Raw genomic sequence first — 288,358 nt, 5'->3', positions numbered from 1 at the left:
GTATTTAATACATTTGTATTTGATCAAGAGGAGGACAGAGAAAAAATGGACGATGTGCTAAAGAAGTTTGATACACATTTTTCTCCCAAAAAGAACGAGACCTATGAGAGGTACGTGTTCCGTTCACGGACAAAGCAGCAAAATGAGACTTTTGATACCTTTGTGACCGATCTGAAACTGAAAGCACAGACATGTAATTTCTCTGAACTGAAATCATCCATGATTCGTGACCAGATTGTGTTTGGTATTCATGATAAAAAGGTCAGGGAACATTTGTTGAGAGAAACCGAACTAACATTGGAGGATGCTGTGAAAATATGCTATGCCAGTGAGCTAGCTCAACAGCACGCAAAGACTTTCAGTGAAATTAATAATAATGCGACTAGTAATGGATAGTGCTGCTGTCGGTGCTGTGTCCTACAAGGGGAAGAAACGTGGGCAGAACAGAAATGCAAAGCAATCGGAGGATGGAACTTTTAATTGTAAACGCTGTGGTTACCAGCACCAGTCAAGACAATGCCCAGCGTTTGGGAAAATGTGCACAAAATGTAATGGAAAGAATCACTTTGCCAAACAATGCTTTTCAAAAGTAAAAACAAAGAAAGGGCAACAAGTCAATGTGATTGAGGACACTGATTTAAGTGAGACATTTTTTGTAGGAATGGTGTCATGTGACAATATAGAAAAGGATACAGAAAATGTGCAGCCCTCAGGAATGGACAATGCTGAACATAAAGTTAATGCAGTAAAAGAGGACAAATGGATGATGGCACTGCAGGTAAATGGAGCATTAGTTACATTGAAACTAGACACTGGGGCAAAAGCAAACTTAATCAGTATGAGTGACATTAAAAATATGAAAGAAACGCCCAAAATACAGAAAACGTCAGTACTACTGAAGAACTATAATGGACAGAAAATAGATAGCTTAGGTGTATGCACACTCAAAGTGACAGTCAAAGACAAAGTGCATCATCTCATGTTTTCTGTTGTGGCTGAAGGACTTGATTCACTACTAGGTGACAAAGCTTGTGAGGACTTAGAACTGGTCAAGAGAGTCTACCGTATAAACTGTGCCATAAGCAGACCAGATGACTCGGTGGATTCTGTAGTGAGTAATTTCCAGGATGTGTTCAAAGGATTTGGAGTTCTACCATTCACTTACGAGATCCAGCTAAAGGAGGGTGCTCAGCCAGTGGTACATGCTCCACGGAGAGTTCCAGCACCCCTGCGTGACCGGCTCAAGAAAGAACTGGACAGAATGACCACACTAGGAGTCATCAGGAAAGTCGAAGAGCCAACAGGCTGGGTTAACTCCATGGTATGTGTAAAGAAAAAGAACAATGATCTAAGAGTATGCATAAGTGCAAACATAAAACGTGAACACTACCAGATTCCCAAGCGAGAAGAAATCACCAGTGAAATGTCAGGTGCCAGATACTTCACAAAGCTCGATGCCTCACAAGGATTTTGGCAACTAAAACTGGATGAAGAGAGCACCAAATACTGTACCTTCAACACACCATTTGGCAGGTATTGTTTACTCAGAATGCCTTTCGGGATAATATCTGCATCTGAAATCTTTCATAGAACGATGGAACACGTAATTGAAGGTCTGGAAGGAGTTCGGGTCTATGTTGATGACATCATCATCTGGGGCTCCACACTGAAAGAACACAATGAGAGACTGACTAAAGTGCTACAGAGCATACGCCGGAATGGACTGAAGCTCAACAAAGCCAAGTGTCAGTTTGGCGTCCAGGAAGTCACTTTCCTAGGAGATAATCTATCTGGTAAAGGAATAGAGCCAGATATGGAAAAAGTAAACGCCATACTCAAAATGCCCCGACCCACTGACAAAAAAGGAGTGCTACGCATCATGGGGATGATAAACTTCATTGGAAAGTTCATTCCTAACTTGTCAGCCAAGACTGTCTGCGAGACCTGCTACATAAAACAAATGAGTTCGCATGGACAGAAAGACATGAACAAGAGTGGATGAACCTCAAAACAGTGCTAACAACCACACCTGTACTCACCTTCTTTGACCCAACAAAGAGAATCAAAGTGTCAACGGATGCATCAAAAGATGGCCTAGGCGCGGTCTTGCTACAAGCAGAGGGTGAAGATTGGAAGCCTGTTGCCTATGCCTCCAGATCTATGACTGATACTGAGTGTCGATACGCCCAGATTGAAAAGGAATGTCTAGGCTTGGTAGTTGGACTAGAAAAGTTCCATGGCTACATATATGGACTTCCCACCTTCACAGTTGAGACAGACCACTGCCCACTGGTTGCCATCATAAAAAAAAAATCTGAATGAGATGTCTCCAAGGATTCAACGACTCATGATGAAGCTGCAAAGATATGACTTTGAACTGATCTACACACCAGGCAAACGCATAGTGTTAGCAGATGCACTATCCCGAGCACCCACAATGAGTCATGTGAGCTCTACTGAGGAAGACGTGGATGTTCATGTGAGTATGGTCACTGCTGCGCTGCCCGTGTCAGACACACAATCAAAGCAAATAGCAGAAGAAACAGTAAAAGATAGTGTTACAAACAGTAATAGAGAACATTCATCATGGTTGGCCAAAAGGTTCCTGTGCAAAGTAATTTCACATCAGGTCAGAGTTGAGTGTCGCAAGTGGACTATTACTAAAACAGAACAGAATAGTCATTCCACAGGCTCTACGTCAAGACATGCTCAAAAGGATTCATGAGGGACACCTCGGAATTGAAAAATGCAAAAGGAGAGCAAGAGACGCTGTTTATTGGCCTGGCATAAATAAGGACATTGAGAACATGATAGGCATATGTGAGACATGTCAGAAACACCAAAACAAACAAGCAAAGGAACCAATGATAGCAGCTGACTTGCCAACAGCACCATGGCAAAAGGTTGGTATGGACCTTTTTCATTTGAATGGTAAAGACTATCTAATAGTGATTGACTACTATTCTAACTATCCTGAGATGGCGCTGCTCTCAAGCACATCAGCAAGCAGTGTCATAATGCATGTTAAATCCATCTTCGCCAGACATGGAATTCCCAGGATTGCCGTTAGCGACAATGGTCCGTGCTTCAACTGTAAGGAGTGGCAACAGTTTGCAGCACATTATGACTTTCAGCACATCACATCCAGTCCTCTGTATGCTCAGTCGAATGGTAAGGCAGAGAAAGGTGTTCAAGTTCTCAAACAGCTACTGAAGAAAGCAACAGAAAGCAAGTCTGATCCTTATCTCTCCCTGCTGAGCTACTGAGCCTCCCCTTTAGACTGTGGTTCTTCACCTGCTGAACTACTAATGGGTCGCAAGTTGCGCACCACGCTACCCTGCTGTGCAAAAGAAAAGCAGAGTAAGGAACTGAGAGAGACTTCAACTGTTAAAGCTGAAACAGAAATCACACTATGACAAGTCATCCAAAACTCTGAAACCATTGACAAGGGATGATGTTGTCAGGATTGAGGATCCAGATGCATGGAACAGGAAAGCTACAGTTCTTGAGGAAGTAGGACCAAGGTCATACACTGTTAGAACTGAGGAAGGACAGATTCTCAGGAGGAACCGCCGTTCCCTCCTGAAAACACAAGAAACTATCCAAGAGCAAATCGATGACAATGCCGCAACTGAATCTTGTCACTCACCACCAGAACAATCTAACACAAACACACATACAGGCTCTCATGAAAACACATCAGACTTACCTGTGCTGAGAAGATCCACACGTGAAGTAAAAAAGCCTGATAGACTTAATCTTTGAGAACAAAGAAAACTATAATAAAAGAATGAAAAGCTTAGAGTTCATAAAGTAAAGCTTTGAAAATGTGTTGACTGTTGTGAAGATGTTTATGTTATTATGATTACTTGATTGATATTGATTTTGTTTAACCTCTAAGGAAGGGGGATGTAATGATCAGTAACATGTCATTCTAAAATGGTACACTAGGTGGAGCTGGTTTTAGTAGTGGGCTACCCACAAGGCAGTAGTCAAGATGGATGCCTGTACACTAGTCCACATGGCTGAATAAATGACTAGCTCAAGCTAGCTGTTCATAATGAAAATGTCTATTTATTTATGAACATAACAGACATGACTTGAGTTATCCTCGCTCTTTAAAGGCCAGCGACACATGCTGCTAGCACCAACCTTTGTCTTCTGCCGGAAAGTTGGAGGGCGTGAGGGCGGAATATGGATCACCTGGCCGGAGCTGTTGGAAAGATAACTCTCACTCGTTGCCAGAATGATTAACCCTACCCAGATCCTGAGGTGGTGGATCTCTATCCAGAGGTTGCATGCTACTGGCCCCATGGTTTTGAAACTTGAGACTAGACATGTCCCTGAGGCCAGCCTTTGATTCAAGGCTCTTACTGGAAACCTTTGACATTGGGTGGGGAGGCCGAAGGACTTCCAGAGAGTGGGTGAAAGTTCTAGTTGGTGAAGTGGGGGCTGCAGGTTCTCAGACTAGCCCAATAATGAAATTTCCAAAATTCCATAGATTCTAGAACGGTTCCCGCGGATTGGAAGGTAGCAAATGTAACCCCACTATTTAAGAAAGAGGGAAGAAAGAAACGGGGAACTACAGACCAGTTAACCTGACATCAGTAGTGGGGAAAATGCTAGAATCTATTATTAAGGACGTGGTAACAGGGCACTTAGAAAATAATAATAGGATTGGGCAGAGTCAACACGGATTTTTGAAAGGGAAATCGTGTTTGATAAATCTATTAAAGTTTTTTGAGGTTGTAACTAGCAGAATAGATAAGGGGGAACCAGTGGATGTGGTGTATTTGGATTTTCAGAAGGCATTTGATAAGGTTCCACAAAAGAGGTTATTAAACAAAATTAGGGCTCTTGGGATTGGGGGTAATATACTAGCATGGATTGAGGATTGGTTAATGGACAGAAAACAGAGAGTAGGAATAAACGGGTCATTTTCGGGTTGGCAGGCTGTAACTAGTGGGGTACCACAAGGATCAGTGCTTGGGCCTGAGCTATTCACAATCTATATCAATGATTTGGATGAGGGGCCAAATGTAATATATCCAAGTTTACTGATGATAAAAAGCTGGGTGGGAATGTAAGTTGTGAGGAGGATGCAAGGAGACTTCAAGGGGATATAGACAGGCTAAGTGAGTGGGCAAGAACATGGCAAATGGAATATAATGTGAAGAAATGTGAAGTTATCCACTTTGGTAGGAAAAATAGAAAAGCAGAGTATTTTTTAAATGGTGCGAGATTGGGAAATGTTGGTGTTCAGAGGGACCTGTGTGTCCTTGTACACAAATCACGGAAAGTTAACATGCGGGTACAGGAAGCAAGTAGGAAAGCAAATGGTATGTTGGCCTTTATTACAGGAGGATTTGAGTGTAAGAGTAAAGACGTCTTACTGCAATTATATAGGGCCCTGGTGAGACCACACCTGGAGTATTGTGCACAGTTTTGGTCTCCTTACCTAAGGAAGGATATACTTGCCATAGAGGGAGTGCAACGAAGGTTCACCAGACTGGTTCCTGGGAAGGGGGATTGTCCTGTGAGGAGAGATTGAGTAGACTAGGCCTATATTCTCTAGAGTTTAGAAGAATGAGAGGTGACCTCATTGAATCATACAAAATTCTTAGAGCTTCACGGGGTAGATGCAGGGAGGATGTTTCCCCTGGCTGGGGAATCTAGAACCAGGGGTCACAGTCTCAGAATAAGAGGTCGGCCATTTAGGACAGAGATGAGGAGAAATTTCATCACTGAGGGAGGTGCAACTTTGGAATTCTCTATCCCAGAGGGCTGTGGAGGCTCAATCAAGACAGAGATCGATAGATTTTTGAATATTAAGGGAATCAAGGGATATGGGGATAGTGCAGGAAAGTGGAGTTAAGGTAGAAGATCAGCCATGATCTTATTGAATGGCAGAGCAGGCTCGAATGGCCGACTCCTGCTCCTAGTTCTTATGTTGTTATGAAGTGGTTCTGCGTTGCAGATTCTCGCCTCGATTGAGCTGCTGGCCAGGTCCTTGCCAAAGATTCATCGCAGTGCGTCGGAGCCCTCGCTCAATCGGGCCGGCTTCCAGACCGAGGACTTCAGCCTGTACACGTGCGCTTCCCCAAAGACACCCATCCAGGCCGGAGGATACGGTGAGTGCGGTGTGAGGACAGAGTGTGTTTCTCTTTGTTTCATGTCCTTTGTACATGCTGGCCACTCTTGGCCCACAAGTAGCTGCTCACTCGTCTGTATACAGATAGGATGTGAGAATGATGCTCCCCAAAACTCCTTTGGTCATCGGTTCCTTGCTGGGGTTCAGTCTCCAGGGATTCCCTCACTCCAGCTGGCCATTCTTGATCTGTGGGCCTAGGCAGTGAGATCAGCGTGTTCTGTGACCGAGCAGTGTTACAGCCGAGCCCAGTCCCATCTTCACCTAATGCCCACGCCTTCCAGACGAGAGGAAAGAGAGACTTTTTGAAGTGCAGTCACTGTTGTAATGTAGGAAATGCAGCAGCCATATTGCACCACAGCAAGCTCCCACAAACAGCAATGTGATAATGACCAGATAATCTGACTAGGTAGCAGTCAGGTGCAGGGAGCTCCAGCTGATTGTCCCCCTCCAAACTCAGGAGTGCCGAGGGACATTGTAGCACTCCAACTGCCTCCGCAGCTGAATGCAGGATCAACTTTCACCGTGGGTGGGGAATACATATTGCTCACACAGTGGAGGTCCTTTACTACTTCACTTTGTTCTTGCTGGAACAGCTTCCGTAGGTATGCCTGAACTTCCTACGGCCTGAAATGTAACCGTATGCCCTTAGTATATAGAATATATAGGGTATGACAGGGCAAGCACCGAGTGGCCAGCAGCTCCACAGCAGCCAATGGTGATGGGCTGTGCTGTGGAAGGGTGACATCTAGTGGCAGCAACTGAGAAATCCGAGCCGAAAACGAAGTTTTGAAGCAAACCACAGCTCACTGTTACACGGTCGATGCAACTGGATGGATATTTTGTAAGTTTTCCCCCTTCCCTCTTCACTTTTTCCGTGTGAAAGACAAACTCTGCCAGAGTTGCTTTTAAAACAGCTGCTAAAGGGGGTGCGAGAGTGGTCAGGCAGCTTCCTCCATACCCCCTTCTCCTCCTGGGAGGCATGGCTCCACAGCTGCTCTGAGGGGTAACGTGGTTGGAATTGGGAGCTTACAGCACCAGGCCCTATTCATCCGTCCCTCAGTTGGAACTTGTTGAGCCCCTGTGTTTGTGCTTCAGTGAACCTTGCGCTCAATAAGGTGAGGGATGTGACCGAGCTGGGGAATGGAGCGATTTACATTTCAGATGCCCACTGTTAGGTTGCACTGACTCACAGGTTAGGTATAGCACAGACTCACTCTGCCTAAACAGTGTATCTCAGGCCCGAGCTCAGGTGAGTGCACCTTGTTTGACATTGTCCCATTCCCCACCACAAGCTTCTCTCAGTGGGAGCACCCATTAATGCTCAACTGTGCTCTCTGGGGATTTCCCAAACCCCTCTCCCACAGTCAGCAGAGATATTCACCCCATCCATCTGGACTACATCAGAATCCAGTTGCCAGAGGTGAAAGACCAGTGCCTGACCCACCTGGATGTTTATGCTGTAGAACAGCCTCCCCACTCAGTTAAATACAGAGTAAAGCTCCCTCTACACTGTCCCATCAAACATTCCCAGGGCAGGTACAGCACGGGTTTGATACAGAGTAAAGCTCACTCTACACTGTCCCCATCAAACACTCCCAGGGCAGGTACAGCACGGGTTAGATACAGAGTAAAGCTCCCTCTACACTGTCCCATCAAACACTCCCAGGGCAGGTACAGCACGGGTTAGATACAGAGTAAAGCTCACTCTACACTGTCCCCATCAAACACTCCCAGGGCAGGTACAGCACGGGTTAGATACAGAGTAAAGCTCACTCTACACTGTCCCCATCAAACACTCCCAGGGCAGGTACAGCACGGGTTAGATACAGAGTAAAGCTCCCTCTACACTGTCCCATCAAACACTCCCAGGGCAGGTACAGCACGGGTTAGATACAGAGTAAAGCTCACTCTACACTGTCCCATCAAACACTCCCAGGGCAGGTACAGCACGGGTTAGATACAGAGTAAAGCTCACTCTACACTGTCCCCATCAAACACTCCCAGGGCAGGTACAGCACGGGTTAGATACAGAGTAAAGCTCCCTCTACACTGTCCCATCAAACATTCCCAGGGCAGGTACATCACGGGTTAGATACAGAGTAAAGCTCCCTCTACACTGTCCCATCAAACACTCCCAGGGCAGGTACAGCACGGGTTTGATACAGAGTAAAGCTCACTCTACACTGTCCCATCAAACACTCCCAGGGCAGGTACAGCACGGGTTAGATACAGGGTACATTGTAACCAATCGCCTGCAGTGCCAATACCGACTGAGGTTGACTGTGAGAACTGTCGTCATTACTGTGCAGGAAGTGAATCCTTAAACCCAACTCTGTTTTGCCTTCGACAGGAGAGTTTACTGCATTCAAATAGACGGAGCTTCATCGCCACCCATCGAAGCAGGTGTCCGCCATCACATCTTGTGCCCTCCCAGTTGTTCCGGGGTTTAACCTGCAAAGCAAAAACTACAGCTGTCGATAGAGCTGCCCGAGACTCGTTTGTATCGTTTTAAAGACAGACTCTGCCACCAGTTTCTGCCAAGCTGTAGTTTTGAAGTTGCTTGACGCACAAAGGCCGAGTCCCCTTTAACCAGCCAATAGGCTGATTGTCTCCCTTGAGGAAGAACAAAAGGCTTCCCTGGACATTGCTGGGGTGGGAGGGAGAGGGGCAGGGGTTGGAGGTGAAGTGGCACTCCGGCAGGGGATGCTAACAGTAGAGTGCAATTCTTCTGTGGCACTTGTATCCCCAGCTCCCTCCCGTTGCCTCTCTGCCCCAGGCGTGGTTGTGCAATAACCTTATTTATGACTAGGTGAGGCCCCGTTACAATTGAGTGGGTCTGTAGTCAGACGACTCGATTGGCTGGTGTCCCTCGGTCACCCGGGTGATGGGGCGCGGAGACGCGCAGTGACACTGAGCCAGCTTTTATTTATATATATTTTTTAATTTATTGGTCCTTTTTGCTGAGAGCACACCACACTATCCCTGCCACTCGGTATTACCGCTGCTCTTCAGTTCTCTGACTGATGCTTTTGTCTCAGAATATCTTTTTGGTTCCTTTCCTCTCCTCCCCCCATGCGAATTCTTCACGGTCAGTTAGAGATCTGAATGGTTGGCCCGGCAGTCCAGGAGGAGCCAGTGGAGTCAGTGAGCCATCACTGTTTACCCTAGGTGGTCGTCTGGAAAGGCTTTTCCCTCTTGCACTCTCTGCTGTTCGGGCCCCAATGGATGAGCAAAGTGGTTAGTTGGGTAAAATTGTTTTATTGCTCTTGTCCTCCAAGCAGTACTGGGGCAAGTGTTTAGTCCTTGAGCGGGACTGAATCGTGAGACGGGTTTTAAATACAGGCCAGGGAGCGACATGTCAATGGCCGGTCCCAGCTGAGTTCATTCATCCTTTCTGGGGCATGACAAACGGCGGCAGCACCTCCTGGGCTAGGAAGGAGGAAAGGGGCCAGGGACCCCACTCCTGATTATCGTCCAGTGACCCCTGTTGGGGTCGGGGGTGGGGGCACAGTGGGGTTATCAGGACAGGTGGTGGGGCAGGATTGGTCTCGGCTGTGATGCTGTCTGCATGGAATAGCCTGAAAGCACTCACCGTTGAGGCTCCATGGTACTGGAGGTCACCCACAGAACGGTATCCCAGGAAGGAGGTGGGAGAAAAACTGGGCAGGGGGCTGGAGATGATTCACCTTTTTCAGTGATTGTTACTCAGCGTTTGGAATCACTGGTTTGATGAGCTACTGGTTTCAGTGAAGGCCCTGCCCATTACCAGCAACACCAGTAATATTAAAGGGTGGGGCAAGGCAATTCCCAGTATTTGCCAATGTTTAGATCACTGGCTGCCTTTCTAGCCCAGTTCCCAGGAGTTTTACATTGAACCGTTTGTTGGGACCAGGTGGCCCAACACACACTGACGGTTCAAGTCCAAAATACCTGCAGCTCGTAAACCAGAGCAGTGCAACCACTCCCAGTCCCCATCTGGAGTCCTTCTGAGCATGACGTAGGATTCCCCAGTTGGTTCCATCATTAAAACAGCAGAGCCCAGCTCTCCGAGCCCCACAGCACAGCTCTCCGAGCCCAACAGCACCGAGCCCAGCTCTCCGAGCCCCACAGCACCGAGCCCAGCTCTCCGAGCCCCACAGCACCGAGCCCAGCTCTCCGAGCCCCACAGCACCGAGCCCAGATCTCCGAGCCCCACAGCACAGTGACCCTGTTATGTCGGACCTGGCACGAACTAGCTGTTCTTCTCCACGTCCATACACACTTGGCTCATTGTTTACTGTCCACATTTGCGATTACCCCGTTGACTTCATCCCTCTCGTATCTTATTTCCCCACAGCTCAGCATCCAACTCCCCCTTACCCTGAAAAGTGTTTTAAACCATTGAGTAACCATTGTTCTGAGCTCTGTTTTTAAAGTTACTTTTTATTTGTCATTCCTCTCCAGGCCAGGCTAAGTTGTGATCTGGTGGTTATTTGCAGTATTGAGGAGTAAAGCTCTGCCCTTCACACCCGTGGAAGGGTACAGGTTTGGTAGCAGACCAGCATATTCACCTTGGAGCTGTGCTGGGACCTGTCCAGCTCTGTTCATGGTGCTGATCTCTTCTTGCAGCTCACCACCAATGGCACTGCTTACTACTTGATAATGTTTTGAGGGCGGGAATGCGGGGTGCAGTATTCTGAGGCTAAGCCAGTGGTGGGGTGGGGGAGGAGCTGCTTTCATAATAGTCAGTTTTAAATAGTTAAGAGCTGTTGCAAATTCCACCAGGATGACCATCTGCTCATAGCACTCATTGTCTGGGGTTAGGCCATTTGTATAATTCACAAAAGAGGGAGCACCCTAGTAGTGGGAGTGACAAATTGCACATAGGTGAAATTTTAAGGGATGCAGACAGTGAAAGGTTAGTGGCAGAATGGGGTCACACTATTTCTTGCAGCCTTTGGGAAGGGTCAATGTTGCCAAGACTGAAAAGGCAACAGGATAAGGTGTGATATGTTAACAGTGAAGGGAAAGGAAGGAAAGCCAAGATGGGCCCAGCCAGTGAGGCAGCCTGTGCCCGTGGGCTGCTGAAGGAGAGGTGGTTCCGCTTCACAGGGCCATGCGCAGGCTGCAGGTGAGCAGCACCCATCACTGGCAGTGCCTGCCCGGCAATTTGTGTTTACAGCCATCCATGCACAGAAGACAGCACAGCTCAGCATCTGGCTCTCCACTGCCCCAGAGCCTGCGTGGACAGCTCGCCACAGCCATTGCCAGGCAGGTGTGGCCACATCTGTGATGGTGGCATCTTGGTGGATGTGACCAGTCAGACAGCGCACACTGGTCAGAGTGCTTCAGTGAGGGTTAGTCAGTCCCTCACGTCTCTGAACCATGGGGCCCGCCCTTCCGCTTTTACTGCATACGTGTCAGGAGGCCAGGCTCACTATTCATTTAAGAAACAAAGTAACTTTACAATGAAGACTGCTTTTTCCCACATGGCAGCTGTCTCCCATTCTGCCAGAACATTTCACACCTAATCTAGAGCCGTCTTTTGTCTCCACTAGTCCTATCACCATCTCGTCTCATTTTGAATACCTCTTAATGTCTCTTCACTTCTTTTCTCTCGCAGCCCTGCCTTTTAACCTATTTCATTTCCTTTCCAGTTTTGAAAAAGGGTTCACCTGAAATGTCGACTCTATTTTCTCTCCACGGATGTTGCCTGGCCTGCTGAGTTTTTCCAGCATTTTCTGTTATTTCGGATTTCCAGCACCTGCAGTATTTTGCTATCGTACTGCAGAATCCTGAGCTGTTGCAAATGGTTTGTTTCCACAAGTCAGTTGCAAGCACTGTCGGTGTTTCATTCACTCCCAGGAGTGTTCCCGCCTTCTCTGTTTCGTTATCCCAAAGGTTGTGAGTTTTGCCGCCGCGACTCGAGCCTCCGCTTCAGAACGACTGCTTTTTACATTTTATGTACTAAAAATATATAGGAGGGTAAAAAAAAAAACCTCTAGGGTAATGTTGAGATGTGCCCCCGACTGTGAATCTGGGGTAGTGGATCGGCTGCCTGACCGTTGGAGAATTCGCTCCATTTTAATCCCGGTGTTGGAAGCTGAATATTGTCTCCCCCTGGTGCTGCATCCTCCACCGGTCACCTTTCAAAGGAGTAACTAGATGCGGAGGGAGAGGGATGAAAAGCTGGCAGAGTGGGTGGGGTTTGTACTGTCAAAGTAAAACTAGTCAGTGTACATTTTTAAACCATTTGTATCCCTCCAAAATACAAAACACTAGTACAATAGAATCTCGTAATACAGAAGGCGGCCATTCAGCCCATCGTGCCAGCTCTTTGAAAGAGCTCTCCAATTAGTCCCACTCCCCTGCTTTTTCCCCATATCCCTGCAAACTTTTCCTTTGGTACGGTCCTCAATGTCCCGATCCTTTACGTATGACCTTCCATTATTTTTCTACCCCTAGGGGCAGCAGCTGACTCCAGTGCCATATCCAACGCCTGCCACTTCGCAAGGTACAGCAGGCTCCTCATTAGAAAATGCCATTGTCTCACATTCATGTTCTTTTTATAAATTAGAGAAAGCGTAGCTTCAAGTGGTCAATCTGTCTATTTCACTTTGGATCAGTGTGAAGACTAAATGTGCCCATACAGTTACACTGCATTCCCCCGCTCGCCTTGGGTACCATGGATTCTCACCTGTAAATTTGTACAATGGAATATATTGTCAGTTTGCTATAGAGCATGGATACAAAATTTTGATAGATAATTCAAAAAACCTTATTGTGTAAAGTTATTTAAAAGACTGTATTATAAAAAAGTTATATGTATGTGAATATGGGAAACACTATAATAAAGGACCTGCATGGAACTCAGGGCTGGCTTTGGCTGGTTATTCAGTGTCTGTGCACATTCTTCTTGCTTGTTAGCACTGTTGCCTCACAGCGCCAGGGACCCGGGTTCGAATCCGGCCTCGGGTGACTGTCTGTGTGGAGTTTGCACATTCTCCCCGTGTTTGTGTGGGTTTCCTCCCACAGTCCAGCGCGTTAGGTTGATTGGCTATGATAAATTGACCCTTAGTGTTAGGGGGATTAAATACGTGGGGTTACGGGGATCAGGTGGGATATGTGTTGGTGCAGGCTCGATGGGCCGAAATGGCCTCTATCTGCACTGTGGGGTTTCTGTGATTTCAGGTAGGTGGGTTGGTCTGGCTCCCTAATGCAATCGGTGCAGCATTACCTCAGACTATGAGGTGGGCAGGTTAACCCGATCTCGGTTGGAGTAGCAGTGAGATACTGCAGGGGGCCTCAGCACAGGGCGGGGGGGTGGTGGAGAAGAGGAATCAGCCACTATTCCCCTTCCCATGGCCATCCCTTCCCCACCCAGAGAGCCAGCTTCCTGGAAAGGATATGTGGTCCACCTGATCAAAGAGTCAGCTGCCAGTCTAGATTCACACAGGAATGGCCAATAGACCAGCGCTGCAGTGAGTGTGGGCCCCAGCGAGGAACAGTTAAATATCAAGCAGGCCCCATGTGCAATAGCAAAGTGAAGCAGGGGACTTGGACTCCGTTCCTGGGAATAGGGACTGCAGCAATTCCCATCTGATCCCAGGAGAGTGTTACTGGACCCAATGCACAGATTGTTTCATGGCTTCCCAAGCAATGTGAACCTTCTCACAGTCAGTTGCCCCAGACTGACACATGGTTAACCAGTCTATATAGTGTGCATTGGAACAGCTGCAGTGCCATGGTGCAAAGGGGAATGAAGAAATGGACATGGGTTCACACAACCACCAAGTGTTGCTCTGAGGTCCTACAGCCCATTAGGTCAGAGCAAGTGAATTTGTAGGTCATCTTACAGCTCCTCACAATGGGACACAGGCACTAATACCCCAGTAGTGTCACCATGAGTAAAGCAGTCTTATCCAGAGCTAGGGAACCACCAAGATATCTGGACAGAGCTTGGCTGCAATATCTCAAGGGAATGGGTGTTCTTTGCACAATACATTCAAGGTTTGGATTCAAAATGATATTAAAAAGGGGCTATGACCAAATTAAGGATTTTTTACACCACACTGTACAGGAGAAGGTAACCTTGTCTCTCAGCTGTTCAAGGGAAGGATGCAGGTGTGGGGGGAGCAGTGAATGTGATGTTTATCAGGGTGGAATGAACTGTTCATCAGGCACTGCTGATTTAAGGTGGTGGCAAACTGGTGAGAATGGCCAGTGGTAAAACCTGTGTGCCACCCAGTCCTGTTGTGAGGCAGAGTCAGCTGTGCCCAGAGGTCTTGTGGAACTGTTGAGAGCAAGGCACCAGGTGTAGGTGGGGTGGTTTCTAGTGGAGCAATTGGCAGCTACAGCTTGCATGATCTTCACAGACCATAAGAAATTGGAGCAGGACGAGGCCATTCAGCCCCCTCGAGCATGCGCTGCAATTCATTATCATGGCTGATCTTCAATCTTGACTCCACTTTCCTGCCTGTTCCACCTATCCCTCTATTCCCTTCAGAGTCCAGAACTCTTGATTTTAGCCTTGAATATTCAAGAAGAGCATCCACAGCCTTCTGGGGTAGAGAATTCCAAAGATTCATATCCCTGAGTGAAGACATTTCTCCTCATCTCCGTCCTAAAAGGCCAAGACAATGCCTGTTAGTTCTAGACTCTCCAGGCAGGGGAAATAATCTCACTATCTACACTCTCAAGCCCTCGCAATCTTGTATGTTTCAATGAGATCACACCTCATTCTTCTAACTCAAGTATAGGCCCAATCGATCTCTCATAGGACAACCCTCTCATTTCAGGAATCAATCTTTTGAACCTGCGTGGCACCCCTTCAAAGGCAAGTATATCCTTCCTTAAGCCAGAAGGACCAAGAGGTGGGGGGCAGGAGTAAAATGACAAGTGTAAATACTTTTGTTTATTTTCAATTCAACATATTTTGTATCCCTTCCAAGTTTGCCTTACACAAGTTTAAAACCTTGGTTTGTGACTCTCCTCCCTCTCTTTACCTGCTATTAAAATGTAATGATATAGTCAGTTAACTAATTCTGGTTCATCACTAAATCCAGCATGGCCTGTTCCCCTATCGGTTCTAAAACATTGTCCCAGAAAAGTACCAAAGACGGCCTAGAAATTTATAACTTACTATTCTGCTTCTCCCAGTCTGTGAAAATTAAAATCTATTGTAATCATTGCTTTTGCTATATGCTTTCCTGATCGACAGTAATGCAGAATGTATAAATACCAGGTCTAAATAAATCCCACCAGAGCCTTGCATCCTTTACTCTTCATTAATTCCACCTCCACTGCCCGATCGCACTTACTGAAATCCCCTCTTTCCACTGCAGTAATGTCTTATAATATTGCTACTACTCCTACTGACCCAATTTCCCTGTCCTTTCTAAAAGATCCTATATCCCAGAATAGTTAGCTTCCAATCCTGCCCATCTTGTAGCCAAGCCTACTACATACCCTTAACACTGAATTTATGCTTCAAATTTATTTCCTATGCTATGTGCATTAGTGTACAGGGTGACTCCCCACCCTGCCCATCTCTCACTTTGGCCAGTGTGGATTTACCCCTCCCTTACCTAGTTTAAATCTTGCCCCACTGCCCTATTTACACTTTCCCCAAGAACAGGAGTGCCTCTTCAGATTAGGTGATCATCCCATATGCAAGTCACCCCCTGATCCCAAAAGTGGTGCCAGAGTCCCAGGCATCCGAAACCCTCCCTTCTACACCATCCTACCAGAGTGTGGCACTGGGTGTAATCCAAAGATTACTACCCTGGAGGTTCGGCTTCTTGCAGAACCTCAAACCTACTCCAATCCATAGGTTCCCACATTAACCATGACCTCTGGCTGCTTGTCCTCCCACTCCAGAACCTTTTGTATTTGCTCAGATGTCTGAAACCCTGGCACCCAAGACCAACAACAAACAGGAGGTGGTGTAATGGAGGTGGAGGAGGCAGGCACCCCCCCCCCCAGCTGAGACTTCTAACCCTGACCCCAGCCTGTGTCGCATGGGTACATCAGGTGACAAGCTGGATGAGCCACAATTCCCTGGATGCAGAACTGGAATCGATTAGTGACTGAAGCAGGCAGGAATATGAAAATTAAAACTTTAATTACAGTTGAATTTTCCACAGAACTCAATTAAAATTAAATAAAATTAGATAAAAGCAAGATTATGCCATGGCCATTTTTAAATGGCAGGGTATGTTTGAGGTGCATTTCCCTTTTAAATACACTTCACTGAATAAAGATTCTGTTTCCCCCCCTGTACAAATGAGATCAGACTTGTCACATTTCTTGATAAAGGCTCACACTAACCCTGTTCAGGTGCTGGCATATCCCAGAGCCAGTGTGAGGAGTTGGCAGAAGCTTTAAAACCAAACCCACTGATGGGGACAAATCTGCTCAGTAACATTTCCAAGCAACACAGACAAATATATAGACAACCCAGACTCATGGCAAACCCTTGATGCCCCAAGTCCCCTCCAAGAGAGTTTTTGGAACCTAAAATGAGACATGCCATCAGTCGGAGTTACTGCTGCATTAGAGGGATCCAACTATAGTGGTTTATACCTGAAGGAGACAGCTAGCTCCTGGAGATCAGAGAAATAAGCAGGAAGGTTCAAAAGCTCAACATTTACAGGTTAGAGAAAGGCCATTTTGAATTACACAATATAAAAACTCAAGACAAGAGCTGCCATTACACACTGCAGCTTTGTACAGCATCAAAGGGCTAAAATGGGCTGGAGGTGATCAAAGCTTACATTATATTAAAGACTCTTGCCATTTAAAAAAAGTCAAACTTATTGCCTACTTCATTTTCATTCTGCTTTAGGTAGATGGATTTAACTATAACCCGAAGCCATCTATTGCCCTACTGAAGTTTCTCCAAGCCAGTTGATTCAAAGAACCCCCAGGCTGCTGCCATATTCTCATCCTCTCCCCCAACTTGAATGGCCCTCAGCAGCCACCACAGTTGAAGCTCATCGAGCGACTGGTTCTCCCTCCCACCATCCTTTGACTCCTCTTCTCTGGAAGAATTGGCCTCTTCACTGGATGCAGGGATTTAAGATCAGACTGTGGAAAGCCCTGAGAGAGTCTTGCCTTCATCAACTCCCTAAATGTATAGGGAGAAAAGGCAAAAATTAAAGGAATAATGAGCCCAAGCGCCATCATGTTGCGTAGTTTGTTAAATTGGAGTCAACAGAAACGGGCCATTTGTCTCAAGTCAACACTGATGTTTTCCTTCCTGAGTCACTTAATACCACATCTCCTGCTTGTGCCTCTACATCCTTCAGGGGGTTGATTCCTCCAGCTTTGAAGGTCATGGGAGTCACCTGGGTAACAGCACCAAGGAACATCATAAGAGGCACCCACAGAAACATCCATCACACCAACTCAAATGGGCATTCTTCATGCGAGCAGAGATAGTATTGGGTTATTTCATGAATGAACATCACAACCAAACCCAATCCCATTATCTTCAGACATACACATTCCAACTATGGTGACTGAGCAGATCAAGAGCAGGACCTTGGAATTCTTCTTTCCACTCCCCCTCCCAGTTAGCCCAGGGCCAGAGGTCAATTACAGCAGCCTGACAAGAGCAACTAATTCAGCCGAAAGGATTGAACCTTACATCACCATTGTGTATTTGGATCAGTACTAAACTGGCCATGGCCACTACCCAACAAGGCCTCAGGGAACTAATTAGTTGTAGTTCTGGAGGTGCTACCTTTCCAACACAAGCATTCAGCTGCTGGTGTTCATGTATAGGAGGGGAACAGTTTATCCATTTACAGAAATTCAATTCCCCAAACTGGGTTTAAGGATCCAAAGGTTTGCATCTGCCCAAGATGGAGCCAGTTGTGTCCACTAATGGGAAAATGAAATAAACTGGAAATCTAGGACAATCAGCATGTCAAGAGAACAGGTAGGTTATGACATTTTGGGTGTTCAGAATGCAAGGGTATGCACAGGAAGCATCAATGTTCCTTTTCACAGGTCCTGAATGACCCACTGTGCATTTCTAGCACTTTCTGGTCTTATTCATTAACAGCTAGATGGAGCAGCACAGAATGAGTTTTTGTAAACTCCTGCTTTACCAGGACCTCAAAACTGGAACACTATCTCCTGGTCATTCATCTCTTTCCCCACCATACAACATTAAAAGCCAAGGTTGAGTTACCCAATCATCTCAATGCCAGGCTCATAGCAAGGGGGCAGGTCGATGGGGTTGAAGTTTGAGGTAGGTTTGTTGGACCTCTTGACCCTGTTCCTAGAAACTTAAAATTACAACCATGCTGGTCACCTGCACTCTGGGCAACACTTCTGCCTCCCAGTTACTGTGAATAACCCAGGTTTGCTCCCCACATTTCCAATACCTCTCCAACATGGCTGTCCTGAAACGTTCCACATTGAGCTCTTTCCGGAGCTGCGAGGCCAACTTCCTGGAATTCCTGCAAAGGACGGGGTGTCTGGTCAGTGCAGCCGAGGACGGTCTCTCCACAGGATCAGGGCGAATCATGAGCTGGTTCAGAAGAGAGCACAGCCATTAGAACAGAGACACTGCCCAATGGAGCGAGATTAGAAACATTTGCTCAGCTGTTGGCATAAGCAAGTGAATATTCCAAGAACTAAAACTGTACAATCCAAATAAATTAACTTTATGCTGATCTGTTATCCAACTTACTTTTTGGAATTGAAAAAAGGTTGCAGCAAGTGGTTAGAATTTCACACCATTAAGCACTGGATACTACCCATGAGAGAGAGTGTGTGTCTTACACATTAAGAACACAAGACATGGGAGTAGGCGACATGGCCCCTCAAGCCTGCTCCGCCATTCAATATCATGGCTCAACTTTGACAGCAACTCCACCTTCCCGCACTATCCCCATATACCCGGATTCCCTTAGTGCCCTAAAATCTATCGACCGGTCTTGAATATATTCAATGACTGAGCAGCCACAGCCCTCTGGGGTAGAGAATTCCAAAGATTCACCACCTTCTGAATGAAGAAACTTCAGTCCAAAATGGCTAACCCCTTATCCTGAGACTATGATCCCTGGTTCTAGACTCTCCAGCCAGGGGAAACAGCATCTACCCTATCAAGCCCTCGAGAATGTTACACATTTCAATGAGATCACCTCTCATTCTTCGAAACTCTAGAGAATATAGGCCTAGTCTACTCAATCTCTCCTCATAGGACAATCCCCCCATCCCAGGAACCAGTCTGGTGAACCTTTGTTGCACTCCCTCTATGGCAAGTATATCCTTCCTTAGGTAAGGAGGCCAAAACTGTACACAATACTCCAGGGTGTGGTCTCACCAGGGCCCTATATAAAATTGCAGATCAGATTATTGAGGAGATGATTAAGAGAATGAGCAAACTACCAGGACGAGCAGACAGTTGAGGCCTGGATATTGGACTCCTTAACAGCTAGATGTTACATTGGGATGGTATTCTGGATAACAACAAGTATTGGAAATGAGCCAGGATTGTGTTGGTCATCTTGGGGAGTTAAGGGTCAACAGTCAAACTTTTGTATCTTGGAGCAACAGGATTTCCAATATAAACAGGATGACTTTGATGTGTCGTGAGAGGAATGCATAGCTTGTCTTCTGATCTATAAAGTGATTATGTAAAGAAATGCATAACAGTAATGACGTCACCCATGAATGATTAAACATTAGGGGCTAGGGTAATAAAACATGGGTAGGAAGAATCCATTAGCTATAGTATCGAAAGATAACAGTTGGTAAAGCTTTTTCTTCAAAGGGTTTAAGGACAGTTAGATCAGGAAGTCTTGTTTAGGGGAAGTAGTTTTGTGGTAAACAACTACAAGTGTTTACATAAATAGTCTGTCTTCAAAAGATTTGGGAACAGATACGTCATGAGGTCTTATCTAGGACATACACCTTTGATGCAACGACTCTATACAGTTAGGCTGATCACCTGTACTGTATCAATAAAGTCTGTTCTGTATACCGCACTACGAAGTGTCTCGTGCTCACTTGAAACGTTGTGAACCAGAGGAAGATGGAGGCTGACTGCCAACAGATTGCAGAATCACAACTCACAGCAGCAGAAAATCCATCTAAACACCAAACACATCTCTGCCACCTGATGTTATCTGTCTTCAGAGTGAAAGACAGTTTTGATGCCAAGAACATCTTGGTAAATTCAGCCAATTCAGACTCATTGCCTTTGAGACCACTAAATCAAAGGCATAGACTGCCCTCAATATTTAACGTATGATGCTTACGAGAAAAAGCTCGGTGCGGAGGCCAAGCCCAAAGATTACAGCTACAGGTATTGGGTATTGAGGAATAGCTCCGTATCCAACACCCTGGATGCTGTAATCAATCAATAGGGATATATTGGCAACTGGCTTCCTGTACATGCATTCCTCTTGTGCACTTTTTGTATGTAGGTCTATGTGCAAGTATCTGCTGTTTAGTTTTACTTTAAGATGTACTGTGTCATTTACTTAAAGCATCAGTGTACATCCTCAGAAGACCATGGTCCAGCCTCTAATGGACCAACATTTACTTTTGCTACTCTCCTTTTTACCTATTTGTAGAAGCTCTTACAATCGGTTTATATTTCTTGCTAGTTTTCTCATTCTATATTTTCCCCTTTATCTTTTTTGGTCATCCTTTGCTGGTTTCTGAAATTCTCCCAATCCTCAGGCTTACGACTATTCTTCGCAACATTAAGCGCTGCTTCTTTCAATCTAATGCTATCTTTATCTTCTTCAGTTAGCCACAGGTGGATCACTTTTCCCATGGACTTTTTATTTCTCAATGGAATGTATTTTAGTTGAGATTTATGAAGTATTTCTTTAAATGCTAGCCACAGCTTATCTACCACCATACCTTTTAATCTATTTTTCCAATCTACCTTAGCCAACTCACTCCCATACCTATGTAATTGGCTTTAAGTTTAAGACTCCAAGTTTGAGAGTGACTTGCCCAAGTCCAAAACGAATGTGAAATTCTATCATATGAGCGCTCTGTCCCAGAGGTTTCTTTACTATGCGATTGTTAATTAACCCAGTCTCATTACACAATAAAAGATCTAAAATAGCCTGTTCCCTGGTTGGCTCCATGACATACTGTTCCAGGAAACAATGCATTCCATGAACTCGTCCTCTAGACTACCTTTACCAAATTGATTTGTCCAGTCTATGAAGATTAAAGTCCCCCACAATTATTGCAAGGTCATTAATTGTAAAGAGCTGAGGCCCAAGCACTGATCCTTGCGGCACCCCACTAGTTACACCCTGCCATCTGAAAAATTACTCATTTATTCCTACGGTTTTGTCAGTTAACCAATTCTCAATCCATGCTAATATATTACCCCCAATGAGCCCTAATCTTGTGCAACAACCTATTGTGTAGCACCTTATTGAATGCCTTCTGAAAATCCAAATATTTTTCCCCTTATCTATCCTGTTAGTTACACCCTCAAAAAACTCCAATAGAATTGTCAAATACAATTTCCCCTTCATAAATCAGTGTTGTGATTTTCCAAGTGCCCCATTACCACATCCTTAATAGATTCTAGCATTTTCTATATTACTGATGTCAGGCTAACTGGCCTATAGTTCCTTGTTTTCTCACTCCCTCCTCTTACCTTTGCTGCCTTCCAATCCATGGAGACTGTTGAATCTAGGGAATTCTGGAAGATCAAAACCAATGCATTCACGATCTCTGCAGTCACCCCTTAAAACCCTAGGATGTAGGCCACCAGGGGATTGGTCAGCTTTTAGTCCTATTAGTTTCTCTATACCGATATTACTTCAAGTTCCTTACTCCCATTAGGCCCTTGGTTTCCCACAATTTCTAGTATGTCAATCAGTAATTAGCTTTTAGCACAGGTTAGAGACAAGAATAAAGCTCCCTCTACACTGCCCCTGTAATCCTCAACTTGCTGCATCTGACCACCATCCTTCCCATGGCCCCAATGCCATTTAAGGACAGTTTTGTGCTGTGGGCCCACACCTACTAGAAGGTGGATAGGAGGTTTCTGAACTATTGAAAATTTCTCAGATCTTTAAGCATAGTTATTCACCAGCACAGAACACCTGCCCCTAGAGACCAGGGTTACTGGCTGCACCAAGACCTCTGCAAACTGGATCAGACAGACAAGGTTAGGTGCCTTGGTCAGATTCTTGAAATTCCTGGCCTTCAAAAAGTCCACATTTACCCATTTTCTTAGCCAGAATGACCAAGCTAGGGCAGCCTGTATACAAAAAGGTATCAAAGTAAAAGCCTGCCAACTGAAAGGGGAGAAGTAACTACAGGAGATGTGGGTTATCAAACACACACATTGTTCTATGCCCCATCCTGGGTGGAATTTGTAGATTAAATTGGAACTCTTCCTTTCCTCAGCTCACCTGGACCCACCATTTTCTCTCACTTCTGCAAAGCTGGGTTAAAGGCAGAGTAACTACAAGCAGTTAATACATAACACCTTGAACAGAAACGTCCCAATGTGTTTCTACAAAAGGTGTGGAAACATGCCATTTTCAGAACTTGTCTCCCTTTTGCTAAAAAAGGGGAAATGAAAGCAAGTGTATGTGACCAGTCAAGAGTGGGAACCCTCCTTCCATTCCACAGGATGACTGGCCATAGATAGTACAGTTAAATTACTGATTATCTATCTTAAAGAGCTGGGAAATCCACTTTCATTACCAACTGGATAGCCATGTATATCCCAGTCATCAGATGGTCAACTGCACCTCATGGTTTAAGATCTGGCAGCTATGGAGTGGTGTCCTAACTGCTCAGGAGACCCCTCCCTAGTTCAGTCAACTTTATAGACCAAACACTACCTCAAGGATTGTGCAACCTGGACCAGTGATGCCCACAGCCCAGCGAATGGGCACAATACAGGTACCAGCTCAGACCATCCTTGTGGGCGATGGGGAGCATGTTAGCTCAAGCACAGAGACAAGAACACTTGCGGGTAAAGTTGGTGCTGGAGTCCGCAGGCGGGCAGACAGGCTCATGTTGTCATTACCCCTGGGAAGCAGAACGTTACAATTGGGCCGTGGCCCCACGAGCAGCAGCTGTCCTCAGACACCTTGTCCAAGTGGTCATTGTGAGCAGTGACCGGGGACTTTATGCACGAGGACCATCTCTGCCACGACCTCACTCAGCAGCCATGCATCGACTCAAGGATGTGAAAGATAGATCACGAATCCAGTTGGTGGCAGGGGCGGAGTTGGAGTAGATGGATCTTTACACTGTATTCAGCTTCTGATCTGGGCATGCTCAGTAGAAGCACTGGGCAAGTGCACAATTCTCCACCACTGACATCCCTCACTTACCAGAGGAGATCAACTCCCTCACTCCATTAATCTACCATCTTAAATAATCATATTAAGGATAATACTTACTTTCAATAGGCTGAAAAATTCATGTGACAGCTGCTGAGGGATTGTGGGGAGGTTGCCCTTCCTGATGTAGTGCCAAGCCATGTCATTCTGAGGCAGCTCCTCTGCCCCTGCCGCCAGTGCCATAGTGAGACCCAATGCAAAGATATCGGCTTTGGGCAAGCTCGAATAGTCCTGAGGGGTCAGAATGCATTGTGTTGGCTACAATCTTGTAAATAAGGACTTTGTTCAGATAGAGTGCCAAAAGGTCAAGAACTTGCATTTATATAGCACCTGTCACAACCTCAGGATGCCTCAAAGCGCTTTACAGCCAATTAAATACTTTTGAATGGTAGTCACTGTTGTATCTTAGGAAACACTGCAGACAATTTGCACACAGCAATTCAATTCAATTTCAATTTTATTGGTCACATAACTAAATACAAGAAGTGTAATCTAGTCAGTGAAATGCTTTTTTCTTAGCGAGCTGAGAGCACCACGCAGCAAGAACACGGAGCTGCCTGGTACGCACGGAGCTCGCAAGCAAGCTCCCACAACAATGCGATAATGACCAAATCATCATTTTTTAAATAAATAGAGGATAAATATTGCCCATGACACCAGCGATAACTCCTTTGCCCTTCTTCAAATAGTGCCATGGGACCCCTTTACATCCACCCGAGAGCAGACAGAGCCTCGGTTTCAGGTCTTATCTGAAAGACGGCACCTCCGACAGTGCAGCACTCCCTCAACACTGCACTGGAGTGTCAGCCTGGATTATGGGCTCAAGTCTTCAGACAGGCAGAGCCCTAGGGATTCAGACACCAGAATGGAAGAAAGCAAGACTGAAGTACAAAACTCAAACCGACTCGACAGTTACACTAAATATCACTGAAATCAGTTTATTTGCAGCACAGGTTCCTGTGGAAACACTGGTCTGCTCTGTGCGGTCGTTTTGTTTCTTAGACACCCGTCCCATGATAAAGCATGTGCTTCAAATTATTGGTAGAATCCTGCAACTCAAACAAACCAAATTCATCCCCGATCCCACGGCATTGTAAACAGAGGGATCCAGAAAGGGTTGTGAAAGGGGCTGTTCTTCCAATCACAGGGGTCCTGGAGACTTGGTACTGGAATCAAAACTGGCATTTAACAGTGAAACACTTGCCCTTCTGCCATCATTTTTTCAAGCACAGGCAAGACTCATGCTGCAAGGCTAATGCAATTTAAAAACGGTATTAGGAAGATCTTCTGTATTCAAAGGGAGAATTTGTTTTAGCAATAATCTATCGAGCTTAGTGGTGTAGACAAACCATTAGGACATTGACGATGTAGTCGGACACCAGACTAGGAACGGGATGAGCGGCAACAGACTGCCTTTAATCAGATCGCTCTTTAAGCTTTAGGTCCTCCTTTACAATCGTACTATAGAAGAACTGGTCAAAATCGACCATTTCCTCAGGGAGAGGGGTCACCGAGGTCAAAGTAAACCACTGGGCTGTCCTCAGCCCCCAGTTTGGGGCTGGGGCCCTCGATGGGACCGAGACCCTTTGCCACATTTTTAATCAGAGTCATTCTTACCTCTTGCAAGATCTCATTTGCCAAGAAGCAGCTGTCTCCTTCTTCCACCTGTGGATTGCAGATTGAGGTCACGTGGCCAAGGTCACCTTAAAAGGCAAAGGCGTTCGAGTGAGCGCAAAGAATCACCGGCTGGATCAAATACCACAGCTACATGATTCGGTAAAACTTGATTTAATTTCACTTGTTACTTAGCATTAAGTTGTGGGGCCACGATATTAGCATTCCAAACTATTGACCATCTAAGGTGTGCGGTTAAAATAAGGGAGGGGGTGGGAATAAAAGGAAAACTGAAACCAGAATGGAAACCCAGACTCTTGTTCATTTAGCTGGAGCTAACACTTGACAAGATTCCTGCCACAAAGTCCTTGTTTCACAGATGTGCTGCCTGGAGGCCAAGTAAACTCACACCACAAGCTGCACCTCCGCTTTGTGCTTCTGCAGTCCCCAAACTTCAGCTCCAACTGTCCACAGCTACCACTGAAAGGCATTTACCAATTTTGTACAGTATGTTGGGGGTGGTTAAGGTTCCCTCCTCATCAGCGTCACTCTCCTCTTCCACACATCCAATCACGTCGGGCATCACTCTTTGACAGATGAAGATGTTACCTAAGGAATAGCAGCAACAAATGGCACCTCCATTACTGAAATGGACCTTCACTGAGTACAGGAGAGAAAGTGAAGCTCTTCAAGCACTGGCCTCATTAAAAAGTGGGAAGAAGCCCAGCATGCTGGTGCCAACTAACCCACAAGTGGGAGGCACAGGTGAACAACCCTGGGCATTCCCTGCTTTTCACCCAATGTCCAACAACCCTCCAGGCCCAAAACATCCCTCGCAAATGATGAAAACCTCGACAGGCATCTGCAGTCCCAAAGAGAGGTTAAGGGAACTGCAGGGCAATGGCTCAATGTGTTCAAGTGACTAATACAAGGAGGGCACTTCCTGCTATACATTATATCATGTTAAGCCCAGTTTGAGAGAGATTTTCAAGTCAAGCTGTGGAGCTACTAGAAGTGTCCAAAATTTCATTGGCACCTGGATCAGTCTCATTAATTGTAAAATAGTTCATTTACATCTGAAGCATCAGTCGTCATCATCATCTAGTCGTCAAATCGACATCAAGCACCCAAGCGACAGTCCTCACCTTACATTCAGCCTCAGTACTCACTTGGCTTGATGTCCATGTGAACCAGGCTGGAGCTGTGAATGTACTTCAGTCCCAAGGATGCCTGCAGCAGAATCTCCTTCAGCTCCGCTTCCACCAGCAATATTCCTTCTTGTGTGTTCTCCATCAGTGAATCGGCCAGGCTACCCCCTAAAATCACATCAGATCCAAGTGTTTCCTCAAAGTGAGGAAGGTGAAATCAAAAAAGGGACCCGAAAGGTGCAGCCTGGGGTCAGATATAGTGTACAACCATGTTACTGCTCCTTCTAATGGGGCAGAGAAATGGCTGACCAAAAGTGGCCACCCGCCCTGCCTGGGGCAGGGGGGGGGGGTGCACACAGACCCCCTCCACCTGCCCTGCCGGGGCACACAGACCCCTTCCACCTGCCCTGCCTTCAACTGGCACTCAACTCCATAATCACCAATTTAGGTTTAATGGGGTGAGGCAAAGCCATTGAGGGGGGGGGGGGGGGGGGGGGGAGAAAAGGGGGTAAGAAGAGAGCACCAGTGCCAGCATTCACCTTGTGGGTCCCCAATAAAAAAAAGAGTTGCTCTCCTCCCATGCACACTTTGGATGCAACGGCCTGGTGGGCCCCTCCACCCCTATGGCCTGGGACCCCAGGCAGTTGTCCTGGTCACTTGCACCTGAAGCCGGTACTTAACAGCAGAGCCAGACTTGGAGGGACAAGTGAGCACTTACAGCTTCCAACAGGTAGAAAATAAACACAATATAGGCGGACAAGACTCACTCCCAGTAACTGGACGAGAGAATCAAGTCAGTCTTGAGCCTGCTGCCAGTGGCAGTTAGTCAGCTGGTAAGTGGATCCCACTGGGTGTTAATTACTGTGGCTAGATGATTACTGACTAGTTGTAGTGTTTCTAGAAGGTATATATTCTGCTAAAGAACAGAGCTGTGCAGAGTGTGCTGGGTAAATCTGCTAACAGTGACTTGCTAAATGGAGTGATGACAGGAATTTGGAGAGTGGGAATTCAGTGCAGGGGGGCAATAGTGCAGAAGTAAACAATAAATAAATGAGTAATTCATTAGATCAAAGGGATAACATTAAAATTAGATAGAGGATACCAACATTAAAGGGGTCTGAATTGCATTACAAAATCTGGTATACAAATAATAAATAGGAGACAAGGGGTTACTAAAATAAAGTTAACAAAAGACTAATAAGTTACAACTTAACCTGAAATCAAGCTAAATCCATCTATTAAATATAATCTGGATCTCAAGTAATTCTATTGTATCTAGAATTAAATTAACTAAAATAAAAACTAAAAGTGGCAGCACAGGCAATGTGTCAGGACTGCAATATATGGGAGTTTGCAGACAGAGATTCTGTCCAGGATTGTCACATCTGCAGGAAATGTCTCCGCTTTGAGATACTCCAGCTCAGAGTCCATGACCTAGAGTGTGAGTAAGAGACACTACGACACAAGGGAGAGTGGGGAATTTCTGGATAGTTTTCTCCAGAGTCCAGTCACACCTCAAGAGAGCACAGCTGCAGGAAGGGGGAAGAGTGTGACCGTCAGGGAGAACCAATAGAGGTAGAGGTGGTGGTCCCGGGGACACTGTTCCCATCCAAGAGGTACAATATACCAGGAGGATAAGGAGAAAGACTGTAGATAGAGGATATTTCCCCTCATGGGGGAAATCTAGAACTAGGAGGCATAATTTCAGAAGGGGGCACCCATTTAAAACAGAAAATGAGGAATTTCTTCTGATGGTCAAATCATCTGTGGAATTCTCTTCCCCAGAGAGCTGTGGAGGCTGGGTCATTGAATATAGTTAAAGGAGTCTAGGGTTATGGGGAGTGGGCAGGGAAGTGGAGTTGAAGTCAAGATCGAGGGGCCAAATGACCTACTCCTGCTCCTACGTCTTATGTTCTAATGACTGCGGGAAGGACTGGCTCAATGCTGACCTAGGCATCATGGAGCAGAGGGCTGGCCAAAGCTGGGGTTGGGAGGAACAGAATAGGAATGATGTCGTTATAGGGGATTCAATAACTAGGGGGATAGATAGCATCCTTTGCAGTCACGATACAGTCCAGAAAGGTGCGTTTATTACCTGGTGCCAGGGTAAGGGGCATCTCGGAGGCCAGAAAGGGATGATCCAGTTGTTGTGGTGCATGTCGGGACCAATAACATAGGGAAGATAAGGGAGGATGACCTGGCTGGGAGAATCTCCGGGCTTGGGAATTAAAAAGCAGGACCTCAAGGGTGGTAATCTCTGGATTATTACCCGAGCCACGTGTTAACTGGCCTAGGGATAGACAGATCAGGAGGGTGAACACGTGGCTAAAGACGTGGTGTGGGAAGGAGGGATTCCATTTCACAGGACACTGACACAGGAAGGAGCTGTACCATTGGAAGCATAATCTTAACATTAGAACTAGGCCGTTCAGGGGTGATGTCAGGAAGCACTTCACACAAAGGGTAGTGGAAATCAGGAACTCTTCCCCCAAAAAGCTGTTGAGGATAAGGGTCAATTGAAAATGTCAAAACTGAAATTGATAGATGTGTTAGGCAAAGATATTAAGGGTCACAGAACCAAAGCAGGTAGAGGGTGATAAGATACAAAGCAGCCATGGTCTAACTGAATGGCAGAACAGGCTCGTGGGGCTGAATGGCCTGCTCCCATGCTCCGAGAGCTATGAGCCGGTAGTTCCTGCGAGACTACCGAGGTTTGCCGACAGATGCCAGTGTTCCTTACCATTACAGTACTCGTTCTGGATCAACATGTGGTCATCCTCTGCCCAGGCAGAATAGTACCGCACCACGTGGGGATGGTGTCCCAGCACCGCATGCGCGTACACCTCACGGAGCGCAGTCTGCCTGCAGAATAAACAGCAGCAGTGACAACGGATCCCTCTGCACAGGCGAGCTCCAGTCTGCACCTCCATCAGACAGACCCACTGCAGTGCAAGCAGCATCGACAAACCCGTGCACACGGGCCCACCCCAGCTTGCTGAAATAGATTGATTTTTAAATAATTGACTCACTATAATGCAATCAGCACAAAACAGTAGTGGTAGGGACAGAAAATAAAAATGTGAACAGAAAGAACCTGCATTTTTATAGCATCTATCACAAACTTTCCAAAGTACTTTTTGAAGTGACGTGCGGCCACCGTTGTAACGCAGGAAGTGCGGCCGCCGTTGTAACGCAGGAAGTGCGGCCGCCGTTGTAACGCAGGAAGTGCGGCAGCCAATTTGTGCACAGCAAGATTTCACAAACAGCGATGCGGTAATGACCAGATAAACAGTTTGTGATGGTGGCTGAGGGATACATTTTGGCCAGAATATCAGTAGAACTCCCCAGCGCTTCAAATAGTGCCATGGGATCTTTAACGTCCACGAGGGGGCAGACAGGGTCTGGCTTCACGTCCATCAAAAAGATGGCACTTCTGGCTGTGCAGCACTCCCTCAGTACCGTACCGGAGTCAGCCTGGATTATGTCCTTAAGTCTCTGGAGTGGGGCTTGACCCCATGACCCGACAGAGGCCACTCTGAGCCACGGCTGACCAGGACTCAGGTGGGAGTCCAGTGGCCAATGTCTACTGACCAGGATGACATTGAGGTGGACCTCCCACTGTTGGGGTGTGTTTGCTGCAGTCAGTTCAGGTTGATATTGGCAACTAGATGAGTTTCAGGATTAATATTTACTTCAATGCATTTCCAGCTCAGAATTAAATATTTTGAAAGGGCAGAGTACTTGATACTCACTCATCAACTGAGCCAGAGAGGGGTCTTTTCAGCCGTTTGATAGCATACAGGCAGCCATCGAGTCGTTTCACACATTTAAACACTGCACCAAACTCCCCGCAGCCGATCTTCTCCAACTCGTAAAACTCCGTGGCATAGCGGGAGCACATGTTGCTCTCACGGAAGTTGAATCTCTAGAGGGGACACAAGTGTGAAGCCCATTTACTGAGACACTAGGATTTTTAAAAAATCATTCCTGGGATGAGGCCGTCGCTGGCAAGGCCGGCATTTATTGCCCATCCCTAATTGCCCTACAGGTGGTGGCGGTGAGCTGTCTTGAACCACAGCAGTCTGTGTGGTGAAGGTACTCCCACAGTGCTGTTAGGGAGGGAGTGCCAGGATTCTGACCCTGCGATATACTTCCACGTTGGGATGGTGCATGATAAGTGACGCAACTGATTTACTAATCCCCTTTAGGGATGGAAACCCACCAGCCTTACCCGATCTGGTATATATGGGACTTCAGCCCCACCAATGTGGTCAACTCTTAACTGCCTTCTGAACTGGCCGAGCAAACCAAACCACTCAGCTGTATCAAACTGCTAGGAACTAATGGGTAGCTTAGCCTTGGGGAGCTCAACAGATGTCAACTGGTTCAGTTTTACTGTTATCCCCCCCTCACCCCTGGGACAGGCACCTCACCATCAGCCCTGCCCACCTGGAACAGGCACCTCACCATCAGCCCTGCCCACCTGGAACAGGCACCTCACCATCAGCCCTGCCCACCTGGGACAGGCACCTCACCATCAGCCCTGCCCACCTGGGACAGGCACCTCACCATCAGCCCTGCCCACCTGGAACAGGCACCTCACCATCAGCCCTGCCCACCTGGGACAGGCACCTCACCATCAGCCCTGCCCACCTGGGACAGGCACCTCACCATCAGCCCTGCCCACCTGGGACAGGCACCTCACCATCAGCCCTGCCCACCTGGGACAGGCACCTCACCATCAGCCCTGCCCACCTGGGACAGGCACCTCACCATCATCAGCCCTGCCCACCTGGAACAGGCACCTCACCATCAGCCCTGCCCACCTGGAACAGGCACCTCACCATCATCAGCCCTGCCCACCTGGGACAGGCACCTCACCATCAGCCCTGCCCACCTGGGACAGGCACCTCACCATCAGCCCTGCCCACCTGGGACAGGCACCTCACCATCAGCCCTGCCCACCTGGAACAGGCACCTCACCATCAGCCCTGCCCACCTGGAACAGGCACCTCACCATCAGCCCTGCCCACCTGGAACAGGCACCTCACCATCAGCCCTGCCCATGCCATCCCTCCCAGCCACACCTAAACAGGAACAGACCAAGAATCAAGTCATTTCTGTTCTTATGTCCTATTAAGCATCACTGAAGCAATGGGAGTGCCCAGGGCTCGATTTCCTCACCTTTAACTGTAGCAGTGATTCCTCAGTGATGTGGCCATCTCGCGTTTCAACATCTTTCCTAAAAAGCAAAAGTAGAAAAAAAATGCAACTCAAATCCTCGGCCACAGACGTTCTCATGAAATGCTGGTACAGTCAAGCGCATTGCCCCCAACCTGCATTTTATATCAATACCTTTGCCCCATCTGGGACAGTTAGAAGGCTACAGCAATTGTCAGGAAATAGGAAGCACCCTCTAGACTAACACCCACCTTCCACAAGGAAAGAGGCAGCTCTGGCAGACTCTGGTGACTGGGATGGCCTCAGCTGCAGGCTTCTCACACCTGCCCCCATCAGAAGACAAAACATATTGAGGTAGGACCTCAAACTGCAGCAGAGGATCACTGCGATCGACCCAATGAGTAAACACACACCCAAATCACATTTACTAAAAGATGCCTTTTGCACCAAGGTGTTAATGTGGAGACCAACTTCCTCAAGCATATCCCCCAATGGGTCAGCCATTAAAGACCAGAAATTCATCCACTTCCCACAGTCTGCAAACACTCAGATTAAACATTTCAAAAGACAAGACTGACCAGACACCCAGCAAACTTTACCAATTAGCTTCTGGGCATAAACTGCAGCAACAAAGGAGGCAAACTGGAAGAATGGAGAATCCAGTCAGGGTCGTTCATTTGTCATTGCCTGACACACTTAGTCAGCTTTACCTTATATTAAGAGTTAGATATATTATTGCTCCCCTTTTGACACAGGGCACAAACTCTGCTTTAGTCACAGACAGGTGGGGGAGGGGGTGGATGAATCAAGTTGATCCAACAGTGCAAATACTTCCCAACAGAGTTTTAAGCCTTTTGACCAATACCATAAACTTGGAGCATAAATGATAAAGCTGAGCAGAGAAGCTACATGAAGCAGCATCCAGCCAAGGCTGGAATCAGAGTTACATCAGCACAAGTCAAGCCCAGCAATTGCAACTCAAAGTTATTGCAACTGTCCCAATCAGAGTCAGAACAGTACAGAAGGAGGCCATTCGGCCCATCAAGTCCGTGCCGGCTCTCTGTAGAGCAATCCAGTCAGTCCCACTCCCCCGCTCTATCCCCGTAGCCCTGCAAGTTTATTTCCCTCAAGTGCCTGTCCCAATTTCATTTTGAAATCATTGATCGTCTCTGCTTCTACCACCCTAGTCAGCAGCGAGTTCCAGGTCCTCACCACTCACTGCGTAAAAATATTCTTACTCACATCCCCCCTGTATCTCTTGCCCAAAACAGTAATTCCGTGTCCTAGTCCTTGTAACATCAGCTAATGGGAACAGCCTCTCTCTGTCTACCTTATCCAAACCCATTATAATCTTGCACACTTCTATCAAATCTCCCCTCAACCACCTTTGCTCCAAGGATAACAACCCCAGCTTCTCCAACCTAACCTTGTAGCTAAAATCCCTTATCCCTGGAACATATCCTTTGCACCCTCTAAAGGACCTTCACATGCTTCCTAAAGTGGGGTGGCCAGAACTGGACGCAATACTCTAGTTGTGGCCTAACCAGTGCTTTATAAAGATTCAGCATAAGTTCCCTGCTTTTGCACTCAAGACCTCTATTTATGAAACCCAAGATCCCATATGCTTTGCTAACTACTCTCTCAATATGTCCTGCCACCTTCAAAGATCTATGTACATTAACTCCCAGGTCCCTCTGTCCCTGCACTCTAGACTGTGCCATTAGAAACATAGAAGATAGGAGGAGTAGGCCATTCGGCCCCTTGAGCCTGCTCCGCCATTCAATGCGATCATGGCTGATCATCCAAATTCAGTACCCGGTCCCTGCTTTCTCCCCATACCCCTTTAGCCTTAAGAAATATATCCAACTCCTTGAATATATTTAATGTATTGGCCTCTACTGCCTTCTGTGGTAGAGAATTCCACAGGTTCACCACTCTCTGGGTGAAGAAATTCCTCCTCAATTCCGTCCTAAATGACCTACCCCTTATCCTTAGACTGTGACCCCTGGTTCTGGACTCCCCGACCATCGGGAACATCCTTCCTGCATCTAGTCTGTCCAGTCCTGTCAGAATTTTATAAGTTTCAATGACATCCCCTCTCATTCTTCTAAACTCCAGCGAGTACAAGCCCAATCGACCCAATCTCTCCTCATACGTCATTCCTGCCATCCCAGGTATCAGCCTGGTGAATCTTCACTGAACTCCTTCCATGGCAAGGACATACTTCCTCAGATAAGGCAAACAAAACTGCACACAATACTCAAGATGTGGTCTCACCAAGGCCCTATATAACTGCAGCAAGACATCCTTGTTCCTGTACTCAAACCCTCGCTACAAAAGCAAACATGCCATTTGACTTCTTGACCGCCTGCTGCTTACCTTCAGCGACTGGTGCACAAGAACACCCAGGTCTCGTTGCACTTCCCCTTCTCCCAATCTATTGCCATTCAGATAATAATCTGCCTTCCTGTTTTTGCCACCAAAGTGGATAACCTCGCATTTATCCACGTTATATTGCATCTGCCATGCTTTTGCCCAATCACCCAAGCTGTCCAAATCATCCTGGAGTTTCTCGGCATCCTCCTCACAGCACACACACCCACCCAACTTTGTGTCATCTGCAAATTTGGAGATATTACATCTAGTTCCTTTGTCCAGATCATTAATATATATTGTGAATAGCTGGGGTCCAAGGACCGATCCCTGCGGTACCCCACTAGTCACTGCCTGCCACTCGGAAAAAGACCCGTTTATTCCAACTCTTTGCTTTCTGTCTGCCAACCAGTTCTCTATCCAAGTCAATACCTTGCCCCCAATCCCATGTGCCTTAACTTTACACGCTAATCTCTTATGCAGGACCTTATCAAAAGCCTTCTGAAAGTCCAAATACACCACATCCACTGGTTCTCCTTTACCTATTTTACCAGTTACATCCTCAAAAAATTCCAGTAGATTAGTCAAGCACGATTTACCTTTTGTAAATCCATGTTGACTTTGTCCGATCCTGTCACTGTTTTCCAAGTGCTCTGCTATTACATCTTTTATAATGGACTCTAGCATTTTCCCCACTACTGATGTCAGGCTTACTGGTCTGTAATTCCCCATTTTCTCTCTGCCACCTTTTTTGAATAGTGGGGTAACATTAGCTACCCTCCAATCCATGGGTACTGTTCCAGATTCCATCAAATGCTGGAAGATGATCAGCAATGCATCAACTATTTCTAGGGCCACTTCCTTAAGTACCCTAGGATGTAGATTATCAGGCCCAAGGGATTTATCGCCCTTCAATCCCATCAATTTCCCTACAAATACTGATTTCTTTCAGTTCCTCCGTCATTAGACCCTATTTTCCCCTGACATCTCTGGGAGGTTATTTGTGCCCTCCTTTGTAAAGACAGAACCAAAATATGTATTTAATTGGTCTGCCATTTCTTTGTTCCCATTATAAATTCCCCTGATTCTGACTGCAAGGGACCTACGCTTGACTTCACCAATCTATTTCTCTTCACATATCTATAAAAGCTTTTACAGTCTAAATCTATACTGCCCCTCCCTATCCCTTCTGCCAAAATGCATCACCTCACACTTCTCTATTAAATTCCATCTGCCACTTGTCTGCCCATTCTGCTAGCCTATCCATGTCCTGTTGCAGTCGATTGGTGTCATCCTCACTGTTTGCCACACCCCCAATTTTGGCATCAGACAAATTTTGAAATTTTACTCTGTATTCCAATAGCCAGGTCATTTATATAGATCAAAAAAGCAGTGGCCCCAGCACTGACCCTTGGGGAACACTGTCTACCATCCTCCAATCATTTACCACAACTCGCTGTTTTTTGTCCTTAAGCCAATTTCTTATCCAAGCTAACACTGACCCTCCTATTCCATGAACCTCAATTTTGTTAACCAGTCTTTTGTGGTACTTTGTCAAACACTTTCTTAAAATCCATATAGACAACAAACTGCATTCCTTTCATCAGCATTCTCTGTTACTTCATCAAAAAACTCAATTAGATTAGTCAAACACAATCTGCCTTTTACAAATCTGTGCTGCTCTCCTTAATTAGCTTAAACCTCTCCAAGTGCCTGTTCATTTCTCCCAGACAGACTCTTGGCCCACCTCATCCCCAAGCACTGCCTTCTTCCTAGTTGGGCCAAGAACATACTGGTCAAGGAAGTTCTCCTGAACACATTTCAGAAATTCCTCCCCCTCCTTTCCCTTTACTCCAACATGATATTTGGGTAATTAAAGTCCCCCAATATCACCACTAGTTCTTGCACATCCGATTGCCCTACAGGTTTGCTCCTCTACTTCTCTCTTTTGGAGGCCTATAGAATACCTCCAATCTCAACTCTAACCAGATGGATTCTGTCCTTGCCCCCTCAAGGACATCCTCTCAACACTACAATGCCTTCTCACCTTTTTTCCCACCCTATCTTTTCTGAACACCTTGCATCCATGAATATTAAGCAGCCAGTCCTCACCATTTTTAAGCCATGTTTCCATTATTGCCACTACATCATATTCCCACACAGCTAAATGTGCTTGTAGCTCAATCTTATTCACCACACTGCATTTACTTACATTCATTCCGAACCGGTCTTTGTATTCCTCGTAGTCCTTAGTCTGCTCCTATCCAATATGGTACTACTTCCTTCTCTAGTACTATCCAACACTCCCTCCTTTATGCTCCTTATTCCTCTTTTCTACTTCTATGCTGGTGCCCAACCCCGCTGCCAATTTAGTTTAAACCCTCCCCAACCACACTAGTGAATCTCCCAGTGAGCACCTTGGTCCCAGTCCTGTTGAGGTGCAACCCGTCCCTTTTGAATAGGTGCCTCCTGCCCCAGGACGGGTCTCAATGCCCCAAGAATCTGAAGCCCTCCCTGCTGCACCGCGTCTGAAGCCACACATTGATGCTCCCCATCTTCCTATTTCCACTCAGGCACGTGGCACTGGGAGTAATCCAGAGATTACTACCTTTGAGGTCCTACTTTTTAAACTTCCTCCCTAGCGTCTTACTGTAGGACCTCAATACCTGCCCTCTCAATGTCGTTGGTACTGACGTGCACAACTTCTGGCTCACTCCCTTCCCCCTGCAGAATATTCGGCACCCACTTAGTGATGTCTCCCTGGTGCCAGGATAAAGGACAACACACCATGTAGGACTCACTGACAGTTACAGAAACGCCCGTCTGTCCCCCGAACTATGGAATCTCCTACAACGACTACATTTCAAAACTTTGCTGTTCCCCCCCTGTGCAGTCTCTTGCCCATTGGGGCCACAGTCTGGACTGCACTCCTTCAAGGTGGCGTCACTCCCAGCAGTCTCCAATGCTGCGTACCGGTTTGAGTGCGACACACCCGGAAAACTCCTGCACTTCCAGCCTCTTCCTACTCTTCAGGATAGTAAATGGGTGGCCATCCAGGACACACTACCTGTGGGGTGGCCACCTCCTGGAACGTACGGTTCAGGAAACACTCAGCCTCTGATGCCCCGCAGTGACTCCAGCGGCCCCTCAAGCAGCTGGAAACACTTCCTACACCCATGGTCCCCCCAAAGACACATGACGTGTCCTGAAGTTCCCACATGGTGCAGGAACTACAAGCAACAGGTATCAGCTGCCCATTCATGATCTAAAAAAAGTCTATTCCCTCTTTCAGAAGCTAATTAGTATCTTGTTGAATTAATTAATGTCTCTAGACCTCAGCTTTCAGGTATTGCTGTCTCATGCTCCCTCTGACCGCTCCTTGTTTGTTTAAAGTACCAGAACAGCACCACTTCCCTCACTCCCCAAATTCCGTGGAAGCACTGCGTGGAAGCACTGCGTGGAAGCAGTACTCCGTGCATTAGCAAAGCCTCCTGTATTTATACTAGCACAAATTCCAGAGACAGCCCCCGCTGACAGTGACTACCAGGTAACCAGTTCTAGCTATTCACCTAATTAACTGTGCAACTGCCACTAGCAGGTAGCTTGTTTACCACCTGCCTAACTCTAACCTTAACTTGTGGATACTTTCAAAGAAAAGTTAAATGCAAAACTTAACTAAATATTAGAAAGAGATCGACCCTTAAAATTCCCTCACCTCACCACATTCAGAGTTTAGTACTCAATAGCAGTAGTGTGTCGAACTGGACGTGCTACAACCGTTCATGTTTTGCATGAGTAGAATTTACACAGAGCAATGTTAAGAGATGAATTCCTTTCTCAATCTCTTGTTAGCTAAGAAATCTGGCTTTCAATGTTGCACTTGACTCAGCCTTCTGTTAGTTAGGTTAGTTTATGCCCAGTAACTGATCAGGAACTAGACAGCATCAGATATTAAACCTTAGGCATAGTGAGATTCCACTAGATTTATTCCCCATCAGCAGCACTGGGATTTTCCAGCCAAGAGGTCAGGTCAGGAACACAAACATTTCTGCAGGTCCTGCTCAGATAACTTACTAGTCATCAGCACACTGGTACAGGAACAGTCATAGGAATATAGGAGTAGGCCATTCAGCCCCTCAAACATGTTCTGCCATTTATTCAATCAGATAATGACTGATCTGCAGCCCAACTCCATATCCCTCAATACCCTTGACCAGCAAAAATCAATCACTCCAATTTAAAACTAATTGAACATAAAAAATAGGAGTAGGGCATACAGCCCCTCAAGCCTGCGCTGCCATTCAATATCAATCGCTGATCATTCACCTCAGCGTCATATCCCTTGATTCCCCTAGAGTCCAAAAAAATCTATTGCTCAGCCCTGAATATACTCAGTGACTCGGCATTCACAGCCCTCTGGGGCAGAGAATTCCAAAGATTCACAACCCTCTGAGTGAAGAAATTCCTCATCTCAGTCTTAAATGGCTGACCCCTTATCCGGAGACTATGCCCCCTAGTTCTAGACACTCCAGCCTCGGGAAACCTCTCAGCATCTACCCTGTCAATCCCCATCAGAATCTTGTGTGTTTCAACAACATCACCCCTCATTCTTCTAAACTCGAGAGTATAGGCCCAATCTACACAATCTCTCATAGGACAGCCCTCTCATCCCAGGAATCAATCTAGTGAACCTTCGTTGCACCGCCTCCAAGGCAAGTATATCCTTCCTTAGATAAGGAGACCAGAATTGTGCCCAGTACTCCAGGTGTGGCCTCACCAGAGCCCTGTACAATTGGAGCAAGACTTCCTCACTCTTATACTCCAACCCCCTTGCAATAAAGGCCAACATGCCATTTGCCTTCCTTATTGCTTGCTGTACCTGCATGCTAGCTTTCTGTGTCTCTTGCACAAGGACACCCAAATCTTTGACCACCAACATTTGAAAGTTTCTCACCATTTAAATTTTTTTTTTTTTTTTTTTTTATTAAATTCTTCCTACCAAAAAGTGAATAACCTCACATTTTCCTACATTATGCTCCATCTGCCACCTTACTGTCCACTCACTTAGTCTATCTATATCCCTTTGCAGACTACTCTTCTCAGCTTACTGTCCCACCGAGCTTTGTATCAGCAACAAACTTGGATACATTACACTCGGTCCCTTCAACTAGGTCATTAATATAGACTGTAAATAGCAGAGGCCCCAACACTGATCCTTGCAGCACCACACTAGTTACAGCCTGCCAACCTGAAAAAGATCAGTTTATCCCTACTCTCGTCTGTCCATTAACCAATCTTCTATCCATGCTACTATATTACCCCCAACCCAATGAGCCCTAATTTTGTGCAATAACCTTTTTTTAATGTGGCACCTTATCAAATGCCTTTTGGAAATCCAAATGTACTAAATCCACTGGTTTCCCTTTATCTACCCTGCTAGTTACATCCTCAAAAAACTAATAAATTTATCAAACACAATTTCCCTTTCATAAAACCATGTTGACTCAGCCTAATCATGTTATGATCTAGCATCGACTGCTGAGAGAGAGAGAGAGAGAGAGAGAGAGAGAGAGAGAGAGAGAGAGTGAGTGTGTTCTCCACACTTCCACCATCTTTGCATATAGAAGAGTTTCCTAACCTCTCCTGAATGGCCTGGTTCTAAGATTATATCCCTTGTCCTAAACCCACCCGCCCCCACCACCAGCAGAAAAAAAGTTTCTCTATCTACCCTATAAAGGATATCACTGAATGGGAGCAAGACATTCTGGGAAGGGGAGCAACCAGAAGTCATGGTCCATGTTGGAACCAATGATCTAGGTAGAAAAAAAGTGTTCAGGTCCTTCAGGAAGAGTTTCAGGAGCTAGGAAAAAAGATTTAAAGAACCAAACAGTACCTCAAAAAAGGTAGTAATCTCAGGATTACTCCCAGTGCCATGTGCCAGTGAATACAGAAACAGGAAGTTAGTGCAGGTGAATACATGACTGGAGGAGTGGTGCAGGAGAGGGTTTCAGATTCTTGGGGCATTTTGACTGGTTCTGGGGGAAGGGGCGCCTGTACTAGATGGACAATTTGCACCTGAACAAAGGCGGGACCAATGTTCTCAATGAGACATTACCTAGTACTGTTGGGGAGGGTTTAAACACATTTGGCAGGGGGAGGGGAACCAGAAAATAGCAGAAAGGAGCAATGAGATCAGAGGACAATCTATAAACAGCAGTAAAATTAGAAATATCCCCAAAATTGCAGGGACCAGATTGAGGAAAATAGCAAGTGATGAATGAGGTATTACATTGTATGCAAGTCAATGTCCTTAGTGTAACTAATAATTCTAGAACCAGGGGTCACAGTCTCAGAATAAGGGGTCGGCCATTTAGGACTGAGATGAGGAGAAATTTCTTCACTCAGAGGGTGGTGAATCTTTGGAATTCTCTACCCCAGAGGGCTGTGGAGGCTCAGTCATTGAGTATATTCAAGACCGAGATCGATAGATTTTTGGGTATTAAGGGAATTAAGGGATATGGGGATAGTGCAGGAAAGTGGAGTTGAGGTAGATGATCAGCCATGATCTTATTGAATGGTGGAGCAGGCTCGAGGGGCCGAATGGCCGACTCCTGCTCCTATTTATATTCTTAATATAAGGTTGGTGAACTGCAGGCACAAATTGCTACATGGGATTACATGTTTGCATTAACAGAGACATGGCTCAAATAAGGCCAGGACTGGGTTAATATTCCTGGTTACCAAGTATTCAGGAATGACAGAAGGAGAGGCGGGGATGTGGCAGTATTGAAGGGTGATGTTATAGTTCTAAGTAGAAAGGATTTACCAGATGGTTCTAGGACTGAATCTAATGGCTTGAATTAAGGAACAGAGGAGGGAGCATTGCTGGGTGGGTTGTTTTTTTAAAAAAGCTCCAGTGAGAAGGAGATAGATGAGCAAATTTCAAAGGCATGCAACAAAAATGGGGTAGTACTATTAGGAGACTTTAATTATCCTGATATATTTGGGAAAACACTGCTAAAGGTAGGGAAGGAGGGGAATTTCTGATGTGTACAGGAGAATGTAATCAATGTATCACCAGTCCAAGGAAGAAAGCAGTGTTGGATCTGGGAAATATGTAGGGTAAGTGGAGTGTTACAGTAGGAGATCTAGCCAACAGTGACTACAACATAATTTGGTTTACAGCAATTACAGAAAGAGACCAGAAAATTTTAAAGGTAAAAATGCTCAACTGGGGAGAGCTAATTTCAGTGATTTATGAAGGGACCTAGCACAAGTAGATTGGAAAAGGTGACTGCAGGGTCACGCAGTAACAGAGCAATGGAGGGCATTCAGAGAAGAGATATAGTTCAGGTACAGACTAGGCATATTACTTTTAAGTGAAAAGTTAGAGCACCTGCTAAGAAAGCCCTATTCAGCCTGCGCCTCAACCAACCTGATGACTCCCAGTGATGCAGAGACAGAGTGCCCACAGCGTCTGGTCTACACTCAAGGCCTCCATAATCAGCACCTGTGAAGAGACGCTCAGTCACTCGACCAGGAAACACCAAGACTGGTTCGACGAGAACGACCAGGAGATCCAGGAGCTATTAAGCTGCAAGCACAAGGCATTCCTGATCTGGAAACAGCAACACAACTCGAGGGCAAGAAAGCAGCTCTACAGAAGCCTGAAGGCCGAGGTCCAACAAAAAACTCATGACCGAAAGAACAGATAGTGGGTGGAGAAAGCGCAGGAGATCCAGCAGCTAGCGACAACCACGACGTGCGTGGATTCTTTAGCGCAGTCAAGACCATCTACGACCAAAGCACCCAAGGCCCTTCCCCACTGCGGGCCAAGAATGGAGAGGTACTCATCAAGGACAGGGAAGCAGCCAGTGCCCGCTGGAAGGAGCACTTCGAAGATCTCCTTAACCATGACTGTCTTCGACAAGAGTGTCCTCAACTCCATCCCACAGCATGCTATCCGCCACCATCTCAGCACAACCCCAGCCTGGCATGAGGTTGAAAAGGCCACCCGACAACTGAAGAACAACAAGGCCTCAGGAGCAGATGGAATCCCCGCCGAGGCACTAAAGCGTAGCGGAGAAGCACTACCGGCGTAAATTCATTTCTTTTATCTGGAAGGAGGAGAGCATGCCAGGGGATCTCAGAGACGCTGTAATTGTGACCATCTTCAAGAAAGGTGACAAGTCCGATTGTGGTAATTAGAGGAGTTTCCCTGCTGTCTGCCACAGGGAAAGTCATTGCAAGAATCCTCCTCAAATTGCCTTCTCCCAGTGGCCAAAGAGCTCCTCCCAGAGATGCAATGCAGATTTCGCCCACTAAGGGGCACAATGGAGATGATCTTCACCGCACATCAATTACAAGAGAAATGCAGGGAACAGCACCAACCGCTGTACATGGCCGCCTTTGATCTCACAAAGGCCTTCGACACGGTCAACTGTGAGGGATTATGGAGTGTCCTCCTCAAATTCAGCTGCCCTCAAAAGTTTGTCACTATCCTCCGCCTGCTTCACGACGACATGCAAGCAGTGATCCTGACCAACAGTTCCACCACAGACCCAATTCACGTACGAACCGGGGTCAAGCAAGGCTGTGTCATTGCACCAACGCTCTTCTCGATCTTCCTTGCTGCAATGCTCCATCTCACCCTCAGTAAGCTCCCCACTGGAGTGGAGCTAATTTACAGAACAAACGGGAAACTGTTCAACCTCCGTCGCCTCCAGTCCAGATCCAAGGTCATCCCATCCTTTGTCGTCGAATTACAGTATGCAGACAACACTTGTGTCTGCGCTCACTCAGAGGTCGAACTCCAAACCATCGTCAACACCTTCACCGAAGCGTACGAGAGCATGGGCCTTACTCTAAACATCCGTAAGACAAAGGTCCTCTACCAACCTACCCCCGCCACACAGTACTGCCCCCCGATTATAAAAATCCACGACAAGGACTCTGACAACATGGACCACTTTCCATACCTCGGGAGCCTACTGTCAACAAGGGCAGACGTCGACGACGAAGTCCAACACCGCCTTCAGTGTGCCAGTGCAGCCTTTGGTCACCTGAGGGAGTGTTTGAAGACCAGGACCTCAAACCTGGCACTAAGCTCATGGTCTACAGAGCAGCAGTGATACCCGCCCTGCTGTATGCCTCAGAGACATGGACCATGTACAGCAGGCACCTCAAAGCACTGGAGAGGTACCACCAACGCTGCCTCCGCAAGATCCTGCAAATCCATTGGCAGGATAGGTGCACCAACGTCAGTGTTCTTGCTCAGGCCAACATCCCCAGCATCGAAGCTTTGACCATGCTCGATCAGCTCCGATGGACGGGTCACATTGTCCGCATGCCCGATAAGAGACTCCCAAAAGAAGCGCTCTACTCAGAGCTCCGACACGGCAAGAGAGCCCCAGGTGGGCAGAGGAAACACTTCAAGGACACTCTCAAAGCCTCCTTGAAAAAGTGCAACATCCCCACCGACACCTGGGAATCCCTGGCCCAAGACCGCACAAAGTGGAGGAGAAGCATCCGGGAAGGTGCCGAACACCTCGAGTCTCTTTGCAAGCGGCAGCCAAGCGCAAGCAGCGCACGTCAACCCAAGCACCCCACCCACCCGCCCCTTCAACCACCATCTGCCCCACCTGTGACAGAGACTGTAGGTCCCGCATTGGACTAATCGGTCACCTGCGAACTCATTTTTAATGTGGAAGCAAGTCATCCTCGGTTCCGAGGGACTGCCTAAGAAGAGAGCATCCAAAGCTATTGCACCCTGCATGACAGGAAATAAGTGAAAATAAAACAGAAAAAAGGAGGCTTATGACACATCAGGAGCAAGAACTGGAAGATTATGGAAAGTACAGGAGGGAATTGAAAAAGTTAATACAGGCAGCAAAGAGGTTAGGAGAAAAAATTAGCAGGCAACATTAAACTAAACCCCAAAACATTTAACAAAGTGCAAGATTAGCTAGAGAAATAGTTGGACCCAAAGGGAAATCTTCATGCAGAGGACATGGCTAAAGTATTAAATGATTACTTTGCATCAGTCTTCACAAAGGAAGTAAATGTGAAGGTTACACTAAAACAGGAGAGGGAAGGTATGGACAGGATAATAAGAGTACATATTAAATGATTAGCATTACTGAATGTTGGTCTGGATGGAATGCATCCGAGGTTGTTGAAAGAAGAAAAGGTAGAAATAGCAGAGGCATTGGTCACAATCTTTCAATCCTCACTGGATCCAGGAGTAGTGCTGGAGGGTTACTAATGTTATACCACTATTCAACAAAGGGGAGAGCGATAAACCAGGAAACTACAAACCAGTCAGCCTAACAATCGGTGGTGGGTAAGTTATTGGAAACCATTATCAGGGACAAAATAAACTTGGAAAGGCATGGATTAATCAAGGAGAGCCAGCATGGATTTGTTAAAAGGCGAATCGTGTCCAGCTAACTTGATTGAATTATTTGATGAGGTAACAGAAGGTGGATCAAGGTAGTGCAGTATTGTGGAATTAAGGGGAAAGTGATTGTACGGATACAAAATTGGCTCCGTGACTGGAAGCAAAGGGTGGTTTTTGATGATGTTTTTCAGACTGGGAGGTGGTTTGCAGTGGGTGTTCCCCAGGGTCAGTTTTGGGTCCATTACTCGTCAATTTTTATAATAAATGACCTAGACTCGGGTGTAGGGAGCAGCGTTATAAAGCTTGCAGATGATACGAAACTTGGTAAAGTAGTAGCTAGTGATGAGGGCAGTTATAGACTGACGAAATGGGCAGAAGCACGGCAGATGGAGTTTATTGCAGAGAAGTGTGAAGTGATGCGCTTTGGGAGGACTAATCTGGAAAGACAGTTTACTATAAATGGCACGACTTTAAAAAGTGTAGATGAGCAGAGAGACCTTGGTGTCCATATACACAAATCATTAAAGGGGAGGGGGCAAGTTGATAGTGGTTAAAAAATATGGTTACTTGTGTTTATAAATAGAGGAATAAAACATAAAAGCAAAGAGATCATACTAGAACTTTATAGATCACGGGTTAGGCCTCAGCTGGAGTATTGTGGACACTCTGGGCACTACACTTCAGGAAAGAGGTAAAGGCCTTAGAAAGGGTACAGAGGAGGTTTACCAGGACGTTACTAGGAACAAGGGAGGTTTACCAGGACGTTACTAGGAACGAGGGAGGTTTACCAGGACGTTACTAGGAACGAGGGAGGTTTACCAGGACGTTACTAGGAACGAGGGCGGTTTACCAGGACGTTACTAGGAACGAGGGCGGTTTACCAGGACGTTACTAGGAACGAGGGCGGTTTACCAGGACGTTACTAGGAACGAGGGGGGTTTACCAGGACGTTACTAGGAACGAGGGCGGTTTACCAGGAACGAGGGGGGTTTACCAGGGCGTTACTAGGAACGAGGGGGGTTTACCAGGACGTTACTAGGAACGAGGGCGGTTTACCAGGAACGAGGGGGGTTTACCAGGGCGTTACTAGGAACGAGGGGGGTTTACCAGGACGTTACTAGGAACGAGGGGGGTTTACCAGGACGTTACTAGGAACGAGGGCGGTTTACCAGGAACGAGGGGGGTTTACCAGGGCGTTACTAGGAACGAGGGGGGTTTACCAGGACGTTACTAGGAACGAGGGAGGTTTACCAGGACGTTACTGTACTAGGAATGAGCGACTTCAGTTATGAGAGGTTGGAAAAGTTAGGTCTGTTCTCCTTGGAACAGAGAAGGTTAAGAGGTGACCTAATGGAGGTTTTCAAGATAGAGGAGATAGAAAAACATATTCCCTCTGACGGGTGGATCAATAACTGGAGGTTATAGATTCAAAATCATTGGAAAAAAAAACAAACATTCTCCCCTCTAGGTCTTTTTGCCACTCAGTTGTCGGGATCTGGAATGCTCGACCCGAAGACATGGTGGAAGATGATTCCATCAATAATTTTTAAAAGGGAGTTGGACGGGTTCTCGAGGATGAGCAACTTACAGGGTTACGGACAAAAAGCAGGGATGTGGGACGAAGCACGACTGCTCTTCCAAAGAGCCAGCACAGGGCGACGGGCCGAATGGCCTCCTTCTGTGCTGCAAGTTTCTATGATTCTATGAATTTCTTTCAAAATCCTTAAAACCTCAAAACATTCCTTAACCTTCTATATTCCAGGGAATACTATCCTAGTTTATGTAATCACTCCTTAATTTAGCCCTTGGAGTCCTGGTAATAATCTGGTGAATCTGCACTGCACTCCCTCCAAGGCCAGTATGTCCTTTGCGGTGTGGTGCCCAGAACTGTACACAGTACTCCAGTTATGGTCAAAGCAGAGCTTTGTACAGCTGTAGCAAAACCTCCTTTATATTCTAGCCCTCCCGTTATAAAAGGCTAACATTCATTAATCTTTGATTATTTTTTTGTACCTGACCATTACATTTTAGTGATCTGTGTACATGGACCCCCAGCTCTCTGGACCGCCACTGTTCAAACTTTTCACCATGTCAAAAAAACTCATCCATCCATTTTTGGTCCAAAATGGACGACCTCACACTTGCCTTTATTGAAATCCATCTACTATAGTTGTACTCACTTAATCCATCAATGTTTTTGTAATTTTGTGCTCCCGTCTACACAACTCACTATACGACCAATCTTTGGGTCATCGGCAAACTTGGATATATGGTTGTCTATTGTGTTATCCAAGTTGTTAATGAATAGTGAATAGTTGACTCCCCAGCACAGATCCTTACAGAACACTGCTAGTCACACCCATTATTCCTATTTGTCTTCTACCGCCTAACCAATCTCCAAACCTGGTCAATAATTTGCCTTTAATTCCATGAGCTTTAATTTTAGCTAACAAAACAGAGGAAGAGCTGAATGTAACAGTTTTTCTTCCCTCCTTCAAGTACGTTAACTCACTACACAGGGCATTTCATGCAGTTGTACAGATGCAGCACATTGGGTAGCCTCAGCATTGCTGCACATGGCTCAAGACTGTTCTATTCAGCTGCTGGAAGCAGAGGGGCTCAAGTCAACTTGCCTCATTGGCAAGCTCAGTTCCAATGAAGGCAACCATTGGATCACACCCTGTCCACACACAAACAACCTTTACCTGCCTCTTTCTTCAATCCTTTTCTTCCTCTTGCCGGTTTTCTCAGTCTGCGCTCTGCGGGCGAGGCCCAGCTCATGGTACGGAGTTGGGGTGAAGGGGTTTACGTTCACCGACGGAACTCGGAGGTGCTCAGCTCCGGTAGAAAAGCCCACTGGTCGGCGAATCCTCGAGACAGGACCCTTGGTGGCAGTCGAGAGCTGGCCAGCCTTGGAGAAGAGGCTCTAGAAATAAAACAGACAGTAACTCCTCTAGATTCAAGGGAGAGCAGCAACGGTAAGAGGTTCATGTCCGCAAGGATGATGTACAATAGGAGTCCCTAGAATGCGACGTTAAACACCCAGGGCACCGGGGAAGAAAGTTAACTGAAGAAAAGGACCAGAATGGTGACACCCGTGAAGTAACAACTCGCACTTACCCAGCACGGTGCAAACTCGACAACAAATAGTACCGACATCTGCAAAAAACACTCAGACCAACCAAAGTTGAAACCCAGAAATGCAGCAACTGTAGAAGCTCATTCCCCAAAAGCCCTTACAGACCCCATTGCACACCAACACTAATCGGGGCACAGATCTTTCCTCTACTTCATCATTACCAGTAACAAAATCCCCTGCCCTGTGCTTCAAACACCAGGAGAAAAAAAGGGAATAGATCATTTGAAGTCTGCTTTATTTTCAAGAATTAAAATCCAGCACTTGAGTTGCAAATAGGTGTCTGTTTAGTCAAAAGGCACCTTTAAAAAAGTGACCCACATATCTACCTGAAATGTTGACGTTCTCTACAGATGTTGCCTGACCTGCTGAGTATTTCAGCATTTTCTGTTTTTATTTCAGACCCACATATCTAAATGGACAGTATCCTAGGCCCAACCATCTTCCTGGGACTAGGGACAGGGTCACTGGCAAGGCTTGGAAGCTAAGCAGAGCCAGGCCTGGTTAGTACCTGGAGGGGTGACCATCAGGGAAGACCAGGTGCAGAAGGTCACGGAAGGAGCCCCGAGAAGGGGCGGTTGGTGAGAAGGTCACGGAAGGAGGAGCGGCTGGTGAGCAGGCCCGGGCGGTGGGCTGAAGATTGTCGGACGGGAGGAATGGTGGAAATGGAATGGCGGCGTGCACCGACGCAGTGGCTTTGCTTCTCCCAGTCATGGGAGCTTGCAAGATCACATTTCGTTGTTCATGTACTTGTGCAATGACAATAAAGTTGAACTATTATTAATTATCTTCAGCTGCTTCATCAATGACCTCCCTGTAATGATATCAGCAAATAGTGATGATATTTGTCTGTTTGATTACTTATGCCTTACAGCATATTTGTCTGTGTTTGATTGCTTGTGCCTGAGCAGCAGAGGTCATGTGACACAGACAAAGAGGCTGGGAGTTTCAGTTTCATTTTAGCTGCAGCCAGAAGCATGGTCTCCTGAAAAGCTGTGAATTCTTGAACAAACCTTAGATTAAAAGTTATTCTCTTAATAAATGTCTCATCATTGAACCCACAAGGAAATCAATACACTCCCCTCCAAGTGGGGATGTTTGCTGATGATTGCACAGTGTTCAGTTCCATTTGCAACTCCTCAGATAATGAAGCAGCCCATGTCCGCATGCAAGACCTGGACAATATTCAGGCTTGGGCTGATTAATTGGCAGGTAACATTCATGCCACACAAGTGCCGGGTAATGACCATCTCCAACAAGCGAGAGTCTAACCACCTCCCTTTGACATTCAACGGCATTACCATCACTAAGTCCCCCATCAACATCCTGGGGGTCACCATTAACCAGAAACTTAACTGGACCAGCCACATAAATACTGTGGCAACAAGAGCAGGTCAGAGGCTGGGTATTCTGTGGAGAGTGTCTCACCTCCTGACTCCCCAAAGACTTTCCACCATCTACAAGGCACAAGTAAGGAGTGTGATGGAATATTCTCCACTTGCCTGATGAGTGCAGCTCCAACAACACTCAAGAAGCTCGACACCATCCAGGACAAAGCAGCTCACTTGATTGGCACCCCATCCACCACCTTAAACATTCACTCCCTCCACCACCGGTGTACTGTGGCTGCAGTGTGGACCATCTACAAGATGCACTGCAGCAACTTGCCAAGGCTTCTTCGGCAGCACCTCCCAAACCCGCGAGCTCTACCACCTAGAAGGACAAGGGCAGCAGGCGCGTGGGAACACCACCACCTGCAAGTTCCAAACCATCCGGACTTGGAAGTATATCACCGATCCTTCATCGTCACTGGGTCAATATCCTGGAACTCCATCCCTAACAGCACTGTGGGAGTACCTTCAGCACACAGACTGCAGCTCACCACCAGCTTTGAGGGCAATAAATGTTGGCCTTGCCAGTGATGCCCACATCCCAGGAATGAATTTTAAAAAGTCTCACAGCAGATCCCACAAACAGCAATGAGAAAATGGCCAGATAATCGATTTAGCGATGCTGGTTGAGGGATAAATATTGGCATGGGGAGACTGCCCTGTTCTTCAAATAGTGGTCATGGGATCCATTACATCCACCGGGGGGGGGGGGGGGGGGTTGGGGGGTGAAGGAAAATTTGACCAGTTACAGACTGGACTCTCAATATGTGAGCCAGCTATTTCCAGAGGTTCCCAGGTCTCCCACTGCAACTTGGAGATTGACAGAGGCTGGAGAAACTGTACAAGTGCCGAGGTTTCCATCCCACTTCCGGTGTTACGACGACAGATTGGGAACCCCGCGGGAATTCTAACCCAATATTTCCTACTAACGGACCTCCCGTGGCACTGCCCGCAGAATGCCAGGACGATGAACATTTCCCTCAGTGCTGCAGCAGATGGAGGGATGGGTAATTAGTTCATGATGCTCCATCTAGTGGTAGAAGTGAGTCGCTGCAGGTCACAGAATATTGATGCTCTATTTTGAGGGGAGGAAAATAATTTGTATAACCCCTTTCACAACCTCAGGAAGTCCCAAAGCACTTCAGCCAATGACATACTTTTGACGTGTAGTCACTGTTGTAATGTAGGAAACACGGCAGCCAATTTTATGCACAGTAAGCTCCCACAAACAGCAAAGTGATAAATGACCAGATCATGTGTTTTAGTGAAATAAAAACAGAAAATGCTGGAAACACTCAGCAGGTCAGGCAGCATCAGTGACGAGAGTGTTAACCTTTTAGGTCAAGGCCCCTTCGTCAGAACTGGAAAAAGTTCGAGATGTAACAGATTTTAAGTAAGTGCAGGGAAAGGGGGAAGAGGAGGAAAGAACAAAGGGTGAAAGGCAGGAGAGATTAAAAGACAAAAGGGCGATAGTACAAGGCAAAAGGACAGAGTAATGGGACAAGAAACAAAAGATGAGTCTAGATGAGGTGTAAATGGCAATGGCAGAATCATCAACAGCTGCCATGAGAGGAAAAGGAAATTTAAAAAAAAATGGGGGCAGAGGTTATGATCTGAAATTGTTGAACTCCGTGTGGAGTCCGGAAGGCTGTAAAGTGCCTAATCGAAAGGAGAGGTGCTGTTCCTCGAGCTTACGTTAAGCTTCATTGGGACGGTGGAGGAGGGCGAAGACCGAGGTCAGAGTGGGAGTGAAGCAGAGAATTAAAGTGACAGGCGACCAGAAGCTCAGGGTCACGCTTGTGGACTGAACGGAGGTGTTCTGCAAAGTGGTCGCCCAATCTGCGTTTGGTCACCCCAATGTAGAGATCATCGCATCGTGAGCAGCGAATACCGTATACTAAATTGCAAGTAGTACAAGTAAATCGCTGTTTTACCTGGAAGGAGTGTTTGGGGCCCTGGGCAGTGGGAAGGGATGGAGGTATAAGGGCAGGTGTTGCACCTCCTGTGCTTGCATGGGAAGGTGCTGGGCGAAGGGGAAGGGGTGCTGGGGGTGATAGAAGAGTGGACTAGGGTGTTGCGGAGGGAGCGGTCCCTATGGAATGCTGAAAGGGGAGGCGAGGGGAAGATGCGTTTGATGGAGGGATGACAGAGGATGATCCGTTGAATGTGGAGGCTGGTGGGGTGAAAGGCGAGGACACGGGGAACCCTATCGTAGTTCTGGGAGGGAGGGGAAGGGGCGAGAGCAGAAGTGCGGGAAATAGAATGGACATGGTCAAGGGCCGTGTCAACCACGGTAGAGGGGAATTCTCAGTTGAGGAAAAAAACATAGCGGGAGCACTAGCATGGAAGGTGGCATCGTCAGAGCAGATGCGGCGGAGACGGAGAACATGGGAGATTGGAATAGAGTCCTCACAGGGAGCAGGGTGGGAGGGAGGAAGTGTAGTCCAGGTAGCTGTGGGAGTCAGTGGGCTTGTAGTGAATATTGGTCGATAACCTATCCCCAGAGATGGAGAAGTCGAGGAAGGGAAGGGAAGAGTCAGAGATGGGCCATGTGAAGGAAGGGTGGAAATTGGAAGCAAAGTGAATGCAATTTTCTAGTTCAGGGCGAGAGCAGGAAACAGCACTGATAGTCATCAATGTACCGGAAAAAGAGGTGAAAGAGGGGGAGGGCACCTTAGTGGGACTGGAACAAAGAATGACCCACATATCCCACGAAAAGGCAGGCATAGCTAGGGCTATGCGGGTTCCCATAGCAACACCTTTAATTTGGAGGAAGTGAGTGGAGTCAGAGGAGAAGTTGTTCAATGTGGAGAACAAGTTCAGCCAGGCGGAGGAGGGTGGTGGTGGATCAGGACTGGTTGGGCCTCTGTCCAGGGAACAGATTTATTTCAGATTTCCAGCATCCGCAATATTTTGCTTATGTGTTTGTGATGTTGGTAATTATTGACCAGGTCACTGGGGAGAATTCCCCTGCTCTGCTTCGAAATAGTGCCCTGGGATCTTTAAGAGGACTTTAGTTTAACATCTCCATCCAAAAGACAGCACCTTTTTTTTTTTTTTTAAATATTCATTTTTATGGGATGTGGGCATCGCTGGCAAGGCCAGCATTTATTGCCCATCTCTAATTGCCCTCGAGAAGGTGGTGGTGAGACACTCGCCGCAGAATACCTAGTCTCTGACCTGCTCTTGTTGCCACAGTATTTATGTGGCTGGTCCAGTTAAGTTTCTGGTCAATGGTGACGGTAATGCCGTTGAATGTCAAAGGGCGGTGGTTAGACTCTCGGTTGTTGGAGATAGTCATTACCTGGCACTTGTGTGGCGCGAATGTTACCTGCCACTTATCAACCCAAGCCTGCACGTCGTCCAGATCTTGTTGCATGTGGGCATGGACTGCTTCATTATCTGACTCAGACAGTGCAGCAGTCACTCAGTACTACAGGGAACTCTTTGGTATCCGGCACCGACGTGTTGCCGGCTAATCAAAAATTCCGGATGACAGAGGGGGTTACCTACCGAGGCTATTTTTAAAAAAGAAAAAAAAAAAAATCAAGAAATGTGCAGTGTTCAGTAATTGGGTACTCACCTACAGAATGTTGTGTTAAATGGATGGTGGAAGATGCTGGAGTAAGTACAGTACGGCCAGTTGAGGGTAATGCAATGCAGTGACTACCAGCAGCGTGAGACACACAGTACCCTGTAAAATGGCAGATCAAAAAAGAGACTACCGGCAGCGCTGGAGAGGCAGACTCCTGTTACAGGGGGATTGAGGTGTTCCGACAGCGCCAAGAAGCCGAGTAGTGACAGTTTGGAGCACTACCCCCACTGATCCTTTACTATGAGATTGCCCTCTGGTGTCTTGCTCCACTCAACCTGATCTCCTGCAACTGTACATCCCCAAGAACACCATCCACACTTCAGACACTTGGCTTGTTCCCTACACCACTCTACTAGTTATACCCCTGCCTTCTGAAATTCTCTTCCCGCTCAACTCCATCTTGTTTCTTCCATGCCCAACCCCAACTTGCAAAACCTTCCTTAATTTTCTTCTCCGGCTGCTTTTCACTCTCTCTCCACCACTGCCAACCCTTCTGGTTGGGATCTACTTTGTCTAATGCCTCAAAGTACTTTGAGATGTTTGCTTGTAAGTGCTATAAAATGCTGGTTTGAATGGGTTAATTGGGAACAATACAAACAAAACTATTACTGGGCAAAAAGGTTAAGTGAGTGGGCAAAAATTTGGCAGATATAGTATAATGTGGGAAAATGCAAGGTTATCCACTTTAGTATGAAGAATAAAAAAGCAAAATTATTTTTTTAAATGGAGACTACAGAATGGTGCGGTACAGAGGGACCTGGGGGTCCTCGTACATGAAACAAAATGTTAGCATGCAGGTACAGCAAGTAATTGGGAAGGCAAATGGAATGTTGACACTTATGGCAAGGGGGATGGAGTATAAAAGTAGGGAAGTCTTGTTACAACTGTACAGTGCGCTGGAGAGACCACATCTGGAGTACAGTGTGCAGTTTTGATATTTAAAAAAAAGGAGGGATATACTTGCATTGGAGGCAGTTCAGAGAAGGTTCACTAGGTCGATTCTGGAGATGATGGGGTTGTCGTTGGGCCTATACTCATTGCAGTTTAGAAGAATGAGGTGATCTTATTGAAACATAAGATTCTGAGGGGGCTTGACAAGGTAGATGCAGAGAGGATGTTTCCCCTCGTGGGGGAATCTAGAACTCGGGGGCATAGTTTCAGAATGAGGGGTCGCTCATTTAAAACAGATGAGGAGGAATCTCTTCTCAGAGGGTCGTGAATCTTTGGAATTCTTTACCCAGAGAGCTGTGGAGGCGGAGTCATTGAATATATTTAAGGTGGAGATAGGCAGATATTTGAGCAACAGGGGAGTCAAGGGTTATGGGGAGCAGGCGGGAAAGTGGAGTTGAGGCTAAGATCAGATCAGCTGTGATCTTATTGAATGGCGGAGCAGGCTCGAGGAGCCAATAGCAGACTCCTGCTCCTATTTATGTTCTTATATCATTCACTGTCTCTTCCATCTTTAGGAGGTCCTTTCTCAGTCACCTCCTTAAGGCTGACTAGTCCAGGTTTCTCCAGTCTATCAGAATCTAGAGGATCGATTTCCTGGCTTCTCAATGCACTGCCCCCAACACTTGAAGATCTCCCTTATGACTGTGACTAGAGTCGGCCCTGGTCCTGGAGGGGTTACTCTGACCAAAGCTCAGTACAGTTTGATCACAACTTCCTCCAACCTTTATTGCTTTTACTGGAGTTCGGCATAGGGTCTGTGAGAGAGAGAGAGAGAGAGAGAGAGAGAGAGAGAGAGAGAGAGAGAGAGGGGGGGGGGGAAGAGAAAGAAAGAGAGAAATATGCAAGACCTTTCTTTCAATAGATCTAGTTACATAGTTTCTGAATCCAAGCTATGGCTTATAAATTAACAAAGTTCTTATGCAGATTCATGAGGCTCCCTAAACACACCCAGTACTTCCTACCCACCAGCCCAGGTACAGTCAACTAGAGCCAGGTCACAGGAAGCTTTGGGGCGACTGATAGCTGGTGTTCTTTAAGAAAATTGGCACAAATTGGTGTAAAAAAAGTTAACTTTAGTCCAGATTTACACCAGGTCAATTTAAAGTTTAGAGAAGAGGTCACCAGACAGGAGCCCAAACCCACCGGGTTAGACTGGCTTCAGAAATGCGACTGGGATTCAAGGTTTTGCATGAAGTAGAGGCAGTTATTAGGAAGACAATGAAGAGGAGTGGAGATTAAAGAGGCCGGGAGACCCACCTTGGGAGTGTAAGGGGTGTCACAGAGCCGCAGCTTCCTCCAGTTCATGCAATGGATGGGTGTCCCGGGACACTCGCTTCTCCCAGGCAGGCGAATCCGGGGGCTCCGGGGCGGCCTCCTCTCCCCGGAGGGAGCAGTCAACCCGGTGCCGACTGGGAAGCGGCTGAAGGGGGAGACACAGCCTCTCCTGGGCGTCGAGACAGCGGCGCCTTCTTCCTGGACTCGAAGGTGGTCACAGAACTTCAGCGGGACCTCCTCCTCCTCCTCCTCGCTGGAGAACTGGAGCTTCTGGGCGACAGCACTGAGGGTTAAACGGCTCATCTTCACACCACCCGCGGGTCAGCAGCTCTTGGGGCTCCCGCTCTCTTCCCAATGTTGACTGGTGATGTTCAGCAGGAAGAGGCTCAACGAGGGTTGCGTGGAGTGGGTTGTCTGGAGGTCTTTCCTTTTGCTACAAGAGATTAAAGATAGAGCCTCGCCAATATCCCTCAATTGAACACAAGACAACCCAACAAGCCTCTCCTCCTGCCCCTCTCAGGATCCGACTGACCACTTCCCTCCAACTCCCTTTCCCTCTCCGGAATGTTACTATTTCCACCCTCCTCACCTCCTTTATAACCAACCCTGATTGCGTCATAAAGGCGGGACGGTTGGAACCTGCAGGAAGGCTGATTATTGTCAATGACCAGCAAGTCCCAGGGGTAGGAAACACACACACACACGAGTATCCAATTATAGACGAGGCTGGGCCCAGACACTGCATTCAGTGCTAGCTCACCATCTCATCAAACAGGCAACCACCAACCACCTTGTGCCAAACAATCGGCCAATTAAAGAGAAAGTTACAGCCCCAAGTTTACACCACTGGATTCGAGTGATGTGATAAATCTGTGCCACTGACTCTATATCTTACATTGGAATACACCCAGAAGTTTGTTCCTCTTTTGATAGGACCAGTCAAAAATAAACAATAGACTGTAACTAATAAAACTTTAAATAATCCTTAGCAAATCAAATTAAAATTTGGTTATCCAATCCAATTATGCACTCCAGTCCCCGCGGCGCCCACCGGTCACGAAAGTGCTCGAGCGCGCCGGCGGACACCGCGTGCTCCATCTCCAGGGCCACCCGAGCGCGAACATGGCCGCGGAAGAGAGGGAGGCAATCTGGCTGGACGACCCCCTCGACCGCCCGCTGCCTGGACCAATTGATGGCTTTTTTAGCCAGGCCCAGGAGCAGACCCACGAGGAGGTCCTCCAACCTGCCCGCTCCCCTCCGCACCGGGTGACCGTAGATCAAGAGCGTGGGACTGAAGTGCAACCAAAAATCGAGGAGCAGCCCCCTCAAATAATGCCCAGAAGTTTGTTTCGCTGTGTGTTTGAGATAGTTTGGAGGTTTATGTTCTCTCTATTCTCACATCGCTTTGCATCTTTTTTAAGACTGTCGTTATTCGCAATGCAAGTGTTGAACTTTATTCCAAGTGCGTCGCCTTTGTGCAGCCTCAATAACTGCACCCATCGTCCAGGCAAAGTGTCCGGGCTGGTGCCGGGCCATTAGGATTGTACAACAGGCTGGAGTCCCAAGCTTCTTGTAGTGTATGTACCTTTAAGAGAGAACTACTTTTTCAGCTCCTGTATACTGTAGTACCGGCAGTGACCACACCTGTATATAAGCCTTGAGCATGCCTCTGTACCCCAGTCTTGAGACTACCCTACTCCAGTAAATACCTGTTGATTGTTAAGTTACAGCATCCGTGTGGTTATTGAAAAGCATCATACTCTCAGAATCACGGATCTAACAGTGGCGACGAGTGTCGATTCGAATCTACCTGCAACTCTGCATTTCCCTTCGAGGATTCGCTCCGGGTGGGCGGTGGAAGAAAGTCGAGGCCAGAAGCACGGGCGTCGACCACGAGCAACCACCCAGTCATCCGGCAGAGAGTGAATATCACAGGGGAGGCTCTGGAGAGCCGGGCTTGGTTCCCCAGCCATGACAATCAGCAATAGACTGACGACAGGTACAGCGCAGACCCTTCCCGGACAGCGGCGGCTGGAGCCAACCGACGGCGGAGAGAAAGCCGAGCAGCGTCGACGGGGTAAGACAGAGGGTGAAGCGCACAGGGCGCAGCCGGGGGTTGAAAACCGAGCAGCGTTGAGGAAAAACAAAACGGAGAGAGAGAGGGTAAAGCAGCAGCCGGGTTCAGGACCGAGCGGAGGAAACGGGAAAGGCGCACAAAAAAAAAAGAACGCGCAGAGCACAGCCAGGGCTCAAGGGCTGAACAGTGTCTGCGGGGAGAAGAAGGGAGAGCGTGGGAGACGCCATTGAGCCGCGGAGAAGAAGGAAGAGCGCGGGAGACGCCATTTTTAGAAGCCGCAGCGGAGAAGAAGGGCGAGCACGGGAAGGAAGGAAAGTGTGGGAGATGCCATTTCGTGCCAGCGGAGAAGAAGGGGAAGCGCGGGAGATGCCATTTTTGACAGTTAAATCACACCCAGGGATGCCGAAGAGCGGCAGTATCTCTACGTTCGACAATGAAGTCAAAGATTGGGCGACATATGTGGAACGCATTGAGATGTACTGCAGGGTGAATGAAGTGCCAGATGCTAGGAAAGCACTGGTTTTGTTAAATTCCATGGGTGCAAAAGCTTATGGGTTACTGCGAAACCTAATAACCCCAGAGAAGCCTGTGAACAAGAATTTCTAAAGCATAGTAGAAATCCTACAGGACCACTTAAACCCCACACCGCTGCTGATAGCAGAACGATTTAAGTTCCATAAAAGGAACCAACACAAAGACAAAAGTAATGCTGAGTACCTAACGGAACTGCGCAAGCTATCGAAACACTGCCAGTTTAGAGCGGGACTAGCAGATACGTTAAGGGACAAGTTTGTGTGTGGGCTGCAAAGTGAAGGAACCCAGAAACGGCTTCTATCAGAAAAGGATCTTACGCTGGACAAGGCTTTCAGTATGGCAGTATCACATGAAGCAGCCGCAAGGAGCGCTGCAGAGATACAACGGAGACCGCAAGAATATGGCACCAATGAAATGTCCTATGGGACAGGGAAGTGCTATCGCTGCAGCAGAACAACACATGACCAGAAGGATTGTTGGTTCAAGGACCAAGTATGCAGACAGTGTGGAAAAGCAGGACACATAGCAAGAGTCTGCAGGTCTGGGAAGAAAACCAACAGTAAGAAATCTCCACAGGAGAAGTACAAAAAGGTACACAAGGTGATGGACAGTAGTTCAGACGAACAGAAAAGTGACACAGACTCCGGAAACAAGGAGCTGGGGTGTCTGAAACTACATAAGGTAACCAAAATGGAGGATCACCAGACTATCTGGGTTACACTCAAGATAGACGGAGTCCAAGTGAAAATGGAATTGGACACAGGATCAGCCCTAACAGTCATAAACCAAAGGGACTACAAGCAGCTATTTTCACATATACCCTTGAAAGCTACAGAGATTGTCTTGAAGACGTACACGGGGCAAAAAGTCTACCCCAAAGGAAAAATAAGGGTGAACGTGATATATAAAGGCCAGGAAATACCTAAAATGGACATATATGTATTGCCAGATGGAGGACCACCACTACTAGGACGTGAATGGATCTGGAAGATACAATTAGATTGGCATTCCATACAGGCACTGAAGGTTGAGGCCAAAAAGGATGACGACGTCACACCTGGACGACTGTCAAAAATGCTAACTGACGCAAAAGAAGTGTTCCAGGAGGGACTCGGAACACTAAAAGGCATAACAGCAACGATTAAAATAGAGGAAAATGCAAGCCCAAAGTTTCTTAAGGCCAGACCAGTGCCTTATGCGATCAGACCAGCTGTCGAAGCAGAGCTGGAAGGGTTGGAACGTTCAGGAGTACTGTCCAAAGTAGACTGGAGCGAGTGGGCTACACCCATCGTTCCTGTAATGAAGAGGTCGTTGAGTAATATGCCTAGGGAACCAAAGAAGGTTCGCATCTGTGGGGATTTTAAGGTGACAGTGAACCCAGTCCTTCACACGGTACAATATCCGCTTCCACGAATTGAGGATATTTTCGCCTCGCTATCTGGAGGTAAACGCTTCACCAAAATTGATCTAGCCCAGGCGTACTTGCAAATGGAGGTAGAAGAAGCCTTGAAACAATACCTTACGATTAACACTCATAAAGGTCTCTATCAATACAACCGGCTGGTGTTCGGGGTAGCATCGGCTCCGGCTATTTGGCAAAGGTCGATGGATTAAGTCCTGCAAGGGATTCCAGGGACCCAGTGTTATTTGGGCGACATCCTGGTCACGGGCGAAAATGACGGTGATCACCTTGCCAACTTGGAGAAGGTGCTCACCAGATTAAAGGAATATGGGCTACGAGCTAATCGCCACAAGTGTGAGTTTTTCCAGAAGCAGATCTCGTATTGTGGCCATGTCATCGATGAAGAGGGGTTACATAAGTCCCCTGACAAGATTGAGGCAGTAGTCAAGGCTCCAGCACCGGAAAATGTGTCACAACTGAGGTCGTTCCTTGGGCTGGTAAACTACTACCATAAGTTCTTACCAAATTTGTCCATGGTATTACACCCACTGAACACCCTACTGCAAACAGGGGTACCATGGAAGTGGAATGACGAACGTAGACGAGCTTTCCAGAAGTGTAAAGAATTGATCACATCAAAAGAGGTGTTGGCCTATTTCAACCCAGCACTACCAATTCGTTTGGCATGTGATGCATCACCCTATGGTACTGGAGCGGTGCTGTCACACAAATTCCCAGACGGGTTGGAGAGGCCAGTAGCCTTTGCGTCTCGGTCACTAACCTCAGCCGAGCGCAACTATGCCCAGATTGACAGGGAGGCCCTCAGCCTAGTATGGGGAGTAAAAAAATTCAACCACTATCTGCATAGGCAGAAGTTCACCTTGCTGACTGACCACCAACCACTTGTCTCCATCTTTAATCCTAAGAAGGGCGTTCCAGTGATGACTGCACAACGGTTACAAAGATGGTCCCTGTTTCTAGGGGCGAATCAATATGAAATAGAATATAAAGGCACGAAACAGCATGGAAACGCTGATGGGCTATCGCGCCTGCCACTGCCTACTGTGGAGGAAGAACCAGCAGTGGACCCTATCGAGATATTTTATTCGTCAATAATTGAACGATTGCCAGTAACGAATGCGGATATAGAGAAGGAGACCCGCAATGATCCGACGCTGTCTCGGGTATATGATTTGACGGTGAGGGGATGGCCAACACATGGCGACTCACTGTTGCCAGCATTCTCATCCAGAAGAGAACAGCTGTCAGGGGACAGTGATGTGTGGATCCAGAGTGGTGATTCCACCCAAGTTAAGGGAGAGAGTGCTAAATGAGCTTCATGAAGGTCATCTGGGGGGAGTGAAAATGAAAAGCCTTGCTAGGGCTTATGTGTGGTGGCCGGGAATCGATCAACAAATCGAAGACCTAACCAAGAGCTGCTCAGGATGCCAGAAGGTCCAAAATGCACCACCACATGCCCCTCTACACCCATGGGAGTGGCCCTCCTCTCCATGGCAACGGGTGCATATTGATTTCGCTGGTCCATTCATGGACTCAATGTTCTTAATAGCAGGGGATGCTCATTCGAAATGGCCTGAGGTGATAAAAATGTCCTCAACCACTACAGAGAAGACGATTGCAGTCCTACAGACCATATTTGCCAGGAACGGCTTGCCAGAGCAGATTTGCTCTGATAATGGACCACAGTTTGTGTCCGAAGAGTTTCAAAAATTTATGAGAAGGAATGAAGTAAGGCATTACACTTCCGCCCCGTATCATCCAGCCACCAATGGATTGGCTGAGAGGCTCGTACAAACCTTTAAGAAGGTGATAAAGGCCATGGAAACGGATGAAATAACCAACGAAAAGGGGCCAGAATCGCCTCCGCACCAAGAACAAGAACCTCAGGAAAGGCGCTATCCCGAAAGGATCAGGAAGCCGCCCCAAAGACTGAATCTATAAATGGACTATTGTTGTTTAATGTACATGTTAAAGTGTTAATTGTTATTTGAATATTATGGGTACTACTAATCTAAAAGGGGAGGAATTGTAGTGTATGTACCTTTAAGAGAGAACTACTTTTACAGCTCCTGTATACTGCAGTACCGGCAGTGACCACACCTGTATATAAGCCTTGAGCATACCTCTGTACCCCAGTCTTGAGACTACCCTACTCCAGTAAATACCTGTTAATTGTTAAGTTACAGCATCCGTGTGGTTATTGAAAAACATCATATTCTCAGAATCACGGATCTAACACTTCTCATTCCTGGTCCCCACCCACTGACTCTGGCTGGGAAACACACACAGTGTGTGGATTCTGGGCAGGGATCCGGCTGGCCAGTGCTGACCCCACAGTTCAACTCGTTAAACACCTCAATCAGTTCAGTGGTTCTCAAACCTTTATTGGTTGAAGGACCCCTTTTCAAATGGATTAGTAATCATGGATCCGTGGAGAGAAAATAGTCAACGTTTCAGGTGAAACGGTTTCACCCGAAACGTTGGCCTAGAAATTCATTATAGCCACTTTTGGGGCGGTAAAGTCGGGCGGCCGCTAAAGTTTGCGCCCGGCGCAAATTCGAGGCCACTTCTCCGATATTCATTAGCTTTGCCCTAAGAGTTTGCTCGAGCGCTAAAACTGGCGATGCACGCCTCTCTTTAGGCGCTAAGCCGGAGGTGCTGAGCGAGAGCGCCGAGGCCGGGCGCAGCGCAGGTGCGGCCATTTCTTGATTGACAGCAGACACCCTGGCGCCGGCCAGCTCTTAACGGGGAAGGGTCGACTTGGTCTGCTGCCACGCCCTGGATAGTGGAGCCCTGCAGCTAGGCCTGAACACTGCTGCTGGACCCAAATAGCGCCTGAAACCATGGAGAAGGCCCGTGAACGAGCGCAGCGCTTCTCAGAGCTTGATCTGAGGGTGCTGGTTGGTGCTGTGGAGAAGAGACGCCATATTCTGTTTCCGGACAATGGCAGGAAGCCGCCGGCCCGCGTCTACCGAAGAGCCTGGAGGCATGTCGCCACCAAGGTGTCATCCAACAGCGAGGTCCCCAGGAGCGGTGCCCAATGCCGCAAAAAGCTAAATGACCTAGCCAGGATTGTCAGGGTGAGTACCCTTTCCAGTGTCCTCCTCATCCTTGCATGTGCACCTCACATTATGGGCAAAGGGACCTGAAAGCCCTAATGGCCAGCCCTCATGGAGCAGCTATGGGACACTCATGAACATCAATTGCACATTGTGCACTTAACACACTGGCCAGGCTATTCGACCATGGGAGGCAGTGCACACAAGATCAGGGCTACACACTGGCCAGGCTATTCGACCATGGGAGGCAGTGCACACAAGATCAGGGCTACACACTGGCCAGGCTATTCGACCATGGGAGGCAGTGCACACAAGATCAGGGCTACGCACTGTACTTAGAGGCCGTCCTTTCTCTTGCAGGCCAAGCTGGCCAATAATAAGAGGAGCCGGACTGCGACCGGGGGAGGCGGACCCCAGATCCAGCCGCTCATCGAGCTGCAACATCGCGTGGAGCGCATCATGGGTGCCCGGGTGATTGGCCCCGTTGCATCTGGAGATGCCGACCCTGTTCTGGGCACCAATGGTAAGGACATCACCTTTTGGACCTCTCTCGTCCCACTTGCGCATCAGATCTACATCCTTTGCCACTGTCCGACCAATGTGCTGAATGCCACCACTCATGCATCCCTCGCTGACGCCCTCTCCTCACTCTAAAGCTACTCTTGTGCCTTCCTGCTTTCAGATGGTGAGGAGGAGGTCCCTGAAGTTGCCAGTGACAGCCCCTCAGAAGAGGAGGAGGAGGAGGAGCAAGAGGAAGGCGGCCCATCAGGGGAACCCTCAGCCGCGGCAACCCATGCCAATGTAGGGGACACGTCTTCCCTGGAGGGGAGCGTGGGGGAAGTGTCGGAGGGGAGGGTAGCTCCTGGGACCAGCGGCCTGCAGAAACGCGGGAGGGGGGTGGAAGCTCAGCGGCCTTCTCCCCAGAGGGGGGAAGGGTCGGAGGGGAGTCCAATTGCTGGGCCCAGCGGCGTCCAGCAACGCAGGAAGGGTCGGCCAGCTCGGCGGCCTTCTTCCCAGAGGGAGAGTCCGGCCTCCAGTCCGGAGACGGCCAACGCCGAGGAGATGCGCCGCCTCGAGGACTTGTCCGCGGACTCGGAGCACCGGCACACGGCGCTCATGGGGGTAGTGGCACGGTTGCCTGAGGCCATCGAGTCCCTCTCTCGGAGTGTGACCGAGTTCGGGGCCTCACAGGCCACCAGTCGGGCGGAATTCGGGGCAGCTCAGGCAGCGAGTGGCAAGGTGGTCAGTGGTGCCGTGCAGTCACTGGGTGCTCTGATGCGGTCACTGAACAGGTCAACACAGGCACTCACTGCTGCCACACTCGCTGTGTCAGCCAGGCATCGCCAGGGCACCCGGCGCGCTGCAGCAGCACAGCGGTCTGTCCCTCGGCAGATTGGTGTGCATGCTGCAGTGCTGGCCCGGCCGAGTGCCAGTGTCTCAGGCGACCAGCGAGCGCCTGCCATCCGCCAGCTTGCACCCATTCCTCCAGCCGCCACTGCCACTCCCCCAGTGGAGCTGCCAGGAGCTGCTGCAGCGACTGATGCTGGCCAGCTACAGCTGCAGAATTCACCAGCCGGCCCCTCGACGGCCAGACCTCATCTAGGCCGACCCCCAAGGGCATCTGCCGTCACGACATGTGCCCCTCAGGAGCCTGCCCCCAGCCTTGCAGCAGCCAATGGCCTTACTTTGAGGCGGAGCAGCAGGGCGTGCAGGGGCCGCCAAAGTTTGCAGAAGGCATCGCCCTCGCGGGCCACTAAGTAGAGGGTGTGTCCAAATGTTGTGTTTTCTGGAATGTGTGTTTTGTGAAGGCCGAGGATGAAGGCCATTTTTGTTTACATCTTTTGTTAATGCTCCCCAGGTTGTGGGAGTGAGTCATGTGTGTGAGTGTTTTTTGGGGGTTTCGTCTGTTTTTGGTTTTCATGTGGGAAGGGCCCTGAGTTTGTACAATAAACCATTTTACTTATTCACATTGTCCATGTTTGATCTTTGAAGTGTTTGTTGCCTTAACCGGCTGACGGCTTGCGGAGCGGCTGCAATCATGTTCTTTCATTGGCACAAGCCATTCCCTGACAGGGGGCCTAGAAGTGACGGTCAATAAGCCGCCGACGGGCGGCCCTTGGACCTTGTGCCTCCCTCCTGGGCTGGTACTCCTCCTCCTCCTCCTCCTCCTGCTCCTCCTCCTGAGGTGGTGGTCCAACGTGAGGTGGCAGTGCCTGAGTCCTGCGGATAGCCAGGTTGTGCAGCATGCAGCAAACGACGGCGAATTGGGAGACTCGCTCCTGCGAATACTGGAGGGCTCCCCCGGAGCGATCCAGACAGTGGAACCGTTGCTTGAGGACGCCGATTGTTTGTTCTGTGATGTTCCTAGTCGCTTGATGGCTCTCGTTGTATGCCTCTTCAGCAGGGGTCGTGGGCGCGCGGAGCGGGGTCATGAGCCAGGTACACAAAGGATAGCCTTTGTCCCCGATAAGCCATCCTCTTGGGTGAGGCTGTGCCTGGAACATGTCAGCCACAGTTGTCTGTCGCAGGATAAAGGCATCGTGGCTGCTGCCTGGAAAGCGGGCATTGACAGCTAGGATGCGCTGCCTGTGGTCACACACCAGCTGTACGTTGAGGGAATGGTAGCCCTTCCGGTTGCGGTAATCCTCGGCATGCTCCAGAGGTGCCCGCAAAGCCACATGCGTGCAGTCAATGGCGCCCTGCACCATGGGGAAGCCCGCTATTCTTGCAAATCCCACTGCACGCTGCTGCTGCTTCTCCAGGGTCATGGGGAAGGAAATGAATTGACGTCTCCTTCTGAAAAGGGCATTGGTCGCCTGGTGGATGCAGCAATGCACGGCGAACTGGGAGACGTTAGCGATGTCCCCAGCAGCGGATTGGAAGGAGCTGGTGGCATAGAAGTTGAGAGCCACCGTCACCTTCACTGCCACCGACAGAGACGTCCTGCGCATCAGCTGTGGACGCAGATCTCTGTGCAGCAGCTGGCAGATGTCTGCAACCACCTCCCTTCTGAATCGCAGCCTCCTAACACACTGCGCGGCAGACATGGTCAGATAGGAGGACTGCTGGCGGTATACCCTGGGTGGGTAAGGCCTCACTTGGCGACGCCTGTTGCCCCCTCTGCGTCTAGCCAGGGCTGCCACTCTCTCACGGCGTCTGTAAGCCCTTCCGGCATAAGGCTGAAACTCAGCGTTGGCACCCAATGCAGCCCCCATTATATGCTGGCAAACACTGAGATCTCAATGAAGGCAAAGATAATTGCTAAGCTCCGGCCTGAGCCAAAAATACCTGTCCTAGTGTTGGGCCAAAGCAGTAAGCTCTCCTCCTTGGTCTCTCTCCAAAAAACCGTTGCACAAGAGTGAATGCTGCAAAATGGCTGGCCTTTATAGTGCAGGGTAAGTGCCCTTTAATTTGCGCTCCCCGCGGCCCGCCTCGGCTGTGTACCGTTCCACTTCACAGTCGTTAGGGCCGCCCGGCGCACAATGGGGCGGCGCGAGTGAAGTTCCAGTTCCGGGCGCACAAAGGGCGTTGCACGGCGAAATGACGTCATGATCTGCGCGCGCAGCAGGGCGCGCGCTAAGACTTTGCGCCGGCGCTAAATGTCTACTGAAGTTGGGGCGAGGCGCAGATCGCGCTGCGCCCGGGCGCTAAGCGCCTAGCGCTCGAGATCTACTCCTCCTAAGGTGCTAACAGCTGGCGTGCCCAACTGAATTTCTAGGCCGTTGACTCTAATTTCTCTCCACGGATGTTGCCTGGCCTGCTGAGTTTTTCCAGCATTTTCTGTTGTTATTTCGGATTTCCAGCATCTGCAGTATTTTGCTATCGTCCTGTTAAAGGGACTTGCATGAAATTTTGCCAGGGTTGTCCGATATCGTGAACACTGATGCGATTGGCGATGTGAACACTGTTTATCTTCCCTTCAGCGGAAAGGTAAGCCTACGGGTTCAGCAACATGCCCGGTGAATACGTCACCGCACGACACCTCCCTGATCTTCCCGGAGTAGGATTAGGCTCAGTGGCTCCTGTTGGGAACACTGGCACAGTTTCAGGTGTAACCCTTCACACCGCCCGCCTACTCACTGCACAGCTGCTGAGTGTTTCAGGGTCTCCCTCTGCTGCTCGCTGGAGTATCGCTGATTCGCTGCCTGGTGTGCAGCATTTCTACCATTGGGACAGTGCCAGTAACTGGGACTGCGGCTTTAGTCCGGGTCCAGTCACAGGCCCAGCTGCCGTACTCACTGAACAAAGCTCAGCTTGATCAACCTTGGACAAGGCTGATGTGGGGGCGCCTTCCTGCCTTCCCCCAGCACCAGCCCTGTGAAACAGCGCAAGGAGCGCACATCAACCCAAGCCCCTCAACCACCGCCCGGCCCTTCAAACACCGCCCTGCCCTTCAACCACCGCCCTGCCCTTCAAACACCGCCCTGCCCTTCAACCACCGCCCTGCCCTTCAACCACCGCCCTGCCCTTCAAACACCGCCCGGCCCCTCAACCACCGCCCTGCCCTTCAAACACCGCCCTGCCCTTCAAACACCGCCCTGCCCTTCAAACACCGCCCTGCCCTTCAAACACCGCCCTGCCCTTCAAACACCGCCCGGCCCTTCAAACACCGCCCTGCCCTTCAAACACCGCCAGGCCCCTCAACCACCGCCCGGCCCCTCAACCACCGCCCTGCCCTTCAAACACCGCCCTGCCCTTCAAACACCGCCCTGCCCTTCAAACATCGCCCTGCCCTTCAAACACCGTCCGGCCCACACACCCTGGCCCACACCCCCTGGCCCACACCCACCGGCCCACACCCCCCGGCCCACACCCCCCCAGCCCACACCCCCCGGCCCACACCCCCCGGCCCACACCCACCGGCCCACATCCCCCTGGCCCACACCCCCCGGCCCACACCCACCGGCCCACACCCCGCTGGCCCACACCCCCTGGCCCACACCCCCTGGCCCACACTGACAGGCCCACACCCCCTGGCCCACACCCCCTGGCCCACACCGTCCAGACCAGACCCCCCGGCCCACACCCCCTGGCCCACACCCCCCGGCCCACACCCCCCTGGCCCACACCCCCTGGCCCTCACCCCCCGGCCCTCACCCCCTGGCCCTCACCCCCCGGCCCACACCCCCCTGCCCACACTGACAGGCCCACACCCCCCCGGTCCACACCCCCTGGCCCACACCATCCAGACCACACCCCCCGGCCCACACCCCCCGGCCCACACCCACCGGCCCACACCCCCCTGGCCCACACCCCCTGGCCCACACCCCCTAGCCCACACCGCCCGGCCCACAACCCCCTGGCCCACACCCCCCTGGCCCACACCCCCTGGCCCACACCGTCCAGACCACACCCCCCGGCCCACACCTCCCGGCCCACACCTCCCGGCCCACACCCACCGGCCCACACCCCCTGGCCCTCACCCCCCGGCCCACACCCCCTGGCCCTCACCCCCCGGCCCACACCCCCCTGCCCACACTGACAGGCCCACACCCCCTGGCCCACACCGCCCGGCCCACACTGGCAGGCCCACACCCCCCGGCCCACACCCCCCGGCCCACACCCCCCCGGCCCACACCCCCCAGCCCACACCGCCCGGCCCACACCCCCCTGGCCCACAGCCCCTGGCCCACACCGTCCAGACCACCCCCCCCGGCCCACACCCCCCGGCCCACACCTCCCGGCCCACACCCACCGGCCCACACCCCCTGGCCCTCACCCCCCGGCCCACACCCCCCTGCCCACACTGACAGGCCCACACCCCCCGGCCCACACCCCCTGGCCCTCACCCCCCGGCCCACACCCCCTGGCCCTCACCCCCCGGCCCACACCCCCCGGCCCACACTGACAGGCCCACACCCCCCGGCCCACACTCCCTGGCCCTCACCCCCCGGCCCACACCCCCTGGCCCTCACCCCCCGGCCCACACCCCCCGGCCCACACTGGCAGGCCCACACCCCCCGGCCCACACTCCCTGGCCCTCACCCCCCCCGGCCCACACCCCCCTGGCCCACACCCCCCAGCCCACACCCCCCTGGCCCACACCCCCTGGCCCTCACCCCCCAGCCCACACCCCCCTGGCCCACACCCCCCAGCCCACACCCCCCTGGCCCACACCCCCTGGCCCTCACCCCCCAGCCCACACCCCCCGGCCCACACTGACAGGCCCACACCGCCCGGCCCACACCCCCTGGCCCTCACCCCCCGGCCCACACCCCCCGGCCCACACTGACAGGCCCATACCCCCTGGCCCACACTCCCTGGCCCACACCCCCCTGGACCACACCCCCTGGCCCACACTCCCTGGCCCACACCCCCCTGGACCGCACACCCTGGACCACACCCCCCTGGCCCACACCCCCCTGGCCCACACCCCCCTGGACCACACCCCCCTGGCCCACACCCCCCTGGACCACACACCCCTGACCCACACTCCCTGGCCCACACCCCCCTGGCCCACACCCCCCTGGACCACACCCCCCTGGCAAATAACATTTTTTTTTATTCGTTCCTGGGATGTGGACATCATTTGCAAGGCCAGCATTTATTGCCCATCCCTAATTGCCCTTGAGAAGGTGGTGGTAAGCCACTTTCTTGAACTGCTACAGTCCATGTGGTGAAAGTGCTCCCACACTGCTGTTAGGGAGGGAGTTCCAGAATTTTGACCCAGCGACGATGAAGGAACGGCGATATGCTTCTAAGCCAGGATGGTGTGTGACTTGGAGGGGAACTTGCAGGTGGTGGTGTTCCCATGTTGTTGGAGCTGCACTCATCCAGGCAAGTGGAGAGTATTCCATCACACTCTTGACTTGTGCCTTGTAGATGGTGGAAAGGTTTTGGGGAGTCAGGAGGTGAGACACTCAACACAGAATACTCAGCCTCTGACCTGCTCTTGTTGCCACAGTATTTATGTGGCTGGTCCAGTTAGGTTTCTGGTCAATGATGACCCCTAGGATGTTGATGGCAATGTCGTTGAATATCAAGGGGAAGTGGTTAGACTCTCACTTGTTGGGGATAGTGATGCGCTATCAATTACTCATAAAAGACTGAGAGTTAAGAGAGTAACTAAAGGCTTTTATTAACAAAAGAATGAAGGTCTGCCTCGAGTGGTCGACCGGTCCAGAAATACAAAGGGCTGGGGAGCAGTCACCTTTATACTAGGACTTGTGGGAGGAGTCAGCCGAGGCATGTCCAGGCATGTACACAGTGGAATATTGATATACCTATCAATTCCTCCAATAAAAGGCGAAGAGTTACGAAGGTGACTAAAGGTTTTTATTGACTAAATAACAGAGCCCACTCTCGTGGGTGATCCGATCCAAGCAGGAGGAATACCAGCCAGTCGCTCACCTTTATACCTGGCCTGGTGGGTGGAGCCAAGGCGGAGTCGGCAGTGGTCATCCCAGGTATAGCAGTGTGGCAAGAGGCGACCTCGTACCGTGATACAATAGTGGTCAGTGATACAGTTATAACGAACAGTGGTGAACAGTGCTAACTACTAACAGTGATACGATAGTGAACGTGGTTTACCACATTCACCCCTTGTTTAGAATTAAGTCCGGCGGGGTGAAGTGTACTACCAATTCTGGTAGGTCAGTCTGTCCGGAGGCTTCGTAAGCCTCTCCGATCGCCGCAGCGGTGGTGTTGCCTTATCCGGTGCTGGTGCCTTATCCGGTGTTGATGCTGGTGTTTGCGTGGTCGGCGAGGGCTCGTGGGGTTCCGGCATGCCGTCTACCTGGACTGAGGTTGGGGGGGGTGGTGGCGGTGTTTCCGGATCGGCTGAGGGTGCGAGGTCTCGTAGGGAGACAGTGTCCTCCCGCCCGTCTGGGTACGCCACGTAGGCGTACTGGGGGTTGGCGTGCAGGAGGTTCACCCTCTCGACCAGGGGGTCCGTTTTATGGGTCCTCACGTGTTTCCGCAGCCAGACCGGCCCCGGGGCGGTCAGCCAGGTTGGTAGAGTGGTTCCCGTAGTCGACTTCCTGGGGAAAACGAACATTCGTTCATGGGGGGTGGTGTTAGTGGCCGTGCAAAGTAATGACCGGATGGAGTGCAGCGCTGTCGGGAGGACTTCTTGCCAGCGGGAGGTTGGGAGGCCCTTAGACTTTAAGGCTAAGAGGACGGCCTTCCATACCGTCGCGTTCTCTCTTTCCACCTGACCGTTACCTCTGGGGTTGTAGCTGGTGGTCCTGCTTGCTGCAATACCTCTCTCTAGGAGGAATTGCCGGAGTTCCTCGCTCATGAAGGAGGAGCCCCGGTCGCTGTGTATATAGTTCGGGAACCCGAACAAGGCGAAGAGGGCATTCAGGCACTTAATGACCGTGCTACTGGTCATGTCGGGGCAGGGGAAGGCAAAGGGGAAACGGGAGTACTCATCAACGATGTTGAGGAAGTACACATTACGGTCAGAGGACGGGAGGGGCCCCTTAAAGTCGATGCTCAGGCGCTCGAAGGGGCGGGTGGCCTTGATCAGGCTTGCTCGGTCCGGCCTATAGAAGTGCGGTTTGCACTCCGCACAGGTCTGGCAGTTCCTGGTCATGGTCCTGACCTCCTCGATGGAGTAGGTCAGGTTGCGGGCCTTAATGAAATGGTAGAGTCTGGTGACTCCGGGGTGGCAGAGCTGGTCGTGGAGGGTCTGAAGCCTATCGATATGCGCGCTGGCGCATGTCATTCGTGAAAGGGCATCAGGGGATTCGTTCAGCTTGCCTGGCCGGTACAAGATCTCATAATCGTAGGTGGAGAGCTCGATTCTCCATCTCAAAATCTTGTCATTCTTGATTTTGCCCTTCAGCTTGTTATTAAACATGAAAGCCACCGAACGCTGGTCGGTGAGGAGGGTAAATCGTTTGCCTGCCAGGTAGTGCCTCCAGCGCCGTACTGCCTCCACGATCGCCTGGGCCTCTTTCTCGACCGACGAATGTCGGATCTCGGGGCCCTGTAGGGTCCTTGAGAAGAAGGCCACTGGCCTCCCCTCCTGGTTTAGGGTGGCGGCTAAGGCGAAGTCGGATGCGTCGCTCTCCACCTGAAAGGGGATGGACTCGTCCACTGCGTGCATCGTGGCCTTGGCTATGTCTCCCTTAATGAGGGAGAAGGCCGCGCACGCCTCCTCCGTGAGGGGGAAGGAAGTGGCTTTCAGGAGGGGTCTGGCTTTGTCCGCGTAATTGGGTACCCATTGGGCATAGTAGGCGAAAAGCCCCAGGGTTCTCCTAAGTGCTTTAGGGCAGTGGGGGAGGGGTAGCTCCATGAGGGGGCGCATTCTTTCTGGGTCGGGGCCGATGATTCCGTTCTCCACTACGCAGCCGAGGATGGCAAGGCGCGTGGTGTTAAACACGCATTTCTCCTTATTGTAGGTGAGGTTCAGCCGTTGGGCCGTACGGAGGAATTTCTCCAGATTCGCGTCATGTTCCTGCCGGTCGCGGCCGCAGATAGTGACGTTATCTAGGTAGGGGAATGTAGCCTGCAGTTCGTTCTGGTCAACCATCTGGTCCATCTCCCTTTGGAAGACCGAGACCCCATTAGTGACACCGAAGGGGACCCTAAGGAAGTGGTATAGGCGCCCATTCGCCTCGAAGGCGGTATACTGGCGGTCCTCAGGGTGGATAGGGAGTTGGTGGTAGGCCGACTTCAGGTCGATGGTCGAGAATACTTTATACTGTGCAATCTGATTGACCATGTCAGATATGCGGGGGAGGGGGTATGCGTCCAGCTGGGTATATCTGTTTATGGTCTGGCTGTAGTCGATGACCAGGCGGTTTTTATCGCCGGTCTTTACGACTACGACCTGGGCACGCCAGGGGCTGCTGCTCCCCTCGATAATGCCCTCTTTCAGGAGGCGCCGCACCTCAGAGCTAATGAAGGCTCTGTCCCCGGCGCTATACCGCCTGCTCTTGGTAGCGACGGGTTTGCAGTCAGGGGTAAGGTTAGCAAACAGAGAGGGTGGCGGGACCTTGAGGGTGGAGAGGCTGCAGGTGTTACGCGGTGGGCGGTTTAACGTTTGCTGGTTGTTGACTGTGAGTGGGGGGAGGGGTCCACCGTATGCTAGGGTTACGCTTTGGAGGTGGGATTGGAAGTCCAGCCCTAGTAGGACGGCAGCGCAGAGATGGGGGAGGACGAGGAGTTTAAAGTTTTTATACTCCGTGCCCTTAACCGACAGGGTCACGACACAGTAGCCGCTGATGTCCGTGGCGTGGGACCTCGATGCCATCGAGATTCGGCTGCGCATTGGTAGGACAGAGAGGGAGTAGTGGCTCACCGTGTCTGGGTGGATGAAGCTCTCCGTGCTTCCGCTGTCGAACAGGCAGGTCGTGGCGTGGCCGTTCACTTTGATGTCCATCATTGACTTGGACAGATGGTGCGGGCGGGCTTGGTCCAGGGTGACGGAAGCTAGTGTGTAGCTGAGCGAGTCGTTGTCATCTGCGGGCGAGGCGGTCGGGCGTGGTGAGTAAAATGGCGTCTCCCACGAGGTAGGGCCCCATGAGGCACTATTGGGGTCGGTTGCCTTAATCAAAGATGGCCGCCCCATGACTCATGTGTGGGGATGCTGGCCTCAGTTGCCCTAAACAAAGATGGCCGCCCCCATGACTCATGTGTGGGGATGCTGGCCTCAGTTGCCCTAAACGAAGATGGCCGCCCCCATAGTTCGCATGCGGCACTGCTGGCCTCTGAGGATCCGCTCCTGCAGGCCTTGGAGAAGTGGCCTTTCTTCAGGCAGGTTTTACATATGGAGTTCTTGGCTGGGCAGCGCGACCTCGGGTGCTTCTCCTGGCCACAAAAAAAACAGCCGGCGGCCCGATCGCGGATGCCCGATGTCGGGGCCGGTGCCGGGGGTGGCGGGGCCGGTCGGGTCCGGGACGCCGACGCAGAGGTAGGTCCCGGGGGCGGCGCTGGGAAGGGTGCTGTGGTAGGGGTCGGGCCCGAGTCCCAGGGTCGCGAGCAGTACCTGGTGAATGCTTCCTGATCTTGGTGGGCCACTTCCAGGGAGATAGCGAGGGCTTCAGCTTTTTCCATGCTGAGGTCTTTAGCTTCCAGCAGTCTTTGCCGTGAGTACTCGGACCGTAGGCCTTTCAGGAATGCGTCGCGGATATTATCTTCAGTATTTTCGGCTGCCGACACCGATTTAAAGTCACAGTTCCTGGCGAGTGCATATAGCGCCTGTGAGAATTCGGCTACTGATTCTCCTGGCTGTTGCGGCCGTGATCTTAGGAGGTGCCTAGCGTACATGTAGTTTACCGGGGTCCGGTACTTCTGTTTCAGCAGGTTGATGGCGGTCTCGTAGGTAGTCATGTCCTCGATGAGAGTGTATACTCTCGGGCTCAGTTGTGCCTGCAGGACACTTAGTTTGGATGCCTGAGGGACGCTGGATTCTCTCAGGTATGATTCGAAGCAGACCAGCCAGTGTTTAAAGTCTGCGGCTGAGTTTGCTGCTCGTGGGTTCAGGTCCAGGTACGGCGGTCTGAGGGCTCGCAGCCAAGCTGGCTGGTGTGGCTGTGCTCCTGGGAGCTGCGCTGGTGGCTCCTCCGCCGGTTGTGACTCGTTGTCGGACATCATTAAATTTAGTCAATAAAATTGATATACCTATCAATTCCTCCAATAAAAGGCGAAGAGTTACGAAGGTGACTAAAGGTTTTTATTGACTAAATAACAGAGCCCACTCTCGTGGGTGATCCGATCCAAGCAGGAGGAATACCAGCCAGTCGCTCACCTTTATACCTGGCCTGGTGGGTGGAGCCAAGGCGGAGTCGGCAGTGGTCATCCCAGGTATAGCAGTGTGGCAAGAGGCGACCTCGTACCGTGATACAATAGTGGTCAGTGATACAGTTATAACGAACAGTGGTGAACAGTGCTAACTACTAACAGTGATACGATAGTGAACGTGGTTTACCACAAATATAAACAGTGGTTTACCACATTCACCCCTTGTTTAAAATTGAGTCCGGCGGGGTGAAGTGTATTAAAAGTTAGTGTATTGGAGTCTCTCCGGAGGTCTTGTCTGCCGTTGTGATCGGCGTGGCGACGGCAGGGGTAGTGGAGCTTCCGGCGTCGAGTCCTGCGTAGGCTGTGGCACAGGCGTGTCGTCCTCGTAGATGTCGAGCGGGTCGCGGGGCCCAGGCCTGCCGTCTGCTGGGGCTGGATATCGGATCGTGGGGGGGGGTGGCAGTGAATAGTGGGTTACTGCGGCCCCCGAGGGTGCAAGGTCTCTTATGGAGACTGTGTCCTCCCGCCCGTCCGGGTATGCAATGTAAGCATACTGGGGGTTGGCGTGGAGGAGGTCGACCCTCTCGACCAGGGGGTCCGTTTTATGGGTCCTCACGTGCCTTCTCAGTAGGACCGGCCCTGGGGACGTCAGCCATGGCGGTAGCGATGTCCCCGATGTGGACTTCCTTGGGAAGACAAACATTTTCTCATGAGGGGTGGCGTTAGTGGCAGTGCAGAGCAGTGACCGAATAGAGTGGAGCACATCGGGGAGCACATCCTGCCAGCGGGAGGTTGGAAGGCCCCTAGACTTTAAGGCTAGCAGGGCGGCCTTCCAAACTGTCGCATTTTCTCTTTCCACCTGTCCGTTCCCCCGGGGGTTGTAACTGGTGGTCCTGCTTGTGGCAATACCCCTAGTTAGCAGGTACTGACGGAGTTCGTCGCTCATAAACGATGAGCCCCGGTCGCTATGGATATAGCTGGGGAAACCGAACAGGGTGAAGAGGTCGTTCAGACATTTAATGACCGTGGCACTGGTCATGTCCGGGCAGGGGATGGCGAACGGGAAACGGGAGTACTCATCAATAATATTGAGGAAGTACACATTGCGGTCGGAGGAGGGGAGAGGCCCTTTAAAATCGACGCTCAGGCGCTCGAAGGGGCGAGTGGCTTTTATCAGGTGGGCCCTGTCTGGTCTATAAAAGTGCGGTTTGCACTCAGCGCAGACTTGGCAGTTCCTGGTCATGGTCCTGACCTCCTCAATAGAGTAAGGCAGGTTGCGGGCCTTGATGAAGTGGAAGAACCTGGTGACCCCCGGGTGGCAGAGGTCATTGTGGAGGGCCCGCAGTCTATCGATCTGCGCGCTGGCGCAGGTGCCACGCGATAGCGCATCCGGGGGTTCATTGAGCTTCCCGGGCCGGTACAAGATCTCGTAATTGTAGGTGGAAAGTTCGATTCTCCACCTCAAGATCTTGTCATTTTTGATTTTGCCCCTCTGCTTGTTGTTAAACATGAAAGCAACTGAACGTTGGTCAGTGAGCAGGGTAAATCGTTTTCCGGCCAGGTAGTGCCTCCAATGACGCACAGCCTCCACAATCGCCTGGGCCTCCTTCTCAACAGCGGAGTGTCTGGTCTCCGGGCCTTGGAGGGTTCGTGAAAAGAAGGCCACGGGTCTCCCCGCCTGATTGAGGGTAGCGGCCAGGGCAAAGTCGGACGCGTCGCTTTCCACCTGGAAGGGGATGGATTCGTCCACTGCGTGCATGGTGGCTTTGGCAATGTCTTCCTTGATACGATGGAAGGCTAAGCGGGCCTCTGCCGTCAAGGGAAAAAAGGTGGACTTGATCAGCGGATGGGCCTTGTCCGCATAGTAGGGGAGCCACTGGGCATAATAGGAGAAAAACCCTAGGCACCTCTTCAGGGCCTTGAGGCAGTGGGGTAGTGGGAGTTCCATAAGGGGACGCATCCGGTCGGGGTCGGGGCCGATGACTCCGTGTTCCACAACACAGCCAAGGTTGGCGAGGCGGTTTGTGCGGAATATGCACTTCTCCTTGTTATATGTAAGGTTCAGGAGTTGGGCGGTGCGGAGGAATTTTTCGAGGTTTGCGTCATGGTCCTGCAAGTCACGGCCGCAGATGGTCACATTGTCCAGATATGGGAAAGTGGCCTGCAGCGCATTTTGATCTACCATCCGGTCCATCTCCCTTTGGAAGACGGAGACCCCATTGGTGACGCCAAAGGGAACCCTAAGGAAGTGGTAGAGGCGGCCGTTTGCCTCAAAGGCAGTATACTGGCAGTCCTCAGGGCGGATAGGGAGCTGGTGGTACGCTGATTTCAGGTCAATGGTCGAGAAGACGCGGTACTGCGCGATCTGGTTGACCATATCAGCTATGCGGGGGAGTGGGTAGGCGTCCAGCAGGGTGTAGCGATTTATTGTCTGGCTGTAGTCGATGACCAGGCGCTGCTTCTCGCCGGTCTTAACGACCACAACCTGGGCTCGCCAGGGGCTGGTGCTGCCCTCAATAATCCCTTCCTTCAGGAGCCGCTCCACTTCGGTTTTAATGAAAACCCTGTCCCCGGCACTGTATCGCCTGCTCTTTGTGGCGATGGGCTTACAGTCGGGGGTGAGGTTAGCAAACAGTGGGGGAGGGGTGACTCTGAGTGTGGAGAGGTTGCACCTGGTGCGCGGCGGGCAATTTGGGAGCTGCTGGCTGCGGACTGTGAGTGGGGGTAGGGGTCCACCGTACGCCATCGTAACACTTTTAAGGTGGCACTGAAAATCTAACCCCAGCAGGACGGCAGCGCAGAGGTCGGGCAGGACCAGAAGTTTAAAATGATCGTACACGGTCCCGTCTACTACGAGTGTCACTACGCAGTAGCCGCCGATGTCCGCCGACTGGGACTCGGAGGCCATAGAAATCCGCTGGTGCGCAGGCAGGACTGGGAGAGAGCAACGCCGCACCGTGTCGGGGTGGATGAAGCTCTCCGTGCTCCCAGAGTCAAAAAGGCAGATTGTATCGTGGCCATTTACCTTAATGTCCATTGTGGAACTGGCCAGCTGGTGCGGTCTCGCTTGGTCCAGTGTAACAGATGCCAGCGTAGGGGTCGGTGTGTCGCTGCGGGTATCAGATGAGGCGGTGTTGGGGGCCTGCTGCGTTCCGGCTGTCGTCCAAGATGGCGGCGTCCATGATCCCCATGTGTCTGGAGGCGTCCAAAATTGCTGCTGTACCGGTGGTTCGCACATGGCCGGGGAGGCCCAAGATGGCGGCCCGCATGGCCCACACGCGGCGCTGCTGGGGTTCGGGGTGGCTTTGGCCCTGCAGACGTTAGCGTAGTGTCCCTTCTTCCCGCAGCCCGAGCAGATCGCGTTTTTCGCCGGGCAGCGCGCTCTGGGGTGTTTTGCCTGGCCACAGAAGTAGCATTTCTGGCCTTGGGGCACTGCTCTCTGGCCTTGGGACACTGCTGCGGTAGTTGGGCCGTTGCTGGGGTGTGGCTGGGGTGGCACGGCGCTATGAGGCGGTCCTACCGTGTCCCAGGCTGTCATTCCCCGCGGCGTCCACGGTGCAGAGGAGTAGGCATCCATGCCCCGGTAGGCTGCATCCAATGATAGTGCGAGTTCAGAGGCCTTGTTGAGGTCGAGGTCACTCTGCTCCAACAGTCGCTGTTGGGTGTAATTGGATCTGTGGCCCGCTACAAAAGCGTCCCGGATAAGTTCCTCTGTGTACACGGCGGCCTTTACATCCTTACAACCACAGGCCCGGCCAAGCACAGACAGTGCCTGAAGGTATTCCATGGTCGATTCCCCAGGTTGTTGTTTACGACTCCCCAGAAGGTGCCTGGCGTACACTTTGTTCACTGGGCGCGTGTACTGGTCCTTGAGGAGCTTGATAGCGTCCGCGTACGAGGTCGCGTCTTGGATGACCGAGTACACTCGGTGGTTCACTTTGGAGGTCAGGACATCCAGTTTGTCCTCGTCCGATTTGATTGCTGCGGAGGCGGTCAGGAATTTTTCGAAACACTTAAGCCAGTGAGTAAACTTGGTGGATGAGTCCGCCTCCCGATGATCTAAGTCCAGGCATGCTGGTGTGAGGATCTTCTCCATTATAAAAACTTTGTTAATAAAATTGATGCGCTATCAATTACTCATAAAAGACTGAGAGTTAAGAGAGTAACTAAAGGCTTTTATTAACAAAGGAATGAAGGTCTGCCTCGAGTGGTCGACCGGTCCAGAAATACAAAGGGCTGGGGAGCAGTCACCTTTATACTAGGACTTGTGGGAGGAGTCAGCCGAGGCATGTCCAGGCATGTACACAGTGGAATACAAACAGTGGTTTACCACAGATAGTCATTGCCTGGCACTTCTGTGGCGTGAATGTTACCTGCCACTTATCAGCCCAAGACTGAATGTCGTCCAGGTCATGCTGCATGCGGGCACAGACTGCTTCATTATCTGAGGAGTTGCGAATGGAACTGAACACCGTGCAGTCATCAGCGAACATCCCCATTTCTGACCTTATGCTAGAGGGAAGGTCATTGATGAAGCAGCTGAAGATGGTTGGGCCTAGCACACTGCCCTGAGGAACTCCTGCAGCAATGTCCAGGGGCTGTGATGATTGACCTCCAACAACCACAACCATCTTCCTTTGTGCTAGGTATGACTCCAGCCAGTGGAGACTTTTCCCCTCGATTCCCATTGACTTCAGTTTTACTAGGGCTCCTTGATGCCACATTTGGTAAAATGCTGCCTTGATGTCAAGGGCAGTAACTCTCAACTGACCTCTGGAATTCAGCTCTTTTGTCCAGGTTTGGACCAAGGCTGTAATGAGGTCAGGAGTCGAGTGGTCCTGGCGGAACCCAAACTGAGCATCAGTGAGCAGGTTATTGGTGAATAAGTGCCGCCTGATAGCACTGTCGACGACATCTTCCATCACTTTGCTGATGATTGAGAGTAGACTGATGGGGCGGTAATTGGCCGGATTGGATTTGTCCAGCTTTTTGTGGCCAGGACATACCTGGGCAGTTTTGCACATTGTCGGGTAGATGCCAGTGTTGTAGCTGTACTGGGACAGCTTGGCTAGAGGCGCGGCTAGTTCTGGAGCACAAGTATTCAGCATGGCAGCCGAGATGTTGTCGGGGCCCATAGCCTTTGCTGTATCCAGTGCACTTAGCCGTTTCTTGATATCACATGGAGTGAATCGAATTGGCTGAAGACTGGCTTCTGTGATGGTGGGGACCTCCGGAGGAGGCCGATATGGATCATCCATTCAGCATGTCTGGCTGAAGGTGGTTGCAAACACTTCAGCATTGACTTTCGCACTCATGTGTTGGGCTCCTCCATCATTGAGAATGGGGATGTTCATGGTGCCTCCTCCTCCCGTTAGTTGTTCAATTGTCCACCACCATTCACGACTGGATGTAGCAGGACTGCAGAGCTTTGATCTGATCCGTTAGTTGTGGAATCGCTTAACTCTGTCTATAGCATGCTGCTTCTGCTTTTTAGCATGCATGTAGTCCTGTGTTGCAGCTTCCCCAGGTTGGCACCTCATTTTTAGGTATGCCTGGTGCTGCTCCTGGCATGCTCTTCTACACTCCTTATTGAATCAGGGTTGGTGATTTGCACCACACAAGTGCCAGGCAATGACCATCTCCAACAAGCGAGAGTCTAACCACCTCCCCTTGACATTGAATGACATTACCATCACCGACTCCCCCACCATCAACATCCTGGAGGATCATCATTGACCAGAAGCTTTAATTGGACAAGCCACATAAATACTGTGGCTACAAGAGTGGATCAGAGGCTAGGTATTCTGTGGCGAGTGACTCACCTCCTGACTCCCCAAAGCCTTTCGACCATCTACTAGGCACAAGTCAGTAGTGTGATGGAATACCCTCCACTTGCCTGGATGAGTGCAGCGCCAACAACACTCAAGAAGCTCAACACCATCCAGGAAAAAGCAGCCCGCTTGATTGACACCCCATCCACCACCATAAACTTTCACTCCCTCCACCACTGGTATACCATGTCTGCAGTGTGTACCATCTACAAGATGCACTGCAGCAACTCACCAAGGCTTCTTCGGCAGCACCTCCCAATCCCGCGACCTCTTCCGCCTAGAAGGACAAGGGCAGCAGGCGCATGGGAACACCACCGCCTCCAAGTTGCCCTCCAAGTCACACACCATCCTGACTTGGAAGTATATCGCCGTTCCTTCATTGTCGCTGGGTCAAAATCCTGGAACTCCCTCCCTAACAGCGCTGTGGGAGTAGCTTCACCACATGGGCTGCAGCGGTTCAAGGCGGCGGCTCACCACCACCTTCTCGAGGGCAATTAAGGATGGGCAATAAATGCTGGCATTGCCAGGGGACACCCACATCCCGTGAAGGAATAAAAAAATGTGTGAGTCTGTGTGAGTCTGTGTGTCATCACACTGGACAATTCCTTTACCCACACTCAGGCCAGTGTGTTTACCCACACTCTGGTCAGTGTGTTAACCCACAATCTGGTCAGTGTGTTAACCCACACTCTGGTCAGTGTGTTTTACCCACACTCTGGTCAGTGTCTTTACCCACACTCTGGTCAGTGTGTTTTACCCACAATCTGGTCAGTGTCTTTACCCACACTCTGGTCAGTGTGTTTTACCCACAATCTGGTCAGTGTGTTAACCCACACTCTGGTCAGTGTGTTTTACCCACACTCTGGTCAGTGTGTTTTACCCACACTCTGGTCAGTGTGTTTTACCCACAATCTGGTCAGTGTCTTTACCCCCACTCTGGTCAGTGTGTTTACCCACACTCTGGTCAGTGTGTTTTACCCACACTCTGGTCAGTGTGTTTTACCCACAATCTGGTCAGTGTGTTTACCCACACTCTGGTCAGTGTGTTTACCCACACTCTGGTCAGTGTGTTTTACCCACAATCTGGTCAGTGTGTTAACCCACACTCTGGTCAGTGTGTTTTACCCACACTCTGGTCAGTGTGTTAACCCACACTCTGGTCAGTGTGTTTTACCCACAATCTGGTCAGTGTCTTTACCCACACTCTGGTCAGTGTGTTTTACCCACAATCTGGTCAGTGTGTTTTACCCACACTCTGGTCAGTGTGTTTTACCCACACTCTGGTCAGTGTGTTTTACCCACACTCTGGTCAGTGTGTTTTACCCACAATCTGGTCAGTGTCTTTACCCACACTCTGGTCAGTGTGTTTTACCCACACTCTGGTCAGTGTGTTTTACCCACACTCTGGTCAGTGTGTTTACCCACACTCTGGGCAGTGTGTTTTACCCACAATCTGGTCAGTGTGTTTTACCCACACTCTGGTCAGTGTGTTTTACCCACAATCTGGTCAGTGTCTTTACCCACACTCTGGTCAGTGTGTTTTACCCACAATCTGGTCAGTGTGTTAACCCACACTCTGGTCAGTGTGTTTTACCCACACTCTGGTCAGTGTGTTAACCCACACTCTGGTCAGTGTGTTTTACCCACAATCTGGTCAGTGTCTTTACCCACACTCTGGTCAGTGTGTTTTACCCACAATCTGGTCAGTGTGTTTTACCCACACTCTGGTCAGTGTGTTTTACCCACACTCTGGTCAGTGTGTTTTACCCACACTCTGGTCAGTGTGTTTTACCCACAATCTGGTCAGTGTCTTTACCCACACTCTGGTCAGTGTGTTTTACCCACACTCTGGTCAGTGTGTTTTACCCACACTCTGGTCAGTGTGTTTACCCACACTCTGGGCAGTGTGTTTTACCCACAATCTGGTCAGTGTGTTTACCCACACTCTGGGCAGTGTGTTTTACCCACACTCTGGTCAGTGTGTTTTACCCACACTCTGGTCAGTGTGTTTTACCCACAATCTGGTCAGTGTGTTTTACCCACAATCTGGTCAGTGTGTTTACCCACACTCTGGGCAGTGTGTTTTACCCACCCTCTGGTCAGTGTGTTTTACCCACACTCTGGTCAGTGTGTTTTACCCACACTCTGGTCAGTGTGTTTTACCCACACTCTGGTCAGTGTGTTTTACCCACACTCTGGTCAGTGTGTTTTACCCACAATCTGGTCAGTGTGTTTACCCACACTCTGGGCAGTGTGTTTTACCCACCCTCTGGTCAGTGTGTTTTACCCACACTCTGGTCAGTGTGTTTTACCCACACTCTGGTCAGTGTGTTTTACCCACACTCTGGTCAGTGTGTTTTACCCACACTCTGGGCAGTGTGTTTTACCCACAATCTGGTCAGTGTCTTTACCCACACTCTGGTCAGTGTGTTTACCCACACTCTGGGCAGTGTGTTTTACCCACAATCTGGTCAGTGTCTTTACCCACACTCTGGTCAGTGTGTTTACCCACACTCTGGTCAGTGTGTTTACCCACACTCTGGTCAGTGTGTTTTAACCACACTCTGGTCAGTGTGTTTTACCCACACTCTGGTCAGTGTGTTTACCCACGCTCTGGTCAGTGTGTTTTACCCACACTCTGGTCAGTGTGTTTTACCCACGCTCTGGTCAGTGTGTTTTACCCACGCTCTGGTCAGTGTGTTTACCCACACTCTGGTCAGTGTGTTTACCCACGCTCTGGTCAGTGTGTTTACCCACGCTCTGGTCAGTGTGTTTACCCACGCTCTGGTCAGTGTGTTTTACCCACACTCTGGTCAGTGTGTTTACCCACACTCTGGTCAGTGTGTTTTACCCACACTCTGGTCAGTGTGTTTTACCCACACTCTAGTCAGTGTGTTTTACCCACACTCTGGTCAGTGTGTTTTACCCACACTCTGGTCAGTGTGTTTTACCCACACTCTGGTCAGTGTGTTTTACCCACGCTCTGGTCAGTGTGTTTTACCCACACTCTGGTCAGTGTGTTTTACCCACGCTCTGGTCAGTGTGTTTTACCCACACTCTGGTCAGTGTGTTTACCCACGCTCTGGTCAGTGTGTTTTACCCACACTCTGGTCAGTGTGTTTACCCACACTCTGGTCAGTGTGTTTTACCCACACTCTGGTCAGTGTGTTTTACCCACACTCTAGTCAGTGTGTTTTACCCACACTCTGGTCAGTGTGTTTTACCCACACTCTGGTCAGTGTGTTTTACCCACACTCTGGTCAGTGTGTTTTACCCACACTCTGGTCAGTGTGTTTTACCCACACTCTGGTCAGTGTGTTTACCCACGCTCTGGTCAGTGTGTTTTACCCACACTCTAGTCAGTGTGTTTTACCCACACTCTGGTCAGTGTGTTTTACCCACACTCTAGTCAGTGTGTTTTACCCACACTCTGGTCAGTGTGTTTTACCCACACTCTGGTCAGTGTGTTTTACCCACACTCTGGTCAGTGTGTTTTACCCACACTCTGGTCAGTGTGTTTACCCACACTCTGGTCAGTGTGTTTTACCCACACTCTGGTCAGTGTGTTTTACCCACACTCTGGTCAGTGTGTTTACCCACACTCTGGTCAGTGTGTTTACCCACACTCTGGTCAGTGTGTTTTACCCACACTCTGGTCAGTGTGTTTTACCCACACTCTGGTCAGTGTGTTTACCCACACTCTGGTCAGTGTGTTTACCCACCCTCTGGTCAGTGTCTTTACCCACACTCTGGTCAGTGTGTTTTACCCACACTCTGGTCAGTGTGTTTTACCCACACTCTGGTCAGTGTGTTTTACCCACACTCTGGTCAGTGTGTTTTACCCACACTCTGGTCAGTGTGTTTTACCCACACTCTGGTCAGTGTGTTTACCCACACTCTGGTCAGTGTGTTTTACACACACTCTGGTCAGTGTCTTTACCCACACTCTGGTCAGTGTGTTTACCCACACTCTGGTCAGTGTGTTTTACCCACACTCTGGTCAGTGTGTTTTACCCACACTCTGGTCAGTGTGTTTTACCCACACTCTGGTCAGTGTGTTTACCCACACTCTGGTCAGTGTGTTTTACCCACACTCTGGTCCGTGTGTTTTACCCACACTCTGGTCAGTGTGTTTACCCACACTCTGGTCAGTGTGTTTACCCACGCTCTGGTCAGTGTGTTTTACCCACACTCTGGTCAGTGTGTTTACCCACCCTCTGGTCAGTGTGTTTACCCACACTCTGGTCAGTGTGTTTTACACACACTCTGGTCAGTGTGTTTTACCCACACTCTAGTCAGTGGCCTAGAAATTCAGTTGGGCGCGCCAGCCGTTAGCGCCTTAGGAGGAGTAGATCTCAAGCGCTAGGCGCTTAGCGCCCGGGCGCAGCGCGATCTGCGCCTCGCCCCAACTTCAGTAGACATTTAGCGCCGGCGCAAAGTCTTAGCGCGCGCCCTGCTGCGCGCGCAGATCATGACGTCATTTCGTCGTGCAACGCCCTTTGTGCGCCCGGAACCGGAATGTCACTCGCGCCGCCCCATTGTGCGCCGGGTGGCCCTAACGACTGTGAAGTGGAACGGTACACAGCCGAGGCGGGCCGCGAGTAGCGCAAATTAAAGGGCACTCACCCTGCACTATAAAGGCCAGCCATTTTGCAGCATTCACTCTTGTGCAACGGTTTTTTGGAGAGAGACCAAGGAGGAGAGCTTACTGCTTTGGCCCAACACTAGGACAGGTATTTTTGGCTCAGGCCAGAGCTTAGCAATTATCTTTGCCTTCATTGAGATCTCAGTGTTTGCCAGCATATAATGGGGGCTGCATTGGGTGCCAACGCTGAGTTTCAGCCTTATGCCGGAAGGGCTTACAGACGCCGTGAGAGAGTGGCAGCCCTGGCTAGACGCAGAGGGGGCAACAGGCGTCGCCAAGTGAGGCCTTACCCACCCAGGGTATACCGCCAGCAGTCCTCCTATCTGACCATGTCTGCCGCGCAGTGTGTTAGGAGGCTGCGATTCAGAAGGGAGGTGGTTGCAGAGATCTGCCAGCTGCTGCACAGAGATCTGCGTCCACAGCTGATGCGCAGGACGTCTCTGTCGGTGGCAGTGAAGGTGACGGTGGCTCTCAACTTCTATGCCACCGGCTCCTTCCAATCCGCTGCTGGGGACATCGCTAACATCTCCCAGTTCGCCGTGCATTGCTGCACCCGCCAGGTGACCAATGCCCTTTTCAGAAGGAGACGTCAATTCATTTCCTTCCCCATGACCCTGGAGAAGCAGCAGCAGCGTGCAGTGGGATTTGCAAGAATAGCGGGCTTCCCCATGGTGCAGGGCGCCATTGACTGCACGCATGTGGCTTTGCGGGCACCTCTGGAGCATGCCGAGGATTACCGCAACCGGAAGGGCTACCATTCCCTCAACGTACAGCTGGTGTGTGACCACAGGCAGCGCATCCTAGCTGTCAATGCCCGCTTTCCAGGCAGCAGCCACGATGCCTTTATCCTGCGACAGACAACTGTGGCTGACATGTTCCAGGCACAGCCTCACCCAAGAGGATGGCTTATCGGGAACAAAGGCTATCCTTTGTGTACCTGGCTCATGACCCCGCTCCGCGCGCCCACGACCCCTGCTGAAGAGGCATACAACGAGAGCCATCAAGCGACTAGGAACATCATAGAACAAACAATCGGCCTCCTGAAGCAACGGTTCCGCTGTCTGGATTGCTCCGGGGGAGCCCTCCAGTATTCGCAGGAGCGAGTCTCCCAATTCGTCGTCGTTTGCTGCATGCTGCACAACCTGGCTATCCGCAGGACTCAGGCACTGCCACCTCACGTTGGACCACCACCTCAGGAGGAGGAGCAGGAGGAGGAGGAGGACGAGGAGTACCAGCCCAGGAGGGAGGCAGAAGGTCCAAGGGCCGCCCGTCGGCGGCTTATTGACCGTCACTTCTAGGCCCCCTGTCAGGGAATGGCTTGTGCCAATGAAAGAACATGATTGCAGCCGCTCCGCAAGCCGTCAGCCGGTTAAGGCAACAAACACTTCAAAGATCAAACATGGACAATGTGAATAAGTAAAATGGTTTATTGTACAAACTCAGGGCCCTTCCCACATGAAAACCAAAAACAGACGAAACCCCCAAAAAACACTCACACACATGACTCACTCCCACAACCTGGGGAGCATTAACAAAAGATGTAAACAAAAATGGCCTTCATCCTCGGCCTTCACAAAACACACATTCCAGAAAACACAACATTTGGACACACCCTCTACTTAGTGGCCCGCGAGGGCGATGCCTTCCGCAGACTTTGGCGGCCCCTGCACGCCCTGCTGCTCCTCCTCAAAGTGAGGCCATTGGCTGCTGCAAGGCTGGGGGCAGGCTCCTGAGGGGCACATGTCGTGACGGCAGATGCCCTTGGGGGTCGGCCTAGGCGAGGTCTGGCCGTCGAGGGGCCGGCTGGTGAATGCTGCAGCTGTAGCTGGCCAGCATCAGTCGCTGCAGCAGCTCCTGGCAGCTCCACTGGGGGAGTGGCAGTGGCGGCTGGAGGAATGGGGGCAAGCTGGCGGATGGCAGGCGCTCGCTGGTCACCTGAGACACTGGCACTCGCCCGAGGCAGCACTGCAGCATGCGCACCAATCTGCCGAGGGACAGACCGCTGTGCTGCTGCAGCGCGCCGGGTGCCCTGGCGATGCCTGGCTGACACAGCGAGTGTGGCAGCAGTGAGTGCCCGTGTTGACCTGTTCAGTGACCGCATCAGAGCACCCAGTGACTGCACGGCACCACTGATCACCTGGCCACTCGCTGCCTGAGCTGCCCCGAATTCCACCCGACTGGTGGCCTGTGAGGCCCCGAACTCGGTCACACTCCGAGAGAGGGACTCGATGGCCTCAGGCAACCGTGCCACTACCCCCATGAGCTCCGTGTGCCGGTGCTCCGAGTCCGCGGACAAGTCCTCGAGGCGGCGCATCTCCTCGGCGTTGGCCGTTTCCGGACTGGAGGCCGGACTCTCCCTCTGGGGAGAAGGCCGCCGAGCTGGCCGACCCTTCCTGCGTTGCTGGACGCCGCTGGGCCCAGCAATTGGACTCCCCTCCGACCCTTCCCCCCTCTGGGGAGAAGGCCGCTGAGCTTCCACCCCCCTCCCGCGTTTCTGCAGGCCGCAGGTCCCATGAGCTCCCCTCCCCTCCGACACTTCCCCCACGCTCCCCTCCAGGGAAGACGTGTCCCCTACATTGGCATGGGTTGCCGCGGCTGAGGGTCCCCCTGATGGGCCGCCTTCCTCTTGCTCCTCCTCCTCCTCCTCTTCTGAGGGGCTGTCACTGGCAACCTCAGGGACCTCCTCCTCACCATCTGAAAGCAGGAAGGCACAAGAGTAGCTTTAGAGTGAGGAGAGGGCGTCAGCGAGGGATGCATGAGTGGTGGCATTCAGCGCATTGGTCGGACAGTGGCAAAGGATGTAGATCTGATGAGCAAGTGGGACGAGAGAGGTCCAAAAGGTGATGTCCTTACCATTGGTGCCCAGAACAGGGTCGGCATCTCCAGATGCAACGGGGCCAATCACCCGGGCACCCATGATGCGCTCCACGCGATGTTGCAGCTCGATGAGCGGCTGGATCTGGGGTCCGCCTCCCCCGGTCGCAGTCCGGCTCCTCTTATTATTGGCCAGCTTGGCCTGCAAGAGAAAGGACGGCCTCTAAGTACAGTGCGTAGCCCTGATCTTGTGTGCACTGCCTCCCATGGTCGAATAGCCTGGCCAGTGTGTAGCCCTGATCTTGTGTGCACTGCCTCCCATGGTCGAATAGCCTGGCCAGTGTGTAGCCCTGATCTTGTGTGCACTGCCTCCCATGGTCGAATAGCCTGGCCAGTGTGTTAAGTGCACAATGTGCAATTGATGTTCATGAGTGTCCCATAGCTGCTGCATGAGGGCTGGCCATTAGGGCTTTCAGGTCCCTTTGCCCATAATGTGAGGTGCACATGCAAGGATGAGGAGGACACTGGAAAGGGTACTCACCCTGACAATCCTGGCGAGGTCATTCAGCTTTTTGCGGCATTGGGCACCGCTCCTGGGGACCTCGCTGTTGGATGACACCTTGGTGGCGACATGCCTCCAGGCTCTCCGGTAGACGCAGGCCGGCGGCTTCCTGCCATTGTCCGGAAACAAAATATGGCGTCTCTTCTCCACAGCACCAACCAGCACCCTCAGATCAAGCTCTGAGAAGCGCTGCGCTCATTCACGGGCCTTCTCCATGGTTTCAGGTGCTATTTGGGTCCAGCAGCAGTGTTCAGGCCTAGCTGCAGGGCTCCACTATCCAGGGCGTGGCAGCAGACCAAGTCGACCCTTCCCCCTTAAGAGCTGGCCGGCGCCAGGGTGTCTGCTGTCAATCAAGAAATGGCCGCACCTGCGCTGCGCCCGGCCTCGGCGCTCTCGCTCAGCACCTCCGGCTTAGCGCCTAAAGAGAGGCGTGCATCGCCAGTTTTAGCGCTCGAGCAAACTCTTAGGGCGAAGCTAATGATTATCGGAGAAGTGGCCTCGAATTTGCGCCGGGCACAAACTTTAGCGGCTGCCCGACTTTACCGCCCCAAAAGTGGCTATAATGAATTTCTAGGCCAGTGTGTTTTACCCACGCTCTGGTCAGTGTGTTTTACCCACACTCTGGTCAGTGTGTTTACCCACACTCTGGTCAGTGTGTTTTACCCACACTCTGGTCAGTGTGTTTACCCACACTCTGGTCAGTGTGTTTACCCACACTCTGGTCAGTGTGTTTACCCACACTCTGGTCAGTGTGTTTTACCCACACTCTGGTCAGTGTGTTTACCCACACTCTGGTCAGTGTGTTTACCCACACTCTGGTCAGTGTGTTTACCCACACTCTGGTCAGTGTGTTTTACCCACACTCTGGTCAGTGTGTTTACCCACACTCTGGTCACTGTCTTTACCCACACTCTGGCCAGTGTGTTTTACCCACACTCTGGTCAGTGTGTGTGTTTAACCCACACTCTGGCCAGTGTGTTTTACCCACACTCTGGTCAGTGTCTTTACCCACACTCTGGTCAGTGTGTTTTACCCACACTCTGTTCAGTGTGTTTCCCCACACTCTGGCCAGTGTGTTTTACCCACACTCTGGTCAGTGTGTTTCCCCACACTCTGGCCAGTGTGTTTTACCCACACTCTGGTCAGTGTGTTTTACCCACACTCTGGTCAGTGTGTTTACCCACACTCTGGTCAGTGTGTTTTACCCACACTCTGGTCAGTGTGTTTTACCCACACTCTGGTCAGTGTGTTTTACCCACACTCTGGTCAGTGTGTTTACCCACACTCTGGTCACTGTCTTTACCCACACTCTGGTCAGTGTGTTTTACCCACACTCTGGTCAGTGTGTTTTACCCACACTCTGGTCAGTGTGTTTACCCACACTCTGGTCAGTGTGTTTTACCCACACTCTGGTCAGTGTGTTTTACCCACACTCTGGTCAGTGTGTTTTACCCACACTCTGGTCAGTGTCTTTACCCACACTCTGGTCAGTGTGTTTTACCCACACTCTGGTCAGTGTCTTTACCCACACTCTGGTCAGTGTGTTTTACCCACACTCTGGTCATTGTGTTTACCCACACTCTGGTCAGTGTGTTTTACCCACACTCTGGTCAGTGTGTTTTACCCACACTCTGGTCAGTGTCTTTACCCACACTCTGGTCAGTGTGTTTACCCACACTCTGGTCAGTGTGTTTTACCCACACTCTGGTCAGTGTGTTTTACCCACACTCTGGCCAGTGTGTTTTACCCACACTCTGGTCAGTGTGTTTTACCCACACTCTGGTCAGTGTGTTTTACCCACAGTCTGGTCAGTGTGTTTTACCCACAGTCTGGTCAGTGTGTTTTACCCACAGTCTGGTCAGTGTGTTTTACCCACAGTCTGGTCAGTGTGTTTTACCCACAGTCTGGTTAGTGTCTTTACCCACACTCTGGTCAGTGTGTTTTACCCACAGTCTGGTCAGTGTCTTTACCCACACTCTGGTCAGTGTGTTTACCCACACTCTGGTCAGTGTGTTTACCCACACTCTGGTCAATGTGTTTTACCCACACTCTGGTCAGTGTGTTTTACCCACACTCTGGTCAGTGTGTTTACCCACACTCTGGTCAGTGTGTTTTACCCACACTCTGGTCAGTGTGTTTTACCCACACTCTGGTCAGTGTGTTTTACCCACACTCTGGTCAGTGTGTTTACCCACACTCTGGTCAGTGTGTTTTACCCACACTCTGGTCAGTGTGTTTTACCCACACTCTGGTCAGTGTGTTTTACCCACACTCTGGTCAGTGTGTTTACCCACACTCTGGTCAATGTGTTTTACCCACACTCTGGTCAGTGTGTTTTACCCACACTCTGGTCAGTGTGTTTACCCACACTCTGGTCAGTGTGTTTTACCCACACTCTGGTCAGTGTGTTTACCCACACTCTGGTCAGTGTGTTTACCCACACTCTGGTCAGTGTGTTTTACCCACACTCTGGTCAGTGTGTTTACCCACACTCTGGTCAGTGTGTTTACCCACACTCTGGTCAGTGTGTTTTACCCACACTCTGGTCAGTGTGTTTACCCACACTCTGGTCAGTGTGTTTACCCACACTCTGGTCAGTGTGTTTTACCCTCACTCTGGTCAGTGTGTTTTACCCACACTCTGGTCAGTGTGTTTTACCCACACTCTGGTCAGTGTGTTTTACCCACACTCTGGTCAGTGTGTTTACCCACACTCTGGTCAGTGTGTTTACCCACACTCTGGTCAGTGTGTTTTACCCACACTCTGGTCAGTGTGTTTTACCCACACTCTGGTCAGTGTGTTTTACCCACACTCTGGTCAGTGTGTTTTACCCACACTCCGGTCAGTGTGTTTTACCCACACTCCGGCCAGTGTGTTTTACACACACTCTGGTCAGTGTGTTTTACCCTCACTCTGGTCACTGGCCTTGAAATTCAGTATAGCCACGTTTGGGGCGCTACAGCCGGGCAGCCGCTAAAGTTTGCGCCCGGCGCAACTTCACGCCACCTTCGCCGATATTCAGTGGCATCGCCCCAAGAGGTTGCTGCTGCGCTAAAACAGGCGATGCACGACTATCATTAGGCTTGACGGCAGACACTCTGGCGCCGGTGAGCTCTTAAAGGGGGAGGGTGGATTTGTTTGCCTGCCACGCCCTGCACACTGCAGCCCTGAAGCAAGACCTGACCACTGCTGCTTGATCTGTGCAACGCCCAGGACTATGGAGAAGGCCAGGGAGAGAGCGCAGCGCTTCAGCGACGGTGACCTGAGGGTGCTGGTTGGCGCAGTGGAGCGCAGGCGCCATGTTCTGTTCCCTGAAGGTGGCAGGAGGCCGCTGCCCAGCGCCTATTGGAAAGCCTGGAGGGAGGTGTCAAACAGGGTGACCTCCAACAGCGTGGTTGCCAGGACTCCTGTGCAATGCCGGAAAATGTTCAACGACCTCACTCGGGTTGTCAGGGTGAGCACCCTTTCCAGTGTCCTCCTCATCCCTGCATGTGCACCTCAGTTTATGGGCAAAGGGACCTGAAAGCCCTAATGCCCAGCACTCATCCAGCAGCTATGGGACTGTCATGAAAATCACTTGCACATTCAGCACTTTACACACTGTACAAGCTATTCGACCATGGGAGGCAGTACAGCCAAGATCAGGGCTTCACACTGTCAGGGCTAGTCCACCATGGGAGGCAGTGCAGCCAAGATCAGGGCTTCACACTGTCAGGGCTAGTCCACCATGGGAGGCAGTGCAGCCAAGATCAGGGCTTCACACTGTCAGGGCTAGTCCACCATGGGAGGCAGTGCAGACAAGATCAGGGCTTCACACTGTCAGGGCCAGTCCACCATGGGAGGCAGTGCAGACAAGATCAGGGCTTCACACTGTCAGGGCTAGTCCACCATGGGAGGCAGTGCAGACAAGATCAGGGCTTCACACTGTACTTAGAGGCCGTCCTTTCTCTTGCAGGCCAAGGTGGCGCACAACCGGAGGCAGCAGCGTGAGACCGGGGGAGGCCGTCCTGACCTCAAAGAGCTCTCCGACCTGGACCAGCGTGTGGAGCGCATTATGTCAGGCCGGCTGATTGGCCCCGTCGCCAGTGGAGATGCCGACCCTGTTCTGGGCCCCAATGGTAAGGGCATCACCTTTTTGGCCTCTCTCTTTCCACTTGCGCCTCAGAACAGCATCCTTTGCCACTGTCCGACCAATGCAGTGCATAGCAGCACTCATGCCTCCCTCGCTGCCGCCCTGTCCTCACTCTAAAGCAACCCTTGTGCCTCCCTGCTTTCAGATGCTGAATCGCCAGGTGAGGAGGCGGGCCCTCAACCTGGCACTGTGAGTGAATCGGAGGCCGAGGAGGAGGAAGAGGAAGCCGGACCATCAGTGCCACCCTCAGCCGAGGCAGCCCATGGCGATGATGGGGACACGTCTTCCCTGGAGGGGAGCCGGGGGGAAGGGGCGGAGGAGAGTGAAGCTCCGGGGCCCAGCGGCCTGCAGCAACGCAGGAGGGGTGGGGAAGCTCGGCGGACTTCTCCCCGGAGGGTGAGTGTGGCCTCCAGTCCTGCGACGGTGAGCGCAGAGGAGGTGCGGCTCCTAGAGGAAATGGCCGCCCAGGCTGAGCGCAGGCACACTGAGCTCATGGCTGCAGTGGCAAGGATGCCTGACTCCATAGAGTCGCTGTCAAGGAGTGTGCAGGAATTCGGGGCAGCACAGGCGGCTTCTAGCCAAGTGCTCAGTCGTGCCATCCATTCACTGGCTGGTGTCATGTGGACACAGACCAGGGCCACATGGGCACTAACTGCTGCCACCCTCGCTGGATCGGCCAGGCATCGCCAGGGCACTCGCCGCGCCGCAGCAGCCCAGCAGTCTGTGCTTCAGCAGATTGCTGCGCATGCTGCAGTGCTGGCCCGTGCGAGTGCCACTGTCTCAGGCGACCAGCGAGCACCTGTGATCTGTCAGGTTGGCAGCATTCCTGCAGCCGACACTGCCACTCCTCCATTGCAGCTGCCACCAGCTGCTGGACAGACTGCTGCCGCACAAGCAGAGTTGGAGCAGTCAGCAGCCGGCCCCTCCAGGACCAGAGCTGGTCCAGGCCGACCCCCAAGGGCATCTGCCGTCTTGCCATGTGACCCTCAGCAGCCTTCCCCCAGCCTTGCTGCAGCCACTGGGATCCCATTGAGGAGGAGCTGCAGGGCGGGCAGGGGCCAGTCACGGATGCGAAAGGCATCACCCTCGCAGGGCAAAAAGTAGAAGGTGTGCCCAAATGTTTTGTTTCACATGCAAAGGCCGAGACTGGTCGATTTGTGTTTTTTGGGGGGGCTTCTCTCCATTAGTTTGTAATGTGGGAAGGGCAGAGGTTTCAAAGAAATAAATGTTCTTAAATCGCACTGTCCATGCTTTCTTTTGGAAGTCCTGGTTGCCCTGCTCGGCTGAGGGCTTGTGGAGCGGCTACATTCTTCTTGTGCCATTGGCACAAGCCATTCCCTGAGAGGGGGCCTAGAACCGACGTTCAATAAGCCGCCGACGGGCGGCCCTTGCACTTTCTGCCTCCCTCCTGTGCTGGTCCTCCTCCTCCTCCTCCTCCTCCTCCTCTGGTGGTCCTCCAATGTCTGGTGGCAGTGGCTGAGTCCTGCGGATAGCCAGGTTGTGCAGCATGCAGCACACGACCATGAAATGGGAGACTCGCTCAGGCGAATACTGTAGGGCTCCTCCGGAACGATCCAGACAGTGGAACCGTTGCTTCAGGACGCCGATTGTTTGCTCAATGATGTTCCTGGTTGCTTGATGGCTGTCATTGTATCCCTCTTCAGCAGGGGTGCTGGGCGCACGGAGCGGGGTCATCAGCCAGATGCACAAAGGATAGCCTTTGTCCCTGAGAAGCCATCCTCGTGGGTGAGGCTGGGCCTGGAACATGGCTGCCACAGAAGTCTGGCGCAGGATGAAGGCATCGTGGCTGCTGCCTGGAAAGCGGGCATTGACAGCTAGGATGAGCTGCCTGTGGTCACACACCAACTGCACGTTGAGCGAATGGTAGCCCTTCCGGTTGCGGTAATCCTCGGCATTCTCCAGAGGCGCCCGCAAAGCCACATGCGTGCAGTCAATGGCGCCCTGCACCATGGGGAAGCCCACTAATGCTGCAAAGCCCATTGCACGTTGTTGCTGCTTGACAAGGGCCATGGAGAAGGAGATGAACTGACGTCTCCTTCTGAAAAGGGCATTGGTCACCTGGCGGATGCAGCAATGCACGACAAACTGGGAGATGTTGGAAAAGTCCCCAGTAGCGGATTGGAAGGAGCCGGTGGCATAGAAGTTGAGAGACACCGTCACCTTCACTGCCACCGACAGAGACCTCCTGCTCCTCAGATGTGGCTGCAGATCTCCGCGAAGCAGGTGGCAGATCTCAGTGACCACCGCCCTTCGGAATCGCAGCCTCCGAACACACTGCTCGTCAGACATGTTCAGATATGAGAACTGCTGGCGGTATACCCTGGGTGGGTAAGGCCTCCTTTGCCGACGCCAGTTGCCCCCTCTCCGTCTGGCCATGTCTGCCACACTCTCACGGCGTCTGTGAGCCCTTTGAATGCAATGGAGAAGGCCAACGTTTGCACCCATTGCAGCCCCCATTATATGTTTCCAATCAATGCTATGGCTCTGAAGTTAAAGACAAGTGGAAAGCTGTGGCCTGAAGCCACAAGTACCTGTGCGAGTGTTGAGCCAAAGCAGAAAGCTCTCCACCTTTGTCTCTCTGCAAAGATCCGTCTCTCACAAAGAAGGAGTGTTGCAAAATGGCTGCCTTTTCTACTGCAGTAGGAGTGCCCTTTAATTTGCGCCCCCCGCGCCCTGCAGTGACTGAGAACCGTTCCCCTCTACCAGTCGCTAGGGGCGCCAGGTGCACAATAGGCCGGCGCCACTGAATTTCCGGTTTGGGGTGAACAAAGGGCGTTGCACGATGAAATGACGTCAGGATCTGCGCGCGCAGCTGAGCGCGCGCAAAGGCTTTGCGCCGCCGCTAAATCTTTACTGAAGTTGGGGAGAGGCGCAGATCGCGCTGCACCCGGCCGCTAGCCGCCTAGCGCCCCACATCTCCTCCTCCTAAGGCGCTAGCGGCTGGCGCAAACAACTGAATTTCTAGGCCTCTGTCTTTAGCCACACTCTGGTCAGTGTGTTTTACCCACACTCTGGTCAGTGTGTTTTACCCACACTCTGGTCAGTGTGTTTTACCCACACTCTGGTCAGTGTGTTTACCCACACTCTGTTCAGTGTGTTTTACCCACACTCTGGTCAGTGTGTTTTACCCACAATCTGGTCAGTGTGTTTACCCACACTCTGGTCAGTGTGTTTACCCACACTCTGGTCAGTGTGTTTTACCCACACTCTGGTCAGTGTGTTTTACCCACACTCTGGTCAGTGTGTTTTACCCACACTCTGGTCAGTGTGTTTTACCCACACTCTGGTCAGTGTGTTTTACCCACACTCTGGTCAGTGTGTTTTACCCACACTCTGGTCAGTGTGTTTTACCCACACTCTGGTCAGTGTGTTTTACCCACACTCTGGTCAGTGTGTTTTACCCACACTCTGGTCAGTGTGTTTTACCCACACTCTGGTCAGTGTGTTTACCCACACTCTGGTCAGTGTGTTTTACCCACACTCTGGTCAGTGTGTTTTACCCACACTCTGGTCAGTGTGTTTTACCCACACTCTGGTCAGTGTGTTTTACCCACACTCTGGTCAGTGTGTTTACCCACACTCTGGTCAGTGTGTTTTACCCACACTCTGGTCAGTGTGTTTTACCCACACTCTGGTCAGTGTGTTTTACCCACACTCTGGTCAGTGTGTTTTACCCACACTCTGGTCAGTGTGTTTTACCCACACTCTGGTCAGTGTGTTTACCCACACTCTGGTCAGTGTGTTTACCCACACTCTGGTCAGTGTGTTTTACCCACGCTCTGGTCAGTGTGTTTACCCACACTCTGGTCAGTGTGTTTACCCACACTCTGGTCAGTGTGTTTTACCCACACTCTGGTCAGTGTGTTTACCCACACTCTGGTCAGTGTGTTTACCCACACTCTGGTCAGTGTGTTTTACCCACACTCTGGTCAGTGTGTTTTACCCACAATCTGGTCAGTGTGTTTTACCCACACTCTGGTCAGTGTGTTTTACCCACAATCTGGTCAGTGTGTTTTACCCACAATCTGGTCAGTGTGTTTTACCCACACTCTGGTCAGTGTGTTTTACCCACACTCTGGTCAGTGTGTTTTACCCACACTCTGGTCAGTGTATTTTACCCACACTCTGGTCAGTGTGTTTTACCCACACTCTGGTCAGTGTGTTTTACCCACACTCTGGTCAGTGTGTTTTACCCACACTCTGGTCAGTGTGTTTTACCCACACTCTGGTCAGTGTGTTTTACCCACACTCTGGTCAGTGTATTTTACCCACACTCTGGTCAGTGTGTTTTACCCACACTCTGCCCAGTGTGTTTTACCCACACTCTGGTCAGTGTGTTTTACCCACACTCTGGTCAGTGTGTTTTACCCACACTCTGCCCAGTGTGTTTTACCCACACTCTGGTCAGTGTGTTTCCCCACACTCTGGTCAGTGTGTTTTACCCACACTCTGGTCAGTGTGTTTTACCCACACTCTGGTCAGTGTGTTTAACCACACTCTGGTCAGTGTGTTTTACCCACACTCTGGTCAGTGTGTTTTACCCACACTCTGGTCAGTGTGTTTTACCCACACTCTGGTCAGTGTGTTTACCCACACTCTGGTCAGTGTGTTTACCCACGCTCTGGTCAGTGTGTTTTACCCACACTCTGGTCAGTGTGTTTTACCCACACTCTGGTCAGTGTGTTTTACCCACACTCTGGTCCGTGTGTTTTACCCACACTCTGGTCAGTGTGTTTTACCCACACTCTGGTCAGTGTGTTTTACCCACACTCTGGTCAGTATGTTTTACCCACACTCTGGTCAGTGTGTTTTACCCACACTCTGGTCAGTGTGTTTTATCCACACTCTGGTCAGTGTGTTTTACCCACACTATGTTCAGTGTGTTTTACCCACACTCTGCCCAGTGTGTTTTACCCAAACTCTGGTCAGTGTGTTTCCCCACACTCTGGTCAGGGTGTTTTACCCACAGTCTGGTCAGTTTCTTTACCCACACTCTGGTCAGTGTGTTTTACACACACTCTGGTCAGTGTCTTTACCCACACTCTGGTCAGTGTGTTTTACCCACACTCTGGTCAGTGTGTTTTACCCACAATCTGGTCAGTGTGTTTTACCCACACTCTGGTCAGTGTGTTTTACCCACAATCTGGTCAGTGTGTTTTACCCACAATCTGGTCAGTGTGTTTTACCCACACTCTGGTCAGTGTGTTTTACCCACACTCTGGTCAGTGTGTTTTACCCACACTCTGGTCAGTGTATTTTACCCACACTCTGGTCAGTGTGTTTTACCCACACTCTGGTCAGTGTGTTTTACCCACACTCTGGTCAGTGTGTTTTACCCACACTCTGGTCAGTGTGTTTTACCCACACTCTGGTCAGTGTGTTTTACCCACACTCTGGTCAGTGTATTTTACCCACACTCTGGTCAGTGTGTTTTACCCACACTCTGCCCAGTGTGTTTTACCCACACTCTGGTCAGTGTGTTTTACCCACACTCTGGTCAGTGTGTTTTACCCACACTCTGCCCAGTGTGTTTTACCCACACTCTGGTCAGTGTGTTTCCCCACACTCTGGTCAGTGTGTTTTACCCACACTCTGGTCAGTGTGTTTTACCCACACTCTGGTCAGTGTGTTTAACCACACTCTGGTCAGTGTGTTTTACCCACACTCTGGTCAGTGTGTTTTACCCACACTCTGGTCAGTGTGTTTTACCCACACTCTGGTCAGTGTGTTTACCCACACTCTGGTCAGTGTGTTTACCCACGCTCTGGTCAGTGTGTTTTACCCACACTCTGGTCAGTGTGTTTTACCCACACTCTGGTCAGTGTGTTTTACCCACACTCTGGTCCGTGTGTTTTACCCACACTCTGGTCAGTGTGTTTTACCCACACTCTGGTCAGTGTGTTTTACCCACACTCTGGTCAGTGTGTTTTACCCACACTCTGGTCAGTGTGTTTTACCCACACTCTGGTCAGTGTGTTTTATCCACACTCTGGTCAGTGTGTTTTACCCACACTATGTTCAGTGTGTTTTACCCACACTCTGCCCAGTGTGTTTTACCCAAACTCTGGTCAGTGTGTTTCCCCACACTCTGGTCAGGGTGTTTTACCCACAGTCTGGTCAGTTTCTTTACCCACACTCTGGTCAGTGTGTTTTACACACACTCTGGTCAGTGTCTTTACCCACACTCTGGTCAGTGTGTTTTACCCACACTCTGGTCAGTGTGTTTCCCCACACTCTGGTCAGTGTGTTTTACCCACAGTCTGGTCAGTGTCTTTACCCACACTCTGGTCAGTGTGTTTTACCCACACTCTGGTCAGTGTGTTTTACCCACAGTCTGGTCAGTGTCTTTACCCACACTCTGGTCAGTGTGTTTTACCCACACTCTGGTCAGTGTGTTTTACCCACACTCTGGTCAGTGTGTTTTACCCTCACTCTGGTCAGTGTGTTTTACCCTCACTCTGGTCAGTGTGTTTTACCCACACTCTGGTCAGTGTGTTTTACCCACACTCTGGTCAGTGTGTTTTATCCACACTCTGGTCAGTGTGTTTTACCCACTGTATTGATTTCTTTGTGGGTTCAATGACGAGACATTTATGAAAGAGAATGTCATTTAATCTAAAGTCTGTTCAACTCTTTATACAGCATTTACAGGAGACATGATGCTAGTGATGCATCTAGAACGAAACTGAAACTAAAACCCAACTGCCTTGCTTGTCTCGGTCACATGCCCTCTGCTGGTCAGGCACAAGCAATCAATACATGCAATTATGCTGGTAAGGCATGATAATCAAACAGGCAAATAACATCACTATTTGCTGATATCATTACATCTCCCTTTATTAAAACAAAAGTATTTTACTTTTATCTAACAACATGTTTTCTTTGTATTAATCTACATTTTAACTGTAACACTTAATGAACTTACATTATCAATACACTAGAACTTGAAGAAAGAATAAGATAACATTACTTCCTTCTATAACAATAGTCCTTAAATTTGCTCAATGAGTCTCTCAGGAGGCTTCACGTGTCTTGAGGATTTTCTGATTGATTGTCCTTGAATCTGAGTTGTTGCCTCAGATGATTGGTTCTCAGCTGTGTGATCAGTTTGTTCAACAGTATCAGTCTCTTGACCTGCTGTGGCTGGTCCCATGAGAAGATCTCGACGATTTCTTCTCAGAACAGCACCCTCATCTGTCTGAATGGTGTATGATCTTGGTTGAACTTCACTCAGGACAGTTCCCTTCTGAGTCCATGTGTTTGTTTTGTCTTTGAACCTTACTTGGTCACCAGTGTGGAGTTCAGGTAGGTTTTGTGTTCCTCTGTCATAGTAGTACTTTTGCTTTTCTTTCTGTTGTTCTTTGAACTTCCTCACTTTCTCCCCCTCTTTTATTTTCAGGAGGTTCTCCGGGATGGGTAGGTTTGACCTTAGCATACGTCCCATAAGGAGTTGGGCTGGTGACATACCACACGCGAGCGGCGTTGTGCGGTATACAAGCATGCTCTGGTAGAAGTCAGTTCCACTGTCTTTTGCCTTGTACATCAGTCTTTTCACTGTGTGTGCGGGCTCTCCTGGGTCAACAGCTCTGGACAACGTGTCTGCTGTATACATCAGCTTACCCGGTGTGTACGCAACATTCAGTTCATCATAGACTGTCTCTCCTTCGCTTTCCACAACGAGGACTCTCTTTACCAGGTTCAGTCTCTCACAGGCTTTTAAACCTAGTATGGCTTGCACATCCTTTGGCACCACGATTAATGCTAGCGTGTGCTCTCTGTCCTTGTGTGTTACTTTGACAATGCATCTTCCTTTCACTGCTTTACCAGTACCTGAGTATCCTGTCACTTTCACTTTTATTCCATGTATCTTTGGTCTGGGTCTAATTTTCTTAAAATCAGTCTCTGATATCACATTAACTTGTGCTCCAGTATCCAATTTAAATGGAATATGTACTCATTCACTTTTAGTGTCAACATCCAGTCTCTTTCTTCTTTTTTGTTTTCAGACACAACATCTACATTGAACTCCTCTATCTCGCTTTCATCTACTGTATGGACCTTGCTTTGTTGCGCTTGGTTCTTACAGCAACGGGCATAATGGTTGTTTTTGTTGCAACTATTGCATGTTTTACCATATGCTGGACAATTTCTTGGTGTATGCTGTGTACCGCATCGACTACATAACTTTCGATTGTCCCTTTCATTTTCGTTCGCTGGCCACGCCTCTTTTTTCACATTGGCGCTCTTTTTGTTAAACGGTTTGTGTCCGTTCTTACTCACTGCATCCACGTTGCAGCTACTGTCACTGAACAACTCCTTTGCCTGCAACTTCACGGTCTCCGTAGCCTTACACAGAGCTATGGCTTTTCCCAGGTCTAGATCTTGCTCTCTTAGCAGTCTTTCCCTTCGACCATTATCTGGAATACCACACACCAGTCTGTCTTTTATCAGCGAGTCTGTCAGTCTCACAAATTCACACGATTTGCTTCTGTTTCTCAGTTCAGTCACATACTGATCAATAGTCTCACCCGTTTTCTGCACACATGTGAAAAATCTGTGCCTCTCAAACGTCACGTTACGTTTAGGTATGCAGTAGGCCTCAAACTGTTCCATTATTTTATCTAGCTTCATTTTGTCTCCATCAGCAGCGAATGTGAAGTTATTATACACCTCCAGCGCTTCATCACCCACGACATGTAAGAACACTGACGATTTCTTTTTATTACTTTTCTCATCAGCTCCGATTGCTGATAAATACAACCCCACACGTTGTTTGAACCTTCTCCAATTTTCAGCCACATTACCTGTCAGCTGAAGCTTCGCCGGTGGGAGTAAACCTTCCATTTTTCACTTCGTTAGCTATTCTCTAATGGTAAGTAACGATGTTCTCTTTTGGCTTGCTAATCTGTGGAGAGCTGATTTAACTTCAGATTTTTCCTCTTCATCTCTTTCAATCACTTCTGACACCATGTATTGATTTCTTTGTGGGTTCAATGACGAGACATTTATGAAAGAGAATGCCTTTTAATCTAAAGTCTGTTCAACTCTTTATACAGCATTTACAGGAGACATGATGCTAGTGATGCATCTCGAATGAAACTGAAACTAAAACCCAACTGCCTTGCTTGTCTCGGTCACATACCCTCTGCTGGTCAGGCACAAGCAATCAATACATGCAATTATGCTGGTAAGGCATGATAATCAAACAGGCAAATAACATCACTATTTGCTGATATCATTACACCCACACTCTGGTCAGTGTGTTTTACCCACACTCTGGTCAGTGTGTTTTACCCACACTCTGGTCAGTGTGTTTTACCCACACTCTGGTCAGTGTGTTTACCCACACTCAGGTCAGTGTGTTTTACCCACACTCTGGTCAGTGTGTTTTACCCACAATCTGGTCAGTGTGTTTACCCACACTCTGGTCATTCTGTTTTACCCACACTCTGGTCAGTGTGTTTACCCACACTCTGGTCAGTGTCTTTACCCACACTCTGGACAGTGTGTTTTACCCACACTCTGATCAGTGTGTTTACCCACACTCTGGTCAGTGTGTTTACCCACACTCTGGTCAGTGTGTTTTACCCACACTCTGGTCAGTGTGTTTTACCCACACTCTGGTCAGTGTGTTTACCCACACTCTGGTCAGTGTGTTTTACCCACACTCTGGTCAGTGTGTTTTACCCACACTCTGGTCAGTGTGTTTTACCCACACTCTGGTCAGTGTGTTTTACCCACACTCTGGTCAGTGTGTTTTACCCACACTCTGGTCACTGTCTTTACCCACACTCTGGTCAGTGTGTTTTACCCACACTCTGGTCAGTGTGTTTTACCCACACTCTGGTCAGTGTGTTTACCCACACTCTGGTCAGTGTGTTTTACCCACACTCTGGTCAGTGTGTTTACCCACACTCTGGTCAGTGTGTTTACCCACACTCTGGTCAGTGTGTTTTACCCACACTCTGGTCAGCCTGTTTACCCACACTCTGGTCAGTGTGTTTTACCCACACTCTGGTCAGTGTGTTTACCCACACTCTGGTCAGTGTGTTTTACCCACACTCTGGTCAGTGTGTTTTACCCACACTCTGGTCAGTGTGTTTACCCACACTCTGGTCAGTGTGTTTTACCCACACTCTGGTCAGTGTGTTTACCCACACTCTGGTCAGTGTGTTTTACCCACACTCTGGTCAGTCTGTTTTACCCACACTCTGGTCAGTGTGTTTTACCCACACTCTGGTCAGTGTGTTTACCCATCACTCTGGTTAGTGTATTTTCACACTAGCCACAAGAAGGTGGCAGTGTAACTCAGTGCTAAACTAACACCCTGGATAAAATGAGTTCTATATTTGAAAACAAACACGGAGATTTGTTTGAATGTAGGAGAAAGTCATACAAGATCTCTGGGTGGGTTTGGATTTGTTTATGTTTTGAAATTATTTTGATGCGGTTTGGAGAAGTGACTCTGAGCTGTTGACCAGCCCCTGTGTGATCCACTTCCCGCTCTCCCGGGCACGGTGCCCTGGTGCCAGCGGACACACCCACAGCTGATCGGCTGCTGGTGGCCGCGGATCGAGAGTAAACTCGGCAATGAGCGCGGAAGTTCAGGAGCGAGAATGAGAACAACAGAATTAAAGAGAACCGGTGGAGCGGGTTGTGGGGCCGGGAGCGGAAGCGGGAGCCGGGGCCCTATCCTTGGCTCGGGGCGGGTACAGGCGGAGGGAGTGAAGCCCCCTGCAGCCGAGCAGTGAATGCCAGCTTCCAGTGAGTGGCTCGCTCTGCGCTCGCTGGATATCCGCCCTGGACTTTTGTTTCTCTCACTCTCTGGCGGACTCTCCTGCAAAGCATGGATTTAAAAAACGAGCTGCTTAAATCCATCTGGTACGCGTTCACCGCCCTGGACCTAGAGAAGAGCGGGAAGGTTTCCAAATCCCAACTGAAGGTAAAGACGATGCAGCAGAGAAAGGAGGGAGGGACAGTATGCCTGGGTGCAAAATCATTCGCTTTATTTAAAAGTGCTGCTAACTTCTGCACGCAAGAGGTCTCAGCTCTCGGGCTGGTGGCGTTCTGTAAAGAGCAGGGAATTCTCCCAGTGTCCCAGACAACTTTTATTCCTCAACCAATATCACTGAAACAGATTAGTTGGTTCTGTGAGCCGTAACTCCGTGGGTAGCACTCTACCTCGGAGTCAGAGGCTGTGGGTTCAAGCCCCACTCCTGAGACTTCAGCACATAATCCAGGCTGAGAGTACTGAGGGAGCGCTGCACTATTGGAGGGGCAGTACTGAGGGAGCGCTGCACTATTGGAGGGGCAGTACTGAGGGAGCGCTGCACTGTCAGAGGGGCAGTACTGAGGGAGCGCTGCACTGTCGGAGGGGCAGTACTGAGGGAGCGCTGCACTGTCAGAGGGGCACTACTGAGGGAGTGCTGCGCTGTTGGAGGGGCAGCGCCGGGCTGTCGGAGGGGCAGCGCTGCACTGTCAGAGGGGCAGTACTGAGGGAGCGCTGCACTGTCAGAGGGGCAGTACTGAGGGAGCGCTGCACTGTCAGAGGGGCAGTACTGAGGGAGCGCTGCACTATCGGAGGGGCAGTTCTGAGGGAGCGCTGCACTATCGGAGGGGCAGTCCTGAGGGAGCGCTGCACTATCGGAGGGGCAGTACTGAGGGAGCGCTGCACTGTCGGAGGGGCAGTACTGAGGGAGCGCTGCACTATCGGAGGGGCAGTACTGAGGGAGCGCTGCACTGTCGGAGGGGCAGTACTGAGGGAGCGCTGCACTGTCAGAGGGGCAGTACTGAGGGAGCACTGCACTGTCAGAGGGGCAGTACTGAGGGAGCGCCGCACTATCGGAGGGGCAGTACTGAGGGAGCGCTGCACTGTCAGAGGGGCACTACTGAGGGAGTGCTGCGCTGTTGGAGGGGCAGCGCCGGGCTGTCGGAGGGGCAGCGCTGCGCTGTCAGAGGGGCAGTACTGAGGGAGCGCCGCACTGTCGGAGGGGCAGTACTGAGGGAGCGCTGCGCTGTCAGAGGGGCAGTACTGAGGGAGTGCTGCACTGTCAGAGGGTCAGTACTGATGGAGCGCTGCACTGTCGGAGGGGCAGTACTGAGGGAGCGCTGCACTGTCAGAGGGGCAGTACTGAGGGAGCGCTGCACTGGCAGAGGGGCAGTACTGAGGGAGTGCTGCACTGTCAGAGGGTCAGTACTGAGGGAGCGCTGCACTGTCGGAGGGGCAGTACTGAGGGAGCGCTGCACTGTCAGAGGGGCAGTACTGAGGGAGCGCTGCACTGTCGGAGGGGTGGTGCTGAGGGAGCGCTGCACTGTCAGAGGGGCAGTACTGAGGGAGCGCTGCACTATCGGAGGGGCAGTACTGAGGGAGCGCTGCACTGTCAGAGGGGCAGTACTGAGGGAGCGCTGCACTATCGGAGGGGCAGTTCTGAGGGAGCGCTGCACTGTCGGAGGGGCAGTACTGAGGGAGCGCTGCACTGTCAGAGGGGCAGTACTGAGGGAGCGCTGCACTGTCAGAGGGGCAGTACTGAGGGAGCGCTGCACTGTCGGAGGGGCAGTACTGAGGGAGCGCTGCACTGTCAGAGGGGCAGTACTGAGGGAGCGCTGCACTGTCAGAGGGGCAGTACTGAGGGAGCGCTGTGCTGTCAGAGGGGCAGTACTGAGGGAGCGCTGCACTATCGGAGGGGCAGTACTGAGGGAGCGCTGCACTGTCAGAGGGGCACTACTGAGGGAGTGCTGCGCTGTCGGAGGGGCAGCGCCGGGCTGTCGGAGGGGCAGCGCCGGGCTGTCGGAGGGGCAGCGCCGCGCTGTCGGAGGGGCAGCGCCGCGCTGTCGGAGGGGCAGCCCCGTGCTGTCGGAGGGGCAGCGCCCTGCTGTCGGAGGGGCAGCGCCGCACGGTCGGAGTCTCAGTACCGAGGCAGCGCTGCACTTGGGAGGGGCTGTACCGTGGGAGCACTACACTGTTGGAGTGTCAGTACCGAGGGAGTGCTGCACTCTCAGAGGGGCAGCACCGAGGGAGTGGCATGCTGTCGGAGGGGCAGCACTGAGGGAGTGCCACGCTGTCGGAAGGTCAGTACTGAGGGAGCACCACGCTGTCGGAGGGACAGTACTGATGGAGCGCCACACTGTCGGAGGGGCAGTACTGAGGGAGTCAGAAATCTATCGACTTTTTTTTGAATATACCCAATGACTGAGCCTCCACAGCCCTCTTAGGTAGAGAATTCCAAAGATTCACCACCCTCTGTGTGAAGAAATTTCTTCTCATCTCAGTCCTGAATGGCCTACCCTTTATCCTGAGGTTGTGGCCCCTGGTTCTAGACTCCCCAGCCAAGGGAAACATTCTCCCAGCATCCACCCGATCAAGCCCTGTAATAATTTTGTATGCTTCAATGAGATCCCCTCTCAATTTTCTGAATTCAAGAGAATACAGACCTAGTTTACTCAATCTCTTCTCATACAACAGTCCCACCATCCCAGGAATCAATCTTGTGAACCTTCGTTTCACTCCCTCTATGGCAAGTATATCCTTCCTTAGGTAAGGAGACCAAAATTGTGCACAGTACTCCAGGTGTGGTCTCACCAAGGCCCTATATAATTGGCCTAAGACTACTTTACTCCTGTACTCAAATCCTCTTGTAATGAAGGCCAGCATACCATTTGCTTTCCTAATGGCTTGCTGCACCTGCACATTCACTTTCAGTGACTCATGTACAAGGACACCCAGGTCCCATTGAGCACCTGCATTCCCCAATCTTTCACCATTTAGGAAATACTCTGCCTTTCTGTTTTTTCTACCAAAGTGGATAACTTCACATTTATCCACATTATATTCCATCTGCCATGTTCTCGCCCACTCACAGAGCCTGTTGAGATCCTCTTGAAGCCTCTTCACATCCTCTTCCCAACTGACACTGTCACCTAGCTTTGTATCATCAGCAAATTTGGAAATGTTACATTTAGTCCCCTCATCCAAATCATTGATCTAGATTGTGAATAGCTGGGGCCCAAGCACCGATCCTTGCGGTACCCCACTCGTCACAGCCTGCCATCTTGAAAAAGACCCGTATCCCTACTCTTTGTTTTCTGTCTGTTAACCAATTCTCAATCGATGCTAGTATATTACCCCTAATTCTATGTGCCCTAATTTTGTTCACCAATCTCTTGTGTGGGACCTTATCGAAGGCCTTCTGAAAATCCAAATACACCACATCTACCGGTTCCCCTTTGTCTACTCCACTAGTTACATCCTCAAAGAACTCCAATAGGTTTGTTAAACAGGATTTCCCTTTCATAAATCCATGTTGACTCTGCCCAAACTATTAGTTTCTAAGTGCCCAGTTATTGCATTCTTTATAATAAATTCCAGCATTTTGCCAACTACTGATGTGAGGCTAACAGGTCTGTAGTTCCCCGTTTTCTCTCTCCCTCCTTTCTTAAATAGCAGAGTTATATTTGCTATCCTCCAATCTGCAGGAACCGTTCCATAATCGATAGAATTTTGGAAGATGACAACCAATGCACCCACTATCCCAATGGCCACCTCTTTCAAAACCCTAGGATGTAGGTCATCCGGTCCCTGGTATTTATTGACTTTTAGTTCCATTAATTTTGCTGGTACTGAGGGAGCGCTGCACTGTCGGAGGGTCAGTGCTGAGGGAGTGCTGCACCTTCAGAGGGGCAGTACTGAGGGAGCACCATACTGTCTGCCCTCTCAAGTGGACATTAAAGATCCTATGCACTAAGAGCAGGGGAATTCTCCCTTGTCATTTGGCCTATAAGTAGGACTATTAAAGGGAAAGGGGTTAACCAATAAAGGGGAATTGACAGACCATTAAACATGCAAATTAAAGGGGAAAGGACCAGCCATGAAATAGGCACATTAAAGGGTAAGGCACATGCCATTCAATCTGTACATTGATGGAGAATGTGACTGCCGAGTTGAAGTAACTGGTTTCTGTTACATTACCCATTCTGTCTGCTTAATTACAGTGAATGTGTTTCTCTGCTCCAAGTGGCACTGACTGTAGCAATCTCCTCTTGCTCACTAAACCCCCCTCCCCCCCACCAGCAGCAGAACTGTGTCCTACGACAACTCTATAATTCCCAGTAGGGAGGGTAAGTGATGTCACCACAGTACCCATCAATCTCTTAGCATCATTCTCATTGACTAGGGATTGTCAGATCCATGTTTGTCTAAAATTGCGAGTTGGAAAAAGTCAATGCCAGGGCAACACTGTTAATGGGTTGACCTGGGGATAGAGCATAAGCACCCCATAACCCAGGGAACCGGAGAGTGGGGAGTAATGAGTCCGGGAGAGTGGGGAGTAATGAGCCAGGGAGAGTGAGGAGTAATGAGCCGGGGAGAGTGGGGAGTAATGAGCTGGGGAGAGTGGGGAGTAATGAGCCTGGGGAAAGTGGAGAGTAATGGGCCGGGGAGAGTGGGGAGTAATGAGTCGGGGAGAGTGGGGAATAATGGGCCGGGGTGTAGTGTATGTGCCTTTAAGAGCCCCATCTGTACTGTAATGCCGGTAATGGCCACTCGGGCTATATAAGCCTGTATATTGTGTTGTATCAGTTAGTTCCCCTCCAGACTTTGTTTAGTAAACACCTATGAAACCAACTCCTGTCTTCAGTGTCTCTATCAACACACAGACACAACAGTGGCGACGAATTGGAAACGGACTTACCTGCAATTCAGCAGCACCTCAAGGACATCGATTCCTCTGGCGTCCAAAGTTGAAGAAAAATCAAGAAAAAGAAAAAGCTGTGGTTTCACCAGCTAGCCAAGCTGGTGGCAGGTACTGCAATACTCCTTCCTGGGCGTCGGGCTGGGGCTCCAGCGGCTGGCTCTACAGCTGGGCCAAGCAGCGAAAGCGGAGGCAAGCAGTAACAGACGGGGAGGGAGCACTCGGGAGACGGCCGGCGCTGCAAGCAGGTCGGCGTTTAGACCTAGAGAGAGAGTCCGGCGGGAACGAGTCTCCAACTGTAAATAAATAAATAAAAAGAACGGAAACCGCGGGAAACAGCGTTGTCATCGGCAGCAGCGGCGGGGAAGCGCGGGAAGCGCCATATCTTTTCTGCAGAAAAGAAAGAAAAGCGCGGGAAGCGCCATTTTATTTCTAGGATGCCTAAGTCTGGCAATATTGATGCTTTTGATAACGAGATAGAGGATTGGACCACATATGTGGAAAGAGTGGAGGTATATTGCACCGCAAATGGAATAGAAGATGAAAAAAAAGCTTCAGTACTGCTAAATCTAATGGGCGCAAAGACATACGGGCTGTTACGAAATTTAATCACTCCAGCCAAACCAAAGGACAAGAATTTTAAAGAAATTGTTGATACCCTACAGGAGCACTTAAACCCAACACCGCTGCTGATAGCGGAACGATTCAAATTCTTCAAGAGAAATCAACACAAGAATGAAAGTAATGCTGATTACCTCACCGAATTAAGAAAGCTATCAAAACACTGCCAATTCGGGGCAGGACTAGCAGATTATCTTCGAGACAAATTCATCTGCGGTCTCTTAAGTGAAGGAACACAGAAAAGGCTGCTTTCTGAAAAAGATTTAACACTGGACAAGGCTTTCAGTATGGCTGTATCATACGAAGCAGCCGCAAGAGGAGCTGCAGAGATACAACAAAAGACACAGGACTTCGGCACCCATGAAATGACACAGGGTTTCGAGAGATGTTATCGCTGCGGCAGATCCACCCATGACCAGAGGGACTGCTGGTTCAAGGACAAAGCATGCAGGCAATGCGGAAAGATTGGACACATTGCACGGGTATGCCGATCTGGACAAAAAAAATCCACAGACAAAAAAAAAATCAATAAAGAAAAGTACAGAAAGGTACAAATGATGACGGACAGTAGCTCCGAAGACCAGAAGATCGATAGCAACTCCGAAAACAAGAGACTAAGCTGTCTCAAATTACATAATGTAATTGCCAAAGATGATTACCAGACCATTTGGGTTACCCTCACGATAGCAGGGTCCCCAGTTAAAATGGAGCTAGATACAGGATCAGCTCTGACCGTCATAAATCGACGGGATTACGAGCGGCTATTTCCGCATATACCTTTAAAAGACACATCCATTATCTTGAAAACATATACGGGGCAGAAAGTATACCCCAAAGGAAAAATAAGGGTGCCTGTTGTATACAACGGCAAGAAAATACAAAAGTTGTATTTATACATTCTACAAGATGGTGGTCCACCGCTGTTGGGACGTGAATGGATCAGGAAAATACATTTAGACTGGCACTCCATTCAGGCACTGACGGTGACCAGTAAGAAAAAAAACGATGATGACATCATACCTGAACGATTAAAAGACATCTTGGCCAACGCCAAAGAAGTGTTTCAAGAGAAACTAGGAACCTTGAAAGGCATCACCGCCTCAATAAAAGTGGAAGATGCAGCAATTCCCAAATTTTTTAAGGCAAGACCGGTGCCATACGCAATTCGTCCAGCAGTCGAGGCAGAGCTGGAGAATTTGGAAAAGGCAGGCGTATTATCCAAAATAGATTGGAGCGAGTGGGCAACACCCATCGTTCCAGTCATGAAGAAAGCATTGAATAATGATAAATCTGAAGAACAGAGAAAAATTCGCATCTGTGGAGACTTCATGGTGACTGTAAACCCGGTCCTTCACACGGTACAGTATCCTCTTCCGAGGATAGAAGATATTTTCGCCTCACTATCCGGAGGGAAAAGTTTCACCAAAATTGACTTGGCACAGGCATATCTACAGATGGAGGTTGAAGAGGCCTCTAAAAAATATCTCACGATAAATACACACAAAGGCCTGTACCAGTACAATCGACTGGTTTTCGGAGTAGCATCCGCTCCAGCTATCTGGCAAAGAGCTATGGAGCAAGTCCTCCAAGGGATTCCGGGGACCCAATGCTACCTAGACGACATCCTTGTAACAGGAGAAAACGACAACGAGCACCTTGCCAATTTGGAGCAGGTGCTCACTAGGCTGAGAGAACAGGGCCTACGAGCAAATCGCCCCAAGTGCGAATTTTTCCAAAATCAAATATCATATTGTGGCCACATAATTAATAAGGAAGGGTTGCATAAGTCACCTGAAAAAATTGAAGCGGTCATAAAAGCCCCAGCACCTGAAAATGTTTCACAATTAAGGTCGTTCCTGGGATTAATAAATTACTATCATAAATTTTTACCGAACTTATCAACTCTTCTACACCCTCTTAATGAACTGCTACAAACAGGAGTAATTTGGAAATGGAGCGAAGACTGTAAACGTGCCTTCCATAAATGCAAAGACTTAATCACGTCCAAAGAAGTTTTGGCTCATTACAACCCATCACTGCCAATCAGACTGGTGTGCGATGCATCCCCTTACGGCGTAGGAGCAGTATTATCGCATAAATTCCCTGATGACTCGGAACGGCCGATAGCTTTTGCGTCACGCTCATTGAATTCAGCTGAGCGTAACTATGCCCAAATCGACAGGGAAGCACTCAGCCTGGTATGGGGAGTGAAGAAGTTCAACCATTACCTACACGGACAAAAATTTACCTTGTTGACTGACCATCAACCCCTCATCTCCATATTCAACCCTAAAAAGGGTGTTCCCATTAGGACAGCGCAAAGGCTACAGAGGTGGTCCCTTTTTCTAGGGGCACACCAATACAACATAGAATACAAAGGATCAAAACAGCATGGGAATGCTGACGGGTTATCGCGCCTACCGTTGCCAACGGTAGAAGAAGCACCTACCATAGACCCAGTGGAGATTTTCCACTCTACCATAGTCGAATATCTACCAGTAACAAATTCTGCCATTGAAAGGGAAACTAGAAATGACCCGACTCTCTCACGAGTCTACGATTTAACAGTGAAGGGATGGCCAGCACATGGCCGAGGAACCTTGATGTGTGGATCCAGAGTGGTGATTCCACCCAAACTCCAGGATAAAGTTCTAAAGGAGCTTCACGAGGGGCATCTGGGTGGAGTGAAAATGAAGAACCTAGCCAGGGCGTTTGTATGGTGGCCAGGTATCGATGGAGACATCGAAGAAATGACCAAGAGCTGCCTAGGATGCCAGAAGGTCCAAAACGCTCCACCCCAAGCCCCTCTACATCCATGGGAGTGGCCCTCATCTTCCTGGAAAAGGGTACACATCGACTTTGCTGGTCCATTTATGGACTCAATGTTCTTAATCGCGGTTGATGCACACTCCAAGTGGCCGGAGGTAATAAAGATGTCCTCCACCACCACGGAAAAAACCATCACAGTATTAAGGACCATATTTGCCAGGAATGGGCTGCCGGAACAGATCTGTTCTGATAATGGACCGCAATTTGTGTCCGAAGAATTCAGGAAGTTCTTAAAAAACAATGGGGTTAAGCGCTACACGTCCGCCCCATACCATCCCGCCACCAATGGATTGGCTGAAAGGTTTGTCCAGACCTTCAAGAAGGCCATAAAGGCCATGGGTAATGAAGACATAAAACTTCAGCACAAGGTGGATAACTTCTTGTTCGCATACAGAAATGCAACACATATGGTTACAAACCAAACTCCCGCCATGATGTTCTTCAATAGAAGCCTAAGATGCCGGCTGGATTTGATCAAGCCCAACATCAGAAGGGACGTGGAGAACCGGCAATTTCAAGGCATGAATGAAAGGCCAACTAGAACCTTCCAGATAGGTCAACAAGTTTTGGCCCGGGACTACCGTACAGAGAAATGGCAGCCTGGAACTATCTGCACATGACTAGGACCGCTGATGTATACCGTGGACATCGGAGAAAGCATAATAAGGCGCCATGCTGACCAAATCATAGAGTCATCCGAAAAGGGACAACCTACACCACAACTCTATACGCCTAACGATGAAGTAGAGATACCCATATCTACCTCCGATCCGGTGCTACTGGAACCCGATGAACCCGACACTGGCATTCAAGCCGAATCAGCCTTGCCAAAAGAACCTACTACACCACCAGAAACTACTACACCACCGAGGCGTTATCCGCACCGAGTCAGGAAGCCTCCAGAGAGACTGACTTATAATTAATTAACTGTAGCAATGTGTAGATGATTTTTCTTGTAACATGTAATTAATAATTACTTAAAATATTATGTACTGGTTGGCTAAAAGGGGAGGAATTGTAGTGTATGTGCCTTTAAGAGCCCCATGTGTACTGTAATGCCGGTAATGGCCACTCGGGCTATATAAGCCTGTATATTGTGTTGTATCAGTTAGTTCCCCTCCAGACTTTGTTTAGTAAACACCTATGAAACCAACTCCTGTCTTCAGTGTCTCTATCAACACACAGACACAACATGAGGAGAGTGGGGAGTAATGGGCCGGGGAGAGTGGGGAATAATGGGCCGGGGAGAGTGGGGAGTAATGGGCCGGGGAGAGTGGGGAGTAATGGGCCGGGGAGAGTGGGGAGTAATTGGTCGGGGAGAGTGGGGAGTAGTGAGCCGGGGAGAGTGGGGAGTAATGAGCCGGGGAGAGTGGAGAGTAATGGGCCAGGGAGAGTGGGGAGTAATGAGCCGGGGAGAGTGGGGAATAATGGGCCAGGGAGAGTGGCGAGTAATGGGCCGGGGAGAGTGGGGAGTAATGAGCCGGGGAGAGTGGCGAGTAATGTGCCGGGGAGAGTAGGGAGTAATGAGCCGGGGAGAGTGGAGAGTAATGGGCCGGGGAGAGTGGGGAGTAATGGGTTGGGGAGAGTGGGGAGTAATGAGCTGGGGAGAGTGGGGAGTAATGGGCCGGGGAGCGTGGGGAGTAATGGGCCGGGGAGTGAGGGGAGTAATGGGCCGGGGAGAGTGGGGAGTAATGAGCCGGGGAGAGTGGGGAGTAATGGGCCAGGGAGAGTGGGGAGTAATGAGCCGGGGAGAGTGGGGAGTAATGAGCTGGGGAGAGTGGGGAGTAATGAGCCCAGGGAGAGTGGGAAGTAATGTGCCGGGGAGAGTGGGGAGTAATGAGCCGGGGAGAGTGGAGAATAATGGGCCCCGGGCGAGTGGGGAGTAATGGGCCCGGGGGAGAGTGGGGAGTAATGAGGCCGGGGAGAGTGGGGAGTAATGGGGGAGAGTGGGGTGTAATGGGCCGGGGAGAGTGGGGAGTAATGAGCCCGGGGAGAGTGGGGTGTAATGAGCCCGGGGAGAGTGGTGAGTAATGGGCCGGGGAGAGTGGGAATAATGGGCCGGGGAGAGTGGGGAGTAATGAGCCGGGGAGAGTGGGGATTAATGAGCCGGGGAGAGTGGGGATTAATGAGCCGGGGAGAGTGGGGAGTAATGAGCCGGGGAGAGTGGGGAGTAATGAGCCGGGGAGAGTGGTGAGTAATGAGCCCGGGGAGAGTGGGGAGTAATGAGCCTGGGGAGAGTGGGGAGTAATGGGCCGGGGAGAGTGGGGAGTAATGAGCCCGGGGAAAGTGGGGAGTAATGAGCCCGGGGAGAGTGGGGAGTAATGAGCCGGGGAGAGTGGGGAGCAATGAGTCCGGGGAGAGTGGGGAGTAATGAGCCGGGGAGAGTGGGGAGTAATGAGCCGGGGAGAGTGGTGAGTAATGAGCCCGGGGAGAGTGGGGAGTAATGAGCCTGGGGAGAGTGGGGAGTAATGAGCCGGGGAGAGTGGGGAGTAATGAGCCGGGGAGAGTGGGGAGTAATGAGCCTGGGGAGAGTGGGGAGTAATGAGCCGTGGAGAGTGGGGAGTAATGAGCCGGGGAGAGTGGGGAGTAATGAGCCGGGGAGAGTGGGGAGTAATGGGCCAGGGAGAGTGGGGAGTAATGAGCCGGGGAGAGTGGGGAGCAATGAGTCCGGGGAGAGTGGGGAGTAATGAGCCGGGGAGAGTGGGGAGTAATGAGCCGGGGAGAGTGGTGAGTAATGAGCCCGGGGAGAGTGGGGAGTAATGAGCCTGGGGAGAGTGGGGAGTAATGAGCCGGGGAGAGTGGGGAGTAATGAGCCGGGGAGAGTGGGGAGTAATGAGCCGGGGAGAGTGGGGAGTAATGAGCCCGGGGAGAGTGGGGAGTAATGAGCCCGGGGAGAGTGGGGAGTAATGAGCTTGGGGAGAGTGGGGAGTAATGGGGGAGAGTGGGGAGTAATGAGCCGGGGAGAGTGGGGAGTAATGAGCCGGGGAGAGTGGGGAGTAATGAGCCGGGGAGAGTGGGGAGTAATGAGCCGGGGAGAGTGTGGAGTAATGAGCCGGGGAGAGTGGGGAGTAATGAGCCGGGGAGAGTGGGGAGTAATGGGCTGGGGAGAGTGGGGAGTAATGAGCCAGGGAGAGTGGGGAGTAATGGGCCGGGGAGTGTGGGGAGTAATGAGCCCGGGGAGAGTGGGGAGTAATGAGCCTGGGGAGAGTGGGGAGTAATGGGGGAGAGTGGTGAGTAATGAGCCCGGGGAGAGTGGGGAGTAATGAGCCGGGGAGAGTGGGGAGTAATGAGCCGGGGAGAGTGGGGAGTAATGAGCCCGGGGAGAGTGGGGAGTAATTAGCCCGGGGAGAGTGGGGAGTAATGAGCTTGGGGAGAGTGGGGAGTAATGGGGGAGAGTGGGGAGTAATGAGCCGGGGAGAGTGGGGAGTAATGAGCCGGGGAGAGTGGGGAGTAATGAGCCGGGGAGAGTGGGGAGTAATGAGCCGGGGAGAGTGGGGAGTAATGAGCCGGGGAGAGTGGGGAGCAATGAGCCCGGGAGAGTGGGGAGTAATGAGCCGGGGAGTGTGGTGAGTAATGAGCCGGGGAGAGTGGGGAGTAATGAGCTTGGGGAGAGTGGGGAGTAATGAGCTTGGGGAGAGTGGGGAGTAATGGGGGAGAGTGGGGAGTAATGAGCCGGGGAGAGTGGGGAGTAATGAGCCGGGGAGAGTGGGGAGTAATGAGCCGAGGAGAGTGGGGAGTAATGAGCCGGGGAGAGTGGGGAGTAATGGGCTGGGGAGAGTGGGGAGTAATGAGCCAGGGAGAGTGGGGAGTAATGGGCCGGGGAGTGTGGGGAGTAATGAGCCCGGGGAGAGTGTGGAGTAATGAGCCTGGGGAGAGTGGGGAGTAATGGGGGAGAGTGGTGAGTAGTGAGCCCGGGGAGAGTGGGGAGTAATGAGCCTGGGGAGAGTGGGGAGTAATGAGCCGGGGAGAGTGGGGAGTAATGAGTCGGGGAGAGTGGGGAGTAATGAGCCCGGGGAGAGTGGGGAGTAATTAGCCCGGGGAGAGTGGGGAGTAATGAGCTTGGGGAGAGTGGGGAGTAATGGGGGAGAGTGGGGAGTAATGAGCCAGGGAGAGTGGGGAGTAATGAGTCGGGGAGAGTGGGGAGTAATGAGCCGGGGAGAGTGGGGAGTAATGAGCCGGGGAGAGTGGGGAGTAATGAGCCGGGGAGAGTGGGGAGCAATGAGCCCGGGAGAGTGGGGAGTAATGAGCCGGGGAGTGTGGTGAGTAATGAGCCGGGGAGTGTGGGGAGTAATGTGCCCAGGGAGAGTGGTGAGTAATGAGCCGGGGAGTGTGGGGAGTAATGAGCCCGGGGAGAGTGGTGAGTAATGAGCCGGGGAGTGTGGGGAGTAATGAGCCCGGGGAGAGTGGTGAGTAATGAGCCGGGGAGTGTGGGGAGTAATGAGCCGGGGAGTGTGGGGAGTAATGGGGGAGAGTGGGGAGTAATGAGGTGGGGAGTAATGAGCCGGGGAGAGTGGGGAGTAATGAGCCGGGGAGAGTGGGGAGTAATGAGCCGGGGAGAGTGGGGAGTAATGAGCCGGGGAGAGTGGGGAGTAATGAGCCGGGGAGAGTGGGGAGTAATGGGCTGGGGAGAGTGTGGAGTAATGAGCCAGGGAGAGTGGGGAGTAATGGGCCGGGGAGTGTGGGGAGTAATGAGCCCGGGGAGAGTGGGGAGTAATGAGCCTGGGGAGAGTGGGGAGTAATGGGGGAGAGTGGTGAGTAATGAGCCCGGGGAGAGTGGGGAGTAATGAGCCTGGGGAGAGTGGGGAGTAATGAGCCGGGGAGAGTGGGGAGTAATGAGCCGGGGAGAGTGGGGAGTAATGAGCCCGGGGAGAGTGGGGAGTAATTTGCCCGGGGAGAGTGGGGAGTAATGAGATTGGGCAGAGTGGGGAGCAATGGGGGAGAGTGGGGAGTAATGAGCCGGGGAGAGTGGGGAGTAATGAGCCGGGGAGAGTGGGGAGTAATGAGCCGGGGAGAGTGGGGAGTAATGAGCCGGGGAGAGTGGGGAGTAATGAGCCGGGGAGAGTGGGGAGCAATGAGCCCGGGAGAGTGGGGAGTAATGAGCCGGGGAGAGTGGGGAGTAATGAGCCGGGGGAGAGTGGTGAGTAATGAGCCCGGGGAGAGTGGTGAGTAATGAGCCGGGGAGTGTGGGGAGTAATGAGCCCGGGGAGAGTGGTGAGTAATGAGCCGGGGAGTGTGGGGAGTAATGAGCCCGGGGAGAGTGGTGAGTAATGAGCCGGGGAGTGTGGGGAGTAATGAGCCCGGGGAGAGTGGTGAGTAATGAGCCGGGGAGTGTGGGGAGTAATGAGCCCGGGGAGAGTGGTGAGTAATGAGCCGGGGAGTGTGGGGAGTAATGAGCCGGGAGTGTGGGGAGTAATGAGCCCGGGGAGAGTGGTGAGTAATGAGCCGGGGAGTGTGGGGAGTAATGAGCCCGGGGAGAGTCGTGAGTAATGAGCCGGGGAGTGTGGGGAGTAATGAGCCGGGAGTGTGGGGAGTAATGAGCCGGGGAGAGTGGTGAGTAATGAGCCGGGGAGTGTGGGGAGTAATGAGCCCGGGGAGAGTGGGGAGTAATGAGCCCGGGGAGAGGGGGGAGTAATGGGCCGGGGAGAGTGGGGAGTAATGAGCCGGGGAGTGTGGGGAGTAATGAGCCGGGGAGAGCGGGGAGTAATGAGCCCGGGGAGAGCGGGGAGTAGTGGGCCGGGGAGAGCGGGGAGTAATGAGCCGGGGAGAGCGGGGAGTAATGAGCCGGGGAGAGCGGGGAGTAATGGGCCGGGGAGAGCGGGGAGTAATGAGCCGGGGAGTGTGGGGAGTAATGAGCCGGGGAGTGTGGGGAGTAATGAGCCGGGGAGAGTGGGGAATAATGAGCCGGGGAGAGTGGGGAGTAATGGGCCGGGGAGAGTGGGGAGTAATGAGCCGGGGAGAGTGGGGAATAATGGGCCCGGGAGAGTGGGGAGTAATGGGCTCGGGAGAGTGGGGAGTAATGAGCGGGGAGAGTGGGGAGTAATGGGCCGGGGAGAGTGGGGAGTAATGAGCCGGGGAGAGTGGGGAGTAATGAGCCGGGGAGAGTGGGGAGTAATGAGCCGGGGAGAGTGGGGAGTAATGAGCCCGGGGAGAGTGGGGAGTAATGAGCCCGGGGAGAGTGGGGAGTAATGAGCTTGGGGAGAGTGGGGACTAATGGGGGAGAGTGGGGAGTAATGAGCCGGGGAGAGTGGGGAGTAATGAGCCGGGGAGAGTGGGGAGTAATGAGCCGGGGAGAGTGGGGAGTAATGAGCCGGGGAGAGTGGGGAGTAATGAGCCGGGGAGAGTGGGGAGTAATGGGCTGGGGAGAGTGGGGAGTAATGAGCCAGGGAGAGTGGGGAGTAATGGGCCGGGGAGTGTGGGGAGTAATGAGCCCGGGGAGAGTGGGGAGTAATGAGCCTGGGGAGAGTGGGGAGTAATGGGGGAGAGTGGTGAGTAATGAGCCCGGGGAGAGTGGGGAGTAATGAGCCTGGGGAGAGTGGGGAGTAATGAGCCGGGGAGAGTGGGGAGTAATGAGCCGGGGAGAGTGGGGAGTAATGAGCCCGGGGAGAGTGGGGAGTAATTAGCCCGGGGAGAGTGGGGAGTAATGAGCTTGGGGAGAGTGGGGAGTAATGGGGGAGAGTGGGGAGTAATGAGCCGGGGAGAGTGGGGAGTAATGAGCCGGGGAGAGTGGGGAGTAATGAGCCGTGGAGAGTGGGGAGTAATGAGCCGGGGAGAGTGGGGAGTAATGAGCCGGGGAGAGTGGGGAGCAATGATCCCGGGAGAGTGGGGAGTAATGAGCCGGGGAGTGTGGTGAGTAATGAGCTGGGGAGAGTGGGGAGTAATGAGCCCGGGGAGAGTGGGGAGTAAGGAGCTTGGGGAGAGTGGGGAGTAATGGGGGAGAGTGGGGAGTAATGAGCCGGGGAGAGTGGGGAGTAATGAGCCGGGGAGAGTGGGGAGTAATGAGCCGGGGAGAGTGGGGAGTAATGAGCCGGGGAGAGTGGGGAGTAATGAGCCGGGGAGAGTGGGGAGTAATGGGCTGGGGAGAGTGGGGAGTAATGAGCCAGGGAGAGTGGGGAGTAATGGGCCGGGGAGTGTGGGGAGTAATGAGCCCGGGGAAAGTGGGGAGTAATGAGCCTGGGGAGAGTGGGGAGTAATGGGGGAGAGTGGTGAGTAGTGAGCCCGGGGAGAGTGGGGAGTAATGAGCCTGGGGAGAGTGGGGAGTAATGAGCCGGGGAGAGTGGGGAGTAATGAGTCGGGGAGAGTGGGGAGTAATGAGCCCAGGGAGAGTGGGGAGTAATTAGCCCGGGGAGAGTGGGGAGTAATGAGCTTGGGGAGAGTGGGGAGTAATGGGGGAGAGTGGGGAGTAATGAGCCGGGGAGAGTGGGGAGTAATGATTCGGGGAGAGTGGGGAGTAATGAGCCGGGGAGAGTGGGGAGTAATGAGCCGGGGAGAGTGGGGAGTAATGAGCCGGGGAGAGTGGGGAGCAATGAGCCCGGGAGAGTGGGAAGTAATGAGCCGGGGAGTGTGGTGAGTAATGAGCCGGGGAGTGTGGGGAGTAATGAGCCCGGGGAGAGTGGTGAGTAATGAGCCGGGGAGTGTGGGGAGTAATGAGCCCGGGGAGAGTGGTGAGTAATGAGCCGGGGAGTGTGGGGAGTAATGAGCCCGGGGAGAGTGGTGAGTAATGAGCCGGGGAGTGTGGGGAGTAATGAGCCGGGAGTGTGGGGAGTAATGAGCCTGGGGAGAGTGGTGAGTAATGAGCCGGGGAGTGTGGGGAGTAATGGGGGAGTGTGGGGAGTAATGAGGTGGGGAGTAATGAGCTGGGGAGAGTGGGGAGTAATGAGCCGGGGAGAGTGGGGAGTAATGAGCCGGGGAGAGTGGGGAGTAATGAGCCGGGGAGAGTGGGGAGTAATGAGCCGGGGAGAGTGGGGAGTAATGGGCTGGGGAGAGTGGGGAGTAATGAGCCAGGGAGAGTGGGGAGTAATGGGCTGGGGAGTGTGGGGAGTAATGAGCCCGGGGAGAGTGGGGAGTAATGAGCCTGGGGAGAGTGGGGAGTAATGGGGGAGAGTGGTGAGTAATGAGCCCGGGGAGAGTGGGGAGTAATGAGCCTGGGGAGAGTGGGGAGTAATGAGCCGGGGAGAGTGGGGAGTAATGAGCCGGGGAGAGTGGGGAGTAATGAGCCCGGGGAGAGTGGGGAGTAATTTGCCCGGGGAGAGTGGGGAGTAATGAGCTTGGGGAGAGTGGGGAGTAATGGGGGAGAGTGGGGAGTAATGAGCCGGGGAGAGTGGGGAGTAATGAGCCAGGGAGAGTGGGGAGTAATGAGCCGGGGAGAGTGGGGAGTAATGAGCCGGGGAGAGTGGGGAGTAATGAGCCGGGGAGAGTGGGGAGCAATGAGCCCGGGAGAGTGGGGAGTAATGATCCGGGGAGTGTGGTGAGTAATGAGCCGGGGAGTGTGGGGAGTAATGAGCCCGGGGAGAGTGGTGAGTAATGAGCCGGGGAGTGTGGGGAGTAATGAGCCCGGGGAGAGTGGTGAGTAATGAGCCGGGGAGTGTGGGGAGTAATGAGCCGGGAGTGTGGGGAGTAATGAGCCGGGGAGAGTGGTGAGTAATGAGCCGGGGAGTGTGGGGAGTAATGAGCCCGGGGAGAGTGGGGAGTAATGAGCCCGGGGAGAGCGGGGAGTAATGGGCCGGGGAGAGTGGGGAGTAATGAGCCGGGGAGTGTGGGGAGTAATGAGCCGGGGAGAGCGGGGAGTAATGAGAGCGGGGAGTAGTGGGCCGGGGAGAGCGGGGAGTAATGAGCCGGGGAGAGCGGGGGTTAATGAGCCGGGGAGAGCGGGGAGTAATGGGCCGGGGAGAGCGGGGAGTAATGAGCCGGGGAGTGTGGGGAGTAATGAGCCGGGGAGTGTGGGGAGTAATGAGCCGGGGAGAGTGGGGAATAATGAGCCGGGGAGAGTGGGGAGTAATGGGCCGGGGAGAGTGGGGAGTAATGAGCCGGGGAGAGTGGGGAGTAATGGGCCCGGGAGAGTGGGGAGTAATGGGCCCGGGAGAGTGGGGAGTAATGGGCTCGGGAGAGTGGGGAGTAATGAGCGGGGAGAGTGGGGAGTAATGGGCCGGGGAGAGTGGGGAGTAATGGGCTGGGGAGAGTGGGGAGTAATGAGCCGGGGAGAGTGGGGAGCAATGATCCCGGGAGAGTGGGGAGTAATGAGCCGGGGAGTGTGGTGAGTAATGAGCTGGGGAGAGTGGGGAGTAATGAGCCCGGGGAGAGTGGGGAGTAAGGAGCTTGGGGAGAGTGGGGAGTAATGGGGGAGAGTGGGGAGTAATGAGCCGGGGAGAGTGGGGAGTAATGAGCCGGGGAGAGTGGGGAGTAATGAGCCGGGGAGAGTGGGGAGTAATGAGCCGGGGAGAGTGGGGAGTAATGAGCCGGGGAGAGTGGGGAGTAATGGGCTGGGGAGAGTGGGGAGTAATGAGCCAGGGAGAGTGGGGAGTAATGGGCCGGGGAGTGTGGGGAGTAATGAGCCCGGGGAAAGTGGGGAGTAATGAGCCTGGGGAGAGTGGGGAGTAATGGGGGAGAGTGGTGAGTAGTGAGCCCGGGGAGAGTGGGGAGTAATGAGCCTGGGGAGAGTGGGGAGTAATGAGCCGGGGAGAGTGGGGAGTAATGAGTCGGGGAGAGTGGGGAGTAATGAGCCCAGGGAGAGTGGGGAGTAATTAGCCCGGGGAGAGTGGGGAGTAATGAGCTTGGGGAGAGTGGGGAGTAATGGGGGAGAGTGGGGAGTAATGAGCCGGGGAGAGTGGGGAGTAATGATTCGGGGAGAGTGGGGAGTAATGAGCCGGGGAGAGTGGGGAGTAATGAGCCGGGGAGAGTGGGGAGTAATGAGCCGGGGAGAGTGGGGAGCAATGAGCCCGGGAGAGTGGGAAGTAATGAGCCGGGGAGTGTGGTGAGTAATGAGCCGGGGAGTGTGGGGAGTAATGAGCCCGGGGAGAGTGGTGAGTAATGAGCCGGGGAGTGTGGGGAGTAATGAGCCCGGGGAGAGTGGTGAGTAATGAGCCGGGGAGTGTGGGGAGTAATGAGCCCGGGGAGAGTGGTGAGTAATGAGCCGGGGAGTGTGGGGAGTAATGAGCCGGGAGTGTGGGGAGTAATGAGCCTGGGGAGAGTGGTGAGTAATGAGCCGGGGAGTGTGGGGAGTAATGGGGGAGTGTGGGGAGTAATGAGGTGGGGAGTAATGAGCTGGGGAGAGTGGGGAGTAATGAGCCGGGGAGAGTGGGGAGTAATGAGCCGGGGAGAGTGGGGAGTAATGAGCCGGGGAGAGTGGGGAGTAATGAGCCGGGGAGAGTGGGGAGTAATGGGCTGGGGAGAGTGGGGAGTAATGAGCCAGGGAGAGTGGGGAGTAATGGGCTGGGGAGTGTGGGGAGTAATGAGCCCGGGGAGAGTGGGGAGTAATGAGCCTGGGGAGAGTGGGGAGTAATGGGGGAGAGTGGTGAGTAATGAGCCCGGGGAGAGTGGGGAGTAATGAGCCTGGGGAGAGTGGGGAGTAATGAGCCGGGGAGAGTGGGGAGTAATGAGCCGGGGAGAGTGGGGAGTAATGAGCCCGGGGAGAGTGGGGAGTAATTTGCCCGGGGAGAGTGGGGAGTAATGAGCTTGGGGAGAGTGGGGAGTAATGGGGGAGAGTGGGGAGTAATGAGCCGGGGAGAGTGGGGAGTAATGAGCCAGGGAGAGTGGGGAGTAATGAGCCGGGGAGAGTGGGGAGTAATGAGCCGGGGAGAGTGGGGAGTAATGAGCCGGGGAGAGTGGGGAGCAATGAGCCCGGGAGAGTGGGGAGTAATGAGCCGGGGAGTGTGGTGAGTAATGAGCCGGGGAGTGTGGGGAGTAATGAGCCCGGGGAGAGTGGTGAGTAATGAGCCGGGGAGAGTGGGGAGTAATGAGCCCGGGGAGAGTGGTGAGTAATGAGCCGGGGAGTGTGGGGAGTAATGAGCCGGGAGTGTGGGGAGTAATGAGCCCGGGGAGAGTGGTGAGTAATGAGCCGGGGAGTGTGGGGAGTAATGAGCCCGGGGAGAGTGGTGAGTAATGAGCCGGGGAGTGTGGGGAGTAATGAGCCGGGAGTGTGGGGAGTAATGAGCCGGGGAGAGTGGTGAGTAATGAGCCGGGGAGTGTGGGGAGTAATGAGCCCGGGGAGAGTGGGGAGTAATGAGCCCGGGGAGAGCGGGGAGTAATGGGCCGGGGAGAGTGGGGAGTAATGAGCCGGGGAGTGTGGGGAGTAATGAGCCGGGGAGAGCGGGGAGTAATGAGAGCGGGGAGTGGTGGGCCGGGGAGAGCGGGGAGTAATGAGCCGGGGAGAGCGGGGGTTAATGAGCCGGGGAGAGCGGGGAGTAATGGGCCGGGGAGAGCGGGGAGTAATGAGCCGGGGAGTGTGGGGAGTAATGAGCCGGGGAGTGTGGGGAGTAATGAGCCGGGGAGAGTGGGGAGTAATGAGCGGGGAGAGTGGGGAGTAATGGGCCGGGGAGAGTGGGGAGTAATGGGCTGGGGAGAGTGGGGAGTAATGAGCCAGGGAGAGTGGGGAGTAATGGGCCGGGGAGAACATAAGAACATAAGAACATAAGAAATAGGAGCAGGAGTAGGCCAATCGGCCCCTCGAGCCTGCTCCGCCATTCAATAAGATCATGGCTGATCTGATCCTAACCGCCAATCTACTATCACAGAACCATCTCCTGAATCTAACAGAATTAGACACACGAAATAGGAGCAGGATCAGGCTACATGGCCCCTGGGCCCGCTCCGCTACCCACAGGGCCATGACCGATCCGAACCTAGACTCATGTCCAAATTCCTGCCCGCTCCCCGTAACCCTTTATTCCCTTTACTTCTAGGAAACTGTCTATTTCTGTTTTAAATTCATGTAATGATGTAGCTTCTACAGCTTTTTGGGGCAGCATATTCCATGGACCTACCACCCTCTGAGTGAAGTAGTTCCTCCTCATCTCAGTTTTGAAAGAGCAGCCCCTTATTCTAAGACTATGCCCCCTAGTTCTAGTTTCACCCATCATCGGGAACATCCTCCCCGCATCCACCCGATCCAACCCCTTCACAATCTTATATGTTTCAGTAAGATCGCCTCTCATTCTTCTGAACTCCAATGAGTAGAGTCCCAATCTACTCAACCTCTCCTCATATGTCCATCCCCTCATCCCCGGGATTAACCGAGTGAACCTTCTTTGTACTGACTCGAGAGCAAGTATGTCGTTTCTTAAGTATGGACACCAAAACTGTATGCAGTATTCCAGGTGCGGTCTCACCAATACCTTGTACAACTGAAGCAATACCTCCCTATTTTTATATTCTATCCCCCTAGCAATGAAAGCCAACATTCCATTGGCCTTCTTAATCACTTGCTGCACCTGCATACTAACCTTTTGAGTTTCGTGCACCAGGACCCCCAGGTCCCTTTGTACTTCAGTACTTTCCAGTTTCTTGCCATTAAGATAATAACTTGCTCTACGATTTTTCCTGCCAAAGTGCATAACCTCACACTTTCCAGCATTGTATTCCATCTGCCAAATCTCTGCCCACTTACTTAGCCTGTCTATGTCCCCTTGCAGGTTTTTTATGTCCTCCTCACTCACTACTTTCCCTCCCATCTTAGTATCATCTGCAAACTTTGATATGTTACACTCGGTCCCCTCCTCCAAATCGTTAATATAGATTGTAAAGAGTTGGGGACCCAGCACTGACCCCTGCGGAACACCACTAGTTACTGATTGCCAGTCCGAGAATGAACCATTTATCCCAACTCTCTGCCTTCTGTTAGATAGCCAATCCTCTATCCATGCCAGAATATTACCCCCAATCCCGTGATTTTTTATCTTAAGCAATAATCTTTTGTGTGGCACCTTGTCAAATGCCTTTTGGAAGTCTAAATACACTACGTCCACTGGTTCCCCTTTATCCACCCTATATGTTACTTCCTCAAAGAACTCCAGCAAATTTGTCAAACATGACTGCCCCTTCATAAAACCATGCTGACTTTGTCCTATTAAATTATGATTATCCAAATGTCCTGTTACTGTCTCCTTAATAATGGACTCCAATATTTTACCTACCACAGATGTTAGGCTAACCGGTCTATAGTTTCCAGCCTTCTGTCTACTGCCCTTTTTAAATAAGGGGGAGTAATGAGCCGGGGAGAGTGGGGAGTAATGGGCCGGGTAGAGTGGGGAGTAATGGGCCAGGGAGAGTGGGGAGTAATGGGCCAGGGAGAGTGGGGAGTAATGGGCCAGGGAGAGTGGGGAGTAATGGGCCGGGGAGAGTGGGGAGTAATGAGCCGGGGAGAGTGGGGAGTAATGGGCCGGGGAGAGTGGGGAGTAATGGGCCAGGGAGAGTGGGGAGTAATGGGCCGGGGAGAGTGGGGAGTAATGGGCCAGGGAGAGTGGGGAGTAATGAGCCGGGGAGAGTGGGGAGTAATGAGCCGGGGAGAGTGGGGAGTAATGAGCCGGGGAGAGTGGGGAGTAATGGGCCGGGGAGAGTGGGGAGTAATGGGCCGGGGAGAGTGGGGAGTAATGAGCCGGGGAGAGTGGGGAGTAATGGGCCAGGGAGAGTGGGGAGTAATGGGCCGGGGAGAGTGGGGAGTAATGGGCCAGGGAGAGTGGGGAGTAATGAGCCGGGGAGAGTGGGGAGTAATGAGCAGGGGAGAGTGGGGAGTAATGGGCCAGGGAGAGTGGGGAGTAATGTGCCAGGGAGAGTGGGGAGTAATGAGCCGGGGAGAGTGGGGAGTAATGGGCCAGGGAGAGTGGGGAGTAATGAGCCGGGGAGAGTGGGGAGTAATGGGCCAGGGAGAGTGGGGAGTAATGAGCCGGGGAGAGTGGGGAGTAATGGGCCAGGGAGAGTGGGGAGTAATGAGCCGGGGAGAGTGGGGAGTAATGAGCCGGGGAGAGTGGGGAGTAATGGGCCAGGGAGAGTGGGGAGTAATGGGCCAGGGAGAGTGGGGAGTAATGGGCCGGGGAGAGTGGGGAGTAATGGGCCGGGGAGAGTGGGGAGTAATGGGCCGGGGAGAGTGGGGAGTAATGAGCCCGGGGAGAGTGGGGAGTAGTGGGCCAGGGAGAGTGGGGAGTAATGGGCCGGGGAGAGTGGGGAGTAATGGGCCGGGGAGAGTGGGGAGTAATGGGCCAGGGAGAGTGGGGAGTAATGGGCCGGGGAGAGTGGGGAGTAATGGGCCGGGGAGAGCGGGGAGTAATGGGCCGGGGAGAGTGGGGAGCAATGGGCCGGGGAGAGTGGGGAGTAATGGGCCAGGGAGAGTGGAGAGTAACCATAGAATCATAGAAACTTGCAGCACAGAAGGAGGCCATTCGGCCTGTCGCCCTGTGCTGGCTCTTTGGAATAGCCGTCGTGCTTACTCCCACATCCCCGCTTTTTGTCCGTAACCCTGTAAGTTGCTCATCCTCGAGAACCCGTCCAACTACCTTTTAAAATTATTGATGGAATCATCTTCCACCACGTCTTCGGGTTGAGCGTTCCAGGTCCCGACAACTCTCTGAGTGAAAAAAATTCTCCTCATCTCCCCTGTAGATCTATTGCCAATGATTTTGAATCTATAACCCCCAGTTATTGATCCACCCATCAGAGGGAATAGGTTTTTCTATCTCCTCTTTCAAAACCTCTTGAAAACCTCCATTAGGTCACTTCTTAACCTTCTCTGTTCCAAGGAGAACAGACCTAACTTTTCCAACCTCTCCTCATAACTGAAGTCCCTCACTGTTTTTCCCAGTCTATATTAGGGCAATTGAAGTCTCCTAATATTACTACACTATTTTTGTTACACGCCTATGAAATATGCTGACAATGAGCTGTGAGTGGAGTAATGAGCTGGAGCAGGCCGGGCCGAGACCAGACGGTGAGGTTGTGGGGGTGACTGCCTGTGGTGTAGAGGAGAGTTGAGTGTGTGAAGCGCTGCGTGGTGCTTTGATCCAGTGACAGGACTGTATTGAACATTGCCGGTGTGTTTTCCAGGTGCTGTCACACAACCTGTACACGGCGCTGAACATTCCCCATGACCCCACAGCCCTGGAGGACCACTTCCGTGATGACAACGACGGGCCTGTTTCCAGCCACGGGTACATGCCTTATCTCAACAAGTACATACTGGACAAAGTGAGTCAGCGTCCAGGGTTCTGTTTAATCTGATCCAGCGCCATCAGCTCGACATTACATTGAACAAACCAACTGTCTCTGTTTCACTCTGATAGGGGGGCGGAGGGCTCACACACACAGCGGCACAGGGTATAGTACTGGCATCTGGTTTCTTCCGCCCTCTGAAATCCCTCATTTCTGAATCGGACACACTACTGTGGGAACATGCAAGTAACAACAACAACTTGCATTTATATAGCACCTTTAATGTAGTAAAACGTCCCAAGGTGCTACAAAGGAGCAATTATCAAACAAAATTTGACACAGAGCCACATAAGAAGACATTAGGTGACCAAAAGCTTGGTCAAAGAGGTAGGTTTTAAGGAGCGTCTTAAAGGAGGAGGGAGAGGTAGAGAGGCGGCGAGGTTGGGAAGGGAATTCCATTACAGGAGATAAAGGAGCAGATTTGCAAAGAAATTACTGCGAGGTGCAAAAACTATAGAGTAGTGATAATGGGAAACTTTAACTACCCCAATATTGAATGGGGCAGTGCTTGTGTTAAGGGCAGAGAAGAGGAGGAATTTCGGAAGTGTGCTCAGGAGAATTTTCTTGATCAGTATGTTTCTTGCCTAACGAGGAAGGCGGCATTGCTGGAGCTAGTCCTGGGGAATGAAGTGGGTCAAGTGGAGAATGTCACAGTTGGAGAGCATCTCGGGAATAGTGATCATAGGTTTAGAATAGTTATGGAGAAGGACAAGGAGCAATGTAGAATAAAAATACTGAACTGGAGGAGGGTTAATTTCAGTGAATTGAGGAGGGACCTGGCCCGGGTAAATTGGAGTCAAAGACTGGCAGGCAAAAATGTAATGGAGCAGCCTTTAAAGAGGAGATGGTTTGTGTGGTGTATGTAACCTGTTCCACCTTAAGAGAACTTAAGCCTGTTCCACCTTAAGAGATGTACTACTTTCTCTGGCTGCTGTATACGTAATACCAGTGGTGACCACCGGCATATAAGCACTGTGTAGTAATATTGTATTTAGTATAGTCCTGACCTCCAACCAGTAAAGACCTGTTGAACTTTAATCTTGTAGTCTGTGTTAGTAATTACAACTAGAACACACAGACTTAACAGTGGCGACGAGTCCGATTCTTACCCTGCGGCAGTTTATATCCACGGCGGCTTCGTCCACAGAACGGACGTCGAAGAGAGGCTTCCACCCTCATCACCCTGCTGGAAGACACGTCGCGCGGCAGACATCGAGAAACCAGAGTGCAGAAGACATCCTGAACTCGAAGCCTCCATCAGCGGCTGTCAACTATCTTCTTTCTACCTCGGTGGTGGGTAAGCCGGGCAGCGACGCGACCAGAAAGTCGGCCGCGTTGGCTGTACAGACGGGGAGGGAAGACGGAGGAATAAAGGCGGTGAGATCGATCGCGACCGGAGATAAGGGCCGGGCCGCATTCGGGCCGAAAGGCGCAGCGCGGGGACATCGATCGCGGCTGGTGATAAGGGCCGGGCCGCATTCGGGCTAAAAAGGCGCAGCGTCTGGGGCAACTGAAGGCGCGAGAGCCGCGGTGAAGCGGAGACAGCGTCGGGGGACGGGTGAAGAACGCCAAGCGCGGGAAAACCGCCATTTTGTAGGCGGAGGACGAAAACAAGAGCGGGAAGCCGCCATCTTGGATAAAAATAAAAATAAATTAAATTGCAACGATGCCTAAACATGGGAACATTAATACCTTTGATAGCGACATCGAAGATTGGGCCATGTATGTAGAACGCATACAAAATTATTGTAAAGCAAATAAAATCCCAGATGAAGAGAAAGCACTAACATTATTAAACTTAATGGGTGCGAAGACATACGGGCAATTGAAACACCTTTTATCACCAGATGAACCGGCGGATAAGACGTTCGAGGAGATTGTTACTGTCCTGAAAAATCATCTAAACCCCACGCCGCTGATGCTAGCGGAACGATTTAAATTTTACAGCAGAAGGCAGCTGAAGGATGAAAGCAATGCTGAATATTTAATGGAATTGCGTAAGCTAGCAAAGTACTGTCAGTTTGGAACGAGACTGACAGAGGCGCTACGAGATAAATTTGTGTGTGGTTTATTAAAAGAAGATACACAAAAGCGACTGCTCGAGGAGAATGAGCTGACGCTTGAGAAAGCGGTCACTATGGCAGCAGCACACGAAGCCGCAGCGAGAGGCACGGCAGTAATGCAGCTACGGTCACCGGAACTCAGTACAAATAAATTGGGTTTGAGTACTGTAAAATGTTATCGTTGTGGAAAGACAATGCACGATCAGAACCAGTGTTGGTTTAAAAACCAAGAATGCAGAACGTGTGGCAGGCTTGGCCACATAGCTAAAGTATGCCGGTCAGGAAAGAAGACCAGCAACAAAAAGTCACCGCAAGGAAAATACATAAAGGTACACAAGGTGACAAAGAACAGTTCGGCCGAACAGAAGTCAAATTCAGATGCTAGCAGTAATGTTCCTGGGACTAGGGACAGGGTCACTGGCAAGGCTTGGAAGTTAAGCAGAGCCAGGCCTGGTTAGTACCTGGAGGAGTGACCATCAGGAAAGACCAGGTGCAGAAGGTCACGGAAGGAGCCCCGAGGAGGGGCGGTTGGTGAGAAGGTCACAGAAGGAGGAGTGGCTGGTGAGTAGGCCTGGGCGTTGGGCTGAAGATTGTCAGACAGGAGGAATGGTGGAAATGGAATGGTGGCGCGCATCGACGCAGCGGCTTTGCTTCTCCCAGTCATGGGAGCTTGCAAGATCACATTTCGTTGTTCATGTACTTGTGCAATGACAATAAAGTTGAATTATTATTATTATGAACTGGGTAGCTTAAGAGTACACAACGTTGGTAAGGATGCAGATCTCCAGACAATTTGGGTCACCCTTCAGATAGCAGGAGTCCAAGTAAAGATGGAATTGGACACTGGATTGGCATTGACGGTCATGAATAAGAAAGATTACAAAAGGTTATTCCAACATATTCCCCTACGGGATACGGAGATTATATTGAAAACATACACGGGGCAAAGAGTGTACCCCATCGGAAAGATAGAGGTAAAAGTGGTCCACAAGGGTGAAGAAAGCCAAGTAATGGACTTATATGTGCTACCTGAAGGAGGTCCACCACTACTGGGACGGGAGTGGATTAGGAAAATGAATATCGACTGGCACTCCTTGAAGGCACTAACGGTAGATTCCGGGGAAACAGATGTCAAACCTAAACGATTGTCCAAAATATTGGATGATGCTAAAGAGGTGTTCCAGCAGGGACTGGGAACACTGAGAGGAATTACGGCAAACATCAAGATTGATGAACATGCACACCCAAAATTTTTTAAAGCCAGACCGGTACCCTATGCAATACGACCTACTGTAGAAGCGGAACTGGAATCGCTAGAACGTTCAGGTGTACTGTCTAAGGTAGATTGGAGTGAGTGGGCTACGCCCATTGTTCCCGTTATGAAACGTCCTTCGAGCAACAAGCCAGGAGAACCAGGGAAGGTTCGCATCTGTGGAGATTTCAAAATCACCGTTAATCCGGTGCTTCACACGGTGCAGTATCCGCTTCCGCGGATTGAGGATATTTTTGCTTCGTTGTCTGGCGGGAAACACTTCACCAAGATAGACCTGGCGCAGGCGTACTTGCAGATGGAGGTTGAAGAAGAGTCACGCCAATACCTCACGATTAACACGCATCGAGGTTTGTACCGGTACAATAGGCTGGTTTTTGGAGTGGCATCGGCTCCAGCAATTTGGCAGAGGGCCATGGAGCAGGTATTACAGGGAATTCCAGGCACACAATGTTACCTGGACGATATTCTGATTACAGGTGATGGTGATGAAGAACACCTCGCAAACTTGGAACTGGTGCTCAACAGACTGAAAGAGTATGGACTTAGAGTTAATCGGCAGAAATGTGAGTTCTTCCAGAACTGTGGTCATGTCATTGACCGGGAGGGGCTTCATAAGTCTCCTGACAAGATAGAGGCAGTTGTAAAGGCTCCCGCTCCGGATAATGTCTCTCAGTTGAGGTCGTTTCTAGGATTGATTAACTATTACCATAAATTTCTACCAGATCTATCCACGGTACTGCACCCGCTAAACGCTCTTTTACAGAAGGGGGTACCATGGGAATGGAGCGAAAACTGTAAGAAGGCATTTCGCAAAAGCAAAGAATTGATCACCTCAGAGGAAGTGTTGGCTCACTTCAACCCGACACTGCCTATTCGGTTGGCTTGTGATGCTTCTCCATATGGTATTGGGGCAGTACTCTCACACAAGTTGCCAAATGGCATGGAAAGGCCAGTCGCGTTTGCATCCAGATCATTGACCTCCGCTGAGCGCAACTATGCGCAGATCGATAGGGAGGCTCTCAGCCTTGTATGGGGAGTGAAGAAGTTTAATCATTACCTGCAGGGCCAAAAATTCACACTTCTGACAGACCATCAGCCGTTGGTATCCATTTTTAACCCTAAGAAGGGTGTTTCAGTGATGACAGCACAGCATCTCCAGAGATGGTCCCTTTTCCTAGGGGCACATCAATATCAAATAGAATTCAAAGGTACGAAGCAGCATGGCAATGCTGATGGGCTGTCGCGCCTGCCACTACCTGAAGAAGAAGAAACGATGAAAGTTGACCCTGTTGAGTTAGTTCATTCGACCATCATCGAGTGTTTACCAGTCACCAATGCAAGTATTGAAAGAGAAACCAGGAATGACCCGACACTGTCCAGAGTCTACGAGCTGGCAGTGAAAGGATGGCCAACGCGTGGTGATCCTCTGTTACCGGCATTCTCGGCAAGGCGAGACCAGCTGTCCATCTGCCATGATACTTTGATGTACGGGACAAGAGTGATTATTCCTCCCAAGTTAAGGGAAAGAGTTCTGAAAGAACTGCATGAAGGTCATCTGGGGGGAGTTAAGATGAAAAGTCTTGCTAGGGCTTATGTATGGTGGCCGGGTATTGACCAACAGATAGAGGAGTTGACGAAAAGCTGCGCTGGGTGCCAAAAAGTGCAAAATGCACCTCCGATCGCACCACTACACCCATGGGAATGGCCTTCAGCCCCATGGCAACGCGTACATATTGACTTTGCTGGTCCATTCATGGACTCCATGTTCCTAATTGCGGTGGACGCACATTCCAAATGGCCAGAAGTGATCAAGATGAATACCACTACTTCAGAAAAGACAATTGCGGTGTTAAGAACAATATTCGCAAGGAACGGATTGCCAGGACAGATCTGTTCGGACAACGGACCACAGTTCGTGTCGGAAGAATTCCAAAAATTCTTAAAGAAGAATGGGGTGAAACATTATACCTCTGCCCCATATCATCCGACGACAAACGGGTTGGCCGAGAGATTTGTCCAAACATTCAAAAAGGCAATAAAGGCCATGAACGATGATCAGATTCCGCTACAGCACAAGGTGGACAATTTCCTAATGGCATATCGAAACGCCGCTCATGCAGTGACTAACCAAAGTCCTGCCATGATGTTTTATAACAGGAGGTTGCGGTCCAGGTTGGACTTGTTAAAACCAAATGTGCGGAGGGAAGTGGAAAACAAACAGTTCCGGCATATTAATAACAAGACCACTCGAAGTTTCGACGTAGGACAACCAGTGTTGGCAAGGGGCTATGGAAACGAAAAATGGCAGTCCGGAACAATTCGGGCCAGACAAGGACCTCTGATGTACACAGTAGATATTGGTAACAATGTGATAAGGCGTTATGCGGATCAACTGGTAGAATCGAGAGCAAGGGTCGAACCCATGGTTGCGACAGAGACAACTGTGGAAGACGTTAATGAAGCTGAAGCATCTACCTCGGCAGGGAATGTACCTGATGATGATAACACCCAATGCATGGGAGACCAACTAGAGGAGTCACCTCGGCAACAGGAATCAGAGACCACTGAAAGGCGTTATCCAAACCGAATCAGAAGGCCTCCTGAGAGACTGAACCTTTGAACTGTTTATACCTGAAGTTATATATGTTATTATGTTATGTTAAATGGGGATATGACTGTTAAGCTAAAAAGGGAGGATTGTGGTGTATGTAACCTGTTCCACCTTAAGAGAACTTAAGCCTGTTCCACCTTAAGAGATGTACTACTTTCTCTGGCTGCTGTATACGTAATACCGGTGGTGACCACCGGTATATAAGCACAGTGTAGTAATATTGTATTTAGTATAGTCCCTACCTCCAACCAGTAAAGACCTGTTGAACTTTAATCTTGTAGTCTGTGTTAGTAATTACAACTAGAACACACAGACTTAACAGTTTGGGTACAGTCTAGGTACATTCTCACAACAGGGAAAAGGAGGGCAACCAAAGCCTGGATGATGAAGGAGTTGGAGAGTAGGATGAAGCAGAAAAAGGGAGTGTATGACAGATGTCAGCATGATAATACAAGGGGGAATCAGGCTGAATATAAAAAGTACAGAGGAGAAGTGAAAAAAGAAATGAGGGGCAAAGAGACAGTACAGACAGTACGAGAATGGACTGGTGGCTAAAATAAAAGGGAATCCAAAGGTCTTCCTAAGGCACATTAACAGTAAAAGGGTTGTCAGAGGAGCGGTGGGGCCGATTCGGGACCAAAATGGAGATCTATTGGTGGAGGCAGAAGGCCTAGCTGAGGTACTAAGTGAGTACTTTGTATCAGTGTTTACCAAGGAGGAGGACTTTGCCAAAGCTACAGTAAACAATGAGGTTGCCGAGATACTGGATGAGATAAAAAATAGATAAAGAGGAGGTACTAGAAAGGCTGGCAGTAATTAAAGTGGATAAGTCACCCAGTCCGGATGGGATGCATCCCAGATTTCTGAGGGAAGTAAGGGTAGAAATTGTGAAGGTGCTGACCGCAATCTTCCAATCCTCCTTAGAAACAGCGGTGGTGCCAAAGGACTGGAGGATTGTAAATGTTACACCCTTGTTCAAAAAAGGGGAGAAGGGTAAACCCGGCAATTATAGCTTAACGTCGGTGGTGGGGAAGCTTTTAGAAACAATAATCCGGGAGAAAATTAACAACCACTTGGACAAGCGTGGACTAATAAAGGAGAGCCAGCATGGATTTGTTAAGGGCAAATCGTGTTTGACTAACTTGATTGAGTTTTTTGATGGGGTAACAGAGAGGGTGGACGAGGGCAGTGTAGTTGATGTTGTGTATATGGACTTTCAAAAAGTGTTTGATAAAATACCACACACTAGAGCTGTTTGCAAAATTGAAGCCCATGGGACAAAAGGGCCGACAGCAGCATAGGTACAAAATTGGCTAAGGGACAGAGTTGTGGTGAATGTTGTTTTTCAGACTGGAGGGAGGTATGCAGTGGCGTTCCCCAAGGTTCAGTACTCGGACCACTGCTGTTTTTGATATACATTAATGACCTGGACTTGGGGGGGCTACAGGGTGCAATTTCAAAATTTGCAGATGACACGAAACTTGAAAGTGTAGTAAACAGTGAGGAAGATAGTAATAGACTTCAAGAGACATAGACGGGCTGGTGGAATGGGCGGACACATGGCAGATGAAATTCAACACAGAAAAGTATTATTTTGGTGGGAAGAATGAGGAGAAACAATATACCCTAAATGGTGCAATTTTAAAGGGGGTGCAAGAGAGGGTCCTGGGGGTGTTTGTGCACAAATCTTGGCAGGTGACAGGACAGGTTAACAAAGCAGTTAATAAAGCATATAGGATCCTGGACTTTATAAATAGAGGCAAAGAGTACAAAAGCTAGGAAGTTGTGCTAAACCTGTATGAAACACTAGTTTGGCCCCAGCTGGAGTATTGTGTCCAATTCTGGGCACCACACTTTAGGAAGGATGTGACGGCTTTGGAGAGGGTGCAGAAGAAATTTACTAGAATGGTTCCAGGGAAGAGGGACATCAGTTACGTGGATAGACTGAAGAAGCTGGGGTTGTTCTCCTTGGAGCAGAGAAGGTTAAGAGGAGTTTGATAGAGGTATTTAGATAAGGTAAATAAAGAGAAACTGTTTCCAATGGCTGTAGGGCTGATAACGAGAGGGCAGAGATTTAAGGTGATTGGCAAAAGAACCAGAGGCGACATGAGGAAAACTTTTTTAAGCAACGAGTGGTTAGGATTTGGAATGCACTGCCTGATAGGGTGGTGGACACAGATTCAATAGTAACCTTCAAAAGAGAATTGGATAAATACTTGAAGGAGAAAAATGTGCAGGAATATGAGGAAAGAGCGAGGGAGGGGGACTAACTGGATTGCTCTTCGAAAGAGCCAGCACAGATTCGATGGGCCAAATGGCCTCCTTCTGTGCTGTACTCGTCTATGATTCTATGAATTTGAGAGCTCCGGGCCTAGACTGCTGAAGGCACGGCCACCCATGGTGCAACGATGGAAATTGGGGATGCACAAGAGGCTAGAATTGGAGGAGCGCAGAGACCTCGGAGGGTTGTCGGGCTGGAGTAGGTTCCAGAGATAGGGAGGGGTGAAGCCATGGAAGGATTTGAACAGAAGGATGAGAATTTTTAAATTGAGGTGTTGCTGGACTGGGAGCCAATGTAGGTCAGCGAGCACAGGGACACCCAGGAACCTGGAGATTTTAACACGACCAATTCTGCCTGCGTTGACTTCGGGCTCCTGATTTTCCATAGTCCCATTGTCCTGCTCAGTCCCCACACCCATTTAGTAATCTCCTTCAGCAATCATCCAGCACCTTTCTGAATGCTGCAATCAGCATCAATCAGCACATGGGCCAAAGCATTCCACATCCCCATCACCCGATAAGGTTAGGACCTGCTTCTAACCTTCCCCTTTATCTTTCAATTGCTTATCCTCACATCACGACCCCTCGACTAAGATTTACTAAGATTCAGTCAGCCATGGCTCAATTGTTAGCACTCCCGCCCCTGAGTCAGAAGATCGTGGGTTCTGCGTCCCACTCCAGAGACTTGAGCCCATCATCCAGGCAGCACGGTGGCATAGTGGTTAGCACTGTTGCCTCACAGCGCCAGGGACCCGGGTTCGAATCCGGCCTCGGGCGACTGTCTGTGTGGAGTTTGCACATTCTCCCCGTGTTTGCGTGGGTTTTCTCCGGGTGCTCCGGTTTCCTCCCACAGTCCAAAGATGTGCGGGTTAGGTTGATTGGCTATGATAAATTGACCCTTAGTGTTAGGGGGATTAAATACGTGGGGTTACAGGGATAGGGTGGGATATGTGTTGGTGTAGGGGTTACGGGGATCGGGTGGGATATGTGTCGGTGCAGGCTCGATGGGCCGAAATGGCCTCTATCTGCACTGTGGGGTTTCTGTGATTCTGTGACACTCCAGCGCTGTGCTGAGGGATGGATGTTGGGACGACCTGAGGTCATGAAAGGTGCAGTATAAACATTGGTCTTTTTTTCCTTTTGTGTTCTTTTACCGAACCAGCCTCTGTTCCTCTGGTCCATTCCTTTTCTCAGTTCAGCACCTCGGTCAAACTCGCCTCTCAATCTGCTCAGTTCGGGAGATGACGGGCCAAGCAGGAGGCTGACACTGCTCCCCCTTCGAGTTAAAGTAGCAGTCGGACCACAATGACATCACCGGAGCCCGAGCCACGTATTTGAAGGGACCCCACCCGTTCGGCTGGGCTGCCTGCAACCGAAAACTGCAGTCAGCCAGATCGGGGCGGGAATGGAGTGGATAAGCCCGCCCCTGCTCCATCTTAACCGCTGGGTTGGGGGGGTGGGGCGGGGGGGGGAGTTAAAATTGAGCCTGTAGAGTCTCCAGGAATGTATGAAAACTGATGTGGAACTGATAAGATCGACCTGATTCACCGTCCTGTGTATTCATGCAGAGGATTCTTTTTGATTTCTCTCTCAGGTACACATGCAGTCCCTGGGAGATAGAATCATAGCATTTTACAGCACAGAAGGAGGCCATTCGGCCCATCGTGCCTGTGCCGGCTCTTTGAAAGAGCTCTCCAATCAGTTCTATCCCCCACTCTTTCCCTATAGCCCTGCAAATTTCTCCCCTTCCAGTATTTATCCAATTCCCTTTTGAAAATTACTATTGAATCTGCTTCCACCATCCGTTCAAGCAGAGCCTTCCAGATCACAACAACTCGCTGCGTAAGAAAGTTTCTCCTCATGTCGCCTCTGGTTGTTTTGCCAATCACCTTAAATCTGTGTCCTCTGGTTACCAACTCATCCCTTACACCATTCCAGTAACTCTCCTCTGCACCTTCTCCAAGGCTTCGACATCCTTCCTAAAGTATGATGCCCAGAATTGGACACAATACTCCCGCTGGGGCCAAACCAGTGTTTTATGTTTTAGTTTCCGGATATTCCCGCACAATCCGGGAAGGTTTGCTACACGCCACCGACACGCATGGCCCCAAAATCAGCCGACTTGACCTCTCCTCCCCCCCACTAGATGAGAGAAGATTTTAAGACCCCTGGCACCAGTCCTCTCACCCCCACCCCTGCCCCCACCGGCCCGGCTGAGGTTTTTTAATGTTTCCCACATTGAGTCTGGCTGTTGTATTGGGGGAGGCCTCTCGTGTAAAGTCATCACCTGGGGCCTATGCGAGAACAGAAACAGTTGCAGTTTGGGCTCCACTGTATTGTACGTCAGCACGATCAGACTCACAAGGCAAACATGTTACTTTTTATGGGTGACAGACTATTCAAGGCTAAATGTGAACTGTTACATGAGTCTGGAGGGCCCGGCACTCACTCTAACAAGGCCTGTGCTCTGAGACACCTCTCCCTCCCTCCCTCTCTCCACATACCATCTGTAATTTCAGCAGGATGATGGTAACGTGAGAGCTCGCACTGTGTACCACGGGCAAGTTAGCACAAGTCAGATAACGGACTGGCCCCACAAGTCTCCATGGATACATTTATCTGAATGTGGCCTTGAATTGTCACAAATGACAAAGGCCTTGACTTTTTTTTCTTTAACGATTTCTTAAAAGGATTGGGCACCTCATAGCTGGAGGTGACTGGAGACGGTTGGGATTTTCTACAGTAATATTAATCCTCCCTCAAAGGCATGTTTCATTGGCTGGTACCTGGGGGGGAAATGGAGGAATCCTCCTTTCTGACAGGTACTCGGGCCCACCACCAGAGCGAGGCAATGTCCTCCTCTACACTCCAGGCCTTCCCCGGAGCTTCAAGTCTTTTAGTTTATACTGTTACATTTCCTATTTGAGAAAGACTTACATTTTATGCAGGGCCTCCTCACAACGACTCAAACACTTAACTTCCAAATTAATGGTAGTCACTGTTGTATGGCAGGAGACGCGGCAGCCAATTTGCGCACAGCAAGTTCCCACAAACAGCAATGCAATAATGACCAGATCATCTGTTTTAGTGATGTTGGTTGAGGGATAAATATTGGCCCCAGGACACCTCCCCTGCTCTTCCTCATATAGTACCATGGGCTCTTTCACATTCACCTGAGAGGGCCTCAGTTTAATGTCTCGTCCGAAAGACGGCACCTCCGACAGCGCAGCACTCCCTGCACTGGAGTGTCAGCCTGGATTTGCTGCTCAAGTCTCTGGAGTGGGACTCGAACCCATGATCTTCTGATTCAGAGGCTGAGGGTGCTACCAACTGAGCCACGGATGATGCTTTCACTTCAGATCATGGTTATGTGGCCTTGGGCACTGTGAATAGTTTGTGACACACACCTCTCTCTCTCTCTCTCTCTCTCTCTGCATTGAACAGCAGAGTTCTCCTTTCGTTACAACACCTTGGCTATGTTGTACTCGTGTATGGAGCAGGTGAGTCTAGGAGTTCTACAAACCCGGTCAGGGAGGTGATCGTGCCGTGTAGCCCTGCCTCTTCAGCCTCCTGCTGACCCCCTCCCACGTTGCAGGGATGTGGTCACCTGAAGCATCAGAGAGGGAGCCCCCACCAATGTTCCCTCTAATTTTTTTTTCATGCACGATCCCTTTCAGCGGCCCATTCAAATTTTCGTACCTGTGCTTTTTTCCATTTAAAAGCCAGTGAGTGGCCTGCGTGAGACCTCCAGACCGCCGCCCAGCCGCGCAGCTTAGCAGGAGCTTTGGCCCCCACCTTTCGAGACATGACAGAGGCCACTGTCCAGCTGTACCACTCCACCTCTCCGAGGGAGAGGGAGCTTAATGTCGCCAGCGCTCCAGGATTGGCCTGGAGTCTTCAGGAACTAAAGCCTCCGCTGTGAGCAAAACCCAGGAGAAAATTAACGGGGCATTAAAAACATTGCCTGTTTCTAAAATTTTCTTTGAACACTTTCACAAATTAGTTATTAAAAAAAAATCGGAGATTAGACAAAGGGCTGTTTGACTGAAGTTGAGAATCACCAGTCGGGTAATGAAGAGTCTGTTCTCTTGTCAATTGGTCGTGAGAAGGCGGGGCACCGCGGGGCTGGCCGTGAGAAGGCGGAGCTCCGCAAAGGTGGCCGTGCGAAGACGGGGCACCGCGAGGGTGGCTGTGTGAAGGTGGGGCACCGCGAGGGTGGCCGTGGGAAGGCGGGGCACCGCGAGGGTGGCTGTGGGAAGGCGGGGCACCGTGAGGGTGGCCGTGGGAAGGCGGGGCACCGCGAGGGTGGCTGTGGGAAGGCGGGGCACCGCGAGGGTGGCCGTGGGAAGGCGGGGCACCGCGTGGGTGGCTGTGGGAAGGCAGGGCTCTGCGAGGGTGGCCATGGGAAGGCGGGGCACCGCGAGGGTGGCCGTGAGAAGGCGGGGCATCGCGAGGGTGGCCGTGAGAAGGCGGGGCACCGCGAGGGTGACCGTGGGAAGGCGGGGCACCGCGAGGGTGGCTATGGGAAGGCGGGGCACTGCGAGGGTGGCCGTGAGAAGGCGGAGCACCGCGAGGGTGGCTATGGGAAGGCGGGGCACTGCGAGGGTGACCGTGGGAAGGCGGAGCACCGCGAGGGTGGCTGTGGGAAGGCAGGGCTCCGCGAGGGTGGCCGTGAGAAGGTGGGGCACTACGAGGGTGGCCGTGAGAAGGCGGAGCACCGCGAGGGTGGCCGTGAGAAGGCGGGGCACCACGAGGGTGGCCGTGGGAAGGCGGGGCACCGCGAGGGTGGCCGTGGGAAGGCGGGGCACCGCGAGGGTGGCCGTGGGAAGGCGGGGCACCACGAGGGTGGCATGGGAAGGCGGGGCACCGCGAGGGTGGCCGTGGGAAGGCGGGGCACCGCGAGGGTGGCCGTGAGAAGGCGGGGCACCGCAAGGGTGGCCGTGGGAAGGCGGGGCACCACGAGGGTGGCATGGGAAGGCGGGACTCCACGAGGGTGGCCGTGGGAAGGCGGGGCACCGCGAGGGTGGCCGTGGGAAGGCGGGGCACCGCGAGGGTGGCCGTGGGAAGACGGGGCACCGCGAGGGTGGCCGTGGGAAGGCGGGGCTCGGCGAGGGTGGCTGTGGGAAGGCGGGGCACCACGAGGGTGACCGTGGGATGGCGGAGCACTGCGAGGGTGGCCGTGAGAAGGCGGAGCACTGCGAAGGTGGCCGTGAGAAGGCGGGGCACCACGAGGGTGGCATGGGAAGGCGGGGCTCCGCGAGGGTGGCTGTGGGAAGGCGGAGCACCGCGAGGGTGGCTGTGGGAAGGCGGGGCACCGCGAGCGTGGCCGTGGGAAGGCGGGGCACCACGAGGGTGGCATGGGAAGGCAGGGCACCATGAGGGTGGCCGTGGGAAGGCGGGGCACCGCGAGGGTGGCCGTGAGAAGGCGGGGCACCGTGAGGGTGGCCGTGGGAAGGCAGGGCACCGCAAGGGTAGCCGTGGAAAGGTGGGGCACCGCGAGGGTGGCTGTGGGAAGGTGGGACACCGCGAGTGTGGCCGTGGGAAGGCGGGGCACCGCGAGGGTGGCCGTTGGAAGGCGGGGCACTGTGAGGGTGGCCGTGGGAAGGCGGGGCTCCGCAAGGGTGGCCGTGAGAAGGCGGGGCTCCGCGAGGGTGGCCGTGAGAAGGCGGGGCACTGCGAGGGTGGCCGTGGGAAGGCAGGGCACCGCGAGGGTGGCCGTGGGAAGGCGGGGCACCGCGAGGGTGGCTGTGGGAAGGCGGGGCACCGCGAGGGTGGCCGTGGGAAGGCGGGGCACCGCGAGGGTGGCCGTGGGAAGGCGGGCACCGCGAGGGTGGCCGTGGGATGGCGGGGCACCGCGAGGGTGGCCGTGGGAAGGCGGGGCACCGCGAGGGTGGCTGTGGGAAGGCGGGGCTCTGCGAGGGTGGCCGTGGGAAGGCAGGGCACCGCGAGGGTGGCTGTGGGAAGGCGGGGCACCGTGAGGGTGGCCATGTTAGTAGATCAGTGATGGGGGTGGGCGATTGGAGGCAGGAGGTCACTAATGAAACCTCCAGGACTACGTCCAACCAGCGTTGGCAGCGCTATGTGAACTTGAGGCCCTCATTGAGCCAAATATTCAGATGGCCAACAAAATCTTTTCCTCTGCAGCACAGAGTGCCTGTAGTGAACAGGGAATGAACCCACCTCAGATTGAATGAGCGCCTCTCAGATTGAATGAGCCTCTCTTAGATTGAATGGACCCCTATTGGCTAGAGTGGATCTATATCTGATCGAATAAGAACATAAGAAATAGGAGCAGGAGTCGGCCATTTGACCCTTCAAGCTTGCTCCGCCATTCACTAAGATCATGGCTGATCTTCTACCTCATCTCCACTTTCCTGCTGTTGTGTCGGTACCTTTCTACCTAGACACAATTAGAACTCAGAACCCAGAGATTCAAACATGAAGTGCTTTATTCGAAAGGAAAGTTCTGGAGAGTTCCGAACAAAGAGAGCTAAACTTAACCAAGAGAACACCCAACCATTTATCTGCTGTGACAGCGCCACCACAGGTGGGAGGAGAACACACAATAGAACACACAATACATAACATTTCCTCCCCTCTTAAATGAAAGGTCCACATTATTCCTCAACAGGTAAGTTACTTTCAATGCACTCAACTAACCAAGGATAGAGGTAGACTGCCTCAAACCCTGACTTTACCCTGGGGTTTATTCTGCCCCAGTCTTGTGGGTAAGTCACTAAGCCTACAGATCCAAGCGTCTTGGAGGCCGCCGCTCTCTGACAGGATACCGGCGGTCATCGCTGGCTTCCACAGCAGTAGGCATTGACACAGGCCTAGATAGAGAAGGTGACTGTGTCAGTCGAAAGTCAGGAGTTAGCACAGGTGGAACAGTCTCTATGACTTCCTGTGTTGGAGAAGAGCACTGTGGCAAAGGATGCTGGTTTGCGGTATCATCCGGAAACAGTTCAGGCCAACCAGCCATTGGAGCCTCTGTGGCTGTCTCTGCTCCTAGCAACAGTTGATCTGTGTGTCTTCTCCAGACGACGTCCTCAGCAGTCTCAACCGTGTAAGACACAGGGCCCGTCTGCGCGATCACCGTAGCAGGAACCCATTTCAGTCCAGTGTTGTAGTTTCGAGCTAGGACGTGCTCTCCAGGGTGAAACCGTCTCTCCTTGGCTCTTTTCTCTCTCTTTTCAACTTGAGCTTGTTGTTGACAATGGACAACCTGTTCTGCCCTTGGAGGTTTGAGTAAGTCAAAACTTGTCCGCAACTGCCTCTTCATCATGAGCGAAGCGGGGGAAGTTTTGGTTGTGGCATGCGGCTCGTTCCTGTCGGACAACAGGAAGTTGTTCAGACGTTGGTGGATTGAGCCCTGACCTTGCGATGCCTTCAAGGCGTGCTTCAAAGTTTGCACGAACCTTTCTGCCTGGCCATTAGTAGAGGGATGATAGGGCGCAGACCTGATGTGTTGGACACCATTCACATGCAGGAAGGTTGCAAACTCCTGTGATACAAATTGTGGACCGTTGTCACTTACGAGTTGTTCCGGTGAGCCATAACGGCTGAACATCTCACCAAGTTTCTCAATTGTTTTCTCTGCCGTGGTAGACCTCATCACAGCGACCTCTGGCTACTTGCTACGAGCGTCCACAACCACCATAAACATCTTCTCTTCGAAAGGACCGGTGAAGTCCACATGTACTCGCTGCCACACTTCTGCAGGCCAATCCCAGGGGTGTAGGGTTGCCAGCTGTGGAACATTCCGGACCCTTTGACATGGGGAACATGTTTTGGCTTTCTCCTCAATATTTCCATCGAGACCTGGCCACCAGAAGTAGCTTCTTGCCATTTCCTTCATCCGAACCATCCCACTGTGGCCTGTATGAAGTTGTTGCAGTATAGGTTCCCTCAGAGGTGGTGGAATGATGACACGGCGTCCCCAAAGAAGACAACCTGCCTGGACGGAGAGCTCATTTCTTTTTGAAACGTAAGGTTTCAAATTAGGAGAATCTCCTATAGCTCTCCCTCGAATGATATCGTCCATTACCTCAGACAGGGCTGGATCGCTGCGGGTGTACCTTCGCACCTGAACTGCAGTGACAGGTGCTCCCTCCACTTGTCTAAAGTAGAAGATGTCTATCTGACGAGGCTCTGGGGGAGTAACAGGCAAGGGTAGCCTCGAGAGACCGTCTGCGTTGCCGTGCAAGTCTGATTTGCGATATTTGATGTCGTATGTGTGCTCTGACAACAGTAAAGCCCACCTTTGCATCCTGCTTGCAGCGAGAGACGAAATTCCGGTGTGGGGCCCGAAGATTGAAGTCAATGGACGGTGGTCCGTCAGGAGTGTGAACCTTCTCCCAAACAGGTACTGATGAAATTTTTGAATTCCAAAAACGATTCCCAAGGCCTCGCGCTCAATCTGTGCATAGTTACTCTCGGCCTTGTTCAAGGTGCGTGGTGCGAAGGCGATAGGTTTCTCTTCACCAGAAGGCATGATGTGGGATATGACTGCTCCCACACCATATGGTGATGTATCACATGCTAGCTGCACGGGTAGCTTTGGGTCGAAGTGTGTCAGGACCTCCGACTTCAGCAATGCTTTCTTTGCTTGGGCAAAAGTTTCGTTGCACAGTTCAGTCCATTTCCATGTTTTGCCTTGACATAGCAACTGATGTAACGGCTTCAGCAATGTTGCTAAGTCTGGAATAACTTCCCATAGTAGTTAAGTAGCCCCAGAAATGAATGTAACTGGCTCACATTCTGGGGTGCTGGGGCCTCCACGATCGCCTTGACCTTTGACGGCACCTTATGCAGGCCAGTAGCGTCAATCACATGCCCCAGGTACTCAACTGAAGACTGTAAGAATTCACATTTGTCTTTACGAACTCTGAGTCCGTACTCTTTCAGTCGTTGTAGTGTCGCATCCAAGTTCAAAAGATGATCCTCCTCATTTGTCCCAGTGACAAGGATGTTGTCCAGGTAGCACTGGACTCCTGGCAGTCCACTCAAAATCTGATCCATTGCCCTTTGGAATAGAGCAGGGGCCGACGTAATTCCAAACGGAAGGCGGCAGTACCTGTATAGCCCCTTGTGTGTCACAATTGTCAGCAGCTCCTTTGATTTATCATCGACATGCATTTGTAGATAAGCCTGGCATAAGTCTATTTTGCTGAACTTTTGCCCTCCGGCCAGGCCCGTAAAAAGATCATCAATGAGGGGAAGAGGGTACTGGTCCGCAGACAGCACCGGGTTAATAGTCACTTTAAAATCCCCGCAGATTCGAACAGATCCATCCTTTTTCAGGACAGGAACAATGGGTGTGGCCCATTTGCTCACGCTCACAGGCTCCAGGACTCCATTCTCGACTAAGGCCTCCAAGTTAGCCTCAACTTTTGGCCTAATTGCATAGGGTACAGGTCGGGCTTTGTGAAACTTCGGCTTGCTGTCAGGTTTAATGTCCAGTCTCACGCTGATCTTTTTCATGCTCCCAAGTTCCCCATTGAAGAGTTCTGCATGTTTGTTTAACACTGCAGTCAGACCTGACTCCCCTTTTGACATCATGTGGACTGCAGGCCAGTCCAGCGTGATTTTATCTAGCCACGCACGTCCCAGTAGCGATGGGTAATTTCCCTTTACCACATATAGTGGCAGTTTCGCAGTCTGTCCGTTCAATTTAACTGTCACCTCAATGGCGCCTCTCATGGCCACAGGTTCGCCGGTATACGTTTTTAGCACAATGTTTGTTGGCTGAAGGATAAGATGCTTTAGCATTTTGTTGTAGACAGTGTCTGAAACAAGGGACACAGCCGCACCTGTGTCCACCTCCATCCGCACTGATTGTCCCTCCACCAGTGGTGACACCCAGTAGCCATTTGAACCACCTGCAACCGTCAGTATGTGCACCTCTTCCTCCTCAGAGGTGTCGCTCCCCTCTGTTTTGCTTGTTCCATCATACTGCACTGAATGAACACTCTTTTTCCTCTCTTGTCCAAATACAGACATTTTGCTTTCATGCTTCCCAGCTCTGTCTGTTCTTTTTTTACCTTTACAGGCGCGTTCAATGTGACCCTTTTTGCCACAATTTCGGCATTCCAGCTCCATACACCAGCAGTCATTAGCGTGATGGCCCGTTTTCCCACAACGGTAACATGTGCCGTTCCGCGTACCTTTCGGCTCAGACGACACCTTGTGAACTCTCCCTGTTGAACTCAACTGGTGAGCCTCCTTTTCCGCCATCTCCATGGAGACACTAACTTCAATGGCCTTTTCAAGAGTAAAGTTGTCCTCAGTAAGAAGGCGCTTCTGTGTGGCTGCAATTTGCAGACCACACACAAGTCTGTCTCTAATGGTGTCATTCAGCACCTCCTTGAACTTGCAGTATTCTGACAACCTTTTTAAAGCAGCAATAAACATCGTCACTGATTCCCCCTCCTCTTGATTCCGTTTGTGAAATCTAAATCTCTCAGCAATAACCAGAGGTTTTGGTGAAAAATGTGCTCCAACAATTTCCACTAGTTGCTTATATGTTTTATTTCCTGGCTTATCTGGCTGCACAAGGCTGCGAAGTAAATTGAATGTCTTCGGCCCCATTACACTCAAAAAGGTAGGCACGACCTTTTCGTTTGCCACCGCATTCGCCAAGACAAAATAGTCAAAACGTTCCATATAAGCGCTCCATTGCTCCACATTTTCATCAAAATCACCGATGTTTCCTAATATAGTAGCCATCTCACATTTCAAATTTAAATTTCTGTTTACTCACTGCACCCGTAACGTTAATATGATGCTGCAATCTCTGTTCCGAGTGTTTTGTAGTCGAAAACAAGAAATTTCCCACAACGCAGATTCATCCGATCCTCGTCGCCACTTTGTTGTGTCGGTACCTTTCTACCTAGACACAATTAGAAATCAGAACCCAGAGATTCAAACATGAAGTGCTTTATTCGAAAGGAAAGGAAAGTTCTGGAGAGTTCTGAACAAAGAGAGCTAAACTTAACCAAGAGAACATTCAACGATTTATCTGCTGTGACAGCGCCACAACAGGTGGGGGGAGAACACACAATACATAACACCTGCACTATCCCCATATCCCTTGATTCCCCTTAATATTCAAAAATCTATCGATCTCTATCTTGGATATACTCAACGACTGAGCCTTCACAGCCCTCTGGGGTAGAGAATTCCAAAGATTCACCACCCTCTGAGTGAAGAAATTTCTCCTCATCTCAGTCGTAAATGGCCGACCCCTTATTCTGAGACTGTGACCCCTGGTTCTAGACTCCCCAGCCAGGGGAATCATCCTCCCTGCATGTATCCTGTCAAGCCCTGTAAGAATTATGTATGTTTCAATGAGATCACCTCTCATTCTTCTAAACTCTAGGTTATATAGGCCTAGTCTACTCAATCTCTCATAGGACAATCCCCCCATCCCAGGAACCAGTCTGGTGAACATTCTTTGCACTCCCTCTATGGCAAGTATATCCTTCCTTAGGTAAGGAGACCAAAACTGTCCACAATACTCCAGGTGTGGTCTCACCAGGGCCCTATATAATTGCAGTAAGACGTCTTTACTCTTCTACTCAAATCCTCTTGTAATAAAGGCCAACATACCATTTGCTTTCCTAATTGCTTGCTGTACCTGCATGTTAACTTTCAGTGATTCGTGTACAAGGACACCCAGGTCCCTCTGAACACCAACATTTCCCAATCTCTCACCATTTAAAAAATACTCTGCTTTTCTATTTTTCCTACCAAAGTGGATAACTTCACATTTCTCCACATTATATTCCATTTGCCATGTTCTTGCTCACTCACTTAGCCTGTCTATATCCCCTTGCAGCCTCTTTGCATCCTCCTCACAACTTACATTCCCACCCAGCTGTGCATCATCAGCAAACTTGAATATATTACATTTGGTCCCCTCATCCAAATCATTGATATAGATTGTAAATAGCTCAGGCCCAAGCACTGATCCTTGCGGTACCCCACTAGTTACAGCCTGCCAACCCGAAAATAACTCGTTTATTCCTACTCTCTGTTTTCTGTCCGTTAACCAATCCTCAATCCATGCTAGTATATTACCCCCAATCCCAAGAGCCCTAATTTTGTTTAATAACCTCTTGTGTGGCACCTTATCGAATGCCTTTTGAAAATCCAAATACACCACATTCTGCTAGTTACAACCTCAAAAAACTCTAACAGATTTGTCAAACACAATTTCCCTTTCATAAATCCATGTTGACTCTGCCCAATCCTATTATTATTTTCTAAGTGCCCTGTTACCACGTCCTCAATAATAGATTCTAGTATTTTCCCTACTACTGATGTCAGGCTAACTGGTCTGTAGTTCCCTGTTTTCTCTCTCCCTCCTTTCTTAAATAGTGGGGTTACATTTGCCACCTTCCAATCCATGGGAACCGTTCTAGAATGTATGGAATTTTGGAAAATGACAACCAATGCATCCACTATCTCTAGAGCCACCTCTTTCAAAACCCTAGGATGTAGGCCATCAGGTCCAGGGGATTTATTGGCTTTCAATCCCAATAATTTCTGTTGCTGAGTGTGTAGAGGGTTTTTGGCGCTCTCTAGCCTTCTTTAAAGTTGCCTGAAATCTACAAGGAGTGGTGTGGCACGTGCTCAAGGGCTTGGTACTGACTTGCAAGGGGTCTGCTCAGACCAGTTGCTCCCAGACATGGGTGCAGTGGTTTGTAACCCTCCTTGACCTGCAGCATGACGGAGAATGAGCAGAGGCGACACAGAGCAGGACAAGCTGCTAGGAGAGGCAGGAGGAGGAGCAGGGGGAGAAGTGCTCTCAGCAGGAGGCCTTTTTCACCCAGGATCTTCAGGGAGCAATTCTCCTGCCTCAACCTCGACGAGGAACAGTGTGTGCGACATCTCCGTTTTACAAAGGAGGTGCGCACTGAAATCGGCCACCTGCTGCAGGCAGACCTGCAGCCTCAGTCCAGGCGAGAATGGCATTGCCAGTGGCAGTAAAGGTGACCGTGGCCTTGAACTTCTTCACGTCGGGCTCCTTCCAGACTGGAGCAGGTGACCTTTGTAATATCTCCCAGTTTGCCATCCACTCCTGTGTAAGGGAGGTGAGTGAGGTTCTGGATGCAAAGGGAGCTGAATACATTTCATTCTCTCATGCCAGAGAGAAGCAGGCGGAGCAAGCACATGGCTTCGCCAGGATAGCAGGCTTCCCCAGGGTGCCATTGACTGCACACATGTCGCTTTGAGGGCTCCGCTTCTCAACTTGGAGATGTAGTGCAAGCGGCAGGGATTCCACTCCCTCAATGTCCAGCTGGTGTGCGACCATACTCAGCGCATCATGCAGGTCAATGCTCGGTATCCTGGCAGCAGTCATGGTGCCCTCATTCTGGGCCAGCCCGCTGTACCATCAGCATTTGAGCCACCACGACAAACTAGAGGGTGCTACTGGGCACAAGGGCTATCCGCTGACCACCTGGTTCGTGACTTTGCTGCGCAACCCATGCACATGTGGGCAGCCCGCACACAATGAAAGGCAGGCTGCCACACGGAATCTGACAGAGCAGACCATTGGCGCCCTTAAACAACGCTTCCACTGCCTGGACCGCTCTCTGGGAGCCCTGCAGTACTCGCCAGAGCACGTCTCAAGATTCATTGTGGTTTGCTGCATGCTCCACAACCTCGCCATCATAAGGGCCCAGCCCTCCCCACCAGGCATACGGCGAGCAGCTGAGGAGGAGGAAGCGGAAGAGGAGAAAGGGAGGAGGCAATCCAGACAGCCCCTTTCTGCCCGGGCTGTCCGTGATCGACTCATCCAACTGCAGTACCAGTGAATGCAACCCCAATTCCCCATTCACCAATCGTCCCACACCTTACCTTCCCTCTGTTACGGACCATCGCAACGTCCTCTTGGCCACAACGCTACAATAAAAGCTACCACAAAACAGGCATTCCAAACCATTTTTAGAGTCATCGGGGGAAAAATTGGGTATCGCCCATTTTGGGGCGCTAATATCGGCCGGGCGTAAAGTTTAGCACCCGGCACTAATTATCGCCTCTATCATCCCTGGAGGTGATTTGAGCATCAAATCAGGCACTACACACCTCTCTTAACGGGCAAACGTCAGGGAGCGAGGCGCTACCTCAGAACGCTACCGAAGCTCAGGTGATGTCAGTTACCATGGAAGCCAGACAGACTGCCGCCGTCCAGTTCATAATGAGGAGGGACCATCTTGCTGGCCAGCCACTCCCTGCTCATTGCAGCCTTGAATCTCGGCCTGGAGAGACCTTAAAAGCAATTGTGTTGGAAGCACTAATGGATAGGCCCACGGAAAGAGCTCGGCGCTTAGGAACCTCAGAAGTGGTGTTGAGGGCCAAAACTCCTTAGGACAACGTTAAAACCAAAAATGTTGCCGACAAGAAAAGGCAGGAAGCGCCCGCCTTTAAATAGCGCTCCCCCAGCCCCTTCCTGACTTGAAAACGTTCCCCTCTACCTGTCGTTCCTAGCGGCAGGCGCTAAGGCAGGGGGCGCGACTCAATTTTCAGTCTGGGGCACTACCGGGGCGTTGCACGCTAGACTGACGTCACGATCTGCGGGCACAGGAGATTGTGACGGTAGTATTAGCGCTGCCGCAAAACGACTGGACAATTTCCCGAGCGGCTAAAATCGCCGCGCTCGGGCACTAAGTTCCTAGCGCCCCCCGGAGGCGCTAACAGGAGGCGCTAACCAACCGAATTTTTCCCCCATAGTCATAGAGCCATACGGCATAGAAGGAGGCCATTCGGCCCATCGAGCCCGTGCCGGCTCTCTGTAGAGCAATCCAGTCAGTCCCATTCCCCGCTCTATCCCCGGAGCCCTGCAACTTTATTTCCCTCAAGTGCCTATCCAGTCTCCCCTTGAAAACATTGAGTGTCTCCGCTTCCACCACTTCCGTCGGCAGCGAGTTCCAGGTCCTCACCACTCGCTGCGTAAAAAAGTTTTTCCTCACATCCCCCCTGTATCTCTTGCCCAAAACCTTGAATCTGTGTCTCCTAGTCCTTGTACCATCAACTAGTGGGAACAGTCTAGCCTATCTAAACCCGTCATAATCTTGTACACCTCTCTCAAATCACCCCTCAACCTTCTTTGCTCTAATGAAAACAAATCCAGCTTCTCCAACCTGTCCTTGTAGCTAAGATCCCCATCCCCGGAACCATTCTGGTAAATCTCCTCTGCACCCTCTCAAGGGCCTTCACATCCTTCCTAAAGTGTGGTGACCAGAACTGGACACAATACTCCAGTTGTGGCCTAACCAGTGCTTTATAAAGGTTCAGCATAACTTCTCTATTTTTGTACTCAATACCTCTATTTATGAAACCCAAGATCCCATATACTTTGCTAACCACTCTCTCAGTATGTCCTGCCACCTTCAAGGACCTATGCATATTAAATCCCAGGTCCCTCTGTCCCTGCACACTCTTTAAAACTGTGCCATTAAGTGTATATTGCCTCTCCCTGTTCCTTCTGCCAAAATGCATCACCTCACACTTCTCTGTATTAAATTCCATCTGCCACTTATCTGCCCATTCCGCTGGCCTTTCTATGTCCTGTTGCAGTCGATTGGTATCATCATCACTGTTTGCCACACCCCCAAGTTTGGTGTCATTGGCAAATTTAGAAACTCTACTCTGTATATTCCAATATACAGGTCATTTATATATTAAAAAAAGCAGTGGCCCCAGCACTGACCCTTGGGGAACACCACTGTCTACCATCCTCCAGTCTGAAAAGCAGCCATTTACCACAACTTGCTGTTTTCTGTCCTTAAGCTAATTCCTTATCCAAGCTGCCATTGACCCATCTATTCCATGAGCCTCAATTTTGTTAACCAGCCTTCCTGTGGTACTTTGTCAAACACCTTCCGATTTATTGTAATGATGATTTGATTTATGAATCAAATCATTACAATATTTCATTCAATGGTCAACTAATCATCCTTGTGCATTCCCTTAGTGTCTTCAGTGTGCCTTTGCCTGTCCTAGTGCTCCTATGCAGTGCTGCCCCAGTGGCTGCAGCATGGCTGGTGGAAGGCTGCTGACTTTCATTGGGAGAGACTCCAGATGACCTTGCAGGACGACCTTGAGCAGCTCTGGGCCTAGTAGGCCTGGCTTCGGACTGTACCACTTCGGTATGGCAGCAGTCTGGGCTGGCTGGCTGACAGGCAACAGAAAGGGCACTGGTGGAGTGGCAGGGGTGGGAGGATGAATGTAGTCATCCTGAGAGGACAGCAGGGTCGTCCTCCACGGAGCCACTGCCACTCTTCCGGGTCGGCGCCTCAGCAATCCTAGTAATCTGTTGGAGGACAGATTGTTGGATTGCTGTGAGACCCTGCCAGCCCCTTTCAACACTGGTAACCACAGCCATGATGGCAGTAGTCTGTGCTTGCATGGCAGCAAGCTGAGCTTGCAGAACTTCAGTCTGAGCTTCCACTGCAGCACTCGGACGTTGGGTGGCTTCTGCTTGTGCTGCAGTGGAAGCTGAGACATCGGCCATCAGATGTTGTATCATGGTTGGGTCCATAAGTCGCTAATGGATCTGCCCACCTCTTCTACACTGGAAAGGATGGGCTCCAAGCTCTGCCCAAAGCCCTGTGCTGGACTCCTCCATGTTCCTCAACATTGCTTTCTGGCAGGCCTGCCAATGCACCAAGCATTTTGTTGTGCGTACCCATCAGCTTTGTTCTGTAGGCCGCCCAATCAAAGTTTTCATCTGAGTCCTGTGCAGCAGAACTTGTGTTTGACCTCACCCTCCGGGGAGCTGGCACCAGCGCTATCCTTTCCCCCTGCCCTGGCTGCAGCCCACTCATGCCCAGTGACTCGCCACGTGCAGAGTCCGCCTCTAAGCTACCCTGTAAAGTCTGGCCAGTGGCAGTATCTGAGCTGGTGGCTGCGAGTGTCCGATCGAGTGATAGTGTTTCTTCTTCATCATCACTCTCCTCTTCCACCACTGCCTGGCCAGGTTGGATTTCTTGGGTCTCTGAAATGAGAATGACACAAGGGTAGGGTTGTGATGAGGGGTGGGGGGGGAAGCAAGAGATGCATCTGCAGCTTGTAGGTCACAAGAGATTGTGGGATGAGGGGGAAGTGGGGTATGAGAAGGAGGATTAGGTATGAGCGTACCGTTATGTTCAATTGTTTCAGCACCATGTCCTCAGTCACAGCCACTCCAATTATGCCGAGCACCGTCTCCTCGAGTGGGGTCAGGATATGGAGGTGCGCCTGTCCCCCTCCGGTAAGCTGCTGCTGCCTACGGTTGTGCGCCACCTTGTCCTGCAAGAGAGAGGGAAGTGTGTCGGTGAGTGTGGTTCAATGTGTTTGGGTGATGTGGCTGTCATGGTTGAATAGCTGGCAGTGTGTGCAAGCTGGAAATATGGGTGTGAGGTTTGCAGCAGTAGTAAGTGTGTGAGGGTGAGATGGAGCATATGAATGTGAGGTATGAGTCGTGATTGATAGAGATTGTTGGTAGATGAGTACTGGGGGTATGGTGAAATGAGCAGTGTGAGAGGCTAGTGGTGCAGTTTGTGTGTTATGGTATTTGAAGATTCATTCACTGACATTGACTACTCGTGAGAGCTCATTGAATTTCTTCCGGCACTGCATCCAGGTCCTCGGGACAACACTGTTGGCACTGGCCTCCGTGGCTATCTGCTCCCACTGCCTTCGCAGTGTCTGTCCGGAGGACCTCCTGGTCCCCTTTGGAAACAGGACCTCTCCTCCTTTCCACCACCTGTACTAAGGCTGCCAGTGCTACGTCTGAGAACCTTGGAGTCCTTTCTCTGTTTGCAAAAGGGAATTTCTCTTGGCACATTACTTCCAGCACCTGGTGTTGTTAAACTGCACCTCCCCTTTAAGAGGTGCAGGCTGGCTTTAATTGGTGCTAGCCTTGCATGAACTTGGGCCCCTTGCTGAGCATGCAGCCACTCAGCAGCGCTTTTAGCAGGATCAGTGGAGATTAGACATGGTGGGATGTTGGTGAGCTGAGGCAGTGGGGATTGGACATGTGGGGTCAGTGAGCTGGGTCAGTGGGGATTGGACATGTGGGGTCAGTGAGCTGGGTCAGTGGGGACTGGACATGGGGGAGGTCAGTGAGCTGGGTCAGTGGGGACTGGACAGGGGGGGGCGTCAGTGAGCTGGGTCAGTGGGGATTGGACACGGTGGGGGGTCAATGAGCTGAGGCAGTGGGGACTGGACATGGGGTGGGGGGGTCAGTGAGCTGGGTCAGTGGGGATTGGACACTGGGGGGGTGAGCGGGATCAGTGGGGATTGGACATTGGGGGCTCGGTGAGTGGGATCAGTGGGGATTAGAGGCAGGTGGGGGGTCGGTGAGCGGGATCAGTGGGGATTAGACACTGGGGGGTCGGTGAGTGGGATCAGTGGGGATTAGAGGCAGGTGGGGGGTCGGTGAGCGGGATCAGTAGGGATTGGAGGCGGGGCGGGTCGGTGAGTGGGATCAGTGGGAAATAGACACTGGGGGGGTCGGTGAGCGGGATCAGTGGGGATTGGAGGCGGGGCGGGTCGGTGAGCGGGATCAGTGGGGATTAGACACTGGGGGGGGTCGGGGAGCGGGATCAGTGGGGATTGGGCACTGTGGAGGGTTGGCGAGCGGGATCAGTGGGGATTAGACACTGGGGGGGTCGGGGAGCGGGATCAGTGGGGATTAGACACTGGGGGGGGTCGGTGAGCGGGATAAGTGGGGATTAGACGCTGGGGGGGGTCGGTGAGCGGGATCAGTGGGGATTGGGCACTGTGGAGTGTCAGTGAGCGGGATCAGTGGGGATTGGGCACTGTGGAGGGTTGGCGAGCGGGATCAGTGGGGATTAGACACTGGGGGAGTTGGTGAGCGGGATCAGTGGGGATTAGAGGCGGGTGGAGGGTCGGTGAGCGGGATCAGTGGGGATTAGACACTGGGGGGTCGTTGAGTGGGATCAGTGGGGATTAGACACTGGGGGAGTCGGTGAGCGGGGTCAGTGGGGATTAGAGGTGGGTGGAGGGTCGGTGAGTGGGATCAGTGGGGATTGGACACTGGGGGGGTCGGTGAGCAGGATCAGTGGGGATTGGACACTGGGGAGGGTCAGCGACTGGGATCAGTGGGGATTTGACACGGGGGGGGTCGGTGAGCGGGATCAGTGGGGATTAGAGGTGGGTGGAGGGTCGGTGAGCGGGATCAGTGGGGATTTGACACTGGGTGGGGTCGGTGAGCAGGATCAGTGGGGATTGGACACTGGGTGGGGTCGGTGAGCGGGATCAGTGGGGATTGGAAACTGGGGGGGCCGGTTAGCGGGATCAGTGGGGATTGGACACTGGGGTGGGTCAGCGAGCGGGATCAGTGGGGATTGGACTCTGGGGGGGTCGGTGAGCAGGATCAGTGGGGATTGGGCACTGTGGAGGGTCGGTGAGTGGAATCAGTGGGAATTGGACACGGGGGGGGGTCGGTAAGCGGGATCAGTGGGGAATGGAGGCGGGGAGGGTCGGTGAGCGGGATCAGTGGGGATTGGACACGGGGGGGTCGGTGAGCGGGATCAGTGGGGATTAGACACTGGGGGGGTCGGTGAGCGGGATCAGTGGGGATTGGACACTGGGGGGGTCGGTGAGCGGGATCAGTGGGGATTGGACACGGGGGGGTCGGTGAGCGGGATCAGTGGGGATTAGACACTGGGGGGGTCGGTGAGCGGGATCAGTGGGGATTGGACACTGGGGGGTTGGTGAGCAGGATCAGTAGGGATTGGACACTGGGGAGGGTCGGCGAGTGGGATCAGTGGGGATTGGACCCTGGGGGCGTTATGAGCGGGATTAGTGGCAATTGGACACTGTGGGGGGTCGGTGAGCGGGATCAGTGGGGATTGGACACTGGGGGGGTCGGTGAGCAGGATCAGTGGGGATTGGACACTGGGGAGGGTCGGCGACTGGGATCAGTGGGGATTTGACATGGGGGGTTCAGTGAGCGGGATCAGTGGGGGTTAGAGGTGGGTGGAGGGTCGGTGAGTGGGATCAGTGGGGATTTGACACTGGGTGGGGTCGGTGAGCGCGATCAGTGGGGATTGGGCACTGGGTGGGGTCGGTGAGCGGATCAGTGGGGATTGGACACTGGGTGGGGTCGGTGAGCGGGATCAGTGGGGATTGGAAACTGGGGGGGCCGGTGAGCGGGATCAGTGGGGATTGGACACTGGGGTGGGTCGGCGAGCGGGATCAGTGGGGATTGGACTCTGGGGGGGTCGGTGAGCAGGATCAGTGGGGATTGGACTCTGGGGGGGTCGGTGAGCAGGATCAGTGGGGATTGGACTCTGGGGGGGTCGGTGAGCGGGATCAGTGGGGATTGGGCACTGTGGAGGGTCGGTGAGTGGAATCAGTGGGGATTGGACACTGGGGGGGTCGGTGAGCGGGATCAGTGGGGATTGGACTCTGGGGGGGTCGGTGAGCGGGATCAGTGGGGATTGGGCACTGTGGAAGGTCGGTGAGTGGAATCAGTGGGGATTGGACACTGGGGAGGGTCGGCGAGTGGGATCAGTGGGGATTGGACCCTGGGGGCGTTATGAGCGGGATCAGTGGTGATTGGACACTGGGGACGGTTGGCGAGCGGGATCAGTGGTGATTGGACACTGGGGGGGGTCGGTGAGCGGGATCAGTGGGGATTGGACACTGGGGGAGTCGGTGAGCGGTATCAGTGGGGATTGGACACTGGGGGAGTCGGTGAGCGGGATCAGTGGGGATTGGACACTGGGGAGGGTCGGCGAGCGGGATCAGTGGGGATTGGACTCTGGGGGGGGTCGGTGAGCGGGATCTGTGGGGATTGGACTCTGGGGGGGTCAATGAGCGGGATCAGTGGGGATTGGACACTGGGGGCGATCGGTGAGTGGGATCAGTGGGAATTGGACACTGGGGGGGTTGGTGAGCGGGATCAGTGGGGATTGGACACTGGGGGGGGTCGGTGAGCGGGATCAGTGGGGATAAGACACTGGGGAGGTCGGTGAACGGGATCAGTGGGGATTGGACACTGGAGGGTCGGTGAGCGGGATCAGTGGGGATTGGACACTGGGGGGGGTCGGTGAGCGGGATCAGTGGGGATTGGACACTGGAGGGTCGGTGAGTGGGATCAGTGGGGATTGGACACTGTGGAGGGTCGGTGAGCGGGATTAGTGGGGATTGGACACTGGGGAGGGTCGGTGAGCGGGATCAGTGGGGATTGGACACTGTGGAGGGTCGGTGAGCGGGATCAGTGGGGATTGGACACTGGGGGAGTCGGTGAGCGGGATCAGTGGGGATGGGATACTGGGGGAGTCGGTGAGCGGGATCAGTGGGGATTGGACACTGGGGGTAGTCGGTGAGCGGGATCAGTGGGGATTGGACACTGGGGAAGTCGGTGAGTGGGATCAGTGGGGATTGGACACTGGGGGAGTCGGTGAGCGGGATCAGTGGGGATTGGACACTGGGGGGGTTGGTGAGCGGGATCAGTGGGGATTGGACACTGGGGGAGTCGGTGAGCGGGATCAGTGGGGATTGGACACGGGGGCGTCGGCGAGCGGGATCAGTGGGGATTGGACACTGGGGGCGGAGTCGGTGAGTGGGATCAGTGGGGATTGGACACTGGGGGAGTCGGTGAGTGGGATCAGTGGGGATTGGAGGCGGGTCGGTCGGTGAGCGGGATCAGTGGGGATTGGAGGCGGCGGGGGGTCGGTGAGCGGGATCGGTGGGGATTGAACACTGTGGAGGGTCGGTGAGCGGGATCAGTGGGGATTGGACACTGGGGGAGTCGGTGAGCGGGATCAGTGGGGATTGGAGGCGGGGTGGGGTGGGGCCGGTGAGCACTGTTGATGGGTGGAGGATAGCGAAGGCTGCAGGAATGCTCTCCACGCCTGGAGGCCGACTTACGATTCCATCAGGCAAAGTCTCTGCTGGGACAGCTAAATCCCAAATATTTACCATACAGGAGGAGTGACTGGAATGAGTGGGGTTAGAGATTGTCTCCCTCGGGGTTTCCCTCTCCCCCTCCTCGGCCCCCTGGAGGGGCCGACTGCTGCTCGGGTGTAGCTAAATCGCTCCCTCGCCCCTGAATCGTTATTCTTGGCTTCTGAGCCGACATGGTGAATGTTGGCAGGCTGTTCCACCATGGAAACCATCGCATCATGCCAGGCGACCCACCCTCTGGGAAATCTGCCTTTGGACAGGCAGTGAGCAGGCGTGACCTTGTGTTTCCTCCTTATCTGGTGCTGGGAGCTGAACCTGACGTTACACTGGAAGGAGGGCAGCGATAAAACTGTCGAACGTGACCTCGAATGGATGAGATTTATTTATATTTGGGGTCTAGTCCAGTGCTGGTCCTCACGTGACGAACTCTTGAGAAGGTGATGATCCACTGTATCTGGAGACTGATCTCTCTCAAAATCAGGCCACCGGTTCCTTTGAATATATGTTTCACTTTCACTAATTCATTCATTCTGTCAGCACATCACCCCGTCTGTATCCCGTCTCCCCGTCTGTATCCCGTCTCCCCGTCTGTATCCCATCCCCCCGTCTGTATCCCGTCCCCCCGTCTGTATCCCGTCCCCCCGTCTGTATCCCGTCCCCCCCGTCTGTATCCCGTCTCCCCGTCTGTATCCCGTCTCCCCGTCTGTATCCCGTCTCCCTGTCTGTATCCCGTCCCCCCGTCTGTATCCCGTCCCCCCGTCTGTATCCCGTCCCCCCGTCTGTATCCCGTCCCCCCGTCTGTATCCCGTCTCCCACCATTGCTATTTTCTGCCTCCCCTGTCTGGGCCACTCCAGTTCCTGTTTGCCCAATGCTGAGTTGTGGTTGTGGTCCTGGACCAGTAACCCAGAGGCTGTCAGTTCAAACCCCACCAGGGCAAGTTGCGAACTTGAGTTCAATAAATCTGGTCATTTGTAGCTGGCATTAGGAAATGACCATGAGAAGGATTGTTGTAGAGGTTCATTAATGTCCTTCAGGGAAGGGAATTTACCACCCCTACCCAGTCTGGCCTACATGTGACTCCAGTCCCACACTACATGGTGGACCGAATCCATTTGCAAGCCGGCTAGTTATTGTATTGATTTGTATGTGGGTTCAATGACGACACATTCATGAAAGAGAATGACTTTTTATCTAAAGTATGTTCAACTCAGTTAACAGCATTACAGGAGACACCATCTTAGAGATCCATCTAAAATGAAACCAAAACTAAACTGCTTGTCTCTCACATGCCCTCTGCTGGTCAGGCATAAATAATCAATCAGGCAAATATGCTGGTAAGGCATAAATAATCAAACAGGCAAATACCATCACTATTTGCTGATATCATTACATCTCCCTTTCTTAAAACAAAAGTATTTTACTTTTATCTAACAACATGTTTTCTTTGTATTACTCTGCATTTTAACTGTAACACTTAATGAACTTACATTATCATTATCATGATCAAGGTTTTTTAACCTTGTTTTGTGTGTTCACATGAAATATGTAAATACCTAGAACTTGAAGAAAGAATAAGATAACATTACTTCCTTCTATAACAAGAGTCCTTAAATTTGCTCAATGAGTCTCTCAGGAGGCTTCACACGTCTTGAGGATTTTCTGATTGATTGTCCTTGAATCTGAGTTGTTGCCTCAGATGATGGTTTCTCAGCTGTGTGATCAGGTTGTTCAACAGTATCAGTCTTTTGACCTGCTGTGTGATCAGGTTGTTCAACAGTATCAGTCTTTTGACCTGCTGTGGTTGGTCCCATGAGAAGATCTCGACGATTTCTTCGCAGAACAGCACCCTCATCTGTTTGAATGGTGTATGATCTTGGTTGAACTTCACTCAGGACAGTTCCCTTCTGAGTCCATATGTTTGTTTTGTCTTTGAACCTTACTTGGTCACCAGTGTGGAGTTCAGGTAGGTTTTGTGTTCCTCTGTAATAGTAGTACTTTTGCTTTTCTTTCTGTTGTTCTTTGAACTTCCTCACTTTCTCCCCCTCTTTTGTTTTCAGGAGGTTCTCCGGGATGGGTAGGTTTGACCTTAGCAGATGTCCCATAAGGAGTTGGGCTGGTGACATACCACACTCGAGCGGCGTTGTGCGGTATACAAGCATGCTCTGGTAGAAGTCAGTTCCACTGTCTTTTGCCTTGTACATCAGTCTTTTCACTGTCTGGACCGATTTTTCCACTAGTCCATTGGACTGTGGAAAGTGAGGACTTGACGTTGTGTGGACAAAGTCCCACTCTTTGGCAAAGTGTCGGAAACTTGCATTGTAAAACTGTGGTCCGTTGTCTGTGAAGACCTCGCTTGCCACGCCATGTCTGGAGAATATGGCTTTCATACATGTTATCACAGCATCTGCAGTGGTGGTGTACAGTCTACAAACCTCTGGATACAGGGAGTAATAATCTGTGACTACAAGATAGTCCTTCCCTTGACATACGAATAGGTCAGCGCCTACCTTCTGGTAAGGTCTGTCTGGCGCTGGGTGTGGCTTTAGTGGTTCTACCGGATTGCTTGCTCGATATTTCAGGCATATTGTGCAGTTTGACACCTCATTTGTCACATCTTGGTTGATTCGTGGCCAGTACATCACCTCTCGTGCTCTTTTCTTACACTTTTCGATTCCCAGATGTCCTCCATAGATCCTTTTTAGCATCTCTTTTCTCAGACTCTTTGGGATAACTATTTTACTTCCTTTGTGGATGATGTCTTCAACCACTGATAGTTCCGCCTTGCAGTTCCAGTACTCTGCCATGTCAGGTGAGCAGTCTTGCTTCATGTTGGGCCATCCATCCAAGATGCTTTTCCTCAGTCATCTCATTGTTTCATCTTTGTTTGTCTCAGTCTTTATGAGCTCCATTTTTGCATCTGCTATGGGCAGTGCACTTGTGATCATGTCCACGTAGGCGTTCACTTTTTCATCCATTTTGGTGTTTGCGGGCTCACTTGGGTCTACAGCTCTGGACAACGTGTCTGCTGTATACATCAGTTTACCCGGTGTGTACGCAACATTCAGTGTATAGCGTTGCAGCCTGATCATCATTCTTTGTATTCTAAGTGGACAGCTATTTAGTGGCTTTTGGAACAATGCAATCAAGGGCTTATGGTCAGTCTCTACACTGATTGCTTGTCCTGACACAAACTGGTGAAATCTTTCACAGGTGTATGTGATGCTGAGCAGCTCCTTTTCTATTTGAGCATATCGCGTCTCCGCGTCTGTCATTGAGCGCGATGCATATGCAATAGGTTGCCAGTAGTCATATTTTTGCAGAAGAACGGCACCGAGCCCACTCTGTGATGTATCTGATGATATCTTGATGGGTCTCGCTGGGTCATAAAACCTCAGAACTGGTTCCTCTGTGAGCAGTTTCTTTAGATCGCTCCATGACTTCTCATGCTCATGATTCCATTCCCATTCTATGTTCTTTTCAGTTAGTCTTCTCAGTGGCGCCATCTTTTCTGAGAGGTTGGATATGAATTTACCCATGTAGTTGATCATTCCATTAAACCTCTGCACGTCCTTTTTGCATTGTGGCTTTGGCACATTCTCAATGGCGGACACCTTTCTGGGATCTGGTCTGATGCCCTCACTGCTAAGGATATCTCCCACGAATGTCAGTTCTGTCACCCCGAGCTGGCATTTCTCTCTATTCAGCTTCAGGTTTGTTTTCCTTGTTGCTTCCAGCACTTTTTTCAGTCTCTCGTCATGCTCAGTTCTCGTGGTTCCTCATACTATGATGTCATCCCCCCAGGTGCTCATAGATCATATGGATAGTTTTGTGATACACTTCAGGAGCTGAGGCAATGCCAAATGGTAACCTTAGGAATCTGTATCTGCCAAATGGACTGTTGAACGTGCACAGTCTTGAACTTGCCTCGTCCAGTTTCATCTGCCAAAATCCTGATGATGCATCTAACTTGCTGAAATACTTTGCATTTGCAAACTGTGCCATGATTTCCTCACGTGTAGGAAGCTTGAAGTGCTCTCTCTTTATTGCTCTGTTTAGATCTCTTGGATCCAGGCAAATTCTGAGCTTTCCATTCCTTTTGTCCACAACGACGAGGGAACTCACCCACTCATTTGGCTCATCTATCTTCTGAATCACGTTCAGGCTTTCCATCCTGTCCAACTCTGCCTTCAGTTGCTTTTGAAGAGCAAATGGAACTTTTCTGCATGGATGTATGACCGGTGTCATACTTTTATCTACTCTGATCGTGTGTTCTCCTGGAAGGCAGCCTAGACCCTGAAATAGGTCGTTGTACTCTTTCATGAGTTCATCATAGACTGTCTCTCCTTCGCTTTCCACAACGAGGACTCTCTTTACCAGGTTCAGTCTCTCACAGGCTTTTAAAACTAGTATGGCTTGCACATCCTTTGGCACCACGATTAATGCTAGCGTGTGCTCTCTGTCCTTGTGTGTCACTTTGACAATGCATCTTCCTTTCACTGGTATATCAGTACCTGAGTATCCTGTCACCTTCACTTTGATTCCATGTATCTTTGGTGTGGGTCTAATTTTCTTAAAATCAGTCTCTGATATCACATTAACTTATGCTCCAGTATCCAATTTAAATGGAATGTGTATGTCATTCACTTTTAGTGTCAACATCCAGTCTCTTTTTTCTTTTTTGTTTTCAGACACAACATCCATGTAGAACTCCTCTATCTCACTTTCATCTACTGTATGGACCTTGCTTTGTAGCGCTTGGTTCTTACAGCAACGGGCATAATGGTTGTTTTTGTTGCAACTATTGCATTTTTTACCATACGCTGGACACTTTTTTGGTGTATGCTGTGTACCGCATCGACTACATGACTTTCGATTGTCCCTTTCATTTTTGTTCGCTGGCCACGCCTCTTTTTTCACATTGGCGCTCTTTTTGTTAAACGGTTTGTGTCTGTTCATTCTCACTGCATCCACATTGCAGCTACTGTCACTGAACAGCTCCTTTGCCTGCGACTTCACAGTCTCTGTAGCCCTACACAGTGCTATGGCTTTTCCCAGGTCTAGATCTTGCTCTCTTAGCAGTCTTTCCCTTAGACCATTACCTGGAATACCACACACCAGTCCGTCTTTTATCAGCGAGTCTGTCAGTCCCCCAAATTCACACGTTTTGCTTCTGTTTCTCAGTTCAGTCACATACTGATCAATAGTCGCTCCCGTTTTCTGTACACATGTGAAAAATCTGTGCCTCTCAAACATCACGTTACGTTTAGGTATGCAGTAGGCCTCAAACTGTTCCATTATTTTATCTAGCTTCATTTTGTCTCCATCAGCAGCGAATGTGAAGTTATTATACACCTCCAGCGCTTCATCACCCACGACATGCAAGAACACTGACGCTTTCATTTTATCACTTTTCTCGTCAGCTCCGATTGCCGCTAAATACAACTCCAAACGTTGTTTGAATCTCCTCCAATTTTCAGCCACATTACCTGTCAACTGAAGCTTCGCCGGTGGGTGTAATCCTACCATTTTTTCACTTTGTTAGCTATTCTCCAATGGTAAGTAATGATGTTCTCTTTTGGCTTGCTAATATGTGGAGAGCTGATTTAACTTCAGATTTTTCCTCTTCATCTCTTTCAATCACTTCTGACACCATGTATTGATTTGTATGTGGGTTCAATGACGACACATTCATGAAAGAGAATGACTTTTTATCTAAAGTATGTTCAACTTAGTTAACAGCATTACAGGAGACACCATCTTAGAGATCCATCTAAAACTAAACCAAAACTAAACTGCTTGTCTCTCACATGCCCTCTGCTGGTCAGGCATAAATAATCAATCAGGCAAATATGCTGGTAAGGCATAAATAATCAAACAGGCAAATACCATCACTATTTGCTGATATCATTACAGTTATAAGCAAGAGATGGGCAATTATTGACCCCAGTCACTCACAGACCAAGCACAAATGAAAGAAAAACAGAAAATATTGGAAATACCGTTGATCCAGTCGAAGTGTTTAAGGCACTGGTTCTCAAACTGGGGTCCATGGAAACATTGACCAGTTGTCCTTCTATCTCCCGCCCTACTTTAAATGGTTAGTGCAAAGTGGTTTGCTTACAGATTGCACTCCAGTTTGGCTTCTGTTCGGCAGTTGGATTTCAGTGTTTGAGTATTGAGGCATTTACTGTTGGTGCCAACTAAAGTTTATAAACAGAAACATAAGGTCAGAAATGGGGATGTTCGCTGATGACTGCACAGTGTTCAGTGTCATTCACAACTCCTCAAAAAATGAAGCAGTCCATGCTCACATGCAACAAGACCTGGACGACGTTCAGGCTTGGACTGATAAGTGGCAGATAACATTCGCGCCACAGAAATGCCAGGCAATGACTATCTCCAACAAGCGAGAGTCTAACCACCTCCCTTTGACATTCAACAGCATTACCATCACCGAATCCCCCACCATCAACATCCTGGGGGTCTCCATTGACCAGAAACTTAACTGGACCAGCCACATAAATAACATGGCAACAAGAGCAGGTTAGAGGCTGGGTATTCTGCGGCGAGTGTCTCACCTCCTGACTCCCCAAAGCCTTTCCACCATCTACAAGGCACAAGTAAGGAGTGTGATGGGATACTCTCCACTTGCCTGGATGAGTGCAGCTCCAACAACACTCAAGAAGCGCGACACCATCCAGGACAAAGCAGCCCATTTGATTGGCACCCCATCCACCACCTTAAACATTCACTCCCTCCACCACCGGCGTACCGTGGCTGCAGTGTGTACCATCTGACGTCGGGTGCTGATTGACGGCTCTGTTATCCAATCAGCGTCTTTGTTGGTGGTTTGTTTGGCACGTTGCTAACGGGTATCGTCCAATCGGTACGTGGCGAAGGTGGGGCATCCCACGTGTGAAGGAAGGTTGAGGCGGAGTAGCTTTGCGCGCGAACATAGATCTTATATACACACACACCCCTACTGTGTAACGTGTGGGCTTAAACTCAGCTGGTAAATGCAGCATGGATCAACCTTCAGATATAATTAAATAAATTTTGGATCATCCCGAGCATCCAAACGTGATTTCAAACAAAGCCGCCTCCATTAAACGCGCCGTTATTAGTGTGTAAATTGGCAGCAATCTGTGGCGAGGAAGAGATACCTCGTGAGTTGTGAATCGGCACAAGTTGCCAACAACAATGACTTGCATTTATATAGCACTTTTAACGTAGTAAAACATCCCACGATGCTTCATAGGGGCACAATCAGTGAAAAATAGACATTGAGTCGAAGAGGGAGACATTAAGACAAGTGACCAAAAGCTTGGTCAAAGAGACAGGTTTTAAGGAGTGTCTTAAAGGAGGAGAGCGAGGTAGAGAGACGGAGAGGTTTAGGGAGGGAATTCCAGAGCTTGGGGCCCAGGCAGCTGAAGGCACAGCCGCCAATGGTGGAGCGATGGAAGTGCGGGATGGATAAAACCAGTCTGCGTTTGGAGTCTCCGATACAGAGGCGAGAGCAGTGGATGCAGTGTACCAGGCGAGAGGAGGTATACAAGAATTGCTGTCTCACTTGGTAGGAGTGTGTGGGCCCTGGGCAATGATGGGGGGGAGAGCTGGGTATTTGCTGTGGTTGTGTGTGGAAGAGGAAGGGGAGTTAGATGTCAGCGTGATGGAAGAATGAAGGAGATCCGGAGAATGGTCTTCCCGGAAAGCGGAGAGGGGAGGGGAGAAGTATCCGTGCTTGGTGGTGGGATCACACTGTAGGAGGAGGAAACGGCAGAAAATGGCTTGGTGGAGGCGAAGGCTGCTGGGTTGAAGGTGAAGACAAGGAGGACCTTGCTGTTGTGAGAAGACGGGTCAGAGCGGTGGAACAGGCAGGAGAAAGGACCAGTCAGCTACAGCTGAGGGGACAGGAGGACCCATCAGTTTGGGTGCTGAGGGCAATTTTGACTCACGGTCATGTAAGTGATCGCCCTGCACTCATTACCAAGAGGAGCTTTCAGCAGAAAAGCTGCCACCTGTGCCCAAATATTTTTCCTTCCCTAATTCTCGATGTCATTCGTATAACAGGCTTTCTCTGACTGACACTCCCAATGTGATGTCCCTTTTTATTCCAGGTGCAAGATGGTAATTTTGTCAAAGAAACGTTCAACGACCTTTGCTGGACATTAACTGCCAAGAAGAACTACAAACCCTCGAGTGGCCAGGGCCTGATCTCGGAGAGAGACGCCTTCAAGCTCTGGTGTCTCTTTAACTTCCTGTCAGAGGACAAGTATCCCCTGATCGTCGTCCAGGAGGAGGTGAGGAAGAGGAGGGGGCAAGGTGCGGTACGGTGGGGCGGGGGAGCTCTTTCTAAGTGGTTTCTAGGTTTGATGAAGGGTGTTTCACGGCCAGGGGTCTACTACACCTGCCAAGTAGTCAAGTCATCAGATAACAACTACTTGCATTTATATTGTGGCTTTAATAAAGTAAAACTTCGCAAGGCGCTTCACAGGAGCGTGATCAGACAAAGATTAATGCCGAGTCAAAGAAGGAGACATTGGGACAGGTGACCAAATGCTTGGTCAAAAAAGTAGGTTTGAAGGAGCGTTTTAAAGGGGATGAGAGAAGTAGCGAGGCAGAGTGGTTTAGGGAGAGAATTCTAGAGCCTAGGGCCTAAACAGCTGAAGGCATGGCCATCAATGGTGGAGCGATGAAAATCGGGGATACGCAAGAGGCCAGAATTGGAGGAGCGTAGAGATCTCGGAGGGTTGTAGGGTCAGAGGAGGGTGCAGAGATAGGGAGGGGCGAGGGCATGGAGGGATTTGAACACACGAAACCTTTATTGTGCACGGAAAGGTGAAGGCAGTGTTTATATGTGGCATGGTACCTTTTGTTTTAATGTATCAGTTTAAATATTACTGGGGGACGATGAAACCGGACAGTGGCGTTCAGCAGCAGACAGATGGACACCACACTCTGGGGGCTTTTAATGTGGGACCTTGAGATTGATTTACAGATCTGACACGATCGTGTGGGGCAAACATGGAGACTAACTGTCATCCACACACATTTAATCTGGAAACCACCAGATTTCAAGCCATCTTGTTGGGCTAAAGATGTTCTGTTAGAAACAGCTGTTTTGGCCAGTTCTCCCCCTCCCCCATCCCAAATACAGCAGGGTAGTATTTAAAATGAGTCCCAGTATTGTTTGTGCTGAAATTATGGTGAGATCAGGGAGAAAGCAGCAGAAACAGGCAATTGATTGCAGCAAAAGGCTGCCTTGGATAGTTTTTTTAAAAATAGTTTTATTTTACGATCACTATCCATTTTTGTTCTCTCCCCCTTGATTGTCTGCCCCATTAGATGTCTCCTCACCCCAAGCAACATCGACCCGGTTACACTCTGCTCCCCAGTCCCACTCTCCCTCTCCCAGTTCCAAAGGTTAATTCTCCCCAGTCCCGATGGTTAACTCTCCCCAGTCCCAATGGTTAACTCTCCCCAGTCCCGATGGTTAACTCTCCCCAGTCCCGATGGTTAACTCTCCCCAGTCCCGATGGTTAACTCTCCCCAGTCCCGATGGTTAACTCTCCCCAGTCCCGATGGTTAACTCTCCTCAGTCCCACTCCCTCTCCCAGTCCCGATGGTTAACTCTCCCCAGTCCCACTCCCCCCCCAGTCCCGATGGTTAATTCTCCCCAGTCCCACTCCCCCCCCAGTCCCGATGGTTAATTCTCCCCAGTCCCACTCCCTCCCAGTTCTGATAGTTAATTTTCCAGCCTGGTTGTTCTGGACGGCCTGTTGCTGCGTTGTAATTGCTATGTAATTCTATGTAATTTACGGGAAATGTAAAGCCTGAGGTCTGGTGACATTGCGGAGCAGTTTAATGGCAAATAGCAGCGCAGAGGCTATGAGCGAGCGGTCAGTCTCTGTTATCAAACAGCTGGTTTCAATGGTGTAAAAACCTGTCATTCTGATGTTACAAAGCCTGATTGTGTCTGGAGTTGTGGTTATTTTAAAGCCATTGGCTCGGTGCGAGTGTCAGGGGAGGATGGTATTTGGCTATGTTGCGATGCCCAATGTATGCCGAATGGTCCACTGACACTCACTGTCCAGACTCCCACATGACTAATGGCCACTTGGGTGAGGTACTTCAGGATGACCAGTGTCCATAAAACTGGCCCGCAGCCTGAGTCAGATCCTTCAGGATGGGAACAGAGAAAGTGGGTGAGAATAAGAACGTGAATTCATACAGCATCGAATTGCAGGACATGTTTCACATCTAGTGAATTACAGTCATGGTTGTTACGTTGTTCAATGTGGCAGTAAACCTTTGGAGGGAATTTACGAGTCACATAGTGTGGAACAGGAGTCACATATAGGCCAGACTGGGTAGCACTCTCGCCTCTGAGTCAGAAGTTTGTGGGTTCGAGCCCCGCTACAGGAATGATTGCACTAGAAAGAGTACAGAGGAGATTTACGTGGATGTGGCCAGGACTGGAGAATTTTAGCTCGGAGGAAAGATTGGATAGGCTGGGGTTGTTTTCTTTGGAACAGAGGAGGCTGAGGGGAGACTTGATTGAGGTGTATAAAATTATGAGGGGCCTAGATAGAATGGATAGGAAGGACCCATTTCCCTTAGCAGAGAGGTCAATAACCAGGGGGCATAGATTTAAAGTAATTGGTCGAAGGTTTAGAGGGGAGTTGAGGAGAAATTGTTTCACCCAGAGGGTGGTGAGGGTCTGGAACTCACTGCCTGAAAGGGTGGTAGAGGCAGAAACCCTCATCACATTTAAAAAGTACTTGGATATGCACTTGTAGTGCCGTAACCTACAGGGCTACGGACCAAGTACTGGAAAGTGGGATTAGGCTGGATAGAAACATAGAAACATAGAAGATAGGAGCAGGAGTAGGCCATTCGGCCCCTCGAGCCTGCTCCGCCATTCAGTGAGATCATGGCTGATCATCCAAATTCAGTACCTAGTCCCTGCCTTCTCCCCATACCCCTTGATCCCTTTAGCCTTAAGAAATATATCCAACTCCTTCTTGAATATATTTAATGAATTGGCCTCCACTGCCTTTTGTGGTAGAGAATTCCATAGGTTCACCACTCTCTGGGTGAAGAAATTCCTCCTCATCTCTGACCTAAATGGCTTACCCCTTATCCTTAGACTGTGACCCCTGGTTCTGGACTCACCGGCCATTGGGAACATCCTTCCTGCATCCAGTCTGTCCAGTCCTGTTAGAATTTTATAAGTTTCAATAGCTCTTTGTCGGCCAGCACAGACACAATAGGTCGAATGGCTTCCTTCTGTGCTGTAAATTTTTATGATTCCAGAGACTTGAACACATAATCCAGGTTGACACTCCCAGTGTGGTACTGAGGAGGTGCTGCACTGTCCGAGGTACCATCTTTCAGATTAGATGTTAAACTGAAGCCCCGTCTGCACTCTCAGGTTGATGTAAAAGGTCCCATGGCACTATTTCAAGAAGAGCAGGAGAGTTCTCCCCAGTGACCTGGCCAATATTTATCCCTCAACCAATACCACTAAAAACAGATTATCTGGCCATTATCACATTGCTCTTTGTGGGAGCTTGCTGTGCGCGAATTGGCTGCCGTGTTTCCTACATTACAACAGTGACTACACTTCAAAAGTACTTCATTGGCTGTAAAGCACTTTGGGATGTCCTGAGGTCATGAAAGGCACTATAGAAATGTAAGTCTTTCTTTAAGGGGGTGAAATTGGTCTACCCCAGCAATGTGAAACAGGCTCATGGTGAATCAGCAGCCCGTTTTACATGAGCGTTTAATGTCAATGGGAAAGAAAATGGGATGGGGTGTAAATCCAGCTGGCGATTGACTGCGAGCTTGTTCTGCACGACTGGCAACAACCAATTTCACCCCCCAGAGTTTTTAAAGTGGGTTTCATGCTCAGTTTTTTCTGGCACCAGACCAATTGATTGGATTAAAAAACAGAAAATGCTGGAGATACTCAGCAGGTCAGGCAGCATCTGTGAAGAGTGAAACAGAGTTAACGTTTCAGCTCGATGACCTTTCAACAGAATTGATTGGATTAACTTGTCATGGTGAGATTATGAGCTCACCATCTCTGGGGTGCTAGTCTAGGACCAGAACCACTCCACCACAAGGTTGTCCTATGCAGGGAAATATGAATAGATCTGGCACCTCTGATTATCAGCTCCTGCTGTTTGTACAGTTCTCTCTTTTTTAAGTCAATACTATGGAGCTATCTGTCAGATTGAAGTTTGAAGATCCTTCCTCTCCTCACCCCATGAGTTGTGGTCGGTGGTTAACCTCGCTCTTTGCAGTTTGGCCCAATTTCTCACAAGTCTTGGCACAGTTCTAGGCAATTGCTACGCTCTCACTTCCTGTCATGCTACCCAGTGGCATTATCTGATGTTCAGTGAAGGAGGTGATGGATAGATGACCTTTAATGGTAACCAAGGAGACACAACAGCCTCTGATGGTCGTGAATACTCGCTGCAATTCACTCATGATTTATGCGCACAGCACGCTTATTAGAAAATAGGTCTGCATGCGAACTACTGGTCAGAACGTCCAACTGACTCCATCCTTGAACCAAACTCGTACATAGAACACTTATTCAGTGCTTCTACGGTGCAGCAGGATTCATAACAAGCAGAGCAATGGTTACAATTCTGTACAACCATCCACCTTCAACAGCTCAGGAGAATGTGGCTTGGAATCTGCACTGGGAGTGAATGGGAAGGGGTTTAGTTTACTGTGATCATATACACTGGGAGTCAATGGGAAGGGGTTTAGTATACTGTGATCATATACACTGGGAGTCAATGGGAAAAGGTTTAGTATACTGTGATCATAGACACTGGGAGTCAATGGGAAAAGGTTTAGTATACTGTGATCATATAAACTGGGAGTCAATGGGAAAAGGTTTAGTATACTGGGATCATATACACTGGGAGTCAATGGGAAGGGGTTTAGTATACTGTGATCATAGACACTGGGAGTCAATGGGAAAAGGTTTAGTATACTGTGATCATATAAACTGGGAGTTAATGGGAAAAGGTTTAGTATACTGTGATCATATACACTGGGAGTCAATGGGAAAAGGTTTAGTATATTGTGATCATATACACTGGGAGTTAATGGGAAAAGGTTTAGTATACTGTGATCATATAAACTGGGAGTCAATCAGAAAAGGTTTAGTATACTGGGATCATATACACTGGGAGTGAATAGGAAGGGGATTAGTATACTGTGATCATATAAACTGGGAGTCAATCAGAAAAGGTTTAGTATACTGTGATCATATACACTGGGAGTCAATGGGAAAAGGTTTAGTATACTGTGATCATATACACTGGGAGTTAATGGGAAAAGGTTTAGTATACTGTGATCATATACACTGGGAGTCAATGGGAAAAGGTTTAGTATACTGTGATCATATACACTGGGAGTCAATGGGAAAAGGTTTAGTATACTGTGATCATAGACACTGGGAGTTAATGGGAAAAGGTTTAGTATACTGTGATCATATACACTGGGAGACAATGGGAAAAGGTTTAGTATACTGTGATCATATAAACTGGGAGTTAATGGGAAGGGGTTTAGTATACTGGGATCATATACACTGGGAGTCAATGGGAAAAGGTTTAGTATACTGGATCATATACACTGGGAGTTAATGGGAAAAGGTTTAGTATACTGGATCATATACACTGGGAGTTAATGGGAAAAGGTTTAGTATACTGTGATCATATACACTGGGAGTCAATGGGAAAAGGTTTAGTATACTGGATCATATACACTGGGAGTTAATGGGAAAAGGTTTAGTATACTGTGATCATAGACACTGGGAGTTAATGGGAAAAGGTTTAGTATACTGTGATCATATACACTGGGAGTCAATGGGAAAAGGTTTAGTATACTGTGATCATAGACACTGGGAGTCAATGGGAAAAGGTTTAGTATACTGTGATCATATACACTGGGAGTTAATGGGAAAAGGTTTAGTATACTGTGATCATATACACTGGGAGTCAATGGGAAAAGGTTTAGTATACTGGATCATATACACTGGGAGTCAATGGGAAAAGGTTTAGTATACTGTGATCATATACACTGGGAGTTAATGGGAAAAGGTTTAGTATACTGGATCATATACACTGGGAGTTAATGGGAAAAGGTTTAGTATACTGGGATCATATACACTGGGAGTTAATGGGAAAAGGTTTAGTATACTGGATCATATACACTGGGAGTTAATGGGAAAAGGTTTAGTATACTGGATCATATACACTGGGAGTTAATGGGAAAAGGTTTAGTATACTGGATCATATACACTGGGAGTTAATGGGAAAAGGTTTAGTATACTGTGATCATATACACTGGGAGTCAATGGGAAAAGGTTTAGTATACTGGATCATATACACTGGGAGTTAATGGGAAAAGGTTTAGTATACTGTGATCATAGACACTGGGAGTTAATGGGAAAAGGTTTAGTATACTGTGATCATATACACTGGGAGTCAATGGGAAAAGGTTTAGTATACTGTGATCATAGACACTGGGAGTCAATGGGAAAAGGTTTAGTATACTGTGATCATATACACTGGGAGTCAATGGGAAAAGGTTTAGTATACTGGGATCATATAAACTGGGAGTCAATGGGAAAAGGTTTAGTATACTGTGATCATATACACTGGGAGTCAATGGGAAAAGGTTTAGTATACTGTGATCATAGACACTGGGAGTCAATGGGAAAAGGTTTAGTATACTGTGATCATATACACTGGGAGTCAATGGGAAAAGGTTTAGTATACTGTGATCATATACACTGGGAGTCAATGGGAAAAGGTTTAGTATACTGGGATCATAGACACTGGGAGTCAATGGGAAAAGGTTTAGTATACTGTGATCATAGACACTGGGAGTCAATGGGAAAAGGTTTAGTATACTGGGATCATATACACTGGGAGTCAATGGGAAGGGGTTTAGTATACTGTGATCATAGACACTGGGAGTCAATGGGAAAAGGTTTAGTATACTGTGATCATATACACTGGGAGTCAATGGGAAGGGGTTTAGTTTACTGTGATCATATACACTGGGAGTCAATGGGAAAAGGTTTAGTATACTGTGATCATATACACTGGGAGTGAATGGGAAGGGTTTTACTATACTGTGATCATATAAACTGGGAGTTAATGGGAAAGGGTTTAGTATACTGGATCATATACACTGGGAGTGAATAGGAAGGGGATTAGTATACTAGGAACAAACATACTGGGAGTCAATGGGAAAGGGTTTAGTATACTGGATCATATACACTGGGAGTTAATGGGAAAGGGTTTAGTATACTGGGATCATAGACAATGGGAGTCAATGGGAAGGGATTTAGTATACTGGGATCATAGACTCTGGGAGTAAATGGGAATGGATTTAGTATACTGTGATCAAATACACTGGGAGTGAATGGGAAGGGTTTTGTATACTGGGATCATATAGACTGGGAGTGAATGGGAAGGGGATTAGTATTCGGGGATCATATACACTGGGAGTTAATGGGAAACGGTTTAGTATACTGGGATCATATACACTTGGAGTGAATGGGAAGGGGTTTAGTATACTGGATCATATACACTGGGAGTCAATGGGAAACGGTTTAGTATACTGGGATCATATACACTTGGAGTGAATGGGAAGGGGTTTAGTATACTGGATCATATACACTGGGAGTCAATGGGAAACGGTTTAGTATACTGGGATCATATACACTGGGAGTTAATGGGAAGGGGTTTAGTATACTGGATCATATACACTGGGAGTCAATGGGAAACGGTTTAGTATACTGGGATCATATACACTGGGAGTTAATGGGAAAGGGTTTAGTATACTGGGATCATAGACATTTGGAGTCAATAGGAAAGGGTTTAGTAAACTGGGATCATATACACTGGGAGTCAATGGGAAGGGATTTAGTATTCTGGGATCATAGACTCTGGGAGTAAATGGGAATTGGTTTAGTATACTGGGATCATATAAACTGGGAGTGAATGGGAAGGGGTTTAGTATACTGTGATCAAATACACTGGGAGTGAATGGGAAAGGGTTTAGTATACTGTGATCAAATACACTGGGTGTGAATGGGAAGGGGTTTAGTATACTGTGATCAAATACACTGGGAGTGAATGGGAAAGGGTTTAGTATACTGGGATCAAATACACTGGGAGTGAATGGGAAGGGGTTTAGTATACTGTGATCAAATACACTGGGTGTGAATGGGAAGGGGTTTAGTATACTGGGATCACATACACTGGGAGTGAATGGGAAGGGGTTTAGTATACTGTGATCAAATACACTGGGAGTGAATGGGAAAGGGTTTAGTATACTGGATCATATACACTGGGTGTGAATGGGAAGGGCACTAGTATACTGGGATCATAGACAGTGGGTGTGAATGGGAAAGGGTTTAGTATACTGGGATCATATACACTGGGAGTCAGTGGGAAGTACTTTAGTATACTGTGATCATATACACTGGGAGTCAGTGGGAAGCAGTTTAGTATACTGGGATCATAGACAGTGGGTGTGAATGGGAAAGGGTTTAGTATACTGGGATCATATACACTGGGAGTCAGTGGGAAGCAGTTTAGTATACTGGGATCATATACACTGGGAGTCAATGGAAAGTAGTTTAGTATACTGGGACCATATACACTGGGAGTCAATGGGAAGAGGTTTATTATACTGGGATCATATACACTGAGAGTGAATGGGAAAGGTTTTAGTATACTGCGATCATATACACTGGGAGTCAATGGGAAAGGGTTTAGTGTACTGGGATCAAATACACTGGGAGTGAATGGGAAAGGGTTTAGTATACTGGGATCAAATACACTGGGAGTGAATGGGAAAGGGTTTAGTATACTGGGATCATATACACTGGGAGTGAATGGGAAGGGGTTTAGTATACTGGGATCAAATACATTGGGAGTGAATGGGAAAGGGTTTAATATTCTGGAATCATATACACTGGCATTGAATGGGAAGTGGTTTAGTATACTGGCATCAAATACATTGGGAGTGAATGGGAAAGTGTTTAGTATACCGGGGTCATATACACTGGCAGTGAATGGGAAAGGGTTTGGTATACCAGGATGACATACACTGGGAGTCAATGGGAAGGGGTTGAGTTTCCTGGGATCAGATACACTGGGCTTGAATGGGAAGGTGTTTAGTATACTGGGATCATATGCACTGGGAGTCAATGGGAAAGGGTTTCGTATACTGGGATCATATGCACTGGGAGTCAATGGGAAAGGGTTTCATATACTGGGATCATATACACTGGGAGGCAATGGGAAAGGGTTTAGTATACTGGGATCGTATACACTGGGAGCGAATGGGAAAGGGTTTAGTATACTGGATCATATACAGTGGGAGTCAATGGGAAAAGGTTTAGTATACTGCGATCATATACACTGGGAGTCAATGGGAAAGGGTTTAGTATACTGGGATCATTGGCACTGGGAGTGAATTGGAAAGGGTTTAGTGTACTGGGATCAAATACACTGGGAGTGAATGGGAAAGGGTTTAGTATACTGGGATCAAATACATTGGGAGTGAATGGGAAAGGGTTTAGTATACCGGGGTCATATACACTGGCAGTGAATGGGAAAGGGTTTAGTATACCAGGATGACATACACCGGGAGTCAATGGGAAGGGGTTGAGTTTCCTGGGATCAGATACACTGGGCTTGAATGGGAAGGTGTTTAGTATACTGGGATCATATGCACTGGGAGTCAATGGGAAAGGGTTTCGTATACTGGGATCATATACACTGGGAGTTAATGGAAAAGGGTTTAGTATACTGGATCATATACACTGGGAGTCAATGGGAAGTAGTTTAGTATACTGGGATCATATACACTGCGAGTGAATGGGAAGGAGTTTAGTATACTGCGATCATGTACACTGGGAGTCAATGGGAAGTAGTTTAGTATACTGGGATCATATACACTGCGAGTGAATGGGAAGGAGTTTAGTATACTGCGATCATGTACACTGGGAGTCAATGGGAAAAGGTTTGGTATACTGAGATTATACATACTGGCAGTGAATGGGAAAGGGTTTAGTATACTGGGATCATAGACATTGGGATTGATTGGGAAAGGGTTTAGTATACTGGATCATATACACTGGGAGTCAATGGGAAGGAGTTTAGTATACTGAGATTATATACACTGGTAGTGAATGGGAAAGGGTTTAGTGTACTGGGATCATAGACATTGGGATTGATTGGGAAAGGGTTTAGTATACTGGGATCATACACACTGGGAGTGAATGGGAAAGTGTTTCATATACTGGAATCATATACACTGGGAGTAAATGGGAAGGGGTTTAGTGTACTTGGTTCATATACACGTTGAGTGAATGGAAAGGGGATTAGTATACTGTGATCATATACACTGGCAGTGAATGGGAAGGGGTTTAGTGTACCGGAGCATATACACTAGGAGTCAATGGGAAATGGTTTAGTATACTGTGATGCTATACACTGGGAGTTAATGGGAAAATGTTTAGTATACAGGATCATATACACTGGGAGTTAATGGGAAAGTGTTTAGTATACTGGATCATATACACTGGGAGTCAATGGGAAGTAGTTCACTATAATGGTATATACACTGGGAGTCAATGGGAAGGGGTTTAGTGTACCTGATCATATACACTGGGAGTAAATGGGAAAAGGTTTAGTATACTGGGATCATAGACAGTGGGAGTGAATGGGAAGGAGTTTAGTATACTGGGATTATATACACTGGGAGTGAATGGGAAAGGGTTTAGTGTACTGGGATCATAGACATTGCGATTGATTGGGAAAGGGTTTAGTATACTGTGATCATATGCACTGGCAGTGAATGGGAAAGGGTTTAGTGTACTGGATCATATACACTGGGAGTGAATGGGACGGGGTTTAATATACTGGGATTATATACACTGGGAGTGTTTGGGATGGGGTTTAGTATATCACAGAATCACAGAAATCACAGAAACCCCACAGTGCAGATAGAGGCCATTTCAGCCCATCGAGCCCGCACTGACACATATCCCACCCGATCCCCGTAACCCCATGTATTTAATCCCCCTAACACTAAGGGTCAATTTATCACAGCCAATCAACCTAACCCGCACATCTTTGGACTGTGGGAGGAAACCGGAGTGCCCGGAGGAAACCCACGCAAACACGGGGAGAATGTGCAAACTCCACACAGACAGTCACCCGAGGCCGGATTCGAACCCGGGTCCTTGGCGCTGTGAGGCAACAGTGCTAACCACTATGCCACCATGCTGGGATCATATAGACTGGGAGTGATTGGGACGGGGTTTAGTATACTGGGACCATATACACTGGGAGTGATTGGGATGGGGTTTAGTATACTGGGATCATATACACTGGGAGTGATTGGGAAATGTTTCATTCTTTCTCTCTTTTTCTTTCCTTTTCTTTCGCCTTTTTTTTCTCTCTTTCTCATATTTTCCTTTTTCTTTTTCTTTTCAATTCTTCCTTTGTTTCTGTCTGTCTGTCTGTCTGCCTGTCTGTCTGCCTGCCTGTCTGTCTGTCTGTCTTTCTCACTCCTGGTCACTGTCCCTTGACCACCCTCCACTTGGGTGGGGACGTCAGGTGAGATCAGTATTGGGCACAGCCCTCTGTGGTTGAAGGCCCAGTTTCACTCACTGTCTGGTTGTCACTGAGGTAGCAGAGGGCCAGTGAACCTCAGCAAGTGTTAGCAGAGGCTTGGTTTGGCCATCTTACCTACATCCATTTTGTTTCCCTTTCCTGGTCAATGCAGGTTGGGTACTTGCTCAGGAAGTTGTTTATGGCCACGGGACAGGAATGGCTTCACGAAGAGGAACTAATCGACTACTTTATCCAGAATCCCTCCCTTTCTGGAGCGGTCACAGTGTGGCAGTTCCTGGCGATGATGGAATCAGGGAAATTCACCAAACCAGCCAGCAAGGAGTCTCTCGCTCTGGGGGTCCAATCGGTTTATGAGGAGCTGGTGTTGGACGTGATGCAAAAGGTCAGTGGATATTTTCTAAACTCTTCATAACTTGTTTAAACAATGCCCGGAGTCCTGCTGGAATTCTCACCAGTATCTGCACTGTTCACTAGTGGGGGCATGAGGGGGCCTCTCAGAAATGACTCAGTGAAGGCCTGCATCAAAGGGACCCTTTCAGGCAAACCCAGATCCAACAAGTCTCCTGTGTTTGGAAGAGAATCGTGAGATACCACCAAGAGATCAGTACTGCAATACCACCGATACAGACTGAGCATGGTCTGTTGGTCTATAGACCAGGCAGGTCCCAGGTTCGATTCTGCTCTATGCTGAGTTAGCTAATCTCAGACGGGGAAGCAGCCGGACTACCAAACGTGGCCTCAGGACCCCTGTGTAGGGAGAGGAAGAGCAGCCAGGACTCCCATTTATTAATCCTTAATAATGGCAGTAGGGATGACTTGGATTGCTGTTTCTCCTCCTCTTCTTGCTCCTCCTCCTCCTGTTCCTCTTCCTCCTCCTCCTGTTCCTCCTCCTCCTCCTCCTGTTCCTCCTCCTCCTGTTCCTCCTCCTCCTCCTCCAGTTCCTCTCCTCCTCCTCCAGTTCCTCTCCTCCTCCTCCTGTTCCTCTCCTCCTCCTCCTGTTCCTCCTCCTCCTCCTCCTGTTCCTCCTCCTCCTCCTCCTGTTCCTCCTCCTCCTCCTCCTGGTCCTCCTCCTCCTCCTCCTGTTCCTCCTCCTCCAGTTCCTCTCCTCCTCCTCCAGTTCCTCTCCTCCTCCTCCTCCAGTTCCTCTCCTCCTCCTCCTCCTCCTGTTCCTCTCCTCCTCCTCCAGTTCCTCTCCTCCTCCAGTTCCTCTCCTCCTCCTCCAGTTCCTCTCCTCCTCCTCCAGTTCCTCTCCTCCTCCACCTGTTCCTCCTCCTCCTCCTCCTGTTCCTCTCCTCCTCCTCCTGTTCCTCCTCCTCCTCCTCCTGTTCCTCTCCTCCTCCTCCTGTTCCTCCTCCTCCTCCTCCTCCTGTTCCTCCTCCTCCTCCTCCAGTTCCTCCTCCTCCTCCTCCAGTTCCTCCTCCTCCTCCTCCAGTTCCTCTCCTCCTCCTCCTCCAGTTCCTCTCCTCCTCCTCCTCCTGTTCCTCTCCTCCTCCTCCTCCTGTTCCTCTCCTCCTCCTCCTGTTCCTCTCCTCCTCCTCCTCCTGTTCCTCTCCTCCTCCTCCAGTTCCTCCTCCTCCTCCTCCTGTTCCTCTCCTCCTCCTCCAGTTCCTCCTCCTCCTCCTCCAGTTCCTCCTCCTCCTCCTCCTGTTCCTCTCCTCCTCCTCCTGTTCCTCTCCTCCTCCTCCTCTTCTTCCTTTTCTATTTCCATTAACCCCTGTTGGGAAGTTTGCATGTTTGGATGTCTGGTGAGAACAGGATCTGGCTTTTATGTGATGCCTCCCATGACCGAATAACATGTCTGGACTCGCTTATGATGAATGGCCACTTGTGCAAGCTGGATGAGGACCCGGCCGAGCTGCAAGAGTTGTTGTCTTCAGGACCAAAGGAGAGAAATGTAGGGGGAAGAAAGAAAGGCAATTGTCCTGATGGGAGTGGTGTTTAAATTAGGAGGAGCTGAGGTCCCACAGCACCCTCACACGTAATACATCAGGCCAGTGGATTTTAGTTTGCAGTGGAAAACAAACTGAATTGCAAACGTGATCCCCAAAATGAGAACGAAAATCCTGAAGTGCCATACAGTAATAAAAGGGGATTCACCTTATTCAGTCACTTTAAAGCAGTGTTCCTGGTCAGAGGCCAATATCCGGAGCTTCTTTTGTGGAGCGCAGACACCTTTTCCCAGTCTTTTAGTTTGGTGTGTCTGGGTCTAACTACAGGGGCCCACAGTGGCCCAGCCCTTTCCCTACAGAAACCAGGCCAGCCTGTCGCCTGAGCCGCCAAAGAAAGCTCCGCCAATCCCAGGGTGACGAGAGAAAGGGGAATTCAGCACAATAATTAGCACAAGTTGGCAGGTTCACAGATCACAGATATCACAGAAACCCCACAGTGCAGATAGAGGCCATTTCGACCCATCGAGCCTGCACTGACACATATCCCACCTGATCCCCGTAACCCCACGTATTTAATCCCCCTAACACTAAGGGTCAATTTATCATAGCCAATCAACCTAACTCGTACATCTTTGGACTGTGGGAGGAAACCGGAGCACCCGGAGGAAACCCACGCAAACACGGGGAGAATGTGCAAACTCCACACAGACAGTCACCCGAGGCCGGATTCGAACCCGGGTCCCTGGCGCTGTGAGGCAACAGTGCTAACCATAATCAATACAGGTTTATATTTGAAAGAGCAATAGTGGGACCTTTGGTTGTGTAGAGCCTTGGCCAGACCCCAACTGGAGCACTACGTTGAGCTCTGGCTATCGCACCTCAGGAGGATATATTGGTCTTGGAGGGGGTGCCGCGCAGATTCACCAGAATAATACCAGGGCTAAAAGGGTTAAATTATGAGGACAGGTTGGATAGAGGAGTATGAGGGGCATAACCTTAAAATTAGAGCCAGGCTGTTCAGGGGTGATTTCAGGAAGCATTTCTTCACACAAAGGGTAGTGGCTATCTGGAACTCTCCCCCCGTGTTGCGGATTAAGTGGAGCTTTCATGACTGAGAAAATGAGAGATTTTTGTTGGGTAAAGACTCGAAGGGATTTAAAGCTAAGATACAAGTCAGGCAGAATATCCACATGAGGGGGATGGTTTGTGCCCACCCATACCGGGGAGTGCTGACCCCACCATAAGAACATAAGAAATAGGAGCAGGAGTCGGCCATTTGGCTCCTCGAGCCTGCTCCGCCATTTAAAGAGATCATGGCTGATCTTCTACCTCAACTCCACTTTCCTGCACTGTCCCCATATCCCCTGATTCCCTTAATAGTCAAAAATTCAATCAATCTCTATCTTGAACATACTCAGTGATTGAGCCTCCACAGCCCTCTGGGGTAGAGAATTCTAAAGATTCACTACCCTCTGAGTGAAGAAATTTCTCTTCACCTAAGTCCTAAATGGCCGACTCCTTATTCTGAGACTGTGGCCCCTGGTTCTAGACTCCCCAGCCACGGGAAACATCCTCCCTGTCACGCCCTGTAAGAATTTTGTATGATTCAATGAGATCACCTCTCATTCTTCTAAACTCTAGAGAATATAGGCCTAGTCTACTCAATCTCTCCTCACAGGACAATCCCCCCATCCCAGGAATCAGTCTGGTGAACCTTCGTTGCACTCCCTCTATGGCAAGTGTATCCTTCCTTAGGTAAGGAGACCGAAACTGTGCACAGTACTCCAGGTGTGGTCTCACCAGGGCCCTATATAATTGCAGTAAATCTTTACTCTTATACTCAAATCCTCTTGTAATAAAGGCCAACATACCATTTACTTTCCTAATTGCTTCCTGTACCTGCATGTTAACTTTCAGTGACTCGTGTACAAGAACACCCAGGTCCCTCTGAACACCAACATTTCCCAATCTCTCACTATTTAAAAAATACTCTGCTTCTCTATTTTTCCTACCAAAGTGGATAACTTCACATTTCTCCACATTATATTCCATTTGCCATGTTCTTGCCCACTCACTTAGCCTGTCCATATCCCCTTGAAGCCTCCTTGTATCCTCCTCACAACTTACATTCCCACCCAGCTTTGTATCATCAGCAAACTTGGATATATTACATTTGGTCCCCTCATCCAAATCATTGATATAGATTGTGAATAGCTGAGGCCCAAGCACTGATCCTTGTGGTACCCCACTAGTTACAGCCTGCCGACCCGAAAATTACCCGTTTATTCCTACTCTCTGTTTTCTGTCCGTTAACCAATCCTCAATCCATGCTAGTATATTACCCCCAATCCCATGAGCCCTAATTTTGTTTAATAACCCCTTGTGTGGCACCTTATCAAATGCCTTCTGAAAATCCAAATACACCACATCCACTGGCTCCCCCTTATCTATTCTGCTAGTTACAACCTCAAAAATCTCTAACAGATTTGTCAAACACGATTTCCCTTTCATAAATCGGTGTTGACTCTGCCCAATCCTATTATTATTTTCTAAGTGCCCTGTTACCACGTCCTTAATAATAGATTCTAGCATTTTCCCTACTACTGATGTCAGGCTCACTGGTCTGTCGTTCTCTGTTTTCTCTCTATCTCCTTTCTTAAATAGTGGGGTTACATCCGCTACCTTCCAATCCACGGAAACCGTTCTAGAATTTAAGGGATCTTCTAAGGTCTGGCGGGTTTAGCTCCGAGTCACATCTGTGCCGCGGGATGACCACACAGCTCAGGGAGGTGAAGATGGGACAGGAGAATGGCTATAGGGCCACCAGCCCCCGTGATCAGTTGTATCGGCTTAAACATCCAACCCTCCCCCACCTTAAACAACCAACCCTCCCCCACCTTAAACATCCACCCTCCCCCACCTTAAACATCCAACCCCTCCCCCACCTTAAACATCCAACCCCTCCCCCACCTTAAACATACAACCCTCCCCCACCTTAAACATCCACCCCTCCCCCACCTTAAACAACCACCCCTCCCCCACCTTAAACAACCACCCCTCCCCCACCTTAAACAACCACCCCTCCCCCACCTTAAACAACCACCCCTCCCCCACCTTAAACAACCACCCCTCCCCCACCTTAAACAACCACCCTCCCCCACCTAAACAACCACCCCTCCCCCACCTTAAACATCCAACCCTCCCCCACCTTAAACATCCACCCCTCCCCCACCTTAAACAACCACCCCTCCCCCACCTTAAACATCCACCCCTCCCCCACCTTAAACATCCTACCCTCCCCCACCTTAAACATCCAACCCCTCCCCCACCTTAAACAACCACCCCTCCCCCACCTTAAACATCCAACCCCTCCCCCGCCTTAAACATCCACCCCTCCCCCACCTTAAACATCCAACCCCTCCCCCACCTTAAACATCCAACCCCTCCCCCACCTTAAACATCCAACCCCTCCCCCACCTTAAACATCCAACCCCTCCCCCACCTTAAACATCCACCACCTCCCCCACCTTAAACAATCACCCCTCCCCCACCTTAAACAACCACCCCTCCCCCACCTTAAACATCCAACCCTCCCCCACCTTAAACAACCACCCCTCCCCCACCTTAAACAACCACCCCTCCCCCACCTTAAACAACCACCCCTCCCCCACCTTAAACAACCACCCCTCCCCCACCTTAAACAACCACCCCTCCCCCGCCTTAAACATCCACCCCTCCCCCACCTAAACATCCAACCCCTCCCCCACCTTAAACATCCAACCCCTCCCCCACCTTAAACATCCAACCCCTCCCCCACCTTAAACATCCAACCCCTCCCCCACCTTAAGCATCCACCACCTCCCCCACCTTAAACATCCAACCCCTCCCCCACCTTAAACATCCAACCCCTCCCCCACCTTAAACATCCAACCCTCCCCCACCTTAAACATCCAACCCTCCCCCACCTTAAACAACCACCCCTCCCCCACCTTAAACATCCACCCCTCCCCCACCTTAAACATCCAACCCTCCCCCACCTTAAACATCCAACTCCTCCCCCACCTTAAACATCCAACCCCTCCCCCACCTTAAACAACCACCCCTCCCCCACCTTAAACATCCAACCCCTCCCCCACCTTAAACATCCAACCCCTCCCCCACCTTAAACATCCAACCCTCCCCCACCTTAAACATCCAACCCCTCCCCCACCTTAAACAACCACCCCTCCCCCACCTTAAACATCCAACCCTCCCCCACCTTAAACATCCACCCCCTCCCCCACCTTAAACATCCAACCCTCCCCCACCTTAAACATCCAACCCCTCCCCCACCTTAAACATCCACCCCTCCCCCACCTTAAACATCCACCACCTCCACTACCTTAAACATCCAACCACCTCCCCCACCTTAAACATCCAACCCTCCCCCACCTTAAACATCCAACCCCTCCCCCACCTTAAACAACCACCCCTCCCCCACCTTAAACATCCAACCCTCCCCCACCTTAAACATCCACCCCCTCCCCCACCTTAAACATCCAACCCTCCCCCACCTTAAACATCCAACCCCTCCCCCACCTTAAACAACCACCCCTCCCCCACCTTAAACATCCAACCCTCCCCCACCTTAAACATCCACCCCCTCCCCCACCTTAAACATCCAACCCTCCCCCACCTTAAACATCCAACCCCTCCCCCACCTTAAACAACCACCCCTCCCCCACCTTAAACATCCAACCCCTCCCCCACCTTAAACATCCAACCCTCCCCCACCTTAAACATCCACCACCTCCACTACCTTAAACATCCAACCCCTCCCCCACCTTAAACATCCAACCCTCCCCCACCTTAAACATCCACCCCTCCCCCACGTTAAACATCCAACCCTCCCCCACCTTAAACATCCAACCACCTCCCCCACCTTAAACATCCAACCCTCCCCCACCTGAAACATCCAACCCTCCCCCACCTTAAACATCCAACCACCTCCCCCACGTTAAACATCCAACCCTCCCCCACCTTAAACATCCAACTCCTCCCCCACCTTAAACATCCAACCCTCCCCCACCTTAAACAACCACCCCCTCCCCCACCTTAAACATCCAACCCTCCCCCACCTTAAACATCCACCCCTCCCCCACCTTAAACATCCAACCCTCCCCCACCTTAAACATCCAACCACCTCCCCCACCTTAAACAACCACCCCTCCCCCACCCTAAACATCCACCCCCTCCCCCACCTTAAACATCCAACCCTCCCCCACCTTAAACATCCAACCACCTCCCCCACCTTAAACATCCAACCCTCCCCACCTTAAACATCCAACCCTCCCCCACCTTAAACATCCAACCACCTCCCCCACCTTAAACAACCACCCCTCCCCCACCTTAAACATCCACCCCCTCCCCCACCTTAAACATCCAACCCTCCCCCACCTTAAACATCCAACCCCTCCCCCACCTTAAACATCCAACCCCTCCCCCACCTTAAACATCCAACCCTCCCCCACCTTAAACATCCAACCCCTCCCCACCTTAAACATCCAACCCTCCCCCACCTTAAACATCCAACCCCTCCCCCACCTTAAACATCCAACCCCTCCCCCACCTTAAACATCCAACCCCTCCCCCACCTTAAACATCCAACCCTCCCCCACCTTAAACATCCACCCCTCCCTCACCTTAAACATCCACCCCTCCCCCACCTTAAACATCCACCCCTCCCCCACCTTAAACATCCACCCCCTCCCTCACCTTAAACATTCACTCCCTCCCCCACCTTAAACATTCACCCCTCCCTCACCTTAAACATTCACTCCCTCCCCCACCTTAAACATGCACCCTTCCCCCACCTTAAACATCCACCCCTCCCCGACCTTAAACATTCACTCCCTCCACCACCGGCGTACCGTGGCTGCAGTGTGTACCATCTACAAGATGCACTGCAGCAACTCGCCAAGGCTTCTTCGGCAGCACCTCTCAAACCCGCAACATCCACCACCTAGAAGGACAAGGGCAACAGGCGCACGGGAACACCACCACCTCCAAGTTCCCCACCAAGTCTCACACCATCCTGACTTAGAAGTATATCGCCGATCCTGGAACTCCCTCCCTAATAGCACTGCAGGTGTACCTTCACCACACGGACTGCAGCGGTTCAAGAAGGCGGCTCACCACCATTTTCTCAAGGGCAATTAGGGATGGGCAATAAATGCCGGCCTTGCCAGCGACGCCCACATCCGAACATGAATTTTAAAAAATATAGGAATGGCTGCTCTTTCATTTTTAATCCTCGCGCTTCCTTAACCAGTGTTGCTGCGGGGCAGGTGACAGGAAACCCGTGGGATGACATATTCCCGTCATTAATACCTAACGTGAATATTCAACATCTGGCGGGACATCCCAGGAGTGCGGGCGGACTTGAACAGCTGGCGAAAGGGCTTCCCTCCCAACCCCGGCTCAGTGGGCGGGGGATTAAATTGATAAAAATGTGAAACCCGACCCCAGCCCGCCGGCTTAACCATGACAGCTTTGTGGGTGTCCGGGTAACCCGCTCCGGAAAGGCGGGTCCCTCATTATAATATTTAAATGAGGCTCCATTCGTCAGATTTTGGGAGACATTTCAATTTAACAGCTGCGGGCTGGATTTTCCAGGGCTCGGAAAACCCGGCAGCTGAAGGGAGGCGAGAAGGGCCGGATCCAGCAGGTAAAGGGCCGGATCCAGCACTGCTTGTGGGCCAGGAGGAGTAGGATTACTTCCCCTCTGACACCCCAAGCTAACATTTAGCCACAATCGTCCCCCTCCGCTCCCCCGCTCCCTTCCCCTCCCCCACTCCGTCCCCCACTCCCTCCCCGCCCCCCCACTCCCTCCTCCGCTCACTCCCCTGCCCCACTCCCTCCCCTCCCCCGCCCCCTTCCCCTCCCCCACTCCGTCCCCCACTCCCTCCCCGCCCCCCCACTCCCTCCTCCGCTCACTCCCCTGCCCCACTCCCTCCCCTCCCCCGCCCCCTTCCCCTCCCCCACTCCGTCCCCCACTCCCTCCTCGCCCCCCCACTCCCTCCTCCGCTCACTCCCCTGCCCCACTCCCTCCCCTCCCCCGCCCCCTTCCCCTCCCCCACTCCGTCCCCCACTCCCTCCCCGCCCCCCCACTCCCTCCTCCGCTCACTCCCCTGCCCCACTCCCTCCCCTCCCCCGCCCCCTTCCCCTCCCCCACTCTGTCCCCCACTCCCTCCCCGCCCCCCCACTCCCTCCTCCGCTCACTCCCCTGCCCCACTCCCTCCCCATCCCCGCCCTCTTTCCCTCCCCCACTCCCTCCTCTCTCCCGCTCCGGCCCCCGCCCCCGCCCCCTCCCTGCCCCCACTCCCTCCTCTCCCCTACTCCCTCCCCTACTCCATCCCCCACTCCCTCCTCTCCCCCGCTCCCTCCCCTCCCCTCCCCCGCCCCCCCACTCCCTCCCCTCCCCCACCCCCCCACTCCCTCCCCTCCCCCGCTCCCTCCCAACCCCCGCTCCGTCCCCCGGCCCCTCCCCTCCCCTGTTCCCTCCCCACCTTCCTGTAACTATCGGGGCCCCAGTTGTTCAGTTTGAGGTCATCATGTGGTTTATGTGTACTGGCAGAGCCCAGATGTGTTCATCAGAAATAAAGACTTAGCAGCCCAAACAGCGATTTCTTCCACCGGAAGTGGAATAAAAATAGCCGAGATGTTGTCAGCCTTTGCTTGTGAATGCTGGCTTCCTCACACATTTCCCCCACACTCAGCCTCACCACTAGAAGTTACAACTCCATCTGGCAGACTCCATACATCAACAGTTCAGTCACAGAGATGGTCTCTGTTAACAGATCATATTTCTCACCTCCACAGCAAACCATTAAGATTGAGTTTCCTAAAGTACAACAGTGACTATGCTTCAAAAGTACTTCATTGGCTGTAACTTTATTTGGGGCGTCCTGCGGTCATGTTAGGCGCTATAGAAATGCAAGTTCTTTCTTTTTCTCCCCATGGCTCCGTTTTCCCAGATGTCTCGGGTTCCTCCTGTCAACTTTCAGCTTCACTCCTGCCATTGCCCGATCACCGATCCGGCTCCTCTTCCACTCACGCTGGGAACCAGCTATTGCCCAAATTCCGCCACCCTCACTTCTCTCCGTTCACCCCGCTCTTCCTGGCGGAGCTGGGACTAACTTAGCTTTGCTGAGGCAAAGGTTACATCAGTCACTGGCCTTGGTTTCAGAAGCCGGCAAACTGTGGGGAGGCGAGCTGGGCTGTATCTTGCTTGGGAATTGTCCTGGTGGGGAGGGTGACTGAGGGCCTGTGTCGGAATCATGTCTTCTCTAGGAGATTTAAAAAAAACATTATTCATTCATGGGATGTGAGCGTCGCTGGCATGGCCAGCATTTATTGCCCATCCCTAATTGCCCTTGACAAGGTGGCAATGAGCCACCTTCTTGTACCCCTGCAGTCCGTGTGGTGAAGGTACTCTCACAGTGTTGTTAGGTGACCCAGCGACAATGAAGGAATGACTATATATTTCTAAGTCAGGATGGTGTGTGACTTGGAGGGAAACTTGGAGGTGATGGTGTTCCATTGCACCTGCTGCCCTTGTCCTTCTAGGTGGAAGAGGTCGCGGGTTTGGGAGGTGCTGCCGAAGAAGCCTTGGCGAGTTGCTGCAGTGCATCTTGTAGATGGTACACACTGCAGCCACGGTGCGCCGGTGGTGGAGGGAGTGAATGTTTAAGGTGGTGGATGGGGTGCCAATCAAGCAGGCTGCTTTGTCCTGGATGGAGTCGAGCTTCTTGAGTGTTGTTGGAGCTGCACTCATCCAGGCAAGTGGAGAGTATTCCATCACACTCCTGACTTGTGCTTTGTAGATGGTGGAAAGGCTTTCGGGAGTCAGGAGGTGAGACACTTGCCGCAGAATACCCAGTCTCTGACCTGCTCTTGTAGTCGCAGTATTTATTTGGCTGGTCCAGTTAAGTTTCTGGTCAATGTTGATGCTGATGGTGGGGGAGTCAGTGATGGTAATGCCGTTGAATGTCAAAGGGAGGTGGTTAGACTCTCTCTTGTTGGAGATGGTCATTGCCTGGAATTGTGTAGCGCCAATGTTACTTGCCACTTATCAGCCCAAGCCTGAATGTCATCCAGGTCTTGCTGCATGCGGGCACGGACTGCTTCATTATCTGAGGAGTTGCGAATGGAACTGAACACTGTACAATCATTAGTGAACATCCCCAGTTCTGACCTTATGATGGAGAGAAGGTCATTGATGAAGCAGCTGAAGATGGTTGGGCCTAGGACACTGCCCTGAGGAACTCCTGCAGCGATGTCCTGGAGCTGAGGTGATTGGCCCCCAACAACCACAACCATCTTTCTTTGTGCTAGGTATGACTCCAGCCAGTGGAGAATTTTCCCCCTGATTCCCATTGACTTCAATTTTACTAGGGCTCCTTGGTGCCACACTTGGTCAAATGCTGCCTTGATGTCAAGGGCAGCCACTCTCACCTCACCTATGTAGTGAGGTCTGGAGCCAAGTGTTCCTGGCAGATCCCAAACTGAGCGCATCTGTGAGCAGGTTATTGCTGAGTAAGTGCCACTTGATGGCACTGTCGACGACATCTTCCATCACTTTGCTGATGATTGAGAGTAGACTGATGGGGCAGTAATTGCCCGGATTGGATTTGTCCTGCTTTTTGTGGACAGGACATACCTGGGCAGTTTTCCACATTGCCGGATAGATGCCAGTGTTATAGCTGTACTGGAACAGCTTGGCTAGAGCTGCGGCTAGTTCTGGAGCACAAGTCTTCAGCATGACAGCCGGGATGTTGTCGGGGCCCATAGCCTTTGCTGTATCCAGTGCACTCAGCCGCTTCTTGATATCATGTGGAGTGAATCAAATTGGCTGAAGACTGGCTTCTGTGATGGTGGGGACGTCAGGAGGAGGCCGATATGGATCAACCACTCGGCACTTCTGGCTGAAGGCGGTTGCAAACGCTTCAGCCTTGTCTTTTGCACTCAGGTGCTGGGCTCCACCATCATTGAGGATGGGGATATTCATGGTGCCTCCTCCTCCCGTTAGTTGTTTAATGGTCCACCACCATTCATGACTGGATGTGGCAGGACTGCAGAGCTTTGATCTGATCCGTTAGTTGTGGAATCGCTTAACTCTGTCTATAGCGAGCTGTTTCCGCTTTTTAGCATGCATGTAGTCCTGTGTTGCAGCTTCCGCAGGTTGGCACCTCATTTTTAGGTACGCCTGGTGCTGCTCCTGGCATGCTCTTCTACACTCCTTATTGAACCAGGGTTGGTTGCCAGCCTTTGCGCTTCTGACATTGATCTCTGCCTAGACATTTGACTGTGGATACCTTGGTGAGCTGGGGACGTGACTGTATTCCGACTGTTGGGAGATAACCGTTCCTGAGAGTCTCACTTGGAATAACATGGATTGCAGAGAAACGTGCTCACCTTTGTTCTGATCTTACCACTTTTCATCAGGTCCCACTCCTCAGCATCAGTCTCACCTCAGGCTTCTTGGGATTGGCGGCCACACCAGTGGCAGTGTGGCCGCGATTGGTGTAGAGTGCAGCGTTGGGTAGCCAGTGGGGGACGAGTGCCGGTGGGAGACTCCAGAGAGGATAAAGAGGCCGCTCTCCACAGTTGCTTGGCGACCGTCCGCTATAACGGATGGGGCCTCTCGGAATCTGGTGGGCCCCACTCCCGTCATCCTTAAAGTACCATCCCGCCTGCTCTGTGCATCAGAGGTGGGACTGCTGTGGAATGGCACCAGGTGACCTCGCAACAGGTGACCTCGCACCAGGTGACCTCGTCCCGCCTCCTTCTGTGGATCACTTCCCAAGTTCCTGTCCATGAAAATGGATGGAGATAGGCCCGGGTCGATAGACATGATGGAAAGGCTTTGAGAGAGAGTGTGACTCAGTGTTGGTTTGGGGATTCCCTCCTCTAGGAAACTACCCTCCCCTTTAATTGCTTTACCTCACTTCCTGCTTTCTGTTGGCCTCTTCCTGCAGGGTTACATGTGGAAGAAAGGTAATGTTCGGCGAAACTGGAATGAGCGCTGGTTCGTCCTGAAGGCATCCCATGTTCTGTATTTTGTCAATGAGGACCTCAAGGAGAAGAAAGGGGAAATTCATCTCGATCATGACAGCACGGTCGAGGTAAACACCAGCAGCGATACACTGTTCCATCAAGCACTGGGGTACTGGACTGGTGGGGACCGGTCTGTCACTGTATAACACTGGGGTACTGGACTGGTGGGGACCGGTCTGTCACTGTATAACACTGGGGTACTGTACTGGTGGGGACGGGTCTGTCACTGTATAACACTGGGGTACTGTACTGGTGGGGACAGGTCTGTCACTGTATAACACTGGGGTACAGTACTGGTGGGTACAGGTCTGTCACTGTATAATACTGGGTACAGTACTGGTGGGGACGGGTCTGTCACTGTATAACACTGGGTACAGTACTGGTGGGGACGGGTCTGTCACTGTATAATACTGGGGTACAGTACTGGTGGGAACCGGTCTGTCACTGTATAACACTGGGGTACTGTACTGGTGGGGACCGGTCTGTCACTGTATAACACTGGGGTACTGTACTGGTGGGTACAGGTCTGTCACTGTATAACACTGGGGTACTGTACTGGTGGGGACCGGTCAGTCACTGTATAACACTGGGGTACTGTACTGGTGGGGATGGGTCTGTCACTGTATAACACTGGGGTACCGTACTGGTGGGGACGGGTCTGTCACTGTATAACACTGGGGTACTGTACTGGTGGGTACAGGTCTGTCACTGTATAACACTGGGGTACTGTACTGGTGGGGACCGGTCAGTCACTGTATAACACTGGGGTACTGTACTGGTGGGGATGGGTCTGTCACTGTATAACACTGGGGTACCGTACTGGTGGGGATGGGTCTGTCAATGTGTAACACTGGGGTACTGTACTGGTGGGGACCGGTCTGTCACTGTATAACACTGGGGTACTGTACTGGTGGGGACCAGTCTGTCACTGTATAACACTGGGGTACAGTACTGGTGGGTACGGGTCTGTCACTGTATAAAACTGGGGTACTGTACTGGTGGGGACGGGTCTGTCACTGTATAACACTGGGGTACTGTACTGGTGGGGACCGGTCTGTCACTGTGTAACACTGGGGTACTGTACTGGTGGGGACCGGTCTGTCACTGTATAACACTGGGGTACTGTACTGGTGGGGACCGGTCTGTCACTGTATAACACTGGGGTACTGTACTGGTGGGGACGGGTCGGTCACTGTATAACACTGGGGTACTGTACTGGTGGGGACAGGTCTGTCACTGTATAACACTGGGGTACAGTATGGTGGGTACAGGTCTGTCACTGTATAACACTGGGGTACTGTACTGGTGGGGACGGGTCTGTCACTGTATAACACTGGGGTACTGTACTGGTGGGGACGGGTCTTTCACTGTATAACACTGGGGTACTGTACTGGTGGGTACAGGTCTGTCACTGCATAACACTGGGGTACAGTACTGGTGGGGACGGGTCTTTCACTGTATAACACTGGGGTACTGTACTGGTGGGGACGGGTCTGTCACTGTATAACACTGGGTACAGTACTGGTGGGGACGGGTCTGTCACTGTATAATACTGGGGTACAGTACTGGTGGGGACCGGTCTGTCACTGTATAACACTGGGGTACTGTACTGGTGGGGACCGGTCTGTCACTGTATAACACTGGGGTACTGTACTGGTGGGTACAGGTCTGTCACTGTATAACACTGGGGTACAGTACTGGTGGGGACCGGTCAGTCACTGTATAACACTGGGGTACTGTACTGGTGGGGATGGGTCTGTCACTGTATAACACTGGGGTACTGTACTGGTGGGGACGGGTCTGTCACTGTATAACACTGGGGTACTGTACTGGTGGGGACCGGTCTGTCACTGTATAACACTGGGGTACAGTACTGGTGGGTACGGGTCTGTCACTGTATAACACTGGGGTACTGTACTGGTGGGGACGGGTCTGTCACTGTATAACACTGGGGTACTGTACTGGTGGCGACTGGTCTGTCACTGTATAACACTGGGGTACAGTACTGGTGGGTACGGGTCTGTCACTGTATAACACTGGGGTACAGTACTGGTGGGGACGGGTCTGTCACTGTATAACACTGGGGTACTGTACTGGTGGCGACTGGTCTGTCACTGTATAACACTGGGGTACTGTACTGGTGGGGACCGGTCTGTCACTGTATAACACTGGGGTACTGTACTGGTGGGGACCGGTCTGTCACTGTATAACACTGGGGTGCAGTACTGGTGGGTATAGGTCTGTCACCGTATAACACTGGGGTACAGTACTGCTGGGTACAAGTCTGTCGCTGTATAACACTGGGTACAGTACTGGTGGGTACAGGTCTGTAACTGTATAACACGGGTACAGTACTGGTGGGTACAGGTCTGTTGCTGTATAACACGGGTACAGTACTGGTGGGGACAGGTCTGTCACTGTATAACACTGGGGTACAGTACTGATGGGTACATGTCTGTCACTATAAAACTGCGGTACAGTACTGGTGGTTACAGGTCTGTCACTGTAAAACACTGGGGTACAGTACAGGTGGGTACAGGTCTGTCACTGTATAACACGGGTACAGTACTGGTGGGTACAGGTCTGTTACTGTAAAACTGGGGTACAGTAATGGTGGGTACAAGTTTGTCACTGTGGAACACTAGGGTACAGTACAGGTCGGTACAGGTCTGTCACTAAAACACTGGAGTACAATACTAGCAGGTACAGGTCTGTCACTAACATTGGGGTACAGTACTGGTGGGTACAGCTCTGTCACTGTGTAACACTGGGGTACAGTACTGGTGGGTACAGGTCTGTCACTGTATAACACGGGTACAGTACTGGTGGGTACAGGTCTGTCACTGTATAACACTGGGGTACAGTACTGGTGGGAACAGCTCTGTCACTGTGTAACACTGGGGTACAGTAATGGTGGGTACAGGTCTGTCACTGTGTAACACTGGGGTACATTACTGGTGGGTACAGGTCTGTCACTGTATATCACGGGTACAGTACTGGTGGGTACAGGTCTGTCACTGTATAACAGTGGGTTGCAGGACTGGTGGGTACAGGTCTGTCACTGTATAAGACTGGGTTACAGTACTGGTGGGTAGAGCTCTGTCACTATAACATTGGTACAGTACAGGTGGGTACAGGTCTGTCACTGTATAACACTGGGGTACAGTACTGGCGGATACAGGTCTGTCACTGTATAACACTAGGGTACAGTACTGGTGGGTACAGGTCTCCCACTGTATAACACGGGTACAGTACTGGTGGGAACAGGTCTGTCACTGTATAACACTGGGCTACAGTACTGGTGGGAACAGGTCTCCCACTGCATAACACTGGGGTACAGTACTGGTGTGTACAGGTCTGTCACTGTATAACACGGGTACAGTACTGGTGGGTACAGGTCTGTCGCTGTATAACATGGGTACAGTACTGGTGGGTACAGGTCTGTCACTGTGTAACACTGGGGTGCAGTACTGGTGGGTACAGGTCTGTCACTGTGTAACACTGGGGTACAGTACTGGTGGGTACAGGTCTGTCACTGTATAACACTGGGGTACAGTACTGGTGGGAACAGCTCTGTCACTGTGTAACACTGGGGTACAGTTCTGGTGGGTAATGGTCTGTCAATGTGTAACACTGGGGTACAGTACTGGTGGGTACAGGTCTGTCACTGTATAACACTGGGGTACAGTACTGGTGGGTACAGGTCTGTCACTGTATAACACTGGGATACAGTACTGGTGGGTACAGGTCTGTCACTGTATAACACTAGTTTGCAGTACTGGTGGGTACAGGTCTGTCACTGTATAACACTGGGGTACAGTACTGGTGGGTACAGGTCTGTCGCTGTATAAAACTGGGGTACAGTACTGATGGGTACAGCTCTGTCAGTATAACATTGGTACAGTACTGGTGGGTAGAGGTCTGTCACTGTATAACACTGGGTTATAGTACTGGTGGGTACCGGTCTGTCACTGTATAACAATGTGGTACAGTACTGGTGGGTACAGCTCTGTCACTATAACATTGGTACAGTACAGGTGGGTACAGGTCTGTCACTGTATAACACTGGGGTACTGTACTGGTGGGTACAGGTCTGTCACTTTATAACACGGGTACAGTACTGGTGGGTACAGGTCTGTCACTGTATAACACTGGTACGGTACTGGTGTTTACAGGTCTGTCACTGTATAACATGGGTACAGCACTGGTGGGGACAGGTCTGTCACTGTATAACACTGGGGTACAGTACTGGTGGGTACAGGTCTGTCGCTGTATAACACGGGTACAGTACTGGTGGGTACAGGTCTGACGCTGTATTACTCTGGGGTACAGTACTGGTGGGTACAGGTCTGTCACTGTGTAAGAATGGGGTACAGTACTGGTGGGTACAGGTCTGTCGCTGTATAACATGGGTACAGTACTGGTGGGTACAGGTCTGTCACTGTGTAACACTGGGGTGCAGTACTGGTGGGTACAGGTCTGTCAGTGTGTAACACTGGGGTACAGCACTGGTGGGTACAGGTCTGTCACTGTATAACACTGGGGTACAGTACTGGTGGGAACAGCTCTGTCACTGTGTAACACTGGGGTACAGTTCTGGTGGGTAATGGTCTGTCACTGTGTAACACTGGGGTACAGTACTGATGGGTACAGGTCTGTCGCTGTATAACACTGGGGTACAGTACTGGTGGGTACAGGTCTGTCACTGTATAACACTGGGATACAGTACTGGTGGATACAGGTCTGTCACTGTATAACACTAGTTTGCAGTACTGGTGGGTACAGGTCTGTCGCTGTATAAAACTGGGGTACAGTACTGATGGGTACAGCTCTGTCAGTATAACATTGGTACAGTACTGGTGGGTACAGGTCTGTCATTGCAGCACTGGTGGGTGCAGGTCTGTCACTGTATAACACTGTGGTACAGTACTGGTGGGTACAGCTCTGTCACTATAACATTGGTACAGTACAGGTGGGTACAGGTCTGTCACTGTATAACACTGTGGTACTGTACTGGTGGGTACAGGTCTGTCACTTTATAACACGGGTACAGTACTGGTGGGTACAGGTCTGTCACTGTATAACACTGGTACGGTACTGGTGTTTACAGGTCTGTCACTGTATAACATGGGTACAGCACTGGTGGGGACAGGTCTGTCACTGTATAACAATGGGGTACAGTACTGGTGGGTACAGGTCTGTCACTGTCTAACACTGGGGTACAGTACTGGTGGGTACAGGTCTGTCGCTGCATAACTCTGGGTTACAGTACTGGTGGGTACAGGTCTGTCGCTGCATAACTCTGGGTTACAGTACTGGTGGGTACAGGTCTGTCACTGTATAACACTGGGGTACAGTGCTGGTGGGTACAGAGAAAAAGTTTGGTGAAGTCAAGCGTAGGTCCCTTGCAGTCAGAATCGGGGGAATTTATAATGGGGAACAAAGAAATGGCGGACCAACTAAATACATATTTTGGTTCTGTCTTCACAAAGGAGGACACAAATAACCTCCCAGAAATACCGGGGAACATAGGGTCTGATGAAAGGGTGGAACTGAAAGAAATCAGTATTTGTAGGGAAATGGTGTTCGGAAAATTGATGGGACTGAAGGCCGATAAATCCCCAGGGCCTGATAATCTACATCCCAGGGTACTTAAGGAAGTGGCCCTAGAAATAGTAGATGCATTGCTGGTCATCTTCCAGATCTCAATAGACTCTGGAACAGTACCCATGGATTGGAGGGTAGCTAATTTTACCCCACTATTCAAAAAACGTGGCAGAGAAAAAGCGGGGAATTATAGACCGGTAAGCGTGACATCAGTAGTGGGGAAAATGCTAGAGTCCATTATAAAAGATGTAATAGCAGAGCACTTGGAAAGCCGTGACAGGATCGGACAAAGTCAACATGGATTTACAAAAGGTAAATCATGCTTGACTAATCTACTGGAATTTTTTGAGGATGTAACTGGTAAAATAGATAAGGGAGAACCGGTGGATGTGGTGTATTTGGACTTTCAGAAGGCTTTCGATAAGGTCCCGCATAAGAGATTAGCGTGCAAAATTAAGGCACATGGGATTGGGGGCAAGGTATTGACTTGGATAGAGAACTGGTTGGCGGACAGAAAGCAAAGAGTTGGAATAAACGGGTCGTTTTCCGAGTGGCAGGCAGTGACTAGTGGGGTACCGCAAGGATCGGTCCTAGGACCCCAGCTGTTCACAATATATATTAATGATCTGGACGAGGGAATTGGATGTAATATCTCCAAATTTGCAGACGACACAAAGCTGGGTGGGAGGGTATGCTGTGAGGAGGATGTCATGAAACTCCAGTACGATTTGGACATGCTAGGTGATTGGGCAGAAACATGGCAAATGCACTATAATGTGGATAAATGTGAGGTTATCCACTTTCGTGGCAAAAACAGGAAGGCAGATTATTATTTGAATGGTAATAGATTGGGAGAAGGGGAAGTGCAAAGAGACCTGGGTGTTCTTGTGCACCAGTCGCTGAAGGTAAGCATGCAGGTGCAGCAGGCAGTTAAGAAGGCAAATGGTATGTTGGCCTTCGTAGCGAGAGGGTTTGAGTACAGGAACAAGGATGTCTTGCTACAGTTGTACAGGGCCTTGGTGAGACCGCACCTTGAGTATTGTGTGCAGTTTTGGTCGCCTTATCTGAGGAAGGATGTTCTTACCATGGAAGGAGTGCAGCGAAGATTCACCAGGCTGATACCTGGGATGGCAGGAATGACGTATGAGGAGAGATTGTGCCGATTGGGCTTATACTCGCTGGAGTTTAGAAGATTGAGAGGGGATCTCATCGAAACCTATAAAATTCTGTCAGGCCTGGACAGACTAGATGCAGGAAGGATGTTCCCGATGGTCGGGGAGTCCAGAACCAGGGGTCATAGTCTAAGAATAAGTGGTAGGACATTTAGGACTGAAATGAGGAGGAATTTCTTCACCCAGAGAGTGGTGAACCTGTGGAATTCTCTGCCACAGAGGGCGGTGGAGGCCAGCTCATTAAATATATTCAAGAAAGAGTTGGATATGTTTATTAAGGCTAAAGGGATATAGGGAGAAGGCAGGGACAGGGTACTGAATTTGGATGAGCAGCCATGATCTCATTGAATGGCGCAGCAGGCTCGAAGGGCCGAATGGCCTATTCCTGCTCCTAACTTCTATGTTTCTATGTCTGTCACTGTATAACACTGGGGTACAGTACTGGTGGGTACAGGCCTGTCACTGTATAACAATGGGGTACAGTGCTGGTGGGAACTGGTCTGTCACCTTAAAACACTGGGGTGCAGTATTGGTGGGTACAGGTCTGTCATTGTATAACACCGGTACAGTACTGGTGGGTACAGGTCTGTTGCTGTATAACACGACTACAGTACTGGTGGGGACATGTGTGTCACTGTATAACACTGGGGTACAGTACTGGTGGGTACAAGTCTGTCACTGTGCAACACTGGGGTACAGTTCTGGTGGGTACAGGTCTGTCACTGTATAACACTGGGGTACAGTACTGATGGGTACAGGTCTGTCACTGTATAACACTGGGGTACAGTACTGGTGGGTACATCTCTGTCACTATAACACTGGGGTACAGTACAGGTGGGTGCAGGTCTGTCACTGTATAATACTGGGGTACAGTACTGGTGGGTACAGGTCTGTCACTGTATAACACGGGTACAGTACTGGTGGGTACAGGTCTGTCGCTGTATAACGTGTACAGTACTGGTGGGGACAGGTCTGTCACTGTAATACTGGGGTACAGAACTGGTGGGTACAGGTCTGTCACTGTATAACACGGGTACAATACTGGTGGTTACAGGTCTGTCAGTGTAAAACACTGGGGTACAGTACTGGTGGGTACAGGTCTGTCACTGTATAACACTGGGGTACAGTACTGGTGGTTACAGGTCTGTCACTGTAAAACACTGGGGTACTGTAGTGGTGGGTACAGGTCTGTCGCTGTATAACACTGGGGTGCAGTACTGGTGGTTACAGGTCTGTCACTGTATAACACTGGGGTACAATACTGGTGGGTACAGGCCTGTCACTGTATAACACTGGGGTACAGTACTGGTGGGTAGAGCTCTGTCACTATAACATAGGTACAGTACAGGTGGGTACAGGTCTGTCACTGTATAACACTGGGGTACAGCACTGGTGGGTACAGGTCTGTCACTGTATAACACTGGGGTACAGTACTGGTGGGTACAGGTCTGTCACTGTATAACACTGGGATACAGTACTGGTGGGTACAGGTCTGTCACTGTATAATGGGTACAGTACTGGTGGATACAGGTCTGTCACTGTATAACACTAGTTTGCAGTACTGGTGGGTACAGGTCTGTCGCTGTATAAAACTGGGGTACAGTACTGATGGGTACAGCTCTGTCACTATAACATTGGTACAGTACTGGTGGGTACAGGTCTGTCATTGCAGTACTGGTGGGTACAGGTCTGTCACTGCATAACACTGGGATATAGTACTGGTGGGTACCGGTCTGTCACTGTATAACACTGTGGTACAGTACTGGTGGGTACAGCTCTGTCACTATAACATTGGTACAGTACAGGTGGGTACAGGTCTGTCACTGTACAACACTGGGGTACTGTACTGGTGGGTGTAATGATATCAGCAAATAGAGATGGTATTTGCCTGTTCGATTATGATGCCTTAATAGCATGTTTGCATGTATTGATTGCTTGTGCCTGACCAGCAGATGGCATGTGACCGAGACAAGTAAGGCAGTTTAGTTTGGTTTCAGTTTCGTTCTAGATGCATCACTAGCATCGTGTCTCCTGTAAATGCTGTATAAAGAGTTGAACAGACTTAGATTAAAAGACATCTTCTTTCATAAATGTCTCGTCATTGAACCCACAAAGAAATCAATACATGGTGTCAGAAGTGATTGAAAGAGATGAAGAGAAAAAATCTGAAGTTAAATCAGCTCTCCACAAATTAGCAAGCCAAAAGAGAACATCGTTACTTACCATTAGAGAATAGCTAACGAAGTGAAAAATGGAAGGATTACACCCACCGGCGACGCTTCAGTTGACAGGTAATGTGGCTGAAAATTGGAGGAGGTTCAAACAACGTTTGTGGTTGTATTTATCAGCAATCGGAGCTGACGAGAAAAGTAATAAAAGGAAATCGTCACTGTTCTCACATGTCGTGGGTGATGAAGCGCTGGAGGTGTATAATAACTTCACATTCGCTGCTGATGGAGACAAAATGAAGCTAGATAAAATAATGGAACAGTTTGAGGCCTACTGCATACCTAAACGTAACATGATGTTTGAGAGGCACAGATTTTTCACATGTGTTCAGAAAACGGGTGAGACTATTGATCAGTATGTGACTGAACTGAGAAACAGAAGCAAATCGTGTGAATTTGGGGGACTGACAGACTCACTGATAAAAGACAGACTGGTGTGTGGTATTCCAGATAATGGTCTAAGGGAAAGACTGCTAAGAGAGCAAGGTCTAGACCTGGGAAAAGCCATAGCACTGTGTAGGGCTACAGAGACTGTGAAGTTGCAGGCAAAGGAGCTGTTCAGTGACAATAGCTGCAACGTGGATGCAGTGAGTAAGAACGGACACAAACTGTTTAACAAAAAGAGCGCCAATGTGAAAAAAGAGGCGTGGCCAGCGAACGAAAATGAAAGGGACAATCGAAAGTCATGTAGTCGATGCGGTACACAGCATCCACCAAGAAAGTGTCCAGCATATGGTAAAACATGCAATAGTTGCAACAAAAACAACCATTATGCCCGTTGCTGTAAGAACCAAGCGCAACAAAGCAAGGTCCATACAGTAGATGAAAGCGAGATTATGGAGTTCTATGTAGATGTTGTGTCTGAAAACAAAAAAGAAGAAAGAGACTGGATGTTGACACTAAAAGTGAATGACATACACATTCCATTTAAATTGGATACTGGAGCACAAGTTAATGTGATATCAGAGACTGATTTTAAGAAAATTAGACCCAGACCAAAGATACATGGAATAAAAGTGAAAGTGACAGGATACTCAGGTACTGATATACCAGTGAAAGGAAGATGCATTGTCAAAGTGACACACAAGGGCAGAGAGCACACGTTAGCATTTATCGTGGTGCCAAAGGAGCTGCAAGCCATACTAGGTTTAAAAGCCTGTGAGAGACTGAACCTGGTAAAGAGAGTCCTCATTGTGGAAAGTGAAGGAGAGACAGTCTATGATGAACTGAATGTTGCGTACACACCGGGTAAGCTGATGTATACAGCAGACACGTTGTCCAGAGCTGTTGACCCAGGAGAGCCCGCAAACACAGTGAAAAGACTGAAGTACAAGGCAAAAGACAGTGGAACTGACTTCTACCAAAGCATGCTTGTATACCGCACAACGCCGCTCGAGTGTGGTAAGTCACCAGCCCAACTCCTGATGGGACGTCAGCTAAGGTCAAACCTACCCATCCCGGAGAACCTCCTGAAAACAAAAGAGGGGGAGAAAGTGAGGAAGTTCAAAGAACAACAGAAAGAAAAGCAAAAGTACTACTATGACAGAGGAACACAAAACCTACCTGAACTCCACACTGGTGACCAAGTAAGGTTGAAAGACAAAACAAACACATGGACTCAGAAGGGAACTGTCCTGAGTGAAGTTCAACCAAGATCATACACCATTCAGACAGATGAGGGTGCTGTTCTGAGAAGAAATCGTCGAGATCTTCTCATGGGACCAGCCACAGCAGGTCAAGAGACTGATACTGTTGAACAACCTGATCACACAGCTGAGAACCAATCATCTGAGGCAACAACTCAGATTCAAGGACAATCAATCAGAATATCCTCAAGACACGTGAAGCCTCCTGAGAGACTCATTGAGCAAATTTAAGGACTATTGTTATGGAAGGAAGTAATGTTATCTTATTCTTTCTTCAAGTTCCAGTGTATTGACATATTTCATGTGAACACACAAAGCAAGGTTAAAAAACCTTGATCATGATCATGATAATGTAAGTTCATTAAGTGTTACAGTTAAAATGCAGATTAATACAAAGAAAACATGTTGTTAGTTAAAAGTAAAATACTTTTGTTTTAAGAAAAGGAGATGTAATGATATCAGCAAATAGAGATGGTATTTGCCTGTTTGATTATGATGCCTTAATAGCATGTTTGCATGTATTGATTGCTTGTGCCTGACCAGCAGAGGGCATATGACCGAGACAAGCAAGGCAGTTTAGTTTGGTTTCAGTTTCGTTCTAGATGCATCACTAGCATCGTGTCTCCTGTAAATGCTGTATAAAGAGTTGAACAGACTTAGATTAAAAGACATCTTCTTTCATAAATGTCTCGTCATTGAACCCACAAAGAAATCAATACAGTGGGTACAGGTCTGTCACTTTATAACACGGGTACAGTACTGGTGGGTACAGGTCTGTCACTGTATAACACTGGGGTACAGTACTGGTGTGTACAGTTCTGTCACTATAACACTGGGGTACAGTACTGGTGGGTACAGGTCTGTCACTGTATAACACTGGGGTACAGTACTGGTGGGTACAGGTCTGTCACTGTATAACACTGGTGTACTGTACAGGTGGGTACATCTCTGTCACTATAACACTGGGGTACAGTACAAGTGGGTGCAGGTCTGTCACTGTATAACACTGGGGTACAGTACTGGTGGGTACAGGTCTGTCACTGTATAACACGGGTACAGTACTGGTGGGTACAGGTCTGTCGCTGTATAACGGGTAGAGTACTTGTGGGGACAGGTCTGTCACTGTAACACTGGGGTACAGAACTGGTGCGTACAGGTCTGTCACTGTATAACACGGGTACAGTACTGGTGGTTACAGGTCTGTCACTGTAAAACACTGGGGTACATTACTGGTGGGTACAGGTCTGTCACTGTATAACAATGGTGTACAGTACTGGTGGTTACACGTCTGTCACTGTAAAACACTGGGATACAGTACTGGTGGGTACATGTCTGTCACTGTAAAACACGGGTACATTACTGGTGGGTAAAGGTCTGTCACTGTATAACACTGGTGTACAGTACTGGTGGGTACAGGTCTGTCACTGTATAACACTGGGATACAGTACTGGTGGGTACAGGCCTATCACTGTATAACACTGGGGTACAGTACTGGTGGGTACAGGTCTATCACTGTATAACACTGGGGCACAGTACTGGTGGGTACAGGTCTGTCACTGTATAACACTCGGGTACAGTACTGGTGGGTACAGGTCTGTCACTGTATAACACTGGGATTCAGTACTGGTGGGTACAGGTCTGTCACAGTATAAAACTGGTTACAGTACTGATGGGTACAGCTCTGTCACTCTAACATTGGTACAGTACTGGTGGGTACAGCTCTGTCACTATAACATTGGTACAGTACAGGTGGGTACAGGTCTGTCACTGTATAACATTGGGGTACTGTACTGGTGGTTACAGGTCCGTCGCTGTATAACACGGCTACAGCACTGGTGGGGACAGGTCTGTCACTGTATAACACTGGGGTACAGTACTGGTGGGTACAGGTCTGTCACTGTATAACACTGGGGTACAGTATTGGTGGGTACAGGTCTGTCACTGTATAAAACTGGGGTACAGTACTGATTAGTACAGCTCTGTCACTATAACATTGGTGCAGTACAGGTGGTTACAGGTCTGTCACTGTACAACACTGGGGTACTGTACTGGTGGGTACAGGTCTGTCACTGTATAACACGGGTACAGTACTGGTGGGTACAGGTCTGTCACTGTGTAACAATGGGGTGTAGTAATGGTGGGTACAGGTCTGTCACTGTGTAACACTGGGGTACATTACTGGTGGGTACAGGTCTGTCAATGTATAACATGGGTACAGTACTGGTGGGTACAGATCTGTCACTGTATAACAGTGGGTTGCAGTACTGGTGGGTGCAGGTCTGTCACTGTATAACACTGGGGTACAGTACTGGTGGGTAGAGCTCTGTCACTATAACATAGGTACAGTACAGGTGGGTACAGGTCTGTCACTGTATAACACTGGGGTACAGTACTGGTGGGTACAGGTCTGTCACTGTATAACACTGGGGTACAGTACTGGTGGGTACAGGTCTGTCACTGTATAACACTGGGATACAGTACTGGTGGGTACAGGTCTGTCACTGTATAATGGGTACAGTACTGGTGGATACAGGTCTGTCACTGTATAACACTAGTTTGCAGTACTGGTGGGTACAGGTCTGTCGCTGTATAAAACTGGGGTACAGTACTGATGGGTACAGCTCTGTCACTATAACATTGGTACAGTACTGGTGGGTACAGGTCTGTCATTGCAGTACTGGTGGGTACAGGTCTGTCACTGCATAACACTGGGATACAGTACTGGTGGGTACCGGTCTGTCACTGTATAACACTGTGGTACAGTACTGGTGGGTACAGCTCTGTCACTATAACATTGGTACAGTACAGGTGGGTACAGGTCTGTCACTGTACAACACTGGGGTACTGTACTGGTGGGTGTAATGATATCAGCAAATAGAGATGGTATTTGCCTGTTCGATTATGATGCCTTAATAGCATGTTTACATGTATTGATTGCTTGTGCCTGACCAGCAGATGGCATGTGACCGAGACAAGTAAGGCAGTTTAGTTTGGTTTCAGTTTCGTTCTAGATGCATCACTAGCATCGTGTCTCCTGTAAATGCTGTATAAAGAGTTGAACAGACTTAGATTAAAAGACATCTTCTTTCATAAATGTCTCGTCATTGAACCCACAAAGAAATCAATACATGGTGTCAGAAGTGATTGAAAGAGATGAAGAGAAAAAATCTGAAGTTAAATCAGCTCTCCACAAATTAGCAAGCCAAAAGAGAACATCGTTACTTACCATTAGAGAATAGCTAACGAAGTGAAAAATGGAAGGATTACACCCACCGGCGACGCTTCAGTTGACAGGTAATGTGGCTGAAAATTGGAGGAGGTTCAAACAACGTTTGGGGTTGTATTTATCAGCAATCGGAGCTGACGAGAAAAGTAATAAAAGGAAATCGTCACTGTTCTCACATGTCGTGGGTGATGAAGCGCTGGAGGTGTATAATAACTTCACATTCGCTGCTGATGGAGACAAAATGAAGCTAGATAAAATAATGGAACAGTTTGAGGCCTACTGCATACCTAAACGTAACATGATGTTTGAGAGGCACAGATTTTTCACATGTGTTCAGAAAACGGGTGAGACTATTGATCAGTATGTGACTGAACTGAGAAACAGAAGCAAATCGTGTGAATTTGGGGGACTGACAGACTCACTGATAAAAGACAGACTGGTGTGTGGTATTCCAGATAATGGTCTAAGGGAAAGACTGCTAAGAGAGCAAGGTCTAGACCTGGGAAAAGCCATAGCACTGTGTAGGGCTACAGAGACTGTGAAGTTGCAGGCAAAGGAGCTGTTCAGTGACAATAGCTGCAACGTGGATGCAGTGAGTAAGAACGGACACAAACTGTTTAACAAAAAGAGCGCCAATGTGAAAAAAGAGGCGTGGCCAGCGAACGAAAATGAAAGGGACAATCGAAAGTCATGTAGTCGATGCGGTACACAGCATCCACCAAGAAAGTGTCCAGCATATGGTAAAACATGCAATAGTTGCAACAAAAACAACCATTATGCCCGTTGCTGTAAGAACCAAGCGCAACAAAGCAAGGTCCATACAGTAGATGAAAGCGAGATAGAGGAGTTCTATGTAGATGTTGTGTCTGAAAACAAAAAAGAAGAAAGAGACTGGATGTTGACACTAAAAGTGAATGACATACACATTCCATTTAAATTGGATACTGGAGCACAAGTTAATGTGATATCAGAGACTGATTTTAAGAAAATTAGACCCAGACCAAAGATACATGGAATAAAAGTGAAAGTGACAGGATACTCAGGTACTGATATACCAGTGAAAGGAAGATGCATTGTCAAAGTGACACACAAGGGCAGAGAGCACACGTTAGCATTTATCGTGGTGCCAAAGGAGCTGCAAGCCATACTAGGTTTAAAAGCCTGTGAGAGACTGAACCTGGTAAAGAGAGTCCTCGTTGTGGAAAGCGAAGGAGAGACAGTCTATGATGAACTGAATGTTGCGTACACACCGGGTAAGCTGATGTATACAGCAGACACGTTGTCCAGAGCTGTTGACCCAGGAGAGCCCGCAAACACAGTGAAAAGACTGAAGTACAAGGCAAAAGACAGTGGAACTGACTTCTACCAAAGCATGCTTGTATACCGCACAACGCCGCTCGAGTGTGGTAAGTCACCAGCCCAACTCCTGATGGGACGTCAGCTAAGGTCAAACCTACCCATCCCGGAGCACGGTGGCATAGTGGTTAGCACTGTTGCCTCACAGCGCCAGGGACCCGGGTTCGAATCCGGCCTCGGGTGACTGTCTGTGTGGAGTTTGCACATTCTCCCCGTGTTTGCGTGGGTTTCCTCCGGGTGCTCCGGTTTCCTCCCACAGTCCAAAGATGTGCGGGTTAGGTTGATTGGCCATGATAAATTGACCCTTAGTGTTAAGGGGATTAAATATGTGGGGTTACGGGGATAGGGTGGGATATGTGTTGGTATAGGGGTTACGGGGATCGGGTGGGATATGTGTCGGTGCAGGCTCGATGGGCCGAAATGGCCTCTATCTGCACTGTGGGGTTTCTGTGATTCTGTGATTCTGTGAACCTCCTGAAAACAAAAGAGGGGGAGAAAGTGAGGAAGTTCAAAGAACAACAGAAAGAAAAGCAAAAGTACTACTATGACAGAGGAACACAAAACCTACCTGAACTCCACACTGGTGACCAAGTAAGGTTGAAAGACAAAACAAACACATGGACTCAGAAGGGAACTGTCCTGAGTGAAGTTCAACCAAGATCATACACCATTCAGACAGATGAGGGTGCTGTTCTGAGAAGAAATCGTCGAGATCTTCTCATGGGACCAGCCACAGCAGGTCAAGAGACTGATACTGTTGAACAACCTGATCACACAGCTGAGAACCAATCATCTGAGGCAACAACTCAGATTCAAGGACAATCAATCAGAAAATCCTCAAGACACGTGAAGCCTCCTGAGAGACTCATTGAGCAAATTTAAGGACTATTGTTATAGAAGGAAGTAATGTTATCTTATTCTTTCTTCAAGTTCCAGTGTATTGACATATTTCATGTGAACACACAAAGCAAGGTTAAAAAACCTTGATCATGATCATGATAATGTAAGTTCATTAAGTGTTACAGTTAAAATGCAGATTAATACAAAGAAAACATGTTGTTAGTTAAAAGTAAAATACTTTTGTTTTAAGAAAAGGAGATGTAATGATATCAGCAAATAGAGATGGTATTTGCCTGTTCGATTATGATGCCTTAATAGCATGTTTGCATGTATTGATTGCTTGTGCCTGACCAGCAGAGGGCATATGACCGAGACAAGCAAGGCAGTTTAGTTTGGTTTCAGTTTCGTTCTAGATGCATCACTAGCATCGTGTCTCCTGTAAATGCTGTATAAAGAGTTGAACAGACTTAGATTAAAAGACATCTTCTTTCATAAATGTCTCGTCATTGAACCCACAAAGAAATCAATACAGTGGGTACAGGTCTGTCACTTTATAACACGGGTACAGTACTGGTGGGTACAGGTCTGTGACTGTATAACACTGGTACGGTACTGGTGTTTACAGGTCTGTCACTGTATAACATGGGTACAGCACTGGTGGGGACAGATCTGTCACTGTATAACAATGGGGTACAGTACTGGTGGGTACAGGTCTGTCACGATAAAACTGGGGTACAGTACCTTTGGGTACAGGTCTCCCACTGTATAACATGGGCACAGTACTGGTGGGTACAGGTCTGTCGCTGCATAACTCTGGGTTACAGTACTGGTGGGTACAGGTCTGTCACTGTATAACACTGGGGTACAGTACTGGTGTGTACAGTTCTGTCACTATAACACTGGGGTACAGTACTGGTGGGTACAGGTCTGTCACTGTATAACACTGGGGTACAGTACTGGTGGGTACAGGTCTGTCACTGTATAACACTGGTGTACTGTACAGGTGGGTACATCTCTGTCACTATAACACTGGGGTACAGTACAGGTGGGTGCAGGTCTGTCACTGTATAACACTGGGGTACAGTACTGGTGGGTACAGGTCTGTCACTGTATAACACGGGTACAGTACTGGTGGGTACAGGTCTGTCGCTGTATAACGGGTAGAGTACTTGTGGGGACAGGTCTGTCACTGTAACACTGGGGTACAGAACTGGTGCGTACAGGTCTGTCACTGTATAACACGGGTACAGTACTGGTGGTTACAGGTCTGTCACTGTAAAACACTGGGGTACATTACTGGTGGGTACAGGTCTGTCACTGTATAACACGGGTACAGTACTGGTGGGGACAGGTCTCTCACTGTATAACACGGGTACGGTACTGGTGGTTACAGGTCTGTTGCTGTATAACACGGGTACAGCACTGGTGGGGACAGGTCTGTCACTGTATAACACTGGGGTACAGTACTGGTGGGTACAGGTCTGTCACTGTACAACACTGGGCTACTGTACTGGTGGGTACAGGTCTATCACTGTATAACACGGGAAAAGTACTGGTGGGGACAGGTCTGTCACTATAACACGGGTACAGTGCTGGTGGGTACAGGTCTGTCGCTGAATAACACGGGTACAGTACTGGTAGGTACTGGTCTGTCACTGTATAACATGGGTACAGTACTGGTGGGCACAGGTCTGTCACTGTATAACACTGGGGTACAGTACTGGTGGGTACAGGTCTGTCGCTGTATAACACTGGTACAGTACTGGTGGGTACAGGTCTGTCGCAGTATAACACGGGTACCGTACTGCTGGGTACAGGTCTGTCACTGTATAACACTGGGCTACAGTACTGGTGGGTACAGGTCTGTCACTGTGTAACACTGGGGTACAGTACTGGTGGGTAATGGCCTGTCACTGTGTAACACTGGGGTACAGTACTGGTGGGTACAGGTCTGTCACTTTGTAAAACTGGGGTACAGTACTGGTGGGTAATGGTCTGTCACTGTGTAACACTGGGGTACAGTACTGGTGGGTACAGGTCTGTCACTGTGTAACACTGGGGTACAGTACTGGTGGGTACAGGTCTGTCACTGTATAACACGGGTACAGTACTGGTGGGTACAGGTCTGTCACTGTATAAAACTGGGTTGCAGCACTGGTGGGTACAGGTCTTTCACTGTATAACACTGTGATACAGTACTGGTGGGTAGAGGTCTGTCACTGTATAAAACTGGTGTACAGTACTGATGGGTACAGCTCTGTCACTATAACATTGGTACAGTACAGGCGGTTACAGGTCTGTCACTGTACAAAACTGGGGTACTGTACTGGTGGGTACAGGTCTGTCACTGTATAACACGGGTACAGTACTGGTGGGTACAGGTCTGTCACTGTATAACACGTGTACAGTGCTGGTGGGTACAGGTCTGTTGCTGAATAACACGGGTACAGTACTGGTAGGGACAGGTCTGTCACTGTATAACACTGGGGTACAGTACTTTTGGGTACAGGTTTCCCACTGTATAACACGGGTACAGTACTGGTGGGTACAGGTCAGTCGCTGCATAACTATGGGGTACAGTACTGGTAGGTTCAGGTCTGTCACTGTATAACACTGGGGTACAGTACTGCTGGGAACTGGTCTGTCACTGTAAAACACTGGGGTGCAGTACTGGTGGGTACATGTCTGTCGCTGTACAACACGGGTACAGTACTGATGGGGATAGCTCTGTCACTGTATAACACTGGGGTACAGTACTGGTGGGTACATGTGTCCCACTGTATAACACTGGGGTACAATACTGGTGGTTACAGGTCTGTCACTGTAAAACACTGTGCTACTGTAGTGGTGGGTACAGGTCTGTCGCCGTATAACACTGGGGTGCAGTACTGGTGGGTACAAGTCTGTCACTGTGCAACACTTGGGTAGAGTGCTGGTGGGTACAGGTCTGTCACTGTATAACACTGGGGTACAGTACTGGTGGGTACAGGTCTCCCACTGTATAACACTGGGGTACAGTACTGGTGGGTACAGGTCTATCAATGAATAACACTGGGTACAGTACTGGTGGGTACAGGTCTGTCGCTGTATAACTCTTGGGTACAGTAGTGGTGGTTACAGGTCTGTCACTGTATAACACGGTTACAGTACTGGTGTGTACAGGTCTGTCACTGTGTAACACTGGGGTGCAGTACTGGTGGGTACAGGTCTGTCACTGTGTAACACTGGGGTACGGTACTGGTGGGTACAGGTCTGTCACTGTGTAACACTGGGGTACAGTACTGGTGGGTACAGGTCTGTCACTGTGTAACACTGGGGTACAGTATTGGTGGGTACAGGTCTGTCACTGTATAACAGGTACAGTACTGGTGGATACAGGTCTGTCACTGTATAACACTAGGTTGCAGTATTGGTGGGTACAGGTCTGTCACTGTATAACAGGTACAGTACTGGTGGATACAGGTCTGTCACTGTATAACACTAGGTTGCAGTACTGGTGGGTACAGGTATGTCGCTGTATAACACTGGGGTACAGTACTGGTGGGTACAGCTCTGTCACTATAACATTGGTACAGTACTGGTGGGTACGTGTCTGTCACTGTATAACGCTGGGGTACAGTACTGGTGGGTACAGCTCTGTCACTATAACATTGGTACAGTACAGGTGTGTACAGGTCTGTCACTGTATAACACTGGGGTACAGTACTGGTGGGTACAGGTCTGTCACTGTATAACACGGGTACAGTACTGGTGGGTACAGGTCTGTCACTGTTTAACATGGGTACGGTACTGGTGGGTACAGGTCTGTCACTGTATAACACTGTGGTACAGTACTGGTGGGTACAGGTCTGTCACTGTATAACACTGGGGTACAGTACTGGTGGGTACAGGTCTGTCACTGTATAACACTGGGGTACAGTACTGGTGGGTACAGCTCTGTCACTATAACACTGGGGTACAGTGCTGATGGGTACAGGTCTGTCACTGTATAACACTGGTTTACAGTACTGGTGGGTACATCTCTGTCACTATAACACTGGGGTACAGTACAGGTGGGTGCAGGTCTGTCACTGTAAAGCACTGGGGTACAGTACTGGTGGGTACAGGTTTGTCACTGTATAACACGGGTACAGTACTGGTGGTTACAGGTCTGTCACTGTAAAACACTGGGGTGCAGGACTGGTGGATACAGGTCTGTCACTGTATAACACTGGGGTACAGTACTGGTGGGTACAGGTCTCCCACTGTATAACACAGGGGTACTGTACTGGTGGGTACAGGTCTATCACTATAGCACTGGGGTACAGTACTGGTGGGTACAGGACTGTCGCTGTATAACTCTAGGGTACAGTACTGGTGGGTACATGTCTGTCACTGTGTAACACTGGGCTACAGTACTGGTGGGCACAGGTCTGTCACTGTATAACACTGGGTTGCAGTACTGGTGGGTACAGGTCTGTCACTGTGTAACACTGGGGTACAGTACTGGTGGGTGCAGGTCTGTCACTGTATAACTCTGGGGTACAGTACTGGTAGGAACAGCTCTGTCACTGTGTTACACTGGGGTACAGTACTGGTGGGTAATGGTCTGTCACTGTACAAAACTGGGGTACTGTACTGGTAGGTACAGGTCTGTCACTGTATAACACTGGGGTACAGTACTGGTGGGTACAGCTCTGTCACTATAACACTGGGGTACATTACTTTTGGGTACAGGTTTCCCACTGTATAACATGGGTACAGTACTGGTGGGTACAGGTCAGTCGCTGCATAACTATGGGGTACAGTACTGGTGGGTACAGGTCTGTCACTGTATAACACTGGGTTGCAGTACTGGTGGGTACAGACCAGTCACTGTATAACACTGGGGTACAGTACTGCTGGGAACTGGTCTGTCACTGTAAAACACTGGGGTGCCGTACTGGTGGGTACATGTCTGTCATTGTATAACACGGGTACAGTACTGGTGGGCACAGGTCTGTCGCTGTACAACATGGGTACAGTACTGGTGGGGACAGCTCTGTCACTGTATAACACTGGGGTACAGTACTGGTGGGTACATGTGTCCCACTGTATAACACTGGGGTACAATACTGGTGGTTACAGGTATGTCACTGTAAAACACTGGGCTACTGTAGTGGTGGGTACAGGTCTGTTGCCGTATAACACTGGGGTGCAGTACTGGTGGGTACAAGTCTGTCACTGTGCAACACTTGGGTAGAGTGCTGGTGGGTACAGGTCTGTCACTGTATAACACTGGGGTACATTAGTGGTGGGTACAGGTCTGTCACTGTATAAAACTGGGGTACAGTACTGGTGGGTACAGGTCTCCCACTGTATAACACTGGGTTACAGTACTGGTGGATACAGGTCTGTCACTGTATAACACTGGGTTGCAGTACTGGTGGGTACAGGTCTCCCACTGTATAACACTGGGGTACAGTACTGGTGGGTACAGGTATGTCACTGTATAAAACTGGGGTACAGTACTGGTGGGTACAGGTCTCCCACTGTATAACACTGGGTTACAGTACTGGTGGATACAGGTCTATCAATGTATAACACTGGGTACAGTACTGGTGGGTACAGGTCTGTCGCTGTATTAGTCTTGGGCACAGTAGTGGTGGTTACAGGTCTGTCAGTGTAAAACACTCGGGTACAGTACTGGTGGGTACAGGTCTGTCACTGTATAACATGGGTACAGCACTGGTGGGGACAGGTCTGTCATGGTATAACACGGGTACGGTACTGGTGGGTACAGGTCTGTCACTGTATACCACTGTGGTACAGTACTGGTGGGTACAGGTCTGTCACTGTATCGCACTAGGGTACACTACTGGTGGGTACAGGTCTGTCACTGTATAACATGGGTACGGTACTGGTGGGTACAGGTCTGTCACTGTATAACACTGGGGTACAGTACTGGTGGGTACAGCTCTGTCACTATAACACTGGGGTACAGTACTGGTGGGTACAGGTCTGTCACTGTATAACACTGGGGTACAGTACTGGTGGGTACATCTCTGTCACTGTATAACACTGGGGTACAGTACTGGTGGGTAAATTTCTGTCACTATAACACTGGGGTACAGTTCAGGTGGGTGCAGGTCTGTCACTGTAAAGCACTGGGGTACAGTACTGGTGGGTGCAGGTTTGTCACTCTATAACACGGGTACAGTACTGGTGGGTACAGATCTGTCACTGTAAAACACGGGTACAGTGCTGGTGGGGACAGGTCTGTCACTGTATAACACTGGGGTACAGCACTGGTGGTTACAGGTCTGTCACTGTAAAACACTGGGGTAGTGGTGGTTACAGGTCTGTCGCTGTATAACAATGGGGTGCAGTACTGGTGGGTACATGTCTGTCACTGTATAACACTGGGGTACAGTACTGGTGGGTACAGGTCTGTCACTGTATAAAACTGGGGTACAGTACTGATTAGTACAGCTCTGTCACTATAACCTTGGTGCAGTACAGGTGGTTACAGGTCTGTCACTGTACAACACTGGGGTACTGTACTGGTGGGTACAGGTCTGTCACTGTATAACACGGGTACAGTACTGGTGGGGACAGGTCTGTCACTGTATAACACTGGGGTACAGTACTGGTGGGTACAGGTCTGTCACTGTATAAAACTGGGGTACAGTACTGATTAGTACAGCTCTGTCACTATAACATTGGTGCAGTACAGGTGGTTACAGGTCTGTCACTGTACAACACTGGGGTACTGTACTGGTGGGTACAGGTCTGTCACTGTATAACACGGGTACAGTACTGGTGGGTACAGGTCTGTCTCGATAACACGGGTACAGTGCTGGTGGGTACAGGTCTGTCGCTGAATAACATGGGTACAGTACTGGTAGGTACAGGTCTGTCACTGTATAACGGGTACAGTACTGGTGGGTACAGGTCTGTCACTGTATTACACTGGGGTACAGTACTGGTGGGTACAGGTCTGTCACTGTATAACATGGGTACAGTACTGGTGGGCACAGGTCTGTCACTGTATAACACTGGGGTACAGTACTGGTCGGTACAGCTCTGTCACTATAACACTGGGGTACAGTACTTTTGGGTACAGGTTTACCACTGTATAACATGGGTACAGTACTGGTAGGTACAGGTCTGTCGCTGCATAACTATGGGGTACAGTACTGGGAGGTTCAGGTCTGTCACTGTATAACACTGGGGTACAGTACTGGTGGGTACAGGTCTGTCACTGTATAACAGTGGGGTACAGTACTGGTGGGTACAGGCCTGTCACTGTATAATACTGGGGTACAGTACTGGTGGGAACTGGTCTGTCACTGTATAACACGGGTACAGTACTGGTGGGTAGAGGTCTGTCGCTGTATAACACGGGTACAGTACTGGTGGGGACAGGTCTGTCACTGTAAAACACTGGGCTACTGTAGCGGTGGGTACAGGTCTGTCGCTGTATAAAACTGGGGTGCAGTACTGGTGGTTACAAGTCTGTCACTGTGCAACACTGGGGTAGAGTACTGGTGGGTACAGGTCTGTCACTGTATAGCACTGGGGTACAGTACTGGTGGGTACAGGTCTGTCGCTGTATAACTCTGGGGTACCGTACTGGTGGGTACAGGTCTGTCACTGTATAACACTGGGGTACAGCACTGGTGGTACAGGTCTCCCACTGTATAACACTGGGGTACAGGTCTGTCACTGTATAGCACTGGGGTTCAGTACTGGTGGGTACAGGTCTGTCACTGTATAACACGGGTACAGTACTGGTGGGTACAGGTCTGTCACTCTAACGCTGGGGTGCAGTACTGGTGGGTACAGGTCTGTCACTCTGTAACACTGGGGTACAGTACTGGTGGGTACAGCTCTGTCACTGTATAACACAGGTACAGTACTGGTGGGAACAGTTCTGTCACTGTGTAACACTGGGTTACAGTACTGGTGGGTACACGTCTGTCACTGTATAACGGGTACATTACTGGTGGGTACAGGTCTCACTGTATAACACTAGGTTGCAGTACTGGTGGGTACAGGTCTGTCGCTGTATAACACTGGGATACGGTACTGGTGGGTACAGGTCTTTCACTGTATAACACTGGTGACAGTACTGATGGGTACAGCTCTGTCACTATAACATTGGTACAGTACTGGTGGGTACAGGTCTGTCACTGTATAACTAGTACAGTACTGGTGGGTACAGGTCTGTCACTGTATAACACTGAGTTGCAGCACTGGTGGGTACAGGTCTGTCACTGTATAACACTGGGATACAGTACTGGTGGGTACAGGTCTGTCACAGTATAACACTGAGGTACTGTATTGGTGGGGACAGGTCTGTCACTGAATAACATGGGCACGGTACTGGTGGTTACAGGTCTGTCACTGTATAACACTGGGGTACAGTACTGGTGGGTACAGGTATATCACTGTATAACACTGGGTACAGTACTGATGGGTACAGGTCTGTCTCTGTATAACACTGGGGTACAGTACTGGTGGGTACAGGTCTGTCAGTGTATAACACTATGGTACAGTACTGGTGGGTACAGGTCTGTCACTGTATAACACTGGGGTACAGTACTGGTGGGTACAGGTCTGTCACTGTATAACGGGTACAGTACTGGTGGGTACAGGTCTGTCACGATAACATTGGTACAGTACTGGTGGGTACAGGTCTGTCACTGTATAACACTGAGTTGCAGTACTGGTGGGCACAGGTCAGTCACTGTATAACACTGGGATACAGCACTGGTGGTCACTGTATAACACTGGGGTACAGTACTGGTGGGTACAGCTCTGTCACTATAACATTGGTACAGTACAGCTGGGTACAGGTCTGTCACTGTATAACACTGGGGTACTGTACTGGTGGGTACAGGTCTGTCGCTGTATAACACTGGGATTCAGTACTGGTGGGTACAGCTCTGCCACTATAACACTGGGTTACAGTACATTTGGGTACAGGTCTCCCACTCTATAACATGGACACAGTACTGGTGGGTACAGGTCTGTCGCTGCATAACTCTGGGTTACAGTACTGGTGGGTACAGGTCTGTCACTGTATAACACTGGGGCACAGTACTGGTGGGTACAGGTCTGTCACTGTATAGCAGGTACAGTACTGGTGGGTACAGGTCTGTCACTGTATAACACTGGGATACAGCACTGGTGGTCACTGTATAACACTGGGGTACAGTACTGGTGGGTACAGGTCTGTCACTGTATAACACGGGTGCTGTGCTGGTGGGTACATCTCTGTCACTATAACACTGGTGTACAGTACAGGTGGGTACAGGTCTGTCACTGTATAACACTGGGGTACAGTACTGGTGGGTACAGGTCTGTCACTGTATAACATGGGTACAGTACTGGTGGGTACAGGTCTGTCGCTGTATAACGGGTAGAGTACTGGTGGGGACGGGTCTGTCACTGTGTAACACTGGGGTACAGAACTGGTGGGTACAGGTCTGTCACTGTATAACACGGGTACAGTACTGGTGGTTACTGGTCTGTCACTAAAACACTGGGGTACATTACTGGTGTGTACAGGTCTGTCACTGTAAAACAATGGGGAACTGTCGTGGTATGTACAGGTCTGTCACTGTGTAACACTGGGGTACAGTACTGGTGGGTACAGGTCTGTCACTGTGTAACACTGGGGTACAGTACTGGTGGGTACAGGTCTGTCACTGTATAACACTGGGTTGCAGCACTGGTGGGTACAGGTCTTTCACTGTATAACACTGTGATACAGTACTGGTGGGTAGAGGTCTGTCACTGTATAAAACTGGGGCACAGTACTGATGGGTACAGCTCTGTCACTATAACATTGGTACAGTACAGGTGGTTACAGGCCTGTCACTGTACAAAACTGGGGTACTGTACTGGTGGGTACAGGTCTGTCACTGTATAACACGGGTACCGTACTGGTGGGTACCGGTCTGTCACTGTATAACACGGGTACAGTGCTGGTGGGTACAGGTCTGTTGCTGAATAACACGGGTACAGTACTGGTAGGTACAGGTCTGTCACTGTATAACACTGGGGTACAGTACTTTTGGGTACAGGTTTCCCACTGTATAACACGGGTACAGTACTGGTGGGTACAGGTCAGTCGCTGCATAACTATGGGGTACAGTACTGGTAGGTTCAGGTCTGTCACTGTATAACACTGGGGTACAGTACTGGTGGGAACTGGTCTGTCACTGTAAAACACTGGGGTGCAGTACTGGTGGGTGCATGTCTGTCATTGTATAACACGGGTACAGTACTGGTGGGCACAGGCCTGTCGCTGTACAACACGGGTACAGTACTGATGGGGACAGCTCTGTCACTGTATAACACTGGGGTACAGTACTGGTGGGTACATGTGTCCCACTGTATAACACTGGGGTACAATACTGGTGGTTACAGGTCTGTCACTGTAAAACACTGTGCTACTGTAGTGGTGGGTACAGGTCTGTCGCCGTATAACACTGGGGTGCAGTACTGGTGGGTACAAGTCTGTCACTGTGCAACACTTGGGTAGAGTGCTGGTGGGTACAGGTCTGTCACTGTATAACACTGGGGTACAGTACTGGTGGGTACAGGTCTCCCACTGTATAACACTGGGGTACAGTACTGGTGGGTACAGGTCTATCAATGAATAACACTGGGTACAGTACTGGTGGGTACAGGTCTGTCGCTGTATAACTCTTGGGTACAGTAGTGGTGGGTACAGGTCTGTCACTGTATAACACGGTTACAGTACTGGTGTGTACAGGTCTGTCACTGTGTAACACGGGTGCAGTACTGGTGGGTACAGGTCTGTCACTGTGTAACACTGGGGTACGGTACTGGTGGGTACAGGTCTGTCACTGTGTAACACTGGGGTACAGTATTGGTGGGTACAGGTCTGTCACTGTATAACAGGTACAGTACTGGTGGATACAGGTCTGTCACTGTATAACACTAGGTTGCAGTACTGGTGGGTACAGGTATGTCGCTGTATAACACTGGGATACAGTACTGATGGGTACAGCTCTGTCACTATAACATTGGTACAGTACTGGTGGGTACGTGTCTGTCACTGTATAACGCTGGGGTACAGTACTGGTGGGTACAGCTCTGTCACTATAACACAGGTTTGTCATTGCATAACACGGGTACAGTACTGGTGGGTACAGATCTGTCACTGTAAAACACGGGTACAGTACTGGTGGGTACAGGTTTGTCACTGTATAACACGGGTACAGTACTGGTGGTTACAGGTCTGTCGTTGTTAAACACTGGGGTGCAGTACTGGTGGGTACATGCCTGTCACTGCATAACACTGGGGTACAGTACTGGTGGATACAGGTCTGTCACTGTATAACACTGGGGTACAGTACTGATGGGTACAGGTCTCCCACTGTATAACACGGGGGTACTGTACTGGTGGGTACAGGTCTATTACTATAGCACTGGGGTACAGTACTGGTGGGTACAGGACTGTCGCTGTATAACTCTAGGGTACAGTACTGGTGGGTACATGTCTGTCACTGTATAACACTGGGCTACAGTACTGGTGGGCACAGGTCTGTCACTGTATAACACTGGGTTGCAGTACTGGGGCGTACAGGTCTGTCACTGTGTAACACTGGGGTACAGTACTGGTGGGTGCAGGTCTGTCACTGTATAACACTGGGGTACAGTACTGGTGGGAACAGCTCTGTCACTGTGTAACACTGGGGTACAGTACTGGTGGGTAATGGTCTGTCACTGTGTAACACTGGGGTACAGTACTGGTGGGTACAGGTCTGTCACTGTGTAACACTGGGGTACAGTACTGGTGGGAACAGGTCTGTCACTGTATAAAACTGGGGTACATTACTGATGGGTACAGCTCTGTCACTATAACATTGGTACAGTACAGGTGGTTACAGGTCTGTCACTGTACAAAACTGGGGTACTGTACTGGTGGGTACAGGTCTGTCACTGTATAACACGGGTACAGTGCTGGTGGGTACAGGTCTGTCACTGAATTACACGGGTACAGTACTGGTAGGTACAGGTCTGTCACTGTATAACACTGGGGTACAGTACTGGTGGGTACAGCTCTGTCACTATAACACTGGGGTACATTACTTTTGGGTACAGGTTTCCCACTGTATAACATGGGTACAGTACTGGTGGGTACAGGTCAGTCGCTGCATAACTATGGGGTACAGTATTGGTGGGTACAGGTCTGTCACTGTATAACACTGGGTTGCAGTACTGGTGGGTACAGACCAGTCACTGTATAACACTGGGGTACAGTACTGCTGGGAACTGGTCTGTCACTGTAAAACACTGGGGTGCCGTACTGGTGGGTACATGTCTGTCATTGTATAACACGGGTACAGTACTGGTGGGCACAGGTCTGTCGCTGTACAACATGGGTACAGTACTGGTGGGGACAGCTCTGTCACTGTATAACACTGGGGTACAGTACTGGTGGGTACATGTGTCCCACTGTATAACACTGGGGTACAATACTGGTGGTTACAGGTATGTCACTGTAAAACACTGGGCTACTGTAGTGGTGGGTACAGGTCTGTTGCCGTATAACACTGGGGTGCAGTACTGGTGGGTACAAGTCTGTCACTGTGCAACACTTGGGTAGAGTGCTGGTGGGTACAGGTCTGTCACTGTATAACACTGGGGTACATTACTGGTGGGTACAGGTCTGTCACTGTATAACACGGGTACAGTACTGGTGGGGACAGGTCTCTCACTGTATAACACGGGTACGGTACTGGTGGTTACAGGTCTGTCGCTGTATAACATGGGTACAGCACTGGTGGGGACAGGTCTGTCACTGTATAACACTGGGGTACAGTACTGGTGGGTACAGGTCTGTCACTGTACAACACTGGGCTACTGTACTGGTGGGTACAGGTCTGTCACTGTATAACACGGGTATAGTACTGGTGGGTACAGGTCTGTCACTATAACACGGGTACAGTGCTGGTGGGTACAGGTCTGTCGCTGAATAACACGGGTACAGTACTGGTAGGTACTGGTCTGTCACTGTATAACGGGTACAGTACTGGTGGGTACAGGTCTGTCACTGTATAACACTGGGGTACAGTACTGGTGGGTACAGGTCTGTCACTGTATAACATGGGTACAGTACTGGTGGGCACAGGTCTGTCACTGTATAACACTGGGGTACAGTACTGGTGGGTACAGGTCTGTCGCTGTATAACACTGGTACAGTACTGGTGGGTACAGGTCTGTCGCAGTATAACACGGGTACCGTACTGCTGGGTACAGGTCTGTCACTGTATAACACTGGGCTACAGTACTGGTGGGTACAGGTCTGTCACTGTGTAACACTGGGGTACAGTACTGGTGGGTACAGGTCTGTCACTGTGTAACACTGGGGTACAGTACTGGTGGGTAATGGTCTGTCACTGTGTAACACTGGGGTACAGTACTGGTGGGTACAGGTCTGTCACTGTGTAACACTGGGGTACAGTACTGGTGGGTACAGGTCTGTCACTGTATAACACGGGTACAGTACTGGTGGGTACAGGTCTGTCACTGTATAACACTGGGTTGCAGTACTGGTGGGTACAGGTCTTTCACTGTATAACACTGTGATACAGTACTGGTGGGTAGAGGCCTGTCACTGTATAAAACTGGGGTACAGTACTGGCAGGTTCAGGTCTGTCACTGTATAAGACGGGTACAGTACTGGTGGGTACCGGTCTGTCACTGTATAACACGGGTACAGTGCTGGTGGGTACAGGTCTGTTGCTGAACAACACGGGTACAGTACTGGTGGGTATCGGTCTGTCACTGTATAACACGGGTACAGTGCTGGTGGGTACAGGTCTGTCACTGTATAACAGTGGGGTACAGTACTGGTGGGTACAGCTCTGTCACTATAACACTGGGGTACAGTACGTTTGGGTACAGGTTTCCCACTGTATAACACGGGTACAGTACTGGTGGGTACAGGTCAGTCGCTGCATAACTATGGCGTACAGTACTGGTGGGAACATGTCTGTCATTGTATAACACGGGTACAGTACTGGTGGGCACAGTTCTGTCGCTGTACAACACGGGTACAGTACTGATGGGGACAGCTCTGTCGCTGTACAACACGGGTACAGTACTGGTGGGTACATGTGTCCCACTGTATAACACTGGGGTACAATACTGGTGGTTACAGGTCTGTCACTGTAAAACACTGTGCTACTGTAGTGGTGGGTACAGGTCTGTCGCCGTATAACACTGGGGTGCAGTACTGGTGGGTACAAGTCTGTCACTGTGCAACACTTGGGTAGAGTGCTGGTGGGTACAGGTCTGTCACTGTATGACACTGGGGTACAGTACTGGTGGGTACAGGTCTCCCACTGTATAACACTGGGGTACAGTACTGGTGGATACAGGTCTATCAATGTATAACACTGGGTACAGTACTGGTGGGTACAGGTCTGTCGCTGTATAACTCTTGGGTACAGTAGTGGTGGTTACAGGTCTGTCACTGTGTAACACGGTTACAGTACTGGTGTGTACACGTCTGTCACTGTGTAACACTGGGGTGCAGTCCTGGTGGGTACAGGTCTGTCACTGTGTAACACTGGGGTACGGTACTGGTGGGTACAGGTCTGTCACTGTGTAACACTGGGGTACAGTACTGGTGGGTACAGGTCTGTCACTGTGTAACACTGGGGTACAGTATTGGTGGGTACAGGTCTGTCACTGTATAACAGGTACAGTACTGGTGGATACAGGTCTGTCACTGTATAACACTAGGTTGCAGTACTGGTGGGTACAGGTATGTCGCTGTATAACACTGGGATACAGTACTGGTGGGTACGTGTCTGTCACTGTATAACACTGGGTTGCAGTACTGGTGGGTACGTGTCTGTCACTGTATAACACGGGTACAGTACTGGTGGGTATAGCTCTGTCACTATAACATTGGTACAGTACAGGTGTGTACAGGTCTGTCACTGTATAACACGGGTACAGTACTGGTGGGGACAGGTCTGTCATGGTATAACACGGGTACGGTACTGGTGGTTACAGGTCTGTCGCTGTATAACACGGGTACAGTACTGGTGGGGACAGGTCTGTCACTGTATAACACTGGGGTACACTACTGGTGGGTACAGGTCTGTCACTGTATAACACTGGGTACAGTACTGGTGGGTACAGGTCTGTCACTGTATAACACTGGGATACAGTACTGATGGGTACAGCTCTGTCACTATAACATTGGTACAGTACTGGTGGGTACGTGTCTGTCACTGTATAACACTGGGTTGCAGTACTGGTGGGTACAGGTCTGTCACTATAACATTGGTACAGTACAGGTGTGTACAGGTCTGTCACTGTATAACACGGGTACAGTACTGGTGGGGACAGGTCTGTCATGGTATAACACGGGTACGGTACTGGTGTTTACAGGTCTGTCGCTGTATAACACGGGTACAGTACTGGTGGGGACAGATCTGTCACTGTATAACACTGGGGTACACTACTGGTGGGTACAGGTCTGTCACTGTATAACACTGGGTACAGTGCTGGTGGGTACAGGTCTGTCACTGTATAACACTGTGGTACAGTACTGGTGGGTACAGGTCTGTCACTGTATAACACTGGGGTACACTACTGGTGGGTACAGGTCTGTCACTGTTTAACATGGGTACGGTACTGGTGGGTACAGGTCTGTCACTGTATAACACTGGGGTACAGTACTGGTGGGTACAGCTCTGTCACTATAACACTGGGGTACAGTACTGATGGGTACAGGTCTGTCACTGTATAACACTGGGTTACAGTACTGGTGGGTACATCTCTGTCACTATAACACTGGGGTACAGTACAGGTGGGTGCAGGTCTGTCACTGTAAAGCACTGGGGTACAGTACTGGTGGGTACAGGTTTGTCACTGTAAAACACGGGTCCAGTACTGGTGGGGACAGGTCTGTCACTGTATAACACTGGGGTACAGTACTGGTGGTTACAGGTCTGTCGCTGTTAAGCACTGGGGTACAGTACTGGTGGATACAGGTCTGTCACTGTATAACACTGGGGTACAGTACTGGTGGGTACAGGTCTCCCACTGTATAACACGGGGGTACTGTACTGGTGGGTACAGGTCTAACACTATAGCACTGTGGTACAGTACTGGTGGGTACATGTCTGTCACTGTATAACACTGGGCTACAGTACTGGTGGGTACAGGTCTGTCACTGTATAAGACTGGGTTGCAGTACTGGTGGGTACAGGTCTGTCACTGTGTAACACTGGGGTACAGTACTGGTGGGAACAGCTCTGTCACTGTGTAACACTGGGGTACAGTACTGGTGGGTAATGGTCTGTCACTGTGTAACACTGGGGTACAGTACTGGTGGGTACAGGTCTGTCACTGTGTAACACTGGGGTACAGTACTGGTGGGTACAGGTCTGTCACTGTATAACACGGGTACAGTGCTGGTGGGTACAGGTCTGTCGCTGAATAACACGGGTACAGTACTGGTCGGTACAGGTCTGTCACTGTATAACACTGGGGTACAGTACTGGTGGGTACAGCTCTGTCACTATAACACTGGGGTACATTACTTTTGGGTACAGGTTTCCCACTGTATAACATGGGTACAGTACTGGTGGGTATAGGTCAGTCGCTGCATAACTATGGGGTACAGTACTGGTAGGTTCGGGTCTGTCACTGTAAAACACTGGGGTGCCGTACTGGTGGGTACATGTCTGTCATTGTATAACACGGGTACAGTACTGGTGGGCACAGGTCTGTCGCTGTACAACATGGGTACAGTACTGGTGGGGACAGCTCTGTCACTGTATAACACTGGGGTACAGTACTGGTGGGTACATGTGTCCCACTGTATAACACTGGGGTACAATACTGGTGGTTACAGGTATGTCACTGCAAAACACTGGGCTACTGTAGTGGTGGGTACAGGCCTGTTGCCGTATAACACTGGGGTGCAGTACTGGTGGGTACAAGTCTGTCACTGTGCAACACTTGGGTAGAGTGCTGGTGGGTACAGGTCTGTCACTGTATAATACTGGGGTGCATTACTGGTGGGTACAGGTCTGTCACTGTATAACACTGGGGTACATTACTGGTGGGTACAGGTCTGTCACTGTATAACACTGGGGTACATTACTGGTGGGTACAGGTCTGTCACTGTATAAAACTGGGGTACAGGACTGGTGGGTGCAGGTCTCCCACTGTATAACACTGGGTTACAGTACTGGTGGATACAGGTCTGTCACTGTATAACACTGGGTTGCAGTACTGGTGGGTACAGGTCTGTCACTGTATAACACTGGGGTACAGTACTGGTGGGTACAGGTATGTCACTGTATAAAACTGGGGTACAGTACTGGTGGGTACAGGTCTCCCACTGTATAACACTGGGTTACAGTACTGGTGGATACAGGTCTATCAATGCATAACACTGGGTACAGTACTGGTGGGTACAGGTCTGTCGCTGTATTAGTCTTGGGCACAGTAGTGGTGGTTACAGGTCTGTCAGTGTAAAACACTCGGGTACAGTACTGGTGGGTACAGGTCTGTCACTGTATAACATGGGTACAGTACTGGTGGGGACAGGTCTGTCATGGTATAACACGGGTACGGTACTGGTGGGTACAAGTCTGTCACTGTATACCACTGTGGTACAGTACTGGTGGGTACAGGTCTGTCACTGTATAACACTGGGGTACACTACTGGTGGGTACAGGTCTGCCACTGTATAACATGGGTACGGTACTGGTGGGTACAGGTCTGTCACTGTATAACACTGGGGTACAGTACTGGTGGGTACAGCTCTGTCACTATAACACTGGGGTACAGTACTGGTGGGTACTGGTCTGTCACTGTATAACACTGGGGTACAGTACTGGTGGGTACATCTCTGTCACTGTATAACACTGGGGTACAGTACTGGTGGGTACATCTCTGTCACTATAACACTGGGGTACAGTTCAGGTGGGTGCAGGTCTGTCACTGTAAAGCACTGGGGTACAGTACTGGTGGGTACAGGTTTGTCACTGTATAACACGGGTACAGTACTGGTGGGTACAGATCTGTCACTGTAAAACACGGGTACAGTGCTGGTGGGGACAGGTCTGTCACTGTATAACACTGGGGTACAGTACTGGTGGGTACAGGTCTCCCACTGTATAACACGGGGGTACTGTACTGGTGGGTACAGGTCTATCACTATAGCACTGGAGTACAGTACTGGTGGTTACAGGTCTGTCACTGTAAAACACTGGGGTACAGTACTGTTGGGTACAGGTCTGTCACTGTATAACACTGGGGTACAGTACTGGTGGGTACAGGTCTGTCACTGTATAACACTGGGGTACAGTACTGGTGGGTACAGGTCTGTCACTGTATAACATGGGTACAGTACTGGTGGGCACAGGTCTGTCACTGTATAACACTGGGGTACAGTACTGGTGGGTACAGCGCTGTCACTATAACACTGGGGTACAGTACTTTTGGGTACAGTTTTCCCACTGTATAACATGGGTACAGTACTGGTGGGTACAGGTCTGTCGCTGCATAACTATTGGGTACAGTACTGATAGGTTCAGGTCTGTCAATGTATAACACTGGGGTACAGTACTGGTGGGAACTGGTCTGTCACTGTATAACACTGGGGTACAGTACTGGTGGGTACAGGTTTGTCACTGTATAACACTGGGATACAGTACTGGTGGGTACAGGCCTGTCACTGTATAACACTGGGGTACAGTACTGGTGGATACAGGTCTGTCATTGTATAACACAGGTACAGTACTGGTGGGTACAGGTCTGTCGCTGTATAACACGGGTACAGTAATGGTGGGTACATGTGTCCCACTGTATAACACTGAGGTACAATACTGGTGGTTACAGATCTGTCACTGTAAAACACTGGGCTACTGCAGTGGTGGGTACAGGTCTGTCGCCGTATAACACTGGGGTGCAGTACTGGTGGGTACAAGTCTGTCACTGTGCAACACTGGGGTACAGTACTGGTGGGTACAGGTCTGTCACTGTAAAACACTGGGGTACTGCAGAGGTGGGTACAGGTCTGTCGCTGTATAACACTGGGGTGCAGCACTGGTGGGTACAGGTCTGTCACTGTATAACACTGGGGTACAGTACTGGTGGGTACAGGTCTGTCCCTGTATAACACTGAGGTACAGTACTGGTGGGTACAGGTCTCCCACTGTATAACACTGGGGTACAGTACTGGTGGGTACAGGTCTCCCACTGTATAACACTGGGGTACAGTACTGGTGGGTACAGGTCTGTCACTGTGTAACACTGGGGTACAGTACTGGTGGGTACAGGTCTGTCACTGTATAACGGGTACAGTACTGGTGGGTACAGGTCTGTCACTGTATAACACTGGGGTACAGTGCTGGTGGGTACAGGTCTGTCACTGTATAAAACTGCGGTACAGTACTGATGGGTACAGCTCGGTCACTATAACATTGGTACAGTACAGTTTGTTACAGGTCTGTCACTGTACAACACTGGGGTACTGTGCTGGTGGGTACAGGTCTGTCACTGTATAACACGGATACAGTACTGGTGGGTACAGCTCTGTCACTATAACACTGGGGTACAATACTTTTGGGTACAGGTTTCCCACTGTATAACATGGGTACAGCACTGGTGGGTACAGGTCTGTCGCTGCATAACTATGGGGTACAGTACTGGTAGGTTCAGGTCTGTCACTGCATAACACTGCGGTGCAGTACTGGTGGGTACAGGTCTGTCACTGTATAACACTGGGGTGCAGTACTGGTGGGTACAGGTCTGTCACTGTATAACACAGGTACAGTGCTGGTGGGGACACGTCTGTCACTGTATAACACTGGGGTACAGCACTGGTGGGTACATGTGTCCCACTGTATAACACTGGGGTACAATACTGGTGGTTACAGGTCTGTCACTGTAAAACACTGGGCTACAGTACTGCTGGTTTCAGGTCTGTCACTGTAAAACACTGGGGTACAGTACTGGTGGGTACAGTCTGTCACTGTATAACACTGGGGTACAGTACTGGTGGATACAGTTCTGTCACTGTATAACACTGGTGTACAGTACTGGTGGGTACAGGTCTGTCGCTGTATAACACTGGGGTACAGTACTGGTTATTGCAGGTCTGTCACTGAATAACACTGTGATACAGTACTGGTGGGTACAGGTCTGTCACTGTATAAAACTGGGGTACAGTACTGATAGGTACAGCTCTGTCACTATAACATTGGTACAGCACAGGTGGTTACAGGTCTGTCACTGTACAACACTGGGGTGCAGTACTGGTGGGTTCAGGTCTGTCATTGTATAACATGGGTACAGTACTGGTGGGTAAAGGTCTGTCGCTGTATAACATGGGTACAGCACTGGTGGGTACAGGTCTGTCGCTGCATAACTATGGGGTACAGTACAGGCAGGTTCAGGTCTGTCATTGTATAACACTGCGGTACAGTACTGGTGGGTACAGGTCTGTCACTGTATAACACTGGGGTACAATACTGGTGGGAACTGGTCTGTCGCTGTATAACACAGATACAGTACTGGTGGGGACAGGTCTATCACTGTATAACACTGGGGTACAGTACTGGTGGGTACATGTGTCCCACTGTATAACACTGGGGTACCATACTGGTGGTTACAGGTCTGTCACTGTAAAACACTGGGCTACTGTAGTGGTGGGTACAGGTCTGTCGCCGTATAACACTGGGGTGCAGTACTGGTGGGTACAAGTCTGTCACTGTGCAACACTGGGGTAGAGTACTGGTGGGTACAGGTCTGTCACTGTATAACACTGGGGTACAGTACTGGTGGGTACAGGTCTGTCACTGTATAACACTGGGGTGCAATACTGGTGGGTACAAGTCTGTCACTGTGCAACACTGGGGTACAGTACTGGTTAATACAGGTCTGTCACTGTATAAAACTGGAGTACAGTACTGGTGGGTACAGGTCTCTGATGTGCCAAATAACTGCCCGAATCCGTGAAGTTAAAGCTTAAGACAGAAGCCTTTTATTAAATAAGAATCATGGCAGAGTTAACAGAGTACATCAACGACCGAGCCCTTGGTAGAACATACCAGAAGAGGGGCGGGGCCAGGGAGGAGCATTAGTGGTTCCCCCCGGTGGAACATTCCAGACATTACAGTACAAGTACAAATATCAGAACACAGTTATTTCATCACATTCACCCCCTGCTATAGATTCAGTCTGTCAGGAGGTCTGATAATCCTCTGGGAACGACGTAACTCTTGCTGAGGCTCCTCCTGGAGTACTAACTCCAGTTCATTCGAATTCCCAGAATCATCAGTATTTTCCACACTGAGGGTTTGTGTCTCTGAAGGTCCAATACCACGATTGAAAACTCTACTCTCAGAGTCGAACTCTTTTCGAGCTCCAGCAGGTGCAAGATCTTTAATAGAGACCGTATCCTCTCGCCCATCCGAATATTGAATATACGCATACTGGGGATTAGCATGGAGGAGTTGTACTTCCTCCACCAGTGGATCAGTCTTGTGGCCTCTCACATGTCTGCGCAACAACACAGGGCCCGTGGTCGTCAACCATTTGGGTAACGATACTCCATTAGTAGCTTTTCTTGGAAAACTAAACATCCTTTCATGAGGGGTGGCATTTGTCGCTGTACACAAAAGAGACCTTATGGAATGCAGCACGTCTGGCAGGACATCCTGCCAGCGAGAGGTCGGCAGGCCTCGTGACTTCAGAGACAGTACGATAGCCTTCCACACTGTCGCATTTTCTTTCTCGACCTGCCCATTACCACGAGGGTTATAGCTGGTCGTTCTACTTGTTGCAATCCCCTTCGATAGCAAAAACTGTCGTAATTCTTCGCTCATAAAGGAAGAACCCCTATCACTATGTATATATAGTTAGGCATGCCGAACAAGGAAAACAGTTGGCAGAGGCATTTAATTACAACAGCACTAGTCACATCCGGACAGGGGATAACAAAAAGGAAACCAAGAGTACTCGTCTATAATATTAAGAAAATAGACATTACGGTCGCTCGATGGAAGGGGACCTTTAAAATCGAGACTCAAACGCTCAAATGGTTGAGTTGCTTTAATAAGATGAGCTGGCTCGGACGGCTTATAGAAGCGGGGTTTGCACTCAGCACAAACATGACAGGTTCTGGTCATTGTCCGGACCTCCTCAATAGAGTAGGGTAGATTGTGGGACTTAATGAAGTGGTTCATTCTGGTAACACCAGGGTGGCAGAGTGCGTCGTGGAGACTTTGAAGCTTATCTGTACCTAGACTAGCACATACTCCTCGTGACAAAGCATCCGATGGCTCATTAAATACTCCAGGCCTGTACTGAATATCATAGTCATGTGTTGACAGTTCTATTCGCCATCTTAAAATCTTATCATTTTTGATCTGCATTATGTTGAACATAAAGGCCACAGATCGCTGGTCAGTAATGAGCGTAAAACGTTGGCCAGCGAGATAATGTCTCCAATACCTGACTGCTTCAATAATTGCCTGTGCCTCCTTTTCCACTGAAGAATGTCGAACTTCTGGTCCTTGCAATGTACGAGAGAAGAAAGCTACTGGTCTACCAGCTTGGTTAAGAGTTGCTGCCAACGCAAAATCAGATGCATCACTTTCCACTTGAAATGGGATCTTCTCATCCACAGCACATACCACTGCCTTCTCAATGTCCCGTTTGATATTAAGGAAAGCCTCCTGAGCTTCCGCCGATAGCGGAAAAGACGTCGACTTAATAAGAGGTCGGACTTTATCTGAGTAGCTAGCCACCCACTGGGCATAGTACGAGAAGAATCCCAGACACCTTAAAGCTTTTACAGTGTGAGGTAAAGGTAATTCCTTAAGTGGGTGTAATCTTTCAGGGTCTGTCCCGATTACCCCATTCTCCACAACGCAACCAAGAATACACAAACGTGTAGTATTGAAGGTACACTTGTTTTCGTTGTAGGTCAGGTTTAACCTCTTTGCAGTCTCTAGGAACTTTGCGAGATTTTAATCATGCTCCCGTTGGTCATGCCCACAGATGGTAACATTGTCCAGGTACGGGAATGTTGCTTCCAACGCGTATTCATCCACCATACGATCCATCTCCCGTTGGAAGACGGATACCCCATTCGTCACTCCAAAGGGCACCCGAAGGAATTGGAACAGGCGCCCATTAGCTTCAAAGGCCGTATAAGGTCGGTCTTCTATTTTGATGGGGAGTTGATGGTAGGCAGACTTTAAATCAATGGTGGAGAACACGCGGTACTGAGCTATCTGGTTCACCATCTCAGAAATACGAGGCAAAGGATAGGCGTCTAATCGGGTATACAAGTTTATAGTCTGGCTATAATCGACCACAAGTCTTTTCTTCTCATTAGTTTTAACCACCACCACCTGGGCACGCCATGGGCTACCACTGTGTTCGATGATTCCCTCCCGTTGAAGCCTTTCCACTTCCTCTTTTATAAATGTTTTATCTTCTGAACTATACCGTCGACTCTTAGTCGCTATAGGTCTACAATTAGGAGCAAGGTTCGCAAACAAAGAAGGCGGACTTACGTTTAAAGTAGAAAGGCCGCAGACTGTGAACGGAGGCTGAGATCCACCATACTTAAGGGTAACGCTCTCATGCTGACACTGGAAGTCCAAGCCTAATATTAAGTTCACACACAACTGAGGTAATATGAGGAGTTTAAAGTCCTTATACTCCGTATCCTTAACGGTCAATGTGACTTTACAATATCCAGTTACCTCCGAAGTAAGGGATTTGGACGCCATCACAATTTCACTTCGAGTAGGATACACCTTCAATGAACAGGAGTTAACAAGGTTGGGGTGTATAAAACTTTCAGTACTGCCACAGTCTATCAAACACCCAGTAGGACGACCATTAATCTTAATGTCCATCATAGATTTTGACAAGGAACACGGTATGGTCTGGTCAACCGTAGCCGAGGCTAGAGTAAAACGATAGGCGGCAGCAGAGAAGACATCAGGTACAGGATTACCCTTACACACTTTACTAAAATGACCCCGTTTCTTACATTTAAAACAGGTAGCCTCTCTGGCTGGGCAACTTTGCCTGGGGTGTTTACATTAGCCACAAAAATAACACTTAGACCCATGGGGCACAGCCGCAACAATAGGATTAAGTGGGGGCTCCATTGGTGTTATGGATGCCTCCATACTCGGAACACACGAGGCTGAGAGAGATGCATGGGCTGATGCATACACTTCTGAATTCTTCTGGGCTACATCTAACGATCGAGCAGCAGCGACAACCGTTTTTAAAACTAACGAGTCGTTCTCGAGGAGTCTCTGTCTAATATAATTAGATCGGAGGCCAGATATGAAAGAATCGCGGATGGCTTCTTCCTGATACACTATGGCAGAGACAGCCTTGTAGTTGCAACCCTTAGCCAAAGCCTTAAGGTCCTGCAGGAAATCGTCCAGAGATTCCTCAGGTAATTGCCTGTGAGTAGACAGGAGATACCTGGCATATACTTCGTTAACCGACTTAAGGTACTGGGCTTTAAGAGCTGCGAGGGCCTCTTCATATGTAGTAATATCTTCAATTATAGAGTAAATTTGATGACTTACCAAGTTGGTTAGAAGACCCAACTTGTTAACCGTCGGATCGGTCGATGATGCGATGAAGTGTTCAAAACATCGGAGCCAATGCGTAAATTTCTTCGACGCATCTGCCGAATGGGGATCGATATCCAGACGCTCTGGTTTCAAAAATCGATCCATCTTCCAAAAGTTGTTATTTAATAAAATTGATGTGCCAAATAACTGCCCGAATCCGTGAAATTAAAGCTTAAGACAGAAGCCTTTTATTAAATAAGAATCATGGCAGAGTTAACAGAGTACCTCATTGACTGAGCCCTTGGTAGAACATACCAGAAGAGGGGCGGGGCCAGGGAGGAGCGTTAGTGGTTCCCCCCCGGTGGAACATTCCAGACATTACAGTACAAGTACAAATAGCAGAACACAGTTATTTCATCACAGTCTCCCACTGTATAACACTGGGGTACAGTACCGGTGGGTACAGGTCTATCAATGTATAACACTGGGTACAGTACTGGTGTGTACAGGTCTGTCGCTGTATAACTCTGGGGTAGAGTACTGGCGGTTACAGGTCTGTCACTGTAAAACACTGGGGTACAGTACTGGTGGGTACAGGTCTGTCACTCTATAACACTGGGGTACAGTACTGGTGGGTACAGGTCTGTCACTGTATAACACTGGGGTACAGTACTGATGGGTACAGCTCTGTCACTATAACATTGGTACAGTACAGGTGGTTACAGGTCTGTCACTGTACAACACTGGGGTACTGTACTGCTGGGTACAGGTCTGTCACTGTATAACACGGGTACAGTACTGGTGGGTACAGGTCTGTCACTGTATAACACGGGTACAGTGTTGGTGGGTACAGGTCTGTCGCTGAATAACACGGGTGCAGTACTGGTAGGCACAGGTCTGTCACTGCATAACACTGGGGTACAGTACTGTTGGATACAGGTCTGTCACTGTATAACACTGGGGTACAGTACTGGTGGGTACAGGTCTGTCACAGTATAACACTGGGGTACAGTACTGGTGGGTACAGGTCTGTCACTGTATAACATGGGTACAGTACTGGTGGGCACAGGTCTGTCACTGTACAACACGGGTACAGTACTGGTGGGTACAGCTCTGTCACTATAACACTGGGGTACTGTTGTGTATGTAATATGTGTGCTACTTTAAACCTATGGACAGGACTGCACTACTTGTAGGGCGTAGTGATACGCAGTACCACTCCTGGCCATAGGGGTATAAATAGTACTGTGGGTACTGATCTCCCCTCAGTTCCCGCCTGTGGGCATGAAGTAAAGACCTACGTGTAGTCCCTACCTCCAACCAGTAAAGACCTGTTTGAGTTATACGTTTAAGTCTTTGTGTTAATTGTTCAATACAATACACATACCTAACACTGGCGACGAGTCAGATTCTTACCCTGCGGCAGTTATTCCACGGCGGCTTCGTCCACAGACAGGACGTTGAAGAGAGGTTTCAAACCGCACCACCCCACTGGAAGCGACAGGCATTAGGACCCTGAAGCCTCCATCAGCGACTGAAAACTGGAGGACAGAAGACACCCTGCAGCTTCTTTTTCAACCTCGGTGGTGGGTAAGCTGAGCAGCGTTGGCTGCAAAGACAGGGCTGGGGGAAGTCGGAGGTACAAGGGCGATCGCGATCGGGAGATAAGGGCCATCGATCGCAATCCCTGATAAGGGCCGCACTCGGGCTGAAAGGCGCAGCGTCGGCAGACACTGAAGGCGCGAGAGCCGCGGTGAAAAGCGCGGGCCATCGATCGCGGCGGAGATAAGGGCCGCACTCGGGGCTGAAGGGAGACGGCGGGGACGGGTGAAGACCGCCAAGCGCGGGAAAACCGCCATTTTGTGGGCGGAGGACGACGGCAAGAGCGGGAAGCCGCCATCTTTGATAACAAGTAAAGAAAATAAAAGCTGAGAAATTGCAAATCTACAATGCCTAAACACGGGAATATTAGCACCTTTGATAGTGACCTCGAAGATTGGGCCATATATGTTGAAAGAGTAAAAAATTATTGTAAGGCCAATAAAATTCGTGACCAAGATAAAGCTCTAATGTTATTAAATTTAATGGGTGCGAAGACATACGGGCAATTGAAACACCTGTTATCACCAGATGAACCGGCGGATAAGACGTTCGATGAGATTGTTACTGTCCTGAAAGATCATCTAAACCCCACGCCGCTGATGCTAGCGGAACGATTTAAATTTTACGACAGAAGGCAGCTACAGCATGAAAGCAATGCTGAATATTTGCTGGAATTGCGTAAATTAGCGAAATATTGCCAGTTTGGAACGGGACTGACAGATGCACTACGAGACAAATTTGTGTGTGGTTTATTTAAACAGGATACACAAAAGCGACTGCTCGAGGAGAATGAGCTGACGCTTGAGAAGGCGGTCACTATGGCAGCAGCACACGAAGCCGCAGCGAGAGGCACGGCAGTAATGCAGCTACGGTCACCGGAGCTCAGTGCACACAAATTGGGTGTGAGTTCTGGCAAATGTTATCGTTGTGGAAAGACAACGCATGATCAGAACCAGTGTTGGTTTAAAAACCAAGAATGTAGAACTTGTGGTAGGCTTGGACACATAGCTAGAGTATGCAGGTCAGGGAAGAAGACCAGCAACAAGAAGTCACCGCAAGGAAAATACGCAAAAGTACACAAGGTGGCCGAACAGGAGTCCGATTCAGACGCTAGCAGTAAGGAACTGGCTGGCTTATGCAGTATTGAACTGGCTAGCTTAAGGGTACTCAACGTTGGTAAGGGTGCAGACCTCCAGACAATTTGGGTCACTCTTCAGATAGAAGGAGTCCAAGTAAAACTGGAATTGGACACTGGATCGGCATTGACGGTCATAAATAAGAAAGATTATGGAAGGTTATTCCAACATATTCCCCTACAAGATACGGAGCTCATATTGAAAACATACACGGGGCAAAGAGTGTACCCCATCGGGAAAATTGAGGTCACAGTGGTCCACAAGGGCGAAGAAAGTCAAATAATGGACTTATATGTGCTATCTGAAGGAGGTCCTCCACTACTAGGACGGGAGTGGATTAGGAAAATGAATATCGACTGGCATTTCCTACAAACAATAACGAGTGAGAACTCGGTGAACATAATCAACCCAGACTCTGGAACTGATGATGGTAAGACCAACCCGTGTGCAAAAGACAAAGTTTCAGCACAGAATTCCACTGAGATAGAGAATTCTGAGTCTGTCCAGTCTACTGACATGCACATTTCTGAGGGACACCGGGCTCGAACTCAACTCCATTTCAAACTGCAACAGCAATTAGAACAAATGATTCGCCGTTTTGAGCAAGAGATGAATGCGACGAAAGAGTTCTTTGATATAGAGTGGGAACATCTGGAAAGACAACAGAAGCAGCTGCTGGAGCAAATGGAGCAGGAGCACACAAAACGTCTGATGTCAGAGGAGTTAACGGTCAGCCAACTCCTGCATATGCTGAAGGACAGGACTCTGAAATGGGAAAAACTTGAACACGAACTTCAATATTCAAACGAAAGGGGTTCGGAGCTCTCAAAGGTTATTGGAAGAGCCGAGGTGGCAACACAGACTGAGATGACTGCAACAGAGCAGCCCTTGGATGCCAAAAGTACGCTTCCTCACGTCAACGTAGAACAACAGACCGCTGAAACAGCTGCTCCGGTAGAGGGATTGAATAGTCCGATCAATCAATCTCCAAAAGAAGTTGAAGTAGTAAAATCTCAAATGAGGTCATTAGTAAACGACTTGCTGAAAGCCCAGAAAAAGCTGGATGAAGAGGTACGCATGAAGAAGTCTCTTCAGGAAAGATGTCTGGACTTGGAACAAAAGCTGGCTAACGCCCAGCTGGGTATGGAGGAAATAGAAGACCCTCTCGCTGGCCTAGATCAGGACGACACCGAATATTACCATGACCTATTGAGTGACACTGAATATTATAGTGACCTGGTCTGCCCAGCTTGTGATGAAAACTCCCAAAGTGCAGAAATCAGGATGAATCACTTAAAGTCTAAGGAACATAGGGAGATGGTGGCGCTACAGCTGGCAGCTGACAGGGGAGCCCAGAGAGTCTCTAAGAAGCAGAAAAGGAAAAGTCGAAGCAGAAGATGATAACCATCTGAACCATTATCACCCCTACCAGATCACACACGTGGTCCCTCCGAACGGAGCCAAATCAGTTCGGAAGTTCAAGCTGTTAAATCCATGGAAGGACTATTGAATGAGTCACTCCAGCAACGTGAACCGACTACACCACAGAGATTGAATCTGTGAACTGTTTTCCGCAGAGACTGAATCTGTGATCTGTTTTGACATGAAGTTATCTATGTATCTATGTTATTCTGTTATGTAAACCTGAAGTTATATATGTATATATGTTATTACGTTATGTTAAATGGGGAGATGACTGTAAAGCTAAGAAGGGAGGAATGTTGTGTATGTAATATGTGTGCTACTTTAAACCTATGGACAGGACTGCACTACTTGTAGGGCGTAGTGATACGCAGTACCACTCCTGGCCATAGGGGTATAAATAGTACTGTGGGTACTGATCTCCCCTCAGTTCCCGCCTGTGGGCATGAAGTAAAGACCTACGTGTAGTCCCTACCTCCAACCAGTAAAGACCTGTTTGAGTTATACGTTTAAGTCTTTGTGTTAATTGTTCAATACAATACACATACTTAACAGGTACAGTACTTTTGGGTACAGTTTTCCCACTGTATAACATGGGTACAGTACTGGTGAGTACAGGTCTGTCGCTGCATAACTATGGGGTACAGTACTGATAGGTTCAGGTCTGTCACTGTATAACACTGGGGTACAGTACTGGTGGGTACATGTGTCCCACTGTATAACACTGGGGTACAATACTGGTGGTTACAGGTCTGTCACTGTAAAACACTGGGCTACTGTAGTGGTGGGTACAGGTCTGTCGCCGTATAACACTGGGGTGCAGTACAATGGGTACAAGTCTGTCACTGTGCAACACTGGGGTAGAGTACTGGTGGGTACAGGTCTGTCACTGTATAACACTGGGGTACAGTACTGGTAGGTACAGGTCTGTCACTGTATAACACTGGGGTGCAGTACTGGTAGGTACAGGTCTCCCACTGTATAACACTGGGGTACAGTACTGGTGGGTACAGGCCTATCAATGTATAACACTGGGTACAGTACTGGTGTGTACAGGTCTGTCGCTGTATAACTGGGGTAGAGTGCTGGTGGTTACAGGTCTGTCACTGTAAAACACTGGGGTACAGTACTGGTGGATACAGGTCTGTCACTGTATAACACTGGGGTACAGTACTGGTGGGTACAAGTCTGTCACTGTATAACACTGGGGTACAGTACTGGTGGGTACAGGTCTCCCACTGTATAACACGGGGGTACGGTACTGGTGGGTACAGGTCTATCAATGTATAACACTGGGTACAGTACTGGTGTGTACAGGTCTGTCGCTGTATAACTGGGGTAGAGTGCTGGTGGTTACAGGTCTGTCACTGTAAAACACTGTGGTACAGTACTGGTGGATACAGGTCTGTCACTGTATAACACTGGGGTACAGTACTGGTGGGTACAAGTCTGTCACTGTATAACACTGGGGTACAGTACTGGTGGGTACAGGTCTCCCACTGTATAACACGGGGGTACGGTACTGGTGGGTACAGGTCTATCAATGTATAACACTGGGTACAGTACTGGTGTGTACAGGTCTGTCGCTGTATAACTGGGGTAGAGTGCTGGTGGTTACAGGTCTGTCACTGTAAAACACTGTGGTACAGTACTGGTGGATACAGGTCTGTCACTGTAAAACACTGGGGTACAGTACTGGTGGATACAGGTCTGTTGCTGTATAACTCTGGGGTACAGTACTGGTGGGCACAGGTCTGTCACTGTATAACACGGGTACAGTGCTGGTGGGTACAGGTCTGTCACTGAACCCGTGTTATACAGTGAGACCTGTACCCACCAGTACTGTACTCCAGTGTTACAGTGCCTGACCTGTACCCACCAGTACTGTACGCCAGTGTTATACAGTGAGACCTGTACCCACCAGTACTGTACCTCACTGTTAAACAGTGATAGACCTGTACCCACCAGTACTGCACTGCATCTACCTTGAAGTTCTTGGCGAGATGGCTCGTGGAAGAGCAGCACTTGAAACATATAGAGTTCTCTTTAAGATATTGTTTCCGATCTTCCAGGGACATCTCCCTGAAGCCTCTGCACGTCTTTAATGGATGGGGCTTGTTGTGGATAGGGCATTGTTTGCTCATATCCTCAGGTTTCTTCTGAATCTTTGTGTGCTCAGTTGAGGGCACTTGCATTTTGTGGACAGATATTGGTGTCCTTCCATGTCTGTCGAACTCGTCTCTTCTGGCAAGTGCTGGGTGGGAGGAGAAGAAGTTGAAGCTGGGGTCATTCCTGGCTTTGGCTCCTTTACGAATGAATTTAACGAACGCAGAGAATGGTGGGAACACCACGTTGTGCTTTAGCTTGAACTTTGATCCAAACGTTATCCACTTCTCCTGCAGGTTAAATGGAAGCTTCTCAATGATGGGACTTACCCCTCTGGAAGTGTCTAAGTACGATAGACCGGGTAGGTAGCCGTCCTGCTTTGCGGCTTCGAGTTCCGACAGCAGATCTCCAAGGTCGCGGAGCTTCTGGGGTTCCTTACTCGTCAACCTCGGAAAGTTCTCCAACCTGTCAAAGAGAGCCCTTTCAATGGCTTCGGGCGAGCCGTAGCTTTCTTCCAGCCTCACCCAAGCCTTCTTCAACCCCTCTGGCAGCTGCCCCACATTGGCCGCTTTTACCCTGCAGGCCTGTCCGGCGGACTCTGGGCCGAGCCATTTGATAAGGAGGCCGAGCTCTTCTCCTGCCGACAGGTCTAAGCTCGATATGGCATCGTGGAAGCAGGACTTCCAAGCCCGATAATTCTCCGGCCTGTCATCAGACTTAATTAACCCCGAAGTCACCAGCTGGGTGCGTGCAAGGTATTTGGCAAGGTCGTAGGTGCTGGGACCTGTGCCAGGGTTGCCTTGGCTAGGGGCTCTGTTGGGGGTCTCAAGGGACCGAGAGGGGATTTGCCTCTGACTTTCTCTATTCGGCGTCCTATTCCTTTGCACCGTGTCTTCCGTTCTGCTGGAGGAGACTGCGGCTTGAGGCACGTCGTCTGCTTTGACCTTGATTGGCAACTTGTGGCATGTTATACGGAGTGCTTGCGTCTGTAGAGATGTGCGGGCCTTCATCCCTTTCTCCTGTAAACTGTATGTCGGCATGGTCGCTCACGTAATCTATGGTGCGCTGTCGTGGACTCTGCCACATAACGGGAATTAAAGGTTTGTAAGCTGTCTCGGGATCAGCTCCCTCCAAAATTGCCTCGAATACTTGTGTCTCGGCTAATGCAGCATCTATCTCTTTTTGTTGCTGCAGAGCGTCTAATGTGGCTTGGAGACGGGCCTGTTCATCCTGGCGTTCCACTTGGTGATGGGCCTGTTCCACTTGGAATTCAGCTTGGAGTCGGGCCTGTTCTGCTTGGAGTCGGGCCTGTTCTGCTTGGAATCGGGCCTGTTCTGCTTGGAGTCGGGCCTGTTCTGCTTGGAGTCGGGCCTGTTCTGCTTGGAATCGGGCCTGTTCTGCTTGGAGTCGGGCCTGTTCAGCTTGGGGTTCAGCTCGGAGACGGGCCTGTCTTACTTTTATTTCTATTTCACTGTTCGCATGCGCAGCTCTGGCTTGAGCTGCCACTAGCTTAGCCCGTGCTCTGGCGATAGTCACGCTTATTCTAGAACCACCTGATGACCGTGAACCAGCTTGCGATCTGACGTAACCAGAGCTTATAGACCGATTGTCACCTTCTACAGTTTCGTCTGCCTATTTAAGGTCTTCTCCTCGCTGCAAAGCATTTTCATTATCATCTTCTGACATGTTGATGTGAGGTAGATGTGCTCTACGAGGTTAAGGCTTACTCTGGGTTCCTCCTGCTCTGCTCTTCACAGCTAGCTGTATTGCTATCTTTTCACTGTACTGGCCGCGCTAGACGTGCTCCTATCTAGTTATCCAGCAAGTTAAACACTTATTCAAAATAATTCTTCGTGAAGCCGTTTGCTGTTTGAAGCCTTTACTTGAACAAATTTTTGTGAAACTGTAAACAAAGATAAAGTATGTTTTGTACATAAACTGAGTACTATACATTCGATATTACATAAGATATAACATATTTACAACAGTAGAATAGATTAATTGTATATCTAACTAACATTTGGACTCACTTCTGTAACTATCAAATATTAACCTTTTATAAACATAGTGTTATCAAAATACTACTCTGACAACGTTGCTATTATGCTAACAAACAAAGATACTCACAGATATTGCACTTGGCCTAACATATGAAATCAGATTACATTGGATTGTGAAACCCTCATGGAATCCTACATTACTGCCAGGTTCTTCCTGGAATTCTACTTCCTGGGATTCTACTTCAGGAGTCACACAGGAAGAAAGGTATGAAGGTCAAATGACCTCTCACAGGAAGAAAAGAACAAAGGTCAAATGACCTCACACAGGAAGAAAGTAACAAAGGTCAAATGACCTCTGTTTCATACAAACACACTGCTAACACAATAACCACCACCAGAGGGTGCTATCTGCATGTAAAAATGTCCAGAACAGGTGGGTACAGGTCTGTCACTGTATAACACTGGGGTACAGTACTGGTGGGTACAGGTCTGTCACTATAACACTGGGGTAACAGTACTGGTGGGTACAGGTCTGTCACTGTATAACACGGGTACTGTACTGGTGGGTACAGGTCTGTCACTGTATAACACTGGGGTACTGTACTGGTGGGTACAGGTCTCCCACTATATAACACTGGGGTAAAGTACTGGTGGGTACAGGTCTGTCACTGTATAACACTGGGGTACAGTACTGGTGGGTACAGGCCTGTCACTGTATAACACTGGGGTACAGTATTGGTGGGTACAGGTCTGTCACTGTAAAACACTGGGGTACTGTACTGGTGGGTACAGGTCTGTCACTGTGTAACACGGGTACAGTACTGGTGGGTACAGGTCTCTGTATAACACTGGGGTACAATACTGGTGGGTACAGGTCTGTCACTGTATAACACTGGCACAGTACTGGTAGGTACAGGTCTCACTGTATAACGCTGGGGCACAGTACTGGTGGGTACAGGTCTGTCACTGTATAACACTGGTACAGTACTGGTAGGTACAGGTCTCACTGTATAACACTGGCGTACAGTGCTGGTCGGGACAGGTCTATCACTGTATAACACTGGGTTACAGTACTGGTGGGTACAGTTCTGTCACTGTAAAACACAGGTACAGTACTGGTGAGTCCAGGTCTGTAACTGTATAACACTGGGGTACAGTATTGGTGGGTACAGGTCTGTCACTGTATAACACGGGTACAGTACTGCTGGTTACAGGTCTATCTCTGTGTAACACAGGGGTACAGTGCTGGTGGGTACAGGTCTCACTGTATAACACTGGCATACAGTACTGGTGGGTACAGGTCTATCACTGTACAACATAGGTGTCTTGTTTTGCACACTTTGTACAATAATAATAAATTGCAGGACAACGGAGTATTACAGTTTAACTCTTTTATTAAGCATTAGGTCTGATCTTACTCATAGCAGTACCGGTGGGCAAAGCATGGCATTAGCCTGGCTCTTCAAAACAATAGTAGTCCTGACAGATGCCTGCAGGCCAATGACTACTCAGCATGTGATCACATGTGAATATAATAGTTATTCCTTACAGATGCCTGCGGGCCAATCATAATTCAATATGCAAATGTTACATCCCCTTTCTTTTAAAAGAAAAATGTTATGCATTACTTTTAAACCTTTCTTCTACATCATGTTCTCGGAAGCATAAACATATAAGTAAACTCAACATTTAACTAGCACTGAAAACATCTCAACGTTTCAATAACGATGTACAGTTTTTTTAGGACAGCGATCCGCCTACACCCTTTGACAGTTCACAAGTCAAGGATAACTTTAGGCTTGACCTCTCGTCCCGACCTTGTGTGGTATGAAACTGAGCATGCTCCTGAATCGGTCAACAATTCAGGTTCAGGTTTAGGTTCAGGTAAGTATGATGTGTTTTGTGTATTGCTCTGTTCATCACACTCTGTTAAACTGATCCTCTCGTCAGAATGATGGTGTTGTTCCTTGGTGTTCAGGAGGTGCCTGCGATTGCGGCGGTACACCTGTCCTTCTGGGGTGCGGACGTGATACGATCGCTCAGTGTCAGCTGGCTGGATGACGACTGCTGGCTTCCAGTAGTCATGCTCCTGGATTCTGTGGATTCTCCATTGTGCAGTGGCGGCAGTAGTCTAGCTGACCTGTCATAGTATCTCTTTTGGTGTTGCTGTCTCTGTACACGATTTGCATGCACTTGCTTGCAGCTGACGACCTCTGGCTGCAGCTGCTGGTTGGTGCTTGAAAGATTGAGCGAAGTCTGCGGCTCATCAACAGCTGTGCTGGTGACTTGACGTTGTCAACCGGAGTGTTGCGGTACTCAAGGAGACTGATGTAGGGGTCTCTTTTGTCCGCTTTGGCTTTGTCCATGAGTGTTTTTGCAATCTGGACAGTTTTTTCAGCAAGGCCATTACTTTGAGGGTAATGTGGGCTTGATGTGACATGTGTGAAATCCCATGCCTTGGCAAACGACTCGAACTCTTTTGATTTGTATTGGGGGCCATTGTCTGAGACTAAAGTCGCTACCATGCCATGCCTGGCAAAGGCTGCCTTTAGCTTGTGGATCACAGCTGCAGATGTGGTGCTGTGAAGCTTGTCCAGTTCAAAAAATCTGCTGTAGTAATCAACAGTCACTATGTAGTCCTCGTTGTTCCATGTGAACAGATCCGTTGCCACGACCTGCCAGGGCCTGTCTGGGATACGATGAGGTATCATGGACTTTTTGACATTTGATGGGTGGCGTTCTAGACAAATGGAACATTTTCCGACAATGTCCTCAATGTGTTTGCACATTCCTGGCCAAAACATAATGTCACATGCTCTTTGTTTGCATTTTTCCATGCCCATATGTCCAGCATGAATTTTTGTCAACATCTCTTCTCTGAGACTGGTAGGAATGATGATTTTCTCCCCTTTGAAGACTGACGTAATAAAGACTCACGACGCACTTGGTTGTACATAAAGCAAGGCTTTAATCGACTTGTAACAAAACATGGAGGTCTACTTAGTAGTCACTAGCTTCCTGTTTCCAGATTGTCTCTGCCAAGTTGGGCCCACGCCCGAGTATTTATACGCCTCGGACGGCGCCCTCAGCTGGCCGTTCAGTAGTACTTCCTGAGTTACTTCTTGTAGAAGTTGCAATTTATGACAAAGACGATTCTGTTGATTTGTGACAGTTCGTCTCTGTGGTTCCAAAATTCAGATATGCTCTGAGAGCATTTCCTCCTTTCCTCAGGCCATCCTTCATGTATGACTTTGCTCAGCAGTGTGAGTTGTGCATCTTTCTCAGTTCCTGCTCGGATCTCCTTCAGTTTTGAGTCACTCACAGGTAAGCTGTTGTACACCATGTGCACCTGCACATCCATGCCTTCACTGAGGCTGCTGTCCTGGTAGCTAAGAGACTTTCTGGAGAGCGTGTCTGCGACAGGGATGTCTTTGCCTGGACGGTGAATGATTGTGAAGTCGTACTTCTGTAGCTGAAGGATCATTCTCTGTAGCCTTGGTGGGGCTGCGGCTAGTGGTTTCCTCATGATTGACTCGAGGGGCTTGTGGTCGGATTCCACAATGACTTGTTGGCCATAGACGTACTGGTGGAAACGCTTACATCCAAACAGAATTGCATATAGCTCTTTCTCGATTTGAGCATAGTTGATTTCACTGTCTGTGAGAGATCTGGAAGCGTAGCCGATGGGCTTTCCTTCTTGCAGTAATACTGCGCCTAGTCCGTACTTTGACGCGTCCACTTGTAGTCTGAGCTCTTTGTTGGGGTCGAAGTAGGCAAGAACTGGTTCTGGTTCTCTGGTGATTAGGTCTTTCATTTTCTGAAATGCTGTGTCATGTTGTTTGTTCCACAGGAACTCATTGGATTGTTTGAGCAACTGACGCATGGGTGCGTTGATTTCAGAAGGGCTCGGGGCAAACTTGGCTAAGTAGTTAACCATGCCTAGTACTGTCTCTAGCTCTGCGCGGTTCTTTGGCGGCTCCATCTTCTTGATGGCGGAGATTTTCTCTGGATCCGGCTTAATGCCATCAGTTGAGAGACGATGCCCGAAATAACTGATCTCGGAGGATCCGATTATGCTTTTCTCGGGGTTGAGCTGGATACCTTTCTCCCGTGATCTTTGTAGCATCGCACGGAGGTTCCTGTCATGTTCCTCTCTATTCCTGCCATAGATGAGGATGTCATCTACGATTGCGACTACTCCGTCGAGGCCTTCATAGGTTTCGTCGATCTTCCACTGGAATTCATCCTGAGCTGAGATAAGACCAAATGGTAAACGCAGAAATCGGTAGTGTCCAAATGGTGTATTGAACGTTGTTAGCTTAGATGACTCTTCCGTGAGCTTGATAGTCCAGTATCCTGATTGTGCGTCCATTACACTGAAGTAACGTGCTCCTACTAGTTTGGGTGTGATGTCATCTAGCGTTGGTAGAGGGTAATGAGGGTGTTTGATAGCCTTGTTCAAATCTCTGGGGTCGAGACAGACTCTGAGCTTGCCTGTACGTGGTTTCTCAACCACTACTAACGCGTTGACCCGCTCTGTCGGTTCTGTTTCCTGGACGATGATTTCTGTATTCTCCATGCTCTGCAGCTCCTCCTTCAGGTGACTATGTAGAGCAAGGGGTATTCTTCTCGGTGGGCAAACCACAGGGCTTGCTGCTGGGTCAAGGTGAATAGTGCATTCACCTGAGAATAGTCTGATTCCTTGAAAACATCAGCAAACTCCTCCATGACTGCTTCTCAACTGGTGCTGTCAATGATAGCACTAGCTTGATGAGGTCCATGTCTAAACATGCCTTTAGACCTAGCACTGGAGGTGCTAGAGCGTCAACAATGTAAAAGTTCAACATCATGTCGCTTTCTTTGTACTTGCATTTCATCGCGCATGTGCCTTTTACAATGAGCTGCTCACCCCCATAGCTGGTCAGTCTGCCTGAGGTGGGCTGTAGCTCACACTCATCCTTCAAGCTGTGATACTCACTCAGAGGAATTACATTAACCTGAGCTCCAGTGTCTAGTTTAAACTTAAGCTCTGTGCCCTGTTTTCCTATCTCAATATCTGCAAAGGCTTGCTCAGTCTCTGAAATCTGTTTTTTCTGTGACACAGAATCAATAAACAGTTCCTCTGCATTTGGCTCTCTATCTGGCATTTGGCTGTCACGCTCTTCCAAAAACAATCCTGCAAACTTTAGCAAAGTGGTTCCGTTTACCACATTTAGCACATTGCCTTCCTTTGGCAAGGCAGTGCTCCTTTTCCCCATGCATCTTGTTTCCACAATATTCACAGTTTTTGAAGCATTTTATGTCTGTCGCTCATTTTTAGAACCCTCTCTGTTCTTCCTGTTCTGAAACACGCTCTCTGGGCGGTGTTCTTTGGTGTGTGTCTATTAACTGCGTGCACTGTCTGTTCACGTGAGCTGCTCATGGCACCGGTTATGGTTTTCAACTGTGCTTGGGCTATCTCGTACGATCTAGCTATGTCCATAGCTTTGTCCAGCATTAGCCTGGACATATAAAAGCAGGGAAGTCTTGCTGCAGTTATACAGGGTACTGGTGAGGCCACACCTGGAATACTGCGTACAGTTTTGGTTTCCATATTTAAGAAAAGATATACTTGCTCTCGAGGCAGTTCAGAGAAGGTTCACTCAGTTGATTCTGGAGATGAGGGGGTTGATTTGTGAGGAAAGGTTGAGTAGGTTGGGCCTCTACTCATTGGAATTCAGAAGAATGAGAGGCGATCTTATCGAAACATATAAGATTGTGGGGGCTTGATCGGGTGGATGCGGTGAGGATGTTTCCACTGATGGGTGAGACTAGAACTAGGGAGCATCATCTTAGAATAAGGGGCTGCCCTTTCAAAACTGAGATGAGGAGAAACTTCTTCACTCAGAGGGTAGTAAATCTATGGAATTTGCTACCTCAGAGAGCTGTGGAAGCTGCGACATTAAATAAATTTAAAACGGAGATAGACAGTTTCCTAGCTGATAAGGGAATTAGGGGTTACGGGGAGCGGGCAGGGAAGTGGACGTGAGTCTAAGTTCGGATCAGCCATGATCCTATTGAATGGCGGAGCAGGCCCGAGGGGCCGTATGGCCTACTCCTGCTCCTACTTCTTATGTTCTTATGTAACATTCAAAAGTTTGTCTCTCACTTTAGCTGAATGTATTCCAAACACGATGCGGTCTCTGACCATCTCATCTTTATCTGCATATTTACAGTATTTTACCAGCAGTTTTAACTCAGTCACGAACTGTTCAAATGACTCACTAGCTCCTTGTACTTTCTCCTGAAACTTGTACCTAGCGAATATCGTATTTGCCTTGGGCATCACATAGGGTTCAAAATGATCAAAATAACTTTTCAGTACCTTTGTTTCATCCGTGGTGAGAGACCATGTGTTAAAGATGTCTCTCCCTTTTTCTCCGATCCACAGGAGTAGGTAGCTGCATCTTTCTTCCTCTCCATTTCTTTTCAGCGGACCCGAGAACATCAACTCCACGTGTTGCTTGAACTTGCACCATTCTCTAGGTAAGTTCAAAGATTCCCAATCCATTCGAGGCAAGGGAGCTCCAACAATGTCCATTTCAAATCCCTGTTCTGACACCATGTCTTGTTTTGCACACTTCGTACAATAATAATAAATTGCAGGACAACGGAGTATTACAGTTTAACTCTGTTATTAAGCATTAGGTCTGATCTTACTCATAGCAGTACCGGTGGGCAAAGCATGGCATTAGGACCCCTAGCCTGGGTCTTCAAAACAATAGTAGTGTGGTAAACCACTGTTTGTATTCCACTGTGTACATGCCTGGACATGCCTCGGCTGACTCCTCCCACAAGTCCTAGTATAAAGGTGACTGCTCCCCAGCCCCTTTGTATTCTGGACCGGTCGACCACTTGAGGCAGACCTTCATTCTTTTGTTAATAAAAGCCTTTAGTTACTCTCTTAACTCTCAGTCTTTTATGAGTAATTGATAGCGCATCAAGTAGTCCTTACAGATGCCAGCAGGCCAATGATAATTCAATATGCAAATATTACAACGGGTACAGTACTGGTGGGTACAGGTCTTACTGTATAACACTGGGGTACAGTATTGGTGGGTACAGGTATATCACTTATAACACTGGTGTACAGTACTGGTGGGTACAGGACTATCGCTGTATAACACTGGGGTACAGTATTGGTCGGTACAGGTCTGTCACTGTATAAAACTGGGGTACAGTACTGCTGGGTACATGTCTATCACTATCACTGGCGTACAGTACTGGTGGGTACTGGTCTATCACTATCACTGGTGTACAGTACTGGTGGGTACAGGTCTGTCACTTTGTAACACTGGGATACAGTACTGGTGGGTACAGGTCTGTCACTGTATAACACTGGGGTACAGTACTGGTGGGTACAGGTCTGTCACTGTATAACGCTGGTGTACAGTACTGGTAGGTACAGGTCTGTCACTGTATAACACTGGGGTCCAGTACTGGTGGGTACAGGTCTGTCACTGTATAACACTGGGGTACAGTACTGGTGGGTACAGGTCTGTCACTGTATAACACGGGTACAGTACTGGTGGGTACAGGTCTGTCTCTGTATAACACTGGGGTACAATCCTGGTGGGTACATATCTATCACTGTATAACACTGGGGTACAGTAGTGGTGGGTACAGGTCTGTCACTGTATAACAGTGGGGTACAGTACTGGTGGGTACAGGTCGGTCACTGTATAACACGTGTACAGTACTGGTGGGTACAGGTCTGTCACTGTATAACACTGGCGTACAGTACTGGTGGGTACAGGTCTGTCACTGTATAACACGGGTACAGTACTGGTGTGTACAGGTCTGTCACTATAAAACTGGGGTACAGTGCTGGTGGGTACAGGTCTGTCACTATAACACTGGGGTACAGTACTGGTGGGTACAGGTCTGTCACTAACACTGGGGTACAGTACTGGTGGGTACAGGTCTGCCACTGTATAACACGGGTACAGTACTGGTGGGTACAGGTCTGTCACTGTATAACACGGGTACAGTACTGGTGGGTACAGGTCTGTCACTGTATAACACTGGGGTACAGTACTGGTGGGTACAGGTCTGTCACTGTATAACACTGGGGTACAGTACTGGTGGGTACAGGTCTGTCACTGTATAACACGGTTACAGTACTGGTGTGCACAGGTCTGTCGCTGTATAACACTGGGGTACAGAACTGGTGGGTACAGGTCTGTCACTGTATAACACTGGCGTACAGTACTGGTGGGTACAGGTCTGTCACTATAACACTGGGGTACGGTACTGGTGGGTACAGGTCTGTCACTGTATAACACGGGTACAGTACTGGTGGGTACAGGTCTGTCACTGTATAACACTGGGGTACAGTACTGGTGGGTACAGGTCTGTCACTGTAAAACACTGGGGTACAGTACTGGTGGGTACAGGTCTCCCACTGTATAACACGGGGGTACAATACTGGTGGGTACAGGTCTGTCACTGTATAACACTGGGGTACAGTACTGGTGGGTACAGGTCTGTCACTGTATAACACGGGTACAGTACTGGTGTGTACAGGTCTGTCACTGTATAACATGGGTACAGCACTGGTGGGTACAGGTCTGTCACTGTATAACACGGGTACAGTACTGGTGGGTACAGGTCTGTCACTGTATAACACGGTACAGCACTGGTGGGTACAGGTCTGTCGCTGTATAACACTGGGGTACAGTTCTGGTGGGTACAGCTCTGTCACTGTATAACACGGTACAGCACTGGTGGGTACAGGTCTGTCACTGTATAACAGTGGGGTACAGTACTGGTGGGTACAAGTCTGTCACTGTATAACACTGGGGTACAGTACTGGTGGGTACAGGTCTGTCACTGTATAACACGGGTACAGTACTGGTTGGTACATGTCTGTCACTGTATAACACTGGGGTACAGCACTGGTGGGTACAGGTCTGTCACTGCATAACACTGGGGTACAGTACTGGTGGGTACAGGTCTGTCACTGTATAACACGGGTACAGTACTGGTGGGTACAGGTCTGTCATTGTATAACACTGGGGTACAGTACTGGTGGGTACAGGTCTGTCACTGTATAACACTGGGGTACAGTACTGGTGGGTACAGGTCTGTCACTGTATAACACTGGGGTACAGTACTGGTGGGTACAGGTCTGTCACTGTATAACACGGGTACAGTACTGGTGGGTACAGGTCTGTCATTGTATAACACTGGGGTACAGTACTGGTGGGTACAGGTCTGTCACTGTATAACACTGGGGTACAGTACTGGTGGGTACAGGTCTGTCACTGTATAACACGGGTACAGTACTGGTGGGTACAGGTCTGTCACTGTATAACACTGGGGTACAGTACTGGTGGGTACAGGTCTGTCACTGTATAACACTGGGGTACAGTACTGGTGGGTACAGGTCTGTCACTGTATAACACTGGGGTACAGTACTGGTGGGTACAGGTCTGTCACTGTATAGCACTGGGGTACAGTACTGGTGGGTACAGGTCTGTCACTGTATAACACTGGGGTACAGTGCTGGTGGGTACAGGTCTGTCACTGTATAACACTGGGGTACAGTACTGGTGGGTACAGGTCTGTCACTGTATAACACTGGGGTACAGTACTGGTGGGTACAGGTCTGTCACTGTGGACCCTTAGCTCTTTTCCCTGTTGCAGGTGACTTTTAGTGATGTCCCGCCTCTCTGAATTCCTGCTGTCAGCTCTATCTAGTCAGCTCTCTTCTCTCTGCTGTCGGCTCTCACGTGTTCCTGACTCTCTTACTCTCTGCTGTGTTCCTTTCTTGCAGGCACTGCTCGATAAGGAGGGGAGGCGATGTTTGTTCTGCATTAAAAGTGCAAATCGAACGTACGAGCTGAGTGCGTCTGACACCAAGCGTCGTCAGGAGTGGATGGAGAGTAAGTGGTCGATCTCAGTGGCTCTGTCCCTCAGAGGTACAGGGGTCCTCACCTGCCCCGCTTTGGACTAGGGCTTTGTTTAGTGCAGTTTCCGGAAATTTCTGAAATGAAGATGGACGCAAGATTCTATTTATTTTGCTTTACTTTACTTCTGTGTCTTCTGGTGTCAGCTGTCAATCATTTGAGGGGTTCGTCGGTGGCCGACAGATGGAGTCTAACCTTGGGGCAGCCTTGCCCCGTGTGCCCACCATATCCCCGTACGCATGGGCGCAGTGAGGGTCCTCGCACCGCTGGAAGGACCCATTCGTTCAGTCACTGCCCCAATCCCCTCCCTGCGGCCACTCTTCCTGCTCAGTGTCCGGTTTGGACTCGGGACATGTTGGGGGTCAGTCAGACCCAGGGGCCAATTTGAAGGACGTTAAAGGTTCCCCTTGAAGTGATCGTCACTGCTGAGCATGTCAGGCAGCAGAGGTTAGTGCCCGATATTTAACTGCTCCCATTCTTACTTCCCCGACCTCACCCAGCCACGTCTCTCGCCTTTTTGGAACTCTTCGCCGCCTCCTTGCTGAAATTGGAGTGATTTGTCTTTCGTTCTGTTCCCTCGGCGAGAGGTTCAGCAGGTCAGCCCCAGCTGTCCTCACCAGCCTCCCAGAGAGGAGCCCAGGTCACCGAGCACTGTGCTGTTTACCCTCCTGTCCAGAACCCCCGGCTGTAGGGCTGTGCTGAGGCTCCCGGGACACTACGGGGCAGCCTTACTCCCTTAAAGCTTGGGTGTAATGGGCGCGTGCTTTCTCCGCGACCAAGCCTCCCCTCCACACTCTGCCCGTGCTGAGCGTCACGCCCGGACACACCAGAGGGACATCTGTCCTGATTTTAAAATTCTCATCCTTGTGTTCAAATCCCTCCATGGCCTCGCCTCTCCCTATCTCTGTAACCTCCACCAGCCCTACAACCCACCGAGATCTCTGCGCTCCTCTAATTCTGGCCTCTTGAGCATCCCCGGTTTTAATCGCTCCACCATTGGCAACCGTGCCTTCAGCTGCCTGGGTCCTAAGCTTTGGAATTCCCTCCCTAAACCTCTCCGCCTCTCTATCCGCCTTTAAGATGCTCCTTAAAACCTACCTCTTTGACCAAGCTTTGGTCACCTGCCCTAGAATCCCATTATGTGGCTCCGTGTGAAAAGTTTGTCTGAGAACGCTCCTGTGAAGCACCTTGGGATGTTTAACTACGTTAAAGGTGCTATATAAATGCAAGTTGTTGTAGTTATTGATTGCCTTGTTGTCCCGGTTCCAACAAGTTTGGTGGGCTTTCTCTGCAGAGCTCCCCCCGCCACCACCCCGACCCCCACCCCTAATGGCAACCCAAACCTCCACTGTGGTGCCATTGATGCCCCTTGCTTGGGACCCCTGAGGCGCTGCTCCACCCCATCCTCAGCAGCGCAATGGTAGCTACAGAAGGGCGAGCCGCCATTTTGTTTCTAACCAGAGGTAGGCCGGGAGCTCAGCCTGCTACAGGCCAATAATCTGTTTCTATTCTCCCCCATCATTGAGTTAAACAGACTGCCCCCAAACATCAGAAAGCTCTGGCAACCAGAAAATCAAACTGTGACTGTCAACCAGCTGTGTGTGAATCAAGTGTTTCTTTGAGTGTGAGTGTGTGTGAGTGTGTGTTAGTGCGACTGTGAGTGTGTGTTAGTGCGAATGTGAGTGTGTGTTAGTGCGAATGTGAGTGTGTGTCAGTGTGTGAGTGTGTGTTAGTGCGAATGTGAGTGTGTGTGAGTGTGTGTTAGTGCGAATGTGAGTGTGTGTCAGTGTGAGTGTGCGTTAGTGCGAATGTGAGTGTGTGTCAGTGTGTGAGTGTGTGTTAGTGCGAATGTGAGTGTGTGTCAGTGTGTGAGTGTGTGTTAGTGTGTGAGTGTGTGTTAGTGCGAATGTGAGTGTGTGTCAGTGTGAGTGTGTGTTAGTGCGAATGTGAGTGTGTGTCAGTGTGTGAGTGTGTGTTAGTGCGAATGTGAGTGTGTGTGAGTGTGTGTTAGTGCGAATGTGAGTGTGTGTGAGTGTGTGTTAGTGCGAATGTGAGTGTGTGTGAGTGTGTGTTAGTGCGAATGTGAGTGTGTGTCAGTGTGTGAGTGTGTGTTCGTGCGAATGTGAGTCTGTGTTAGTGCAAATGTGAATGTGTGTCAGTGTGTGAGTGTGTGTTAGTGTGAATGTGTGTGTCAGTGTGTGTGTGTTAGTGCGAATGTGAGTGTGTGTCAGTGTGTGTGTGTGTTAGTGCGAATGTGAGTGTGTGTCAGTGTGTGTGTGTGTTAGTGCGAATGTGAGTGTGTGTCAGTGTGTGTGTGTGTTAGTGCGAATGTGAGTGTGTGTCAGTGTGTTAGTGCGAATGTGAGTGTGTGTTAGTGCAAATGTGAGTGTGTGTCAGTGTGTGAGTGTGTGTTAGTGCGAATGTGAGTGTGTGTCAGTGTGTGAGTGTGTGTTAGTGCGAATGTGAGTGTGTGTCAGTGCATGTGTGTGTGTGTCTGATTATGTGTGCAAGTGTGAGTGTGTGTGCTGGTTTGAGTGTGTGTCAGTGTGTGTTAATGCGATTGTGAGTGTACGTCAGCGTGTGTGTGAGAGTGTGTGGGAGTGTGTGTGTTTGATTATGTGTGCGAGTGTGTGTGTGAGTGTGTCTGATTATGTGTGCGAGTGTGTGTGTGAGTGTGTCTGATTATGAGTGTTAGTGTGTGTGTTTGATTATGTGTGAGAGTGTGTGTGTGAGTGTGTTTGATTATGTGTGCGAGTGTGTGTGTGAGTGTGTCTGATTATGAGTGTTAGTGTGTGTGTTTGATTATGTGTGCGAGTGTGTGTGTCTGATTGAGTGTGATTGCTACCACAACATTACCATTCTTGTCCTGCTAGGTGGAAGAGGTCATGGGTTTGGGAGGTGCTGTTGAAGAAGCCTTGGCGAGTTGCTGCAGTGTATCTTGTAGATGGTGCACACTGCAGACACGGTATGCCGGTGGTGAAGGGAGTGGCTGCTGGGTCCAGTGCCGGGGCGCCAATCAAAGGAAATTCAGCGATGCCGTGTTGTCAGTCAGTAGGAGGGTGGGTGGTAGAATCAGGGCTAACGTGTCACGCTGACTCTGGCCCACACTCCCATGGAGCACTGCTCCCCTCTGGGAGCACGGGATCGGTGAATGTACCATGCCCTGATCCGACACTCACACACAGGAAGCCGATCAGGAGCAGGAACGCTGGCCAATGATTTATCTTTCGTGCCTGTTGTTCGACATTAAGCCACGAGTGTTGAATTGTCCTGAAGTCTTTGTGTTGTTTTCTGTGCAGGCATCACGACTGCCATTTGGCTTCAGACAGAGAACAAGAACTCTCTGCACAAGGGGCAGAAGCTGAGACGCCGAGAACAGAGGCAACAGGCCGCACGGAGGGGGCTGGAGAAGAGAGTGGAGGAAGAACGACTGGAGGAGCTGCAACAGGAGAAGGAGAGGCAGCTGTGGGAGCTGGAGCAACTCAGACAGGTCCGTCAGTCTCATGGGCTTCCCTCATTGTCCCGCTACCCGCCCCCAATGATGGCCTGAACTCCCAGCTCACCATTCTCCAGGTGTGAGCCTGAGCATGAGGGCTTAGCAAATTGGATCGCACGTTTCTCGAGGTAAATGTGAGCACCCAAGGGTCCAAATGGTGGGTGAGGTGCGAGCACCCATTCCACAGGGGGAGAGCCCAGCACGCTGAACTGGTTAGGGAGCCCTGGAGCCCTGAAACCAGGCCCCTTGCCGGTGAGAATCCAGGGTTTAACTCTGGTCTCGGGTCCATTTCCCATATTGGACAGTGCCTGACCCTGACAGTGTACAAATGTCAGTGTGAGTGTATGCGAGTGTGAATGTTTGTATTTGTGAGTGTGTGACCATAGCCCATGCAGCCTGGGCTGTGGTCAATGTTCTCGAGCATGAAGAGGCCAAACCAGCTCCTTAGAGGGTTGGCTGGAGGCCAGCAACAAAATACTACGTAGCTGAAGGTGGAACCAGGAGGACCAGGAGTGCTCCTCCCGCCCCCTCCTGATCGCCTCCCGCCCCCCTCCTGATCGCCTCCCGCCCCCCTCCTGATTGCCTCCCGCCCCCCTCCTGATCGCCTTCCGCCCCCCCGATCGCTTCCTGCCCCCTCCTGATCTCCTCCCGCTCACTCCTGATCTCTTCCCTTCTCCTCCTGATCTCCGCTCCCCTCCTGATCGCCTCCCGCCCCCTCCTGATCGCCTCCCGCCCCCTCCTGATCGCCTCCCGCCCCCTCCTGATTGCCTTCCGCCCCCTCCTGATCGCCTCCCACCCCCTCCTGATCTCCTCCGCTCCCCTCCTGATCTCCTCGCGCTCCCTCCTGATCTCCTCCGCTCCCCTCCTGATCTCCTCGCGCTCCCTCCTGATCTCCTCGCGCCCCCTCCTGATCTCCTCGCGCCCCCTCCTGATCTCCTCGCGCCCCCTCCTGATCTCCTCGCGCCCCCTCCTGATCTCCTCGCGCCCCCTCCTGATCTCCTCCCCTCTCCTCCTGATCTCCTCCCCTCTCCTGATCTCCTCCCCCCTCCTGATCTCCTCGCGCCCCCTCCTGATCTCCTCGCGCCCCCTCCTGATCTCCTCGCGCCCCCTCCTGATCTCCTCCCGCCCCCTCCTGATCTCCTCGCGCCCCCTCCTGATCTCCTCGCACCCCCTCCTGATCTCCTCTCGCCCCCTCCTGATCTCCTCCGCTCTCCTCCTGATCTCCTCCTGATCCCCTCTTGCTCCCCTCCTGATCTCTGCCTACCCCCTCCTGATCGCCTCCCGCCCCCTCCTGATTGCCTTCCGCCCCCTCCTGATCGCCTTCCACCCCCTCCTGATCTCCTCCGCTCCCCTCCTGATCTCCTCGCGCTCCCTCCTGATCTCCTCCGCTCCCCTCCTGATCTCCTCGCGCTCCCTCCTGATCTCCTCGCGCCCCCTCCTGATCTCCTCCGCGCCCCTCCTGATCTCCTCGCGCCCCCTCCTGATCTCCTCGCGCCCCCTCCTGATCTCCACGCGCCCCCTCCTGATCTCCTCGCGCCCCCTCCTGATCTCCTCCCCTCTCCTCCTGATCTCCTCCCCTCTCCTGATCTCCTCCCCCCTCCTGATCTCCTCGCGCCCCCTCCTGATCTCCTCGCGCCCCCTCCTGATCTCCTCGCACCCCCTCCTGATCTCCTCGCGCCCCCTCCTGATCTCCTCGCGCCCCCTCCTGATCTCCTCTCGCCCCCTCCTGATCTCCTCTCGCCCCCTCCTGATCTCCTCCGCTCTCCTCCTGATCTCCTCCTGATCCCCTCTTGCTCCCCTCCTGATCTCTGCCTACCTCCTCCTGATCTCCTCCCACCCCCTACTGAACTCCTCCCGTCCCATCCCGGACTCACCGTGCACCGACACTCATTCTCTTGGCGACCGCCACTTGCTGTATGACCAGTGCCTCCAGCATGGCGATCGTGTCCCGGAGACGCACCCAGGACAGGTTTTGCGTGGTCCTCTCGTGCATCGGTTTGGAGGTAGCGGTCATTGCTGCCGCAGGGCTCGCGCCCAAATTAGGGACGTGGATCAATTTCTGGGCGTAAGTGTCACCAAGATGTTTGGGCATTGGAGGCCTCACAGCTGGGCCCAGTCTTGTCCTGACGCCCTCCCAGGCCCCCCCACACTTCCCAACCAGTGTCAGTGGAGAGCAGTCAGGTGAAGCCACGCTGGCTGAATGTATGCTTTTCCTACCACCCCAAGGGTACTGAGGCCAGTTGTAGCCCTCCCCCTCCCTGGCTGAGATCAGCGAACCCAGCACGGATCAGGAATGGGGCCTGGCACCTTCGGGCCTACGTGGGCTGATCGTGCGGTTCCTGCACCGTCCAGGGAGGACATTCCACCATGGGAGGCATCACAATTGTGGGACACACTGGTCTCATCTCCCTTCAAATCGCCACGGTTACTGGACCCACTGCAGCTCAAGTCAGCCCAAACAGCGCTCGGGCTCTCTGCAGTCTTGGTTCCTTAGCATCGCAAACACTTTGTTTGGCCTCCTAGGCACAGGAAGAAGCCCAAGCCCTATGGCACAGCAAGGAGTTCCAACGGATGAAGCAGCAGGAGGAGCTGCAGCAGGCGCTACAGAGGCAGCTACAGGAGGCCCAGATGGTAAGAACTACAAGAGGTCTGGGCCTGGACAGCGAGGCCTGGGCCTGGGCAGCGAGGCCTGGAGCTCGAGTTGAACACAAAAAGTCCAAATGAGCTTCAGGCAGTCTCAATGCAGTGCCCAGTGGGCAATGGCCTACAGCAAAAGGCTGTGCCGAGTCGGCAGTCTCACTCAGAGAGGCCACAGGTCGGCTGGTGTCAGAACTTGGTGCAGTTGCAGAGTACTCGGAATCAAACCCGTGCTGTACCTGCCCTGGGAGTGTTTGATGGGACAGTGTAGAGGGAGCTTTACTCTGTATCTAACCCGTGCTGCACCTGCCCTGGGAGTGTTTGATGGGACAGTGTAGAGGGAGCTTTACTCTGTATCTAACCCGTGCTGTACCTGCCCTGGGAGTGTTCGATGGGCCAGTGTAGAGAGAGCTTTACTCTGTATCTAACCCGTGCTGCACCTGCCCTGGGAGTGTTCGATGGGCCAGTGTAGAGAGAGCTTTACTCTGTATCTAACCCGTGCTGCACCTGCCCTGGGAGTGTTTGATGGGACAGTGTAGAGGGAGCTTTACTCTGTATCTAACCCGTGCTGTACCTGCCCTGGGAGTGTTCGATGGGCCAGTGTAGAGAGAGCTTTACTCTGTATCTAACCCGTGCTGCACCTGCCCTGGGAGTGTTCGATGGGCCAGTGTAGAGAGAGCTTTACTCTGTATCTAACCCGTGCTGCACCTGCCCTGGGAGTGTTTGATGGGGCAGTGTAGAGGGAGCTTTACTCTGTATCTAACCCGTGCTGTACCTGCCCTGGGAGTGTTTGATGGGGTACTGTAGAGGGAGCTTTACTCTGTCTCTAACCCATGCTGTACCTGCCCTGGGAGTGTTTGATGGGACAGTGTAGCGGGAGCTTTACTCTGTATCCAACCCGTGCTGTACCTGCCCTGGGAGTGTTTGATGGGACAGTGTAGAGGGAGCTTTACTCTGTATCTAACCCATGCTGTACCTGCCCTGGGAGTGTTCGATGGGACAGTGTAGAGGGAGATTTACTCTGTATCTAACCCATGCTGTACCTGCCCTGGGAGTGTTTGATGGGACAGTGTAGAGGTAGCTTTACTCTGTATCTAACCCGTGCTGTATCTGCCCTGGGCGTGTTCGATGGGACAGTGTAGAGGGAGTTTTACTCTATCTAACACGTGCTGTACCTGCCCTGGGAGTGTTCAATGGGACAGTGTAGAGGGAGCTTTACTCTGTATCTAACCCGTGCTGTACCTGCCGTGGGAGTGTTTGATGGGACAGTCTAGAGGGAGCTTTACTCTGAATCTAACCCGTGCTGTACCTGCCCTGGGAGTGTTTGATGGGACAGTGTAGAGGTAGCTTTACTCTGTATCTAACCCGTGCTGTATCTGCCCTGGGCGTGTTCGATGGGTCAATGTAGAGGGAGCTTTACTCTGTATCTAACCCGTGCTGTACCTGCCGTGGGAGTGTTTGATGGGACAGTGTAGAGGGAGCTTTACTCTGAATCTAACCCATGCTGTACCTGCCGTGGGAGTGTTTGATGGGACAGTGTAGAGGGAGCTTTACTCTGTATCTTACCAGTGCTGTACCTGCCCTGGGAGTGTTTGATGGGGACAGTGTAGAGGGAGCTTTACTCTGTATCTAACCCGTGCTGTACCTGCTGTGGGAGTGTTTGATGGGACAGTGTAGAGTGAGCTTTACTCTGTATCTAACCCGTGCTGTACCTGCCCTGGGAGTGTTTGATGGGACAGTGTAGAGGGAGCTTTACTCTGTATCTTACCAGTGCTGTACCTGCCGTGGGAATGTTTGTTGGGGACAGTGTAGAGGGAGCTTTACTCTGTATCTAACCCGTGGTGTGTCTGCCCTGGGCGTGTTCGATGGGTCAATGTAGAGGGAGCTTTACTCTGTATCTAACCCGTGCTGTACCTGCCCTGGGAGTGTTTGATGGGACAGTGTAGAGGGAGCTTTACTCTGAATCTAACCCGTGTTGTACCTGCCGTGGGAGTGTTTGATGGGGACAGTGTAGAGGGAGCTTTACTCTGAATCTAACCTGTGCTGTACCTGCTTTGGGAGTGTTTGATGGGACAGTGTAGAGGGAGCTTTACTGTGTATCTAACCCGTGCTGTGCCTGCCGTGGGAGTGTTTGATGGGGACAGTGTTGTAAAGTCTGTGAGTTGTTTAGTTAATTAATACACAGACTACCAGAGTAACTTAAAACAGGACTTTACTATTCGAAGGTCAGGGCGAATCTGCCAAATAAATCCTGACACAGCACTTATATACCGTTGTGGTCACCGTCGGTATTACAGTATACAGAAGCCAACAAAGTAGTGCCACACCTAAAATAGTTCTCTTAAAGGTGAACGGTTACATACAATGGTTTTCTTAAAGGTAGACGGATACATACACTACAATCCTCCCTTTTTAGCTTACAACATACTTAGTCCCCCATTAAACATAACATATATTCAACTTCATGTAAAACAATTCACAGGTATAATCTATGCGGGAAACAGTTTACAGATTCAGTCTCTGCGGGAACAGTTCACAGATTCAGTCTCTGGTCTTGACTCGGTCCGAACAACATCTCTGTGGTGTAGCCGGTTCACATTGCTAGCGTGACTCATCCAATAGTCTTTCCCTTGACTTAACAGCTTGAACTTCCGTCCTGCTGAACCAGCAGTGCTGACTTTTACAAACAGCTGGACTGCCTTGGTAATTTTTCCTACTTGCCAACTGATTTGGCTCCCTTCGTAGGGCCCACGTACATGATCTGGTAGAAGTGATAATGATTTAGATGGTTATCACCTTCTGCTTCGTCTTTTTCTTTTCTGCTTCTTGGAGACTCTCGGGGCTCCCTTATCAGCTGCCAGCTGTAGCGCCACCCTATGTTCCTTAGACTTTAAGTGCTTCATCCTGATTTCTGCACTTTGGGAGTTTTCATCACAAGCTGGGCAGACCAAGTCCTCGTAATATTCCGTGTCACTCAACAGGTCATGGTAATATTTGGTGTCGTCCTGAACTAGTCTAGCGAGAGGGCCTGCTACTTCTTCCTTACCCAACTGGACGTTAGCCGACTGTTGTTCCCTCCCTAGACATCTTTCCTGAAGAGAATTCTTCATGCATTCATATTCATCCCGCTCTTCCTGGGTTTCCTGCAAATCCTTCACTAATGACCTCATTTGTGATTTCAATACTTCCCCTTCCATCGGGGATTGATTGATCGGGCTATTCAATCCTTCTACTGGAGCAGCTGTTTCAACATTCTGTTGTTCACATAGACGTGATTCAGCGTACTTTTGGCATCCCAGTAAAATCTGTGTTGCAACCTCAGCTATTTCCATAACTTTTGAGAGCTCCGAACTCCTTCCCTTTGAAGATTGAAGCTCGTGTTCAGATTGTTCCCATTGTTGGGTCTTGTCCTTCAGCATATGAAGGAGTTGGCTGACCATTAACTCTTCCACGGGAACACTGTGGATCAGAGTCTTCTCCATTTCATCCACCTTTTCCTCCAATGCTTTCACCTTCTTTTCCTCTTGTACTTTGGCTTTCAGCGCGCGGAGAAGTTGCGCCTTGATGCTCTCTAGCTCATGTTCAGGGGCCATTCTTACAGTCTCTGTGTTTCTTACAGTTTCCTTTTCTTCCACTGAAAGGATTCCCAGTTGAATCTGTTCTTCAAGTTGTTGAACCTCGGTCATTGCCGCCTCATATTTGTCTTGGGTTTCCTTCAATATTTTTATGAGTTCTTGGACATCTTGTCTTTCATGTTCTGCCATGTCTTTCACCTCTAATTTCTCATCTATGGATGGAACTTCTACCGATGAGTCTGTCTTGGCCTTGAGCTCATCAAGAATTTCCTGCAGCCTTTGGACTTCTTGCTCATGTTCAACCTTTAGTTGCTCATGTGCTTCTACTGAAACTAGCTTTTCGGAGGTTGCCGAGTTAATCCCCTCCAGGATTGTAGCCTGGGCCTGTTCATACTGTTCCTTCAACTTCTCAAACTCTGCTTGTAAGGAGTCGTAGAGAAGAATGGGAATAAAATCCTGGCTTCCTGAAGATTCCTCTTCATTTGCTCCTTCCTGCAAATATTCTAACTCCTGAACAGCATAAGGGAGATGTGATCGGTAATTGGTCACAATGGCTCTATGGTCGCTCTCTGCTTGAGCTAGCTGCTTCTGTTGTCTTTCCAGATTCTCCCATTCGGTGTCATAGAACTTTTTCATTGTTTTCATCTCTTGTTCGAGACGGTAACTCACTTGTTCTACTTGCTGTCGTAATTTGAAATAAAGTTGAGTCCGAGCTCGGTGTTCGTCAGTCATGGATATGTCCGTAAACTGAACAGACTCAGAATTCTCTGTCAAACTATGTTGTCGTTGTTCGGTGGAGTTCTGTTCCGAAACTTTGTTCTTCTCTGGAGCATAAGCCTTTATGCATGCCTTCGTTCTTCCAACCTTAGTCGGCAAGTCCATTTTAGCCTTGTCTTTCATATTTGGGTTGGTCTTATCGTCATCCGTTTCAGAATCTGAGCTGATTGTCTGCACCGAGTCCTCACTCGTTATGGCTTTTAGATAGTGCCATTCCATGTCTATTTTCTTGATCCACTCCCGTCCCAGAAGTGGTGGTCCTCCCTCAGGTAGTACGTATAAGTTCATTCTTGGGTGTTCTTTACCCCCATCTCTCACCTTGACTCTTATCTTCCCCATGGGGTATACTTTATGCCCCGTGTATGTCTGCAATACGAACTTGGTATCTCTTAAGGGTATATGTGAGAATAGCCGGTGGTAATCCCTTCGATTTATGACTGATAGAGCTGATCCAGTGTCCAACTCCATTTTCACTTGGACTCCAGCTATTTTTAGCATGACCCAGATAGTTTGTAGGTCAGCTTCCTTACTCACATTGTGAATTCTCAGACTGCCCAGCTCCTGGCCGTTTGGGTCTGAGTCCGAATTCTGTTCGTCTGAACTCTTCTCAGCCACCTTGTGTACCTTGTTGTACTTTTCCTGTGATGGCTTCCTTTGGTTGTTGGTCTTCTTCCCTGACCGGCATACCTTAGCTATGTGACCCAGTTTGCCACATTTCCTACATTCCTGGTTCTTAAACCAGCATTGGTTCTGGTCGTGTGTTGTCTTCCCACAACGATAGCATTTTGTTGTACTCGAGGTAATTTGATCCACACTGAGTGCCGCTGCCTTTAGCTGCATTTCCGCAGTTCCCTTCGCTGCGGCTTCGTGCGATGCTGCAATAAGGACAGCCCTGTCAAGTGTAAGGTCATTCTCTTCGAGTAGTCGCTTTTGCGTTCCTTCCTTTGACAACCCGCACACGAACTTGTCTCGCAATGCCTCTGTCAGATTCCCTCCAAACTGGCAGTGTTTCGCTAGTCTACGCAGTTCGACCAAGTATTCTGCGTTGCTTTCGTCTTTCCTTTGCGTTCTCGCATAGAATTTGAATCGTTCCGCCAACATCAACGGTGTGGGGTTCAAGTGATCCTTCAGAACAGTCACAATATCATCGAAAGTCTGATCCGCCGGTTTAGCTGGTGCTAGTAGATGCTTCAAAAGCCCGTATGTCTTCGCGCCCATCGAGTTTAGCAAGGTTATAGCTTTGTCATCTTCTTCTATTTTATTGGCCTCACCATAGATCTCAATGCGTTCCACATACGTGGCCCAGTCTTCTACCTCGGAATTAAAATTGTTGATGTTACCACGCTTAGGCATCTTCCTCTCTTCCTGATAACACCACGGATTATTTCTTTAAATTTTCTTTTTTTTTTTCAAGATGGCGGTTCCCGTGAAAATGGCGGTTTCCCGCGCTTATCTTCTCTCCCCGCCCACTTCAATGGCGGTTCCCCGCTTCTGTCTTCTTCTCCGCCTAATGGCGGCTTCCCGCGTTTCTTCCCCTGGCGGGAGGGGTACACTTTCCCCACGGGCGACGGCCGCTGGCTTTCAGGTTCACAGCCTGCGCGTCGGCTTCAGTGCTTTCCCTTTTCTCGGCAGGGCAAACGGCGCTGGGTACACCCCGTTGACGGCGAACAGTTTCAGCCGCTGGGCTGGCTCTCGCTCAGTTCCCCTTGCTCGGGCTCTGTCTCTCTCCCGCTCGCTCGGCTCTACCGGCGCTGGGTACACCCCGTTGACGGCGAACAGTTTCAGCCGCTGGACTGGCTCTCGCTCAGTCTCCCTTGGTTGGCTCTGCCTCTCCCGCTCGCTCGGCTCCCAATCGCGCCTCCCAGCCCTCTCGCAGTCCGGTGCTTCCCTCCCCGGCTGCGGCTGAGTTTTTATATCTTCCCGCGCCTACGCTCCCGGTCGCAGCGCTTCGTGGCTTCGGTCGCTGCCCGGCCTTTTTCGCCGGTCGCAGTCTAGCTGTCTCACGACGCCGTTGCGTCCCCAGCCTGTCTGTACCGCGGCTTCCTTGCTCCACGCTGCCCCAGTCTCAGCGCCTCTGGGCCCGACTTCTGTCCGGCTCCTTTCCCCCTCGACCGTGGTCGGGTGCACCGCCCTTATCCTCCGGTTATTCTTTTTACTTTTCCCTTACTCACAGTCACCGTGGCCGGCTTGCTTCTTGTGCTGATCGGCTCACTCCTCACCGTGGCAGAAGGGACAGTCAGTGCCTGTTGCTGATGGAAGTCTTTGTCTCTGAATTCTTCCTTCTTTCCAGCTCTGCAGACTCGAGTTTTCTCCCAGCAGAATGACGAGGGCGGTTGCCTCTTCTCGACGCTCGTTAACTGCTTCGGAAGTATTGTTGCCGCAGGGTACAATTGGACTCGTCGCCACTGTAAAGTCTGTGAGTTGTTTAGTTAATTAATACACAGACTCCAAGAGTAACTTAAAACAGAACTTTACTATTCGAAGGTCAGGGCGAATCTGCCAAATAAATCCTGACACAGCACTTATATACCGGTGTGGTCACCGTCGGTATTACAGTATACAGAAGCCAACAAAGTAGTGCCACACCTAAAATAGTTCTCTTAAAGGTGAACGGTTACATACAATGGTTTTCTTAAAGGTAGACGGATACATACACTACAAGTGTAGAGGGAGCTTTACTCTGTATCTAACCCGTGCTGTACCTGCTGTGGGAGTGTTTGATGGGACAGTGTAGAGGGAGCTTTACTCTGTATCTTACCAGTGCTGTACCTGCCCTGGGAGTGTTTGATGGGGACAGTGTAGAGGGAGCTTTACTCTGTATCTAACCCGTGCTGTACCTGCCATGGGAGTGTTTGATGGGGACAGTGAAGAGGGAGCTTTACTCTGAATCTAAGCTTTACTCTGAATCTAACCCGTGCTGTACCTGCCCTGGGAGTGTTTGATGGGACAGTGTAGAGGGAGCTTTACTCTGTATCTAACCCGTGCTGTACCTGCCATGGGAGTGTTTGATTGGGACAGTGTAGAGGGAGCTTTACTCTGAATCTAACCCATGCTGTACCTGCCGTGGGAGTGTTTGATGGGACAGTGTAGAGGGAGCTTTACTCTGTATCTTACCAGTGCTGTACCTGCCCTGGGAGTGTTTGATGGGGACAGTGTAGAGGGAGCTTTACTCTGTATCTAACCCGTGCTGTACCTGCCGTGGGAGTGTTTGATGGGACAGTGTAGAGGGAGCTTTACTCTGTATCTAACCCGTGCTGTACCTGCCCTGGGAGTGTTTGATGGGACAGTGTAGAGGGAGCTTTACTCTGTATCTAACCCGTGCTGTACCTGCCCTGGGAGTGTTTGATGGGACAGTGTAGAGGGAGCTTTACTCTGTATCTAACCCGTGCTGTACCTGCCCTGGGAGTGTTTGATGGGACAGTGTAGAGGGTGCTTTACTCTGTATCTTACCAGTGCTGTACCTGCCCTGGGACTGTTTGTTGGGGACAGTGTAGAGGGAGCTTTACTCTGTATCTAACCCGTGCTGTACCTGCCCTCAGCGTTTGATACTGGGTGCACACCCCAGCAACACATACCTCACCTCAATAAGGATAATTGTGCTTACCCTGGGAGGATATGAGGCTGAAGGCTCTACCAGTTAGACCATAGAACAGTGAGAGGAATGGAATATTTCAGAACAATAAAGGCTACAATCTGAACGGGGGAAGGGATACCCGTACAGACCAATTTATGGATTTAGAAAATGTCCTTCTCAGTGGCATGGGATCACAGAGGGAGCTAGCACAGGCACGATGGGCCAAATGGCCTCCTGTGCTGGAAACGGTGCCATGTCATTCAGCTGGGGAGCCAGACAAAGCTCGGCCTAATCTCCTTCTCACTTTCACTGGAGATGAAAGTGCAGCCCAGAAGAGGCGATTCTGCCCATTGCAAGCATCCCGAGAGAAAGATCAGAGGGGCAATAAAAAACAATCGTGTCTTTCTCTCATAGCTGTGAAAACTTTAGGTTATTACTTATAAAAACATTGGAGATGGGGGAAGAATGGCTGTTTGACTGGGTGAGCGGGAGGTCACGTGATGAAACCGCCAGGATATCATCCAATCAGAGTTGGTAACCCTAGCCCTGAAGGAACTGGGAAATGAATCTGATTTCCAGTGTAGAAATGTATATACGGCCTAGCCAACTCTGGCAGCGGCAGAAGTCCTGTGTAGTTCATTTGAAGTCCAAAGAGGGAGGGAGGGAGCGAGGGAGGCAGGAAATAATAAAGCTCCTGTTGTGCATGTAACCTGTTCCACCTTAAGAGAGCTTAAGCCTGTTCCACCTTAAGAGATGTACTACTTTCTCGGGCTGCTGTAGACGTAATACCGGGGGTGAACACACCGGTATATAAGCACTGTGCAGTAATCTTGTATTCAGAATAGTCCCTACCTCCAACCAGTAAAGACCTGTTTTTGATTGTTATTAATTAGTCTGTGTCTTAATTAACTAGATAACTCACAGATTTAACACTGGCGACGAGTCTGATTCGGACCCTGCGGCAGTCACTCCACGGCAGCTTCGTCCACAGCCAGGACGTTGCAGAGAGGTTTCCACCCTCTCCACCCCACTGGAAGACATCCTGACCTCGGAGCCTCCATCGGCGACCGTCAGCTTCTTCTCCAGCTTGGTGGTGGGTAAGCCGTTGTCTGAGCCGGGCAGCGACGCGACAGGCAGTCGACCGCGTTGGCCGCACGAACGGGGCTGGGGGAGCCGGAGGAATAGGGCGCGAGAGCCGCTTCGAGCGGGAGGCGTTTCAACAGAGCGATCGCATCTCCTGATAAGGGCCGAGAGCCGCGAGAGCGATCGCATCTCCAGATAAGGGCCGAGAGCCGCTTCGGTCGGGAGCCACTTCGCGATCCAGCGATCGCATCCGCTGATAAGGGCCGCACTCGGGCGATCGCGGCGAAGATAAGGGCCGCACTCGGGGGCTGAAGGGAGACGGCGTCGGGGGACGGGTGAAGACCGCCAAGCGTGGGAAAACCGCCATTTTGTGGGCGGAGGACGACGGCAAGAGCGGGAAGCCGCCATCTTGGATAGCAGTAAAAAAAAAAAAAATCTGAGAAATTGCAAATCTGATAAAGTACTACAATGCCTAAACACGGGAATATTAGCAACTTTGATAGTGACATCGAAGATTGGGCCATATATGTTGAACGAGTTAAAAATTATTGGAAGGCCAATAAAATTCGTGAGGCTGATAAAGCACTAACATTATTAAATTTAATGGGTGCGAAGACATACGGGCAATTGAAACACCTGTTATCACCAGATGAACTGGCGGATAAGACGTTCGATGAGATTGTTACTGTCCTGAAAGATCATCTAAACCCCACGCCGCTGATGCTAGCGGAACGATTTAAATTTTACGACAGAAGGCAGCTACAGCATGAAAGCAATGCTGAATATTTGCTGGAATTGCGTAAATTAGCGAAATATTGCCAGTTTGGAACGGGACTGACAGATGCACTACGAGACAAATTTGTGTGTGGTTTATTTAAACAGGATACACAAAAGCGACTGCTCGAGGAGAATGAGCTGACGCTTGAGAAGGCGGTCACTATGGCAGCAGCACACGAAGCCGCAGCGAGAGGCACGGCAGTAATGCAGCTACGGTCACCGGAGCTCAGTGCACACAAATTGGGTGTGAGTTCTGGCAAATGTTATCGTTGTGGAAAGACAACGCATGATCAGAACCAGTGTTGGTTTAAAAACCAAGAATGTAGAACTTGTGGTAGGCTTGGACATATAGCTAGAGTATGCAGGCCAGGGAAGAAGACCAGCAACAAGAAGTCACCGCAAGGAAAATACGCAAAAGTACACAAGGTGGCCGAACAGGAGTCCGATTCAGACGCTAGCAGTAATGAACTGGCTGGCTTAAGCAGTATTGAACTGGCTAGCTTAAGGGTACTCAACGTTGGTAAGGGTGCAGACCTCCAGACAATTTGGGTTACTCTTCAGATAGAAGGAGTCCAAGTAAAAATTGAATTGGGCACTGGATCGGCATTGTCGGTCATGAATAAGAAAGATTACAGAAGGTTATTCCAACATATTCCCCTACAGGATACGGAGATTATATTGACAACCTACACGGGGCAGAGAGTGTACCCCATCGGGACAATAAAGGTTGCAGTGGCCAACAAGGGCGAAGGAAGTCAAATAATGGACTTATATGTGCTACCGGAGGGAGGTCCACCACTACTAGGCCGGGAGTGGTTTAGAAACATAAATATGGACTGGCATTCGCTAAAAGCCATAAAGAGTGAGAACTCGGTGCAGATAATCAGCCCAGACTCTAGAACTGATGATGGTAAGACCAACCCATGTGCAAAAGACAAAGTTTCAGCACAGAATTCCACTGAGCAACAACAACATAGTTTAACAGAGAATTCTGAGTCTGTCAAGTCTACTGATATGCACATTTTTGAGGGACACTGGGCTCGAACTCAACTCCATTTCAAACTACAACAGCAATTAGAACAAATGATTTGCCGTTTTGAGCAAGAGATGAATGAAATAAAAAAGTTCTTTGTTACAGAGTGGGAGAATCTGGAAAGGCAACAGAAGCAACTGATGGAGAAAATGGAGCAGGAGCACACCAACCATCTGCGCGAGGAGGCCGAACGAATCAAAGCTGATTCAGGTTCTGAAGGTGCGTGCCATAATCTGGTGTCAGAAGAGTTAACGGTCAGCCAACTCCTTCATATGCTGAGGGACAAGACTCTGAAATGGGAAAAACTTGAACACGAGCTGCGATCTTCAAAGGAAAAGGGTTCGGAGCTCTCAAAAGTCATTGAGATGGCTGATGTGACGACACAGACTGAAACGACTGCAACAGAGCAGCCATTGGATGCCAAAAGTACGCTGACTCACGTCAATGTAGAACAACAGACCGCTGAAACAGCTGCTCCGGTAGAGGGATTGCATAGTCCGATCAATCAATCTCCAAAGGAAGTTGAAGTATTAAAATCACAAATGAGGTCACTAGTAAACGACTTGCTGAAAGCCCAGAAAAAGCTGGAGGCAGAGGTACACATGAAGAAGTCTCTTCAGGAAAGATGTCTGGATTTGGAACAAGAGCTGGCTAATGTCCAGCTGGGTATGGAGGAAATAGACGACCCTCTCGCTGACCTGTCGGACAACTCCGAATATTACTATGTCCTGTCCTGCCCAACTTGTAACTTCGACTCCCACCATACAGAAATCATGGAGGAGCACCGAAAGTCTATGGAACATCGGGAGAAGGTGGCTCTACTACAAAAAAAGGAGGAGGAGAAGGAGAAACTGCGCATGCAGCTGGCAGCTGTGGCAGCTGACAATGGAGCCCAGAGAGTCTCCAAGAAGCAGAAAAGGAAAAGTAAAAACAGAAGATGACCCATCTGAACCATTATCACCTCTACCAGATCACACACGTGGTCCCTCTGAACGGAGCCAAATCAGTTCGGAAGTTCAAGCTGTTAAATCCATGAAAGGACTATTGAATGAATAACGTGAACCGACTACACCACAGAGATTGAATCTGTGAACTGTTTTCCGCAGAGACTGAATCTGTGATATGTTACGTTAAACATGAAGTTATATATGTATATATGTTATTACGTTATGTTAAATGGGGGGGATGACTATAAAGCTAAGAAGGGAGGAGTGTTGTGTATGTAACCTGTTCCACCTTAAGAGAGCTTAAGCCTGTTCCACCTTAAGAGATGTACTACTTTCTCAGGCTGCTGTAGACGTAATACCGGGGGTGAACACACCGGTATATAAGCACTGTGCAGTAATCTTGTATTCAGAATAGTCCCTACCTCCAACCAGTAAAGACCTGTTTTTGATTGTTATTAATTAGTCTGTGCCTTAATTAACTAGATAACTCACAGATTTAACAGCTCCCATGATAACCTCCTCAGGGTGAGTCCAAGTTCCTGCCTCATGTGGTCTGTGCAGTGAGTGCTGTGTCCTTGAGTCACAGAGGGCCCAGATTCAGTTCCCAGTCTCTACTGCGGTAGTTGGCCTCAGTCAGGGCAGCAGTTTGAGTGCTATCATTGGCCCCTCATCTCTGAACTAGGAAAGGGGGAAATCAGCTGGGGTCCCACTCCAGACAGCTCTGCAGTGTCTCCCACTGGAGTAGGAGCAGGGTGGGGCTCAGTGGTGGAGTCCTGCACGCCTCCCCTCCCATGGTGGAACAGTTCTCTGGCACTACTGTGGCTCACAGATGACCACATGGGCAAGATGATGAGGGGGACCTGGTGCCCCAGCATGGTAGCTCCTGGAGGGAGAGTAAAGTGGGAGCGGGAGGAACGTTATTCATTGCCGGTAATCTTCAGTGGGTGAAGGTGTTTGCCGCACTCTTCGGTGTGTTATCCTCTCTCTCTGTCTCGTCTCTTCAAAGGACAAACTCCACATGCAGCTGGAGATGGAGCAGAAGGAGCTGGAGGCCGGAGCCCAGCGCCATCGGATTCAGGAGCTGGAGGAGATGCAGCGAGGACTGGAACAGGCCCTGGAGGCCGAGATTCAGGCCCGCGCTGATGAGCAGACTGTGCGATCGGCACAGACAAGGTGTAGTGATGAGAGCTAGAGCTGGGGGGGATTGTAACTCTGCCTGATCACCAGGGGGAGCAGTTAAAATGGAGCGGCTCCATTTCCTGCCGAATCCCTGTTTTAACCACTGGTTCTGGCAATGACTGCGATCCAGTGGGAGCCTCACCTGTGACAGACTGGCTCATGATTCTACCTCTGCTCTGAGCGGGAGCTGGACTCCATTTCTCTTTTAATCCGTCTACTCTAGAAGTGTAGGGCGGGGGGGAAGGTAAGCACATTCCAGACTTCCTTTATCCTGGAACTGCTTCCGACTCTGGGACTTCACGTGGCTCTCGATGGGGGCAAAGATCATTTTATTGAGAGGCCTAGAAGGGCAAAGGCCCATAGCGCAGTGCCAAGAGGTGACACCAAGCTTGGATTTAACAAGCCTGAAGATTTCAGGAATGGGGTGGAGGGGAGGAGGTCAGCAGTCTGGAGGAAGAAAGAATAAGTGTGGTGATGAGGGAGAGGGGGAAGGAATATTTAGGGTGGTGTAATTACAGTTTAAAAGGAAGACTAGAAGGTTGGAATACATAAGTGAGAGAGATGACTGACCAGGGTTTTGGTGTCTCCTGTCTGAGAGTGAGGCGATGGGGGTGGGGGGGTTGGGGGGAGAGCCATCCCAGGTTTGAGAGCAGGCAGAGTTACACAGAGCAAATATATTAGGAAGTATTTGGCACAAGAATCTCTTCCTGAGGCAGCTTTAGCAATGGAGGAGGTGTGGGAGTTCCGCTTGAGATCAGAGGAGGTAATGAGGCAAGTTTGACAATAGCAGAAGTCAAACTGAGGGCAGAGACAGCAAAATTATTGCCTGTTTTGAACCTTACCGGCCCGGTGGGAATGGGGCGAGGTCGAGTCGGACTCCTGTTGAGTCCTAGATTGGGTGTAAGCTTACCTTGAGCAGGCAAGTTCTCACCGGTGTCTTGGCCAATATTTATCCCTCAACCAACACCTAAAAACAGACTATCTGGTCATTTATCACATTGCTGTTTGTGGGAGCTTGCTGTGCGCAAATTGGCTGCTGCGTTTCCTACATTACAACAATGACTCCAGTTCAAAAGTACTTCATTGGCTGTAAAGCACTTTGGGACGTCCTGAGGATGTGAAAGGTGCTATATAAATGCAAGTCTCTTTTTTTTCTCTCTTTCTTTCTTTGCACCATTCTTTCTTGTAGATCTGAACACAGTCGAACTGGTTCGACCACATTGCCCGGTGAAGCTGGCTTTGAATTCTTCAATTGTTGCTTTGTTTTTTTGTTAGGCTGTTGCAGCAGGAGGAGGGGAAGCTGAGGGAACTGATGAGGCTGAAGTCTGAACAGCGGGATCTCATCCAGCAAACCTGGCAGGAGAAGAGGCAGCTGCAGCAGCAAATGGCCGACAAGGCCCAGACTCTGCAGCAGGACATGGAGGAGCTGCGAGAGACCAGACAGCGTAACAAGCAGGACCTGGCTGTGAGTGAATGGGTCCAGGGACAGCGAGCGGAGGCCACCAGCAGCACAGTGCACTGAGCTCAGGGCCCTTCGTCCTGCATCTCTTCCCATTTCTGCACCTCCACTGCTTGGGGATCAACGATTACACCAAGTTACATCGAGTCTATGGCACAGAAACAGGCTATTTGGCCCAACTGGTCCAGGCCGGCGTTAATGCTCCACACGAGCCTCCTCCCACCCTTCTTCACCTAATTGTATCAGTATATCTTTCTAATCCTTTCTCCCTCATGTATTTATCTAGCTTCCCCTTAAATGCCCCTTGTGGTAGCGAGTTCTACATTCTCACCAGACTCTGAGAAGGGAACAGGCTATCCTAGATAGGAAACAGGCTATCCTAGATTGGGTATAGTGCAGTGAGAAGGGGTTAATTAATAATCTTGCTGTGCGGGGTTCTTCAGGGAAGAGTGACCATAACATGATAAAATTCTTCATTAAGATGGAAAGTGAAGAAGTCCAATCCGAAACTAGGGTCCTAAATCTAAACAAAGGAAACTACAATGGTATGAGGAGTGAGTTGGCTATGATAGATTGGGGAGCTTCATTAAAAGGCATGACGGTGGATAGGCAATGGCTAACATTTAAGGAACGAAAGCATTAATTGCAACAGTTACACATTCCTTTCTGGCGCAAAAACACAAAAGGAAAAGCGGCCTAACCATGGCTAACAAAAGAAATTAAGGATAGTATTAGATCCAAAGAGGAGTCATATAAAGCTGCCAGAAAAAGTAGCAAGCCTGAGGATTGGGAGCAGTTTAGAGTTCAGCAAAAAAGGACCAAGAGGTTGATTAAGAGGGGAAAAATAGAGTGTGAGAGTAAACTTGCAAGGAACGTAAAAGTGGACTGTAAAAGCTTCTACAAGTATGTAAAAAGAAAAATATTAGTGAAGACAAATGTAGGTCCCTTACAGTCAGAAATGGGAGAAATTATAATAGGGAACAAAGAAATGACAGAGCAATTAGACAAATACTTTGGTTCTATCGTCACGGAAGAGGACACAAATAACTTCCCAGAAATGTGAGGGAACCAAGCGTCTAATGAGAAGGAGGAATTAAAGGAAATTAGTATTAGTAAAAAAAATAGTGCTGGAGAAATTAATGGGACTGAAAGCTGATCAATCCCCAGGGCCTGATAATCTGCATCCCAGAGTACTAAAAGAGGTAGCCATGGAAATAGTGGATGCATTGGTTGTCATCTTCCAAAATTCTATAGATTATGGAACAGTTCCTGCAGATTGGAGGGTGGCAAATGTAACTCCACTATTTAAAAAAGGAGGGAGAGAAAAAACCAGGAACTACAGACCGGTTAGCCCAACATCAGTAGTAGGGAAAATGCTAGAGTCTATTATAAAGGATGTGACAATATCAACAGGATTAGACAAAGTCAACATGGATTTATGAAAGGGAAATCGTGTTTGACAAACCTACTGGAGTTTTTTGAGGATGTAACTGGTAGACTAGATAAGGGAGAACCAGTGGAGGTGGTGTATTTGGATTTTCAGAAGGCCATTTATAAAGTCCCACATAAGAGGTTAGTTTGCAAAATTAAAGCACATGGGATTGGGGGTAATATACTGGCATGGATTGAAAATTGGTTAACAGACAGGAAACAGAGAGTAGGGATAAATGGGTCTTTTTCAGGGTGGCAGGCGGTGACTAGTGGGGTACCGCAGGGATCAGTGCTTTGGATGATTTGGATGAGGGAACCAAATGTAATATTTCCAAGTTTGCTGATGACACAAAACTAGGTGTGATTGTGAGTTGTGAGGAGGATGCAAAGAGGCTTCAAGGCGATTTAGACAAATTGAGTGAATGGGCAAATACATGGCAGATGCAGTATAACGTGGATAAATATGAAGTTATCCACTTCGGTAGGAAAAACAGAAAGGTAGAGTATTATTTAAATGGTGATAGATTGGGAATGTCCTGGTACACCAGTCACTGAAAGCAAACATGCAGGTGCAGCAAGCAGTTAGGAAGGCAAATGGTATGTTGGTCTTCATTGCAAGAGGATTTGAGTACATGAGCAAGGATGTCTTATTCCAGTTGTACAGGGTCTTGGTGAGACCACACCTGGAGTACTGTGTGCAGTTTTGGTCTCCTTACCTAAGAAAGGATATACTTGCCATAGAGGGAGTGCAGCAAAGGTTCACCACACTGATTCCTGAGATGGCAGGACTGTCGTATAAGGAGAGATTGGGTAGACTAGGCCTGTATTCACTAGAGTTTAGAAGAATGAGAGGGGATCTCATTGAAACGTATAAAATTCTGACAGGGCTAGACAGACTGGATGCAGGGAGGATGTTTCCCCTGGCTGGGAAGACTAGAACGAGGGGTCACAGTCTCAGGGTATGGGGTAGGACGTTTAGGACTGAGATGAGGATAATTTCTTCACTCAGAGGGTGATGAACCTGTGGAATTCTCTACCACAGAAGGCTGTGGAGGCCAAGTCATTGAATATATTTAAGAAGGAGATAGATAGAATTCTAGACACAAAAGGCATCAAGGGGTATGGTGAGAGAGCGAGAATATGGTACTGAGATAGAGGATCAGCCATGATCATATTGAATGGCAGAGCAGGCTCGAAGGGCCAAATGGCCTATTCCTGCTCCTATTTTTCTATGTTTTTTTTCTATTAGTCTCTAGGATATGATAGTATCAGCAGTAAGAGATTGTTTCCACTGGTCAGTGAGTCCAGAAGGAGAGGGTGCAGATTTAATATAAGCACAAGAATTATGCTTATAAAGATGGACACTGTTGGATATCAGGGTCCAAAATACTTCTAAAACTGCTTAAAAACTGGAATATTGGTGGATATGGGGAGTGAACAGGAGAGTGAGATTAAATTGGGTGGGACATTAAAGGGTGCGTGGAGTGAACAGGAGAGTGGGATTAAATTGGGTGGGACATTAAAGGGTACGGGAGTGAGCAGGAGAGTGGGAGTGCCACGTGCTAGTCAGAGTAGAAATAGAAGGATATTTCAGATGAATACGTGGCTAGAGGAATGGTGCAACAGGGAGGGATTCAAGTTCCTGGGACATTGGAACCGGTTCTGGGGGAGGTGGGACCAGTTCAAACCGGATGGTTTGCACCTGTGCAGGGCTGGAACCGATGTCCTAGGGGGAGTGTTTGCTAGTGCTCTGGGGGAGGGTTTAAACTAAAATGGCAGGGGGTTGGGAACCTGAGCAGGGAGACAGAGGAAAGGGAAACAAGGATAAAAGCAAAAGATAGGAAGGAGAAAAACAAAAGTGGCAATCAGAGAAATCAACGGTTTAAATCAAATGTGGCCACAGTAAATAATAATTCTAATAGGTCTAAGAACGTTAAAAAAACAAGCCTGAACGCTTTGTGTCTTAATGCGAGGAGCATTCGTAATAAGGTGGCTGAATTGGCTATGCAAATAGAGGTAAACGAATATGATTTGGTTGGGATTACGGAAACGTGGCTCAAGGATGGCCAAGGCTGGGAACTCAACATCCAGGGGTATTCGATATTCAGGAAAGATAGGCAAAAAGGAAAGGGAGGTGGGGTAGCATTACTGGTTAAAGAAGGGATTAACACAATTGTAAGGAAGGATATTAGCTCTGATGATGTGGAATCTGTATGGGTAGAATTGAGAAATACTAAGGGGCAGAAAACGTTAGTGGGAGTGGTATATAGACCTCCAAACAGTAAGGCGGAGGTTGGGGATGGCATTAAAAGGGAAATTAAAGAAGCGTGCAATAAGGGCACAACAGTCATCATGGGTGACTTTAATCTACATATAGATTGGGCTAACCAAATTAGTAACAATATTGTGGAGGAGGAATTCCTGGAGTGTTTACGGGATGGTTTCCTGGACCAATATGTCGAGGAACCAACCAGAGATCAGGCCATCTTAGACTGGGTATTATGTAATGAGAAAGGATTAATTAGCAATCTTGTTGTACGAGGCCCCTTGGGTCGGAGCGATCATAATATTATCGAATTCTTCATTAAGATGGAGAATGAAGTAGTTGACTCAGAGACTAGGGTCCTAAATTTAAATAAAGGAAACTACGATGGTCTGAGGAGCGAGTTGGGTAGGATTGATTGGGGAATGTCACTCAAAAGGTTGACGGTGGATAGGCAATGGCACACATTCAAAGACCGAATGGATGAACTACAGAATTTGTTCATCCCAGTTTGGCATAAAAATAAAACAAAAAAGGTGACTCAACCGTGGCTAACAAGGGAAATTAGGGATAGCATAAGATCCAAGGAGAGGACATATAAATTGGCCAGAAAAAGCAATAATCCTGAGGATTGGGAGCAGTTTAGGATTCAACAAAGGAGGACAAAGGGATTAATTAAGAAGGGGAAAATAGAATATGAGAGTAAGCTTGCAGGGAACATAAAAACTGACTGTAAAAGCTTTTATAGATATGTGAAGAGAAAAAGATTGGTGAAGTCAAGCGTAGGTCCCTTGCAGTCAGAATCAGGGGAATTTATAACGGGGAACAAAGAAATGACAGACCAACTAAATACATATTTTGGTTCTGTCTTCACAAAGGAGGACACAAATAACCTCCCAGAGATGCCGGGGAACATAGGGTCTGATGAAAGGGTGGAACTGAAAGAAATCAGTATTTGTGGGGAAATGGTGTTAGGAAAATTGATGGGACTGAAGGCCGATAAATCCCCAGGGCCTGATAATCTACATCCTAGAAATAGTAGATGCATTGCTGGTCATCTTCCAGAACTCGATAGACTCTGGAACAGTGCCCATGGATTGGAGGGTAGCTAATGTTACCCCACTATTCAAAAAAGGTGGTAGAGAAAAAGCGGGGAATTATAGACCGGTAAGCCTGACATCGGTAGTGGGGAAAATGCTAGAGTCCATTATAAAAGATGTAATAGCAGAGCACTTGGAAAGCAGTGACAGGATCGGACAAAGTCAACATGGATTTACAAAAGGTAAATCATGCTTGACTAATCTACTGGAATTTTTTGAGGATGCAACTGGTAAAATAGATAAGGGAGAACCGGTGGATGTGGTGTATTTGGACTTTCAGAAGGCTTTCGATAAGGTCCCACACGAGATTAGCGTGCAAAATTAAGGCACATGGGATTGAGGCCAAGGTATTGGCTTGGATAGAGAACTGGTTGGCGGATAGAAAGCAAAGAGTTGGAATAAACGGGTCATTTTCCGAGTGGCAGGCAGTGACTAGTGGGGTACCGCAAGGATCGGTCCTAGGACCCCAGCTGTTCACAATATATATTAATGATCTGGACGAGGGAATTGGATGTAATATCTCCAAATTTGCAGATGACACAAAGCTGGGTGGGAGGGTAAGCTGTGAGGAGGATGTCGTGAAACTCCAGTACGATTTGGACAGGTTGGGTGATTGGGCAGAAACATGGCAAATGCACTATAATGTGGATAAATGTGAGGTTATCCACTTTGGTGGCAAAAACAGGAAGGCAGACTATTATTTGAATGGCAATAGATTGGGAGAAGGGGAAATGCAAAGAGACCTGGGTGTTCTTGTGCACCAGTCGCTGAAGGTAAGCATGCAGGTGCAGCAGGTGGTTAAGAAGGCAAATGGTATGTTGGCCTTCGTAGCAAGAGGGTTCGAGTACAGGAACAAGGATGTCTTGCTGCAGTTGTACAGGGCCTTGGTGAGACCGCACCTTGAGTATTGTGTGCAGTTTTGGTCGCCTTATCTGAGGAAGGACGTTCTTGCCATGGAAGGAGTGCAGCGAAGATTCACCAGGCTGATACCTGGGATGGCAGGAATGAGGTATGAGGAGAGATTGTGTCGATTGGGCTTATACTCACTGGAGCTTAGAAGATTGAGAGGGGATCTCATCGAAACCTATAAAATTCTGTCAGGCCTAGACAGACTAGATGCAGGAAGGATGTTTCTGATGGCCGGGGAGTCCAGAACCAGGGGTCATAGTCTAAGGATAAGGGGTAAGCCACTTAGGACTGAAATGAGGAGGAATTTCTTCACCCAGCGAGTGGTGAACCTGTGGAATTCTCTGCCACAGAGGGCGGTGGAGGCCAGTTCATTAAATATATTCAAGAAGGAGTTGGATATATTTCTTAAGGCTAAAGGGATCAAGGGATATGGGGACAAGGCAGGGACAGGGTACTGAATTTGGATGATCAGCTATGATCTCATTGAATGGCGGAGCAGGCTCGAGGGGCTGAATGGCCTACTCCTGCTCCTATCTTCTATGTTTCTATGTTTCTATTAGACTGAGTAGGATAGGAAAGGGTTTTGGCTTGAGCAGGTGTGTGGGTTAGATACAGAGTAATGGTCACTGGACACTGTCCCATCAAACACACCCAGGGCAGGTAAAGACTACAATTCTGCGAGGCTTTCCTAGAAGGTTTGGATCTTAGTAAATTCTCAAGCATCACGGATAGTGATGGAGGATAAATTCCAGGGACGTCCTCAGGTAATTTCACCTGAACTCGCCTTCCCAGCTGAAGGGAGCATAGGTCGGACAGTGAGCACCAACACTGTAATGCCGACTCTCCAACTAGTGCTCCCTCCAGGTGACTCCTCATGCTGACTGTGGTATTGTGGGATTTACCTTCTAATGCCTGTATTTTCTGCTATGGGACGCTGGTGACTTGTGGTCAACTCCCCTCAGGTTTGTCTGCTGCAGGGAGCTTTACCTCGCTGTCGGAGAATGGGGTGGTGAAGGACGAGAGCAGCCATGTTGACGTTTTCTCTTCTCCTCAGGTGGCGGAGAAGAAGCGGAGACGAGCAAGTCGTTACGTTAAACGGTGGAATGTGCAGCTGAACCGACTGATGCAGCCAATCATACCTGGGGGTAAGAGGGAGATGAGAGCACCTGCTGAGGGAGCTGGGTAATGCCAGGCTGGTCTAGCATGAGGTGGGATGACCCCTACGAGAGGTGGAGCAGAATGGGGCAGTACTGGGATTGGCACTAGGTGCCATATTCCCTGGGGAGATGGGGAATGCGGCAGTACTGGGGGCGCGGGGCGGGGATTGCAGTGGGTGTGAGGTTCAGGGGACAGTATGGAGATTGGCAGTGGGTGTGGGGTTCAGGGGACCGTATGGGGATTGGCAGTGGGTGTGGGGTTCAGGGGGACAGTACGGGGATTGGCAGTGGGTGTGGGGTTCAGGGGTCAGTACGGGGATTGGCAGTGGGTGTGGGGTTCAGGGGTCAGTACGGGGATTGGCAGTGGATGTGGGGTTCAGGGCACAGTATGGGGATTGTCAGTGGGTGTGGGGTTCAGGGGACAGTATGGGGATTGTCAGTGGGTGTGGGGTTCAGGGGACAGTATGGGGATTGTCAGTGGGTGTGGGGTTCAGGGGACAGTATGGGGACTGGCAGTGGGTGTGGGGATCAGGGGACAGTATGGGGATTGGCAGTGGGTGTGGGGTTCAGGGGACAGTGTGGGGATTGGCCGTGGGTGTGGGGTTCAGGGGACAGTATGGGGATTGTCAGTGGGTGTGGGGTTCAGGGGACAGTATGGGGATTGGCAGTGGGTGTGGGGTTCAGGGGACAGTATGGGGATTGGCAGTGGGTGTGGGGTTCAGGGGACAGTATGGGGATTGGCAGTGGGTGTGGGGTTCAGGGGACAGTATGGGGACTGGCAGTGGGTGTGGGGTTCAGGGGGACAGTATGGAGATTGGCAGTGGGTCTGGGGTTCAGGGGACAGTATGGGGATTGGCAGTGGGAGTGGGGTTCAGGGGGACAGTATGGGGATTGGCAGTGGGTGTGGGGTTCAGGGGACAGTATGGGGACTGGCAGTGGGTGTGGGGTTCAGGGGGACAGTATGGAGATTGGCAGTGGGTGTGGGGTTCAGGGGACAGTATGGGGATTGGCAGTGGGAGTGGGGTTCAGGGGGACAGTATGGGGATTGGCAGTGGGTGTGGGGTTCAGGGGACAGTATGGGGATTGGCAGTGGGTGTGGGGTTCAGAGGACAGTATGGGGATTGGCAGTGGGTGTGGGGTTCAGGGGACAGTATGGGGATTGGCAGTGGGTGTGGGGTTCAGGGGGCAGTATGGGGATTGGCAGTGGGTGTGGGGTTCAGGGGACCGTATGGGGATTGGCAGTGGGTGTGGGGTTCAGGGGACAGTATGGGGATTGGCAGTGGGTGTGGGGTTCAGGGGACAGTATGGGGATCGGCAGTGGGTGTGGGGTTCAGGGGGCAGTATGGGGATTGGCAGTGGGTGTGGGGTTCAGGGGACACTATGGGGATTGGCAGTGGGAGTGGGGTTCAGGGGACAGTATGGGGATTGGCAGTGGGTGTGGGGTTCAGGGGACAGTATGGGGATTGGCAGTGGGTGTGGGGTTCAGGGGACAGTATGGGGATTGGCAGTGGGTGTGGGGTTCAGGGGACAGTATGGGGATTGGCAGTGGGTGTGGGGTTCAGGGGACAGTATGGGGATTGGCAGTGGGTGTGGGGTTCAGGGGACAGTATGGGGATTGGCAGTGGGTGTGGGCTTCAGGGGACAGTATGGGGATTGGCAGTGGGTGTGGGGTTCAGGGGACAGTATGGGGATTGGCAGTGGGTGTGGGGTTCAGGGGACAGTATGGGGATTGGCAGTGGGTGTGGGGTTCAGGGGACAGTATGGGGATTGGCAGTGGGTGTGGGGTTCAGAGGACAGTATGGGGATTGGCAGTGGGTGTGGGGTTCAGGGGACAGTATGGGGATTGGCAGTGGGTGTGGGGTTCAGGGGACAGTATGGGGATTGGCAGTGGGTGTGGGGTTCAGGGGACAGTATGGGGATTGGCAGTGGGTGTGGGGTTCAGGGGGACAGTATGGGGATTGGCAGTGGGCCTGGGGTTCAGGGGACAGTATGGGGATTGGCAGTGGGTGTGGGGTTCAGGGGACAGTATGGGGATTGGCAGTGGGTGTGGGGTTCAGGGGGACAGTATGGGGATTGGCAGTGGGTGTGGGTTGCAGGGGACAGTATGGGGATTGGCAGTGGGTGTGGGGTTCAGGGGACAGTATGGGGATTGGCAGTGGGCCTGGGGTTCAGGGGACAGTATGGGGATTGGCAGTGGGTGTCGGGTTCAGGGGACAGTATGGGGATTGGCAGTGGGTGTGGGGTTCAGGGGACAGTATGGGGATTGGCAGTGGGTGTGGGGTTCAGGGGACAGTATGGGGATTGGCAGTGGGTGTGGGGTTCAGGGGGACAGTATGGGGATTGGCAGTGGGTGTGAGGTTCAGGGGACAGTATGGGGATTGTCAGTGGGTGTGGAGTTCAGGGGACAGTATGGGGATTGGCAGTGGGTGTGGGGTTCAGGGGACAGTATGGGGATTGGCAGTGGGTGTGAGGTTCAGGGGACAGTATGGGGATTGGCAGTGGGTGTGGGGTTCAGGGGACAGTATGGGGATTGGCAGTGGGCCTGGGGTTCAGGGGACAGTATGGGGATTGGCAGTGGGTGTCGGGTTCAGGGGACAGTATGGGGATTGGCAGTGGGTGTGGGGTTCAGGGGACAGTATGGGGATTGGCAGTGGGTGTGGGGTTCAGGGGACAGTACGGGGGATTGGCAGTGGGTGTGGGGTTCAGGGGACAGTATGGGGATTGGCAGTGGGTGTGGGGTTCAGGGCACAGTATGGGGATTGGCAGTGGGTGTGGGGTTCAGGGGACAGTATGGGGATTGGCAGTGGGTGTGGGGTTCAGGGGACAGTATGGGGATTGGCAGTGGGTGTGGGGTTCAGGGGACAGTATGGGGATTGGCAGTGGGTGTGGGGTTCAGGGGACAGTACGGGGATTGGCAGTGGGTGTGGGGTTCAGGGGACAGTATGGGGATTGGCAGTGGGTGTGGGGTTCAGGGCACAGTATGGGGATTGGCAGTGGGTGTGGGGTTCAGGGGACAGTATGGGGATTGGCAGTGGGTGTGGGGTTCAGGGGACAGTATGGGGATTGGCAGTGGGTGTGGGGTTCAGGGGACAGTGTGGGGATTGGCAGTGGGTGTGAGGTTCAGGGGACAGTATGGGGATTGGCAGTGGGTGTGGGGTTCAGGGGACACTATGGGGATTGGCAGTGGGTGTGGGGTTCAGGGGGACAGTATGGGGATTGGCAGTGGGTGTGGGGTTCAGGGGACAGTATGGGGATTGGCAGTGGGAGTGGGGTTCAGGGGGACAGTATGGGGATTGGCAGTGGGTGTGGTGTTCAGGGGACAGTATGGCGTTTGGCAGTGGGAGTGGGGTTCAGGGGACAGTATGGGGATTGGCAGTGGGTGTGGGGTTCAGGGGACAGTATGGGGATTGGCAGTGGGTGTGGGGTTCAGGGGACAGTATGGGGATTGGCAGTGGGTGTGGGGTTCAGGGCACAGTATGGGGATTGGCAGTGGGTGTGGGGTTCAGGGGACAGTATGGGGATTGGCAGTGGGTGTGGGGTTCAGGGGACAGTATGGGGATTGACAGTGGGTGTGGGGTTCAGGGGACAGTATGGGGATTGGCAGTGGGTGTGGGGTTCAGGGGTCAGTATGGGGATTGGCAGTGGGTGTGGGGTTCAGGGCACAGTATGGGGATTGGCAGTGGGTGTGGGGTTCAGGGGACAGTATGGGGATTGGCAGTGGGCCTGGGGTTCAGGGGACAGTATGGGGATTGGCAGTGGGTGTGGGGTTCAGGGGACAGTATGGGGATTGGCAGTGGGTGTGGGGTTCAGGGGACAGTATGGGGATTGGCAGTGGGTGTGGGATTCAGGGGGACAGTATGGGGATTGGCAGTGGGTGTGGGGTTCAGGGGGACAGTATGGGGATTGGCAGTGGGTGTGGGGTTCAGGGGACAGTATGGGGATTGGCAGTGGGTGTGGGGTTCAGGGGACAGTATGGGGATTGGCAGTGGGTGTGGGGTTCAGTGGGACAGTATGGGGATTGGCAGTGGGTGTGGGGTTCAGTGGGACAGTATGGGGATTGGCAGTGGGTGTGGGGTTCAGGGGACAGTATGGGGATTGGCAGTGGGTGTGGGGTTCAGTGGGACAGTATGGGGATTGGCAATGGGTGTGGGGTTCAGGGGACAGTATGGGGATTGGCAGTGGGTGTGGTGTTCAGGGGGACAGTATGGGGATTGGCAGTGGGTGTGGGGTTCAGGGGACAGTATGGGGACTGGCAGTGGGTGTGGGGTTCAGGGGACAGTATGGGGATTGGCAGTGGGTGTGGGGTTCAGGGGACAGTATGGGGATTGGCAGTGGGTGTGGGGTTCAGGGGACCGTATGGGGATTGGCAGTGGGTGTGGGGTTCAGGGCACAGTACGGGGATTGGCAGTGGGTGTGGGGTTCAGGGGACAGTATGGGGATTGACAGTGGGTGTGGGGTTCAGGGGACAGTATGGGGATTGGCAGTGGGTGTGGGGTTCAGAGGACAGTATGGGGATTGGCAGTGGGTGTGGGGTTCAGGGGACAGTATGGGGATTGGCAGTGGGTGTGGGGTTCAGAGGACAGTATGGGGATTGGCAGTGGGTGTGGGGTTCAGGGGACAGTATGGGGATTGGCAGTGGGTGTGGGGTTCAGAGGACAGTATGGGGATTGGCAGTGGGTGTGGGATTCAGGGGACAGTATGGGGATTGGCAGTGGGTGTGGGTTTCAGGGGACAGTATGGGGATTGGCAGTGGGTGTGGGGTTCAGGGGACAGTATGGGGATTGGCAGTGGGTGTGGGGTTCAGGGGACCGTATGGGGATTGGCAGTGGGTGTGAGGTTCAGGGGACAGTATGGGGATTGGCAGTGGGTGTGGGGTTCAGGGGACAGTATGGGGATTGACAGTGGGTGTGGGGTTCAGGGGACAGTATGGGGATTGGCAGTGGGTGTGGGGTTCAGGGCACAGTACGGGGATTGGCAGTGGGTGTGGGGTTCAGGGCACAGTACGGGGATTGGCAGTGGGTGTGGGGTTCAGGGGACAGTATGGGGATTGACAGTGTGTGTGGGGTTCAGGGGACAGTATGGGGATTGGCAGTGGGTGTGGGGTTCAGAGGACAGTATGGGGATTGACAGTGGGTGTGGGGTTCAGGGGACAGTATGGGGATTGGCAGTGGGTGTGGGGTTCAGGGGACAGTATGGGGATTGACAGTGGGTGTGGGGTTCAGGGGACAGTACGGGGATTGGCAGTGGGTGTGGGGTTCAGGGCACAGTACGGGGATTGGCAGTGGGTGTGGGGTTCAGGGGACAGTATGGGGATTGACAGTGGGTGTGGGGTTCAGAGGACAGTATGGGGATTGGCAGTGGGTGTGGGGTTCAGGGGACAGTATGGGGATTGGCAGTGGGTGTGGGGTTCAGGGGACAGTATGGGGATTGGCAGTGGGTGTGGGGTTCAGGGGACAGTATGGGGATTGGCAGTGGGTGTGGGGTTCAGGGGACAGTATGGGGATTGGCAGTGGGTGTGGGGTTCAGGGGACAGTATGGGGATTGGCAGTGGGTGTGGGGTTCAGAGGACAGTATGGGGATTGGCAGTGGGTGTGGGGTTCAGGGGACAGTATGGGGATTGGCAGTGGGTGTGGGGTTCAGGGGGACAGTATGGGGATTGGCAGTGGGCCTGGGGTTCAGGGGACAGTATGGGGATTGGCAGTGGGTGTGGGGTTCAGGGGACAGTATGGGGATTGGCAGTGGGTGTGGGGTTCAGGGGACAGTATGGGGATTGGCAGTGGGTGTGGGGTTCAGGGGACAGTATGGGGATTGGCAGTGGGTGTGGGGTTCAGGGGACAGTACGGGGATTGGCAGTGGGTGTGGGGTTCAGGGGACAGTACGGGGATTGGCAGTGGGTGTGGGGTTCAGGGCACAGTGTGGGGATTGGCAGTGGGTGTGGGGTTCAGGGGACAGTGTGGGGATTGGCAGTGGGTGTGGGGTTCAGGGGACAGTATGGGGATTGGCAGTGGGTGTGGGGTTCAGGGGACAGTGTGGGGATTGGCAGTGGGTGTGAGGTTCAGGGGACAGTATGGGGATTGGCAGTGGGTGTGGGGTTCAGGGGACAGTATGGGGATTGGCAGTGGGTGTCGGGTTCAGGGGACAGTATGGGGATTGGCAGTGGGTGTGGGGTTCAGGGGACAGTATGGGGATTGGCAGTGGGTGTGGGGTTCAGGGGACAGTATGGGGATTGGCAGTGGGTGTGGGGTTCAGGGGACAGTATGGGGATTGGCAGTGGGTGTGGGGTTCAGGGGACAGTATGGGGATTGGCAGTGGGTGTCGGGTTCAGGGGACAGTATGGGGATTGGCAGTGGGTGTGGGGTTCAGGGGACAGTATGGGGATTGGCAGTGGGTGTGGGGTTCAGGGGACACTATGGGGATTGGCAGTGGGTGTGGGGTTCAGGGGGACAGTATGGGGATTGGCAGTGGGTGTGGGGTTCAGGGGACAGTATGGGGATTGGCAGTGGGTGTGGTGTTCAGGGGACAGTATGGGGATTGGCAGTGGGAGTGGGGTTCAGGGGACAGTATGGGGATTGGCAGTGGGTGTGGGGTTCAGGGGACAGTATGGGGATTGGCAGTGGGAGTGGGGTTCAGGGGACAGTATGGGGATTGGCAGTGGGAGTGGGGTTCAGGGGACAGTATGGGGATTGGCAGTGGGTGTGGGGTTCAGGGGTCAGTATGGGGATTGGCAGTGGGTGTGGGGTTCAGGGGACAGTATGGGGATTGGCAGTGGGAGTGGGGTTCAGGGGACAGTATGGGGATTGGCAGTGGGTGTGGGGTTCAGGGGACAGTATGGGGATTGGCAGTGGGTGTGGGGTTCAGGGGACAGTATGGGGATTGGCAGTGGGTGTGGGGTTCAGGGCACAGTATGGGGATTGGCAGTGGGTGTGGGGTTCAGGGGACAGTATGGGGCTTGGCAGTGGGTGTGGGGTTCAGGGGACAGTATGGGGATTGACAGTGGGTGTGGGGTTCAGGGGACAGTATGGGGATTGACAGTGGGTGTGGGGTTCAGGGGACAGTATGGGGATTGGCAGTGGGTGTGGGGTTCAGGGGTCAGTATGGGGATTGGCAGTGGGTGTGGGGTTCAGGGCACAGTATGGGGATTGGCAGTGGGTGTGGGGTTCAGGGGACAGTATGGGGATTGGCAGTGGGCCTGGGGTTCAGGGGACAGTATGGGGATTGGCAGTGGGTGTGGGGTTCAGAGGACAGTATGGGGATTGGCAGTGGGTGTGGGGTTCAGGGGACAGTATGGGGATTGGCAGTGGGTGTGGGATTCAGGGGGACAGTATGGGGATTGGCAGTGGGTGTGGGGTTCAGGGGGACAGTATGGGGATTGGCAGTGGGTGTGGGGTTCAGGGGACAGTATGGGGATTGGCAGTGGGTGTGGGGTTCAGGGGACAGTATGGGGATTGGCAGTGGGTGTGGGGTTCAGTGGGACAGTATGGGGATTGGCAGTGGGTGTGGGGTTCAGTGGGACAGTATGGGGATTGGCAGTGGGTGTGGGGTTCAGGGGACAGTATGGGGATTGGCAGTGGGTGCGGGGTTCAGTGGGACAGTATGGGGATTGGCAGTGGGTGTGGGGTTCAGGGGACAGTATGGGGATTGGCAGTGGGTGTGGTGTTCAGGGGGACAGTATGGGGATTGGCAGTGGGTGTGGGGTTCAGGGGACAGTATGGGGACTGGCAGTGGGTGTGGGGTTCAGGGGACAGTATGGGGATTGGCAGTGGGTGTGGGGTTCAGGGGACAGTATGGGGATTGGCAGTGGGTGTGGGGTTCAGGGGACCGTATGGGGATTGGCAGTGGGTGTGGGGTTCAGGGCACAGTACGGGGATTGGCAGTGGGTGTGGGGTTCAGGGGACAGTATGGGGATTGACAGTGGGTGTGGGGTTCAGGGGACAGTATGGGGATTGGCAGTGGGTGTGGGGTTCAGGGGGCAGTATGGGGATTGGCAGTGGGTGTGGGGTTCAGGGGACAGTATGGGGATTGGCAGTGGGTGTGGGGTTCAGAGGACAGTATGGGGATTGGCAGTGGGTGTGGGGTTCAGGGGGCAGTATGGGGATTGGCAGTGGGTGTGGGGTTCAGGGGACAGTATGGGGATTGGCAGTGGGTGTGAGGTTCAGAGGACAGTATGGGGATTGGCAGTGGGTGTGGGGTTCAGGGGACAGTATGGGGATTGGCAGTGGGTGTGGGGTTCAGGGGACAGTATGGGGATTGGCAGTGGGTGTGGGATTCAGGGGACAGTATGGGGATTGGCAGTGGGTGTGGGTTTCAGGGGACAGTATGGGGATTGGCAGTGGGTGTGGGGTTCAGCGGACAGTATGGGGATTGGCAGTGGGTGTGGGGTTCAGGGGACCGTATGGGGATTGGCAGTGGGTGTGAGGTTCAGGGGACAGTATGGGGATTGGCAGTGGGTGTGGGATTCAGGGGGACAGTATGGGGATTGGCAGTGGGTGTGGGGTTCAGGGGGACAGTATGGGGATTGGCAGTGGGTGTGGGGTTCAGGGGACAGTACGGGGATTGGCAGTGGGTGTGGGGTTCAGGGCACAGTACGGGGATTGGCAGTGGGTGTGGGGTTCAGGGCACAGTACGGGGATTGGCAGTGGGTGTGGGGTTCAGGGGACAGTATGGGGATTGACAGTGTGTGTGGGGTTCAGGGGACAGTATGGGGATTGACAGTGGGTGTGGGGTTCAGGGGACAGTACGGGGATTGGCAGTGGGTGTGGGGTTCAGGGCACAGTACGGGGATTGGCAGTGGGTGTGGGGTTCAGGGGACAGTATGGGGATTGACAGTGGGTGTGGGGTTCAGGGGACAGTACGGGGATTGGCAGTGGGTGTGGGGTTCAGGGCACAGTACGGGGATTGGCAGTGGGTGTGGGGTTCAGGGGACAGTATGGGGATTGGCAGTGGGTGTGGGGTTCAGGGGACAGTATGGGAATTGGCAGTGGGTGTGGGGTTCAGGGGACAGTATGGGGATTGGCAGTGGGTGTGGGGTTCAGAGGACAGTATGGGGATTGGCAGTGGGTGTGGGGTTCAGGGGACAGTATGCGGATTGGCAGTGGGTGTGGGGTTCAGGGGACAGTATGGGGATTGGCAGTGGGTGTGGGGTTCAGGGGACAGTATGGGGATTGGCAGTGGGTGTGGGGTTCAGGGGACAGTATGGGGATTGGCAGTGGGTGTGGGGTTCAGAGGACAGTATGGGGATTGGCAGTGGGTGTGGGGTTCAGGGGACAGTATGGGGATTGGCAGTGAGTGTGGGGTTCAGGGGGACAGTATGGGGATTGGCAGTGGGCCTGGGGTTCAGGGGACAGTATGGGGATTGGCAGTGGGTGTGGGGTTCAGGGGACAGTATGGGGATTGGCAGTGGGTGTGGGGTTCAGGGGGACAGTATGGGGATTGGCAGTGGGTGTGGGGTGCAGGGGACAGTATGGGGATTGGCAGTGGGTGTGGGGTTCAGGGGACAGTATGGGGATTGGCAGTGGGCCTGGGGTTCAGGGGACAGTATGGGGATTGGCAGTGGGTGTCGGGTTCAGGGGACAGTATGGGGATTGGCAGTGGGTGTGGGGTTCAGGGGACAGTATGGGGATTGGCAGTGGGTGTGGGGTTCAGGGGGACAGTATGGGGATTGGCAGTGGGTGTGAGGTTCAGGGGACAGTATGGGGATTGGCAGTGGGTGTGGAGTTCAGGGGACAGTATGGGGATTGGCAGTGGGTGTGGGGTTCAGGGGACAGTATGGGGATTGGCAGTGGGTGTGAGGTTCAGGGGACAGTATGGGGATTGGCAGTGGGTGTGGGGTTCAGGGGACAGTATGGGGATTGGCAGTGGGCCTGGGGTTCAGGGGACAGTATGGGGATTGGCAGTGGGTGTGGGGTTCAGGGGACAGTATGGGGATTGGCAGTGGGTGTCGGGTTCAGGGGACAGTATGGGGATTGGCAGTGGGTGTGGGGTTCAGGGGACAGTATGGGGATTGGCAGTGGGTGTGGGGTTCAGGGGACAGTATGGGGATTGGCAGTGGGTGTGGGGTTCAGGGGGACAGTATGGGGATTGGCAGTGGGTGTGGGGTTCAGGGGACAGTATGGGGATTGGCAGTGGGTGTGGGGTTCAGGGGACAGTATGGGGATTGGCAGCGGGTGTGGGGTTCAGGGGACAGTATGGGGATTGGCAGTGGGTGTGGGGTTCAGGGGGACAGTATGGGGATTGGCAGTGGGTGTGGGGTTCAGGGGACAGTATGGGGATTGGCAGTGGGTGTGGGGTTCAGGGGACAGTATGGGGATTGGCAGTGGGTGTGGGGTTCAGGGGACAGTATGGGGATTGGCAGTGGGTCTGGGGTTCAGGGGACAGTATGCGGATTGGCAGTGGGTGTGGGGTTCAGGGGACAGTCTGGGGATTGGCAGTGGGTGTGGGGTTCAGGGGACAGTATGGGGATTGGCAGTGGGTGTGGGGTTCAGGGGACAGTATGGGGATTGGCAGTGGGTGTGGGGTTCAGGGGACAGTATGGGGATTGGCAGTGGGTGTGGGGTTCAGGGGACAGTATGGGGATTGGCAGTGGGTGTGGGGTTCAGGGGAGAGTGCGGGGATTGGCAGTGGGTGTGGGGTTCAGGGGACAGTATGGGGATTGGCAGTGGGTGTGGGGTTCAGGGGACAGTATGGGGATTGGCAGTGGGTGTGGGGTTCAGGGGACAGTCTGGGGATTGGCAGTGGGTGTGGGGTTCAGGGGGACAGTATGGGGATTGGCAGTGGGTGTGAGGTTCAGGGGACAGTATGGGGATTGGCAGTGGGTGTGGGGTTCAGGGGACAGTATGGGGATTGGCAGTGGGTGTGGGGTTCAGGGTACAGTATGGGGATTGGCAGTGGGTGTGGGGTTCAGGGTACAGTATGGGGATTGGCAGTGTGTGTGGGGTTCAGGGGGGCACTGGGGAATGGCAGTGGGTGTGGGGTTCAGGGGACAGTATGGGGATTGGCAGCGGGTGTGGGGTTCAGGGGACAGTATGGGGATTGGCAGCGTGTGTGGGGTTCAGGGGACAGTGTGGGGATTGGCAGCGGGTGTGGGGTTCAGGGGTCAGTATGGGGATTGGCAGTGGGTGTGGGGTTCAGGGGACAGTGTGGGGATTGGCAGCGGGTGTGGGGTTCAGGGGGGCACTGGGGAATGGCAGTAGGTGTGGGGTTCAGGGGGGCACTGGGGATTGGCAGTGGGTGTGGGGTTCAGGGGAACAACCCCCCCTCCCCCCCCCCCAACCTACCCCCTTAACCCCCCCTCCCTCCCTCCCCTCCCCCACCCCACACACACACACACACACACATTTTGGCCTGGTCGTGAGATGAACCACCATTTTCTCAGGCTGGATAGCAAGAGGATTCTATGGAGATGGGATCATCCTAATATCCATAGCAAGAACCTGCTTTCCCTTACTCCCTGTTGAGTGAATGGGAGAGGGTGGCCAGGTTTACTGGGGCCTTCCATGTTATGTTCGTGTGAAGCGCCTTGGAATGTTTTACAAGGTTAAAGTTGCTATATAACTGCAAGTTGTTGTTGTATAACGTTTGACCTCATGTTGCAGCTGCCCAAAATCAGCCACCAAGCCATGACATCCTGAGTCACAGAGGAGGCGGAGCCTTTCTTCCCAAAGAATTCAGCATCAAGAAGGCCAATCGGAAAACAAGACCCCAGACACAGGGCAAGAGTGAGGAACCCAAGGCCTCAACCCAGGCCTCAGGGGAGACGTCGGAGTCCGAATCTGATGATTACGAGAACATAGAGGAACACGTGAAGAACATGTCATTGATGGGGGCAACGTTCCCCTAGATCAATGCCAATTGGCTAAGTATGCAGCGTAGGCTGGTGAGTGAGGGGAAGGTGTGAAGAATCCCACACGGTACCAGCACTGAATTAGCAACAGACACGATGTGTGCTGTCCTTCAGTGGGCCAGACAGTCTCTAGCATCCACCGTCTGCCGGTCTGGGGACTCTGCTCCATTCATTGAAACTGGAGCCTTGGACATAATGAGTGGGGTGGGGACACCCTGAGGTAGTCAACAGCAGGAGAGACAGACCCATCAGCACAAACTGACCCCAAACTGCTCTTAGCAGAGGTTGAGCCTTCACCAATATTCAACTGATGATAAAGAATTCTCACTCACTTCAATTTCCTCTGTTGCCTCGTTTTTCTGCCTGTTTCTGTTGTTTCTTTTGTAGTGGTGTGGAGAATTATTGTAGGATCAGAAAGATCTGACAATGGATGGAGACATTACTGAAATTGGGAGAGAGGGGGAGAACGGCTATGGGTGGAGACATTGCTGGGACTGGGGTGTGCGGGGGGGAGAGGTGGAGACATTGCTGGGACTTGGGTGAGAGGGGAGAGAGGGGGAGACATTACTGGGACTGGGTGTGGGGGGAGAGAGGGGGAGACATTACTGGGACTGGGGTGAGAGGGGAGAGAGGGGGAGACATTACTGGGACTGGGTGTGGGGGGAGAGAGGGGGAGACATTACTGGGACTGGGTGTGGGGGGAGAGAGGGGGAGGGGGGAGACATTACTGGGACTGGGTGTGGGGGGGAGAGAGGGGGAGGGGGGAGACATTACTGGGACTGGGGTATGGGGGGAGAGAGGGGGGGAGACATGATTGGGGTGTGGGGGGAGAGAGGGGGAGACATTACTGGGACTGGGGTGTGGGGGAGAGAGGGGAGGGGGGAGACATTACTGGGACTGGGGTGTGGGGGGACAGAGGGGGGAGACATTACTGGGACTGGGGTATGGGGGGAGAGAGGGGGAGACATTACTGGGACTGGGGTATGGGGGGAGAGAGGGGGGGAGACATGATTGGGGTGTGGGGGGGAGAGAGGGGGAGACATTACTGGGACTGGGGTGTGGGGGGAGAGAGGGGGAGACATTACTGGGACAGGTATGAGGGGAGAGAGGGGAGACATTACTGGGGTGTGGGGGGTGAGGGGGGGAGAGGGGTGGAGACATTACTGGGGTGTGGTGGGGAGAGGGGCAGACATTACTGGGACTGGGGTGTGGGGGGAGAGAGGGGGGGAGACATTACTGGGACTGGGGTGTGGGGGGAGAGAGGGGGAGACATTACTGGGACTGGGGTATGGGAGGGGGAGAGGGGAGACATTACTGGGGTGTGGGGGTGAGGGGCAGACATTACTGGGACTGGGGTGTGGGGGGAGAGAGGGGGAGACATTACTGGGACTGGGGTGTGGGGGGAGACATTACTGGGACTGGGGTGTGGGGGGAGAGAGGGGGAGACATTACTGGGACTGGGGTATGGGGGGAGAGAGGGGAGACATTACTGGGGTGTGGGGGGTGAGGGGGAGACATTACTGGGACTGGGGTGAGGGGGGGAGAGGGGGAGACATTATTGGGACTGGAGAGGGGGGAGAGGGGTGGAGACATTACTGGGGTGTGAGGGGGGAGAGGGGCAGACATTACTGGTCCTGGGGTATGGGGGGAGAGAGGGGGAGAGATTACTGGGACGGGGGTGTGGGGGGGAGAGGGGGAGACATTACTGGGACTGGGGTGTGGGGGAGAGAGGGGGAGAG

The 288,358-nt window shown here is 50.5% G+C and overlaps 3 protein-coding genes across 8 annotated transcripts in view; 2 read left to right on the top strand and 1 right to left on the bottom strand.

The window, feature by feature from the left end:
- The window catches only part of braf (B-Raf proto-oncogene, serine/threonine kinase), a 162,903-nt gene extending 149,900 nt beyond the window's left edge, over nucleotides 1–13,003 (top strand). For both annotated transcript variants that reach the window (XM_086008585.1, XM_086008586.1), the window contains 2 exons: nucleotides 5,978–6,131; nucleotides 8,502–13,003. In XM_086008585.1, coding sequence (XP_085864711.1) covers nucleotides 5,978–6,131; nucleotides 8,502–8,524 — 177 coding nt within the window. In that variant the 3' untranslated portion in view covers nucleotides 8,525–13,003. The remainder of the gene's footprint in view (nucleotides 1–5,977; nucleotides 6,132–8,501) is intronic.
- A 3,231-nt stretch (nucleotides 13,004–16,234) lies between these two features.
- LOC147105970 (wee1-like protein kinase 2) lies at nucleotides 16,235–55,126 on the bottom strand. Of its 3 annotated transcripts, none has more exons than XM_086008582.1 (11): nucleotides 54,533–55,126; nucleotides 46,908–47,128; nucleotides 31,434–31,491; nucleotides 30,002–30,174; nucleotides 28,990–29,111; nucleotides 26,271–26,417; nucleotides 25,597–25,710; nucleotides 25,105–25,190; nucleotides 23,548–23,718; nucleotides 18,526–18,671; nucleotides 16,235–17,258 (listed from the first exon to the last, which is right to left on the bottom strand). In XM_086008582.1, the coding sequence occupies exons 1-11, from the start codon at nucleotides 54,851–54,853 to the stop codon at nucleotides 17,102–17,104; spliced, it is 1,716 nt and encodes a 571-aa protein (XP_085864708.1). In that variant the 5' UTR covers nucleotides 54,854–55,126; the 3' UTR covers nucleotides 16,235–17,101. The 3 variants fall into 3 exon arrangements, with proteins under 3 accessions (XP_085864708.1, XP_085864709.1, XP_085864710.1); XM_086008584.1 differs by lacking the exon at nucleotides 16,235–17,258 and adding an exon at nucleotides 17,303–18,426; XM_086008583.1 differs by lacking the exon at nucleotides 25,597–25,710.
- Nucleotides 55,127–101,810: 46,684 nt separating this feature from the next.
- Nucleotides 101,811–286,956, top strand: LOC147105969 (differentially expressed in FDCP 6 homolog). 3 transcript variants are annotated; one of them, XM_086008578.1, is made up of 12 exons: nucleotides 101,812–102,281; nucleotides 125,503–125,643; nucleotides 163,943–164,125; nucleotides 175,665–175,895; nucleotides 188,421–188,567; nucleotides 247,251–247,359; nucleotides 250,683–250,873; nucleotides 253,403–253,510; nucleotides 266,289–266,455; nucleotides 267,737–267,926; nucleotides 274,678–274,768; nucleotides 286,372–286,956. In XM_086008578.1, exons 1-12 carry the CDS (start codon nucleotides 102,186–102,188, stop codon nucleotides 286,614–286,616), a joined length of 1,899 nt encoding a protein of 632 aa, XP_085864704.1. In that variant the 5' UTR covers nucleotides 101,812–102,185; the 3' UTR covers nucleotides 286,617–286,956. The 3 variants fall into 3 exon arrangements, with proteins under 3 accessions (XP_085864705.1, XP_085864704.1, XP_085864706.1); XM_086008579.1 differs by lacking the exon at nucleotides 253,403–253,510 and having other exon boundaries at nucleotides 101,811–102,281; XM_086008580.1 differs by lacking the exon at nucleotides 188,421–188,567.
- The last annotated feature ends 1,402 nt before the right edge of the window (nucleotides 286,957–288,358 follow it).

The sequence above is a fragment of the Somniosus microcephalus genome, chromosome 16, assembly GCF_052327205.1.
Source record: "Somniosus microcephalus isolate GS21.2 chromosome 16, FLI_Smic_1.0, whole genome shotgun sequence".
NCBI classification, from domain to species: domain Eukaryota; kingdom Metazoa; phylum Chordata; class Chondrichthyes; order Squaliformes; family Somniosidae; genus Somniosus; species Somniosus microcephalus.
The sequence above is the reverse complement of the archived record's forward strand: the minus strand, read 5'-3'. Positions and strand labels throughout refer to the sequence as shown.

Bases quoted from the DNA above. Each gene is read 5' to 3' on its own strand.
- LOC147105969 (XM_086008578.1), top strand. From the start codon at position 102,186: ATGGATTTAAAAAACGAGCTGCTTAAATCCATCTGGTACGCGTTCACC. The intron at 125,644-163,942 runs GTGAGTCAGCGT...TTTTTATTCCAG, and splicing joins ACAAGTACATACTGGACAAA to GTGCAAGATGGTAATTTTGT. The intron at 164,126-175,664 runs GTGAGGAAGAGG...TGGTCAATGCAG, and splicing joins TGATCGTCGTCCAGGAGGAG to GTTGGGTACTTGCTCAGGAA.
- LOC147105970 (XM_086008582.1), bottom strand. From the start codon at position 54,853: ATGAGCCGTTTAACCCTCAGTGCTGTCGCCCAGAAGCTCCAGTTCTCC. The intron at 47,129-54,532 runs GTGGGTCTCCCG...TTTTATTTCTAG, and splicing joins ACACCCCTTACACTCCCAAG to AGCCTCTTCTCCAAGGCTGG. The intron at 25,711-26,270 runs GTGAGTACTGAG...GCTATTCCTTAG, and splicing joins TCACATGGACATCAAGCCAA to GTAACATCTTCATCTGTCAA.